General features: G+C 39.9%; 4 protein-coding genes and 1 pseudogene across 6 annotated transcripts; 4 read left to right on the top strand and 1 right to left on the bottom strand.

The window, feature by feature from the left end:
• The first annotated feature begins 18,039 nt into the window (after positions 1 to 18,039).
• On the top strand, positions 18,040 to 28,535 carry LOC127658236 (FXYD domain-containing ion transport regulator 6-like). The gene is made up of 10 exons (XM_052147426.1): positions 18,040 to 18,120; positions 18,499 to 18,555; positions 18,870 to 18,896; positions 22,320 to 22,343; positions 22,745 to 22,768; positions 23,592 to 23,666; positions 25,709 to 25,742; positions 25,896 to 25,927; positions 26,008 to 26,036; positions 26,132 to 28,535. Exons 2-9 carry the CDS (start codon positions 18,504 to 18,506, stop codon positions 26,016 to 26,018), a joined length of 279 nt encoding a protein of 92 aa, XP_052003386.1. The 5' UTR covers positions 18,040 to 18,120; positions 18,499 to 18,503; the 3' UTR covers positions 26,019 to 26,036; positions 26,132 to 28,535.
• A 12,387-nt stretch (positions 28,536 to 40,922) lies between these two features.
• On the bottom strand, positions 40,923 to 56,172 carry LOC127658342 (NF-kappa-B inhibitor delta-like). Its single transcript, XM_052147582.1, has 12 exons — positions 56,032 to 56,172; positions 47,755 to 47,891; positions 47,438 to 47,468; positions 47,121 to 47,326; positions 46,185 to 46,345; positions 45,095 to 45,200; positions 44,566 to 44,712; positions 44,433 to 44,484; positions 44,168 to 44,340; positions 42,754 to 42,870; positions 42,175 to 42,339; positions 40,923 to 40,994 (listed from the first exon to the last, which is right to left on the bottom strand). Exons 1-12 carry the CDS (start codon positions 56,045 to 56,047, stop codon positions 40,923 to 40,925), a joined length of 1,383 nt encoding a protein of 460 aa, XP_052003542.1. The 5' UTR covers positions 56,048 to 56,172.
• A 10,584-nt stretch (positions 56,173 to 66,756) lies between these two features.
• Positions 66,757 to 72,230, top strand: LOC127657984 (zinc finger protein 154-like; annotated as a pseudogene).
• A 3,400-nt stretch (positions 72,231 to 75,630) lies between these two features.
• Positions 75,631 to 83,423, top strand: LOC127658016 (uncharacterized). The gene is made up of 7 exons (XM_052147080.1): positions 75,631 to 75,795; positions 77,780 to 77,901; positions 78,629 to 78,839; positions 80,133 to 80,287; positions 81,692 to 81,836; positions 82,259 to 82,400; positions 82,722 to 83,423. Exons 1-7 carry the CDS (start codon positions 75,738 to 75,740, stop codon positions 82,807 to 82,809), a joined length of 921 nt encoding a protein of 306 aa, XP_052003040.1. The 5' UTR covers positions 75,631 to 75,737; the 3' UTR covers positions 82,810 to 83,423.
• A 15,783-nt stretch (positions 83,424 to 99,206) lies between these two features.
• On the top strand, positions 99,207 to 284,789 carry LOC127658276 (cell adhesion molecule 4-like). Of its 3 annotated transcripts, none has more exons than XM_052147477.1 (9): positions 99,207 to 99,528; positions 241,973 to 242,119; positions 248,383 to 248,670; positions 252,671 to 252,832; positions 253,306 to 253,396; positions 259,993 to 260,165; positions 270,446 to 270,523; positions 277,463 to 277,591; positions 283,120 to 284,789. In XM_052147477.1, exons 1-9 carry the CDS (start codon positions 99,456 to 99,458, stop codon positions 283,227 to 283,229), a joined length of 1,251 nt encoding a protein of 416 aa, XP_052003437.1. In that variant the 5' UTR covers positions 99,207 to 99,455; the 3' UTR covers positions 283,230 to 284,789. The 3 variants fall into 3 exon arrangements, with proteins under 3 accessions (XP_052003437.1, XP_052003436.1, XP_052003438.1); XM_052147476.1 differs by lacking the exon at positions 99,207 to 99,528 and adding an exon at positions 233,309 to 234,937; XM_052147478.1 differs by lacking the exons at positions 99,207 to 99,528; positions 270,446 to 270,523 and adding an exon at positions 233,309 to 234,937.
• Positions 284,790 to 288,358: the final 3,569 nt, after the last annotated feature.

Here is a 288,358-nt window from a genome sequence, read left to right as displayed (position 1 = left end):
TCCTAAGAAAGGTGAGAAATCAGCCCAGAACTACATGGGAGGAGCTGGTCAATGACCTGAAAAGAGCTGGGACCACCGTTTCCACGGTTACTGTTGGTAATACACTAAGACGTCATGGTTTGAAATCATGCATGGCACGGAAGGTTCCCCTGCTTAAATCAGCACATGTCAAGGCCCGTCTTAAGTTTGCCAATGACCATTTGGATGATCCAGAGGAGTCATGGGAGAAAGTCATGTGGTCAGATGAGACCAAAATAGAACTTTTTGGTCATAATTCCACTAACCGTGTTTGGAGGAAGAAGAATGATGAGTACCATCCCAAGAACACCATCCCTACTGTGAAGCATGGGGGTGGTAGCATCATGCTTTGGGGGTGTTTTTCTGCACATGGGACAGGGCTGACTGCACTGTATTAAGGAGAGGATGACCGGGGCCATGTATTGCGAGATTTTGGGGAACAACCTCCTTCCCTCAGTTAGAGCATTGAAGATGGGTCGAGGCTGGGTCTTCCAACATGACAATGACCAAGCGCACAGCCAGGATAACCAAGGAGTGGCTCTGTAAGAAGCATATCAAGGTTCTGGCGTGGCCTAGCCAGTCTCTAGACCTAAACCCAATAGAGAATCTTTGGAGGGAGCTCAAACTCCGTGTTTCTCAGCGACAGCCCAGAAACCTGACTGATCTAGAGAAGATCTGTGTGGAGGAGTGGGCCAAAATCCCTCCTGCAGTGTGTGCAAACCTGGTGAAAAACTACAGGAAACGTTTGACCTCTGTAATTGAAAACAAAGGCTACTGTACCAAATATTAACATGGATTTTCTCAGGTGTTCAAATACTTATTTGCAGCTGTATCATACAAATAAATAGTTAAAAAATCATACATTGTGATTTCTGGATGTTTTTTTTAGATTATGTCTCTCACAGTGGACATGCACCTACGATGACAATTTCAGACCCCTCCATGATTTCTAAGTGGGAGTACTTGCAAAATAGCAGGGTGTTCAAATACTTATTTTCCTCACTGTATAGTCTCTTTAATAGCACGAATGGCATAAAGCTTTATAACACTCCTAGATCACATCTGATGTTCCACAACTCAAGTTGTCTGGAGTTCTTTGTATACTGAATGTTCTTGGACAGATATTTTATCAATGTTTTGTCCATGGAATGATCCAAAAACACTTTAAACTGCAGTTCAGCCCATTGAAGAGTCTGTAAGTCTATCCCTCACAGCCTCGTTGTCATTCCAATTAAAAATCTAAGATGGCGCCAACGTGAATAATGTCTCTGGCAGTAAGAAGGTGTTTAGCAGCCGATTATAATTTTTCCTAAAAGTTCGGCCCAGCAAGCTGTTATGAACCACTGATTCAAATTCAAAAACACCTTGATTTTGGCCAGATTTTGCTCTAAATGACGTCACACCCTTTCGTTCTTAGATTTCGTAGGAAGTATATAGAAGCCTTTACATTACACTGTGCAGTGCAATTAAAGATGAAAGGCAAGAGTAAAGTTCCTCGTAGGTTAATTGTGCATCTCCCTTTGTTTGAATGTATAAGGCCACTTATTCTTGCATATCTTGAATGTAGAATTCCAATGGGTTCTGATATAATTTATTTTATATATAAATATTGGTTGCTATGGAATGTATCCATCCGTGAATGACTAGCACGTGGACTTAGGAATTTAATTTGGAATTCAGGTAGGAACAGTATATACGAGAGAAAACTGAGATGACAAGATTATTCTTAATGGCGCTGATCATAAAATAACCTGTCATAAGGTGATGTTGATATCTTTCAATGAGATAAGAACAAATTTGAACTGTAACAGTGAAACTACTTGCTTGTCTGGAGCAATGAAATTGAGAAATTCATCAGCTGTGGAGAATGGAAAAAGCAAAAAAATAAATAAATAAAAATAAATAAAAATAAATATATATATATCACTTTATATATATATATATATATAACTTGATCTACAAGCCCAGATGGGAAGTCACATAGAGACTTATCTTCCTCTCCCATAATTCCCATTTGCACTTTTCTACAAGGTGCCAATGTACGCCAGATGGCTTCTGTCACCATACCTGCCTCTCTAAGTCAGTCATCGGGATTGCTGAGTTTTATACAAGGTCAAATTAGAACTTTAAATAGCTGATAAGGATTTCTGATTTACTGAAAAATACCAAAATATTACACTGCTGATTTAAAAGGAATCCAAATATTGGGTTTTGAGGATATCAAAAATATCCATATGATTTGAGTTTCTAAACGAATGCTTCTTAACACTCATGTAATAACTGCAATCTAGTTGTTTACTATCTCTAGCTGTGTCAGAAATTAACTTTTTTATTAAGGGGTCGTATTTTCCCCCTGGAATTGATTGTCAGAGTAGGGGCATGTGTTTCCTTACAAAACATGTAAATTTATGTCAAATAAGTCGTAATAAATTCTTAATCTAAATAATCATGAATGAATGTTACATTTATGTATTGTTTTTTTAAGCACTTTACACAGTGAACAGAGGACTCTTCTCAACCACCACCAGTGTGCAGCATCTACCTGGATGATGACAGCAGCCATAGTGCACCAGTACACTCACAACATCAGCTATTGGTGGAGAGGAGAGAGCAGAGTGATACAGCCAATTAATGGTGGGGGATTATTAGGAAGCCATGATTGAGAAGGGCCAATTGGTGGAATTTAACCAGGACACCAGCGTTACACCTCTACTCTTCACGATAAGTGCCCTGGGATATTTAATAACCACAGAGAGTCAGAACCTCGGTTTAACGTCTCATCCGAAAGACAGTGTCTTTTTACAGTATAGTTTTCCCATCATTATAGGTCACTGGGGCGTTAAGACCCACATAGACCGCAGGGTGAGCACCCTCTGCTGGCTTCACTAATACCTCTTCCAGAAGCAACCTTAGATTTCCCATCCAGGTAGTCAAGCATGAGTCACACAGTGACTCTTTTAATGCCCTGCAGATAGCATAGCTGCCAACTGTACACAAACGTTAATACACGTGTTTTCTTAAATCAAAAGTTTTGGAGCAATAGTGAAATTCGCTGTATTTTGCAGCATGCATCTGCTCCTGTGACATTGCTGTGATTTATGCACACATTGTGTTTTAAAGGTCAAAACAGTAATGTAACTAGACCTCAAAATACAGTTTACCCAAATTACTTAAACGTATCCTGCTCTTTCAGACCAGAGATACATCTGTTTATTATCATCTGTATATCAATAAGCGTTCTAAAAAAATATTTAGAAGACTAATGACATTAACTCTTTTAGCCACTAGATGGGGCCATTTGGATTTTTTAGATCGTTTGATCGTAATTGCTGCACGTGCACCTGGATAAATGGTCTTCCCCTAAGTAAGTATATGTCCGTTTGAGTTGTACTCTTTCATCTGTCTGCCGCAATTTATTTTATTATTACCATAGGTTATCTTCCTGAAGCTTGGTTCAACTATGTTCTTTATGTAAATTCATGCTGTTTTGCCTGTTCTGAGTTTAGACCCCCACAAAACCTAGTCCCGACTGGAAGGCGAAGGTTAGTTGGCAAGTTAATCTTTACATTTCTTGAGTTATGTCCTCATTGTTACAAGCTTTTGTTATCTAATTCTTACCTTGTTCTGATTAAGTGCTCATTTCTCCCTCATGTGTGGGCAGTCTTTACCAGTTACCACTGCTTTGATATCTGCAAAGATTTTTTTGACATTTAGAATAGAACGATATATTCTGCAGTAATGACCGCAGTTAGAGCCACCAGTCTGCCTTAAAGGCATAGTTCACCCAAAAATGAAACTTTCTTCTGCTAAACTCAAACAAATATTTTTATTAGAGGAGCAACTCATACACGTAGCCAACAATGTTTAAATATTTAAGTTATATTTTTCAAATGTGTATTTAAAAGTAATTTGATTTAATAGAATAATTATGTAAAACATGTGTAGAAATGTAGGCTAATGAAAAAAATAAGCAAACGGTTTTAAAATGTAATGTACAAATGTTGAGTGCAACGCTAGACAGAGTAAAGAAGTGTTTATGAGTGCAGCATTTATCATTTAAACTTTAACCCATTAGGTTTCTTAATGTGAACTGGAGCGCTAACTCACTGTTTCTTGATCCACTTCTGCCATCTCCTGGTTGTGGACAGGGAACAGCAGGTAAGTTGTATTGTATTCCATTTAAATTCTGTCACAAATTTGTCATTTTACTTTATTATTAATTTACTTTAAAGTAAAATACAGGCAGCCTATTTCGGCCTGGAAAGCAGCTGTCTGATATGTTGAACGGCTTGTGCAGTTGATTCATACAAATTAAAAAATGGAGCGGATTTACTGATGGCTGGGTGACTATTTAATAATAAGTCATTTAATAATCTGTCAATTGAATTAGTGATTTTAAGGCTTCTTCTTGATATAAACACAGTCTGAAAATATCACGCCCTGGGCAGAGTCGAGTTCAAGCTTTCAAGTTGATTCTCGATTCCCAATGCTTCGGATTTGAAGAATCTATTCTGTTTGGAACTGATTTACAGCCCTACCAAAAACAAAAGAAGAATGTGAAGGTGAAAGTGGCGATTGATAGTAAATAAAGGACTTAAATATTTATCTGTTTTTAACTCAAACCAGTCATATCGCTTCTGAAGACATGGATTTATCCACTGGAGTCTTATGGATTACTTTTATGCTGCCTTTATGTGCTTTTGGAGCTTCAAAGTTCTGGCCACCATTCACTTGCATTGTGAGGACCAACAGAGCTGAAATATTCTTCTAAAAGTTTTTGTGTTCAGCAGAAAAATGCCATACACATCTGGGATGGCATGAGGGTGAGTAAATTGAGAACATTGGGTCAAGATGGTGTGCATCAACAAACTACAAAAGAGCCAGACTGAATAAATTAAAATAAAACACTTTTGTTAGTCGAAAAGAAAATGTGTTAATATCTGAATTGTAAACCACGCTATATTTCTTGTACCATCACAAACTACAAACCATTATATGCAATTTTTATGCCATTTAAATGTCATTTATAATCAAAAAGTGTTGCTTAGACAAGCCATTCTCCTGAAGAGAGTCATGTCGTATTTGTCCTTGAGAGAAATCCTCTACATCCCCATATTGTAACACGTTGTGGTTTGGTGATGGATGACAATACATGAACTTGTCTAGGTGAGCGAAAGGAAGAGTACCGAGGAGTTGTGCATGTCAAGCCATAGTAAGGGAGTTCCAATACAGTGACTGCCTTTAGCACTCATACATCCAATATGATTGTAAATGATGTCATTGTTTGTGCAGTACACCATAGCTGTATATCACATTCTTTTCAATTCATTATCTCTGATCTTTGTGTGCTGATTGTAACCACTTTAGTTTTTGTTTTCCTCTGAATCACACTGTCAGATGCTTTTGTGTAAGTGAAGTAGACTGCAGTTGTGGATGTTATTCACCCACATGTAGTTGTGGGAGCATGATTGTTGTGGGAGTAACTGACCTTGTCTGCAACAGGTGCTGATTTTCCTAAAGCAGATCCCATCACAGAGGCGGTTCAACCTCTGCTGTTTAATCCGCTCACTCACGTCTGGCTGGAGCTTCTCTCGTAGTTCCCTAAACACACACACACATGCAAAGAGACAGAGAGATACATGACTACAGAATATTGGGACTAGTTGTCACATTTTTTTACACTAGTAAATATTCCTTAAGGTATAGTTTTTTTTGTGTGTGTGCATGGGCACATACCTTACAGTCTTCGCTACAAAAATCTTTTGTACATTTCCACTGTTGTTTCTTAGGGGAAAATATATAGTTTGTTAAAATCTACCCAAATCTTATGAGAACAAGAAAGATATTTTCATTTTATTTGCAATCATGGGTGTCAGACTGTTAGTGAGTGGACTGTAGGCATGCTGTCTGAGGGTGAGATTAGCCATGTGGTAACAAAGGGTACCACCAGTCCTGGCACATTGTGGGTTGGCAGGGGGAACTGAGGAGTTCTGTGGGATTAAGGCTCTGTTAGTCTAATCTCCAGCAGTGCAGTGACACCGTCAGAGCCTGTGGAGGAACATGCTGACAGTACACTAAAGAGAGTAGGCCAGATATAGTCTGTATAGAGGACACATTTGTTATGGTAGTTTAATGGTTGCCATGTATGTTGTCATATTGCACTGACTTGTGAAATACATAAAATGCTACATTTTGCCACTGCAAAGTGTGTACTCCGGCAATCTGGAAATGTGTTTTAGTGACCCAGTTGAGTCTCAAATCTTTAAACCCAAATAGTTAATTCTGTTATGTCGATATTTGGTCTGTGAACTTGGATTTGGGTGACAGGAGGGAAGTGACGTTCTGAGGGGATTATTGCCCATTTTTATCTGGAATCAGACTGTGTTTATAAAATAATACGGTGTATAATATTGTTTGAAACCATAATTGCTTTGTTACCAAAATTAAAGTTTTCCTAGTAATGCAGTCATCCAGTCAGTATTTTCAATTTAAAAGGATAGTTCATCCAATAATGAAAATGGTCCTTTTACACACACTCATGTTTAAAAACATAAAAGGATTTTTTTCCTTTTAAATCTCCTTTTGTGTGATATGGAAGGAAAAGGTCTTATGGGTTTGGAACAACACAAAGGTGAGTAAATGACGATATGTTTTTGTAATTTATGATTATACACTTTGGCTATGCTTTAATAAAACAAAGACCAAGCAGAATAAAAGGGTCTAAACATGTTTGGAAGTTTTTATTAGAGAACAAGTGAACCAAATATACCGTATAACAGAATTTTCTATTTTATAAGCTGTTTTTCTTTTTTAATACAAGCTAATGTACAATATTTTTCAGAAATTTCTGTTGGTTTTTTGTAACGTAAAGTGATTATAACAACCATTTTTGAGTAATGAGTATTATTACAGTCAATTAATAATTGGTATTATTGTTCTCTGCTTAGGTGAGCTTTGCCTATACTCTGCAATGCTAAGAATATTACGTTTGTTTTACATAGTGAATTAATATGGTGATTACAATTACAAGATCATCATTTTATTTTCAATTATATAATTATTGTTTTGTCACCATATATTAACATTGATATCAAATGTATATTTGTAACCTGTCTCTCTCTATATATATATATATATATATATATATATATATATATATATTACACACATTTGTGGTCAAAAAAAATAACCTTGCGTTTCTGAAGTGAATAAAGTGCAAATATTTTTTAATATCTTTAATTTCCATATTTAAACTGTAGAGGAAACATACACATTCAATTCCAAATCAAAGCATTAACAAATTTGATCAAGTCTGTGTTATTCTTTTACAGGAAGCAAAGAAAAGGAATTATTAATCCATAAAAAAAAAAAAAAAAAAGAAATGGCAGTGTTGACATTTTTCTCTTCAAACTCAATATTTAGTTTCACCATAGTTTTGTACTGCTGCGCATCAGTCAACCAACTTCTGGCACCTAGAAATGGGTATTTCAGCCCAGTATGAATAAACTACATTCCACAGTTCCTTTTTGAATTTTTGGGTTTTGCTTCAGAAACTGCATTTTTAATGTTGAGGTCAGGGGATTGCGCTGGCCACTCCATTACCTCAATCCTTTTTGTCTGGAACCAAGATGTTGCTTGCTTACTCGTGTGTTTTGGGTCGTTGTCTTGTTGAAACACCCATTTCAGGGACATTTCCTCTTTGGCATAGGGCAACACAATCTCAAAGTATTTTGATGTATTCAAACTGATTAATAGGCCCAACACCGTAGCATGAACATCCCCATACCATGATTTTTGCGCCACCATGCTTCACTGTCTTCACAGTGTACTGTGGCTTAAATTCAGTACCCGGGTGTCACCATTTCTCTTTGGGCCAATCAATGAGTTCCTTGGCCAACTTTAACCGATTCTGCACATGCTGTTTTTTCAACAATGGTGCTTTACAGGGGCTTCTTGCTGATGGCTTTGATCAAACGTATTCTGTAACACCATTTACAGGTTATTTTAGATAATCTTTGATCTTTCTTGAGGTGATGATAGTCAGAATGGCAAAGATTCAGCCTATTGTTTGATTCGTTTTAACAGTAGTTGCTTGATTTCTTCTGCATGTTTTGGGTTATTTTTGCCATTTTAAAGCATTTGAGATCATTTTAGCTCACTTTGCTGCATTTCTTTATATGTTTCCCCCTCTCCAATCAACTTTTTAATCAAATTACATTGTTCCACCGAATAATGTTTATAACAGCCCATTTTTACAGAAGGAAATATATTTTATAACAATGTGTGGAACATTTGCTTCCCTTCTTCCTTAATAAAGGACAATTAATGACACCTGTTTTTTCACAGAATGAATGAAAGTTCTCTAATTAAACTCCACACTATTATTTTGAACACGCCCCTTTCAATGAATGAGTCAATTACTCGGAATAAGCAGCATGCATGTCATGACAGTTGGGTCTGTTGTTTTTCTATTACACTACTACATCTACAAGTGAATAATTTGCAATTCAGAAAGATCACTACTACTAATAACAGTGGTTCATCAGGTACATTTTATTTAACACAACTGTGTGTATGTGAGCTATATAAATATATCGTTTATTTGAAGTTCATTGCAGAAAGTGGTAATTGCAAGTAGACCAAACATCAGGGGTTTGTATTGTAAAGCTCAGATCTAATATTAACTCCATGATATAAAGATGCTATCTTTGCCCTGAAGAATTACAAATCATAAGTTGATGTTTCAAATAAAATGTAAATACTTAAAATTAAATATTACTTTAAATCAACAAATTGCATTTAACCTGCCAGCAATTCCCATTCTAATGTACATTCTCCTCACGGTCACTCAATGTTTACAATAACGTAAAATTATATGATCATTCAGGACTTCTACTGTTCTAGTATTTCTTGATTTACTTGTAGAGTCCGCTACGGTAAAGGCTTACTGAACATGCATGTGAAAGCCATGTCCTCTGTGTTAGTGCTGTGAAAAGAGGTGAAACATAAAGACAATGTTAGCTGCTTACAGTGGCAATAGGGTGAGGGCAAGTGCAGACAACAGCAGATGGTCCTACAGCAAGGGCAATTATCTCAAATTGTGTGAAATGGTCGAATGAAAGTTGTAGTATTTCCCATTGAATGAAAGGGTCAGTTCTGAATCATAAGTACACTGCTTATGTATATGTGAGTGAACGGCACTGATTGGACAGATGCCCTTGTGGTGCCAGCCAATAAATTGCTGGTTGTGGTCACATGGGTAGATTACAGTGTTGGATGGGGAAGGAGAGGACCAAAAGATGATGGCTTAAGATACTGTCTGTCTGGTTAAATTTCAGTGGAGTTGTTTCTTTTTATATTGGGACCGCAGAGTGATTTGAGAGCGTTCCTGATAAGAGCAGAGCTCTACAATGTTTGTGAAGGGGAAAAAGTGTGGTGAACTGTAAAGTCATCAGGGTTCAATAGCATCAATCTCTATTCATCAAAGCAAGAATTTTGTTGTCATGGAAACCAGTTCAGTGTGGCCTGTTGGTTTGGTGGCGGGACTCAATGTCTACCTCTGCCTTACACAAAAGGAGCCTCGCAAGCTCTTCCTCGCAGGCTCTCGTTCTCCCTTTTTTAATTTTTTTATGTAGTATGTAAGAAAGCTTGTCAAGCCCAGATCAGCTCTAAGTGCAGAGACGTTGTTATTCATTGTCTGACCTGAAGGAAATGTTTGTATGAGGACCGGCTAGCAATTGCTGCAGATGTTTTTGGGTTATGATGGCATGAGGTTAGGGATGAGCCATGGTTAGGGTTGAGCATTTTCTTTTACTTCTGACTTCCATGATGCATTAAGAGTCTACACAACATTTATACCAGTGGCATACTGTTCGTAGTGGTAAAAGATGTTTAGCATAAAGGAATAGGAATTCAATTTACTCACCCTGATGTCACTCCAAACCCATCTAAATTTTTCTTTCCATGGTTCAAGCTTGAAAAGTGAAATGTAAGTAATTGTTCACTCATCATACTATTGAAAAAATAGCCACAAAGTCAATAACATCAAACCGCATTGCTTCCCATCGTGTTTCACATCATGACACATGTTTGCAAGAACTAAAATGTTTGGTGTTATCGGCATAACCTGCAATCTTTGATTTCAATGCTTCATTAATGATTTGATTTTAAAGTGATAATTACTTTTACTTTTTTCTGTTCATCACACAAAGTGATTGAATTGATTCAGAAGCCTTTTTTAAAAATGTTTAGACTGGAATCACTTTCATTATATGGCAAGTAAACCCTTTGAAATTTGTCCTTTTTGTTTCTCATGGAAGAAGTTATACAGGTTTGAAGCAACATGTTACAGTTTTTTTTAATTATTATATCAGATAACGCACTCTGTGCTTCAATAAAGGTGTAAAATATAAAGATTTTTGCTTAAAGGAATCGTTTACCCAAAAATGAAAGTTCTGTCATCCATCCACTTGTTCAAAATCTGTATGATTTTCTTTCTTCTGTGGCAGACAAAATGATATGTTCAAGCTGCTCTCTTCCATACAATGAAAAAAATGGGAACAGGGGCTGTCAAGTGCCTAAAACAGTGGTGGGAAAATTCCGGCCTCAGGGCCGTATAACGCCTGCAAGGCCATTCAAGAAATAATTTGAAAAACAAAGTTTCCATTTAACTGTCGGAATCTTTTTTTATGATGATTAAACGTTATTTTAAATACAAAATAAATGCGAAAATCACACATTATTGAATGATAGACCTTTTTTATTTTATTTTCTTGCTGCGTGAGCATGTAACGGAATGTGTACATTAATTTCAACCCACAATCAGAAATGGCAAGCAATTCTAATAATTTTGTAAATACTCGAATGGCCTTTAATAGGACAATGTTCCCCACCCTGGCCTAAAAGGACTTAAAGCACCATAAAAGTACTCCATATGACTCGTGCACAATATTCCAGGTCTTCCAAAAATTAAGTCGTTGTTCACTGAAAATCTTGCCTTTTTGTTGATCAGTATTAATATATGGTGAGACACAACTGTAACAAATGGTCTGGTGTTCACTGCAGGGCTGAGGGCATTGAGTGCTTGGACTGAATTAAACCCAATACTTTGTTGATGTCTGCTTGCCTTGGCACATGAAATTATTTAATTGTTTTGTGGTAGGCATTTCCTTACATGTTTTTACTGATGGACCTACAGTATATGAACTGGACATGTTTGCCTGTAGGGAACTCTTCATGCAATCTTGGTCGAGTGCTTTCATGACAATTGACTTGCCATTCACTTTCATTGTATGGGAAAGAGCAGCATGAATATTCGGCTAAATTTATCCTCACACAGGAGGTCAGTCATACAGGTTTTGAATGAAATGACATTGAGTAAATCTAAAAGAAGACAACACCGTTGCTTTTGGCCAAACACACACTACTGCTTTTATGGCTCTCATTCACACTGGAACGGCACTGAAAACTGAGACTTTCGAAAATGTTCTCCATAAATGCATACTTTGGAAAACGATGGCGTTATTAAACTAAAAATGGACATTACATGCTTGATAGTTCACCCAAAAATGAAAATGATCCTTCCCCCTATTTAACATCTGGGATGGCATGAGGTTTCTTTTCTTTCTTCAGCAGAACACAAACGAAGATTTTTAGAAGAATATCTCAAACTCAATGGTTCCATACAATGCAAGTGAATGGTGATCAGAACATTTGTAGCTCCAAAAATCATATAAAGTAAACATTAAACAAAACATTAACGACTGATGGCTGAAATGCTGGCAGATGTTGAGTGAAATATATAGATTTTAAAAATGGAAATATCTAGCAAGGAAAACCTTTCCTTGCATTCTTTCGCCATTGCATAAGTAGGAAAGGCATCATCCGTAATGAGATGCTTCTTGCTATTCAAAAAACAAACTCACTAAGCACTTTACTAAAAAATCCATTCTTTTTCCACTGCATTGCAGGCCATTCTTTGCAGCATCAGTATGTTTAATGTCAACAGTCTTTGTAAAATCCTCCCCAGCTGATTTATCGTTCATTACTGTTATAATGTAACAGTACTACCCTGAACACAGGCATGAGTGATTTCTGGTAGATTCGGTTCCTCAAAAATGGCAATCAATCTGTTTCTGTTTTAGGCCACAATATTATGTTCACATGCACTTCCCCTTAGGGACAAGGATTTACCTTTCATTAAGTGAGTCAACGCACACATTACCACTGAGGTTTTGAGATCCACCACATAGTAGAGCTCCTCTGCTTTACTGTAAAAATTTGTTGTAGGATTAAAACTTTCAAAAGGCCCTACTGTTGAAAAGTTGTCGTGTCTACATGCAGTTGTGCCTTTCTGCAGATATTGATTGCTTTGTTGGTGTCACACTATGTACACTAAGTCCTATGTGAACATGAAGACAACAAGAGTACATAATCATGCATTCTCAAAACTCAAAACTTTTTAATAAAAAAAGCACACTATATAAGTAAACATGACCATATCAGTGTGTCAGTCATTATTAGTGATTTTATTATTAGTGAATTAAGAATATTCAGGGTCCAATACAAGTTAAGCTCAATTGACAGCATTTGTGGTATAATATTGATTACCACAAATATTAATTTCACGACTCTGCAACTCCACGCACAACTCTCCATGCGCCTGAACCACATTATAATAGCCAAGAGGAGGTTAACCCAACGTGACTCTACCCACCCTAGCAACTGGGCCAATTTGTTGCTTAGGAAGCCTTAGTCACTCAACACACCCTGGATTCGAACTTGCGACTCCAGGTGTCGTAGTCGGCGTCTTTACTTTCTGAGCTACCCAGTCCCCCATCATTGTTGAATGTTAAATTACTGTAATAATCATACAATTAGACAAGGAGTGGAAGTTACCAATGTCATGGTCAAAGTCCCAAACGTATCTCTGAAAAGTCCAGGGAGTCTGAAATCTAGGTACTATTAGGCCCTTTCCCAACAACAGTCCTGGTCTTTTTCCCTTAGCAGAGAACTCTTACGAGGAATGGGACAACCAAGGAAACTTTTCCCCAGTTGTATTCGCACTCACAAAGTAACCACCGTAGTGATGTCATCTAGTGACGACCATTTTTATTCAGATGTTATTTGCATGCACGTTTCAATAGCAACAACAAAATCAACACCACCCACAGAGGAAGCCAGGATCGGAGCTAAATTTTGTTAGGACTGTTTTATACAAACTTTGGCTGCATCGGAAATGTTGGAAGCTGCCTTCTCATTTAATGGGATGGTGACCAGATTTCTGAAATGGAAAAAGTGGGAGATTTCTAATTCAGTGGTAAATATGTCGTTGAAATTTTTAAATATGTCGTTGAATATCCATTAATTAAAAAAGGAGGACAATTTGGATGTTATGCATTTTGACCATGGTGAATATAGTAATGTGATGAAATATGGTATATCATACTCTGTTGAATATGTCTCAATGAAATTCCGATACAGAGGTAAAGTTGATTTGTTTTTAATTGCCTTCTGTTACGTGAGTTAATTTTTCTACACTGTATATGGTAGATGACATTGTGGCATAAAAGTGAACTAAACCAACATAAACAATGATTGGATATAGGAACTATTGCAGCTGACTCCACAGCACAGGCACACCTGCTCTTGGTCACACTCTTCTTACTCTATTCTAAAATTAATTCTCCTCTTCTCTTTTCCTTCACCTTTAACTGCCACTTTCCTAAAAGATGGTAGGCTACTAATTTGTTTGCTGGCAAACTGGCAGAGGAATTTCAAAAGAAATGAGCTCACTTGACTACCATTTCCCTCAGCTTTACAACTGAAATCATAGGAAACACTTACACTGTGGACAATATCAGGGCCTGAAATTCATTTCAGAAGGGGGATTCCCCACTTAGATGCCTCCTATTGTTTGGGAGTTTATCCACTTTGTAGTCTTGACACAAAGATATTCAATATTGTATAACAATAATAATAATAATAATAATTATTATTATTATTACTACACAATTTCACAACTGTTTGTATTAGTTATCTCGTGGTATCTCCTATGGACCTGTTTTTCTTAATTATACCTTCTATTTTGATAAACTTATGCATTATGATGCTGCTTTTCCGTCACTTGTTTCCTAAGGTGCAATGTAATCTATGCTGTAATGTGCTGACTTAAATTTATTGTTCCTTGCAGATACTTTATTATAAATTTCATTTATTTTTCCATGTTATTAATGTTGTTGTCTTTTTAAATGCATTAATTTTATTTAATACATAACAATATAACTTCTTTATAACATAGCTAGTATGTGCCTCACCTCAAAGCTGATAATGTTGATGACGATGATGATTCTTTTGAAGTGCGCTTGCTCCCTGGTCCAGTTCTTAATAGTAAAACTGGCATAAAGTAATCTGAGTGAGGAAAAAAAAAAAGAGATGCAACCAGCTTTTACAGAGATAAGAAACACTACTCAAACACACTTACTCCCACTCACACACACACACACAAACAACCACAAACTCTCACTCACACACACATACACACACACACACACACACACACACACACACACACACAGCAAAATGAAAGAAAAATCAAAAGGTTTAAAAATTAAAAAATAATAACTATAATTCACTAATGTAAATTGTTTGCCATGCATGTGTTTACATATGCAATATATTGTACATGTTTTCTCTCTGTCTTACCAAATAGGTTTATCTTTAGTAATATCAATGCATTCATTATAAGTTGTTGGAACATTCAGGGTCTTCATTCTTCCACATTTGGCTTTAAAAGCACAAACCCAGAATTTTTTTTAAATATCAAAGATGTCGACATTATTGTTCTCACTGAAACCTGGTGTCGACAGGATGTGCTTACCCATGGTCCCTCAGGCTACTATGAAATAATTGTGCCCTCAGTTAAATAAAGTACAGTTAATCGCGGTCGAGACTCAGGAGGGATTTTGATGTGGTACAAACACATCTCTACTATTACACTAGGAAAATTGCACTGTTGGTTAAAATTAAACAATGAAATTGGCATTTGTACCACTGACACATATCTCTGTGCAATCTATAATCCTCCACCAGCATCCCCTTACCATGATGAGGAATATCTGAACAACATCCATACAGAGATTAGCCATTTCCATGCCCAGGGAAACGTGCTGCTGTGTGGAGACTTTAATGCAAGAACTGGAACTGAACCGGATAATATTGACCCAAAGGGCAATAAACATGTGTTTGGCCAAAGCCCCCTGAGCCTCACGAAAAACCTCCAAGCATGGATCAATCTCGACCATACTGTAAATAAAAATGGTACAGAATTAGTGCACCTCTGCCAACTCAGGCCTGTACATACTTAATGGCAGGCTCAGAGGGGACTCATTACATTTACATTTATGCATTTGGCAGACGCTTTTATCCAAAGCGACTTACAGTGCATTTATTACAGGAACAATCCCCCCGGAACAACCTGGAGTTAAGTGCCTTGCTCAAGGGCACAATGGTGGTGGCCGTGGGGTTCATTAGGGAGGTTCACATGTTATTCAGGTCTTGGAGCTAGTGTAGTTGACTATGTCATCACTGACATAGACCCCTCCTCCAGTGCATTTACTGTCAGACAGAAAACTCCACTCTCCGATCATAACCAAACTAATATATATATATATATATATAAGACACCACACAGCAAAACAAAGAATGGAGAACTGTCAAATGTGTCAAGTCCAGCAGAGATACAGATGGACTCCAGACAGCTCAGACAAATATCCAGGCCCTGAATTCTGAAGAACTGAAAAACCTAATCAATTAATTTATTCACAAACTATTTGGAATGAACAAGGATAGTGTAAATCTGGTTACAAATGAAATCAATTTTATATATATATATATATATATATATATATATATATATATATATATATATATATATATATATATATATATATATATATATATATATAAAAGCAACCTTTTAGTTCTGTTTTTACGCAACCTCTGCTTTGGCAATACTGTATTGTTTACAGTCATGCCGAGAGAGAGAGAGAGAGAGAGAGAGAGGGAGGCTGGGGATGCCGGAGAGACACATACACACGGAGCTGTGTTCTTGGTCTGTTATTATGTTCCAGTTTGACGTCATGTTATAATTAAAGTCTTGAGTGTTGATTTAGTTCCCGCCGCCCCGTTACACGTGTAAATATAAGTGCCCTGTCTCTGCTAAATAATCTCTGGTAGACACCATACAGCGCGATTTGCTGCATCTCCGTGTTGAAGGAGCGTAAGCACATTCATTAGTCTATTAAATTATCTCACGGATTCACACTAGTCAAATGGCGCCACCATGAGTACCACTATTCAATAGCCTTGTGAGTTTGATTATGCACAGGTAGCCTCAATATAATAATGAGTGTTGGTTACCATTTTTTCTCTGCTTTCATTTTTAAACCTGTTTACTAAAGAGACAAAACAGCAGTCTGTTTATCACAAATGCAGTGGTTTTTAAAATAATGCATTAATAAAATGTATATAAAAAAATATAAATTACTGTAACGTGCACTGTAATTTTTTGTTCAAATGTGACATAAGACGTGATGCCACACACACTCGCTACAGAAAGAAAAACGAGTTTCAGACAAGCAATCGGTATATTTTGCTTAACCTCCTTGGTATTACGCAACAACATTATTTGCTGGAATTTGTGGAATTTCGGGAGAGGCTTGTAAACAAATAACAGGCAATCATTATCGTTATTTGTACCTCAGAGCACAAGATCTTCAACAGACTAAATTTTAAGATTTTCTACTTAAATTGATTTACTACCGTTTTCTAGGATTTGAAGCAACAGGACTTGTAACGAGCTTCGTGGAAAAAGTGGAGGAGGAGTCTCAGGCCGCTACACGGGCGCGCGTTCGAACATCAGAAAATGTACACAACTATGACAACGCGTCGCTTGGGGTGGACGGATTAGCTTTTTAAAACCCCACTTGTGAAAATATTAGACTTTTGCAAGTACATCACTTATTATTTAGAATTTTCACAGAATACATAGTATCGTCGAGATTTTTCTCAGCACTTCTGATTTGCCTCACTAAAAACCGGATTTTTTTCTGGCGTCGAGCAGTTACGAACTGGTAAGACCTTGTGCGGTTTACATTTTATTATTATTATTATTTTTTTTTTTGAATAACCTGCATATTCCTCAAACTATGACTTAACTATATGTAAACCAGGGAGCTAACTACATGGCTGTCTTTATAAAACTTTTCTGCAAGAGATATTTGTTATTGCAGTCGGTGCGCACACAAAGCGTGTGATTTAAATATAACGTGCATTTTATACACATGAATGCTTTTTCGCAATTTTTATTAATTGTATCAACTATTGCTGCCTTCTTTAACGCCAGAAGAATGTAGTTTTGATGATATTGGCAGCTAGGAAACGTGACCATACATATCACATTACAATTCCTTGAAAGTTTGGCATAGCTGCTGCTTGCATGTTTTTAATCATGTAGGAGAAAGCATGTGTAATGTGAAGTAGGATTTTTATGTTAATTGGGAAGAAAGCTTTCCAGTGACCACAAGTGAAATGTTTAGAAAGTGGGTTATAATGGGGGAGGGGTTTGTGTATGTGTGTCCCACATAATTTTAAAGAGCATTTGGGACTCCTCCTTGAATTGTATTATATGGAAGATTGTTCCTATGGCGCAGCTGTTAAATAAGTGTATTTTACTGTGGCTATTCTGTACACAAAAATATGTGGAATGCAGAACAAGACTGAATTGAAGTTAACCGAATTCACCAAGATTAGTTGGAGTATCCAATCACTGATCAGACCATATGGTTGTATATTTACGTTATACATTGAGAACTACATATTAGTGATTTTCCATTGCAGCATTATCAAGAGATATGCAAATTGCTGCTGGTTTATTTGAGGTGCAACTAAAACACATCCACTTATGTTTGTTACCCATTGACCAAATATCATCTGAAACACCACACCCCATAACTCCTCACAGCCATGTGCCAGGGCTCTGTATCCCACCGTTTTTAGGTGCTCCTCCAAAAATAGAGCCCTTTGCTGTTCTTAGAAACCTGTGTAAGATATGAAATTGATCTTTTTGTGCAGGTTATTTTCAGTTCATAGAAATGGCATGTGAATGCTCCATCAGAATTTTCAGTTGTTCTAATATTGCCTGAACATTGTGCAAAAGGGAGCATTTGCTGCAAGAATGTTGAGTCAATCTGCCAGGACTTGAATTCTGGAATGTTTGTGGTAGTAGTTCATAAGATTCCTTCAACATAAAATTTATTTTTTTGACGTATTAAAAACAAATTTCAAGTGTTGTAAGGCAAGTTGGATTGACAGTGTAAGGTTTATTAAGCATCCCACAAGAACTGATGTATGCATGTGAAATTCTACAGGGATTCAAGACTGCCCAAGTGTCTCTCTCACACACAGTTTTCTGTTTTTCAGACAAGATGGAACTTTCTGTCACTGCTGTGCTGTTGTCCTATTTAGCACCAGCTCTGGGTGAGTGCTGTCAACTTTTATTTATTTGCTTAATTTTTTTGTTTACACTTAGAAAATGCAAAGTGAAATCTATAGCTCTGTTAAAAAAAGCAGATATTCTTCTTTTCTTTTCTGAAATGTTTGTTTTATATTTTTTTAAACAGCTGTAGGTTTAAAGAGAGAATTTTAACACTGCTTTTCTCAGTTGAAGAATGTAGTCAAACAAACTGATACACAAAGTTTCAGCAGAAATGTTATTGTATTGGCCATTCTGCACAGACTCTCCTTTATACATGAACACTTTGGTGAATTGGCCTGTATGTGTATGTGTGCAGGATCAGCTTTTGGCAGGGAAATGCCAGGTAAGTGTGTAGAGGGCTAGAGACATGTTTCGTTGAGTGATTGATTAAAAATGAGCAGGATTTAGAGTTGTCTGTGCTTCTGTCTCACGCTGTTTATGGCAAGGCTTGTTTGTTTGTGTTTGACAATGCAGAAAATTGATTGCCTTTTTCCCTTTTCTCTGCTTCTGAAAAATTGGACAATGCAGAACAATTTGTGCTATTTTAGCTCTACATGTTTTTTAGCACACTTAAATGATTTCAGAGTGGTTCCACGGTGTCGTGTTTTTGCTTCAACCAATCACTTACGATTACACCTTTCCCTGAAGGGTTTTTGGAAAAGTTCATGAAGTAACACTACTCTAGCACCACAAGGCTTGAGACTTTTTTCTTTGTGTGCCAATACAGCTCATATTGTACCTAACCTTGGTACATGCAGTTCTGTGATTCCATTTGGAGGAAGTTTTGACAATGATACTTTGTAGATTGATTGACCTTGGACAATGTTAATAATGATAGCTTTTACAATGTTTTCTAATACAATTTGTGCACTTATTTTAAAAGATTTTCAGTACTGTGAACTTCGCTAAACCCTTTGGATTTCTTAGATTTGCTGGGAGATTTGCTGCATTCTCAGACTCTTGTGGTGTAGCCAACACAAACATTTGACCACACATTTAAGCACATTGACACACACAAACAGGCATGCATATACTCACATAAATACATACATGAACGAAAATAAATGTTTGTTTTTCCGCCACACAGGAATGTTATGAAGTATTTGAGCCAAGCTTTGTCATTTGTTTTTGAAAGGGATGAGGGAGAGCGAGAGGGCTAGAAATCATTACGGATAACCAAAGTCTTACAGTCAGACCATTCATAATGTCTAATGGGAAATTTGGAGCGATGCCTTCATTGTTGTTTACAGAGAGCAACCCCCTCGAAAAATCTGTTTTGGCTTTTCAAAAACAGGAAGGGCTATTATCATTCCATTGATCAGATTTTGTTACCTAATACGGTGACATAATTGAAAGTAACGTTTTTGTTAAAAGTCTTTGCGAAGAGGTTTTGTTCAAACATCAAAATGACAAAATATGAAAAGTTTTCTGGGGCTGCCAATTTAATGTCTTAATTTTGTGTTATCATTTACACTCACCTAAAGGATTATTAGGAACACCTGTTCAATTTCTCATTAATGCAATTATCTAATCAACCAATCACATGGCAGTTGCTTCAATGCATCTAGGGGTGTGGTCCTGGTCAAGACAATCTCCTGAACTCCAAACTGAATGTCAGAATGGGAAAGAAAGGTGATTTAAGCAACTTTGAGCGTGGCATGGTTGTTGGTGCCAGACGGGCCTGTCTGAGTATTTCACAATCTGCTCAGTTACTGGTATTTTCATGCACAACCATTTCTAGGGTTTACAAAGAATGGTGTGAAAAGGGAAGAACATCCAGTATGCAGCAGTCCTGTGGGCGAAAATGCCTTGTTGATGCTAGAGGTCAGAGGAGAATGGGCTGACTGATTCAAGCTGATAGAAGAGCAACTTTGCCTGAAATAACCACTCGTTACAACCGAGGTATGCAGCAAAGCATTTGTGAAGTCACAACACGCACAACCTTGAGGCGGATGGGCTACAACAGCAGAAGACCCCACCGGGTACCACTCATCTCCACTACAAATAGGAAAAAGAGGCTACAATTTGCAAGAGCTCACCAAAATTGGACAGTTGAAGACTGGAAAAATGTTGCCTGGTCTGATGAGTCTCGATTTCTGTTGAGACATTCAGATGGTAGAGTCAGAATTTGGCGTAAACAGAATGAGAACATGGATCCATCATGCCTTGTTACCACTGTGCAGGCTGGTGGTGGTGTAATGGTGTGGGGGATGTTTTCTAGGCACACTTTAGGCCCCTCAGTGCCAATTTGGCATCGTTTAAATGCCACAGCCTACCTGAGCATTGTTTCTGACCATGTCCATCCCTTTATGGCCACCATGTACCCATCCTCTGATGGCTACTTCCAGCAGGATAATGCACCATGTCACAAAGCTCGAATCATTTCAAATTGGTTTCTTGAACATGACAATGAGTTCACTGTACTAAAATGGCCCCCACAGTCACCAGATCTCAACCCAATAGAGCATCTTTGGGATGTGGTGGAACGGGAGCTTCGTGCCCTGGATGTGCATCCTGCAAATCTCCATCAACTGCAAGATGCTATCCTATCAATATGGGCCAACATTTCTAAAGAATGCTTTCAGCACCTTGTTGAATCAATGCCACGTAGAATTAAGGCAGTTCTGAAGGCGAAAGGGGGTCAAACACAGTATTAGTATGGTGTTCCTAATAATCCTTTAGGTGAGTGTATATATGAAAAATGTAGTGTTAAAATGTACGCAATTATGCCCCAACTTTTACCAAAAGCTTCCTGAAACACGTTCAGCACAAATCGCTCACACCTTAGACTGAAAAAAGGCTCATGGAATGGTTGGGAAAAGATTTACAAATGTGGGCGGCTACAGGGCTTGGAAGGCAGGATGAGATGGGGTCAATATCTGATGGCTATTCAAGCACCTCCATGTCTGAATTGGCAGCTCACACTCTTGTCTCGATTGGAGCGTACTCAAATAGTGTATAACACATTGCATGGCAACAACTGAAATAAAATACTTTAATTGTGGGGAAACTTAGCTGTTATTTTCTTTAAGAAAAATTACTGGTATCATTGTTTAGTTTCCTAGTTGGAGTCATTGGGTTGATATTGCTTTTCTCTTTTCCTTATTTGCATATGAGGCCTTGAGGAAACTCAGTGTACGTATGAAGTTACTGTGCTGTAATATTTGAATTGTTGTACTGATTCAGGGTTCCCATGGTCATAGAAAACCTGGAAATGTCAGAGAATCGAACATTTGTGTTTTCCAGCCCTCAAAGTCATGCAAAATGCTAAATGAAATATGGAATTCTTTTGTTGCTATGCTTGGCTCTAAAATGTTTTATCGGCCCATTGCACTCTGTTGTATTCCAAGAAGCCTGTGTGTACATGCACTTAACGTGTTTTCTTTCACGCTGCTCTTGCTGCAATAAACTAAGTACTTTGTCTGTCTTTGCACGTGTGTGTATGTACACGTACTTGTGCGTGTCTGTGTCCAAGCATATTTCCTCTTGAGATGTAATGTGCAACAATAGTGTACATTTTGCTGGAAGTGAACTGGAATCTTGACAAAGCAGTTTTATAGATAGTTGTTTTAGAAACACAGTTTATTAACAGTTGTATGATTCTAAATTGCACGCTCAAGATTTCCCATTTGAACACACTTAAACCTAGAACATAATCTAATACAGTAGCCTTAATAGTTCGGCTGATATAAACCAAATGGTCGTTTGTTGGTTGGACAACAGTTGAAGTAATTCTTGTTGTGTTCTCTCTCCCTCCCTCCCCCAGCTTCCACAATGGATGAAATTCACGGTAAGGATCTTATAGTATAGAATCACTTTTGCGTTAACAAAATGTCCAAGTGGCTTATTAACCTGTTTTAGCGAGGCTAGACCAGTCAACACAGGTTTAATCTTTAGTGTCTTGAAATTTTTTTTTTCTTTTGTTAACATTACAAGCTTTTAGTTCACAGTGGTTGTGGAAAAATGTTTATGGAGTCACCAGGCAGTAAGCTTTTATCCTCTTACAATACATTCCATAGGGTTTCACCTAGTCCGTAGGCCATTTGTATATAAGAAATGGCTTGTTTTATGCAGATATGCAGATAATATTATACCTGAGGCACTAGATTGTTCTTGTTATAATTGTCAAATTTCTCTTAATTTCTTATCTGTAGCTCTGAGTTTTTTATTCTTTTTTTTTTCTCCCACCAGAGTATGACAAGCCATTTCATTATGGTGAGTAGATGTAATATACTACTCTATGCCTAGATATTATATGTAATTGTATGTATTAATTGATTCTCTTGGTTGACCTCATAAATCTGAATGAGAAAAAATGCTAGTATGGAGATTATTGCTACTACTCAATGAGGCATTTGTATTTCTTTGTTTATTGTGAGCTTGGAGTCCTGTAATGAGTGTTACAGCTGCACTGTATTTTTCCGTTAGTATGCTGAGAAATGTATTAGCAAGGGTTTTCAAGGGGCAGAATGTGCATCACCCTTCTCAGGAAACATCTGGGAAGTCAGAGGGATTTGCGTTTCCTCTTCTGTTTTTCCAAAATAAATGGAAAACAATCACCCCAAGGCTAAGCTTCTGTAAAGTACAGACTCTGATGTATACCCCAGAATTACCCAAATTAACTTTCCATTTGTACTTGTGTAAGATCTGTCCCTTTTACTATTGAAATTCCAGATTCCTTGAAACTATCACAAGCAAACTACATTTTAAAAAATGAATTAGATTTCCTGCCTCTCAGAATGTTCTTTCAGCATTAATTGTGCTTTTTAAATATGCTCTGTAGATCTTTATAGTTTGTGTATATTATGTTGGCCATAACACTCATAAGGGCTGATTTGTGTGTCTCTCTGAATGTGTACACTATTTTCTCATAATGTAACATTGTATTTTTTAGTTTTGCCAGGACTTTTAATTGCAAATAGGAATAAAGATTCCACATAAGTTTAATTTTATTTGTGAAGTCTTATGCTGACACAATGTAAACATGATTTGTTTGTGTAGTCTTAACTAGTGCATCTTCTGTTTATCTTCCTTTCAGATTATGAATCTCTGAGGATTGGTGGTATGATCTTTGCTGTCATACTCTTCCTGATGGGGATCTTTCTCATTATCAGTGAGTGCCAAGCCATCTGTGTACTGTGCTCTGTGAATTGTTGTGGGTCATGTACGTTAATCTGTGCATTGATCCACATGTGAGTTATTTGTCCTGATGTTTGCCATGAGAAACATGGAGAAGCGTTCATTTAAGAATGGCTTATAGTGTGTGACATTAGCTGAACCTGTATCACATTGATTGTGAAAAAAGAACATTTCATCAAACAGGGCCACTCTCAGATAAAGGGTACCGCTTAAAGTACAAAGCACTGGAATGGTACCCTTGTTTTGGGGACATATTTTTACTATTAAGGAGACAATAAAAGTAAATTATTTTGTTCCCAGAGAAACAAAACCTATAAATATGCCTTAAAAGGTACACAATAGATCCTTAAGATTCAATTGTGTACAGTGCATCCGGAAAGTATTCACAGCGCTTCACTTTTCCACATTTTGTTATGTTACAGCCTTATTCCAAAATGGATTAAATTCATTATTTTCCTCAAAATTCTACAAACAATACCCCAAAATGACAACTTGAAAGAAGTTTGTTTGAAATCTTTGCAAATTTATAAATAAAAAAAAAAAAACGAAGAAAAAAACAAAAATCACATGTACATAAGTATTCACAGCCTTTGCTCAATACTTTGTTGAAGCACCTTTGGCACCAATTAGAGCCTCAAGTTTTTGTGTATGATGCTAAAAGCTTGGCACACCTATTTTTGGGCAGTTTCTCCCATTCTTCTTTGCAGGACCTCTCAAGCTCCATCAGGTTGAATGGGGAGCGTCGGTGCACAGCCATTTTCAGATCTCTCCAGAGATGTTCTATCAGGTGCAAGTCTGGGCTCTGGCTGGTCCACTCAAGGACATTCAGAGAGTTGTCCTGTAGCCACTCCTTTGTTTTCTTGGCTGTGTTCTTAGGGTCATTGTCCTGTTGGAAGATGAACCTTTGCTCCAGTCTGAGGTCCAGAGTGCTGTGGAGCATGTTTTCATCAAGGATGTCTCTGTACATCGCTGCATTTATCTTTCCCTCGATCCTGACTAGTCTCCCAGTTCCTGCTGCTGAAAAACATCCCCACAGCATGATACTGCAACCACCATGCTTCACTGTTGGGATGGTATTGGCTAGGTGATGAGCGGCACCTGGTTTCCTCCAGACATGACGCTTGCCATTGAGGCAGAAGAGTTCAATCTTTGATTCATCAGACCAGATAATTTTGTTTCTCATGGTCTGAGAGTCTTTCAGGTGCCTTTTGGCAAACTCCTGGCGGGCTGTCATGTGCCTTTTACTGAGGAGTGGCCTCCGTCTGGCCACTTTACCGTACAGGCCTGATTGGTGGAGTGCTGCAGAGATGGTTGTTATTCTGGAAGGTTCTCCTCTCTCAACAGAGTAATGCTGGAGCTCTGTCAGAGTGACCATCGGGTTCTTGGTCACCTCCCTGACTAACGGCCTTCTCCCCCGATCTAGGAAGAGTCCTGGTGGTTCCAATCTTCCATTTACAGATGATGGAGGCCACTGTGCTCATTGGGACCTTCAATGCTGCAGAAATTTTTCTTTACACTTCCCCAGATCTGTACCTCGATACAATCCTGTCTCGGAGGTCTACAGACAATTCCTTGGACTTAATGGCTTGGTTTGTGCTCAGACATGCACTGTTAACTGTGGGATCTTATATTAGACAGGTGTGTGCCTTTCTAAATCATGTCCAATCAACTGAAATTACCACAGGTGGACACCAATCAAGTTGGATGATCAGTAGAAACAGGATGTACCTGAGCTCAATTTTGAATGTCATGGCAAAGGTTGTGAATACTTATGTACATGTGATTTGTTTCGTTTTTTGACAACGTTACTCTCCCTCCACCGGCCTCCAATTATTAATGAGGATCCCCTGTTAGAGATGTAAATGACCAATAAGAGAATGATAACCTCATACACATCATTGGATAATTATATTTCAGTTATTTTTAATGCCACATCTAAATGCATGTGAATGCATTTAAATTGTAAATCGATAAACCTCCAATGTTTGTGATGTAACTTCTGGCTTGCTTCTATAGGCCGGAAATGTCGCTGCAAAGGGAACAAATCAAAGTAAGTTTTCAAATGGTTCCCATGTGTGTTGCACAACATGTTAATCCAGATCATTAATCAGATATCACAATCCATTCTCTTAATTTCTGTGCTGTTTGTGAAGCTACCAACTTTTAATTTGTTGTCTTTGTTATCTTTTCATTTGCTCCTTAGGCCAGTGGGACTTGATGCAGAGGCAGCCAGAGGTGAGTGTGCTCTGTTTAGTCACTGTTTAATTTGTGTCAACATTTAAAAGAAACAGACATTAAAAGTATTTTTATTGCAGGTGCAAAATAAACAGAAGGGGGGAAACAGGTGACATTATTTTTTTTTTAATTATGTTTTAATGTTATGTATTCGGCATGTTCATCAAATCTATATACCTGTTGCCCCTCTGTTCTCTTTGGTAGGAAGCATGGCACCCTAAGGAGAAATCAAGTGGAGTGTCAAACCTTTTGTAGACGGCTAGCCATTTGGAAGAAGAAAAGGCCACCTGAGGATTTAGTCCTTCTCTAGTTTTCCTCATAATTCTTTTAAAATTTTGTAACATCTTTGTTTCTTGGATACATGAACGTATGTGCTCTTTTTAAAAATGTAAACTTTTGATTATCTGCTAGGACTACTTTGCCGTTATGTTTAATTCAGCAGCTGATATGTTTTCTTTAGAGATTGTTTCTACTTTTTACAGTTTTTGACAGTATATGCACACTTTCATGTACTTTTCAGCTCTCAGTGAAGTTTATAAACTATACGTATGTGCAATGCTGACAGGCTGAAGGAAATTACTAGGCCTTTTATACATTTTGTAAATTCTGTCTTCAGTTTTTGTCACCTTTGCTGAATTAACAAGTCAAACTGTAGAGTATTGTTGTTTAAATAAAGTGATTTCAATGGAGTCTCTGTTAAGTGTCATGTTGAAAATGACATAACTCCTCTTGCACACATTATGTGAACATTGTGCTTGGCACCTGTCCAAGTCGGTCTCAAATTGAGCCTTCTAAATAGTTGACCCTGTTATTAGTAATAGTACACACAATTTAGTTTTGCAGCCGTGTCACTGATGGCACGTTTTTAGCAGTTGTAAACAATCCCTTGATTAACAGAGTGGTCAGTAGACTATTCAACCCTTATATATGTAAAATATAAATGTTATTAGTTAGAAGGTAATGTGCTTATATAATGTAACCTGTTACTTACAGTCAAACATATGCGTGAAGCATGAACATTACTTTGAGATTATTCATAGTCAAATATGCAGCAAAGATTTCCTGTCAGTCATACACCTTTTTAAGTTGATAGTAAACCATCCACTTTTAAAGGCTTTCTAAGAAAGATTTCCATGAACATCCAGGTCCCATTCTTTCCTCAGACAGGGCCCAGTCCTCTTTTTGGATTAGGTGGTCTTCTGCACCAGGTGTTGTGTGTTAGGTTTCGTCTGTATTGTTTAGCTTGGAATCCCCAACCCATTGAGTGATTGCGGGAGGTGTGGCGCATAAGCTTGTGCTTTACGCAGATGATATTTTATAATTAGTCTCTGACTACTAGATCTATGCCTTGCCTCCACAGAATTATTCAAGTTCTCAGGATAAAAAGTAAACTGGTCTAAATCTGAAGCTTTAGCTTTGACCGCATACTGTCCATTAATGGCCTTCCAGTGGCCCACACAGGGCATTAGGTATTTGGGAATTTTATTCCCAGCAAATTTGTCTGATTTAGTCAGTTCATTTTTATCCCTTAATAAAAAGGTTTTCGAATGATTAGGACAGGTGGGCTTCATTACATTTATCGATGATTGGGAAGATTAATGTTATTAAAATGATACCTGATACCTGTAATACCTGTTACGATCTCTCCCTGTAGATGTCCCCCTCTCTTATTTCAAGCAAATTTATAGCATATTCATTTCCTTCATTGGAAATGGTAATTGTTCCAGGTTAAATTTCAATAATTTAGGCCGATTAATAAAGGTGGGTTAGGCCTACCCAAGATTTTGTTTTATTATTATGCATTCTGTCTAGGACATTTGGCTCATAGCTCGCTTCCACCTGAGAGAGTCCCTCCCTGGTTTTGTATTGAAAAGGAAATTCTTGCATGTATTACTCCCTGCTAATCCAGAGTCTGAGGGATGGAGCTTTAAACTCTCTCAAAAGATTATGGGAGGAAGATTTACATTTGTTTTTGGAGGAGGGAGTGTGGGCTACAATTCTTAAAAACATCAAGTCTGCATCTAGAGATGCAAGGGTGCACCTTATGCAATTTAAGATTTAACAAATTTTATTGGCTTCTAAATTGTACAGGCTTGGTCTTAAGGACACACCCTCCTGCTGCCGTTCAGAAGATGGAGACACAACCCATGTTTTTTGGGGGTATCGTAAGATTCAAGAATTTTGGTTGAAGGTGCAAAGTTTTGTATGTGAGGTGTTGAACACTTAAATCTCGTTCTGCCCCAGACTCTGTAGTTTGGGAGATGGGGAAGTCATACATTTGGAGGATAAGTACATAAAAAAATTTGTTTTAACCTGTGTGATGATTGGTAGGCAGGTTATTTTAAGGGAATGGAAGTCAGATGGAGCACCCTCGTTCTCAGAGTGGTGTGCGGAGATGGGGAGGGTGGCTGCTTTCACGGAGGGGCCAAGCAGAAGGCTGGGGTTTTGGAATTTGTTTGACAGGAAATGGGGCAACTACTTAGTGTTTTGGGGGGACTCTTGTGGAGTGAGTGATTTAGTTTTAATTATACATGATTATTATATTTTCTTTTTTTCTTCTGTATATTCCTATTTGTGACCACAGGGGTGTTTGTTGGGGGTTAGGTGAGGTGATTGATTGGGTAGGGGTAATAGTGGTGGTTAAATGTGATTCAATGTATATATGTTGTATTTTTATTTGTGATATATCTATGAACCAGTAAAAAATTTTAATTGCAAAAATAAATCTCTGTCGTCTTTTGCCTTTGCACATTGGAATTAGCATTTATCAATATTCTCAACTTGCTTGAAATCAGACAAAATATGACAGGACCAAGTCATTGCCATAATCATTTGCTAGATTTAATTCTGTCATATGGAGTTGATGTTGATACTATAGAAATTCTACAGCAGAACGATGACATCTCAGATCATTATCTCATCTCTTGTATGCCGTGATCAGCTAATGTTACTCAATCTACACCATGTTATTGTTCAGGCAGAGCAATTCTTCTGACCACTAAAGATAGCTTCACTAATAATCTTCCAGATCTATCTCACACACTCAGTTATCCCCAAAGTCTAGAAGAACTTGATGAAATAACAGGAAATTAAAGAAGAAAAATCAAAGAAAAAAGCCCTGCACCATGGTACAATGATCACACTCATGCTGTCAAGAGAACAGCTCAGAAAATGGATTGTAAGTGGAAGAATACAAAATTAGAGGTATTTCGCGGTGTATGGAAGGATAGTGTACGTAGCTACAGACAGGCAATAAAAGCTACAAGGTCAGCATATTTTAGTAAACTCATAGAAAATAGCCACAACAATCCAAGGTGTTTATTCAGTACTGTGGCTCAATTGTTTAGGAATAAATCCTCGACTGAACCAGATATTCCGTCGCAGCACAATAGTAATGACTACATGAAGTTCTTTACTTATAAAATTGAAATAATCGTAAATAAAATTGGACTTATAAATTGGAAAACAGTGTCTCATAATTTTCCTCACATGCAACTTCAATCCTTTGCTGTCACGAAGAACTAACAAAACTTATTGAAACATCAAAAGCCACAACATGCATGTTAGATCCAATACCAACTAAGCTCTTAAAAGATGTATTCCCTGTAATCTCAGAACCTCTTCTTAATATTATTAACTCCTCGCTATCTTTAGGACATGTCCCAAGAAACTTTAAAATGGCAGTTATCAAACTGCTTATTGAGAAGCCACAACTTGATCTTGGAGAATTGGCTGGTTTTAGACTGATTTCAAATCTCCAGTTTATGTCAAAAATACTAGAATAGGTCGTGTCCTCCCAATTTTGTTCATTTCTACAGAGACATGGTATATATGAACAATTTCAGTCAGGATTCAAGCCACATCACAGTACAGAGATACACTTATCGGAGTTACAAATGACTTGCTCTATTATCATCTGATAATGGCTGCATTTCTCTTATAGTGCTTTTAGATCTTTCTGCTGCCTTCGACACGATAGATCACAATATTTTCTTGAATAGGCTAGAGAATTATTTTGGAATTTGTGGACTTGATTTATAATTGCCGGTTGAACTGCGAAGCGCCTCACTGATCTCTGCCTGCATCACCTTGGTCTGATGGACTACACTCTTGGGATACATAGACTATCAATAAATTGCCAACAAAAGTCTTCATGAGCCAACTAACAAAGGACAATGCATCTACATAAATGAACTTCTGCAATTAATACAGGATGAAATTCAAAGACATTAGTCATTAATCTTACAGTTCGTCCAAAATCTTTGTTTAAACACTGACCCTTAACATTTACTTAGTTTAATAATTTTAAACTTTGACTTGCACTGCACATAAATAAGTAATATTGGCATTATATTCATGCTGTTAGCCAGAGGGGAACTGACCCTACTGTGAGCCTGGTTTCTCCCAAGGTAATTTTTCTCCATTATCCAAAATCTTATGGAGTATTGTGTTCCTTGCCACAGTCGCCTTTGGCTTACTCACAAAATACAATTATTATTTCATTACTTATTTTTATACACACATCATAATCGTGTATTATCAAACTGCACAATGATGACTCTTAAGACTTTATAGATATTATGGTTTCATTTTCTGTTAATGCATTATTTTCTGTTAAGCTGCTTTGATACGATCTTTGTTGTGAAAGGCACTATACAATTAAAAATGACTTGAAAATATTTCATAAATATCTATTTGGCATGGGGGGCGTGGTCATGTGTCGGTCTGCGGGAGAGAGTGGTAAGGCTCGTCACCATCCCACAATCTATTACATGGAATGTTTGTGATGTCTGCTAAATCTCTGACCAGACTAACAAGATTGACAGGATGTCCACCAAAAAGGTGGGAACTTTTAGTGTTACGTACTGTGAGGAGGTACAATGTTTTTATTTTTTCATTGTTGCGGTTTTATTTTTATATTTTTTTATACATGGATATAATTTCTGTTCACTATTTATGACTTTACATGTGTAAAATGTGTAAAAATTGACATGCAAATGTAAATTTTCTGTTTACATGTAACACATTGCTACAAAAATTTATTTACTGTATACATACAAATGTGCATATCATTTTTCTTTGTACTACAGTATTGTACAGTTTTGACTTCTCCCAGTAAACTTTTACCTTCTGTTGAAATTGATATCTGCTGAGTGTGATACACAATAGCATTCAGCTAGACAAAACTGACATTCTTGTATAGCCCCCCAATATTTATACCATGATCAATGGAAACATAAAGATGCTTCACGTTGCATCCACACTAGTATTTAAGCCAAATCTACGCCTTTGTGTATAATGCAATAAGCAGTCAGTGTCAACAAAAATGAAATTTGTATATAACAAACCAGGGTTGACTGCCATGGTGAAAAATCATCTAAATATTCTGGCCAGTAAGGCTCAGACATATAATATAAAATAATAATAATAATAATAATTTTGGTGACACAATAACTAGGTTTAAAAGCATTAATGAAATGGTTTTGGTGAGTTATTTCATTTTGCCGACATGCAATAGAGATATGATATTTCATGAGACAGTTGTGACAGTTGCAGTTACAGTTTAGAGAATGTTATGACTGTTTCAGAAAATGAACCAAAGCGATTGGGAAAAACTGAAATATACGCTCTCGATTAGAGGTCATATTCACCACTAGAGGGTATGAGTATTCTAGTTTTGAAAGGCTGCATCGACGCAGTCTTCCAGTGTGTTCTCTTCATTTACGGTCCTGAATGCCAGCCTTAGATCAAGGAAACCCTGCATCGTTAACAAAGAAAACTGCAGTAATGGCAGCCTCTATTTATGCATTTATTTGCTATTTAAATACAAAACAGCACTGCTTACCATTATTTGACTAATCTGAATGTAATTATTTATTATAATAATTTGTAATATTGTACATGTACACAGTGTTAAACAAAAGCCTAACCCAAAAATAAACAATAACTCGATCAATATAGCCTAGATACCCTATGCTACAATAGTTTAATTGAAATGATGCAATCATTTAATAATGATGAAGAAATTCTGATAAATCAATAGGCTAATGCAATCATTGCATATGCAGTCTAATTTAAAGCTTTAATTTATTTTAATTGATGGATTTATTGTATATCTTCCTGAGTGAAAAGGCGTTGGGATTTTTTAACATGTGCATGTGATTTGATGCATGCTGTGATGCGTGCATTTTTGTATGAATTATTTGAGTGTGCTGTAAGGCATCCCTATAGATTCTTCAGAGCGAATGGGTTGCTGAAATGTGCTGACTAAGCTGTGCCAATACCTCGAAGTTCAGCAGAACACAACCGCATCAATGCGCTAGATCCAGATCTTCCTCGGCCATGGCGAACCGCTTCAAATCGCGTTTAATATGCTGATTTCTCTGTTTAATCCAATAAAACCACAAAGTTGTCCGAGGTTTTGTTTAATGACAATGTCTTCTTGTGTTGTTAATGTGATCTGGAGGTAATTTTTCAAATCATATTGGCAAAACGAGCTCGAGACTATTGGCACTTCGGAAATACAGCTATCTATTGATTAGGCTATTACTTGAAGTCCACTCTATACTTGATTGGATGAACCGCATTTAGGGCGCTTGACCAACCGGCTTTTCGCTGAGCACGCGGACCATAATCGTTTTGCAGCTAATCGATAACCCGTAATTCTGAAACTCTCAGTTGAAAAAGATGCGTTGTGCACATCAGGTATTTGCCATTTATTATGTGATTTCTTAGCTAAATTATTCCTTAGCTCTTTAACTAGCTCATTATTTAAGAGCTCATTAAACTGTTAATAATTATTTACTGATTTACTCCATGATATTTAGAAAATAAGCATCTGTCCATGGTGCTGAATCCCATCTTTTCCCTTCACACTGCACAGGGAATCATAGTGATACAACCCATTTTATGTCTGTTGCTAAATGTTTTTTTTTTTCGTTCCAAGATTGTAAAGCTATTTTAACATATTAAAATGTATTTACAGAGTCATACATGTCTTTGGACCAGAGTGACTTTAACTATGGTAAGCAGGGAAATATTGCATGGACATTTAAATGATTAACATGAGTAAATGTAAAAGTGTTATAATTAGAATTTGAAAATGAAAAGACTACTAATGATATAGACTATTTGTTTCATAGCATGTTTGATTGTAGTAACTGTGAATATTAGGCTTCTTAAGGCACCACATAGAGATCCTCCAGCACCCTTTAAACAAGCCCCAAATACCTTATTTATGTACTCAAGGATACTTCAAGGTATACTGTATATCAAGAGCTTCGAAGCATTTCCCTTATGGTGGGGTTACTGAAGGAACTATTGACAGTGCTGTTTAGAGTTCTACTAGGCACTAAGTGAAGGCTCTCATTAAGAGAACTGAAAGAGTGTCTGGAGGATCTCCAGGGGGTACTGCTGGTGTGGCAGCTGAGGAACCCCAAATAGTGTCTTGAGTCTCTTTAATATTTAAAGTGGATTTAGTACAGTGGGATTCACAGTGACTGGAGTCTATTCTATTTTTCTTTGGTCAGTGTAGAGAGTTAACGTCATCAAACCATTTATGCATTGCACATTTCCATAAAGATACAATTTTTGAACATGATGTCAATGCACTGCTTCCAAACTGGCCCCAATTAATGTTACAACCCAGTCAATTTTTTTTTTCTCTCTCTCTCTAAATGCTTTTTTGCCCTTGACAGGTAAAAAATTCAAATGCTCAACATCCAAGTAAGAGTTTTTCAGACAAATGTACAGCCTTGACTCTGCATGTGGAATGAGTCCAAATACAGGATTGGGCAAAGTCCTGAAAAAAAATAAGATGTACATCGAATCTGTGGTACCATGTCTGTTCATAGGAAAGCTCTTTCACTGTTTGAATGTAGCTTCTGGTTTCTAAATCAACTGGTTCCTGAACAGTCCAGTTTCTTCTTTCAGCCCACAAACACTGTCTATCCACTCAAACAACATCACTTATAAAATACACCACCACAAAAATACCAAAGTGCCGTGTTTGTAAACATTGCAGCTAATCTTGTTAAGTTCGAACTGTGGAACTGAAATTGGATTATAAAAAGTTTGTTGTTCTCACACCAGAATTTAATTGGTCTCAGTGCTCTTTGTGTGGGTAGGTTGTGTGTATCAATCTAAATGCTCAGTTTGTCATCTCGAGAGGAGTTGAACTGGCCGATGAACCCAAACAACTGTCATTATGACTGTCAGACCCATTTATACAATCAAAGCCATACCATTTTAGAGTTTGTCCCATACTGGCGAAAATGTAATTAATGCAAATGAGCATGCTTGCAAAATGTTTCAGAGTGCTTTGAAATGCTGTTTAGCTTGGCTTAGTGGGATAATGTTTATTTTTTTTTATTATTTTTTTTTATATGGTCCTTCCTTACAGATCCAGTCTAGGACAGAAAGACAGAGAGTGCAGCAAGCAGTAGTGTTATCCACCAAAGACAGAAAGTGCAGCAAGCAGTAGTGTTATCCCTAATTTGTGCTGTAAATAGATTATAATGCATCCATGCTAAATTAGATTTTTGCTTTTAGTTCCATCTCAGACAGTGTAAAGAAGATGTATGTGTGCGATGGGGTGACCCATTTCGGAGAGGAAATGTTCAAACACACAAAGATACTTACAAGAATGTGGAGATTAGAACCTGCTTGACCTCTTTTTGTAACCTCAGACTAAATGCTGTTCTATTGCTATATTTTTATCTGATGAGCACTTGCTCTACAATTTTTGTCCATGTCTCTTGCCTTTGTGTTCACATACTGTGCTTTATTCATGGGCATCCTAACAAGTTTTTACAGTATGATGCACCTTACCGGCACCAATTGTTTTACATTTGCATGAATAATTTGCTTCATATTTGGGGCTTAGATTTCTAAAGCAGTTCCTTGGTTGATTATTGAGGCATCTGGAGTGGATCATGATCTTATGTTCATTTAAACAGCATGAATAGCTTATTTTTTAACACTATATTCAGATACAAAGCACTTTAAAAGGTGATACTTTTAATTCTGATAAGTAAGTGTTACTAAGAAGCAAATAATTAAAGCAACTGAATGTATGTAACTGAATGTTCTCATGCAGGTACAAGAAGTAGATGTTATATCAAAGAATATGCAAGGAAGCAGCATCCATCATGGTCTGTAGAACAATAGCAGACTGTTTTTGAAGTAATATTTTTGCTTTGTTCATTAGAAGTCATACATTTCATTATACAGCAGAATTAGAAGGTTGTGTCTTAAGAAACTCACAGTGAAGAGTTGGAAATGTTAACTAGATGAAAGGCCATTTTATTCATCCAAATGTATACAGTTTGGTTTAATAAAAGACAGAGTTACAGAGGTCTACTCTTGGTCTTTACTTAGTTTGGCTAAGACAGTTGACATATAATACACATCAACCCATTAATAAAAATGTAATGATTCGCAGTAATACATGGGAAATTATGAATGTAGTGGTTATAATTACAGGTAATTATGTAACTAACTGGTTACTGATGTCCTTCTAATTAACAATTATATCAATAGCTTGTAAAACATTATATATATATTGAAGTACATTTAATGCTACCATTTATGATCACAGAATGTGGTTTTGTTTCCTTCATTAGGAGGTGTTTCCAATGTAACGGCTGTGGCAATATTTCATAAAACAATAAGCAATAATCACACAAGAATTCACTAGTAGGACATTCGCATTTGTCTTTGTGAACCATTTCTCATAAATCCAAAGACCTCACTTTGTTTTAAAAGAAAGTGACATTATAATGTGTTTTCCCTCATTTGAATTTCCTGAGGGACTTTGGGTACTTCAACATAGTGAATCATGCATGTAATAAACTCGTTGGCCATTCTTCAAACATCTCTTGATACACTTATACTCTTTTGAAATCTTGATATAAGATGGACATTTGTCATTTTAAAAATGTCCTTTTATAGTATTCTACTGAATTAAAGTATTTGAATCTTTTTGATGGTTATGACATTTTTATACTGGCAGGTCTTAAAGACAACACCAGCTAGATTGGTGAGTTGTCTTACCTCAGAACCCCCCTGACATTTCACCCCCTCTTATGACTCATCAAAATAACACATTCACATTTATGCTGAGATGACACATCTCCTGTAAGAATGTCTATTATAACAAGTGTGCTTCTGAGAAAGCACCTTACATAGACAACTACTGCCATTCATATCAAACACTGAAATAAATAACATCTCGGTTACTATCGTAACCTCCGTTCCCTGATGGAGGGAATGAGACCTTGTGTCAATGTAGTGACATTAGGGGTTGCTCTAGAGAGTCCTGAAACACCTCAATCTTTGAGAAAAGGCCAATGGGAATTGGCGAGTGGAATTTGCATGCCACTTCCCCAGACATACGGGTATAAAAGTACAGCATTGTGGCAAGAGGGACACAACAGCTTATTCCCTCCATCAGGGAACGGAGGTTATGACAGTAACCAAGACGTTCCCCTTCTGTAACTTACTCAACGTTGTGTCGATATAGTGACACTAGGGGTCCCTATAGAAAAATGCCACAACAGCTGAACCGTGTTACGTGAACTGCCGTTGCAGGTGCAAGCAAGCTGCTGCATGCACAATAGCAGGTGCGTCAGACTGCACTTTACCTCCCCCAACACCACAAAAGTCGTCATGTAGTTCCCCACATCCCTGAGGGGGTAGCAACATAACTAGCATGGAAGCAGGCCATGCCAGCCGCTGCCTTTTCTCTCTATGTTTTCTCTCCAGTAAGATTCGGCTGGGGCCATCTAATGCTATTATATGCATCAGGGAAGATGTTCTTTTCCTTTCCTATTCTTTCAGGGGGAAAAGACCCCACGGAGACCAAATCCTGCCCAAAAGGGGAGGTCAACATGTGGTAATATGACACATGGGCTCACCAGCTGCATATGGAAGAGGCGCGGTGGTAGGTCTAGCCTCAAAGGGGAGGAGCTCTACAAACACAGCGACCGGGGGCCAGCTGTTCCGTATTACCAAACTCTACCTGTTCGTACCTGAAAGAACACGGGACGAAACCGGTCTGCTAGAGAGGTGCCACTGGCCAGTGCCAAAGAGGATGCCACACTCCTTGTAGAGTGTGCTCGAACCCGCAAGGGTGCGGGCACGGCCTGGGTCTGGTAGGCCAATGCAATGGCGTCCACGATCCAGTGGGCAAGCCTCTGTTTGGAGACAGTGTTCCCTTTCCGCTGTCCACCAAAGCAGACAAAGAGCTGTTCAGAGCATCTAAAGCTCTGCGTGCGATCCATGTAGATGCGCAAAGCATGCACTGGACACAGCAATGATAAGGCTGGGTCTGCCTCCTCCCGGGGCAGCACTTGCAGACTCACCACTGTGGGAACCATGGGCACATAGCCCGGTCGGGGTCTCAGGATCACGTGAGAGAATTACGGACCGAACTCCAGGCATGTTTTGCTGACAGAGAACACTTGCAGGTCACGACCCTCTTGATGGAAGTGAGTGCAGTCAGGAGGGTGGATTTTTAATGAGACAGCCTTTAACTCGACTGACTCTAGGGGCTCGAAAGGGCTCTCAGAAGGACCACGGAAAGGTCCCATAAGGGAAAGAGGTGCAGCCTAGGAGGGTTCAGCCTCCTGGCGCCTCTCAGGAACCTGATAATTAGGTCTTGCTTACAAAGGGACCTTCAACTGCATTGTGGCGTGCTGCAATAGCATCAATGTACACCTTCAGGATGGAGGGGAAAGCCACCCCTCCAGCTTCTCCTGCAGGAATGAAAGCACTGACCCGACTGCGCATCTCTGGGGGTATTACTACGGGAAGAACTAAGCGAACACACGCCACTTCAGGTAATTCAGCTGCCTTGTAGAAGGAGCCCTGGCCTGAGTGATCGTGTTTACCACTGCGGGCGGTAGACCACATAAGTCTTCTGCGTCCCATCCAGGGACCAGTATAGTGCCTTGTCCCTGAGAAAGAAGCCCTTCCTCAGTGGAATTTGCCATGGAGGTGCTGTCGCAAGGAGTGTGAGGTCCTCCCTGGACCTTGGACTCAGGGGGAACGTGTATTTGCATAGCCCCCGGGGCCAGCTGTGTGCCAGCGCATCTGTGCCGAGGGGGGCTGTCATTGCATACCAGAGCGGGCAGTGGGAGTATTCCCAATTCCAATGCAAGTGAACAGGTCTACCTGTGATTCGAAATCAGCTGGACCACCTGGGGTGGAGTCTCCACTCTCCGCTGAGTCCACTGTGGCATTGAGGCTTCCCAGGATATGAGTGGCCAGAGGAGGAGATGGCGGGCGAGTTGCGACATGTGAAGAGAAGGTACGTCGCCATGGCGATTTATATACACTACTGTCGCTGTGTTGTCGGACCGGACCAACATGTTCTTGCCCTGGATCAATGGCAATAGCCTCCTCAGGGCGAGCAGTACAGCCAACAACTCGAGGCAGTTGATGTGCCAACACAGCCGTGGTCCTGTCCAGGAACCAGCGGCTGCGTGCCCATTGTACATGATGCCCCAGCCCGACGTGGAGGTATCTGTGGTGACCACAAGGTGTCTGGACACTTGCTGTAGGGGAACTCCCACCCGTAGAAATGCAAGGTCTGTCCAAGGGCTGAATACGTGGTAGAGATGGGTGTAAAAGCCACGCGATGTGTGCCACGGTGCCATGCCCATTTTGGGACACAAGTCTGAAGCCAGTGCTGAAGTGCAGGAGTCTCTGAAAATGTTTCAGTGGAACTGCTGTCCTCCACCTAAATCAGTTCAGGCAGTTCAGCAATGACTGCGCACGTGTGCTTGAGAGGCGTGCAATCATTGACACAGAGTCTAACTCCATGTCAAGAAAATAGATGCTTTGAACCAGGGAGAGCTTGCTCTTTTCCCAGTTGACCCAAAGCTCTAAATGGCTGAGGTGTGTGAGCACCAGGTCCCTGTGTGTGCACAGCCACTCCCGAGAGTGTGCTAGAATCAGCCAGTCATCGATGTAGTTGAGTATGCGGATGCCCACTTCCCTTAACGGGGCAAGAACTGCCTCTGCGACTTTCATGAAGATGCGAGGGGACAGGGACAGGCCAAAGGGGAGGACATTGTAATGATATGTCCGGGGATGTAGTAACAGATGCAGAACCCTTTCCTCATCTCAGCTGGAGGGACAGGCTCTATCGCACCCTTGCGAAGAAGGGTTGCGATTTCCGCACGCAGGGTGGCGGCATTCTTGCCTTGCACTGAAGTGAAGTGGATGCCGCTGATTCGGGTGCATGGCGAACAGAATCGCGTAGCCGGATGGTCCTGGCTAGCCACCACATTGGGTTTTAAAGCGTTAGCCATGCATCCAAGCTCCAGGCAAGGGGCTCAGGGAAGGACAGAGGGTTCCAGTCCAACCCGATACACGCAGCAGCCCGGAAAAGCATAGTGGTCAGCTCTGTTTGGCCTCAGACTGGGCGGGCAGACCCGAAGGTGTCAGCCCAGTCGAGTCCTCAGCGGCTGACATCGCCAGTTCAATCTCTGATGAGTTCTCAAGAACTTATGCTGCTCGTGAGCCCCGAAAGAGACGTTAAGCTGGCCATGAGGCAAGCTGGTCTCATCTCGGAACTTAATGGGGGCAAACAAGCGAGCTGGGGAACGGGAGGTCCACGGGGATTTACCCGGCGAGACCTTGCCCTTTGAACTCCCCAAATCGCCTCCAATGCCAGCCGGGCCGGCCTCGTACCCGTATGCAGAAGGCGCAGTGCGGGGGCAGCTGGAGTGGATTTCCCCCAGCAGAAGGAAAGCCACGACCGCAATGTTGCTATGGTCATATTCTCGCAATGAGAACATGAACCATCCACAAATGCTGCCTCAGTGTGATCGCTGCTCAGACACGTGAGGCAGCGCCAGTGGCTGTCAGAGGCGGAGAGATAATGACAGCATTCAGGAATCACACAAAGATGGAAAACCATCTTTATAAATACGTGTCGTTAAAAAGACGTTCACATCAATCTGTTTGCTCTTAAAGAGTAAATATTCTCTTTTATCAGAAATATACTCTCTTAATAGCGCTGTCGAAGCACCCAGGGGCGTAATCTGCACTAGGCGTGCAGAAGGAGAGAAAGCCGCTGCAATGCGCCGTATATCCAACAGCATATGCTTCTTCAATGTGAATGGAACAGCAGTAGTATTTAGCTAGCTGATACAAAACTGCTCGTCTCCGAAGAAAAAATCTGAATGAGGGTGGGCATTCCTTCTCCACTCGCCAATTCCCATTGGCCTTTTTCAAAGATTGAGGTGTTTCGGGGTTCAAAAGCGACCCGTAGTGTCACTACATTGACACAACGTCGAGTGAGTGACAGAAGGAGAACTGAATTCCCCCCCTGAGTGAACTTAACATACTGTATAAACAAGATATACACATACTCTCTTTTGTGAGAACATAAAGGATAATATGTAACATATGCCAACTAACAGCCATATAAATACATCTGAAAACAAATAAAGAATACACATTGATACAGTAGACTTTATGACCTGAGCTCAGCTGCTCACATAAACAAACCAATATGGTTTATAATTAAAGGTGGAAATTGTTCTCATGACGATTTCACTGAAATCACAAGTAATTAACAAAGTAATGAATATTTGCTTTCTTCTTGCTACTACAAGAATACACCCAATTGCTGAGTGAGCATATAAATAAACTCAAAAGCAGTTTTATGGTGCAGAATCGATGAATGATCCAGCGCAAGTTATCTGTCATACAAAAATGATGCAATATGTTAAAATCCTCATAAGAGGATACTGCAACCATCCTTCTCCAGAGATTGTCTACTTTAATTCTTGTCTAGATTTACTATTTACTGCAATTATTTGTAAAATTGCAAAATCCTTCATTATTTGGCTATTTTGAAAAATTTGTAATCAATCCATATTTTTTTCTTATCTACATCTTGATGATAAATTACAGTTTGATCCAGATGGTTAAATCTCTGTTGGAGAAGGTGGGGTACGCTGGGTCTAAAAAGTAGTCCTAGTCACTCTTGGTCCTGTAAGGATGTAAAACGCCGCCTTGAGGAGGCACTTTTCTTCTTCAAGATTAACTTGAGCTGAGATTTTTAGAAAAGAGAGAGACAGGAAAAACATCAGCTGGTCTGCATTCTTTTCTTGAAATTAAAGGAATAGCTCACCCAAATTTGAAAATTATTTAATCATTTACTCACACTCATCTCCAAACCTACATTATTTTTTTTGTCTTATGGAAAACACAAAAGGAGATGTATTAATGAATATCACAGGCTGTTTTTTTAAATACATTGTTAGTGGATAGTGCAAATCTTGAGAATATTTTTTTTTTTTGCTAAAAACAGTTGTGGCACTAGCGCTGATGAACATGAATAATAAATGACGCAAGAGTTGCATGAACTATTTTTATGATTCTTTTGGGTCCTTTATAAGCTTTAAAATGAGGCACTGTTCACTGGCATTGTATTGAAAACTTGGGCCAGGATATTCATTAAACCATCTCCTTTGTGTTCCACATAAAAAAATTCATATGGGGTTTGAAACAACATTAGGGTGAGTAAATTATGATAGAATAAAATGTTTTTGTGTGAACTGTTCCTTTAAACAAAATGTAAAGGGATAGTTCAACCAGTCCCAGATGAGTATGACTCCCTTTCTTCTGCAGAACACAAATTATGATTTTTAGAAGAATATTTCAGCTCTGTAGGTCCGTACAATGCAAGTGAATGGGTGCCAAAATACTGAAGCTCCAAAAAGCACATAGAGTCAGCAAAAAAGTAAACCAATTGACTCCAGTTGTTAAATACATATATTCAGAAGTGATATGATAGGTGTGGGTGAGAAACAGATCAACATTTAAATAATTTTTTTCTAGAAATTCTTCTCCCTGCTCAACTGTGTGTGATATGCAGAGAAGAATGTGAATGAAGAAGAAGATTGTTAAAGTAATCTCTTTCTCACCCACACCTATCACATTGCTTCAAAAGTCAAATGGATTACTTTTATGCTGACTTATGTGATTTTTTTGAGCTTCAAAATGATGGCACCTATTCACTTGCATTGTATTGACCAAAAGGGTAAGTAAATTATAAGAGATTTTCTATTTGTGTGTGAACTATGCAGACCTCATTGCAATAAGCAAATAGATTTTTCTAAAGCCACAATCAAACTGTTCAAGGGAATGGTTAGAACTGTACGTAGACTGCTCAGCCAGATGAGAGATTACTTTTTTGACTGCTTTGTGAATAAAGAAAAGCCTCTCACTCTCTCTCCTTTGTCTCCGCTCTGCAGTAGATGAGCTGGTTGGTCGTTCTCCAAATTGCGGATGCTGGGATCAGCTCCACGACTCAGCAGCAGTCTGATCAGTTCCTCCTGATGGGGGCTTCCATGCAGTCCTGCAGCCATGTGCAGTGCTGTGTGCCCATGAGCCTGAGAGGAGACAAAAATTATAAAGGTAACGGTGTATGCAGTGTTCATTTAAGGGATGGTTTATCCAAAAGTGAAACTCCCATCCTCATTTACATTTCCTTATGCTGTTCCAAACCAGCAAGACTTTCTTTCTTCAGTGGCACACAAAAGGAGATGTTAAGACAGTTTGTAAGTCTCAGTCACCATTCACTTTCATTGCATCTTTTTCATATTCCATGCAATAAAAGTAATGGTGACTAAAGCTGTCAGTCCCTATTCTGCCTAACATCTCTGTGTTCCATGGAAAAAAGAAAGCCATGCAGGTTTGGAAGAACCTGAGGGTGAGTAAATTATGACAGAATATAAATTTTTGGGTGAACAGTCCCTTTAAATCCCCTACAACTATAATATCTGTAGTTATCATGTGTTTCTCACTTTCATGTTGACGAAAGTCTGCATATTGGAGAGCTGGAGGCTCAGGAGGAATCGCACGAGATGGATATTCCCCTCCTTCACAGCTAGGTGAAGAACTGTCTTGTTGCTTTTGATTTCCTGAAAAAGACCAATTCATACTAATCATCAATGTGAAACGGAAGCAACATCAAAGCCAGTGTGGCACGAATGAGGTTTCCTCATGTGGCACTCTGAAACCGAAACCATTGTGTATGGAACAATGACAAAATCAGTTGTTTGTCTGTCTGTTAGAAAGGAACATTTGGGAAATACATATTTACTTTTCTCAATTGGATGGAAATATCTACTACAATTGTAAATGTCAATATCAGTTACTTGTTATACATGTTTGCTGTAGCTATATGAGAAACAGAGTACTATAGTGCATCATGTTGAAGGGATAGTTCACCCAAAAACTTAATTCGGTAATATTTACTCACACTCATGTTGTTCCAAACCCATATTACTTTCTGTCTTCTGTGTAACACAAAAGTAGATGTTAAGCAGAATGTTAGTCTCATTCACTTTAATTGTATGGAAAAACATGCAATTAAAGTGAATTTTGAGGCTAACATTCTGCCCAACATTTCTTTTTATGTGTTCCACAGAAGAGAGAAAGCCATATGGATATGGAACAACATGGGAGGAGTGAATGATGACTGAATTTTCATTTTTGGATGAACTATCCTTTTAAATGCACATTTAGAGTACACTGAAATACATTACTTAAAGAAATATTCCAGGTTTAAACAAGCTAAGCGCAATTGAAAGGATTTGTGGCATAATATTGATAACCACAAACAATTATTTTGACTTGCCCCTCCTTTTCATTAAAAAAGGAAAAATCTGGGTTACAGAGTGGCACTTGCAATAGAAGTGAATGGGGGCTACATTTTGAATGTTAAAATACTCACTTTGTTTTTTGACAACTTTGTTTCCATGATGATTTAATGTCAACAAACACTAAAACCCTAAAATGACTGTAAAAATTATGATTTAAACAAATTTACAGCTCAAATAATACATACGTTTTCCAGAAGAATTCATGTAAGTGCTTTTATAAAAGTATGTGCATCACGTTTTTGTGTTTAAACCCTCCAAAACTGACCACATTCACTTTCATTGTAAGTGCCTCACTGTAACCTCTATTTTTTCTTTTCTTAATGAAAAAGCGGGACAAATAAAAAATTTTTTTTTTTTTTTTTTGTGGTAATCAACATAATGCCACAAATGCTTTTGATTGAGCTTAACTTGTATTGAACCAGGAATATTCGGGTTAATAATTATTGAAATTAAAATCATAGTGAAAATATGGAACATTATCCAGCCAAGCAGAGGGACATGAAGTTATATATCAACATAAGCTTAATGGAATAAATGGAATTAAATGGAATACCTGGCTGAGAACTGAAGCTCCAGCATTTATAAGTAGCCGCAAGCACATTTGTTTATCTTCTGCTTGAGTCTGTAGACTGCCATCAGCTAGCCATGTTGAGGATGAGGAAGAGGCATTTATAGCCTTCATTGTGCCACAGTGAGAGATCACTGCACAGTGAAGAGGTGTCAGACCTAAAAGGAAGCAAAAGGTACTGTATATCTGTTTGCCGCCTCAGATCTAACTTTATTTAGACCTTAATGGAGTATTATACACAGGCTTCTACCTTCAAAATTGCCAACTTCCATGTTCACTTGGAGTCCCGTGGAGAGAATAACCTATTAATTCATATCAGTTTAGATGCATGCTTTTGTGATTTTGAACGGTTTGCATATGGGTGAATAATTTTGCTCTGTCACCTGCATGACTTGGGGGAAACCATAGGTGGCAGCCAGATGAAGTGCAGTCTGACCATTGACATCAATGGCGCTGATATCTGCACCAAGCGAGAGTAGGTCCTGAACTATCTCTGGTTGATTAGCTGTTACAGCCACCAGCAAAGCAGTCTGAGATACCAGAGAATGGCAAATTAGTGTACAGTGCATGTGTACATTAATAAAAAGCTTATTTATTTATTTAAAGATGAAACGTGTGCTTTCTGAGCCACTAGTGTCACCAAAAATAATAATTGTTTTTATTATGCCCTATCTGTATGTCCAACCAAACACTTTCTTGGTCGGACATACAGATAGGGCCTCCCAAAACGCCAGTTGTTAAGCTAGTTTGGCAAAAAGAGCAATGTTTCAATAGCTCAACACAGCCAAAATGTTTACACTTTTTGTCATTATTACCCTGCTCATAGCTGACTCTGTATAAGCTGGGAAAGGAGAAAGTATTTTGGCATGAAAACGAAAATTATACACATCTTTTCAATGTTATTATGTTCACCTTGCCCTTGTGCTCCTTGGAGTCCAACTTCCCCAGTCCACTAAGTTTCTCTGCAGCAGCAAAGGCATATTCTCTCAGACCTTTCGCAGTGCATATATGTAGAATCCTAAGAGAGAGAAAAGACAAGGTTTCAGTTCTCATTTACAGCGCAAAGATTTCCAACTCGCTCACCTCTCTGTTTTCTATTGGAGTCACCTTTTCAAAAGGATGTTCACGGTTCACAGTGGTTTCACAAGTTGAGAAACTCACAAGACATTAAAGAAGTTCTTTGGTAAAACACCTAATGATGTGGACTACTGGGCCTCATCATTTGAACTTGTATTAAGGTGAACTAAGCAATTTACATAAAGACGGTATGTATTAATGTTTTAAGATGTTGAAAAAGTTTCTTCATCAAAACAGACCTAAGGTAATGGAGGTTATTAACTGAGTAAGTCTCTGGAAGAGCTTATTTTATTACAGTAAATGAAGTACCTCTGCTAGTTAAAGGCCACTCACATGAGATGAAGAATTCAGTCATATCTGTAGCCTAATAAAAAAACAATAATTTACACATACGGTCCATGTTGAGATCACATGGCCAACCAAATACTACTTACTTTATCTAAAATCCAAAAGGGCAAAATAAAAGTAATCCATACGCCTGCAGTGGTTAAATCTATATCTTCAGAAGCAATAAGATAGGTGTGGGTGTGAAGATGATCAATATTTAAGTCCTTTTTTATTATAAAAATTAAATTGTATTATTATGGATTACTTTTATGCTGACTTTATGTGCTTTTTGGGCCTTCAGAGTTCTGGATACCATTTACTTGCATTGTAAGGACCAAGAGAGCTGAGATATTTCTCTAAAATTCTTCATATGTGTTCTGCAGATGAAAGAAATTCATACACATGTGGGGATGTATGTGGGTGAGTAAATGATGAGAGCATTTTCATTTTTGGGTGAACTATCCCTTTGAATACTCATGTCCGAACCTATGATTCCAGATCATTCTTTTAAATAATTCTTTATTACTCCGTCTGTGGTAATAAATCTCTACCCTAAACAACATTTCAGACTATGTTTGCCCATGTTCCTCTGACTTACGTGTCGCCATCATCATCCTGCCAGGTGTAATCCATGTTCTGCAGCAAGGCTCGAGTCTCCTGTAGCTTGACCATATCTATCTGGGGCCTGAACTCTTGGAGAACGTATGGGCTTGCATGATCTTCTACTATGGATACAGATGGCCAACAATAGCCCGAGCTCTGAATGGGGACATTGGGAGTCAAATTAGTCCCAGCTTCAGATACAGGACACTCTGTTATAGACTGTGAGGACAAACAGAGGGCAGTAACACTTTCATCCATGATGAACATATATGACTAATAAATTGAACATAATATGCATTATGTTTTGTTTCTCATGTGGCGTTTTTTTTCTTCTATGGCCACTTTTCACATTTCCAGGTTTGGAGAACTTACGTTAACTACAGTGGGTGAAATTCTAATGTGGTTGATGGGAGACCACAGCAAATATTTTTATTCCCATTTACTCCAACAGCAAACAAAAAAATCTACTATTATAAAAAAATTGGATTACGGCAGTCAGAAGAGAAAAAGGAGCCAAATTTACTGTCACTCCCTCAGCAGCTGTATTTTAAACCCAATTACAGCAGTGACTACATGTGGCCTTGCCTGGCCTAATGTCAGGGTAATAGAACGTTATAAATTGACACTAAATAATACCAAAAATGTATAGCATAAAACAGTTAGCAAGAATTACGCTACTAAATACAGTGGAAACGTCTCATCGCAGGATGTGAAAAAGGTGATTTTAACATGATTAAGGCCTATATATAAGACCTATATAAAGTTCTCTTATGTCCTCAAACTTGGAGAACATGCAAAAGCAACAAAGGCTGAAGTTGTGATAACATAAATCTATTCAGAATCACTCAGTTTTGGCAAGATGCAGACAGCTGTAATTAGTAGTTCAGCAACCTGAAATACTATATTGCTGTTGGACTGTGTTGTCTCTTACAAATTGCTGTGCTGTCTGGACATCATGGCAGTCCTGCATCTGCTGACTGCTGTAGGCAGTCTGGGGTAAGTTTACTGCAGCAGATGAACTGGACATGAAAGTGAATGAGCTGCAATGCTGTAGGGAAGAATGGGGCTGATGCATGCTTGACACTTCCCATTGGTCATATCCAACTGCTGCCATGTGTGGGTAGCTTGCACTGGCTCCTGCAAAGGAAAGGGTCTTTCAACTTCAGATGTAAATGTAAGTGACATCTATTCCATTTCTCGTTTTGTATGAAAATTCCTGTCTCATTTAGCTGGTTTGTTCAGACTTACCAACAGCGTGAGATTGTACAGATGTCAAAACCTGTTGAAAACATTTTAAAGGAAGATCAAAGTCTTTCTAATGAACCTACAGACATTCATATTAAAGGGATAGTTCACCAAAAAAAAAAATCAGCATCAAGTCACCATTTAATTGTATTTAATGGACAAAAGATGCATTGAAAGTGAATGGTGACTATGGTTGTCTTTCTTCTAAACCTCTCCTTTTGTGTTTCACAGAAGAAATTAAAAAGGTTTTGTAACAACATGAGAGTGAGAAAAGGATGACATATTTTTCATTTTTGCAAGACATTACTGATGTTACTCACAGGGATAGATGCAGTGCCACCAGCAGTATAAGACACTGTAGAGCAGGAGGGTGGTGCTGAGGAGGTCTCTCTCTTTCTCTTCTGCTCCAGGAGTTTCTTCACTGTGGGCAGAGGGTAACACACCTTTTCCTTTGGTGCTGTGGGCACAGGTATAAATCACTGTCTGATATCTCTCAGTGCCACACTGAACTCAAGCACTGAACAAGAAAACAAAACTACAACAATAGAATAGAAAAGAATATACTAGACTAGACTAGAATACACTAGAATAGAATAGAATAGAATAGAATAGAATAGAATAGAATATAAGCTTTAATTGCCACACAGCCAGTGGTAATTGTTTGTAGGAACAGCAATGTAACACATTAGCAAATGATCAGTAATACGTACAATACAATGTAAGAAAATAAAATACACAATACAAAATACATTGTAGTGTTGGGGAGTAAATATCTAAAAGCAGTGGAGCTACTAAGTTAGCTAGATCATAACTAGTAAATAAAACTTACATTTACTGAATCAGTTTGTTTGGACAGTTCAAGTAAATAAAGTAGTTCACGTAGATGATTCTCTGATTCACTGCACATGCCACAAAAGGAAGATATTGCCTTCTTATTTATGTAAAATGTTTAGTTAATCCAAGCTGTTTATCACTATATTTGGTGTTTTATAGCTTTATTAATTTATATGTAGTATAGCTAAATTTGTATGTTTAATATTTCTATATTAATATATTTAATGTCACCCTAAATAAGCTAAATGTATAATTATCAGGTGATATTATTTACTTCAGCCATTAGAACTGCTAAATATTAAAAAATATTTTCTTATTTAAATAGCTTCAATGTAGTTAGCTACTTTTTGTTAGTAACTTGTAGTGTAGATGTTAGCTAAAAAGTGTAGCTTGACTAGTCAAAGTACTATTCTAAGTTCCCTTATGACTCAGTACACTTGACATTGCGTTTGCTAATGCATATTGGTAGTGTCCTTCCATACGACCTAGTTGAAACCTCTGCAATAACCCCAATATTTTAATATTGGCCATAGTGTTTGAGCCCCACCCTTTTAGGCGTGAAGCTGTTCCCTATAAAAGCAGGCACACAAACACCATTCCTCAGACTTTTCTTCCTTCAAGACAGCGATTCATCTCACATCACGACTACACGATTTGCTGGTAGCTTCAGAATCCTGATTCCCCGCAGCACTTCGGCAGGAGTTGTGTATCCTTATGAGCAACTGTATATTGTTATATTGTGTGTATATTTATATATATATTATATACAAGAGTCACTTACGTGTTCGTGTCTTTTTACAGATGTCGTTCCATTAGTATTCCTTGTGCGAGAGGCACATCCCGCCATCAGATCAGCATGAGAGCTGCATTCACTGTATAGGCTGCGCCCATGCAGAGTCAGTTGTCTATGCCGATACATTTATGTGCGTGATGAGCTCCGGCCCTCCGCCGGAGCACATAGCCTCATCTCATTCAGTGGTTCTGACGCTGGGGATGATGACGATGTCATGGCACTCACTGCATCAGGTGAGTGGTCAGTGTACAGTGCTACCGCCCTTTCCCACAGTGAGCGCGGGGAGTGTGTACGCACCACTGACAAGGAGATGCTTCGCATACTTTCAAGGGCAGTAGATCTCGGTATGGCAGAAATCCTGTAGACCTGACCGGTTCTTCACTGAATTTCATAACGAACTGTCAAAATCCTGGAGCGCGCCCTATTCAGCTCGCCCATGCAGAGATTACATCCTCTCTAATGTGGATCATGGGGAAGAAAACGGTTATGCCCTACTACCCCTGAAAGAGGCGGTAGCGGCACATCTCTGCCCAGTGAGTAGAAGGGCGTGGAAATCATGCCCGTTCATCTTTCTAAGCCGTGTCTACTAACGTCCGCACTGACTGGAAGAGCATACTCAGCGGTGAGCCAAACTGATTCAGCACTCCACGTGATGACAGTGCTCCAAGTTTTCCAAGCTAAGCTTCTCAAACAAATGGATGAATAAGGCTATGATCCAGAGACATTCAAAGAGCTCTGCACCACTTTTGGATCATCACCTCTGGCAATGTGTCTCCTGTGTCTCCAGCCGGCCTTTTCGGAGGCTCAGTGAATAGAATTGCTGAGAACTACATCACGACTCAGCAACACTCACAGGCTATGAGACATTTTATGCCAAAATGGAGCAGAACTTCATCACAACCAGCTCGCTCTTTCTCGGTCCAGCACCCGGCTAAAAATCCCACACCAGCTGCCTCAGCATTGCCAAATGTTGTAACCGAGCTGCTGGTTCAATAAAGAGCTTTCCCCCTTCAAAGCCTCACATTTTGAGCAACCACTTCCCAATGGTGATTGGCACATTATATCATGTTATTAACATACCAAATTGCCCTCTGTCCTGTATGCAGATGCGTGGTGAGCTCTTACTGGCATTCCGACTGGGTGCTAAAAAACAATCTAACATGATTATACGATCCAATTTGCATGTTGGCCACCCCATTTAAATGGTGTTCTGTCTTTCACGGTTGTTACGAGCTGAAATACAGAAAGAATTCGATAGAGATTGTCATATGAATTAATAAGCCTGCTGTCCCTCTGGGCAAATGTGTGGTGAGTCCTCACAGGCGTGTCAAAGCTGGTGTTTACAATGATCAAGCACAATATGTGGTCCGATCACACGATATGCCAGTGTTGCATGCACAGACTGTGACACACACAGCTGGATTTAGAGACGTTATTTCCTCGTTCTGGAGAAGGACAGTGGGCTTCGGCACCATTTTAGTTCTAAGATGCTTGAATCGTGTACATATCCATATAATTTGGATGAGGAACAATCCTTGCATTTGTTATGCCCTGTGCGGGTGCTACACGCATATTAAGTGCACCTGCCAGTTCAAAATGTCTGATCAACTCTTTGTGTTCTATGGAGGATGCATGTCTTTCTCACTGGATCGTTAATGCGATTGCCCTGGCTTACAAGTCACAGGGTAAGGTTTGCCCAATTGGTGTTAAAGCACCCTCAACTAGAGGCATGGATGAACAGTGTGTCTTTATAAGACATATGCTTTGCAGCAGGATGATATTCTCAAAACACATTCGCAAGGTTTTACAACCTAGGCGTAACATCTCTCTTTTCACAAGTCCTCTCTGTTTAGAGCGCTTGTTATTTCGTTGCCTGCATTCAGGCCATTGTAATTTACCATAAAGTCACAAGCACTTTCATTATAAATAAACTCCCTTGCCGACTGGGTTTGTGAAAGGGTTCATTCATACTATATGACTATAGTTAATATATACATTCTGAGTGCTCCCCTCCTGGCCCAACATGAGTGTCACTCATTTGCAGCAAACTCATGTCAGTCGCAATCCCAAGGAGACTGCGGCATCTTGTTTCCTCTCTGGAAGGTTATATTGTGTAGTTCGGTGTGACGGGATTCTCTTCCACATATGCATTAGCAAACGCAATGTCAAGTGTACTGAGTCGTAAGGGAATGTCTCTGTTACGTATGTAACCTTGGTTCCCTGAGACGAATGGATTGAGACATTGCGTACGCTAGCCGCACTAAAAGACTGATCCTTGTCCCTCAGTCAGAAAATTTTGAGGAATGGTGTTTGCGCACCTACTTATATAGCGAACAGCTTTGTGCCTAAAAGGCCGTGGCTCAAATACCATAGCCAATATTAGAATAATGCCATTATTGTAGCGAGGTTTCAACTATGTCATGTGGAAGGACACTCCCCATTTGCCTTAGCAAACACAATGTCTCATTCCCATTGTCTCAGGGAACTGAGGTTACGTACGTAACTGAGACGTTATGAGTAGCTTGTAGCTTGGGAAGCTACAGTTTCAGAGTAGCTTCACTAACACTGTTACACTTTTAAACTTTGTCTGAGTGCATTATTTAAACATGAAAGTGAACATCTGACATTTCTAATAAATCTAAAGAGCCAAAAACAAATTTGTAACATTGCTTAATGCATCTAAGCAGTCATATCAGGTACAGCATCGCTGAACACACAACTCTTTACTGCATGTTTGTTGTTTTTAATGTAATACTGAGTGATTTCTCCAATAATGCGAATTCCCCTGGGTGACAGCAGGTGCTGGTATGAGATAAAAATTTATTTTCTTTGTGTTAGCCACCAAAAGAGACTGCAAAAGAAAAGAATGCAAATATCGGAGGTTTCCAGTGGGCATCAGTCCCAAACGTGAGATAAGCAAGACATTTCCACCAGGGGAGCATAATGCTCATCCTCTCACCCATGAGGAAGCTATTCCATTTGGAAAAGAGGTGGTGAGGTCATGTCTACCTGTCTTCTTTATCAGAAACCTCTGTGTCTATGGAGAGGGTTCTTACAGCACATTTTCTGTTGCTATTTCCTTTTCTCCATTACGCTCTTGGTGGCAAACCACATCTTCCTGCATTAGTGACGTACATCCTTCAAAGGGGCCCCATAGGAGTGTGTGAACAGTTGAGATGCTTAGCAGCTGATCTAGAGTCAGATTTGGTGCCTGTCATACTCTACCATATGGTTACTGTGTGGTAAAACTGAGCTGAAATCAGCTACATAAATCAGATGGCAAGTAAATTGTTGCAATACTCAATCTAGCCACTAGGAACAACAACTGAAGCTCTATTATGGGTGATAATGTTATATTACTACTTCACTCTATAGATATTTCTGTGTTCTATGTAACGTTCTGTATCCAATTACAGAAAAAGAACTGGTTTCACCAAAACTTGCTGAAGTTTGCAATTCTTATAGTATAGGGGATTCAAAAGAGGAAGGCAACTCTTGTTTAATCTGCTTGTAAATTCCACTGGGGATGACCTCAGGAGGATCATTCCTTTTCTGCTCTGTCTTTTTCTTTGTTCTCCATTTGTTCCAGTTCATTTTAATTACTCCACCTCTCAACCTGTCACTCTATCTCCAAAATAGGGTATTTTTCTGGGACCATTAGATCACAGTAAACCTACATGACAGCACTGTTATAATGGAGTTAAATGAAACACATTAATATCTGCTTAACCAAGAGTAAATATAAAATAATTTTATTTTGGCAGATAGGCTACTTAAATAAAAAAGTAAGCCACAGGAGGCCATATGTTACAGTATAACACACAGACTCGATTGGCTTATTGCTTATTGCACGAGTTTTAAAATAAGCAGTTCTGTGCATTTTTCATAATAATCTGAAGAAACAATTAGTCTGTGAAGTAATATAGTTAATTTTCCTAATTGTAGGTTGTTTGCAGTTGCTGTAGGCAACATAGGAACTTTCTACATTCATTTCAGAATATGCTTTGCCAGGTATGTCACCAAGTTTTCTCATAATTTTCTCACCTTCTTAAGTTCGTATGATTTTTCTTTTTCTGCAGAACACAAACAAATTTATTTTGAAATATGTATGCTGTGTTTTTGCCCATTCAAAGCAAGTGTATTGGTCCAAACTGTTTAAGCTTCAAAAGGGAGAGCAAGGCAGCACAAAAGTAATGCATATGAGTTAAATGATAAAAGGTTGATGAAAACATTTAAATGCAATGTTTTATTGATATATCATTATACTGGGATTGAGTACCTGGGGCCGGTTGCACCAGCTATAGGCCTATGGAAGTTACAACATAGCCTACTTGTGGCGTAAATGGGCACTAAGTCACAATTTACACACTACTAAATATTTGAACGTTGCAGCATTAAATTTAGGTAGGACGTAACCGTATGAATAAGTTAAATATTTACGGAAGCCTCCGATCAGTTAATAATGGATGGAATAATAAAGCAGACTGTTATTTTATGACATCAATGAACTCGTGTTTTGCATGACAGTCATCAATCATTTCGACATAATGATGATGTTGACATTTACACTTGTTTACATTTACAAGAGAGAGAAAATGTTTTACATGTGGCTCTTCAGCATGAAACCCATCTAGCGGTGCAGTTTTCAGGGTGCATCGCCCGGTGTCAAGTTTCAACATATACAAAATATATAAGATATTAAAATGAATAAATGTCTATTTTCCCAGCCTTTTGTATTTTTATTTATTTATCACCATCATTTAAGATACAGTTCCTATTTATTGTTATTTACACTAGGCAAATATACTATTTATGAAATCAACTTTTATTACATATCGTATTTTAATGGGATATAATTTATTACAGCTGACAGTTATGGGTTACAAGGTTTGAACATCAACCTTAACGAGATAATATTGAAATACACAGCTTTTTAATACTTCTTTGTACAAATTTGAAAGCTGCTTATTGGATCAATACAGATAAAAGTCATATTATGCGATTACACATTACTTTATGGAGAGCTAACCAACTGCTAGTTAAGTCTTGCCTTAAGAACAGGTGGAGCAACCAAATGAAGCACTGACTTAGTTACAAACTAACTAGTAGCTACTAAGCCCTTAGTGTGAACATTATGTCCTAACTTACGCACAGCTGGTGCAACCCTAACCATGTTCAGCACCAAAGTATCACTGTCTTGAAGCCTGCATTGTGCTTTAATCATCCCGGATGTCATTACTAGCGCCATCTTTGATTTTTAATTGGAATGGAGGGATAGAATTACAGTCTCTTCAATGGCATGAAAGGTATAAAGCTGTTTAAAGCTCCTAGATCACATCTGATTTTCCACAACTCATGTTGTCTGGAGTTCTTTGTATACTGAAGGTTCTTGTACAGAGATTTTATCAATATTTTGTCCGCAGAATGATCCAAAAACACTTTTAACTGCAGTACTGAATTGAAGAGACTGCACATCTATCCATCACAGCCTCGTTGTCATTCCCATCAAAGATGTGCTAGCGTGAATGAGGTCATTAAAGACATACATTTTAGTCTGTTTCTCACTCAGAGCGATCACATCACTTCAGAAGACAAAGAATAAACCACTTGAGTCATATTGATTACTTTTATGCTTTTTGAAACTTGAAAGTTTTGAACCCCATTGACTTGTATGGACAAAACTAACTAGATGCATGCAGGTTAATGATGAGAGAATTATCATTTTTTGTGTGAACTATCCATTTAAGGCAATTTTGTTTTCTGTCTCATAATGTTTTATTTATGGCCATCGTGGTGGTTGGAAATATGTAATGCTCCCTTTTGTTCTCGAAAACTCGATTGTAACGTTTCTGAAACTAAAAGTTACTTTGTTATCAATTTCTGTTTCAAATGTCATAAAAAAGCGAGTCAAACTATAATGCTTGCTTAGTGCGTAGACGTTATCTTCAAAGTCCGAAAAGCTCTTAAAAATGTCCGATAGTGGCTGGGATACCCTTATATCTCATAATTTCAATGACGGAAATCCCTGGCCAATGATCACGCGCTTATGTGTCATCGCGGGGATTCCGCAGATCTCGCACCTATCTGTCAATAGACGTTAACAGGCACAGTAAATCTCTTTATTTCTAACAATGTTAGATGTTGTTGTGGTTAATACTCCAAGGACTTTAGTATATACCACATACAATTTGTAAGTTGTAATCATTCAACCGACCTCCATGGGTAGGTTTCTTTTCGTTAGCATTTTCATGAGCTAGTCTTTTGGTAATAAAACTAACGTGTTCAATTGCTGACGAGACCCGCGCCCATCAAAAACGAGAACTGAAAGCATAACAGGGAGGAGTAGTTTATCGAGGGGTTTGTCCAAATAGCTGTAAAAATTAACTCAAAGAGTGACAGTACACTTTGTTGTTGGGGATCCTTTATTCAAATGAGTTCTGTCTATTTTCAAATGGTCATACTTCACCGAACTTACGTCAGCGTTTAGCCAACTGAAGATTTATTCATGTTTATTTATATCACACTCAAATATATATATAGCCTATATATATATTTTAGCTATTTTTTTATTTAAGATTTACGCATTTCAACGTCATATCAAAATTCCATCAAATTAAAATGTATCATTTTTAACAAAATGAAATATATTTTAAAGATTACCATTCATTTAGATTGTTATTAAATTTTAAATGCGTAAATCTTAAAATAATTTTTTGAGCGCAGAAACGAATATAAACAGCAAAATATTTTATTTAAAGCAAAGTGTCAAAGATTTAGGCTATATTCAACATGTGAGTTTTGTTGAGTGACTCACTAATATTCAAGAACGTAGCCTGTTGTCTCTTTCACTCAAACATTTAAACGTCAAAAACCAAGCATTAGCTACTTATGGTCTGATGTCCTCGAACACTTTCGGCGATAAGTGATAGGCATACTATAAATGAGCTATATTATGTAAGTTAATACTCACATTTCTGAACTTGCATGTCAGAGTCCCTTTTGCTGTCTTTAATTTTAGGCTCCCACGCCAGGCGAAATGAATGATGTCAGTCGCAAACCAGGCTCTGTTAAATGTTAACCCCTCGAGTTTCGATCGAGTTCTACCCGTTGCCGGCACTGACAGTTCTATCAACTTAATTTCGGCACCTTCCACTATGTATACAGAGAACACGCTGTTTTCAACCCGCCCACCTGTAGCTCCGCCCTCTGACTGACGAGCTGTCAAACACCAGTGACAGAATTGAATCAAAGCCATGTAACGTGGTACTGGTCTCAACAACCTTCTCATTGTTAGATTTCCTTAACTATGACTGAAATAATAATTAATTAATTTACATAATTGACATTAATATCAATTTGAATGCACTTTACACTCTTATGATATGCATATATTATATACTGTATATTTCTTTATACCGCTACCCTGTACACAGGATAAGCGGTTGACGATGGATGGATGGATGGATATTTCTTTATACTTAGGCCATATATATATACCAAAAATTATTATTATTATTAATGAATTATAAAAAAATGATAACATATTTGTTTATATAAATATAATCCACTACGAAAGTTGAAAGTGGACTTTTCAAAAGGACTTGTTTTTTTCCAATATGAAGGCTTATTTTGTGGTATATAGACTATGTTTTAGACAGCTGTTATTATGATGTTTCACCAAATCTAAAAGGATTAGGTGCAATCTGATTAGTGCTGGTAGACTAAAGCAGTAAAATTTTGATTTAGAGACTGTATGAAAACTTAAAATGACATAATACTTCTAACCAGTGTAATTAAGGGCTACAAAACATCACATTTGAAATAGAGGTATTAGGTGGGCTCATTGCCCATACCATGAGCCTTCCTCTCTTGTTAAAACATGTTATTGGTCACTTTTTTCATTTCAGACAGAGCAACATTTCTACTGCTCCACATCTTCCTCTTATTTTGGAAGCTCCAAACTTCTCTCTTTCTGTGTGTACTATACACAAAAAAATATATATATTTTTCCCCCTTTTTTTATCTTGTTCTTGTGTCTTCTGAATATGATACAATTTATAAATCAAAGCACACACGAGGGTCTAAAGACCATGTGTTCCCAGCAGAATACACACAATACATACATAGCAATAAAGAAATAGCAATACACCAGGGCTTTATGACATCACCTGTCCTATAGAGGGTCCACATAAATATAAAGAGAGAGAGAAACTTATAATGACTCCTACATTGATCTGTCCTCTTAAGTTTCCTTGTATGTATCCTTTTCAAATGCTCTCTCTTTTTTTGGCCCTGGTTTGTCAAATTTGATCTGATAATTTGCCTTAAAGAAAATAACTTCCATTTCCTCTTCTCTCCCCAACACCCACATTCACCCCTACTCTTGCCTCTTCCACCCACCCATCCTCTCACAGCTGCAAAAGAGTGTGAGAATGTTAAGCTGTAGTCTGCTGTGCACTGTACTGGTCTAATGACTGTAAGACCACTACTTAACTAATTCATTTTTAAATAGACAACATGATGGACATGATTTGTGTACATATTTGGGATCACTGTACATTTTTAACAGTTTTTTCTGTTCTAATCTTAATGTTATTAAAAAATTATCTTACACTGTAAAAAAAAAAAAAGTCCATAATTTTAAGGAAAAAGACTGTAAAAATGCTACAGTAAAAACATTTTTAATTGGTTAAGGGTAGTTACCTTGAAATATACGGTAAAAAGTTAGAATATATTTAAAAAGAAAATGCACGTACATTTACAGTAACTGTAAAAATAAAAAATGTTACATGTAAAATTACCTAAATTTATAAATTAATTAATTTATCGAGTGTTTAACAAGAAAGTACATTTACTTTTCACAGTTAGTTAAAAAATTATAGTTAAAATTACGGTAAAAAAAAAAAAAACATTCCCAGAATTCCCTGCGTGACCCATTACATTTCATTCGATTTTATGAGAACAGTTTGTCCTTATTTTTAATATCAGTTATGTACTTTGGGGTGTTCTGTGTTCTATTTGATGTAGTTTAGTTCATGTTTGTTGTATTATATTAATTTCACATGTGTTACCCTGATGGTGTTTAATGTTTGTGTGAGTGACACTGAGCACTGTCTGTTCATTTTCCTGGAAGGGTCTCTATTATTGAAATTTACCTCACCATGTGTTCTTCTGTAATTACTGCGGTGATTAACAATACATTATAAAGTGAGAAGTAGATTTTTACTGTTTCAAAAGGTTAATATATCAAGTTATCATTTAATAATATAAACTGTTATGCACCGTAAAATATGAAACGTTGTCACTGTATTTTTCTCGGTAAATCTCTGGTAACAGCTGCCGGTAATTTACCGTACATTTTACAGATTTTGTTTTTCAGTGTAAACAAAAGCACAATTCAGACTATAGATAGGCTGTCCTCTGAGACACTGTCCTCTAAGTGGCAGGTAGAATGAGCAGCTTCTGTTTTTCATTGAAAATTGCTCCATCTAGTGTTAAAGAAATATTATGTACTTATAAAAAAGTTTTCTTAGGTTGATTACAATGCAAAGTGTTCTGTGTTTGTTTTATCAGCAGTCCAATTTACACTAAATAAAACATTTAACAAGAATTTTGGATGAAAAAAGATCCAGAATCCCACAGCGTTGCTACAATGAAGACTCTTACCCACAAAAGCTGCAACCCCACTTCTTTTGGTTATTACATTAATGTTCCAGCCACATTGAGTCAGCTCAAACAAGCTTGTAAAATTAATTTATTATGTTAATGAAGTAAAATAAAGGTGCTGAACAATAAAGGAATAGTTACCCAAAAATGAAAATCCTCTCATCATTTACTCACCCTCATGCCATCTGAGATGGGTATGACTTTTTTCTTCTGCACAACACAAATGAAGATTTTTTTTAGAAGAATATCTCAGCTCTGTTGGCCCATACAATGCAAGGGAATTGCGATCAGAACTTTGAAGCTCCAAAAAGCACACAGGGGCAGCATAAAAGTAACCCATAAGATTTCAGTGGTGTAATCAATGTTTTCTGAAGCGATGTGGGTGAGAAACAGATCAATATTTAAGTACTTTTTTGCTATTACTCTTTACCCTTGACCAGCAATTTGCTAAAAAAACAGCAGGAAGAATGTGGAAGTGAAAGTGGAAATTTATAGTAAATAATGACTTAAATATGATCTGTTTCTCAACCACACCTATTATTTCACTTCAGAAGAAATGGATTTGACCATTGGAGTTGTATTGATTACTTTTAAGCTGCCTTTATGTGCTTTTTGGTACTTCAAAGTTCTGGCCACCAATCATTTGCATTGTGTGGACCTGCAGACCTGAAAGATTCTTCTTAAAATTTGTATTTGTGTTCTGCAGAATAAATAAAGTCATAGATATCTGTGATGGCATGTAAATAAAGTAAATTATGAGAGAATTTTCATTTTTGGGTGAACTATTCCTTTATTACTCAAAATGTCAAAATGAGAATGGAAAATTATGAAGTTTTACAAATATATGATATTTTTTATTTTTTTTTGGTGAAGAAAAAAAGAACTTTACTAATATTATAAGTGAACTTCAAGGAACATAAAAAAGGCACGTCATGGCCTTTTAAAGATTTTCACACATCTACATCTGTCTAGAGACAGGAACTGATGGTGAAATTGTTCTGCTGTATCTTGCATGATATTACTGGGTTACAAGTCAATAATTATTTATAAAATAGACCTTAAATATTATCTGTAAATCGCAACATGTTTGGGTTGGTTCAAGTTATGACTGTGAAGAATCCTCTAACACACTGACTGTAGCTAAAATTCGGGACTGTGCGCATCCTCCTGTGCAGTTACCTGGTCTAGGATAAACAGCTGGATGCAGATTTATACTGTAAACACTTCAAGTTTTTTTATTAATATTAGTCTGATTATTTTCACTGTTGTCAGCTTTCAATTAATAATTACAATAAGTCATACCGTTGCTCCCGAGAGTATTTCAGTTATGTTCTGTGTGGAACATGTTATGCGTGAACTCAATACATTTTTACAGTGCTTGTTCAACCCACATAAACATCTGATTCCAGTTTATGGTCTTGACTTTATCTCCACTTCACTATCTTCAATTTCTGTTGTTGTCTTCATTCTTCTTTCTATAGATTTACACCCAGATTTGCTGAAATCCCTTAAAATCATATTTCAAGACTCATATGAATATAAATGACAGTAAAGAGTCACAGAGCCACCAGAAATGACATTGACAGACTTCACTTTTTTCATTTAACATGCATTGTAATAAAAATGTGTCAGGTAGAACATATTAACTGGTTTTATTCGTCAAATTTGTTTTTAAATTTGACTAAATCAAACTGACAAATTAGGTTAAACCAATTAAAGTATTTTTTTTGTGTTAGATCAAATTATAATAAAGGTTACAATTGCAGGTTACCACTTTTTTCAGTGTGGGAGTTTAAAGGGAAATTCCGCATTTATTTTATTATTTTCAAACACTAACCATAAAGAAAATGCAGATAAACACGAGCAATATCTTGCTGTTTTTCCATTTACATACTGCTGACAGTTGTTAGTATATATACTGTGTATGTATATATATATATATATATATATATATATATATATATATATATATATATATATATATATATATAGAGCCTCGAGTCTGCTGTTGAAATAAGTTAGTGGACACTCGTTGACAATGTACAAAATACAAAAAAACATCACTTATCTATGATATACACTACATTAATCTATTTCCAAAAATTAAAAGGGAGACACGATAACAGAAATAAAAAGATTAAAAAGTTATTTTTAATACACTGATCACCATTTTAAATCGTAATGTATGAAACAATTACATTAAAATAAATGTATGTGTAGGGTTTAAATTTCCCTTAATGCCGACAGAGTGTTATTGTTGTACATAAAACATGTTCAAAACAATGCAAGGAATGCAAAAAAATGCTAAATAAAAGGATCACTTGACAAGTCATGTCCTGCACAATAATGGAGGTAGAGCAGGCATGGGAAAAGTTGTTTGGTACAGGCAGTGTTTAAATTGGCTTCGGTTGGGAGGGGGAGCCCTGATTTATGGTGAATGGTCATCATTCTAAATCCCGCCGTAAAATGACTTAATGTGTTTTTACACCAAAGGGGCTCTTTTTCCAGTATTAATGTGTAAGTTAGGGTTGAGTAGTTATTCAAACAAAGACAAATACTTTACAATTCTCTTATTTTATTATTATTTTTTATCTTGAATGTTAACAGGCAGGCAATGGATTTCACCCTCGGAAAATGTATGAAATGAACATGTTTGAAAATATTGCAAGCCAGAGACGAATATGTAAATGTATTTTTTATTTGTGCAATTTAGAAACGTTGAAGTCCCTTCAGCACCTGAATGTTAATGTAACTCATGCAGTAATTATTTATCATATTCATGCAGCCTGTGTTATTCTGTTGAGTGTTGAAAAACCATCGAGGAGAAACGCATCATGACAAGTTTTAGAAAGAAAATAAAGAGTAAACTCGTCCACTTTGCGACAAACATTAGTCGTTCTATAAATTTTTTTATTATTATTCAAACTGAATAATAAATGAACAGGGAAGTAGAGTTGGCAAAATAAATGTATAATCTCTGCCTTTATTGAGTTTTTAATGCCTGACAGAAAAGTATCTATCTTTGTAGAGCAATATAATACTTTAGGCAATTGCAGAATAGTCCCATTAGTCACAGGTACACTTCAGAAAATTGAGTAGCTACACAACTATTTCTGGGCTTAAAAGTTACAAAAACCAAATAAATGCAGAACATTGTATCTCAAAAGCAATACAATGTGGAACCCCATGCACTACTTAAAACCCGATGTGGCCCCTTAACCAAAATAGTAAAAAATATGAACTATTACACAATATTAAAATATTACACACCATCACCTTTACAAATTTGTTTCAGGATTTTACAAGAGTAAATGTAACTGTTATATTTTGACAAAATGTTTCAGTTTCATATGAAATAATCTAAAGATAGAATGTAGACATCAACAGTGGCAGTTTAAATTTCAAGACGTGTTTAAGCCAGAGGGGTTATCAGGATATCATGTTTGGGGGGGCATTTGGCTTGTTTGGGGGCAACATAAACAATTGAAAAAATCGGTGCAAAATTAAGCTATACTACACACAATCTGTTTTAGTGCATATCTTTTTCTAAGCCAGGAACCCAGAGATAGGCACAGGGCCCCTATTAGACTATAGGGCTTAAACTGGATTTTTGTTGTGTCAGACCTCACTCATCTGCTAGCGATGGAAAAATATGCACAGAACAATCCACTTTTAAATTGTAATTTATCATCAGATGCAGAGGCGTTTCCAGCATTGAAGGACATCCGGGGCTTAGCCCAGACAATTGCTACATATGTCAAATTGTGGACCAATACCATTGAAGAAAATGTATTGGGAAGAGCAGATCAGTGGGATTGCCCTAAGATCTATCATGTACATTAACATAAAGTCATCACAAAAGAGTTATATTATAGTGAGTAAAGTGAGGTAAAATAATATTGAATATAAATAATTTATATTTTTTGACATAAATAGTCAAAATGATGTTTAAGATCCTAAGTTAAAGCAATACATGAATAACTTCAGTCTAAGTTCATTGACACACTATGGCATCGAACTGTATATAATTCTCATCATCTCTATGAGAATAATTAATCTGTCAAAATCCTTTCATTAGGATCATTGGGATAAACAATGTTTCACGTTTAACTTTCTCTAAAGTAAAGTGACTGATTAATTGTTACCAGTTTCCATGCCTGATTCTGGCACAGCTGCTGCTGCTGGCTCCTCAGTCTGTAGCTCATCTTTGCTACACTCTACAAAACCATTTAATCAAATCAAAGTGTATATTTCCTACAAACTAATATCACAAAACAAGTCACACATACATTTTATGTTAATGCTTATTGGTTATCCTTAGAGAAAACAACATCTGATAAACAAGAAAAGTACGCTCCGAACGGGGCTCGAACCGCGTGAGAGGCGACTACGTTAACTCGGAGCTACCAAGCTGCGTCAATCTAAACAAGGAGGTTAGAGGCTACAACTCTTGAGGTTTAGCCTACTGTGGGTGAAAGCCAGCTAGATGATGATCTTAAGACTTTAAGGACAAAAACAAATGTGAATTCTTACCCACTGACTTCTTTCGGAAAAATCCCCAAAGACTCATTTGCTTAATTTTTGCTGTCTTTCCTACTAATTGCCGTTAACTCGCCACTAAGTAACGTTAGTTGATGTCAACGACTGTGCAAGCTCCTGCTCTACCTGCTGCATATTCAACAGAGAGGAAGAAACGGAGTCGCCCATAGGCTACCGACAGCAAAGGAACTTATTCTATAGGCTAGATTATGCCTATGTCTATTTTTACAGGCTGTATGCAGTATGTGCAAAGCCAAAACACAATGAAATAAGGCAACTTATGATTTCGGGGGTTTACATAGGCTTTTGTCCGGTTTCATATTTGTCAGTCAACTATTCAAAATACATTCGGGGCTACACTCAAAACATTCAGGGCTGAAGCTCTCAAATTCTCAGGGGAGGCAGAGCTTATCCTAGGGAGGCACTGCCTCCCCAGCCTCCCCTAGACACGCCCCTGGTTTACGCTAGTATGTATTTTTCATAAATACATTAATTTATTATTATTACTATTATTTAAGACTAACACTGACCTAACCATGGTAATGAGGAGCCTTTCCTTCTGTGTATAAAAATGTAATATTAGGTAACAAATGTCATAATAATGGGCCCATATAAGTACAGTTTCTGTAGATTTTGACATCAACAACAAAAATAATGTCAATTGATGCATGTTCATGTACTGAAAAACCATGAACAAAACTATGCAACATAAAAGGAAATGCAACTCAGGACACATTAGATACAGGTTATGTTTAATCTATGGCAGGTCGACACTTGATGTCCAATATAAAATCTGTCCTGAAGTAAAAACCAGTTGAGAAACACTGAGATAAAGTTACAGACAGGAGCAGGATATATTCGATCGCTCTAGCCGTTAGCGGGTTTCCATGGTAACGTCGCTGTTATGCTTAGAATTGTGACAGTTTTCCCTTGATGGCTGTGGGCGGGGTGCTGAATCAGCGATTAATGCATTTATGACGTCTGATAATTCCATGTAACCTGGGTGTCTCTGTGTATATTATTCAGTCTCATACGCCATGTATTTGTCAGGAGTCAGGAGATTAAAAATAATTCAAGTGGAATAACAATATTTGGTGCTGAAGGAGACGGAGCTGAGCTCCGGCAGAGTGTGTTGTGGACCCGAGGAGGCGGAGCTGCGCTCCGGCCCAATTTAACCTCTGGGTACAGGGGCTACATCATGCTTAAAAGGAACAATTCACCCAAAAATAACAATTCTCTCATCATTTACTCACCCTCATGCCATCCTCGATATGTATGACTTTCTTTCTTCTGCAGAACACAAATTAAGATTTTCAGAAGAATATTTCAGCTCTTTTGGTCCATACAGTGTAAGTGAATCAGTGCTCAAATATGTGAAGCTCCACAAATCACATAAATCAGCATAAAAGTAATCTAATCCATGTGACTCCAGTGGTTTAATCCATGTCTTCAGAAATAATATGATAGATGTGGTGAGAAACAGATCAGCATTAAATTCCTTTTTTACTATTAATTCTCCTCCCTGCTCAGTCAATTTCCACTTTCACTTTCTTCTTGTGTTTTTGGTGATTCACATTCTTAATGCATATCGCCACCTACAGAGAGAAGAATTTCTAAAAAAAAAATGCCTTAAATGTTGATCTGTTTCTAACCCACACCTTTCATATCAATTCTGTATTGTATTTCTGATGGGTTAAACTTGGCACTTTATTATTGTTTTTTTAGATTATAAAAACATGTTCAGCACAAAATATTTCAATTACTATAAACTTCAGCTTCTCTAACTTTAACAAATAACATCATATATTAATTTTTCTTTCAAAAGATATTCCAAAGGTGTCCATACTCCAAAGGGTCCAGTAAATACAACCATTTAGGTTCAGGTATGTCATTTTCATGGTTTGTGCTCAAAATGGGGGTGCGTATCAACAGGTTAAAATGTACTCAAGTAAAAGTAAAAGTAAAAAAGTAGTTAATTACAGTAATGTGTGTATTTGTAATTCATTAATTTACCCCCCTGGCATTTTGTAGGCTTTTTAATGACAACATTAGCGGAGAGGAGACAGGGGAGAAGAGTGGGAATGGGATCGGGACAGGACCCCACCAGCTAGGACTGGAACTCAGGTCACCCGCTATGCATCAGCACCACATGTCATCACATGTCTAGTCTAAAGCTCTGACACTGCTGACAGTTGTAAAGCTCATAATCTTCTTTTGTGGCTGTCTCGATGGAGTGCAGTCAGACCCCAGACTCAATCTCTCATGTGATATGCTTTATTTTCTCTCCATTAAACAGTTCAAGTGTCTCTGAAGTTCTACCTGTATTACAGATCCATAGAGTTGAGGTGCAGCCTAAAAGAGAGTTCTTACAAAGCAGAATGACATTTTCACCATTACCGTAGAACACATGAGTCACTTTCATTCCAGTAATACCTGATACACCGAATAATTAAATGTTCATTTTATACTGTATATTAATATAAAAATGTACCTTTTAAAAATAAATACATTCTTAGTATTAAAAATAGATAGAGATAGTTTCTCTACACTTCAGAGGAAACATCCTGTACAGTTCAAATCACTTCATAACAATAACACTTGCTTGCTTGAAATAATTTGGCAAGATTTTGAGTGTGAACACTATGTCAAATATTTGTGATGTCAGGAATATCACAGCAGTATTACCTTGAAAATCCTTAAGCACAACTGTATGACCCTCTTAGTTTGCAGTGAAATATTAGTTAAATAATCGGTACTTTTGTATTACATTTACAAATATGGTAGATGATGTTCTACATTAAAGTTATAGCCTACATTTTATTAGTATGTGTTCCCTGGGGTTTAAATCCATGACCATGGCATTGCATGTGTAATGCTCTACCAGTTATAGGAACACACATTTTCTGGTCATTTCTTTGGTGTTGTATAGACATTCACAAAGACTACTGCGACATTATTTCAAAGTCTTCATCTTTGTGTGTGCCAGACAATAATTGTGGTATCACTGATTTCAGATGAACCTGTCCCTAACCCAAAGTGAATCTGAGTTTATGCCATAAAAAGGAAAAGAGCATGAAAGCAATAGTATGAATGGCTGTTAAAATTTCTCAGTATCATTCATGTTTATTTTTTTATTTATGTATTTATTAGTACCTAATACCTACTTATTTTGAGCTCAGTCAAAACACAGGCAATGCATTTTGAATTAAGTGTCATGGGTCAGCATACACAGACCCGTGCCTTTGTGTGGAATCAAATAAAGATTGGAAAGAGCGCATCATAAAGTTTAAAATATGACACATTTGAGCTTGAGCTTCTTACACTCTTTGATACCATGTTAATGTATTATGGTTTTATATTTGTAACAAAAACTGTAGTATTTTGTTTGAAAATATGTTTGCCATGGTACATTTTGTTAGGTACAGAGTAGGAAAGGAAGAGAAATAGTCACATGATTCATATCCCGGAAATACTGTCGCCCAATGGATAAAATGGCGATATGAGGACCTACAGTGTAACAGAAACTGCGGCAGTACAGTAAAGAGAACTGCGTTTCCCTGCAGACGACAATGCTTAACCCGCCATTGGCGGTTCACCTCGGGACTTAAAATGACAACACAACATTACTCATTAATGTGTAGTATTACAGTTGCACGCAAGAGAATGTAAAGGCACGCCACAAATGGACAAAGACAGACTCGCAGTGAGTACATGTAAAAATAATCATGACTAAGGAGCCTTAACGGGACGTGTAAGAGGCCGTTCCGACCGCACGCGTTCATTGCGCTAAAAAAGAAGTGTCTCGAGACGCGCTTTGTTTCTTTCTTTCTTTCTTACAGACAGACCCGTTCATCTAACGTCAGAGTGAACCTATTCCTAACGTTCTTGGAACGTTCTCTTTTGGATATATATATATATATGTATAGGCGGCCAAAAGTTTGGAATAATGTACAGATTTTGCTCTTTCAGAAGGAAATTGGTACTTTAATTCACCAAAGTGGCATTTAACTGATTAAAAAGTAGTCAGGACATTACTGATGTAAAAACAGCACCATCACTATTTGAAAAAAGTCCTTTTTGATCAAATCTAGACAGGCCCCATTTATCATTATCATTGTGTAATCATGCTAAATTGCTAATTTGGTACTAGAAAATCACTTGCCATTGTATCAAACACAGTTGAAATCTATTTGGTTCCTTAAATAAAGCTTAACATTGTCTTTGTGTTTGTTTTTGAGTTGCCACCATATGCAATAGACTGGCATGTCTTGAGGTCAATATTAGATAAAAATAGCAATAAATAAACAGCTTTTTCTAGAAACAATCATTATTTTGAGGAATGAAGGCTATACAATGCTTGAAATGGCCAAAAAATAAATATAAAAATGAAGATTTCATACAAAAGTTTACAACACAGTCTTGCAAGACAAAGGACAACTGGCTCTAACAAGGACAGAAATAGATGTGGAAGGTCAGATGTACAAATAAACAAGAGGATAGTACATCAGAGTCTCTAGTTTAATAAATATACACCTCAGATGTCCTCAGCTGACAGCTTCATTGAATTGTACCCGCTCAACACCAGTTTCATGTACAACAGTAAAGAGAAGACTCAGGGTGAATGCCTTATGGGAAGCATTGCAAAGAAAAAGCCACTTTTGAAACAGAAAAACGAAAAGAAAAGTTTAGAGTTGGCAAAGAAACACAAGCATTGGACAACAGATCATTAGAAATTGGATAATTTTTTCAAATTATAATAGTAATGTTTCACGTTATTAATGTCATGACTATAGATTGTGATCAGTTGAATGGCACTTTGTTGAATAAAAGTACCAATTTCTTTCCATAAGAGAAAAATCTGTACATTATTCCAAACTTTTGGCTGCCAGTGTGTGTATGCATATATATATATATATAATTCTCCATAATCTAACGTACCCAGAACATTGCAGCCAGTGAGGTGTTTTGGGACAGCCAAAAATAAATTTATATTGAACATTCTCGAATGGTATTTTTAGGTCTTTCTTTGATAAAAACAAAACATTGGAATATTTATTTTTAGCATTTCACAACATGGCAAAATACTAATTGGAAAGAAACGCTGACACCAGTCATTTTTTTTTGGCTTATGTGTATTTAATTTCACAGCGCTACCAATGGACAAGGTTTTGTTATTTAGTAAGATGTATCGCTTGATGTTTTGAGCGTAGAAACGCTTATTGCATCCTGTTATGCGTTCCCAAAGGTGTCTGTTTCATATGATGCACTTTATTTTAAGGCCCCCACCCCATATCCCAGTGTCTTTTTTATTATTATTTTAAACAGGCCGGAGCATGCTCTTGGCTGGAGATGCATACTTTCATTGGTGACCTTATGGCAGCTAGTGCATCAGTTTCTGGTCATCCATTGAGAGAGCAGCGTACTGAAGAAACACTGAGCTCTATCTGGCACACGGCTAGGCCTGAGACCCTAAAACCCAAAGCCTCTCATCCTCCCCATTCAAACCCATCCAGACAGAGCCAGGAGAAAATTACTTTAGATCTTGGTCTACATTCTGAGGAAAGGGAAAGAGAGTCAAAGGACCATGGAAGCCATGGTGAGTAAAAATGACACTAGGCACAACAGAGTTTTTAAAATACATTTTCCCTCATACTTGGACATAAATGATAGACACTTAAGACCAAAATACAAATTCTGTCATCTTTTACTCACCCTCATATCATTCCAAACCTGTATGCCATTCATCCTTCCATGGCAAGACATCGAGAAAATGTTTGCCTCAGTCACCATTCACTTTCATTGCATCTTTTATCCTAACTGTAAAAGTGAATGGTGACTGAGGCTGTCAGTCCCTAAAATTCTGCCTGACATAAATTTTGTGTTCCACGGAAGAAAGTCATATGGGTTTAGAACAACGTGAATTTGAGTAAAGTGTGATTGAATTTTACATTTTTGGTGAAGTACCCTTTAAAATGAAGTTTAGTTAAAGGTGCACTCAGTATTTTTTTTAAGTGTTACTCCGGAAGAAAGAATTTTTTTTTAAAATTTTGAAACATTTGTATAAAATCATGAGAACTTGAGATGAAGACTCAAGCCGTTTCAGTAACCTTATAAAAGCTGTTGGGTCCCCTCATTGGGGTGGCCATGTTAGGATCACATGACCAGCCGAATACTACTTAAATTAATCTCAGTAACAGTCCTGCTATTGGACACTTTCACTCATGGTTGAATTTAATCATGACTGACTGTGAATAGTGAATTTACACAATGGCATTGGTAACTGAAAACTTGAACATTTGAATGATGCTGCATCCACGCTACTAGGAGTCAGTGTAAGACGACATGAACATAAAAGTCACTGAGTCCACCTTTAAGTTTATTTATTTTGCAATCACCAGTTCATTGATTTATGTTGACTTAGTGTATTTTGCTCTCCCTCCTTTTAGTTCAGCATCGTACCTGCACATGTTCTGGCTGCCCGCTTTCCTCGTCTCCCTCTCCTTCCTCACTCCAGACCCTGAAACCCAGAGGCAGCCCTGTCTCACGAATCCAACCACCCTCACCTCCCCTGTCCACCCCACCACAGCATGTCAAAGAGCCCAGCTCTGCCCCTGTCGGCCGGGGCTTGTGTCTGTGTTTGGGTCTCTCTTTGGAGGAGGAGAGCAGTGAGCCTACAAGCACATCTAACCCTGTTCACCCCCAGCAGGAGGACAAAGGCACCAGTACCCACAGCCCAATCCCGCACACAAACCCAGACTCCCCACCTGTTCAAGGCTTTCCTTGTCTATGCTGTCACCGCAGGCTTCAAACCTGCAAGCAACTTCTGTGCCACCAAAAGGACCCGGAGTCACACGTCGCCCAATCCCACCACCATTACTATCACCACCACCATCACTGCCCTCTCACCTCGTGCATGCCATGTGCCCAGTTGCACCATGCCACCACGAACCAGAAACTCCCCTCCTTCCCATGCCTGTCCTGTCAGCGCTCCTTTCCCACCTGCACCCAGCTCTTGCACCATCAGCAAGGCCACGCACAGCAGGAGGGCCTGCAGCAGCTCTCGTGCATGCACTGCAATGCCTCTTTCCCCCGGCCTTCACAACTACTGCAGCATCAGCGTACCCAGCATGCATCCATGGCGGGCGGCTTTCTTTGTGCTGAGTGTGGCCGTGCATTCAACTCTCACAGTAATTTGCGCATCCACCTCAACGTGCACACTGGTGCACGGCCATATAGCTGCAAAGAGTGTGGCAAGAGCTTCAGTCAATCAGGGGCACTTAAGATTCATCGCCGAATACACACCGGAGAGAGGCCGTTTACCTGTTCTTATTGCGGGAGAGGTTTCCCTCACCTAGCGGGGGTGAGAGCCCATCAGCGCACACACACAGGGGAGAAACCTTACAGCTGCACCCAGTGTGGGAAGTGCTTTACTCAATCTGGGGCCCTAAAGATCCACACTCGCATCCACACTGGTGAGAGGCCTTTTGTCTGCAGCCTCTGTGGGAAGAGCTTCTCCAACCGATCCGGCATCCGCTTTCATCACCGCACTGTTCATGGGATTGTGACTGAGCCCAACTCTGTGGGAAGGCCAAGTCTGGCTGCAAATGCATCATCCTCTGGTTCAAACTTTCAGAGAGTACAAAGCTCTGATAATTGCAGCAGTCTCAACCAGATCTATTTCCGGCAAATGGAAGAGAGGAATCCGTCCAGCAAAGCGACAGTTAAGTGGCAATGGGGACAAAAGAGCCCTTCCATATGCCTGCGAAGACTGCGGTCAGCACTTTCAAGATGCTCCGTCTAGAAACAGACACCAGACATTGCAACACTACTCTACAGAAGAGAGAGAGAGTGAAGACAGGGATACAGATAAAACCAAGGAGTAGACAGAAGACAGTAAGCAGAATTGGCAGATATAGACTAAAACATTGCTGGCTAAGTTACTTTCAAAAGAGAAGGAAGAGAAAAAAAGGCAACTTGATTGTTTGAGCTTGTTTGACAACATGGAACATTCATACTGACTATTTATGTTTAGATCATTTAAGTTTCTTTTGCCCGTGAATTGTGCCTAAAAAAACAGTGTGTTGTGAAATTGCACCTTGAACTTTAAATCCATAACCTAAATCAGTATAAAGGTGTTTGTTTGTATTAATTAATAATTGCAAAGCTTTTGTGCTGTTTTGTGCTTTTTTTATTTAGAATATGGCAAAGTATTCCAAGATTTAGTCGTTTTAATGAGTGTTCTCTTTTTGTATTGTTAAAATTATTTTGTGTATTATATGCAGGAATTTTGTATCCATTTTGCGAGAGTTGCAAATTCCTTTAAAATCTTTGTGTTCATACAACCTTCTAGAACATATTTGATGATGAACAGGATTATTATAAAAAGGTTCTCATTGGATCGTTTATTATGTTTAATATACTAAGTTACAGTATTTTTGGAAAGATGGAGGAGGTAAAAGTGCCTTTCTTGATAGGAATCTTGCAAAGTAAATGCAAACTAGGACAAAACGTACGATTTTGGCTTCAAAAATCAAAGATCAAAATTTGGTCATCAAACCATTTAATGGTTACATTATTGCACATTTGTGATATATGAAATATTTTATCACACCAATACTTAATTAGTTGTAGAATTAATTGAATGAAAGTTTGCTTCATATAAAATCACTTATGATTCTTATAGATATTACAGTTTAATTTTCTGTTAATGCATGATTTTCTGTAAAGCTGCTTTGAAACAATGTGTGTTGTGAAAAGAACTAGACAAATAAAAATGACTTGGTTAGGCAAAATGGAGTGTAGTGGCTGCTGTTTTATTTTTTTGTTAGTTTTTTTTAAATCTGTATGATAACTCCAAATTAAAAGTGGAAAATATTGTCCGCTATTAATGTGTGTATATTGTGTATCACCATTATTACACTGTTGGTACATGAATGAACCTTATAGACTAATAAACCTGTACTGTGGATATAAATGGCCAATTGTAAAGGAAATTAGTGTAACCACACAACCCAGAGCATCAGACTCTTCTTTTTGCACTGTCAGTTCAGCTCATCTTTAAGTTAATTGTGTACAGTACATTTATCAACAAAAGCAAACTTGTGTGATATTACAGTGAAGTAACAAATTTGAACAACTTTTAATTGTGTTGTTTTCACCAATTACCAACCTTACCAATTTCACCATTTTGTGTTACAGTAATTATCAGTGTGACCACATTCTTTCTCTGTCCATTAAAAAAAAGCAGAGGACTGTGCATTCAGATGTCCTTTACTAATAATGTTTTGAATATGCAGTTATAAAATATTAATAAAAATAAAACCTGGTAAAACTAAGCTGGTGTGAGTGGTGGTGGCGTAGTGGGCTAAAGCACATAACTGTTAATGGTTGCTGGTTCGATCCCCACGGCCACCACCATTGTGTCCTTGAGTAAGGCACTTAACTCCAGGTTGCTCCGGAGGAATTGTACCTGTAATATGTGCACTGTAAGTTGCTTTGGATAAAGGCATCTGCCAAAATGCATAAATGTAAAACTCTGGCGTCTTAAATGCTTGCGTTGCTGATTAATTGCGACCCACAGAGTTGAATATGAAAAGCACTTTGTTTCACCTTACACAGGCATTTGTGCACCCTTATTGAATACTCATAACAGAATAAAGAAATACAAAAACATTTGAATTATAATAGCCTTGAGCCATCTTTACACTGCAAAGTAGGAACAGAAGCTGCATCTGAAGTCGCATTCGGGTGTATTATTTACACAGACTGTTTAATGCTGCTCAGAGGTGGCATAAATGCATTTACATATCAATTAAATTGCATAAATAATGGTACGAGTTTAATGTTTTAAATATAAAATTATAAATATAGAAATATGAGATTAATTATTAGTTTTGATATGAAACTAAGTTATTAAAAATATGATCTACTATGACAACAACAAAGTTTATGGCTGCTCTGCATTTCAGTTACACAGAACCAAAGCAGCATCAGATCTTTCTTTGATACTAAGGGCTGAGGTGGGTCAGAGCAGAAAAAAATGAACCTGGCTTTTACGCGGCATTGCATCTGTACAATTTTCAGCAGGCACAAAGCAGCCATTAATTGTCTATATGTGTAAAGACGCCTAAAGACATGTCATTCACCAGATTCTAAAAATCCAATTTTCAGATGGAATATTTGCAACATATATGAAGACTTAAAAAAACAAATAAGCAAAATGTCATTCACATGTAAATTGGATTATTGTTACTTATAATCCAGACACTTATTTTCCCTCAAAAGTGCAAGAGTTTGCAATGTGGCCCTACAGTCATTTAAAGATTTACTGACCTTTCAACTCCATTTATGATACCTTTCAGAACAACTTGGTGAACCAGGCCTTCGTGATACCATGGGGGTTTTCTCTCCCTCTCTCAATATGAGATGAGAAGAACACATTGCTACTTTTGGTGATGGGAATAGAAGTTTTACCTGCTAGCTATGGCTTACCTGCTAGCTATGGCTTTCTCAAAAAAAAAGAAGAAAAAAAGCATATTACAGGTCAATTTTATTACATTGCTATTATAGTGCACTTTCTCGAAAAGACACCAATGCTGAGTCACCTGCATAGAGGCTGTCTGAAACTACTACTGTACAACTATTACTGTAAGGTCAATGAACTCTAGACTGGGGAATTTCCATTAACATGCAACATGTACAGTATGTGCAATTACTATAGGACTACTGCCCTACTCAATGTAATAAGCCTACAATTAACATCAGTGCATTAAAACTTACATATTTTCTTTCTTTCCTCCATTTCACTGTCATTATTGACCTGCTGTTTAAAGGGTTACAGAAGTTTAAAATATGCACCGCCAGGATTGGGAGGGTTACTTTTGAAATGTATTCCACTACAGATTACAGAATACATGCTGTAAAATGTAATTTGTAATTTTACAGGAAAACAATACAAAAATTATTTTCAAGAAATTAGTTTTGCCCTAATATCAAAAGTCTTACTAGAACAAAAGAAATTATGATCCAACGTGAATTTTCTTGATAAAAAAATATGACCGTGCCAGGTAACGTGCATGTAAAATGGCAAGAAATAACATTAATTTCTATTAACTTACTTAAAACTTACTTCTCTGTCTGCTTGTATGAATGTAACACATCATAAGAAAGTGTTTCACCTCAGCTCAAACGCTCTTTGGTTCACATAATTTATATGTATAAATGTTTCCATCTGAAAGGACTAAATATTAAATGAAACAAATGACAATAAAATGTAATCTCTTGAGTAATAAAAATACTTTTTGAATGTAACTGTAGTGGAATACAGTTACTTATATTTTGTATTTTAAATACATAATCCAGTTACATGTATTTATTTACTCCCCAACCCTGTGCACAGCTGAGATCCATTTAACCTTGAGTAACAAACATCAACAAAAAACATTATATAAATTATATTCTCTTGCAATACAACCTACTCTATATTTTTTATACACTTTATATACTTTTTTTTATTGTACGTGTATTCCATATTGTGTGTATTGTTTACTGTATATTGTATACTATTATTGTGTTGTGTAACTCTGTTGTTTATTGTAATTGGTATATGTCATGTCACTGTCTGTTGCTCGGAACTGCACACAAGACTTTCACCCACTGTTGCACTTATGCATATGATCGTGTGATTTGATCATGTGAAGTGATTTGATTTGATCATGTTCGCAGGGTGCACAATAGGCTTCCGTCCAGTCAACAGCGTTTCTTTAAAAATGCATCTGCAGCAATGAGCAGCCTTTGTTGTTTTAGCTTATAGCCTATATAAATTATTAAATGATTATAAATTATATATATATATATATATATATATATATATATATATATATATATATATATATATATATATATTCTAACAGTGCTTTAATTCCTTTACGAAGTATTTTAGGTTGTAATGAATTTCATGATACTGAATGTGAATTTAATGAAATTTCACTAGAAACACGGACATAGGCTCTGAAATAATTACTAACAGGGTTGATATAACCTTCCTTTAAAATAAGGAAATGTGTTTGTTTGATTTGAAACCAAGGGGAATTTCAAAGATGCGTCGTCTCGTCAGAGAAACAAGCCACACGTGACCTTTTGAAATTCAGCTACCTCTGAGCGTAGATTATGCTGGATACAAGTGACGCTAAAGATTTGCAAGAGGCGTTTGCCAGTAGTTCTGATACAATGGCGAGATAGTTTTGACTGTAATATTTTTTTATTTGCTTGAACAAACCGATAGCTTGCCATAATTAACATATTAGTACAGTGTTTATTGTTCATGTCATTTTTGTAACAAAAAAATAGAACATACCCTTAGTGATTGAAGCGCCGCCTTCTTCCGCGCTCATAAATTGTGTTTACAATCTTTCGTTTTGGCAGAAGTTATTTTTCAAGCACAGAAGTCAATAGAGTCACGCACTCTTCAAAATGAGAGCCTTCATTTTCCTCGCAGTGCTGGCGCTTACCTATCTACAAAGCTCCACTGGTAAATATCCTACTATTTAGCTTCGTTAATATATTCATGCAAACCATTATTTTAATGCCTTTCACGGTTTAATTTTGTTCTTATAAACAGGAACTTTCAGTATATTCACAAAAAAGAAAAAAGAAAATATGTATTCAGATTTACACAATTTTACAACTTTAGAAAATGTTTATATTACATTTTCAATAAGTGAGTATTGTTGATTTATTATGTTACTTATTTGACTTCTTATTCATTTGCTGCTTGTTGTTGTTTAAGCACCTTAGCAAAAAGAAAAATTAATATGTCTGAACGACTGTTCTGGTTTCCTTAGGAATAATCCAATTGCTTTTTATTTTTTTTTTTTTCAAGAAGAGAAACTGAAAGTGTTCCTAGTGGCCTAACACTACAGGGTCATATAAAAAATCATGAGTTGAATTATAAAATGTGCTGCTGCTGTAGCAGGAGGCACAGCTCCTGTTCCTCTATTCAGGGTGTTGCTTCAGTGCAACTCCACTAATTGTCATCACCCGTGTCCCTGCTAATTTGCTTGACTGCAATAAATTGAAGGCAATATAAGCACATCACAAGTAGTTGCCAGTGTGGATTGCTGGTGTGTGCACCCCTTGGTTTCTCATGACATGGTTAAAATTTGTGACCGTTGCCTGTGTCTTGCAGCTGGAATTATGTCCAACGCTTCACAGTGCCTGTTGCACTCACTTTTGCGGTGCTGGTACTGTGTATAGGGTGGAATATGTTCCCTGCTCCTCTGCAGTAATTTATGGGTGACAGTGAACCTGGGTGGTGCTGCTGTTTTGTCTTTGTTTGTTTTGGTTTTGTTTCTCGTTTGCTTTTCTTTCAAGTCATCTGGGAGTAACCGACTGTTTTGTTATTGATGCTTAAAAATTACTGCCACTTTGTATGTTCATTGTCTACTTTATATATTTAGCATTTTTAGAAAGTGCTGTGGGTCTACCCCGGGGAGGCTGGTTACCGAGTATGGTGGTCCCCCTCACCATTTGCTGTGTGCAATTGACGATTATATTTAAAGTTTTTTTTTTTTCCAGTGTAGTTACTATGGTGGTCTTGACAAGTGGTGTTTTTGTGCTTCCCCCAGTGTGGGTTGCCTTCCTGTTGGCCAGCCCATGCCTTCCAAGGATCTTAATAGATTATTGTCCTAAGGTGTATATTTTTGGTATGTAGATTGTGTGAAATGTGTTGGAATTTTAATTACCCGTTGATGTTACTCCTGTTTTAACTAACGCTGACCTTGAATAAAATGCACTTTACTGTGGAAGACCCAGTCTCTTTATCTTCAATGGGTATGACTAACCTGTGAGTCCTTATAACTTCAAAGCTTAATTTAAGTTGGAATCTATTGAAGTCCTTGGGTGGAAGTCCCAAGGTGACGCCGTTGGCTATATCTATTCGATTTTTCACTCCACTCCGTCACACTACTGTATACGTTGTTGGAATCCTTGTATTCCTTTTGGAATCAAAGTTGCATTTGCAAGTGAATCAACCCAAAAACATATTGGATTGCACAAGGACTTTCAAGCTATCTCAAGTATATCAGCGGAGACATGGAATTAGTCACAATACCTACTTGTACACATCTCAAAGCAACCAGTTAGACAACATTTGAAGGGAACTGTTTTAGATGTTTGAATGTGGCATGCGAATTCAGGCTCTGCACTTGTCTCTGTTCAAATGCTCATTCAACACTATGTAAAAATTTGCTTAATGTGCTTCATTTGACACTAATATGTGTTACAGTAACGTTGCATGTAAAAAAATATATACCACTTGTATTTATACATCTTTTGCCTCACATTTCTAAGATTGTTTTGCATTCGATTGCGTGTGCTGCCTGTGCAAAACAAAGTAAAACCAGGAAATTAAGAAAGAACCTATCAGATCTAACAAATTTATAAAAAAAACGAGAAACCGTAAAAGCAGAAAGCTATTGTAATGCTATATTGTTTTTGATTGATATGTTCCTCAGGTTCTTTGGTCATAAAAGGTCCATCTGAGCTGATTCGGGAAGGACAGGATGTGACGCTAGAGTGTGTGGACTCAGAATCAGAGTGGAATATGAGCTCAGTGCATTTTGAGAGGTTCTCTAAGGTAATGTCGCTTGCACAATAGCAAAGAAATGTCTCTTAACATAATGTGCTTTTGATGTTCACTTGTGTGCAACGTCAAGAAAACAGCAGACTGAAACTGAAAGACACCTGGTTTCTCTTGGGAATTTAGGAGTGTCTATGTTGGTTGAGCCGTCTGTGCATGCCCTCTAGATGCTAAAGAGAAGCTTAGAGATCTAAAGTTACAAGCATTTTTGGTCAGGGCAGCTTACCTTCATGTATTACAATTGTTCCCCCACAATTTCTCATTTTGTAGAAAAACTGCTGTTGACAATGGAAGGACAACCATAAATAAAGAACAATGTTATCATCTGAATTTATTTGTCTGGACATCAAGACTGAAACCATTATTGGAATTGCAGGTGGCAAGTGTGTTTTAGCAAGCTTCTGTCTTTTCGTCACCTTTTTCAAGCATCTAGACACATTTGTGCATTAAAAAGGGGTTCCATATGACCATTTACAAAGACATACGTTTTGCAAACTCTCATTATCCTGTTAGCGAGACCTAAGTGCCATGGCCCCGTATATTTATTTCCTCCAAGTGTAACACATGTAATCAAATTTAGCAAGTGATCCCTGTTTCGGATAATGACAGTCCCAGGTCAGCTTTTCTTCAGGGGAACCTTTTTTTAAGGTAGAACAATCAAACTATGAGTTAAATGGATAATTCACCCCAAAATGAGATTTTCTTTCTTTTCTGCTTTTTACAGTACATGAAGAAGTGGTTCCGACTCGAGTCAGATCAGGCAAATTTCTACCGCCACTGTTACCTGTATGACGTGGACGTGAGAAGAGAGGAGGGCAGACTGCTGCTTTTCATCTCCAGCATCCAGTCCATGTCTGCTGGTCCATACCGCTGTATCTCTGAGAATGCTTCTGAACCAGACAACTCCTCTCAGCCCCTCACCATCCCCATTCACTGTGAGTCACACCACTGCCAAGTACTCCCTTCAGAAGCTTGAAAAAATGTATTATTTCAAACATAAATTGATGTTTAGATTATTAATGCTTTAATCATTCCATCATTGTGTATAGTCTAGTTAGATATGGCTTTTTGTTAGAAGGAAGTTTTCTATTTTGGAGTTAATGATTAGAATTTAAACTTCGTACCTCTCAAGATTGGAGAATCAATAATGATATTGATTGGTGGCTTTGCTTTGCCCAGGGATGAGTTGACAGTGCTGACTTATTGGAAAACTGAGTGGAAAAAAAATAGATGGATTAATACAGCATTCATTAAGCACAACACATGAGACAAGATGATCCATGCCACTCTGTATTATTGCTGTGGACTATACTTAACCCTTTCATACGCACCATCACACATATGCAACAGTTAATAACTGGGCCCTGCAGAGTAGCATCACACATATGTGTCCTGCAACAGCCAGTAATGTTACAAGCTGCCAGATTCAAATTGGCTTTCATGCCAACACAGCGTCATGGTCAAGTGTCATTATATTAGCTGAACCAGTTACTCATACAGTCTTTTTAAGCGCATATGTTTATTTTATGTAACAAACTGCCAAAATGTCACCATAGTACCACGATAACAGTTCTCAGCTTGTGTATGCATAGCCATCATATCTAAATATGATCGTCCCATGCACGCAGCCACGTCTGCTTGGGTACAGATGTGGTTTTCATTCACACAAACAGAAACTCAAAAAATCTTTTCAGGTATATACATTTTATTTTCTGCCATAGTATCACAAAATCACCACAATAACAGTTTAAAACTTGTATACTCGCAGTGAAAACGTACTGATCATGTGTGATTTATCCGAGCACTTTGGTAAACCTGACTGCTGATATATTTTTTTTACAGCTATAAAAACAGTACAGCTGACTGAACCCATTTGTTTGTGTTTACTATATTATATACAGTTTATGACAAGAAATCAAACATTTAAATTAAAAAAATTTAAACTACTCGTCTGCACTCTGCCCTATTCTACCGGCTATGCAGTGTCACGTGCAAAAATAACTCCCTGCAGGGGGCACTGCAGAGGAATTTAGACCCTACTCATGAAAGGTTAAGTCACTTTAATCATTAATGATGATCACTCACTGTACTATATGATGCTTAAATTGAGCAGTGATAAACTTGCTTAGAATTTGTTTGTGCCAATTCCTTGTTTAAATGCTATGCAAATGTATCCAAGAAATGCAAATCTATTTTCATTACGCTCTCTCTTTCTTTCTCTTACTCAGATATGCGAGAGGTGTCCGTGCACAGGGCTGGTTTAGGCTACTTAACGCGTTATTTTAACTCGGTGCAGGACTTGAGAGTAAGATTAGGGGATGACGTGGAGCTGGAATGTTCCACCTCCGCTTCCGAGACACCTGAATACTTCTGGGCCAAAGAGGTGACCAATTCAATATCTTATGTTCTTGGTTTCCTTTACCTTTTTTTTTTTTTTTGAGTGGAGATATTTTTGTGTCATTGCAGTTTGGTAAACAACACTGGAACCAAACAGGATGTGCTGTCTACTACATAATTGCAGTAATGTGATTGTAATAGTCTGTTTTCATAAGCTGGTTTCTCAAACATCTAAAAGGCTGGGAATTACAGCTTGTTTAAGTTCATCTAAAATGAAAACAAGCATATTCACTCAGGCCTGGACAAAAGGAAATTTGACTCATGCCATTTAGATAGAAAAGGGAAACGGTTTGTGAGTTTGAGTATTGATTAACTTGTGTCTGGTTTATGTGAGAAAATCCCAGATTTGTGAGGCATTCATTCAGGGTAGAAAACAGTGCTAAGCTAGTTACTGTCTACACATAGATTGTCACTGTTTATTGAAAAAAAGAAAAATTCTGTATAGACCTAGGATTTTTAATTTAATCTGTTTGTATTCATACAGTACAATATACATGTCATACAAAGCATTTCATGTGCCTCTTTGCTTGCAAAAGTGTAGCTGTTGATCTTAAATATTATACATGGATTCACTAGAGCAAGGTGCGTTCATGCGTGCGTGCGCGCTGATAGGTGGCCATAGAGTTTCAATAAATTGAGTGTGTTGGAACTGTACATTCAGAATGGCTCAGTCCTGTTATTCAGGACAGTCTGTCCACTATCACATCTCACAAAGGTGCAGTGTCATTTAACCCCTGTAGCTTCAGTGGTGTTTGGAATACAGGCATAAACAGGCTTCCCTTAAATGGTTGAGCTAACTAAATTTTTATTTCACTCTGTCTGCACAAACAGAGGAAACAGGAAAAGGTCTGGAGCCAATGGATTAGTTTAAACAAAAGTGCTTTGGCCAGAACTTGGCTTAACTGGGAATCATCTTAATTTACTTTCATTTAAATTGAGATGGACTTTGTTGGCAGGCTGCAGAAACCCATCCAGTGCCAAATTCCTTTATATGGTTATGATGTGCTCTCACCAGTTTTTGCACAGGCATTTGTTTCTCTGCATTTTATAGTGTGGTTTTATATTTACTTAATTACTCACACTGTCTCTCTCTACTCACTTTTTCTCAAGTTCAAACATTATTATTCTCTGTAGGTAACATTATGTAGGGTAAATTACATGATTATTCCCCTTATACTCATTCATTACTTTTAGTGGTTTTTGGTTTCATATGTTTATATTCTTTTCTTTTCTATAGAAAAAGTTGGTAGAATTTCAACCATTGTAAGTTCCCTTCCTAAGATAAGGCAGATATTTAAATAGTTCTATTGTACGACAGATATTTCCTGTAGTTCCTGCTTTACTTTTCACTTCCCTTTAACTTTCTCATCTATGTGTGTTTTCTATCAAGGGAGAAGACTGGCTTTTGGCCTCTAATAAGCTGAAGTTGGAGCAGGTGCGGGCTATAGATGGAGGGAGATACACCTGTACAGCTCAGTCCCCCACTATGCAATCCCTCATGAAGAAACGCACAATCAGCGTCACTGTTCTGCCAGGTCAGAGCTACCAGAAGGGGGCCACATTGTGCTGCTTTTAATGTTCAGCTCAAGCTGAACTTGATTTTGTTCATATCTGTTCTTGATTTGAACATATCGTAATAATAGATTCCATTCAATATCCAATAGTACAACATTCACAATTTAATATCCAAAAGTTGTCCACTTATCTGTTTGAGTCTGCTCTTACTGTAAAGACTGTGTGAGATGATAATTCTGACATTTTTAATACCTATTTAAAAATTGACCTCGTTGCCTTGTGATCCAAATATTAAGACAATTAGCTTACAGGTATAAGGCTGACCTATTAATACTAAAGTGTTGATCAAGTGGCTGCTTTTGTAACTAAACTTTTGGGCAGAGTTAGATGCCATTTAAAAGGCAACTAGTAGTGATTGTTTCTGTCTGTTTGTGTCTCACAGAAGATGCAGCATGGTATGAGTCAACCACTGGTCGCATTGCTCTCATGGCATCTGCTGCTGGATTGGTCATTCTTATGATTATACTATCCATGACCACCTACCTCTGCCGCCGAGCCAAACAGAGGAAGAGCAAGGGACCCATGTAAGTACTCCAGGGTGCCCTAGAATAACTGGGAGTCGAGGCTTGTTGTGATCCCATTTTCTGCAAGTGCATGCAGTTATTTGTGACTTTCTGACCTCTAGCCCTCCATTTCAAGAGGGTTCTACTGTGTGGATCAGGAGACATTAATGTCTCCCCCCACTTCTCCTCACTCCCACAGCATTGTACAGACTGGCTAGTCTATGTGCATATTACTGCATGCCTTTCTAAACATGTCTCTCCCTTAGGCCCACATCTTGTTTCATTCTGCCCGATAAAGCACTCACTCTAGTCTTGATTCTTTATATTTTCCTCTCCTTTCAGAGATGACCGCTCCCAGAAGAAGCCCATCTACAGAAACAGCGTGGAGTCCCTGCCCTCCACTGCCACTGACAAGCAGCCACTGGTGTAAAGAGAATGATGGAGGACTGGAGAGAAGAGAGAATGGAAGATGAGAGAAAATATTAGGGAATATAGAGATTATACAACTGGATGAGAGTTTGTTTTCACAGATTTTGCCTTTCCATATATATATATCTTTATAATTAGAAGACGGTCTATGTAGTGAAAAGTATACAAATATGGCACAGATGACGTTTTACCACAGTGAGTTCTTTCTAGTGTGTTTTCCATAAGAGTTCTTTAACCAAAGGTGTGTAATTTTCTCTGATTCAACAACCCAGCAAAATTGAGAAATGCTGAAAATATGTTTTTGTGACGTGACTGAGTGATAAATTTTTTTTTCACCAGCTTTGAGTTGAAAACCAGGCATGTTTCTTTACTTGCAAACCTATGAATGTTTCTTTTTAGGAAAACCACTGTCAGCAAAGTATCAGATCATTTATTCAAATTTTGGAGGGGTTTCCCTTTACATAAATGTATAATGTCAGTTTTCACTTGAAACGAGCATTGATCTGCTCCAAACTAATACTGAATCAATTACTCTTAAGCACTTTGAAACTCTTGCACTTTTTGCACTTCCCTTGCCTTTGAATTTAAACCTATTAAACTGATTTTACAACATAATCACCCTCCAATGTTGTTTCTGATCTAATTAAGATGACAGCTCCCTTTCATCTCAATGTAAATGGTATCACTGAAGTTTCTTAAATCCCTTAAAGCTCTTTCTATTACTGAGTGATAAAAGTAAGTCCTCTGAGACCGTATAGACTCTAAAGACATTCTGATGCACAACACATGTACCTGGTGAGCTGTTTTGGTGAACACAACAAGATATTGTAGCCAATGGCACATGACATGAAATAATACTAACTTGTTTTATTCTTTTTTTTATATATATATATTGTATTTATTGTAAATTTTCAGATTTTCAAACAAATAGACAATACAGTCACAGGACAGAACCAAACACAAACACACAGAGGAGGAAAAAAAAAAAAAAAAAAACCTTCAGTTGGATTCCAATGTGCAGGAAACCACATCACCAAGCACAGGCAAGGAAGATCAAAACAGATGCTTGCCTAGTGAGACATTATAAACCAGGTGAGATTGTACCACTCGTCCACATGAGATATACATAGGTATCTTTACAGTAAAAACAGAGGTCAACGGAAATAACAGTAAAATCCTAATAAGTGTAAGTGTACATTTTTTTTTATAGAAAAACATATTAAATAGCTTCATCATTGTTGATTTTTAACAAGTGATTGAAAAGGCTTCAAATATCTCTATATTACCAGAAATGCTATATCTGAGTATTTCCACATGTAGAGTAGAGGAAAGTTCTGACAACCAAAACTTGAATGGTGGCTTCGTGTTTTTCTTCCACATGCAGAGTATAGATTTTTTGGCAATCATCAAACCATACTGTATAGGCAGTCGGGTAGCCTTATTAAGGTGCAGCAAAGAGGCCGACCAGCCAAGAATGGCAGTCGCAGGATCCAAGAGAAGCTCACAAGCATAAGCTTCAGAAAGAAACTGAAAAACTTCTGACCAGAATTCACCCAGTTTTGGGCATGCCCAGAAAAGATGACCAAGAGAGCCCTCCGCAGACTCACACTTATTGCAGAGAGGGGAGATAGTAGGATAGAAAGAATTAAGTTTAACCCTTGAGTAATGTAATCTGTGCAGCACCTTATACTGAATAAGTTTACATTTACGCATTTGGCAGACGCTTTTATCCAAAGCGACTTACAGTGCAGTTATTACAGGGACAATCCCCTCGGAGCAACCTGGAGTTAAGTGCCTTGCTCAAGGGCCCAACAGTGGCATCTTGGTGGTGCTGGGGCTTGAACCCCCGTCCTTCTGGTCAGTAACCCTGAGCCCCAACCACTGAGCCACCACTGCCCCCAGAATAAGTTGGTGCCTGGCATTAATAGAACAGGTGTATATATTTTTAAGACATTTTTCCCAATCCTCCTCAGAGAGCTGAACATCTAATTCCTCTTCCCAAACGTTTTTCAGATGAATAGTGGAAAAATCTAACTGACTTGTGAAAAAGTCAACAAATTTTGTAACTAACTTTGGAGTATTGGGAACGCAAGTAAGCAATTTATGTAATTTACTATCGGCTAATAATATTTCTAAATTTGGCACAGCGGAACAGACATAGTTTCTAATTTGGAGGTATCTAAAGAAATGTGCAGCAGGAAGGTCATATTTCTCTGTTAGTTGAGTGAATGAGGCAAAATTATTGTCAATATATAAATCTCTCAAGGTAAGGATTCCTTTTCTAGCCCAACCTGCGAACACTGGGTCTAATAGTGAAGGTTTAAAGGCATGGTTACGACAGACCGGGGCAAGAAAAGAGGTATCTGGCAATTTAAATGCCTTACCAATCTGAAGCCAAATCCTAAGAGAACTATTAATCATAAAATGGGATCCTACTGTGGCTTTAAAAGTCGCTTGGACAGCAAAAAGTAATGAGGAAAGTGACGAATTTGAGGCACCTTGCTCAATCATAAGCCATGAAGGGATATCAATTGAGGGATTGTCGGGGTGCGGGTCCTGCCAGTAAGTTAAGGCTCTACAATTGGCGGCCCAGTAGTAATGTTGAAAGTTTGGCAAACCCAAACCCCCTAGCGACCTAGGCTTACACACGTGTATTTTAGATATTCTGTGTGCTTTGAAGCCCCAGACAAAAGGCAGCACAATAGAATCTAAGGTTTTGAAGAACTTTTGGGGGAAATAAATCGGCAAGTTCTGGAAAAGATACAAGAATCTGGGTAACGTCACCATCTTAATAGCATTCACACACCCCACCATTGATAGTGGTAAGGTCCTCCAGCATTTTATATTGTCCTTTAGGTTTTCAAGCATTGTTAAGTAATTAAGCTTATATATATCTTTTGGGTTTCTAGGTATATTAACTCCAAGATATTTTAAACTGTTTATGGCTATTTTAAAAGGTAGACTGTGCATACAAATTGGATCTATGTTGTTGGTCACAGCCAAGAATTCACTTTTTTGCCAATTCACTGAATAACCGGAGAGTTTACCAAATGTTTCCAACAGATTTAGTAAGGGTGGAATAGACTGTTCAGGGTTGCTTAAATACAGAATAATGTCATCTGCGTAGAGGGAGATATGATGGTTAATTTGGCCTAAATTCAAGGGCGAAATTAAAGGGTTATTTTTAATTGCAAGAGCGAGAGGTTCGATTGCTATTGCAAAAAGCAAAGGCGAGAGAGGGCAGCCCTGTCGAGTGCCTCTATGTAATTGAAATTGCGATGACATGTTAAAATTAGTGAGAACAGAAGCCGAAGGATGGAGGTATAACAACTTCACCCAAGAGGCAAATGCATCACCCATATCAAATTCTCTAAATCACAGCTAAAATATAGTCCCACTCCATTTGGTCAAACGCCTTTTCTGCATCTAAGGCGAGAATTGCAACGCTAGCTTTGGAATCAAATCTGGTGTATAAGATATTCATTAAACGCCTGACGTTGAAAAAAGAAAAACGGCCAGGAATAAAACCCGATTGGCCGGGGTGGATAATTTCCCCGATGCAGTTATTTAATCTATTAGCCAGAATTTTAGTAAAAATTTTAAGGTCAGAGTTCAAAAGAGATATTGGTCGATAAGATGCTGGGTCACTTTCTTTTTTACCTTTTTTAAGAATTAAGGAAATATTTGCGTCATACAAGGACTGGGGAAGTTTATGTATGTCAAAAGAGTGATTAAGCATCCTCAGCAGCAGAGGAGAGAGCACCTGCGCAAATCTTTTGTAAAATACGATCCCGAAACCATCTGGGCCAGGCGCCTTGCCACTGGGGGAATATTTAATCGCAGCTAGTATCTCCTCTACCGTTATGTCCGCATTCAAAGCTGCCTGCTCAATGCCACCCAACTTTGGAAGATGTAATGAATGAAGGAAATCAGCCAATGCTGAGGGGTTAGAACAACCCCCAGATTTGTATAATTTTTCGTAAAATTCTTTAAATGTATCATTGATTTCACTGGGAATTGTTAGAACGACACCATTTTTGTTCTTGATTTTATGAATTGCTCTAGAGGCTTGTAGCCCCCTCAGCTGACAAGAAAGCAATTTGTCTGGTTTGTCCCCAAGTTCAAACTGTTTTTGCTTCACTTTTAGCAACATATTATTAACTTGGTTTGAAAGAATCGAGTTATATTCCAATTTAAGTGCTGTAATTTCGTTAAGCACTTCTGAGTCTGCTGAATCTCTGTAAGTGTCCTCCAGTCGAGTAAGACGGTTATCAATTTCTGAAAGGCGCTTTACCCTTTGCTTTTTTTAGGCTGGACACGTAGGAAATAATATGTCCTCTCAAGACAGCCTTTAAGCTTTCCCATAGTGTCGAGTCAGAAACCTCGCCCGTGTCATTAAATTTAAGAAACTCCGTTAGCAACTCTGTTAATTGTTCACAAACTTTTACATCCGAGAGCAGAGTAGGATTAAAACGCCAGTGATAGCTGGGCTTAATTTCTACGAGATCTAAAGAGATTGTCACTGTTGAGTGATCGGAGATGATGCTATTATGATGCTTCATTGATTTTACACAGGGAATGATTTTAGAGTCTACTAAAAAGAAATCTATCCTGGAGTATGATTTATGAACTTGCGAAAAAAAAGTGTACTGCGTGTCCTTTGGGTGTTTTAGTCTCCAGATATCAACAAGGTCAAAAGAAGTAATCAGATTGTTAAGAACAGAGGTAGAGTTGGCCAAGGGTATTCCAGTGCGAGAAGGAAATCCATCTAGAGTAGGATCCAACACCAAGTTAAAATCACAGCCTATTATCAGGTGTGTGTTCAGCGTGTTTGGTAAAAGATTAAAGACTTTGCAAAAAAAAGCAGGGTCATCAAAATTAGGGCCGTACACATTAAGCAGAGTGACATGAATTGAGGAAAGTAGGCCAGATACAATTAAGTAGCGGCCGTTAGGGTTGCTGATAGTGGATATATGCTTAAAAGGAGCTGACTTTCGAAACAAAATAGCTACTCCTCTCGCCCTAGATGGGAAGGTAGATTGAAATACCTGGGAGATCCAATTGCATCTCAGTCGCCTTTGCTCAGAGTGCCTAATATGTGTCTCTTGTAAAAATATTATCTCAGCAGGGATGGACTTCAAATAAGAAAAAACTTTAGCTCTCTTAACCTGGTTATTTAATCCCCGGACATTCCAACTAGCAAGAGTGACATTGCCACCTTTAGGTGAAGACCCCCTACTACACGTCATGAAGTATAATATCTATTGTAATGACTGCTGCAAAATGAATTTGAAGGAATAATAACCACTGAATAACCAATGAAGGAGATGTACAAACACTAAACTCAAGACAACAATCAACAAAAAAAAAACAGAACCACCCACCCTCCCCCTTCCAACAGCTTCCCCAACTGAAGCCGGGAAAAAAAACTCATATGAACAGTGGAGCTGCAGGGCAGCATAAGGAGTAAGAGGAAAACCTGCCTACCGAAATAACCTAAAAAAGAAAAACCAGGGGACTCCCACGCAGCCTCCACATAACTAAGTTATCAACAACAGAATTGCTCTATAAACCTGAACTAGTGTGTAACACACAACCCTTGTAGCACAGAGATATAACTTTTTTTTTTAAACATGGTTTAAATTATATAAATGATATGAGAGAGAGTATGAACATGTTCGTGCAGATAAGGCACTAATAACGTGTACAATCAGACCAAATAACATGATCGCAAGCAGTCTGTACAATGTTTCTCTCTCTCTCTCTCTCTCTCTCTTTTTTTTGCTTGAAAACACTCACAATCTCGTACTAAAGGCCGCCGGTAAACAGCAGAAATTATGATTTAAGTCATTCAGCCATGGAAACAATATTGAAAAACAATCTCGCGCAGCAGATCAAGTAGGGTCTTCAACAGTGATGGTGTCAACGAATAATTCAGCATCCGAAACCGAGCCAAAGATTTTCTTGTTAGTGCCCTGGGTGACAAGAAGACGTGTGGGGAACAGCATTCCGAATCGAAAACCGGCCTCCTTCAATTTCCTTTTCACTCCGTCAAACGCCCTTCGCTGTGAGAGGACCTCAGCCGTGAAATCTGGAAAGACGGAGATGTGAACGGCGTCATATTTTAGAGGTGAGTGTTGTCGCGCAAGCCGGAGGATCATCTCCTTGACCGGGTAATGATGTATCCTCGCGATCAGAATTCGGGGACGCCCTCCTTTTGACGGCAAAGGCCCTGTGCGATGTGCACGGTCAACTTTAATCCCCACAGGAAAGTTCTCGGCCCCCAGGAGGTTCGGAATAAGTTTTTCCACAAACTCAGTGGGGCGACCAGACTCGTTCTCGGGTAGGCCGACAATCTTAATATTTTGTCGTCGGGAACGGCCCTCGAGATCATCCAGTTTAGCACGTAGGACCTTATTAGCTGATAGTATTTCCTGACAGGAGGCCTCCAGGTCAGAAATGTGGCTTTCGTGTTCAGCTTTAACGTTCTCAAGATCCGCTATACGCGAGGTGGTTTCAGACAGCGCTGTCTGCAAGTGAGATAGAGTTGTTTCCAGCTAATTAAATATTTCGTTCATACCATTATTCATGGTTTGAATGGCAGGATAGCAGTAGAGTCCGTGGCCATGTCGCGATCGCGATCCGTCTCATGCTCAATAGGATTCTCGGCCAGTTTTTCGACTGCGCTGGATGGTGAATCTCCTTTCTTTGGCTTAGCCTTCTTCATCTTACTGTTGGATATTGTTGAGCAAACTTTTGCGATGAAAATAGTCAAATAGTACTAGTTTATGGAGGCTTGTTGAGGGAGCTCCCTAAATTTATGTCCACTCCATGTGGTGCTCTCTAGCGCCCCCTTGTTTTATTCTTTTAGTCCTTTATTCAACTTATAACATTAGGATGGTAGCCAAGTATATATTTTTGCCCAATCCATAAGCAGGATTGAATAAAGGAGGTATCAACTGATCACAAGGTTTGAAGTCAGAACCAGAAATGTGTCAGAAAACTATCAACAACTCTGAATACAAAAGAAAAGGGAAACAAAATCCACATCCAAAAATGCTTTCCTGAGGTATTCGGTCAGCAAATTGCATATCTTATTTTTGCATGCTGCTACAGGCCCATAACTTGGTTTGGTAGTTCTTATAACTTATTCACAAACAACATGAACTGAAAGTGCCTGTACGATCCCCAGTTAACCCATAACATTTCTTAATTTTACCCTCCAATGCTTTAATGCTATACTGGAATGTATCAGATCATTTATGTAGCTACTCGTTTCATTACTTTTGTTTTCCACACTTGGGTTTCATTTTATGTGGGTTTTATTACCAGTGTGTGGCTGACCAGAGGACACCATTTATAACTGAGTTTTGTGTGGTTTAACAATGACAGTTCATTAATGAATTTTCATGCCATGGAATACAACAAGAACAATATCATTGAAAAGATTATTTGAGATCTCTCTTTTTCATTATTAATATGGTCCTAAAAACCAGAGGATGTGTTGGCCTGGTCAGCTTTTTTCCATAAGCAAAACTAGAAAAGGCAATGAACCTTATAGTCTTATTTTTTTATTAAGCTTTCCACAAGTGTCTCGTCAAGTTAACAAGCCTGCTGAAGAGCTCCAAAAGAGTCTCACATTTCACAGATCTTTGCATCATCTTGATATTTCACTTGATGGAAAATGGTGACCTGAATAAAAATTTAAGGCATCACCTGTAAATGTCTACTGTTCTTATGCAAATCAATTCAATAAGAAAATATATTTTTGTAATTTAGCTGTAACACAAATAATATATCTAATATTTCACAGAAATGGTTCCAAATGTCAAGAATTGTTCATTTGCTGGATAAATATTTTGGTTAAAAATGCCACAAGCTACAGTCTGTAATCAGAAACATAGAAGTGTGAAAATCAAATTTTACATCGCAAGGTTCTCAAAGGTATCAAGTGGTTGTCAGCAGCAGTCGTGGCTGCAATCATTTAAATTGTTTGCACTTCTGTTGTTAATGTTGTCATCTGCAATTTATTTATGCTCTGACCAAACATTTGCAACAAGTTTGCTGGGAAAATATGAACCACTTCCATACAATCCTGTTCTATGGCAAGTGTGCACCTATAAATATGGAGAGAATGAGAGTGAACTTATTCTTTTGGTCATAACCTTTTGCATATATATCATGAGGTATACATTCTGGGATGTTTCTTGTTTGTCTGAGAGCATAGTCCAGTAGAAAGTCTTTCTTACTGATGACAATAATTTGACAAATTGGTAGGGTACAATGGGGCTAAAGGCTAAAATTTTCGAGAAACATTAAGATAATTCTTATTAAAAAGAACCACTTCAGTAAATGGTTAATTCATTTCCTGCTAATTTCAATCACATTTGGCATTTCATAAAATTTCAAGCATTCGATAGATATATCTCCATTGTGATTGGATCAGTGAATGTGAGCATACTTTGCACATTCTTCATATCAAATCTATTTCCCCCACTTAAGAAAAACAATGTGTTTTAAGGGGGCATTTAGCTCCTGTAACATGGGAGCTTTTTACCCCAAATTCCTTTCACCTATTGTACAGTTGTTAAAATACTTTTCATTTTGTGTTATCATTACCCACATTCATCAGATGATGTCACTAAATACACACCATGCGACCTAACATCTCCCAACAAATAGGCCTACTGCATTCTTTTCGGTTATAAATTACTCCAGCGAACTGAGCCTGAGGGAAGCATAAGGTCGTGCACGGGCCGGTTTCATGCCAGCTTGTACACTAATTATCATGTTGCTTCTGTTTGTTGTGTGTCAAATAGTAGAATGAATCACATTCTAGTTTCTTATGAACTGGTTCAGTCAATGAAACTGTCACGAAGCTCATAAAAACTGAATTAAAAAAATTAAAAGCTAGTTCCAGTAAATTCCAATAATTTGTATGTTCGAGATAATTAAATGTAGATCAAATTTTATTGATGGTATTGTAATTCACATGATAATAAGCTAACTCATTCCAATTGAAAAACACTTTTTGTGTTTCAGATGTTGTTATAGTTATAGACCTTATTCAGAGAGCAACATCAAATGTAATTTTTGACAGTAATGAAAAGGAGGCTGGATAGACATACAGTCTCTTCAATGGGTTGTAGACCCATGTTGATTGTCCATCTTTAAAAACAGATGTCCAAGTAGACAAGTAGACAGTAACACCAGTAGGACTAAACATTTATTAAGCTTTTTGAAACTAGTCTATCCCTCACAGCCTCATTTTCATTCCTGTCAAAAATGAAATATAATATATAATAATTATACTTATATAATAGTAAATATAAATATATAATAATCTAGGGCAATTCTGAGCATAAAGGGGCCCTAAGCAAATTGCTACTTGGAGGACCCCACGCATGTCTCCCCATTAACTAATTGTTGCAATTTAATGCAAGACAACGTATAAACACCATATAGCCAGGTAGCTGGCTTACATTAATTTCTTACTAATGGTTGGACTGCATTTCTTATCCTCTTCCTTTTTCTTTTTTCTGCTCCCGACTTGTAGGTTCTCTTCATGATGACTAAAAATTATTTGAGCATGCGTGTGTGCCTGTCACATCTAGCTACAACCCTCTCATTGTAGTTACAGTTTCCCTTCCCTCTCGTGCCACAAGGGGGCACCTTATAACCGTCTCAATAACAGCTGCCTGAGTCTTATTTCCAGCTTATAGTATATATATAAGGTATTTATACAACATATATATATATATATATATATATATATTAAAAAAAGACATACCTTGCTTTGTGGGGCCCCTGGTGGCCCTAAGCAGCTGCCAATAGTGCTTATAGATAGAAACGGTACTGTTGGCACTACTCTGAATAAGGTCTATATAGGGAACAATGGGGCTAAAGTCAAATCTTCAGAAAAAAATAGCTTTTTTCTGGTCACAAATTTTATAACGATCAAAAAATATTGATATCTATTTATTGAATATTGATGGAGCAACATAATTTGTGTGAAAAGAAATAATGACAGAAGGTTGTTTTGATTAAAATTAAGTTAAATAATATATATTTATAAAAAATAATGGTGAGAGGGCCTTTTTAACCCCAGACTAAGGGTAAAAGCCCCCCACACTTGGGGTAAAAGTCCCTCAGGGGGTTTATGGTAATATCATGTATATATAAGGACAATAGTTATAGGCAAAACTGATCAACTAATGCAAATACATATTTGACAGCAAGATGCTTTTTTGAGTAACAAATGATAATAAAAAAATACTTATTCAAAATAACCATTTCAGACAAGAATGCACGATATCCACATTTGGGATTTCATAACATATTCAATAAACAACTGAATCTCCATTGCGATTGGATCAGTCAATGTGAACCCACTTTTAACATTTTCATAACGAACCTATTGGCCACACTACAGAAAAAAACGTTGTTTTTAATGTTTTTAAGGGGGGGGGGGGGGCCTTTTGCATCTGCTACAGCAGGGCTTTTTACACCAAAAACTATCCTTTTACTTATTAGACATCCATCCATCCATCCATCGTCAACCGCTTATCCTGTGTACAGGGTCGCGGGGGGCTGGAGCCTATCCCAGCTAACATTGGGCGAAAGGCAGGGGATACCCTGGACAGGTCGCCAGTCCATCGCAGGGCACTTATTAGACAGTTATTGAAAAACATTTGATTGAATCGCATTAAACAAAACTGAAACGGACAAATATGTAGGCTATGTTGACTCTAAATAAATGTGATAATTTCAGGAATTTCATTAGCTACATAAATTTGCAACATTTAAAAAGTTTTTCATATTAGATCAAATTAATTTAAAAATCAATATTCAGACGTTACACGCAATGATCTCATGGATTGCGAGTATTTTGCAGATAAAAACAGGTGTTTAGGAAAGTGATGTGGTAGTTTTTGTTGCTATATGATTTGGGAGAAAATCAAATAAAATTTGCGCCTTTTACCCGGGGGCCTTTAGCCCTATTGCAACCTTACTTTTTTCATAATAGCAAATGGTTATTTGTCTCAGAATATTGGTCATACCCCGCCACTGATTGGGTGTGCGTCAGTCATAGTCAAATCCGATTGGTTGTGTCTGAGCCCAAGAAAAACGTCTCGGGTTATGACTATAACCCTTGTTCCCTGAGAAGGAGCGAGACACTGCGTCGTTGAAAGCGACTCTTTGAGAACAGCTCCTTAGCGTGCGCCTCTGAATTATGAATGAAACTATTCCAATCTTGATTGGTGTTGCGTCATGACGTAACATGTGACGGCATAACCGGATGCATAAAAGTGGCGCCGGTACACATACACATTAGCCTAGCGATGAAGCAAGCCGCTCTCAGGCCTTGAGGGCGTGGCAGGGCGGCGCAGTGTCTCGTTCCCTTCTCAGGGAACAAGGGTTATAGTCATAACCGAGGCGTTCCCTTCGGGGAACTTCGCACTGCGTCGTTAAGCGACTCTTTGAGGAACGAATGCCCACTAGGCCACGCGCCGAAAAAAGGCCTGCCCTAGGGTGAAACTGAACTCAGGCACTCAGCTAGGGCGAGAGCACGCGTCGCCAGGCGTACTAGGGAGGTGCAGACTGTAAAACCTGATGAAAGTGTGCGGGGTAGCCCAACCGGCTGCCTCACAGATCTCCTGGAGGGGTACTCCCGATAAGAGAGCCCTAGAGGGCGCCATGCCTCTAGTTGAATGAGCCCTCACGGCCAAAGGTGAAGGCAAATTGCGCACCTTGTAGGCCGAGATAATAGCCTGAACAATCCAATTACTAATGGTTTGTTTCGAGGCAGGAGCCCCTTCTTAGGTGACCCAAAACACACTAACAGTTGGTCCGACCTCCTTCAAGAAGAGGACCTCTCGAGGTTAAACACTCAAATATCTGACAGGGCAGAGCAAATGGAGCCTCTCTTCTTCTGCCGACACATGAGGTGGAGGATAAAAAGCCTGCAGGACCGTGGGCCGTGCCGTGTTAGGCGGCACCTTAGGCACATAGCCAGGTCTCGGGTGTAAAATGGCTTTAACTCCGCCAGGGGCAAACTCCAAGCAAGCTGGCGTCACTGCCAGGGCTTGAAGATCACCCACCCTCTTTAGAGAGGTAATAGCTAAGAGAAAAGCCATCTTGAGCGTCAGGTCCTTGGGCGAAGCCGACTGAAGGGGTTCGAAGGGGCCAGGGATAACCCTTCGAGAACCACCGCCAGGTCCCAGGCAGGAACCCTGGACCTGGTTGTCGAGTCTCATCCTCCATGTACCATGGAGAAAGCGAATGACCAGCTGGTGCCTCCCCAGAGGCCCATCACTCAGTGGTGCATGGAGCGCCGAAATGGTAGCCACGTACACCTTAAGTGTGGAAGGGGAGAGACCACAGAGAAGCGATCTTGAAGAAACTCCAGAACTGAAGCCACCGGGCAGTTAACTGGATCTAATTCATGTTCTCTACACCAAGTGGAGAACACATTCCACTGAGGCCATATAATCTCCTAGTAGGCCGGAGCCCTAGAGCCAAGTATGGTTTCAACCACCCCAGCTGATAGACCAGCATTTAGGTACTGAACCCCTCAGGGGCCAGACCCACAGTTTCCACAGCTCTGGGCGAGGGTGGAAGACTGTGCCCCCGCCTGAGACAACAGATCCCTCCTCAGAGGAATCTGCCATGGCGGAGCTATCAGGAGTGAAATTATGTCTGAGGAACCATACTCGGGCCGGCCACATGGGGGCAACCAGAAGTAGACTGATGCCCTCTTGGCGGACCCTTTCCAGGACTCCGGGAGCAGAGCGATCGGGGAAATCGTGTACAGGCTGAAGCCTCGGCCAAGCCTGTACCATGGCGTCCAACCCCAGTGGGGCTGGATGTGAGAGGGAGAACCAAAGTGGACAGTGGGGCGTCTCTCGAGGCGCGAATAGATCCACTTCTGATGGTCCAAATTTGTCCCATATCAACTTCACCACCTCTGGATGAAGTCTCCATTCCCGGGCCTCAGCCCCTGCCTCGACAGGATGTCTGCTCCCTGATTCTGAACCCCGGAATATACATGCTCTGATAGACAGTATTTTCCCTTGGGACCAAAGAATTATCTGATCGCCAGTCTGCACAGAGGCGCGATCTGAGTCCTCCTTGTCGGTTCAGATAAGCTACCACTGATGTATTGTCGAGCGTGCTAGGACATGGTAACCTTTGATGTCTGGAAGGAAGCTCCTCAGAGCCCTGAACACAGCCAACATCTCTAGACAGTTTATGTGCCAAGAATGATGATGGTCCTGCCACAGACCCCTGGCAAAGCGGCCGTCCATGACCGCGCCCCAGCCAGTGAGGGGCGTCTGTCGAAGCGGTTTTCGGCGACATGGCGCTCCCAACACTAGCCCTAGGGACAGGAACCAAGGTTTCTTCCACATTAGCAGAGAGCGAAGGCATCTGCGGCGTTACTCTGATTATACTGAAATGGATTCCCTTGGGGAAAACACCTTGGCTTTCAGCCACCACTGGAGGGGCCTCATGTGCAGAAGGCCCAAAGGTATCAAGTTGGATGCCGCTGCCATGAGGCCCAGCAGTCTTTGAAACTGCTTTACAGTGATGGCCTGGCCTAGTTTTAACCGGACACCATCGCCAGAGCGGACTCGATACGTGCAGGAGACATGCGTGCCTGCATCGTAACCGAGTCCCACACAACACCAGAAGCGTTGTGCACTGGGATGGTTGTAACACACTCTTTTGTGTTGAGTCTCAATGCCAAACTTGAATATGGCCAAGGGCGACATCTCGATGCCGAACCGCCATTTCTCGAGACTGGGCCAGAATGAGCCAGTCATCGATAAAATTCAGTATCGCGGATGCCCTGAAGTCTCAGAGGAGCAGGAGCTGCATCCATACATTTGGTGAATGTGCGGGGAGAGAGTGCTAGGCGAGCGGAAGAACCCGATATTGGTAAGCTTAGCCCCAGCGAACCTCAGGAACCTCCTGTGACATGGAAGGATGGGTACATGAAAATAGAGCGTCTTTTAGATCTATCGTGACAAACCAGTCCTCGGATCTGATCTGACTCACGATGACAGGAATGGTAAGCATTTTGAACCTGAACCTCCTCAAAGGCGGTTCAAAACTCTGAGATCTAAAATCGGCCTCAACCCCCATCCTTCCTCTACAAAAATCTACTCACGGGAACCAGCCTCTCGAGGCTGGTCTCGAGTGTTTTCGAGCACTGTTCTCGACTTCCTGAAGCGAGATACCGGCAGGATTTAGTCGATACAGTCCTTGTGACCACAATTGATGTGTGTTTTTTATTTTTTGGCCTGAACGGCGCGGTGTGCGTTAAGCTGGAAATTGATGTGGCCCGAGCGTCAGAGGCGGCGGGAACCGACACCGATTTCCTGAGAACTCCAGCTGCGAGAGCAACCTCGGTTGCTCTGCAGCGGAGAGACAGCCCTCCGAGGTTCTACCACCTCGGTAGGACCTCTTTCGAAGCTTCCACTAAGGGAACCAGCCTCTCGAGGCTGGTCTCGGGTGTTTTTCAAGCACTGTTCTCGACTTCCTGAAGCGAAAGACCGGCAGGATTTAGTCGATCACGGTTTCTGTGACCACCATTGATGCTTGTTTTTTTTTTTGTTTTTTTTTTACACGAATGGCGCGGTGTGCGTTAAGCTGGAAATTGATGTGGCCCGAGCGTCAGAGGCGGCGGGAACCGACACCGATTTCCTGAGGACTCCGCTCGAGAGCAACCTCGGTTGCTCTGCAGCGAGGACAACCCTCGAGGTTCTACCACCTCGGTAGGACCTCTTTCGAAGCTTCCACTAAGGGAACCAGCCTCTCGAGGCTGGTCTTGGGTGTTTTTCAAGCACTGTTCTCGACTTCCTGAAGCGAAAGACCGGCAGGATTTAGTCGATCACGGTTTCTGTGACCACCATTGATGCTTGTTTTTATTTTTTGACCCGAGCGGCGCGGTGTGCGTTAAGCTGGAAATGATGTGGCCCGAGCGTCAGAGGCGGCGGGAACCGACACCGATTTCCTGAGGACTCCGCTCGCGAGCAACCTCGGTTGCTCTGCAGCGAGGGGACAACCCTCCGAGGTTCTACCACCTCGGTAGGACCTCTTTCCTGAAGCTTCAACTAAGGGAACCAGCCTCTCGAGGCTGGTCTCGAGTGTTTTTCGAGCAGTGTTCCCGACTTCCTGAAGCGGGAAACCGGCAGGATTTAGTCGATCACGGTTCTTGTGACCACAATTGATGCTTGTTGTTTTTATTTTATTTTTATATATTTTTTATTTTTTGACACGAGCGTTAAGCTGTGCGTTCAGCTGGAAATTGATGTGGCCGAGCGTCAGAGGCGGCGGAAACCAACACCGATTGTGTGCGGCCATGTAAGCCCTACTTATTAAAGCAGATGTATCTCTGCAGGGCTTACTAGGCAGCGCCGGGGTTTAGCCCATATACCGTGCCCCAAAACATCGTCTGTAATCAAACACTGGGGCTGGAGATACGGGACGAATCGCGGTTTACCCCGATCTCGTTTTAGATATCTTTGTGGAGATCGGAGAAAAGCGGCAAACCCGGCGCTGAGTTTGTGATCTGTGCCGCAGGAAGCGCACGTCTAATTTTCAACTTGCGTTCCCTGCTCATTTTGTGGCCAGCTGATATTCAGTCTGGCCACGGCACGCGTCACAACCTCAATCAGCTCCTCATAAGCTTGGCCAAAAACTGGCGTGCTTGGCTCACGGTCGTCCACATCGATGCTGAGCATATCCACTTCCTCGGAAGCAGTGAGCTCAAGCAAGGGGACCTGATCATGGGCAGAAGAAGCCGCGACGCGGGCTTCTGCACCACTCACAGTAGGCTCGGGATCCTCAAACGAAGAATGAGAACGTGCCGCAGCAGTCTCATTCTCATCTGCAAAATCCGCTGCGAACCCCGCGATTTCAATCGCCGCGCTGCCTCAACAGACGCGGGACCAAAACCGTGGGGAACGCGAGCCTGACCGTGCTCATCGAAGCACGCCAACCAGGAGCGCAGCACTCTCATGGGTAGTGCTTCACAACTTTCACAGGCAGATCCCTCGAGAGCTGCCTGTGCGTGCTATGCTCCCAAACAGTTCACACATAAAGCGTGCGTGTCCCTACCCGTAATGAAACGAGGGCAGGGGTGCACGCACTTCTTGAACTGTTCGGTGGCCATAATATTTTTAAATCAGACAAACAACACCAAATAAGACAAACAATTTCAACATAGAGCGCTTGCTGAAGAGCGAAAGCTGATGTGTATGTGTACCGGCGTCACTTTTATGCATCCGGTTATGCCGTCACATGTTACGTCATGACGCAACACCAATCAAGATTGGAATAGTTTCATTCATAATTCAGAGGCGCACGCTAAGGAGCGTTCCCCAAAGAGTCGTTTTCAACGACGCAGTGCGAGTTCCCTCGGAAGGGAACCGGCACTTCTACATTTCCACCTTTCATTCAGAGCAGTGAGTGTATCAGATTGAGTGTGCATGTGTGAGTACCAGAATGTAATACACTACGCTTCCAGCTAACACTGGAGTTGAGAAAATACATAATTTGTAGATGAAAGCCTGCACATTCATGTTATTCTAATTCCTATCAAAGGGAAGTGGAATTTACACAGAGAACGGAATAACACCTATAATGGCATTTTCTGCTTTTTGGAAGTATTGCGCTCCCATATCTCTCCTACTGCTCCTGTCTTATTCGCACACAGGTAAGACCAATATTTATTTAGCGCAATGCAAGAGAAACTATAAACACCTTGCGATGAGCATGTGGACAGATGCATGACAACGAAGAGAACTAGCTATGCCAAAAGGTGCTTTAAACCGCGGGGTGTTTACCATCGCAAGAGATGCCAGCGATGTATATAGTCTATAGCCTATACATAGTAGGGCATACACACATAGAGCCAACATGCTCTAATACCTGATTTAATAGTGCCAGATAACACATGAACATCTTTAAGTGTAGCGAAATCCGTGTTACATGTTCTAGAAATGAGTTTGGATCATAAAGTGTTCGAACGAAAGTGAAAGTTGTTGCTGTTCCTGTTTTTAAACCTACTTCATTGTACGCTATAGTGCTTATATGCAGTTTATTATAGTCAATAGTTTGCGTCACCCACCTGCACCTCTGTATGCTCCAGTAATAAAGAGAACGCGCTTCGTAATTGTAAGGCGCACAGCTGCATGTAAAGATATGTAGGCTATACTTGGTTTTCTCGGTAATTCATGTGGCTAGATGCAAAGAAACATGAATTGCTATGTCGTTTACGCGCGCGCATTATTGTAGCTTACATATGTGTTGTGCATTTCTTTGTGTAGGCTACATATTTGAACGCTCCGTCTTTTGACGATGTCCTCCGTGGAGGTTTTTGTGCGACGCACAGATATCTCGAGGTGTACGAACGGCCATTGCGACAGTCAACAGGGAAACGCAGTTACCTCATTCCATAGTGCTCGGGCGTCCCACTTTGAGATGAGGAGAGCTCCTCTACTTAGGGCTTTTTACAGCTGTCCCAAACCAGTCTCAGTCACACTACTAGGCTGTCTAGTGTAAATCCCAACACGGGCCGCGTATTTCATGCTTGCCAGCGAATGACAAATGCATCTGCTGTTGTTTTGGGATTTGGATTACAAGAGCATCTTCAAGATAACTAGCCGGCCGTTTAATTCTTCTTTTCAAGCTGTGCCATCTGTCTGTAAAATGAGGCCCAAATTAATAATTATTAAGCAGCAAGAGCGAAACAAAAAGCCTGGTTTGAGAGGGAAAACTAAACCGACAGTACCTTAATTCACTTCGAGTTCCTGTTTATTTGAATTTTATGGAATCTGACAATATTAGCATATTTATCTATTTGAAATTCTAAAAGCATTCATCCATTGAAATTCAATAGCCATTTGTGGCCTGAGCTACTTCCAGGTTTGAATGTGTGGCTGTTTGTCTGACAAGGTCCCAGAAGTGAGAATATTTTAAACATCTGCACCTGTAAAATGTTGAACATTTACTTTTCAATGTTGCTGTAAATTGCTAAGACATATATTAAGGAGAAATGCATGGTCATTTTGTTGTTTTATGTATGTGTATGTACACATTGCTCAGATGGCATGACTGGCAGCTCATTTGGGTTTTGGAGGTCAAGAGGGAGCTTTGGAGATAACTGTAATTAATCTCTACAGTGACAAGAAGTGAGAAAGGAGGAGAGAAGGGGGGTTGGGAAGGTAATGGAGGAAGGAAGTGGAGAGGAGGAAGAGAACTGATTATCACATCCCTACATCATGTAAATTAATAGAGACTTTTGATACCAGAGTCACATTTTCAGAAAGAAACATAAAAACTAATTTGCCAGAGAGAAAGGAGGAGATGGAGGAAAGAGAACAGGGAGGAAAAAGAGGGGCAGCAGTTGAGATGAAATGATGCTGAATCTGTATAACAACTGAAGCAGACAGAAAAAGGATATATGGGAGAGTAATAGAGAATATAAAAGATATTCATTTAAAAGCCTATATGTAACACATGGGGAGAAAGTGGATGAGATCCAGAGAAAAATAGATAGAGTGGCAGGGATAAGGAGAAGAAGAAGAGATAATAGTACCATATGAGAAACCAACGGATCACTAACAGAGAGAGGGGGATTTTGGATGTGCGTCAGGTTTTCCCTACATTGTGGGATCCAGGCAATGGCTCAGTGAACATGCTAAATAATGCCATAATGAAAATACATAAAGGTTTCTGTGAGGGTTAGGTTTAGGGGATAGAAATATCATTAGGTCAGTATAGAAACAATAGTCAGTGTAAAATACCCTTGGTAGAAAAAACAACAAACCCATGTGTGTGTGTGTGTGTGTTTAAAATCCCCCCACCCCCCACTACAACAAATAGTCCTGGGCACAGTGACTGTGTGTGTCCCCTGGGTACGAGCCTGCAGACTCCATCTGAGCCCCTCTTCCTCTTTTCGTCGCTTTCTCATTGTTTTTCATTCTCTCCGCTCTCTCTGCATTCAATTAACACACACACACACACACACACACACACACACACACACACACACACACACACACACACACACACACACACACATGTTGTGTTTCCATGTTTTATGGGGACTTTCCATAGACATAATGGTTTTTATACTGTACAAACTTTATATTCTATCCCCTAAACCTAACCCTACCCCTAAACCTAACCCTCACAGAAAACATTCTGCATTTTTACATTTTCAAAAAACATAATTTAGTATGATTTATAAGCTGTTTTCCTCATGGGGACCGACAAAATGTCCCCACAAGGTCAAAAATTTCGGGTTTTACTAGCCTTATGGGGACATTTGGTCCCCACAAAGTGATAAATACACACTCACACACACACACTCATACACACACACACACACACACACACACACACACACACACACACACATGGTCAGTCGTATTCAGCATTCTGCGCCTGTCCTCTCTTTTTATATCATTGTGGGAACTCTCCATAGACTTCCATGCATTTTATACAGATCTAATTATAATTTCTATCGCTATACCCTACCCCTAAACCTACTGTAACCCTCACAGAAACCTTTTTGCATTTTTTAAATTTTCATAAAAACATTGTTTAGTATGTTTAATTATCCATTTCCCTCATGGGGACTACTGGCTGGGCACCACAAGGTAAGAGGGACATTTGGTCCCCACAATGTAGTATAAACACACACACACACACACACACACGTACCTGGACAGTAGTGGTATGCAGCTTTCTGCGCCCTTCCTCTCTCATCACTATAGCTCTCATTAGCCCTGCACAGTTAATCATCTCTATTTGTTTATTCGATAGCAAGCAATATGAGAGTCGTTCATTTGAATCTGTTTTCATCATTCGCTGGGACTCTGTCAATGTTGCTTCTGCTTGAGGGCCAAATTGCCTCCTAATTGGAGAAAAAGTACAAAAATGGCAGTGCAATTTAAGGAAATTTGTATGGATCTTTCTGTTTCATTCAAATAAAAAGCAATTATACAGTATTATAGTTATAGCATTTGTTAAAAAGCTTGGCTAAGACGCAGAAATTGTTTAACTATACAGGCAATATACAGTATGTAGAAAGTCTTTTGTTTTAAATGTTTGATCATATTTCTTTGTAAAAGACGAAAGTGACTAGTCCAGGGTTTACAACTGTAGAATATTCTGGTGCCAAAACAGAAAAACCCTCCCCTGCATTTGGAGGTGCTTGTCTGCTAGCTTTTGCATCATCAAGGTGGGAGCTAGGATTAGCTTTCTTTCTAGTGCACGTAGTACGGAAATTGGTATTTTCACTTGACACTTTGTTTTCCAATGCCATACGGAAGCCTTAAGCCAAGGTTTATCCATTGATTCCAGCCCATGGTTGTGTAATTCCCTCAGTAAAATAAAAATGTTGACATTTAATTAAAGCAATAGCACCTCCTCCACTGTGTTGAGAACAGACCTGTAGTAAAGCATTCAGGTACTTGCTTCCTATTTTTACTTTAATTTCACAGTGAACACTAAATCCAGGCTCATACATTTAGAATCAAACGGCACACAGAGGGAAAGCTGGTGGCAGACTGTTACAGAGCTCCCTGGCTTTCTCTTATCACGCTGATAGATTACATGTTTTAAAGCATTGTATAAACACATGTACCTTCAGAGACATAGAAGGTAATGTTACATTACAAAAGATAGAAGAGAGAGTTCTGCTTCAATCTTGAAATTGCCTCTCCTACTTGGAGAGTCATAGGTGTCCTGAAACTCAGAACACCTTTAATTGTTCTGACTTTTGAGATGAGATAAAAACAGGGAGGAATATATATTCCAAACCGTTTCAGTGGAGGGATGGATTCATCATTGTGTTTTACGGCGCCATTATGCAGGCTGGGTTTGTCGCAGATGGCGTCTCGGTAACCGTATTTCACCTTAATTATCTCCAATCTGATTCAACTGATCAGACACTCCTTTAATTTTCTCATTTGCTCTCATTGTCAGCCTGCGGTCACCTACATTAAATGCAATTATTCTTGTCCTTTATAAGCATTTCATTTCAGAGCTTAAGTGCTTTAGTGAGAGATGACTTTTGCAAGACTGTGCGGTTTTAAATGAAAGAAATGATGAATCAGATGCTAGTGGTCATGTCGAGCAAACATTATTAAGGACGGCCGGCAGCGCTGCACACTGCTGTATTAAACCGAAACTATTCCATCTCTCCCAAAATGATTTCTTGACCATTATTCTAATGACACAGACTCATAAAGGTGCACCCATTAAACAACCTTATTTTCAGGGTAATATCAGCTTGCTTTGATTGGATCTTGGCTCAATCATTGTAGGAATTTTAGTGCTTGCACCCTGATAAGAATGTTAATTATTTATATGTGCCTGTTCGTACTGGGCCTGATTCTGTCTGTGTCACTTGTGAGATGGAGAAACATTGCCAGACACAAGCTGTCAATAATTCATCCTCAGATTTTTGGGTCTGAACTGCCGTTTGATTCAGATCAAATTTTTCTTACTCTTTTCCTGTGATATGTAAGAATAGCAGATCTGCTGTTTGGTGTCTGGTGTCTTTCTCAGCATGGGAAAATAAGGCTTCAGAATAGCAATGCATAATTTCTAAGTGTCTTTATCAAACAGCTTGAGCGCTAGAAATTATGTTTGTCTGAATGTTTTTTCCTGTAATGAATAATAGGATAAATGGTTGTTTAATAGTGTTTCGGTAATATCCTTAAATCATGAGAAAGATTGAGAGACTAATGAGAATAAGAGTTGGCAATGTAGGGAGAGAAAACATCTAAATTACGAATGTAACCTTGGTTCCCTGAAAGGGAACAAGAAGTTGCGTAATGATGCAATTGGACTACGTCAGTGGTCTCATATGGTCTGAAGCCTGTATACAATCACGGCAATTTATTGGCTGATGGCACTTAAGTGACACCCATACGGAGCAACGTCACAGGCTCTATATAGGCGAGCGCTTGAAGCCATGGAGCAGGATGATGATGTCACCGCTGCATCGGAGAGCAGCGCAGCGTCTGACGCGGAGGACTCAGCTGGGCTGCCACCATCGGGCTTCCCTGCCCAGTCTGAGGCTGACGCTCAGATGTCCGATATGCTTGCCCAGGCCGCCGTGAGCATGGGGCTGGACTGGAACACTCCGTCTTCCCCTCAAACCTCACGGCTAGACCTTTGGTTCCTCGGGTATTCCTTACACATCTTTTTATTTGCCGCACCCCCTTTGGGCTGCGGTACCCACTTTTTCAATAAAAGAGCGATTTTCTCATCCCCTGGCCTACATAGCCGGTGCCTGCAAGCGGCATTCTCATGCCGCCCCGGCAACAGAAACTTACAGGCGAAGTGGCACCCTGGATGTAAAAATTTCACCCCCACGTCCGTGTCTGTACAGCATTCACAACCCCGGTCGGCTGGTTCTGACGAGTCTAGAGGATGCCTTACCAGAACCTCCTCCTCAGTCACTAACCTGCCCCCTACCGGGTACACGAAGCAAGGTAAGTGCTTTGAGTCTCTTCTCAGCACACAAGCCTCAGGTCTCAACTTTGCCTCCCAACGCAACACTACCGCTCCCCACCACTGCGAAGCCCCACCGAGCCCCACCGAGTCTCGATTTTGCCCCAACACCGACCCTTTCTACAATTTGAGTTCGAGGGCCGAACGTACCAGTATAAAGTCCTACCCTTCGGCCTGTCCCTGTCCCCTTGTGTCTTCACGAAGGTCGCAGAGGCCGCCCTTGCCCCGCTAAGGGAAGTGGGCATCCGCATACTGAACTACCTCGACGACTGGCTGATCCTAGCTCACTATCGAGAGACACTATGTGCCCACAGAGACCAGGTGCTCAGGCACCACAGCCATCTAGGGCTTCAGGTCAACTTGGAAAAGAGCAAGCTCTCCCCGGTTCAGAGCATCTCTTTTCTCGGCATGGAGTTAGACTCACAAACGAGCGCATGCATTCGGTGCTGAATTGCCTCTCTTCATTAAAAATAGGCACTGTGTTCCCCCTAAAACAGTTCCAGAGTATCCTGGGGCATATGGCATCCTCAGCTGTGGTCGCGCTGCTAGGGTTTATGCATATGAGACTACTCCAGCACTGGCTTCAGACTCGAGTCACAAGGTGGGCATGGTGCCGCGGCACATATTGTGTGATTTTCACCCACCTCTGCTGTCAGTTACTCAACCCCTGGACAGACCTCTGTTTTCTGCAGACAGGAGTCCCCCTGCAGCAGGTGTCCAGGTGCATCGCGGTCACCACAGATGCCTCCAAACAGGGTTGGGGTGCTGTGTGCAACGGCTGCATTGGCACATCAACTGCCTAGAATTGCTGGCTGTATTTCTTACCATGCAGAGGTTTCTCCTGCTGATTCGAGGCAAGCACGTCTTGATCCTTTCAGACATCCCCGTGACTGTAGTGTACATAAATCACCAAGGCGGCGTGCTCCCTCATCATATGTCTCTCTGGCATCCGAGCCCAGACCTCTGGAACCTCCATGTCTGGCCCCTGGATGGGTTGCGGAAGATCTGAGTTGTCTACCACCAGCTGTCGTAGACACCATCAACCAAACCAGAGCTCCCTCCACCAGGCAGCTTTACGCCCTAAAGTGGCACCTGTTCACAAATTGGTCTTCTTCCCAATCTGAAATCCCACAGAGGTGCGCTGTTGGGTCAGTGCGGCTGTCTTCTTCCACCTTGAAGGTATATGTTGCCTCTATAGCGGCCCACCATGACGCGGTGGACGGTAAGTCCCTAGGAAAGCACAACCTGATCATCAGATTTCAAAGGGGTGCCCAGAGGCTGAACCCTCCCAGGCCATGCCAGTTCCCCTAATGGGATCTCTCCATGGTCCGTACAGACCTTCAGAGAACCCCCTTCGAGCCTCTAGAATCAGTTGAGCTAAGTGCCCTCTCCCAGAAGACGGCCCACCTGATTGGATCGCTTCCATCTAGAGGGTTGGAGACCTGGACACGTTCTCTGTCAGCGACACTTGCCTGGATTTCGGCCCGGCAGATACTCATGTCATCCTAAGACCATGACTGGGCTATGTGCCCAAGGTTCCTATGACTCCCTTCAGAGACCATGTAGCGTACCTGCAAGCGCTGCCCCGGGAGGAGGCAGACCCAGCCTTATCTTTGCTGTGTCTGGTACTTGCTTTGTGTACATATTTGGACCGCACAGAGAGCTAAAGACTCTCTGAGCAGCTCTTTGTTTGCTTTGGCTGACAGTGGAAAGGGAATGCTGTCTCCAATCAGAGGCTTGCCCACTGTGTAGTCGACACCATCACATTGGCCTATCAGACCAAGGCCATGCCTGCCCCCTTGCAGGTTCGAGCACACTCAGCATGTGGACCAACACATCACAAGTAACCAACACGGGCTTAGACAAATTTGTGCACTGAAGTAAGAAATTCTAGAAAGATGGCGCTAAACTCTCACCTATAAAGAAGACGTGACGTGGCTCCCTATGGGCATCGCTTAAGCACCATCAGCCAATAAATTTCCGTGGTTGTCTACAGGCTTCAGACCATGTGAGACCAATGACGTAGTCCCAATTGTGTCATAATGCAATGTTGATTTTCTTTGAAAGGGAGTCAAAGACTTAGCTCTGGGAGATGAAAAGAGAGGCAGAGAAAGACAGATTATTAAGTCTTGAATTAAGTGGATGTTGTGGTTTCATTACCACAGAGATGAACATTCCTCCATATAGGGGACAGTATTGCCATGACTTTGCAAACTCTTTGCCCTGTGCATGTTTAACAACCCCCTAACCTCTGTCTTTTCTCTCGCTGACTCTCTGACTCTCCTTAAATTCCATTGCCTCATCCTTCCACCTGTCTCCAAGACTCCCATCGTGTCTCTGTTGCATGCCCACATGCGGTAAAGGTCCCCTGCTTTTTGCAGTAATTACATGAGTTTGAGTGGCACTAAAGCCCTCACTAGGTTTGATTGGATGAAGGGCCCATTAGATCTAAAATGGGCCTCTGCTCCAGTTGGAGAGTGTTTATGAAAGGCTTTGAGGCTTCTTGAGTGGGAGACAAATGCCGCCTGCACCGATTACATTATGTGGAGAGGGTGGAGGTGATAATGAGGCTCTGGACGAGCAGAAAGGACTAGAGGGAGTCGGCCTTACACTGGACAGGTGTGTGTGGCTTGAATCAGCCTAATTCTAGATCATATCTTCATGCAGGAACGGAAAGATTTAGATTGGAAAGTTTTTTTTTCCTCACTTAATATTTAATGTTTTTTTTTTTAGAATAGTTAAAGCTGAAGGACTGAGTAGGGTCATTACAAAATTGACCATGATTACCATTTGTCAAAATGTCTTAATGTTTTATTTTACTTTTGGATGTTATGGCACATTTAATGATAAGGACAGTTAGATGGTCGGAAATCATGGGTAGAAGAGATAGGGAAAGGATCGGGAAACACTGAGAGCTGGATTTGATCTTATGTTGCCTGTATTAATTGCTCAATGTGTCAGAGCATGTGTCTGACACATGTCTAAAAAGTGGGTAAAGTATATGCAGCTGTTACCTTAAGGAGCTGTATAGCTGTACTTCTACCTAATCTGACCTTAAAAAGTACTTTAATTGCAATAACCTAATGTAATCAGGTTGAATCAATCATGTAAAATAATGTTTTATTTGAAGAATTAGTGAATATAGGATCACATTGAAACAGGGCAAGACTCTTTCAGAATATTTTGTGTTCCTTTTTTGATGACAGAAGTGACTAATATCAAGTTATTGTTTAATTTTTTTTTATCAATAATTATTTTGTATTTTGGCCGAAACTGTGGTTTCCATGGTACATTTATGTAGGGGTAAAGAGAGGCAAGGAGGAAGAACAGCGTGAAGGTCCCAGCACATACACGACACAGTTCAATGGGCTGTGAAAGAGAGGAAAATGTGTTAAAGAGGCACAGGCGGAGGTACTGGACCTGACTGAGCAGAATGGAGAGCAAGAAGACAAACAACCGAATATTTGTGGAAATTCAGTTAAGAAAGAAGGAGATAAGGAGAGTAGGCCAGTGCCAGAAAGTAACTTTTTGTATTAAGGGACAATATTTGCCCACTGGAATTTTCCAGATTTTTTTTTTAACCTTTTTAAAGGCATATTTATTTCTAACAATATAAATATTTTGTCCATTTATCTCAAATACATAAATTATATAAATTAACTAAAATTAACTAAAACTTTATCTAAACAATTATGGCTGTGAAATATATAAGACATCAATTAAAAGAGTAGCTGTAAATAATGCACAAGGTATCATAACACAATAAACGCTTTGCTACAATACGTTTTAAACAATTGGCCAGTTCCTACATGTTTTTTTAACCATAATTTTAATATTTGTGCATTGTTGTCACTTGGGTTACATTGTTGCCCCAAGACCTGGTTAATTTCTGATCCTGGGGCTTATTAAAAGATAAAACAAATGGTGCAAAGTTAAGGAAAGAGAGAGTAAAAGGAAGACAAACTATGTGGAAGCCAGAAGATGTGTAGGGTACTGCAGCAAACAGCAAAAACAACAGATGATCAATGAGGACATTTTACTCAAGCCGCCCACCCGTCTGGAGCTGAGTGGCAGGTCAGGGGTGGCACACACACACACACACATGCACGCACACACAATTCCTTCCCAGTCTTCTACTCTCACTGAAATGCCTACTAAGTCACTGTGCAGTGTTAATTTATCATTTATTATCATTAATTTATCATTTATCAGTACACTTAAGCAGTGTACTGATAAATGAGAAATGTTCATATATTAGGAAAGGACCTGACTGAAGACATCAGATAACAAGCAACTTGGAAGGAACCACACATAAACAAAGGTAATTACTTTCTCATACACTCTCATAAAGTGATCCGAACCACTGTCGTGGGTCAAGGGTCACACTGACAGAAGTGAAAACAGTCAGGTAATAGAGCTCTCTCAGAGGAAACAGTTAACCCACCACTCTGAAAATGATAGATTAACTGATGCGAGTGGCAGGTTTGATAAGCAATTCAAACCTAGATTAGAGCCAAACACTAAAGCACCAAGAGGTTTGCATACCCTACCGAAAAGACAAGCTGGGAACTGCATCAAGTCCCATAGATTAGTGGATGATGTGAAGGGTGATGGTTGACCAAAGAAGGCTTGCTTGATTAAACTAGTCACAAAACCTTTGTTGGGACACCAGCACACCAGAAATGCTGGTCTTTTCTGCAGGGTAGCAATTGGTATCATCCACAGCAACCCCTTCCCAACCTAAAAACAATTAAATTGGGTTTAGGAATGAGCCTTTGATCTTGGCTAAATAGAAATTGGTAAATAAACCTCGCTGTAATGAATTCACACCACAAAATAACAAACGTCAAAAAGTTACTGTTCAATCCGCATTTAGAATCTCAAACCAAGACTCGAGAACAGGGGCAATGCTTTTGATTACGCACTTGTGATGTTGTGTAGACTTCTTATTGTTTGGCAATAAACACAGCGTAGCCCGTGAGGTCATCCTTGTGTTTCAGCAATGCAGAGAGTTTGTCCTTCCAAGGCTGGCAAGCGGAATTGGCCCCAGGCTCTGATAGGAGGAGATTACTTCCTCTAACAATGGATTACGTTTCCGAGATTGTCTCGCTTCGAGTGGCGGCACAAGGCACTGAGACGTCCCGGACCGCCGACCTTGACTATGCGTGATTGCGGGAACTCAACTCCAGGGAGCTCTTAGTGAGAATTGGAAAATAAATATACATAATAAGAGTGGGAGGTTTTTTTAGTGTGAGTGAATGCAGCCGTGACTGTGGCTGTTCCGGAGATTTGGAATTCGCAATTCTTGTGCCCCTGAGACCAAACATGGAGCACTCAGCAATCTTTGCAATTCATCTGAAAATGAAAATTTTTTATCTCTCACACGCGGGTGGGATGACTCACGTCCCCTCCGCCTCACTGTTAAATCGCATTGCTGTGCAAGCTGTTATATTAACAGTAATTTTTGATGCAAACACAAATTTGTGAGACTCACTTTTGAGGGGAATATCAGCCTCAGCTTTCAGCACCTCAGGGAGGAGAGAAATCAGTCTGAATATACCGCTTTAATTATCCATGAATCTCCTTCACCTTATCTGTGTGTTCAGCTAATGAAGCTCTGTGGAATGCAACTCCCAGCTACAGAAATTTTGGTAATTAAAAAAAAAAGTTGCTTATATGCTGGAAGATGGATGGGAGCAGAACACAGAGCAATTTATTTGTCTTCAAGAATATTAAGAATGTTAGAATAAAAAAAATAAATAAAACAAATCGTGATTAAAGTCCTGGTTGAAGGATTGTTGTGTGGCTTTTAGTCCATGTCTGTTAGCTCACTGATTTTTGAGATAAGGGACAAAACATTTTTAAAACGTTTTTATTTCTTAATGGTTTCTGCTAACGTATCATGCAAGGAAACAGGTTTTTATAAAAAAAAAAGCTTTTTTTTATTTGATATTTATTCACTTCATAACTTACATCTTAATGTCATTTTCATCAACTCAGTCAGACACACTTAAAATCATGCTATTTTAATTTGATCCATCCAACAAGAGTGTAAAGTCTTTAATAATCTAAAAATGGTATTAAGTAAAGGATTTCTGAGAAACACTGTTGATTTTCAAACTCTGCCAAAACAAATACACCCCTCCCTTCAGTGCTCCATTGGAAGCTCCGCCCCCAAATTCAGTAAATTGCTGCTGCCAAGATAACTTGCAGAGAAGATGAGACTGTTTTACACACACCAGCTCCAGACACTCACAACTCTCCTGCTACTAAATCTAACATCACAACTACAGCATATTTGGGTTCTGTAAAACATATAAAAATGTATGTTACCCACCTATCGAGCAGAAAAAGAGCAACTTCAAGCCTTTTACCTCTCGGAGGTCTCTCCACTGCTGAAAAGCCTCACCGATGTTGACATGGCTCCTTGCCCTCGACTTTTCATAATCCTTCTTTTTTAGTTTATATTCATCTGACCTTTTTCTCTTGTTCTGTTTCACAGCCATTTGTCCTCCTTGGAGAAAATTTCAGCCATATTTGTCGTTGCTCTTCTATTGAATTTCCCTCTTGCTCTGCCCTCACTCCTCATCCTGTGCACGTGCAAGAACCACCCCCTGTTGCTGATTGGCTGAGTAGTGTTGTGTGGTTCGGTCTGATCCACTTTGTTTTTGTCCAATTTACAGAGCCAGGGCTGTGTACAAATACTAGATTTTTTTCAGCCCACCCACAGAATGGACAGCTAGCAGACTGTGAGGAGAATTTGACAAAACGTGTATTGGATTAGAATTACTGAGTGCAGCTTTAAGTGATAAAATATATTTTTGTTTTGTTTTCACACTATTTTTAAAATTCTGATGGAGTTGACACAATTAAATATTTTTCCAACTTAACCATGTATTTTACACTGGAGCTATTTAGATTTTTCCTTAGTTGTAGTTACCTCTATAATCTAAACTAAAATGCCAAAATTTTAAGTTTAACATTATGACCTCGTGATGAGGACATGGTACGTTACATGTGCTTCCAAGTATAGAGCATGCATTAAAAAAAATTATAATCAAAGTATTTAAGAATATATGTAATAAATACCCTGAGTATATACATTCACTTTAGATTTAACTTTTGTAGTATTTTTATTATTATGAATTTCTTGATTTCTTCTTGACTTCTTTATTAATGTTTTGTCTCTTGTCTCAAGAATCAGTGAGCTTTGAAACTATATAGGCTAGTGTACTCTAGAACTTTTAGCTGATATAAGCATTTAAAATGTAGTCTTTACCTTCTCTGAAAATTAACCAAAAATACTGATGACTCATCCTGCACTACCACTGTTGGGGAAGCAAGCTACTCGTAATTTTAAAGTAGTTAAACTAGTCAAGCTACCCTTTTGAGAAAGTGGCTAGCTACATTGAAGCTACATAATGAGGCAAAATATATATACTGTAGGTATATATATATATTTTACTATTAAACCAATAATAATAATAATGCTAACCAAATTTACACTAGTAACGTTTGTTAATTAAAAAATAAACTCAGGCTGCAGATCTGACTCCTGTGTGGAAGTTTTTAGATTAAGCTTTTTAACACTATTCATTCCACTTTTTTAACACAATTCATTCTCTCTTGCCTTCTGCCCTCTTCTGCTTTATCCACAATAGACACACACACACACAACATCTACACATACATATTCATGCCAGTAGTCAGTCATTTCTCCCTTGTGGGAAGTTATGATCTGGTGCCTGTAAGGGTAGGTTTTTATAGTAGTGGCCATAGGCAATGCTTTGTAGCGGCAGCAGTGTGTGTGTGTGTGTGTGTCTGTCAGGTGCTCTGTAGTAGGGCACACGGTCCAGGTGTCCAGATTTGACGCCTGTGGTTTGTGCTCATTTACATAAAGAAAATCTGTTGTGCTTCAATCCCTACCATCCCTTTTAATCCATCTGCTTCCTGTTTTCTTTCTTTCTCTAATATTCTCTCTCTTTGGCTCTTTTCTTAAACTTAAAATTCTTTAACCACACTCTTGGCATGTTGAAGAATGCAGTTTGTTTAAATGCCACACTGCATTTTTCTTAAAGCAGATCTTTCTCACATTTCTGTTTCAGCTCATTGTCATTTCCTGTCCTTTCCCCTCATTGCTTTTTCTCTCCTTTTTATACAAGCCTGATTCTCATACTCATTCTCATTAATCCCTCTACCACACACTTAAAGGGAAAATACACCCAAAATATAATATGCTGTCATCATTTACTTACCCTTATGTCACTCTAAACCTGCACTGTATGACTTTCTTTCTTCTGCGGGACACATAAGAAAATATTTTGAAGAGTATTTCAACAGATTTGTCCATTCAATGAAATTCAATGGGGTCCAAAATAGGATTGGACCCCATTGACTTTTATTGTATTGAAAAATAAACAGACATTTTTCAAAATATCTTTTTTGTTTTCCAAATAAGAAAGACAGTCATACATTACAGGTTTAGAGTGACATAAGTGTAAGTAAATGATGACAGCATTTTCAACTTTGGGTGAACTATCCCTTTAATGGAGATATATAATTACTTTGTACAGAAAAGATTGTTTTTCTGCTCAAAAAATTAAAAATGGTGTTTATTTGAGTTGCACGCAAGTCATATAATCAACACTTTACACTTCTCCCTTACCATGACTTGTTAGTAATTCTTAGCCACAGAAACACAAACAGATAATTCATGTTTTAAAAATTATTTATGTAAAAAAATGCTATTTTAGAAAAATAACCCAAGAAATGTACTTAAAAGTAATTAGCCTGATTAAAAGTATGTAACTGTAATCTGATTGCACAAATTTAAAATGTAATAGTTTACACTACTCTTTAACTAAAAGTAATTAGATTATTGTAACTAATTACTTGGTACTCAGATTAAACCCAGCACTGAATAATACGTAATCTTTATTAAGTAATCCAGGGGGAGGGGATTTAAAACTTGTGACGAGTCTCGTGCTAAAACCCCTCCATCACTGAAGCAATTTGAATATGTTTACGTTTATCTCACTCAAGGATTATATGAAAAGGTAAACTCATGAACCTCACATTCAGGAAAGGTTTCTCCTTCCTATTTATCCCTCTTTCTCCATTTGAAGTCCAAAACCACACAGTTTTGATTAAATCTGCCAGGAGCTGTTCAGTGCGGCAGTGGAACATTTCAAACTATTTATTCACATCAATTTTTAATTTTCTCATCTCTGCATTATTGTCATGGGGAAACCCCCCCTTTCTCTTATCCCACAATTTCTTTCTTTTCCCACAAGTCTAGTTTATCTCTTTATCCATTATATATTGCTGTCTATTTCTCTAAGCAATATAGCATAAAGGTTTATGTGCATATCATGGCACTGACTGGGCCTGCATGGGCTCTGTATGTGTGTGTAATATGTTCTTGGGTACACTTGTGGTCATTTGCTCAGTAGTGTGCATCTCTACTCATACACACATGCCTTACTGTGCCTCTGTTGCAATGCAGAGTGCATTACATGCCCTGGTCATTCACATGTGGAAACAAGTACACACACACACACACACACACACACACACACACACACATTAACACACCCTTACTCAAAGAATTGCCTTTGTGCTGGACACTGTAGAGTTGTTGGTGCGGCCTTTGGTGTGGCTGTGGCTCAGGTGGTAGAGTGGGTCGGCTGCTAATCGCAGGGTTGGTGGTTCGATTCCCGGCCCACACGACTCCACATACTGAAGTGTCCTTGGTCAAGACACTGAACCCCAAGCTGCTCCCAATGGCAGGCTAGTGCTGCCATTGATGTATGTGTGTGAATGGATGATTGGGACACAGTGTATAGCGCTTTGGTATCCTCCAAGGTTAAAAAAAGTGCTATATAAGTGTAGACCATTTATGAATATATTAAGAAAATTTGCATCAGCAACTCTTGCAAAGGAATGTTGACAAGTCAAACTGCAGTATGTCAAGAATTCACCTTAGATACTTTATGCAAATTTATTGTGCTCTATCCAGGGTATCCGCGAGGGTCTTGAAAAGTATTAAAAGGTGATAAATCAATTTTGGGAAAATTAAGACCCTTAACAAGTATTAAAAAGTCTTATCACGGCTTTATAATGTCTTAAATTTTGAAAGTATTTTTTCTGAATTAGCTGTCCAACAGTTTGAGTCCCAAAAACATCGTAAAAGTGTGTGAATTTAGTCATTTTTATTAAAAAAACGAACAGGTACATAAAAACTAGGCTATTGTGGGTGTGTTCGTAAATTGCCTCTGAGAGCACCAGAGCAGGCAGGCGGGCGGAAGTTCAAAAGCACAATGTACGCTCTGGCGTTCCCAGTGCGTATTACAACGCACCGAAATGTTTTAAGAGAAGGTTGGTGAACTCATGAACAGAATGGGGAAGTGCAAATTTGCAGCGTCCTGGATGGAAATGCCGAACTTCAAAGAGTGGCTGCAGCCAGTCGAGGGGAATGTCAGGGAGGCATATTGTACATTATGCAAGAAAAAAAATAAGTATTGTGTCAATGGGCATTAACTCGTTAAAGTCCCACATGTGTTGTGCTAGCCACAAAGCCGCTGCTAGCCGCTGAGAGCGGCAGCTCTCCATCGCTAGCTTCTGTGGTAATCGCGTTGCACCACCACAACCTAGTGCCAACGTCGTTACACCACCGGCAGTCGCACCTGAAGCTACAGCTACGACCCGGGCTGTCTCTGCTTCCTCATCTTCTGCAGCCGACATCAGATTGGCTCTGGGCGGCACAGCAACACTGCGTGCTGAGGTGTTGTGGTGTCTCCACACAGCGGAGAAACACCATTCACTGAACTCAAACGGCAGAGGGGTAATCTGGGACATTAATGGCACAACTGATCACGAAGTCCAACATCCTCAGAAGACGTAGTAAAGAAAAATGGAACGAATTGGTCCAAACTGAGAAGCTGCTGGGAACAAAATCAGAAGAACTGAGGCACATGTCAGCATGATTGTTGTTGAGGGTGGAGCAAAGTTTTGTTTTGTTTTTTAATAAACTTTCCTTTGATTTACTATCCCAGCCTATTTGATTTTTTTTTTGTATCAGAGTGGTCTATAGTCTTTATCACAAACTAAAACTGTTAAGTTAAAAGTATCACTGATGTAAATGGTTACAGCTTGAAGTGGCGGTGAGGTATTAAAAAATATTGAGAAGTTCTTGAAAAAGTCTTGAAAAGGTATTAAAATTAACTTCAAGATTCCTGCATATACCCTGTCTATCTAACACAGTAAAGAACAAATGTATTAGTTTATTTTACATATACCTGTATGTACATATGTGACAGCTAATTTTATGAGAGAATAAACAGAACAATATAAACAACAGTCCTCCATTAAAACAGCTAAAATATCCCAAAATGAACTAGCCTCTCATCCTCTCGTGAAATATCCCAACTGTAGCAGTACTTTCTTCCAACTATACAGCTTTGGTGGTGAACAATGTCACACATATGCATTTAAGCACACACATAAATGCTCTTACACACTCAAAGCAGGCTTAGGCTAGCTGGCGCATGCTCAGATTTCAGGACAGGAGTGGACTAAGTGGCCTTGAAAATTCTGTCATTATTATTCACCCTTATTTCACGGTGGGACAAAGAAAATTATATGTAAAATAATTTCCACCCATACATATTTCACATAAAATGATAGTTCATAGTGAACTCCAAAAGTAACACAAAAACTGCCACCAAAAAACAAACAAAACAAAAAAACTAAAACATGAAAGTAGAAACATTTGTTAGGATAAATAACCCCTTATCCATATTTTTTATCTACCTCTTCCTATTTTGATATGGTGCATGAGTTCCCTGAAGGGTGAGTGTTCCAGCTGGGTTGAGGAAACAATCCTTTCTACGGTTCACTCTTTTGTTGTAATGTCATAAGTAGTTCACCCACAAATGAAAATTCTGTCATCATATACTCACCTTCATGTCATTTCAAACCCATATGACTTGACAGAACAATAAAATGAAATATTTTAAAGAATGTTCCATTAGTTGATTTCAAGAAAATGACAGATAGTATCTCACTTTTAAAGATTAAAAGAGCACCAAAAACTGTCAGAAAAGTAGTCCATGTGACTTGTGCATCATGCTCCAAGTCTTCTGAGGGCATACAATCGCTTTGTATGATGAACAGAATGAAATTTAAGTCATTGTTCAGTAGCAAATAAATTGTAAATAGTGCAATAACATGAAATCAGATTGGTTCTCATGCAACACAGGAACCAATTAAGCTTTATAGTATTGACATGTGGCCTAGTAAAATTTGTGCTCTGTTTGGAATGATTTTATTTAATTTAAGAGTGAATAGTAGTTGCTTAAATTTTGGTCTGTTCTTCATATTAAGGTGAAAGAATCACTGCATTCTTCCAGATCAGGGTGCGAAGAGCCATAGGCATTACCTGTCTCAAAGAAGAAATTATCGGCATTCCCTTTAGTCAACATTTTATTTCTCACAGACAGTCCACTTTTCTGTGAGAAATGTTAACAAATAATGAGAAAAGTGGAGTGCAAATAATCTTCAGATGACATGCTCTTATGACATTTTTGGGTGCTTTTTTTAGTTCATCAATCACTATTGTATGAAAATCATTTTATGTTTTGCAGAAGAGAGAAAGTTAAATGGGTTTGGAATGACATGAGAAAGAATAAAAAATGACAGAATGTTCGATTTTGGCATGATTTTTTTTTTTTTTTACACAGGCTCACTAAAACACAAAGGGATATTGTGAATGCTGGCCATGGACTGGACTCTCTCATGTTTTGAAGAGAAGTGAAGTTTCATGAAGTCAGCCAAATAAGCTCATTCTCACTCACACGTACAACGCACACACACACACACACACACACACACACTCAAACTATTATTCCCTATGGTGGTGTGTTATGCACAAAAATCCAAGAGGCTTAAAGTTTAAGTACATCACACACTCCTACGGCCCACATGCTGTAAGCATTTATGCACACACACACACACACACACACACACACACACACACACACACACACACACACACACACACACACACACACACACACATACACAAACGCACGCACACATTGCCAAGTTGTCATACTGTGGGCTATAGTGAGTCTTGGCTCCGCTGGGGAGTTTTAACAGCAGAGGGCCACTAGTCCTTTGCATTCACTCCTACTTATTTTTCATCCCACTATTTATAATTCATAATCCCAACCCCTCACTCCCACCATCAACCTCTGCTCTCCCTCTTCTCAAGTTGCCACATGCATCCCTTCCTCTCTTTCTTACTCTCTCTCTCTCTCTCTCTCTCTCTCTCTCTCTGTCTCAGGGCTAAATCACATTCTTTTGTACTTCATCACCCCCTTCTTTCAGATGAGAGAATTGGCAGAGGTAGCAAAAACAGGAGCAAAACAGAAAAAGAGAAGATGTCTATATGCGTGTGAATGTGTGTCCAAAGACAAAGCCTTGAAAGCAGGCAGACACACACGTCTTCTGGCTTTGAATTAATCCCATTGATTATACTGTTGAAATCTGTGTTGTGACACGGTTGTTATTGCTTTGTGATATTAATAAAAGAGTGAGATGAAGAAAGGAGACTGAGGGGAGGGGGAATGTAGAAAAGATAGAGGAAAGGAATCAATGCAGAAGCTCATGAGGTAATTAAAAGCAGCAATAGACAGGCCTTGAAAGGCATTATTAGTAGCTCTCTGTAAAATGACTACGATTACACAAACAGCTCTACCAACACAGGCCTTTGTGTTTAGGAAGTAATTGCCTCTGCAATGGATTCAGATTCTCAACAATGTTGTGTTTTGTGATAGATAAGGAAAGGGCAACGAGGAGAGGAGGGGAGAGGAGCGAGACTGAATAGAAAAGCCAACTCGCCTTAATACTCTGCCGTCAATATCAAAATTAATTGCTCTGAACAAATGTAGTTTCATATTCTCAATTATTCTTTGTGGTTTAGTGTGCTGTATTCAAGGAGATATTTAAAGGGACAGTTCATTCAAAACTGAAAATTTGGTCATCATTTACTCAATCTAAAGGTGGTTGCACACTGGATGAGAAGTGTCACTCCACGACCCGGCTAGTACATGGCACAGGTATCTAACAAAGGGCACGTCTATGCGGTTCAGGTGGCAGAGAGTAAACACAAAAGTTACCAAGGTTTTTCCCTACTTCAGAAATGAACAATGCTAGTGTGGCAGTGGGGGCGTGGTCAAGCGCCCGTCCGGGAGAGAAAAGCGGTAAGGGCGCTCACACCTGAGCTAAATGATGACTAACACCTGTCTCTAATTTCAGTAACATGAGGAGAGCGGCATAAAAAGGGCAGGAGTGACAGAGCACGAGAGGGAGAACCCGACCCAGAAAGCAAACCCTAGCATACTGTCAAACAAAAGAGAGAGAAAAATAAACTTACCCCTTAAGTTGACGTTTGTGTCTGTCCCGTCCTTGAACAGTGTTACAGTGGTGCAGAAACCCGGGACTATTTTTTTTTTTGTGATGGAACCAAGTCGCCCCGTAGAGTCCTCCCAGCTGGCGGAAATCCTCCAGTCCCTCGCTAATCTCCATCAGGGCCACCAACAAACCCTGCTTGAGCTCCGGCAGGATCAAGATCGGCGGTTCTTTGAGGTCATGCGGGCTCAGGCAGAGGACCGACTCGCTATCCGGAGCCTCCTCAGCCAGGAGGCTGCGTCAGCATCAGCTGGTAAACCCACCGGCCACCCCAAAAGCGCCTTTGCGCCCCCTTCCATTGATTGAGGTTCCCTTCGAGAGAATTGGAATGGACCTCGTCGGGCCATTAGAACGGACGTCACGCGGACATCGCTTTGTGTTAGTCCTGGTGGATTACACAACGCGGTATCCGGAAGCAGTGCCTCTGAGCAACATCTCAGCACGCAGTGTTGCAGGGGCACTCTTCAAGATAATCTCCCGGTGGGGGTTCGAAAGAAATCCTCACCGATCAAGGCACTACATTTATGTCACGAACACTTCGCGAACTTTACGAATTGTTGGGCATTAAGTCGATTCGCACTAGCGTGTACCATCCTCAGACGGATGGGCTGGTGGAACGATTTAATAAAACATTAAAAAATATGATTCAGTAAATTGCGTGCACGAAGACGCTAGGAATTGGGATAAGTGGCTGGACCCCTGTTATTTGCAGTACGAGAGGTTCCGCAAGCCTCCACGGGATTTTCCCCATTTGAGCTGCTATACGGACGACGCCCACGCGGGGTCCTCGACGTCATCCGTGAAACTTGGGAGGAGGGACCTTCCAATGCCAAAAATGAAATTCAATACGTTCTTGATCTTAGAGCAAAACTCCATACACTGGGGCAATTAACACAGGAGAATTTGCTCCAGGCTCAAGAACGCCAACGCCGGCTGTATGACAGGGGTGCTCAGCTACGGGAATTTGCACCGGGAGATAAAGTGCTTGTATTACTCCCAACATCGAGCTCAAAATTACTCGCCAAGTGGCAAGGACCCTTTGAGGTCACACGACGAGTAGGGGACCTCGATTATGAAGTTAAGCGTACCGATAGAGGGGCGCGCGTCAAATATATCACCTCAACCTCCTAAAATTGTGGAGGGAAGAGGCGGCCTCTGTGACGTTGGCAACGGTAGTTCCGGAGAGGGCGGAGCTCGGACCGGAGGTAAACAAAGCCTGCGATCCTAACACCCGGTTCCGTGTGGAGACCACCTCTCACCACGCCAACTCGCAGAGGTTTCCGAACTGCAAAAGGAGTTTGCGGACGTGTTCTCTCCTCTACCGGGCCGTACAGACATCATACAACACCACATCGAGACCGAGCCGGGCGTAGTGGTACGTTGCCGCCCTTATCGCTTGCCCGAACATAAAAAAAATAGTTCGGGAAGAATTGGACGCGATGCTGGACATGGGAGTAATAGAAGAATCTCACAGCGATTGGTCCAGTCCGGTCGTCCTTGTTCCCAAGAGCGACGGGTCTGTCCGTTTCTGTGTGGATTATAGAAAAGTCAATGCGGTGTCTAAATTTGACGCGTACCCAATGCCCCGTGTTGATGAACTGCTCGATCGGTTAGGTTCTGCTCGGTTTTATTCGACCTTGGATCTAACGAAGGGTTATTGGCAGATCCCCTTGACACCAATATCCCGTGAAAAAACGGCCTTCACTACGCCGTTCGGATTACACCAATTCGTGACGCTTCCTTTCGGTTTGTTCGGGGCACCAGCCACGTTTCAGCGCCTCATGGATAGGATCCTCAGACCGCATACTGCTTACGCCGCTGCTTATCTAGATGATATCATCATTTATAGCAATGATTGGCAGCGGCACATGCAACATCTGAGGGCCGTCCTGAGATCGCTGCGGCAGGCGAGGCTCACGGCAAACCCAAAAAGTGCTGCGGTTGGGCGTGTGGAGGTACGGTATCTGGGGTTCCACTTGGGTCATGGCCAGGTGCGACCCCAAATTGACAAGACCAGCGGCGATTGCGACTTGCCCTAGACCCAAGACCAAAAAGGGGGTGAGGCAGTTCCTGGGGCTGGCTGGCTATTACAGAAGATTTGTGCCTAATTATTCGGATGTCACCAGCCCGCTGACTGACCTTACTAAAAGGGGGCTCCAGATCCGGTCCAATGGTCGGAGCAGTGCCAACAGGTGTTTATACAGATTAAAGCTGCACTTTGTGGGGGCCGCTTTTGCATGCACCTGACTTCTCTCTCCCTTTTGTTTTACAGACGGACGCTTCAGACAGAGGGCTGGGGGCCGTACTCTCGCAGGTGGTGGAGGGAGAGGAGCCCGGTGCTGTACATTAGCCGGAAACTCTCCTTGAGGGAGACTAAGTACAGCACCGTAGAGAAGGAGTGTCTGGCCATCAAGTGGGCGGTCCTCACCCTCCGATACTACCTGCTGGGGCGGGCCTTCACCCTCTGCTCGGATCACGCCCCACTCCAGTGGCTCCACCGCATGAAGGATACTAACGCCCGGATCACCCGTTGGTATCTGGCTCTCCAGCCCTTTAAATTTAAGGTGGTCCACAGGCCGGGGGTGCAGATGGCTGCCGCTGACTTCCTCTCCAGAAATGGGGGGGGAGTGGTAGGCAGGCCGGATGACGCCCCGGCCTGAGTCGGGCGGTGGGGTTATGTGGCAGCGGGCGTGGTCAAGCGCCCGTCCGGGAGAGAAAAGCAGTAAGGGCGCTCACACCTGAGCTAAATGATGACTAACACCTGTCTCTAATTTCAGTAACATGAGGAGAGCGGCATAAAAAGGGCAGGAGTGACAGAGCACGAGAGGGAGAACCCGACCCAGAAAGCAAACCCTAGCATACTGTCAAACAAAAGAGAGAGAAAAATAAACTTACCCCTTAAGTTGACGTTTGTGTCTGTCCCGTCCTTGAACAGTGTTACAGCTAGTGTAAATAATCTATGTCCTTTGATAATGATTTGGGCCTAATTTAAAGGAAAATATGCGAGGTGCGCTCCGGGGTGCGGCAGAAATTTGTGCAGCCTGTGGAGTCGTAGCTGGGTGCTGCCAACAGACGGCAATTGGCAGTTTGCGTACCTTCATTGAAAACAGTTGTTTTGAATTTTAGAACGCACCATGTTGTCCACCAGATGGGTCCAGTGTGTGACCCCCTTTTACATTGTTCTGAACCAATATTACTTTTTTTTCTTCTGTGGAACACATAAGCACATGTAGCCTCACTAGTCACTATTCAATTTCATTGCATCTTTTTTCCATACAGTGAAAGTGAATGGTGACTGAGGTTAACATTCTGCCTAACATCTCCTTTTGTGTTCCACAGAAGAAAGAAAGTAATATAAGTTTGGAACAACATGAGGGTGAGTAAAAAATGTAATAATTGTCATTTTTGGGTTAACTATTCCTTTCAGATAATCCACTTATTGGAGCCATGGGCTGTGGTAAGCTCTGGTGCTTATGTTAGTAACTGTGTTTTGAGTCTGACTTGTGTAATTTCCTTTTCCTGTTCCCCTATCTTCTTTGTGCTGTCATTATATTTCTTATCCTGTCTTGACTTTTACTGTCAATTAGAAAGTTGGAAAAGAGGCCATAAAAATAGATTATCTCAGTTGCTGTTGTGCATCGCTACAATACAATGTGAACTACCCTTGAGAAAAGCTTTTATCTATGAGCGGATAAAAATATCAAGGCCACAATCCCCACTGTTTGTTTTCCACATCTGCACAACTTTGAATCTGAGAAATACACTGTGTGCGAGGCAGTTTCATGTGATATTTCTCTTGGAGCTAATGGAGATGTTGTCAGAGTCATCTCATAGTGGTAACACATGTACATGACTTGGCCCATCTTATGAGTTTTTGCCATTTCTGTGACGGAAATCTACAGGATTCCAAGGAATGGATTTAAATATGGTAAAATATGTAAAATGGCAGTGAGGTTACTTTACTATCATAGGTAGCTATAAGCATAATGAAATTAGCCAAAACAATTCATTACAGGTGCTGCAAGCGATTTTGTTGTATTAAATGACATGCATAAAATGTTACATGGCAGATATCATTGAAATATTTGCCATGAAATATCAAAAACCTCTATGTGACAGCCCGAGTATTTATAAACAGCTGATGAAATTTTGGACATGGGCCTCGGTAAAATTCTTTCTTAAGCCAATCACAAGACTTTCAAGTGCTTTCTGTACAGCATTCTGTGCAGTCACAGGACAGATATGGGAAGCAGGAAGCTGTCAGTTTCTTGCGTGAGAACCGGGATATTAGATCTCCTTGATGAGAATGTTATTTTACAGATTTTGTATTTGATAACATCTAGGTTACGTATGTAACCTCTGTTCCCTGATGGAGGGAACGAGACATTGTTTGAAGAAGCGACACTAGGGATCTCCCTTGAGTGCCGAATATGCCTCTGATCTATGAAAAAATGAGAATTAGGCAGACAGTATTTGCATACCCCGCCCCCGGACATACGGGAATGAAAGTGGAGAAATATGTCGAGTTCATTCAAGAGTTTTCTGAGGAGCCGGAAATGGTCCGGCCACCACAGTGGCTCGGCTCAGCGACGTGGCCGGGAGGACACAACGTCTCATTCCCACCATCAGGCAACGGAGGTTACATACGTAACCTAGACCTAACCTAATCACGTTTGCCGCAAAGGGAGGCGGAGGCCTGGCAAACTGAATTGCGTAACCGAGTCGAATGGTCCGGGCCAGCCAGTGTGACGGGTTGGGAAGTGAACACACACTCCCCTTGTGACATGTGAAGAACTTTGTAAATGATGCTCATGACATATACAGTACAAGCAAAGTGCATTGTTTTCAGTCTGCAGTGCATGGTTCTGAATCTCATATGGACTTCAGCAGTACCGCTGTTCCCTGCATATTACACCATCTTACCCTAGGGAGCACCAGAATCTCCGGCTGCCCTTTCTCACATGCTATACGATATTCAAGGACCTGATATCAGCCAAGCCCTGGACTTCAGACTGGCCTATCCAATAAAAGCATTAAAAACCTGAAAATAAAGGAAGGAAAAGGAAAAAGGAAAACATGATGACATAGGCAATGAAGATATCTTAATAAGACCAAATAAGACCATAAGGCCAACATACATTAGGCTACCACACTCACTGTACTATATAAGAGTGAGTCATCAGCCCTTCCTGTTCTCATCTGAGTTACACACACATCCTAAATCAAATACTCAAATACTAACTCAGTCACACTTGTACATATGCACTTAAAATAGGAGAAGCAAAGCACACACCCGCTGCTTTCTCTGCCATCCTTGTTAAGTAAAACACAGAGAGGCTAATGCATTTAGATTTGGCACTGTGCAAATTCATCGCAGCTCCTCAGACATGACCCACTTTATCTGAAGTGGAGCCACATCCGTTATGCTGAGAATCTATCACCATTAGAGCAAATCTCTCCAGCCCCACTGCCTCATGGTGTTGAGGAGACCCACATATACACAAATGCACAGATTGTGAGCCAGTCCAGGGGCCAACAATCATGTTCTCCCCACAGGGGTTAGAGAGGGACACAAATGTGAGAGAGAGGGACACAGATGTGTGCCCCTTTAGAAAAGTGTGTGTGTGTGTGTGTGTACAGGTTTTGCTATATTTGTTATCAGGGCTATTAATAATTTTACAGAACCTCTGGTTAGCGAAGTACCAAATGTATCGGCTTGTTATTGGCATCGGCCAATAAAAGCAATTATCTGTCATCGGACGATTGTTTAAAATAAGCCGATGATCAGGGCTTATTATTTCCTGTCAATCAAAAGGGGATGGAGAAAACAAGTCGGACATTTAACCTGCAAATCATGATGTTTGAAAAATACAATTTGCAGAATACTTTTAATTGGATTACAATGATAGCAGAGTTGCAATTCATAGGCTTTGCACTGCTAGAATCTCATGAAATGGAATTACCATTAAAACTTTAACATAATCTTTAATTAATCACCTTAAAACTCGACACAGCAAGGACAATGCAGAGTTTGTTAAAGCTAAAGCGGAGGCTGCTTCAGCTAAAAAGGGACAAGCTTCATCTTTCACTTAAGAACATTTAAAAAGATTAAGATATAACTGAGACTTGTTACTCTGAACATGGAAGGCTTGTAGAGACGTAGAGAATAAAGTTATTATTTAAATATTTTTCGAAGTTGTTTAATTCATTATCAGTGATTTGTAACAAGGAAGCATGAAAAAAGTAGAACCACCAAACTATTGGTATTGGTAGCAGTGTCAGCAAACTGCTCGTTTGGGCCAAACTTTGGAAGATGTTCTATCAAATATAGTGAATCATGTCAAGAACTGATTTGTGAGGACCTTCAATGTGGCAAATGCACAATCAGGTTTTGCTTTAAATCTGCTGCCATCAACCGGTTTCTGTGAGGGTAAGGTTTATGGGTGGGGTAATCGTTAGAGTGTAGTAAATACTAAATATCATCATCTTGGTAAAAACCATTGAGTCTATGTGATTTCCTCAGTAATAGAGTGAAATCCTTGTGTGTTTGTTCTGCATGTTCTGCAAGCCAGTGATTATTAAGAAACTGAGTTTTCTTTGATCAGTGGAGCATGTGCTGAAATACTGTGTGCAAAATTAGTTTGTTTAAATGAAGAGCGTCTGTATGAGTAGAAGAAATAGTTTATCCTGATCTGTGTGCATGTATGTTTTGGATTATGAGATTGTAAGAAGCTGGAATATACTGTATATGTGAAGACAGGATAAACAGATTTTGGAGATGGAAAAACATGAGGGTGTGAAAGAGAGATAGAGCAAATGGCACACAAAGGGAAAGGAGATTAATGAGATGTAATCCAGGTGGCAATATCAGCAGTACAGGTAATTCGGGAAGTAAGGGAGATTATAATGTGTATGAAGATAATGATTCTTTATAATAAAAGCTGAATCATCACGCAGAACCTGCGCCTGCAGAATTCCACCGAAAGTTCTTCAGTTCAGAGTCCAAGAGAATTAAAATACACATCATTCCCAAATTCCACACTTCTCACTGTCCTTTTTATAGTTTGTTTATTTATTTCCTTTACCTTAGTATTATTGCGTTTGTATCAAAGCTGTCACTAAAGGTACAAGAGACAAAATCGTCATAGAAACACCATAAAGTTGCGTAATTGCTTTAGCAATTTTAGAAATGTAATTTTAATGACACAATCGGTTAGGTTTAAGGTTTAGGGGATAGGGAGGTAGGTTTTGTTGCTTTAAAGCATCATATAAGATCTGCCTTCAAAACCTGTTTGGGAGAACTTTAACATTTAATTAATTTAGCCTCATTCAGTGGACATATCACATCGGAGCTGTAGCAATATGAGCAAGGACCCAAGTAAAATCATTTTTCAAAAATGTCACCACATTCATGTAATTTTCAGGAGATCAGGCTGAAAAACAGAGAGGTAATCTCAGTTTTGTCTACCACATTCCACTAATTTCCCCCAACAATCAGTCAAAAATATGTGAAAACATTCCTTGTGGCCTAGCTTCAACAAAACAGTACTCTCCTCATCTACTGTATTAATGACTCTACAGTGGGTTTAATGATTTTATATTGAGGAGGAAGAATGAAGAGATAGAGGGGAAAGAGAAGGTGGGAGGTGAATGGATAGAGAGGGGAACAGCAGGTGTTACAGAGCACTCAGACGAGAGATCTGATTATTATGATCATGTAGATGATGCTGCTGATGAGCGAGAAGATACAGACAGGAAGAGAGAAAAAAGACTGATTAGAATTTGAAAGGCAAGTTGATGGCCACTTCTTTTTCACAACCTTGCCTTCTCTCTCTCTATTTCTTGTGGTCTCTCTCTCACATACACACACGCACGCACACACACACAAACACACACATACATTGTTTTTCTATCATGGTGTGGACTTTCCATTGAGTTTTATTGTTTTTATAGTGAACTAATTTTCTAAGCCCTAAACCTAATCCTCACATAATCCTTTCTGCATTTTATATCTTCATTAACATGATTTAGTATGTTTATGAAAGGGATAGTTCACCCCAGAATAAAAAATGTGTCATCATTTACTCTACCTGCATGGCTTTCTTTCTTCCATGAACACAAAAGGAGGTGCCATGAAGATTGTTCCGGTCTACACTGGAAAAAGTTAACCGAATCTTTGGGTGAACTATACCTTTGAGATGGTTTTACACTTTTAGGTGATTTCAGGTTTTAGTGTCCTTGTGGGGACATTTGGTCCACACAATGTAGGCAAAACCTGACCCACACATACTCACAAACACACAGGTGTTTACTAACTCTAAACCTGTGTGCCGAGCACCAAATGCAAGCCACTCTGTGACCTTTCGTTGTGTCTTGGACTGTGAAATGCTTACATTCTAGCACAAGAAACCCTCTGGGAATGCTAATGGAGACAGCACACACACAAACGTACATGCATTCACACATTCACACTCACCAGACAGGGATATGTTTATTCAGCATCTGAATGCTCATACATAATAATATGGAGATGCTCTAGAGATATATGTCATTATAAAACAGTAGTAGCATGTTGGTGTGTGTGTGAGTGTAGCTTGTTTGTTGTCTGATTCAGAGTTTGGATCTGATGAGGTGCTGCTGGTATGCAGAGAATACACAGTGGCAATTTGGGAATTTTAAGAAGCTCGAATCTAAAATTACTTAGGTAACTATTTTTGGAGGGATGTGTCAAATTATGATCTCGCTGGTGGGAAAGGCAGTATGTGAGCAGTGTGTCAATTAGTGTTTGATCATGTAGCAACACTTGTTTTTTTTGTATGAATGTGTGTGCTGCATAAAGTGAAGATGACTTTAGAAACTTGTTTTTCTCTTTTACTGATACCTTTGAGATCTAACTTACAATTGTTATGTTTTAGTCTGGATAAATACAAACAAACACTCTCACTCATGTATGAGCACAGGGCGACCCAGCCAGGTGGTAGGGTTCTCGGGACACAGGTGGAGCGCAACGCACTGTCCACCTGGGAAAACAAGAAAAACCTGGGGAAACAATCAGGGAATGAGGAATACCTGGGGAAAAAATCAGGGAGAACCAATCATGAAATAAAACAACAAAAGGACTACAAAACAAACAGGAAACACGAAAGCGGGAACTAAACAAGAATTTCAACTTAAAAGCATAAAAACAGGAATACGTGATAAAAAGTATAGCCAAAAGACATAAACAATATGTGTGTTAACTTGATTTTAGTGTAATACATTTTATATATATATATATATATATATATATATATATATATATATATATATATATATATATATATTTAATTTATTTTTGGAAAAAGAATGGAAAAATGCTAAAAAAAACTAAAATAAATGGAATATGGTTACCTGGTATATATGGTGAAAAAATATATAAGACAAAATGTAATTTTACAGTAAAATATTGCAAAGAATTATAATTTTTGGAGTTAATAGTATGATTTACCTCACACAACATATCTTGGATGTCCCCAAAGGGAGGTTTAGTCAGATGTTACTGTTTTCTGGGGACAGTTTTGTCCCTAAAACTAAGGTTAAGTAAACCCACATACTTTAACTATTATGATTAAATGTCAAATCACTAATTGCACTTCTAGTTCACTCTACTAATGCACATTTGATTAACAATATAAACATTTAGGCCTATTTTAAGAAAATATTGGCTAGGAAAAATAGCATGTCATATCAGTCCCTCAAATGCCACTTTCACTTTCTCCTTAAAAATACTTTTCTGTGCCCTCTTTTGATTCTATTCATGCTTTTTCTTTCTTTCTCTCCTTCTTTCCCTCTTTAGCTCTAATGGCATCATTCCAGTCTCTCTCCTCCTTCAAATATATTTTCATTCTATTCATCTCTTTAAAGCCTTGGCTGGAGAAATTGCCGTGACTTGAGAGATATGGTTATGAAAGAGTGTGACAGCTCATAGCGGTACAAGTGTTTCCTGTGTAGGCAACGGAAAGTCCTGTGAAATTGGAAAAAATTAAAGTTGGATGTATTTGGGCCAGTGATGATTGGCCTGTTTTGAAAAGAGACCACTTTCACTTTTAGGGTGACTCAAAGAAAGTCCCCATGATACTCCTTGATTCATTGACTAAAGAGAAGAAAAGAAAATAGAAGAATAGAAAGAAGAAGAGAAGAGAAAAGAAGAGAAAGAGAAAATCTTTGGCGAAGAAATGCTAAAAAAACATTCTCATCTACTTTCATCCCTCCTTCTGTTGTCAATGGCTCTTTCATGACGCAAGTGCGTGAAATGTTTGGCTGGGTTGTGTGTTATATTAGAGGCTGGTACCATAAGGAAGCTGCCTCACAAGTTCAGACATGTTCATCTGTTTGTCCTGACACGCCAGCAGATAGGGTCGCTGGAATCAACCACAGCAGCATTCGGCCTCACAGAGAGAGGGAAGAACTGTCTTTTCAGACCAGTCAGGGGTCTTTGTTTCTTGAGTAAAAACACCTCAAGCCTCACAGGCAACTGAGTGAAAATCAGAGTGCTGTTACAGTCTTCACAGTCAGAATTCTTTGTTAGTATTGATGGGGCTAATTAACCAAAGTCATTTCACTCTCAGTACCATTCTTAAAGCAACCACTTAAACAGATTCCCCTGCTTTTTGGAGCAGTCTGGTCTACTCTGTGTGCTAATTTAAATTTTTAAATCCTCACAGTTCAGCAGAGTAGACTTTAAAAGCTGTTAATTAAATGGACCCATTTTTCTCATCTTTGGAATATATGGGTATCTATCTATCTATCTATCTATCTATCTATCTATCTATCTATCTATCTATCTATCTATCTATCTATCTATCTATCTATCTGTCTGTCTGTCTGTCTGTCTGTCTGTCTGTCTGTCTGTCTGTCTGTCTGTCTGTCTGTCTGTCTACACACACACACACACACATATAGAAAATGTAAAATATATGTAGTGCCCCCAAATATACATATATACACTGTATATATATAGACATCTAAGTTCCTCATGGTATTTTAACACTGAACACAAAAAAGTACAGAAGTAACTGGAAGTAACATGCTTTCCTGCACATAAGCATCGAACGGAAGAGGATTTAGTCTGGGAAGGATTTACCAGTTCTGATGTTTCCCCAAGCAGAATCTTCAGACAACGAAGAGAGTAGACTTAAACTCTGATAATGCCTTGAATTTAATGAGGTGTCTGCACCTGATGCTCTCAAATGTCTCTGAGGCTAATCATGGATTCTCACATAGATAACAGTAACTGGTTTTGACTCTGTCTCACCTTTTCCTCAGCTAATCGCTTAACAACATCACAGAACGCACACATACATGAGTAGTGGTGGATCAAGGCTATGTAAAATTGGATTGCTTTTTCTCTAAAGCACTGCCAGTGAAGTGTGTTTAGATGGCCTCCGGCTGAAGAAGCGCTGGCTACAGTAACACAGCTTCTCTCTTACAGTAAACAGAGAACCATCCATCTTGTTCCAGAATTTAAATGAAACTGCTGGTTGAGATCAAATGTTTTCCTTCATAGAGATACAATGTCATCATCACATTAGTATTAGCAATCAAACTAAAGTCTCTTTCATCTAACATTTATCTTCCTATCAAATGTGAGGGGGCCATTCCTCTTATGCAGTACCTGTTGTTGAATTTTGTAAATTGTAAAATATGAATATACATGTGTTGTTTAAGGAATAATTTTTATAAAAGGAAATACCAGACTTAAAGACTTGTGCTTGCTCTGGTTAAGCTCAGAAGCTCAGCTGGTGAAGGAAGTATCAATGTGTAGTCAATGTGTCAATGTTCAGCTCCAGGTTGTTTTGACTGCACCAGACAGCCAGCCTTTCAACCTCCTTTCTACATGCAGACTCATCGTCATCTCGGATGAGGCCGATGACAGTGGTGTCGTCTGCAAACTTCACGAGCTTGACAGAGGGATCCTTGGTGGTGCAGTCATTGGTGTAGAGGGAGAAGAGTTGTGGGGAGAGCACACATCCCTGGGGGGCACCAGTGCTGATAGGTGGTGGAAGTGAATTTTCCCTGCCTTACAATCTGCTGTCTGTCCATCAGAAAGATAGACATGAGAACAGGGAGTTGGTTTAACTTAGTCCAGAGAATAGCTGGGATGATTGTGTTGATCATCCAGTGATGTTCTTCAGGTGGGCCAACACCAGTCTCTCAAATGACTTCATGACCACAGATGTGAGGGTCTGACAGGTCTGAATCATTAAGTCCTGTGATTTTTGGTTTCTTAGGGATAGGTTTCTAATTGAGCGTTTGAAGCAGCATAGGACTTCACACTGCTCCAGTGATCTATTGAAGATCTGTGTGAAGATGGGGGCCAGTTGGTTAGCACAGGAACAAAGGCACGCTGGTGAGACGCCATCTGGGCCTGTAGCCTTCCTTGACCTTTGCTCCCGAAAGACATGGCACACATCGTCTTCACAGATCTTGAGTGCAGGTTGTGTAGCAGGAGGGGGGAGGAGGGGGGTTGCAGGAGGTGTTAATGTTTGTGTGAAGTGAAGGTCCGAGTGCGTGTAGGGTGTGAAATTGGGCCATTCGAATCTGCAGTAGAACACATTCAGGTCGTCAGCCAGTCGTTGGTCCACCACAGGGTTGGGGGTAGGAGTCCTGTAATTAATACGTTGTTTCAGGCCTCTCCACACTGATGCAGGGTCGTTAGCTGAAAACTTGTTTTTCAGATTCTCAGAGTAGCTTCTTTTAGCCACTCTGATTTCCTTATCTCCACCCCTGTAAGCATCCTCTTTGGCATGACGAAGCTGTCTGAGTTTTCCTGTGAACCATGATTTATCATTGTTGAATGATAAAAATGTCCTAGTAGGGATGCACATGCCCTCACAGAAACTGATGTATGATGTAACTGTATCTGTGAGCTCATCCATGTTTGTAGCTGCAGCTTCAAAAACACTCCAATCAGTGCAGTCAAAGCAGGCTTGTAGTTCCAGCTCTGCTTTATTAGTCCATCTCTTTACAGTCCTTACAACTGGCTTTTTTTTATTTTAATTTCTGCCTGTAGGTTGGAAGATGATGAACCAGACAGTGATCAGAGAGTCCCAAAGCTGCACATGGGACAGAGCGATATGCATCCTTTATTGTTGTGTAGCAGTGATCCAGTCTATTCCTGTCTCTGGTGGGGCATGTAATGTGCTGTCTGTATTTGGGCAGTTCATGTGTGAGATTTGCTTTGTTAAAGTCCCCAAGAATAATAAAAACTGAGTATTGTTGTTCTGTGTCTGTGATTTGATCAGCCAGCTGTTGCAGCGCTATGTTCCCAAACGCGTTTGGTGGAATGTAAACACACACCAGAATAAACTATGAAAACTTCCGTGGCGAGTAGAATGGTTTACAGTTAATAAAGAGCGCTTCCAGATTTGGACAGCACATCCTCTTTAACGTTGTTACATCTGTACACCAACTTTTGCTGATGTAAAAGCATGTTCCACACCCTCTTGTTTTCCCCGATTTGCTCTGAACAGCTGGAAGCCCGACAGATGTAATGCGCTGTCCGGAATATCTTCACTCGGAATGTCTTCACTCAGCCAGGTTTCTGTGAAGCACAGTGTAGCGAAGTTTGAGAAGTCCTTATTAGTACGTGTGAGGAGATGCAGTTCATCCGTTTTGTTGGGAAGAGAGTGGATATTCGCTAGATGAATGCTCGGCAGTGCTGTTCGAATGCTGCGCTGACAGAGTTTAACCTGCGCGCCGACTCGTATCCCTTGCCTGCGTCTCGTAGCGCGTTTAAACAACACAGTTGCACCTCCGACTAAAATGTCCAGCAAAACGTCTGAATATTCAAAAAACGGGAAAAGATCTGGTACGTGCTGCCGAATGTTCAGCAGTTCGTCCCTGGTAAAACTGACTGAAAAAAGATTACTAAACACAGGACAAACTCTGGGTTCAATACAAGTTAAGCTATTTCTACAGCTTTTTTTTTTAGCATAATGCTTATTATCACAAAAATGGACGTGAATGGGGCCAATTTCTGTTTAAAGGCAGAAGTATGAAGCTTCAAATTTCATAAAACATACATTAAAACTTATAAAACTTTCTTAAAACTTAAATAGATCTTTCTGTTAAAACTTGTGTATTATTTGATCTATAATGTTATTTGAATTGTTGTTATGGTAGTTTTAGGGTTAATGCTGTTACATCATCATGGCAAGAAAGTTGTAAGGTTTGATACAACTTTACACAGAAAAGGTTAGGAAGCAATTTTATCACACTAAAATCATGTTAACAGGCATAGAGTTTATGTCTTGTTACTATACTATTGTAATATTTTAACGGATTGGCCCTATTCACTTTCATTGTAAGGACCTCATTATTACACAGATTTTGGCTTTTTTTTTTTAAAGACAAGGAGGGACTAGTCAAAATTACATTTTTGTTTGGAAAGTTTGGAAATAAACATTTCCAAACTTTATGCAACAAATGCTGTGGATGCTTGTATAGAACCCTGAACATTTACCCAATGTAGTACAACACTTAAGTGGGCTTAAAAATATACTGCATTACAGTAATGAACCAAGTGTTCTTTTTTGTTTTTCTTTTTTTTTTTAGCTCTGCTGCCTTGTTTGTGTCCTGCTTTTAAAAAAAAAATAAAAAAGATTATGACCTTTTACAAATTTTTTACCACTTTTATTGATACCAGAGTAGAGAGGACATGAAATGATGAAGCAAATTATGGTGAGCATGATCAGGAAATGGCATGAGCTCAATTTAAACTCACGTTCCCACATGAGTACCAAGGCTCTACGTGACAGAATACACGTGAAACATGCTACATCTCTGAGCCCTGTTCTTTTATTTTCTTTAACCTCAGTTCCTTCCTCCCCTGTTACCTTCCTCACATGCTATCTCTCTCTCTCTCTCTCTCTCTCTCTCTCTCTCTCTCTCTCTCTCTCTCTCTCTCTCTCTCTCTCTCTTTCTATTTCTCAGTATCAGGTCATTATTGTGTACTTTACTGCACTGTGTTGATAAGCAGATCAATCTACTAGTTCTGTCTCACAACACAACCTCTTTTTCACACTCAACGACTGACCAACTCTCTTAATATGACACATGTTCCTCTCACTCTCCTCAATTGCCTTCTCCCTCTCTCTGATTCCATTTTTCACCTTGGTTGTTCATCCGTCACACAATCTCTCTTTTCTGGCTGTGCTGTAGCTGTGACTTGTGTTGCTGCCGTGTGGTTGTGGGGAGATAAATCCTGATGGCCAGCAGTGCAGATCACCAGGGCTGATAGTTCAGCTGGATTGGCCCATTAATTGGTGCTCTGAGTCGGATCTCCATTGGGAAGAGCTGGAGCCGCGTCTTTCACTCTTTCTCTTTGTCCATGCTGTGAGGTATAAAGTCAGGGTGGTCTGTGCCAGGAGGAAGCTAATATTGTCACTGCCTTCATAAGAGGCAACCAACCCATTTCAGGGATTTAAAGGGAAGTTTCTTTACTTTTAAACAATATCACATGAGCAAGAGTGCCAGTGTACTGAATATGAGTACTGCTGTGATTCATCTGTATTAAGTACAACAGCATGATTGTTTTAAGGATTACCCTGGTGACCAGAAGGGGTCACTATGTTTGTTTATGGTTCACTTCTTGATTATGGGTTTTGTAGTTCTTTTCCTTGTCTTTCTTCATTAGTTCTTGTGTTCCCAGGTGTTCCTTGTTTGCTCATTTGTCTCTGTATATATAATCCCTGTATGTTCATTGTAAATTCTCAACCTTTCTTGTATATAACGGTTTGGTTTGTGGTCTTGTTTTGAGTTCTGTATGTTTTTCTCTCTTGAGTTTTTATTAAAAGCCTGCAATTAGATCCTCCTTCTCATGCCTTGTTCCTGCATACATTATAATTGTGAGTGTGAGAGGCCTACTGCTTTTTTATAAGTTATAAACTTTAAAAGTTAGTTTTGTGTTCTAAATGGCCAGCTATTTTGTCTATTTTCCTCCCCTAACAGAAATAGATCCAATCTAAGGCAAAGCTAAAACTTAGCAAACAGACAAGCGGAGTGATGCAAATATCTGACTGTTGCAACATGTTTGTAAAATAATATTGCAGTTCTGAGGATAAATGTCCACTCAGTGGTGCTAAAAGCAAGTTCAATTTGATCCCAAACAGATGAGGTTCGTTAAGGTTAAATACAACAAGGACCTCCCTAACCTAAACCTAATTACAAGTGTCTTAAGAAAGTGTGACATGAAAAACAAAATTTCTGAAGCAACCACTTCATTTTGTGGTGCTTCTATAACACTTTTCGCTCACATGTCAACTTGCAGTCCCTTATTTAGGACTTGTACCTCAGTCGTTTGCACTTGCAATTGTAACATTCTATTAGTTGAACTTCTGCACAGTTTGATTGCACTTCAGCAAGCTTGTAAATGTAGTTGAATATGTAATTTTAACATCTGAATATGCAAATGTTAAAATGTATCATAAATCATGCACTATAGTCAAAGTTTTTCGATGCCATAATATAGCATTGTGTGAGGAACAGGGTGAAAGTAAGTGTTTATGAAATGATAATCTGCCGTTTTACTCATGATTTGTGTAAGGGAATAAAAGTCACTGTTGTAGCTCCTCTATTTTTCATTTCATCATAAAAGTGACTCAATATATATAATGAGCCATGTAAAAATAATTGTGCAAATATGTAGGTATAGTTATACTGGATTCTATGAGACAAGTTTATTTCATATCAACACTTTTGAAACGCTTCTTGTCCAGATAGATTAGAGGACCGGATTGAACTTTTGTAAATATATGTCTTGCCATTATTTTTCTGTTATATTTCCATTGTTTTTCTATATTAGAGGGACAGTGGGAGAGAGAAAGACAAGGAGATTTGTGTTTCAGTGTACAAATTGTCTTACAGTAGAGAAACAAGCATCTTGCTCTGTAGGAGCTTTTGCTTTCTCAGAGTGCTGTGATTGTCTCAGCAGGTAAAAAGAGGCCAATGAGGCGGAAATGAACTATTCAGCTTCCCATTTGAACATACTCTTTCTCTCACACACTCACACAGACACAAAGTACTATTAAAAAACACATCTGTAACCAGCCTGTAACTGTTCAACCCATTGAAATATGAGGTGGTGGTGCTTACCGGTTAAAGATTTGGGCTGGGATGCAAAATGTTGTTGGTTTAAAACCCTTCGAGACTGTGTATATTGCATGTAAAAAGTTGACTGTGGCTGATACACAACATCTGTTGATAAAGTTAGGGTATACAGGTGTACATGCGCTTCCAAAGAAGAAACTGTTGCTGGATTTCCTAGAGTTTGCAAGGTTCATGCCATAAGGATTTTAATTTGATGCAAGCAAACAAGATATCCTTGAGTTGGCATTCCTTCCTATGGAAGCGTTAAAAAACCTCTCGTCTCTAGTGAACTTTCTGCGCTGTATTCTTTAATATTTTTCTCTAGCATTGAAACACGTGTCCTTTCTCTAGCATCCTCTTTTCCTCACATATGGGTAAACATGAGGTGCATGTTTCCAGTGCGCCTTTAGACCATAACGTTTTTTTCTTTCTAAATTTAGTTTTATTAAGCAGCATGTTCCAAGCCTTTAATAATAAACAAATAGATTTCTGTTCTAATTTGGTGAAATTATTTAGATTTCATCATCTCTGACAAGGATGAAAGACAAAACTATTACTAGTTTGTAGCCTAGTCTTTCTCACTTTAATGAAAATAGAAAAATGGTCCATTCAGACTTTTACATTTTCAAAAGTTTCTCTTTGGAGAGACTCCTGAACCCCATACAGTATCATTCCTCAGTCACAAGGGCTTCTATGCCCCCATACTTGGATATCTGTATGTAAAGAATTATGAAAATAATTTAAATGTAAAATATATATAAATATATATATATACAGTGGGTACGGAAAGTATTCAGACCCCCTTACATTTTTCACTCGTTGTTATATTGCAGCCATTTGCTAAAATCATTTAAGTTCATTTTTTTTCCTCATTATTGTACACACAGCACCCCATATTGACAGAAAAACACAGAATTGTTGACATTTTTGCACATTTATTAAAAAAGAAAAACTGAAATATCACATGGTCCTAAGTATTCAGACCCTTTGCTGTGACACTCAGATATTTAACTCAGGTGCTGTCCATTTCTTCTGATCATCCTTGAGATGGTTCTACACCTTCAATTGAGTCCAGCTGTGTTTGATTATACTGATTGGACTTGATTAGGAAAGCCACACACCTGTCTATAAGACCTTACAGCTCACAGTGCATGTCAGAGCAAATGAGAATCATGAGGTCAAAGGAACTGCCTGAAGAGCTCAGAGACAGAATTGTGGCAAGGCACAGATCTGGCCAAGGTTACAAAAAATGTCTGCTGCCCTTAAGGTTCATAAGAGCACAGTGGCCTCCATAATCCTTAAATGGAAGACGTTTGGGACGACCAGAACCCTTCCTAGAGCTGGCCGTCCGGCCAAACTGAGCTATCGGGGAGAAGAGCCTTGGTGAGAGAGGTAAAGAAGAACCCAAAGATCACTGTGGCTGAGCTCCAGAGATGCAGTCGGGAGATGGGAGAAAGTTGTAGTAAGTCAACCATCACTGCAGCCATCCACCAGTCGGGGCTTTATGGCAGAGTGGCCCGACGGAAGCCTCTCCTCAGTGCAAGACACATGAAAGCCTGCATGGAGTTTGCTAAAAAACACCTGAAGGACTCCAAGATGGTGATAAATAAGATTCTCTGGTCTGATGAGACCAAGATAGAACTTTTTGGCCTTAATTCTAAGCGGTATGTGTGGAGAAAACCAGGCACTGCTCATCACCTGTCCAATACAGTCTCAACAGTGAAGCATGGTGGTGGCAGCATCATGCTGTGGAGGTGTTTTTCAGCTGCAGGGACAGGACGACTGGTTGCAATTGAGGGAAAGATGAATGCGGCCAAGTACAGGGATATCCTGGATGAAAACCTTCTCCAGAGTGCTCTGGACCTCAGACTGGGCCGAATGTTCAAACATATTTCACATTGCATGATTTGGAATCACAGACAAGTCCAGATGTTTAACATTCTAGATATCTCGCTGACATCGGCGATGCGTCAGCGCTTCTCTCAGAACGTGTCTTTGATAATTAATACATTGCGTTCCTCGCTCAAGGGAGCGAGCTCTGATTTGCCTATGATTTTGGGCTTTTGTCAGCGATCACCACAAAACTGTCGACGAGTGAAAATCGGGCCTAAAATCACATAGTGTAAACATGGCATAAGTTTATATCTTTATACAACAACATGGAACACCTGCGCTAAAACAAACAAGGATTGTATTTAAAATCTACAAATATTATACCCACAAATTGACATTAAAAACTGACTGTATAGACTTTTTTCTTATTAATCAGGCAATCAAACTTTTGTCTTTTGCTGCATTAATGATTCATGCATAGTCCTGGGGGTCTTTACTAAGAGCCAGTTTAGTGTGCCCTCACTAAAGTTGAACCTACTGTAGTTCATTCAAGCTTCCAACGGCAGATAGTATGATTTCCCTAGAAGCAGAATCTTTAAACTCAGTCACCTTCAATCAATTGAAGCCTGTATTGGACATCTTCTCCCTGGGGTGCATTTAGACAGGAGAGGAGGAATGGAGGAGAGATAGGAGAAAGCAGAGCTGGTAAGCAAGTCATCCACTATTAATTATTTTCTAACCCCAGGTGGTGCTGGTAATCAAGAACCGGTTCTTATTCAGAATCACTTAAAAGAAAATGTTTTTTATGATGTTTTTTTCAGTGGACAATTGGGGTGTAGGCCCCAAATGTTTTCACTAAAGCGTGAATGTTTTTATCATCTTGAAGAGATGTCAAAAGTACCAGTACCACGATTGTGGCTGTGTACTGTCAAAATGCAGTCTTGGTGAGATTTTGTAAAGTACATTGAGTTGGTCCCTCCAGAAGCAGTAAGTACCAAATATGCAAGGGATACTGTACAGTCAGACAGTTGTTATCGCAGCATAAACCCAGACAGGGTGATCAGGAGCTGTTGTATCACCCTGAAGGAGTTACAATCGGCTGACTATACATTATCCTGCATATTACATGGCTATTAACCAAATAAATAAATAAATGGACATGATTTCAGTTGTAATGATTTTATTAGCTAACTTGTAGAAATCGCACAGTGATCCAAGAAGCAGGAAAGATCACTTGCAATACTCGGATCAGCGGACTGATTAATGCATGTGTGTCTGTTACTTTGAGATATTAAACCAGAAGATGGCACCATTGACCAATAAGAATAGAGTATTCCATAGCGCTGTGTAATAATTAGATATATTCACAGCTTTCCTGACTAACCACTGGGTAGGCCATGATGATTCTGATTGTCGCTGAACTCTTTTCTGGTTCCGGTATCCATAAGAAACTACCAGTATGAGCATTCCAGTCTGAGTGGTATTTGGCGTAACGATTAGTTTAGGCTCAGCTTATGGAATTATTGTCTGTCAACAACTCGAAGTAGTTTATGATATTAGCTTAACTAACCCATGTGCACCCTTTGTTACTGGTGCATTCTTAAGGCCTTTGGGGTCTATTTTGGCCTGTAATTTTGTACCGTAATTAATAGAATTTTTTTTAAACAAATGTAATAACACTAACTTCACTAGTGTTTGTTTGTCAAATAATAATAATTATTTGACAAATAATAATAATAAAAAAATGCACATTTTATCCTCTCACCCATTAATTTCCTATGTGGGGTCACATTTGACACCGAACATCAAGAGTGTGTTTTTTTTTTTCACACCTCCACACAAACTCAATTCAGCCCAGTTTTATTGTGTGTGTGTGTGTGTGTGTGTGTATGTGTGTGTATGGATAGCAAATGTAGTAAAAGTCACCAAATCTCATGCCACAGAGATGCTTTTTAAGGAAGCAAAGTTCAAAAGGGGTCATTTTTTACCCCAAAGCTAACTTTGGTTCATAGCTTTACATCATCCACCTACCCCTTAAACTTTGACGAGTGAGGCACTGTCAAAAATGATCATTGCGACTCAGTATCAACACTATGGAGACACCTGCTTTTTTTGTGCTAAACATCACTTTATCCACTAAAAACATACACCCATGCAAGTGAAAAGACTGCAGACTGGAAAACGAAAACAGGCATCTGTTATGAATCGTGGAATAACCCTGAAAACAAATATAATATAGATCATTTCAAGAACTGTTCATCAAATTTGATGTAGCTTCACAGAGACTTCACAGATATAAAAAAAAAAAAATACAAATAAATGAATGAATAATTGTTTAAAATGTATTTCTGATTTATTATTACAGTTCTTTTCAAATCTGAAATCCCATAATTGGACAACAGGCTTCTGAGGGTAGTGAAAACAATAAGACTTGTTTTCCAAAGAGTGTGCATTCTTTCCTTCCTCAAAATTACAAAAAAATAGTTAACAGAACCATTTAGGAGCCAGAATTGTTAACTTGAAGAGTAATCAAAACCATTATGATTGAATTCCTCATGATATTCATTCCTAACCTCAGCTGTGGTAAAATGCTAATATAATGCTCTTAATATCAGATTTAAACAGGAGTTGATTGATCTCAGTTTTAGTGGTCATTCAGTGCAGTAAAGAAAAGCTCCTATGAAACAACTTATTGTCAAAGATACAGTCTGTAGCAGATAATTAATCAGATCCTCTAAAACTCAGAATAAAGTTGCCGACAATGCATCCAGAAGGTGTGAGATGGATAATTGACAGAAATATGTGCAATAGATTTGAAACTGTAACACTGCGACTCTATTAATCTGTAAGCATTTGTGCAGTGTTTAACGGGCCACATCCTCTTCTCTTCTTGCATGCTGTGTTCTATCGACGTCTTCCTACTGAGCGGCACAGAGAGATGATGTAATGCCCATCTGCCGATAAATATCACCTTATTTAATTGATTTTAGATGCCATTCTAATGGAACGATACATTTTGGGTTTGTGTGCAGCCATAGGGTATAGAAGCATGCATGTTGCTCATGGCTTACTGTATATTAGCCCATGACAGGTAATCACTACACACAGACCATTCCATTTGAGCAGATGATCACTTTATTTAAATCTTCTGCATGATTTGTGGTGTCTCTTAACGCTTATGGGTGAGGAGATTCTAATGGAGTTTGTGTTTTGAGTTTTGTGGAGCAGGCATACATACTTCACACATAAAAAATATCTTTGTGTCATTACAAGTGGCATCTGCAAACAAATGATGCAAGATATAACTTCACTTTTCTTAGCATTATTGACAATTACTTTAAACCAACTGGTTTCAAGTTAAGTTTAGTCAGAGCCTATTTAGCAGAGACGAGTCACTTTTAAATGAATGGGAGAAAATGGAATGCCCAACTGTCAACGGATGTGGAAAGGAAGTCCCGTCCTAAACATAAAAGAGCCTGTCATCTTTTAGATACAGACCTGTCCTGTTAATCAACTTGAGAATGTGCATGTGCATTAGCTACAAGCCAGGACAATTGTGTTTTTTAGTATGATTCGAGGTAAAGAACCACAATTGATGATACTAATGTTGTCAGATTTTACTGCAGATTTTAAATATGTTCTTTGATCGCAATCTTGATCTTGTTATGAAATATTTAGTTTGTGCTATCTTTAAAATAAATGACTTGCTTTGATATTTTGTTATCTATTACTCATTCCTCCTTTTCTTAAAACAAAAAGTAAAAATCGAGGTTACAGTGAGGAACTTAAAGTGGATTGGGGTCAACTGTTTGGAGGGTTTAAAGGCAGAAATGTATAATATTTTAAAAGCACTTACATGAATTCTTCTGTTAAAACGTGTGAATTGTTTAAACTGTAAAATTCTTGGTTTTATTATGGTCATCTTAGGGTTTAAGGGTTTACAGCATTATGTTGTCGTGGCAACCTAGATGTAAAATTGGATATAACTTTACACAGAAAAGGTAAGTAAGCAAGTTCATCAGACTACAATCATGTTAGTAGCCATTTTGTTTACGTTGTGGCTGTACATTTGAAACTGAGTATTTGAACATTTATGGATTGGCCCCATTCACTGTCATTGTAAGTGCCTCTATGTAACCCAGATTTTTGGGACATTCAAAATTAATTTGTGTAGTAATCATCATACCACAAATGCTGTCAATTGAGCTTAACTTGTATTGAACCTGGAATATTCCTTTATGTGTGGCCTAAGTGCCCAAATACTTTTTAGGGTAAAATATCCAAATACGGAAACTGAATGGTCGAGAATGTTCTTTCACATAAAGAGTGACGGCAGCAACCACCAATCAATAACAGCCCTCAGCATGGCCTTGACAGACATATGGCAAATTGAAGAACAGCCTGACTGCACAACAAAGAATGGCTGTTAGGGACAAACACGTATACACACTTTCACAGAAGATGAGCCCAAGACAAATAATGTAATTCATTCTGTGGCAGAGAGATGGAAAGCAATACAGAAGTAATGACAGGGAAAGTGAGGGAGAAAGTCATTATGGGGGAGATGGGGGAAGTACACTCAATATTAAAGCTATGGTTTTACTTGTGCTTGGATCACACTTTCTCCCCTATTCATCTCCCCAGTGTTCTCTAATGCAATGTTACATAAATTTTTCAAAGTCAATCTGCCTCTTGGACCTGGAGCTTTTGCCCTTACTCCCTGTACTATTCTCTGTCAATTTTCTGTTTTCTTTGTCTTAAGTCGTTCTGTTCTTCTGCTGGCTACAGTAGCATTGTTTATTGTGCATTGTGGGTTCAATATGGTGTATGTTTGTGAGTGTGTGAACTCTCAATATTTGTCCATTCTGCTTGTTTTTTGAAAAAATTAAGAATTGGACAAATTTGTAATCGGGTTTTTCTCTATCAGTGTTAAGGAATGTACTTTGAAACTGTAGCTTCAGCTACAAACTACTCATAATTTACAAACAAGCTATCCTTAACCCTTCCAAGCTTTCACTATCCTTCAGTTACTGCTTCGTTTAACATTTAGGGAGGCAAAACGTTTTGAAATATAGACAAAGCATATCAGATAACGTTCAGTATTTATTTTACAATCAGAGTAGTTTTTGTCTGGTAATTTACAACATAACTAATAAAACAAGAAAAAAAAAACATAATTTATATAAGTGAATTAAAAATAGTGATGAACATATTTTGAAACATCTACAAAATATTTTGCTACCAAAAAGAAAGATATAAAGAACCAAATAATTCATTTATGAACTTTCCAACTTTTTCCACGAGAGTGGTTTCGATGATTTTGATCTTTTTTGCTTGACTGTAAAGCTGTGTGTGTGGTACATTGTGACATCAAAAACAGTGATTTTGCTTTTTTCCATGCTCATCAATAGATTAGAAAAAGAAGCTTGTTACACATTACTGTTACTCCGTAACATCTTCCTTCACTCCAAAATATATTTTCACTGTCTCCTGTTTTACTCAATCCTCCCATGTTCATGTTACTAAATAATAATAATGATGATAATGCAACTAAAGAAACTTAAAAAAATGTGTCTTGTCACCTTTTCTTATTTCATGTGCACTGGGACACCATTAACATTTTTTATTTCTAACTGAAACTGGGACTTGACAGGGAGAGTAAATGCTAAAATTAAGTGTTATTTTATGTCTTTGTGCAAGATGAATATGTAGAGGGAGGCTTGTTAGTGTTTACTGTTTTGTTATGTTGAGATCTAGAAGAATTTTGTAGGTTGAGGACCAATACATTTTGAGTTTTCTACATATTGCTTTATCCATTAAGCAATTGCTGTGCTAACCATAGCATAGTGCACTTAGTAGTTCTCCCCACCAGCATGCGTTTAGCATATTAACATTTCCTGTAACTAGCTAGCATATCTAAAATTTGGAGATATTTTGACATGTTTAATTTTGTTGTGTTTACTTGATTCAGTTAGGTTCCCTCTACTATAAGTATTTAAGCTGAAATGACATGGTAATTTTATGAAAACTAATTTCAAACATGTGGAACCACTGTCCATGATTGAATCAAGTTCAGCCAAAGAGTTATATTTTTAGTGTTCCCTCTCTCTCGATGCCTCTTCTGGTCTTTTCCATACATCTTTTTCTCTCTCATTCATCCTTTGCTTTCACTCTCCTCACTTATTTTTCTACCATGTTTCCCTAGACATTTGCTAACATTTCAAAGTTGCTGTTTGAATAATCATGTTTGTACTGCTTAACGGAAGGCCCGCTCTCTTATTCTGTGATTCAGCCAACAAAGCTTATCTTTTATAAACATTCAGCTGATCTCCCCATCTACCCCACCCCAATATACAAACACACACACACACACACATTGGTGCGGCTATCCTTATGAGGACTCTCTGTAGACATAATGATTTTTATACTGTACAATCTATAGATTATTTAGCATAACCCTAACCCTACCCCTAAACCTAACCCTCATGAAAAACATTTTTGAATTATGGGGACACTAGAAATGTATTTGACACATTTATAGCATAAAACCCTTGTAATTACGAGCTTGTAACAAACAGATGTCCTTGTAAACCACCCAAACCTGCCCAAACACACACACACACACACACACACACACACACACACAGAGAGAGAGAGAGAGAGAGAGATACACAATTCTTTTTATGATTTACGTCACCATATTTGATTTATGTTGACCCCTCAAGCTAATGAAAAATACAGAAAAACAACCAGTGCACAGCATTAAATCAGCACAGACTTCAGCTGTCATTGTGAAACCACCGCATTTGTTTGACATCTTGCATCTCAGATAGTTGATGTTAATGACAGATTTCAAGTGTTTTGCCTCTCCTCTGCCATTATATTCTTCATTGTCCGTCATCTGTGTGGAAATTGCCTTGGGTCCTGAAATATATGTTACTCACAGACCTAAGAGATTTTGATGTGGCATGAAATACAAGCCTCCAGAAAACAATTCAGGCTGTACCAGTTGGCATAGAGTGAGCTTTCAGAGCTGTCATTAGAGGGTCAATCCAGTGAGGCTGAAAAATAGCTATGACAAATGAACGGTTAGGGGACATAGCGCACTTAACTTCACATACCGACATCACAGAAGCACAAGGAGCACCGTATTCCCCTTTGCAGTTGAACGAGACACGCTTTAAATTAAAGGAAAGGAAAGAGGGAGGGGCGTGATCTGAAATGCTCAAAATGAGATCACAACGCTACCTTTGAGCAGAAAAAATTTAATGAAAAGAGGCAGATTTCGTCGTTACATAATCTTGAAAAGCTATGCGATTATAATGGCTACTTCCATCAGGCCCATCTCCCACTCGTTTGCAATCTTTTAACACACAAACTAATTAAAACCTGAGGCAAAAGTCAAGTCTGGTTATTTTCCTTAATCAGACTACCAGTTTACAACCTGTTGAGTATCATGTGTACGTATATTTACATTGAGCCAACTCGGTCACAAGTGAAATGAGGACCAGCTGTACTTGTCAGATAGTTTGTAGCAGATCTACAGTATTTGCTTCGCAGGGTGTAGGTGTGTGTTTATGCCTTAAATGTTTGCCCCAAGGGAATTTATATGCTTATATCCTGCATTCCACTTTTTTGATAAAGTGGAGTTTGTGCATTTGTTTTCTTTGATATAGTAAGTTGTCCACAGGCATATTTGTGTCCAATTATAAATAGAAGAATGTCTGTATGGTATGGTGTGTGTGTACTGTCCACAGGCACAATGTGTGTCATTGAGTGACTACTTGCCAGACAAACTAGGCTAATTGTCATATGTGTGAATTTGTGTCAGTGTTTGGAGGTTAACCTGTCTGGAGGAAGGCTATGATACCATTTGAGTATCATTGTTTATTTGTGTCCTTATGTAATCCAGAACTGCCATTTAACAAAGTAAATTTTGTTGGTGTCACACCTTTATCTCCATACATTCAGGCCACGGTTGTTTGTTTTATCTATTATGTGGCATAAGAACATGTATTTATAAGCATGTCTGTGTGTGTGTGAATACTGTATGTTTGTATGCGTGTGCACCTGTGGTTTTTCAAAGATATTGAAATACTCATATTGAATTATGTGGTGAATAAATCATTTTCTGTTTCTATAGATAAAAACACCATAATTACTGAATTCACCACTTAGAGCGAAAGATCTTCACTCACTTTTAGAGCGTTGCTTGGTGGAGCTGTAAAGCTGAGGGCAAAATCATCAGCCGCTCCTGTCTTTCCTCTCAGCAGGGGCAGGCTGGTCTTAGCAATAGTTGCAAAGCACTGCTGGAGGACGTTCAAATGCATTAGCCGCGTGCACCAGCTCTTCTCTTAATATTTAATGTAAGTGTGCATTCTGATAGCCTGCCTTAATTACCGTTCTGCCTCGCGCTATAACTCAGTCATCACTCTGAATGCCAGTGTTATTTTTAGATTTTATTAATGATAATTTCCTCCAACATAAGTAGTGCCCTTTCTGCACCTCATTTCCTCTACTCCTCCTTCTCACTTTATAACTCTTTTCTTTAATGCTGAAGTGTGGAATTTTCTTCAAAGTTAAAAATACTTTCACCTATCGCATTTTATTGTGCACATTCAAAAACAAAGTATACCAATGGTATGTTTGCTTTTTGATGAGTGTGAACACGGTGGCTCTGTGGTGCATTCATAACATTGCTTTTTGTTCTGTGTGTTTCTGATTGGAGGAGCTTTTGGTAAACCTGTGTGAAAACATTCATTATTTTTGTTATTTTGTTTGATGACACTTGTGGTTAAGATATTTCAAATTTCAGCTTTTAAAAAGGAGTGGTGATGCTGCACTTTCTGCTCTTTTATGTGGCTTTTTCTCATGTTTTCTCAAGTTTTCTTTAGAGTACAAGATCTTTGAATGTAAACAAGAGTGTGGGAAAATGAACCTCTTGCTCGCACACCAACTAAAGCCTCCTTTCCTTTAACTCTCTCATTCTCTCTCTATGAGAGAGAAAGAGTGTCAGACCACCAGACCGATCCGTCCCCCGGTGGAGGGCTGGGAGGAGAATCTTTTGTTCCCTTTTGTTTTGTGTTCACCTCACCCCGGACGGGTTGCGGTACCTACATTGTCAAAAAAAGAGCAGTTTCCTCTCTCCTTGGGTCACACAGCCAGTGCCCACGGCCGCAGTTAACACAGTGACCGGACACCAAGTACTCGCAGCCAGGGCCCCGTGAACATTGTCCCCCACCTTCGCGTGTTTGGCTGCACCACATAAACCACACACCCGGCCAGCCGGTTGTGATGAGTCTCGAGGACAGCCCAAAAGACCCTCCTCACCACATAAACCCTCCTCCCTTCTCGCAAGGCCCTCCCCCCATTATATCTGATGCGATTGTCCCCTTAGTGCCCCTCGCCCAGAGCTTGGACGCGTGGCTAGCGCTTTCCAAGCGCTGGTTGGTTGGCCTGGACCATCTGACTCGGCTATACGATTCAGTTCGCCAGTCATCCACCCCGGAATCACGGCATCCATTTCACGTCGGTAAAGGCCGAGAACACCGCCGTTCTGCGCGCAAACATCATGGTCCTTCTACAGAAGTGCACGATAGAGCCTGTCCCTTTAGCCGAGATGAAGAAAGAGTTCTACAGCCCTTACTTCATCATGCCAAACAAGCGAGCACGCTCAGTCGGTGCTGAACTGCCTGCTCGCCCTGCGGAGGCTATTGTCCTGGATATAGGGCAAGTATGTGTTGGTCCGGATGGACAACACGGCGATGGTAGCGTATATAAATCGCCAAGGTGGCTTGTTGCATTATGGAGTCAGCTGCGGCTAAAGTCGATGCGGGCCACTTACATCCTGGGCAGCCTCAATGCCACAGCGGATGCACTATCGTGGCCAGTGACTCTCAGGGGAGAGTGGAGACTCCACCCCCAGGTGGTCCAGCTAATTTGGAGTCCATTCCGCAAAGCACAGGCAGACCTGTTTGCTTCCCAGGAATCCTTCCACTGCCCAATCTGGTACTCCCTGACGAGAGCTTCTCTTGGCCTTCGTAGAGCCCCGTTCAAGCCCCTCGAGTCAGTCGAGTTGAAGGATGTCTCATTGAAGACTGCCTTCCTGACCGTGCTCATTTCCATCAAGATTGTCGGGGACCTGCAGGCGTTCTCTGTCAGCAATACTTGCCTGGAGTTCGGTCCGGAAGACTCTCTCGTAATCCTGAGACCCCGACCGGGCTATGTGCCCAAGGTTCCCACAACCCCCTTCAAGGATCAGGTGATGAGCCTGCAAGCACTGCCTCGGGAGGAGGCAGACCCAGCCTTGTCATTGCTGTGTCCAGTGTGTGCTTTGCGCATCTACTTGGACTGCATGCAGAGCCTTAGGCGCTCTGAGCAGATCTTTGTCTGCTTTGGTGGACAGCAGAAAGGGAACGCTGTCTCCAAACAGAGGCTTGCTCACTGGCTCGTGAATGCCATCACTTTGGCATACCAGGCCCAGGCCGTGCCCGCCCCTTTGGGAATTCGAGGACATTCTACAAGGAGTGTGGCATCCTCATGGGCACTGGCCAATGGCACCTCTCTAGCAGACATCTGCAGGTCAGCAGGCTGGCAACACCCAATACCTTCGGTTTTACAATCTCCAGGATTGTGCCGGTTTCGTCACTTTTTTTTGTCAGGTATGAACAGGTAAGTTTTGGAATACAGGCAGCTGGCCAGGTGTATTGCTTGCATATAGTGCCTTACCCCTCCATGATGCGAAGACGTGCACTCCTTCCCCCAATGCGAGTTCACAAACCCGTGAATCCTGGATGTCCTTCCTCCCTAGCCCTCTGGCTTGCGAATTCAGCGTAGGAATTCATAGTCGGACCCAGTACGTGTGTGAGCTTGCCCTGTACTGGGGTAGGTGCTCCACAGGTGCCGGTTACCCTGGTTACCCCCTGTAATGTATCTCCCTCGGTACGGTCTCCCTATCGATAGACCCGTGTCTCCCTTGGACAGAGCCCTCTCTGCCCCATTAGCTGTGTTGTAGAGCTCCTCCCCTTCCAGGCAGAACCTACCGCTGCGCCTCTTCCATGTGCCACTATGATCCCAAGTGATGTATTTGCCACATGTTAATCTCCCCTTCGGTCAGGATGTGGTGTCTGTGGTGTCTTTTCACCCTGAAAGAATAGGAAAGGAAAAGAACACCTTCCCCAATGCATATAATGAGCATTAAAAGGCCCCAGCCAAAAAAGTACTCTGTGGAGAGAAATTATAGAGAGAAAAGGCTGCTGCTGGTGTGGCCTGCTCCCATAAAAGCACTGCTCGTCCCCCCCCCCCCAGGGATGTGGGGAACTCTACAAAATGTTTTGGGGCATTGGGGGAGGCTACATTTGTTTACTTCAGTAACCACCACCTATCATTATTTTTTTCTCAATTCTATCCTTCCACTCAACTTTTCTGTACTTTTGTCTACTCTTTTCTTGTCTTCATTATTCACATTCCCTTCTTTTCTTCTCTACCCATGTGATGGAGAGCTCAGGTGGCGTTGGGAACAACATTTGAATAATAATTGACCGTGAGAGCGTGAGTGAAAGGAAGAAGAGAAAGGAGATAAAGTTCAAATAAAGGTGTGTACTTGGAAGCGAGTGAGGAGTCCCTTTCATTTCTTCCCCTCTTTCTTCTTATCTTTCTCTTGTTCCATCTATCTGGAGACGAGGCTTTAGAACTGTGTGAAAATCAATCTCTTCACTCTTTCAGTCTGCTCTCCTTTCTCTTCTTTCATCTCTCCCTTTTTCTCTTCTCTCTTGTTTTGTGTATGGATTTTTTCAATGCATCACTTCAACATCTAGAGTAGGCTCTTTTCAAAGCAGTGTATTTATAAAGCAAGCAGTATTATGGTATGAGACATGGGAAAATTTTATATTTAAACCCCTGCCTGGCCTGTTTAAGTCTGTTTAAACAACATATTGGTTATTCTCAAGAAAATGTCCTGGTCATATTTAACCCCAAATCAGTAAAACATTTGGGAATTATATTTTGCACAAAAAAAATGTATGCTTATAATTTGGACTGAATTGTGACATTATAGGCTTTATTTTGTATATACAAAATTATAATGTATTATTTGTTGCTTTTGATTTTGGTGTGAAATAAGACAAGGACATTTTCACACTGGTTTTGTGAGAATCACCCATATGGCCACCATTATAATTTAGACCATTCTGGATAGGCTTAACCAGTATATGATCAAAAGTTGAGCCTTCGAGTAGTTGATTTAACCCATCAATGTATGTGTAATCCTTTGTTTGATTTTACAGTTTAATTGAACCCTGGGCTTTGTTTTTCATGAGCTCCCTGCATGTATTGCCCGAAGGCAGAGTAGTCACCATCAGAGACACTAAGTGGATAAAATTAGATACTAAACATCCAACATGCTTGAACAGTTATGGGTGTCATGATATAATGATGCAATTTCTATGTACAATGGATATTCTGCTCATGTTTTCTATTCTGAAAGGCCTTTTGTGGTCGATTCATTGTGTAATATGTGTGTCATAGTATCCAAATGGTGAGGAATGCATTATGTGTTTTGCTTTGATCTTTATCGTGTTGCATGTCTTGCATTTCTGTTTTGAGCATCGCATTCTTAATATTTCTGTTTATCCTAATGTTCTCTCTCTCTCTCGCTCTCTCTCTTGAAATATTTGTTTCTTGTAACTCAGCAGTACTCAAGGAACGGCATACCTTTCGCAAAGTCTCAGTTTTTTTTTCTAACTTCCTCTTCACCACCTCTGTATACCTCTCTCTCTTTGACACCCTTCATCTCATTGCTACTGTTTTCTCAATGTATGATGTTCTTTTCCATGATGTTTTTTTCGACGCTTTCTATCAACCCTCTCCCACTGTGACTCTTCGGTTGTTTTTTCAATTTTTCCTATCATCTCTTTCTGCTTTCCTCTCTTTCTTGTCTTCCTTTTCATCTATGAACTTTCTCATCCTTCTTTCATTATTCTCCTCTTGCATTATCCTTCTGCATTCTGTTTCTCTCTCTACTTCTCTGTTATCCTGCATTTTTCTTTCTCTTTCGCCCCCTCGATATATATCATAATACAGTATGTCCCAGTTCTGATGGGAGCCTTTGAGGTCCAGTCCCTTAATGAATGTGAGTGCCACATGAATATTTCATGCATCTTGTTCCTGTTTACTTAATGACATTGCTAATTCAAAGGCCTATTGATTAAAATTTCATTTTATTTTGTCAGATGTTTTCTCCATTTTTTTTTTTATATGTTCAAGCTGGGGTTTGTTTGTCTCCTTAAGTAGAAGCGGTGGGAATCAGCAGGGACCTACATTTTTTAAATCTGGGCCAAGATAAGATAATATTGCGTATTTGCAATTCTTTACAATAGTGAATTGTGATTGAAAATGGCGATATATTGCAATCTTTAAGTGTTTACATATCATTCTTCATTAAACTTTGTTGCTTTTCGCAATGAGTGTTGAATTTCCTACTTAATTGTAGAGCCTAGAAGTAGCAAAGAGCATATAGGTACATCAGTGTCATAAAATACAAATTGAATGAAGGAATATGTGAGCATATCTTGGTTCCAGAAGGTTGGAAATTAAACAAATTTATAGATATTTTTAGATGTTCCCTGTCTCAGAGACTCCTCTGAATGGTGTTTTATCTCTTTTTTCCCCTCAAAAAATATGAGAAATATAACACAATATATAATATAAAGTATTGGTAATTATGAACAAATAACATTACTTACTGCATTAGGTATCATGAATTAACAATGAAAAATTATTTATACTGCATTTATTAATCTTATACTTAACAATAGGATTGGTCTATAAATGATAACAAACATTGCAGCACGTGCACAATAGGTGGTTGCAGAACGTTGGCACTCTGTTGTGTTAGATTTGACAGATTAGACAGCTAGCACTAGCTAGATAAATTAGAGTAAAATTAGCCTTCAGGATAAAAGCTGACTAGGTTTTGGCACACTATTACTAGTAATACTGCTAGTTATAATCATAGATTAACCAAAAGTACGACAAAAAGCCCTCATAAACAGAAATATTCATAGCTACTATTATTTGAATTATATGAGTTAATAACTTACCTGTAATATAACGTGCGCTGCAAAGCCGTGAGCTGAAAATGATCTCCTCAGTCCAGTGAGCTCTGTTGATGGCTTGAAGCCACAGCAGTCAACAAGAGGCTGATGGAATCTAATAAAAGTGAAGCCCTCGTTTTTTGCCATTGCAATTTTGACAGTCAGTAGTGCAGCACAACAGTTAATTTAGCCTGACAATTCAAAGGTAACTGCTAAATTTCTGAGGACTGTTCGTGCCACTGATTTTGCCTCCACTTCTGTGTATGATGGAGACGATGACGTTGCCAATGTAATGGTCTATTCGTTTTAATGTTATCAAAATGTTATCAAAATGCTATTATTAATTGTTTGTTAATGTTAGTTCATATTGCATTAACTAATTGTAACGTAGTTCAAGGGAAAGGAGGAGGCGAGAACCGGCTTGACGATATAAATAAAATTGTAATGAATAACTTAAAAGACACAAACACACATGACAGACATGTCCGTAAACAATCTCTCTCTCGTCGCACCACCGTCTGCCATCTGCCTTTATCCCTCTCCGAGGCTTAATTAGCCTGATAAGGGACAGGGTGTGTATGATCACGACCCGGCCCCGCCCTCCGCTCTGCCACATTCCTCCCTCGGTCTCTCAGGCTGCAGAGCCCCCGGCCTGACGTACAAACCCCACCCCTTTCCCTGGGGGAGGGCGTGCTTCAAGCCTGGTCTGCCGGCAGGTCATCCCCATATACCTGGATGAGGGAGGAGACAAGGGGAGGGAAACAGAAATAATTAAAATGGGGGGTACTTCCTGTAACAGCGTAGTACCCCCCCAGTAAAACTGTACAATTTAAACGAGAGGGAAAAGGCCAACGCAGAGCGGCAGTGAGAGAGATGAAAAAAAAACCTACTCGCCAGTTCTCCGATACACCGTCGCATGGTCCTCGATCACTACTCCACCCTCTCAGGGGGATGACAGCCACTTCTCCCCAGGCAGACCGGAGTCAGACTCATGACCCCCGGCAGAAAGAACGCCCCTCCGCGTTCTCGGCGACTCGTGGGGACACTCCTCCGCCCCTGGCGGTCTTCCATCGACCCCTCCGCGTTTCTGGGGGATGGTAGGGCTCTCCTCCGCCCCTGGCAGCGACCCGGCCCCACCCTCCACCCTGCCGCACTAATGTTAATGTATGCAAAGATTAATGCAATTGTTTTTAGTTTATGTAGAATTTCACTAACGGTTTACTATTGCGTTAACTAATGTTAACAATTACAACCTTGTTAAAATATCACATTACTTTATCACAATGTTTATGTGAGAATGAGTGACATATATTGAGAGTGTGGAAGACATACTGTATTAAGTAGTATGTTGCTCTTCAGTGTGTGTGTATGTTTGTGTGTTAGTTTAGTCATAGTTCATCATACAGTATTTCGGCTTGTCCTCATTTTTCTATTGTTTTGTTCTTTGTCTTTTCTTTTTCAATACCCCTCTCTCCAGAGACACAAATACACAGCTGAAGCATTTCCTTTATCAGAGAAACAGACAGAAAGAGAGAGAGAGAGATCAAAACACCTTAGCAGGATTGTTCTCCTTGTTCTCTCTGACACACTCTTCATTTTTCTTTACGGTCTTTCATTCTGTTGCTTGTTTCTCCATTTTTTATTTATTTTTTGCTAACTGTAAATTTTTGATTAGCTTTCTTTCTTGTGGTCAGTAGCGAGATGTTTTAACCCTGTCTGTCTAGCCTCTTCAGTGATGTTTTGAAGTAACGATATATGTGCTGTGGATCCAGCTCATGTGTGCTCTTTAAAGACAACAGCCGAATCTGATGAGCAGCCCTCTGTGTGTTTGATTCCAAGTCTCGTCCACTGATCTCTGAATCTGTTTTTCCTCTGTGATTCTATCCTCTGTGTATCATTTACTACATCCATTTCTCTTGCCTTTACATCTTCTACCTGCAGTCAGTCCTTAAAAAAAATCTCTCTTTTCTCACTCCCTCCCAGATCCATGTCCCTTGATAGTCTCAACATGTAAAAATTAAAGCGAGAGAGTGAAGGAAAAGAAAGACAACTCTCCACCCTTTATTTTTCACAGTTCTTGCATTCTGCATAGCCAGGAGGGCAATTTCATCAAATTTTTTTATAAAATGTGGAATAAGGAATTAAGGGAGTGAGAGAGAGATAGAGAGTTCACACAGTAGCAGAAATATCTGTCCTGATTTATAGTTCAGTGTTAAATACCAATATGTTTTAGCCTGGGTATCAACAACCACCTCACAATACATTACCACCATTCCACATTACGCATAAATCATTTGCATATTCAACTAAATTTAGCACTATGCAACTAAATATTGGCGAGTAAATATTTTGATTTTACCCGCCAGAGATTTGTGTAGTTGCGAAGAAGAATTTAAGCACCGCAATCCTTTTACTGAATACGAAGCTGGCGATTAAGAAGCTGGATTCAGCATCGTCTTTTACTGTGGGTTGTATTTAATGAGTGCGCACTATGAAGGAAATTTACTTTAATTGGCTGCAATGGGTCTGGATATGTTGTGATCTAGCTGTCACCATCACTTTAGGTTAGTCATAAAATGCAGTTGACAATGCATTTAACAACATCAACTTTGGATAAACTGGTTCCTCTGACTGTTTTCACAACATTCTAAGTTTTAAAGCATGGAGCAGTCACGCACCTGTTGGACGTCTGTTAAAAGGTAAACGTGTTGCAAAACTCGAGAGCTTGTAGATTTGAATTTGAGAATGTGCGCAATATGTTTCTAATCATGCATTGTAAAAATGAGGGTAAAACCACCATGCAACTTCTCTCTCATTAATGTGCGCTGGACTCATTCAACTGTAAACGTTTGTTTAAGAGCTGTTGGATCTCTTAAAGAAACAGTACCATTTAGTGCTTGTCATTTATATATCAATGTAAACTCAATTTAAATCGTACAAGCGCATATAAACAAATATGTTACAAAAAGTAATAATGTAGTAACTGTAATAAATATGTAAATACATAAATATTTAAAAGGCACAGTCATAATTTGTGAAATATTTATATTTTAACACTGTAAATATGAAAGAATCTAACTAAAAGTATGGTGCGTCATCTATGCAAGGGCTTCATAAAATGTTCATTTTTTTTGCATAGTAGTTTTGATATAGTAGCACTTAAATTGTTATTTTTATAATACAATTATTAATTATATATATATATATATATATATATATATATATAGTTTAGTTTAATTATGCTTACATGATGTATGATTTTTGGCGATTTTAGTGACAACCACATTACACAGCCAAATTAATTGCTGAAAAATTCAGGTGACAACCAAATTTGTATTAATTCCATGTAATGTGTAAAGAACCTTAGATGACCTGTTTAGATTACCTGTTTCTTCTTTATTGAACTGTTGAACATCTAAACATCTAAAGTATCAATACGATATATCATCGATTATCACAGCACTAGTTATGTTCACATAGATTGTTTGAAAACGTGAGTGACAACTGCATTCTATTACTGAACTGACCTTACATTTTCAGGACTCACTACTGCATTTTGAGAATGAGTTTGATCGCGAGAAAAGAACAAGAGCTTGACTTTGTTTGTATATTCACACAGACAGAATTTAAGCTGCTGGTATGAGCTGTTGTATGAATAGCACAATTTGAATTTCACACCTGTTAGCGAATACAGTTGTCAATCTCAAACACTCAGCGTGTTTACATGCATGGCCTTACACCAATTATGCTTAAGCCGAAAATGTGCTAGTTCATGTAAATGTCTTTTTTCACGGTTTTCCTTTATCGGTGAAAAGCCATAAATGGTGTAGCAATGACCTAAATGCACACATATACTTTTGCCTATTACCCTGATTTCGTGTTGCATGTAAACACCTTTACTGCCATTCGTACTTATTTATTGCATGCCAGTTTATGTTTTGATGTCAAAAGCAGGAAATAACCAGATGATTTTAAATCTCATGTAAATGTGGTTTTCTTGCTTTGTTGGATTTTTTGGAATAAGCTGACTTTTGGTAGTTATTAGTGTATTGGTGTTCATGTAAACACACTCACAGTCTGTGTGCACATAGCCACTGATTTGAAGACGTGTCAGGTAGGGTTGTGCCGATGGACGATATCATCGTCCATCGTGATGGCTGACCAACATCACGATGTAGAGCCACCATCGTGATGCCACGCCCCCTTTTGCGAGTCTTGCTAGTGTGACTCACTAATCCTAGTCTCTTCTATAGTTAACCTAAAAACTTTGCAGGGATTGCTCTGTAAATTAAATTGAGAATATAGCTAAAGCATATATGCTATTTTAAATACTGTATTATATGCCAGAGACGTGAAGTGTTAGTCTGTGAAAATACCGTGTCAGGCAGGCTACACAAATATTGGTCTTGACATTGTTAGCTTCTTGTCTTTTTTTTACATGTCTTACACTGTACATTTAGATTAAAATATTTTATGTTGTAGGCTACAAGAAAATAGCCTTTATTAATTAATTATTAGTAGTTGTAGTGTCTCAGAAAATCTTGCTCATTGTCACATAGCTCTTGTATACACTGAAGCGGCAGTTTAAGATAAACCCAGACCAGCGAACGTCAAATAACTTTTGTCTGGTTAATACTTTTAAAGAAAAATTTCCTTGGCCATAAATCCATAATGTCAAATCAAATGAAAGAAACAAGGCGAATATGAATAACACACATTTATTAAAACATAGAAGAACAACAAATAAAGAACAAGAAAACGGGAACAACAGACCGAAACTCGGCATTAACATTTCACTTATAATTAGCAGCACAATTAACTTCAGCACAGGCTACAAAATATATTATGTTATTGAAATATTGTAAAGTGGTCATATGAACTACACAAATGAACGTTTAAAAAATAATATGCAAAATCGAATAGCTCCGCAACGGATGGCGAAAAATGCGTAAAGAAGTCTAATATCTTTCACCATAGACCATGTTTAAATTTCGATGTTTCTGGCCAGAAATACCAACATATTCACTTTATCTGGTTTTAATAAGCTGTGCTGAAGACCCGCTCTGATGGAGTATATGCACAGATATTTCCGTGCTAATCTTGCCATGAACGGAAACCTTTTGTCGCTTTACCTTATGTAAAGAGATATATTAAAATAAAAAGTGCACAACTCTTCTTAAGTGAAAGCTAAAAAAAAATGCTTCACGTGTCGTGCAACCTACTGATAAAGCGCCGACGAGTCATTAGTTGGGTTAGTAAAATAACGAAATTATAATTTGTCATATAATTTTTGAAATTTATATGAAATTATATAACCCCGATATCATCGTCCATCGCGATGTTTTACTGTCAACATCGTCAACTGCCAATTTAGGGGACATCGCCCAACCCTAGTGTCAGGCAGTACTTTGTTGTGGAGAGGAGGGACAGAGCGAAATGAGAAGAGAGGGTGTCAAAATCCCTCCACTCAAAAGCAATTGATGGTCGTTTACCTTCTAACAATACCAATGAAGCACTTTCTCTCTATCTTCCCTTTTTCTGTTATCATCTCTGACCACTCGTTCAGTCCAAACTGCTCACTCCAAGATTTAAAGTGTTCTTACCAATATTTTATCATCTCTTTTTCTTTATGTGGTTTGCTTTATCTCTCTGTCAGAACTTCTGCTGATTTTTCTTGCCTTTGTTGAATCGGCTCGAATCGAATCAAAATTGGATTTTTTTCTTTTCGCCTATCTTGTCTCCACCTGGAAACCGTTGATGTGTTTATATGCTGTCGCTGCTTTTGCTTAAAACATTCCCTGAATTAAAGTGGCATACAAGAGTGTGCTTGTGTGTGTGAGTGTCAAGCACTTGGCACACCCATTTAAGTGAAGCTGTTGTGGAGTTCAGAGAACTTTGGAGCTCTCGACTATAACTCCAGAGCTCAAAGCAATACTCGCAGTAATTTATGTCACTTTTCCACTGCACGTTACGATTCAACTCTGCTGGCTTTACTTTTTTGAGCTTGCTTTTCCACTGCAGTTTAGTGCCACCTCAACGTGGGTGGGATTATAAGCTGATCATCATAGTTGCACCGCCTCTACTGCCGTGACATCATCTTAAACGTGACACAAATGTAGTAGGAGAGCTGGTAATATTGGGGTATACGAGTCCATGCTGTGTTAGTGTCACACTGGTGAGCAGGGTGTTGCCAAGCAACTCTGCTGTGTACTGTCTTGAGTATATATTTAACTGGTGTGTATATGCCTACATGGTCAGCCCACTGACCATTCACGCACTGCCTGATGCATATTGCACACAAAACTGTCTGATTACTGTATCCCGTTTTACAAAGCTCTGGGAGACAGGGTGAACAAGTTTTATATATTATTTATATTTTTATATTTCTCTATATAGATCTCAAGCTGCCACAATGAGCACTATCAAGAAAAATTGCTCTTTGTTGCTGCATGAGAAACAGATTGAGTTCTCATGCTGCAATGTTGCATGACGTTTCTGCATCTGTCCATGCTGTTTTTCAATGTAAACAAGCTCTAGATGGACCTCTTTAACTGTTGTGCCTCATCTTGCAGCATCAAGAGGTAATGTGAGCTAATATATAAGAAAATATGCTGGTTTAAATTTATTTATAGACAAAATGCTTGTCATTTTCAAAAGTTTTTTAATAACTGTCCAATAGGTGAAAGTATAGTATTCGGGGTAAAAAGCTCCCCTGTTGCATGGGCTAAAGCCCCACCCCAAAGTGGACTCACATTAATTGATCCAATCACAATGGAGATGTTATGAAATGACAAATGTGATTTGAATTAACTGGAAATGCTGCACTTTTCCGTAGTGGTTTTTATGAATAAACATTACTTTAATTTGTTACTCAAAAAAGCATCTTGCTTTGTCAAAAGTATATTATACACTATATCACTATTATCCCCAGGGGGCTTTTTACACCAAGTGTGGGGTACAAACACACGGCGTTGGTCGTTTTGACTTCGATCCCTTTGATCCTCACAGTCACCTCACACAAACACAGAAAAACAAGCATGATGTTTCAATATAAAGATTTTTCACAGACAGAGAAAATTAGACAGAGAGAGAGAGAGAGAGAGAGAGAGAGAGAGAGAGAGAGAGAGAGAGAGAGACAAAGCGAATGAGAGACTAAAGATGTAATTGGGCTTGTTACTGGTGTGCTTGTGATTCAGGATCATAGAAAGCTGAAATCCAGGTCCATTAGAGCTCAGTCTAAGCTTCTTAATCCATCCTGTTCCAGCTCTGCTCATCTATTAGCACTGCAAGCTTTATAATTACAGCTGCTTGCTGGGCCTGGAAATGTGGACTTGTGCCTTGCTGTTACCAGCCCACTCTCTTCATCACACACACACACACACACACACACACAAATACACACACACACACACACACACACACACACACACACACACACACACACACACACACACACAAAATATGTTGATGGCTATCCTTATGAGGACTCTCCATAGACATAATCATTTTTGTCCTCATAAACCACAAAGATAGCATAAAACCCTTATAAAATTTTAATTTAAAAAAAAGCCCTCGTAAACCACCCAAACCCATCCACAAACACACACACACTCACCATACACATATTCTGCAGTTCACCACCCCTAAGAACCGCAGATTCTTAGAGATGTACATTGAAAGGAATGGGAGAGGTATTAGTGAAGCCAGAGGGGGTGCTAACCCTGCGGTCTGGGTGGGTCTTAACACCCCAGTATAGTGACAGGGACACTTTACTATAAAAAGACACCGTCTTTCGGATGAGATGGTAAACCGAGGTCCTGACTCTCTGTGGTCATTAAATATCCAAGGGCATTTCTCGTGAAGAGTAGGGGTGTAACGCTGGTGTCCTGGACAAATTCCCCCCATTGGCCCTTCTCAATCATGGCCTCCTAATAATCCCCCTCCATTAATTGGCTTTATCACTCTGCTCTCTCCTCTCCACCAATAGCTGGTGTCGTGAGTGAACTGGTGCACTACGGCTGCTGTTGCATCATCCAGGTGGATGCTGCACACTGTTCCCTATGAGAGTCCACTGAGACTCCCTTTTACTGAGAGTAAAGCGCTTTGAGTGTAGAAAAGAACTATATAAATGTAATGTTCATTCTAACACAAAAAAGTACTATTAAAACACCATAAAAGTAGTCCATATGAATATTTAACCCTCTGGGGTCGAAAAAAAATCCTGCTGGATTTTTACGTCATTACAGCGGAAACAACATAAAATACTCCATCATTTTGGGGCATACAGATAAGTGTAAGACATCATTAGAGACTATAAAGGGTCTGATTTTATTTCTGTGCCCTCACAATAACAACAAAACCTTGTGCTTTTGTAAAATAAAGAAAATAAAAAGGGTGAGCTTTCAGCTGTCTCAGTGTGTGTGAGCATATTTCAGAAACACGTCACAAAAATTAACTGAAACTCTGCGAATACTTATTACACAAACATGAAACATATGTCTAAAAAAGCTTAAAATGTCTACTTTTAAATAAAACTATTCAAATTTAAAAAAAAATATTCACCTGCAATGTAATCTGTATGAAACAATATACAGTTTCTCCTGGCTCAGCTAATTATCCCTAATGTGATCACACCCATGGGCAAAGGGCGCTATTCATACGGTAATGTCCTGAGATGATCAATGCAAATGGTAAACACCCCCGACTGTGCCTTAAAAACATCTTGTTCATTCACTTTTCTGCGCATTTGAAAGATTGCACGATAGACAAATGAGGAAACTCCTGGATAGTGATGAAGCGTTAACGTTATCCTCAGAAGAAGAGCGGGACTCCGATGAACATTTGTATTTTGAAGAGTGACTTGATCCGGCAATCCCATACAATTTCGGATGAGTAAGTAATTTAGTTTTAATTAGTTGACATGCTATTTTATATAAACACATACATATTTTACTAGTGGGACTGTTTCTAGACTTTCCAGCCAGGATTCAGAGTATTGAAATTTTAAATATGACTCTTAATAAGCAAATTTTAATTACATTGAAATGCTGTTTCAGCTAAAGCAGGTATTTAAATTGTATGCTGTATGATATAAATATTATATGTAATATGATATGATATCAAAATAATATGAATGTTTAGATTATATTTTAACTAGTGTTTATGCTTCCTCATTATCATCAACAAAGCTTGTGCTTGCAAATGTGTGTTCAGGTGTAAATTAGTAAAATGCACTTTAAATATATTAGAAAATCAGCATATTATAATGATTTCTGAATGATCATGTGACACTGAAGACTGCAGTAATGATGCTGAAAATTCAGCTTTGATCACAAATTACAAAATATTAAAATAGAAAACTGTTCTTTTAAATTGTAAAAAGAGTTCACAATATCACTATTTGTACTGTATTTTGGATCAAATAAATGCAGTCTTGGTGAGCAGAAGAGACTTCTTTTAAACTGTAGTGTAGGTCTAAAATTAAGTAAAGTCTTTATGTAAAGAAAATGTATAGTCAGATTACTTCTTTTAACTTGATTTTGATCATTAAGTCTCCTCACATTCATTCTTTTTCTGTCACATACTTAATTGATAGGCCCAGGAGAGGGATCTTTTGTCTCCTCAGGTGTGAATTACAATCCATATTCATGATAGTTCACGCCTTCTCGCATATGACCTTTCAACACTAAAAGTGTCTTACAGAAGTTAAATTACTATATTGTTTTGTATGAATGAGTGATCAGGATGGGTTTCACATAATTTTGTAGCAAAAACTCTAGGCTACAAGATCCAGTTCCCAAAAGGCTTGTGGACAAATGTTTAATATGTGTTATATGGCCTTATTTCAATTACTTTAAAAAAACACGCAGAAACGTTATTTTCTCAAAAATACAAACATGTACACACATGTTGCTCACATATTATTGTAGCCCAGTTTGACTTTAGCCATTAATATGTTTTTAAGCAACTGAAAAAGGCGCAAATGTCAAGGCATGTCAAAACTCCTCCAGAGCCCAAAACACCATAAGACCCCAGAGGGTTAAATTCTCCAAAGCCAAATGATTGCATTAAGTGATGAACAGACCAAAATTAAGGATTATTTACTGAAAATAAAATTATTCATGCAAATCATTATGCAGCTCTCAAATCAAATATGGTATAGGTTTGACGTCAGGGGTGCTGGAACCTCTTTTATCCCAAACCTCAACTGAACTTCTGGCATAAGCTTCAAGAGTAGCACAGCAAGGGAGTTGACTGAATAGATATGACTTGCAACAATGAATCATTATTTTCCTGCCGTTGAAAGACAATAATTATCACACTAATGACTTGCAAAGGCATTAAATAGATGAAACATCAGCTGTAACAAACAGGATCACAAAAAATACAATAAAAACAATAAACTCATAAAATGACATAATTAACATTAAACAGAACTTGAAGCATAACTATAACCCCCAATAACTTTTAAATGTTAATTAATAACACCCCCAAACAGTTCCCAAAACCTGCACAGACCTAGCTCAATAATTATGCAAAGACAGCTGCCAATAGCAAGTCCCCAAGCATAAACAACAACAGACGTTACAGTATATTCCTGGTAAAGACTATAATTCAATGTAGTTTCAGCATCTGACATTCATTTAAATAGGTAAACGTGCTATTTTGCCTTTGCACTAAGAAAGGTGAAAAAACTAATTCAGATGTCTGATCTGTCCATCTAACCACTGATCTGCAAAAGCCCCAGACCATGAATGAAAAAAAAAAAAAGCCAGAAATTAATGAAAGTGGATGAGAGCATGCTGGCTAGCTGTCACTGCCATTTTATGTTTTTTGCAGATGTGTGTCCATGTGTCTGTGTGTCCATTGGCACAACGGCTTGGGTTGGATTGCGAGGGGCCTCCAAGCTGGATTTTGCTTAGGGCCCCCAAATGCTCAGAAAAGCCCTGGTAGACAGTATCATTGATAATTTGTTCTATTACTTTTAACCCTATGGTGTAGACAAGATGTACCTATGGTGTAAGGAGATGTTCTGTTATACACTAGTTCAGATATGTTTATGTAAGTAGATATAACTTACGTGATATGACTTATGTCATACTTATAGTCATAGTATGACATAAACTGTTTGCACAATGTTAACAAGCTTATCAAGTAATATAATGGTGTTTTACATTCTATGTGGGTTTTGTGTTATTCTTCTTTCAAGAGAGAAATTTGTCTTAATTCATGGCAAGACAAGACTGATATCGAAGATCAGTCATAAAGTCATATATTGCTTTATTTCCTTTTATTTGGGATGAGGAAATAACTTAAACCCTTACCTCTTCAAGTCACACAATGTCGAATGCAATATAGTATGCTGTTTTAAAATCGGTTTAAAACAGGGCATATTATGCTTGTGTAACGTTGTTGAATGCAATTGACACAAACAATAAAAGACTATCAAACAATTTAATAGACACAAAAAAGAGGGACCAATACAAAGAACATGCAGTTGAACCAGTACAGTGTTCCTGTTGTAACTGAAACCGAAGACAGTGGCTTCAACAAAGGTATGTACTCTGTGAATATAATGACAAGTGTAATGACACATTTCAGTCTTTCTCTGTGCCGGTGGGGCAGAAGCAAATTTGAATTTATTTAGTTTGATTATTTCAACATTCTAACTGTGTAAGGAGACAGTTTTGACTCAAATTTATGTAGATACATCAGAATACACCCAGCTGAAAGTTTTTTCTATTCATCCTGTAAAAACCCTTTTTTTCATTCCAAGCGCTCTAATGTTTCTTTGTCCATTGGACAGAATATAGTTGTTTACCATTTAAAAATCAAAAGAACCAGTTTATAAAGGATTTAAACTTGATAGTTTATATCAAACTTTAAATACTAAAGTAAACATTACGTGGTATTTGGTAATACTTTTTCTCCCACTGCACCAGCAGATTAACTGTTTTCATCTGCCCCTCCAGACAATATGGCAACGGCGCTTGCCATGATGTCTTCGGAATACTATTCATAGCTTCAGAATGGCTTCAAGACTTACATAACTCACAACATGAGGGTGAGTGAATAATGACAATTATATCTCTAGGTAGCATAAAAAAACATTGATCAGTGATCACTCAGAATTATGTGATCTCCCATAGTCATGCACAAAATGTTAATGGTTTTAGATAAGGTAAGATAATATAAGGTACTTTATATATTAAAGTACTTATAAAAAGTTTCAGGATAACCTTGCTAAAACTCTAATGAAAGTCCCTGAAGCAATATCTTGCAGTCCTATAAATGCAAAGTCGGCGGTCTATATTCTTTTGTATTTTTTAAAACGTTGCAACTGTTGTTAAAGTTATTGCTTAGCAACACAAGAATGCTTTGAGCTCCGTGGAGCAAAAAAAATCAATGTGCCCTACTGGCAACAGAAAAGCATTATAATATTTTCTTGATGTAAAAGGTAAAAACTTTCATCTCTTTGATGCAGACCAAAGTAATAGTACTACAAGTTTAACATTAGAAACACATTATCTAACAGAGCCAAGGCCATTTGGGTATTTAGAATGATGAGTCTCTCATACCTGCAGTAACTCATTTCTTTTTGGCACGGTGCAAATTACAAAAGCAGATTTGGCCCCTGCGGCTAAAAGCACTAAATATCAATACTCTCTCTCTCTGGAACCTCATTGCAGTCTGTTAAATAGGAGAGAAGACATTTGATTCCATGTGCTGATTTGTCCTCTACCCACTCAGTGGAGCTGTATAGGCTGCTTCTGGTTAGCCTGAATTCTCCAGCTGGTTTTAACATGTATTTAGATAGATAAATTGATGCCTGTGATGCCGCAATACACAGGAGCTCCAGTCTCCTTGGCACTAAGGCCCACCCAACTTTTCTACAGACGGGATAACTGGTTTGGATGGCAGCGGTTGCCGGGGACGTCCCTTTTTTATCCGCTTGTCCTGGTTTTTGATTTCTGGCCAGGCGCATCTGAACTACCTGGCACCAGCATCTACGCTGAGATCTCTTGGATCTTTTGTTCCACTGTTGTTATCAGGTGTTTTTTCATAACCACCTGTGTTATGGTAAGCAGAATGGTTGTAACGTTGATTGACTATGCTAAAGTGGCATTTAAAATAAGCCTTATTGAAGCAAAAAATTTTTATTTTACCACAAGTGAGGGGTGTTCACAGGTGCGACACAAAGCAGAGTTATTGTGGTTTAAGATACAAAACACAATATGGTACAATAAACATTCCAACTTAGTATTACTAACAATTGGAATTTCTAATTCTTCCATCAATTTGCAAAATTGCATACGGTCATAGTATGTACACTATTGTATTTGATGGAGGATGCACTTTTCGGCTGGTAAAATATCCGCTCTTTAGGTATGCAAGTCTTGCAGGTGAGTAGTATGAATAGATTCACACATCCATCATCTGGGAACATTGGCAATTGGGCATTGTCCCATGACCCGAATATATAATGTAATAACAATAACCATGAAAATAATTGACTCTTTTTGTTAATCAATCACCATTTATCACCAATTGAAAAGAGCTGCCTAACTTTGAACCTGTCTGTTTTATAATATACTGTATATTTATTATAACTAAACCTCTGCATCTTGATATCTTCATATCAACTCACTTTGAATTTGATATTTAATATAATTTTGAATTTCAGTCCATCCCCTCAATATTCCATGACAATCTGAGGGAAAAATGTGCACAAGCAATGTGGAAATATGTGGAGTTTAACTTCAAACAAACTTCAGACAATGGATACTATCAGCAGATGTTCTGGTAAAGAAAGTTGAAGGCTCACAGAGCATGAACTAATTTTATGCCAGTGAGTCATTTAATTGAGCTGGTTTTGAAACAGCATTGAGTCTACACTGGACCAGACCCTTTTAACTTAGACCTATTAAAAAGTGAATGTAGATGTATTACCTCATAAAATGACAACAATGGATTAAAGTTAAAGGGTTAGTTCACCCAAAAATGAAAATTATCCCATAATTTACACACCCTCAAGCCATCCTAGTTGTATATGACTTTCTTCTTTCAGCCAAACACAATTGGAGTTATATTAAAAATATCCTGTCTCTTCCAATTTATATAATGGGAGTGTATGGTACCTTAGATTTTTGAAGCCTAAAAAAGCACATCCATCCATCAAAAAAGTAATCCATACGGCTCCAGGGGGTTAATAAAGGCCTTCTTAAGCGAAGCGATGCGTTTTTGTTGGAAAAATATCCATATTTATAACTTTTTAAACTAAATGACATAGGTGTAGCATAAGCTCTGTTGAGAAGTGACGAACCAGAAACGCATGTTTTTTACAGCAAAGGAAAATGGCAAAAAGAAGTGAGTTGTTTTAGCTATATTGTAGATCTGTATTAGTCTTAAAATGGTGCGTTGGTGTGTCTATCCAGTCATTCCAATCGTCCATTCATGGCAGTAAACACTCTCAGCCTCTTTTGGCATTACCTCACATTTCTTGCGTGAGCACCATCACATCTCCCGTACTCTCAGTCTACCAGATTATTTTGTTTGTTCCACTGCTGCAGACTACTCCATCTCCCGGAGTTCGTGGTCGGTTTACTCCAGTTCAAATAAATAGGGTTGGGCAAAAAACTCAATCTCATCTTCTCTTATATCGAAATCCTTTGACATTTTTCTTTAAAAATCCTCGTTGATGTCTTCTAATTCGTGATCGGTGTTTTGTTTTGCTCTACCCTCTGCGCTTCTACGCCATGTGCCGGAACTCGACTCTCTTGTGAACCGGAATTACCGGAAGCCAGTGATTATAGTTTATAAAGTTATAACTATAGATATTTTTCTAACAAAAATGCATCGCTTCGCTTCAGAAGGCCTTTATTAACCCCCGGGAGCCTTATGAATAACTTTTTTGATGGATGGATGTGCTTTTTTGGGCTAAAAACTAAACAAGCAAATTAATCTAATATACTTGTTTGAATGAAAACAATTGTGTAACCTTAATAGTTAAAAAGGGACTATTTTGGAGCTAGACTGCGTAGCTGTAGAGATTTTTTTTCTTTATTACACATGTTGCTTCTGGAAGTGCATGTACCCTGAAATCAACCCCATGCAGCTGAATTACTGACAAGCGCCACCGCCCATCATACATTTTTGCATCAATTCAAATGTGAACACACTACAGTGCTCTTGAGCACTACTGATAACCCGTTGTGCGAGCAACCTCCGAGACAACCAGGTAGTAATTGCGTTCTGTAAACAATGGTGAAAAAATCTCACATTCATTTTTAGTCCTCTGACAGTTTAGGGTTAGGGCATATGGTTAATAAAAGGTGTGCATTAGTCGATTCAGTATTATGCAAAGCTTATTGCTTTAATTCAACCTCACTACTGAACAAAAACTTTTAGCATTGGTTATACTAATGTTTCCCAACCTTTTTTTCTGCCACGGCATACTTTTCTTGATTATAAAATTCCACTGCACACCCCTATAACCATTGTCGATAGTTTTCCTTTTTAAAAACTTGCCCATGTTTTCTGTCTTAGTAGCGTGAACTTGTAATGTTGATATGAGTGTTGTATATATCCCTAATGCCGATTTAAGAAGGTTCGGAGTGGAAAACCATGGACAGTGTTTGTTTGTGTTTGCGCTTTTACGCATGGTGTGCAGTTATAGCGTGATACTACCGTACTGTCGACAAAGAAATTGGCTTTTGGACCCGCATTCTGATCCACCCTCCTCAGCTTGAGTCCCCATCAGTGAGGGTACGGAAAACACACGCTCCCGGACATGTAATTCAAGCCGAGATGAGCCACCCTCCCCGGCATCACTCAACGTGAGTTAGACCATGGAGCACACGTGCTTCCAATGCATTGACTTTTGAATAAATTTTTTCCCACTGCTTTTCGTTCAATTTGCATTGGGAGCAGGTGTGCAGGCTTCAATGGTTTTGGAGTTACTAAAAGCATTTTTTTTGGAAGTACACTGTGGCATGGGGGCCGTGGTCATGTGTCAGTCTGCGGGAGAGATAGAGCAGTAAGCCTCTTCACCTGGTTCACAATTATCCCTAACACCTGTCTCTCGTTATAGTGGAGGGAGACCAAAAAGGGACGCCAGAGCATCAATGAGGGGAGAGAGTGACCTGAAGGCTCAACAAGCATGCTTCGAGAGAGTTTTTTCATTTGGAGTGCTGTGATTTATTTAAAGACATTTTCTTTGGTTGTCGACGGTTACCATTGAGTGTGTTAAAAAAAAAGAGAGTAAAAAGACAGATCTTGAACCTGCTCCATTGTCTCCTGACTCCTCCATTGCCCACAAACTAAGGTCTCATTACATACACTTACAAAAATCATTATGGAACAAAGAATTTTGGTCATATCGACTTCAAAATTGTGTCAGACCTTAATCAGACATGTGGCTTTGTATCAGATGTGTCTCATTTTTATGAGAATAAAAAATAAAAATAAATAAAAAAAACATTAGTTATGGGCTATTTAGATTGGGGGGGGGGGGGGGTTGAAACAATATATTTAAGAGTGATGCAATAGGTGCAATTTTAACCGGCCCCGTTCGCCCTGCTCCGAACTCGAACCGGCATCTCCGGCATGGCAGGCGGGTGCTCTAACAAGGAGACTAAAGGCTATCTACCAGCTGGCTCTCGTTAGACTCACCCCCCTAAACCTCACTCCCTTCCGGGTCAAACCCTGCTCGCCCCGCTCCGAACGGTACCCAGGTGCACTAACAAGGAGGCTAAAGGCTACAGCCCCTAGCGTCAGTCGCTAGTGCATCTCTTGATGTCAGGAGAGTGAGGTTTACACACTGCACAGCTATCTACCAGCTGGCTCCTGTTACACAATCATGTATATGCTGTAGTCTATTCAAATACCTGCCGAATGCAGCCTCAGATCTTCAGTGCAACTGTACCTTCAAAAAATACATTCAATGAAAAAAGTGGGAGGCCTTATATGCCACCCACCATTTTTTAAGGTGGAATGGTTATTTTGGCGAATAAGGAGCTGGATTCACCCTCGAAGAAAAAAAAAATATATTTTATTTTGAGGAATTTGATCATTTTCCATGGCTCACCTGACAGTCTTTCATGGCATACTAGTGTGCCGTGGGACAGTGGTTGGGAAACGTCTAGGTTATGTATGTAACCTCTGTTCCCCGATGGAGGGAACGAGACGTTGTGTCAGAGAAGCGACACTAGGGGTCTCTCTTGAGCGCCGATATTCACCTCTGAACTATGAAAAAAGGCCAATGAGAGTTAGCAACCAGTATTTGCATGTCCTGCCCCCGGACATACGGGTATTTAAGCGGCGCAAATACGGGAGTTCATTCAGGATTTTTCTGAGGGGCCGGAAATGGTATTCTTACGTGCAGGACGACCAACTGTATCAGGCCGCACGTACCCTTCCCCAATGCCCCATTTAAGCCATCAGGATTCCTTATCGTTACCCTGGAGGGGGGAACAAGGTGCTGGCCACCAACCTGGGAACGGGCCAAGCCTGGCCGGGCCACTTTTCTCTCTATGTTTCTCGCAATAGAGCAACTTAGGCCGGGCCCTTACACGCATTGAGGGAAGGGGGTCTTAGCCCTTATTCAGGGCGGAGAAGACCCTGCGGAGGCCACGCCTACCCGAGAGGGGAGGCAAGTTTAAGTGGCAAAACCATCAGAGGCCTGACTTAGGGCCTATGTGGAAAAGTCGGTGCGGTGGTGGATCCAGCCTATACAGGGGGGAACATACAGCACGGCAACGCCAGAGGGGAAAGAACCGTGGCGTTACACACAGGGGGAGTCCGAAGGAGGCCTTACCTGTGGAGCACCTATACCAGTGCAGGGTAGCTTGCGGTACCCGCAGTGGCTTGGGTCGGTGAGTTCCTCTGCTGAACTGCGACCCACGAGGGCTAGGGAGGAATCAACCAGTGTCCCAAACCTGAGATCTCCTGGGAATGAAGGCGCACTGTTTCCCCTGGTTAGGGGGAAGGGCGCTAGATGCAAGCGATTCACCTGGTCAGATCGTGGGCGTGCCACCGAGTTCTACGGGCTCAGTACCTGTGAGAACACGGGACGATACTGACTCAACTCGGAGATTGTAGAATCTCGCGAAAGTGTTAGGTGTTGCCCAGCCCACTGCTCTACAAATGTCTGCTAGGGCAGTGCCTCTAGCCAGTGCCCATGAGGACGCAACACTCCTGGTGGAGTGGGCTCGGACCCGCAAAGGGGGGGCACGGCCTGGGTGTGATAAGCCAGGGAAATGGCGTCGACAACCCAGTGGGAGAGTCTCTGCTTGGAGACAGCATACCCTTTCTGCTGTCCCCCAAAGCAGACGAAGAGCTTCTCAGAGCATCTAGTGCTCTGTGTGCGGTCCAGGTAGATACGTAAGGCACGTACTGGACACAGCAGTGAAAGGGCTGGATCTGCCTCCTCCTGGGGCAGCGCTTGCAGGTTCACTACCTGATCCCTGAAGAGTGTGTTAGGAACCATGGGCACATAGCCCGGTCGCGGTCTTAGGATCACGAAAGTGTCTGCTGGACTGAACTCCAGGCAAGCGTCGCTAACAGAGAACGCATGCAGGTCCCCGACCCTCTTGATGGAAGCGAGCGCGATCAAAAGGGCGGTCTTGAGAGAGAGGGCCCTGAGTCCAACTGAGTCAAGCGGCTCGAAGGGGGGTCTCTGGAGTCCCGTAAGGACGACCGAGAGATCCCAGGAGGGGAACAGGTTAGACCGGGAGGGAGCTATCCTCCGGGCACCTTTTAGGAACCTGACAATTAAGTCGTGCTTACCAAGAGACTTTCCATCTACCGTGTTGTGGTGGGCCGCGATAGGGGGACAGCCTCCTCTCCAGCCTCTCCTGAAGAAACACGAGCACTGACCTAACTGTGCACTTCTGCGGGTCTTCGGCTCGGGAAGAACACCAGTCCGCGAACAGACGCCACTTTAGGGCGTAAAGATGCCTGGTAGAGGGGGCTCTGGCTTGATTGATTACATCTATGACGGCAGATGGTAGACCGGCTAGATCTTCCGCATCCCGTCCAGGGGCCAGACGTGGAGGTTCCAGAGGTCTGGGTGCGGGTGCCAGAGCGTGCCCCGTTCCTGAGAATGAAGGTCCTTCCTCAGGGGAATTCGCCAGGAAGGGGCTGTCGTGAGGAGTGTGAGGTCCGAAAACCAAGTCCGGGTAGGCCAGTAGGGGGCTACCAGAATGACTTGCTCCTCGTCCTCCCTGACCTTGCATAGCACCTGTGCAAGAAGGCTCTCTGGGGGAAATGCGTACTTAAGCAGCCCCGTGGGCCAGCTGTGTGCCAGCGCATCTGCCCCGAGGGGAGCCTCTGTCTGGGCATACCAGAGCGGGCAGTGGGAGGTTTCTTGGGAGGCAAACAGATCTACCTGGGCCTTGCCGAACCGGTCCCAAATCAGCTGGACTGACTGGGGGTGGAGTCTCCACTCTCCACCGGGCAAGCTTTGTCTTGACAGCACATCCGCCATCACATTGAGGTTGCCGGGGATGTGAGTGGCGCGCAGTAACTCCAGTCGCTGCTGACTCCATAGGAGGAGACGACGGGCGAGCTGTGACATGTGGAGGGAGCGTACTCCGCCTTGGCGGTTTATGTAGGCTACGACCGTGGTGCTGTCTGTCCTGACTAAGACGTGTTTGTGCCGAATTAATGGAAGAATCTTCTGCAGGGCCAGAAAAACAGCCAGCAGCTCTAGGCAGTTGATGTGCCAGCGCAGCGGGCCTCGGTTCCACCGGCCTGCGGCTGCGCACCCGTTGCACACGCACCCCAACCCAATTTGGAGGCGTCGGTCGTGACCAGAACGTGTCGGGACACCTGCTGCAAGGGTACTCCAGCCCTTAGAAAGCAAAGGTCTGTCCAGGGTTTGAAGGTCTGGTGGCAGGCAGAGGTAACTTTTACGTTGTGCGTGCCGCGGCGCCATGCTCGTCTCGGGACTCGAGTCCGGAGCCAGTGCTGAAGTGGTCTCATATGCATCAACCCCAGTGGCGCGGCCGCCGCGGAGGATGCCATATGCCCCAGGAGCTGTTGGAAACGTTTTAGCGGGACCACGGCGCCTGGCTTGAAGGAAGCGAGGCATTTCAGCACTGACTGAGCACGCTCGTTGGAGAGACGTGCTGTCATTGAGACTGAGTCTAACTCCAGACCGAGAAAAGAGATGCTCTGGACCGGGGAGAGCTTGCTCTTTTCCCAGTTGACCTGAGCACCTGGTCTCTGTGTGCGCATAGTAACTCTCGAGAGTGAGCCAGTATGAGCCAGTCGTCGAGGTAATTGAGTATGCGTATGCCGGCTACTCGGAGCGGGGCAAGAGCTGCCTCTGCGACTTTCGTGAAGATGCGAGGGGACAGAGACAGGCCGAAGGGGAGGACTTTGTACTGATACGCCTGGCCGTCGAACGCGAACCATAGAAAGGGTCGATGTCGAGGGCAAATTGAGACGTGGAAGTACGCATCCATCAGGTCTACCGCTGCGAACCAATCTAGATGCCGGACGCCAGATAGAATTTGTTTCTGGGTGAGCATTTTGAACGGGAGTTTGGGCAAGGTCCGATTGAAAACTCGCAGGTCCAAGATCGGTCGTAAGCTGCCGCCTTTCTTGGGTACAACAAAGTAAGGGCTGTAAAAATGTACGCCCACGAAGGGGGGTGGAGACCTGGCAAACTGAATTGCGTAACCGAGTCGAATGGTCCGGTGCAGCCAGCGTGACGGGTTGGGCAGTGAAAGCCACGCCTCTAAACTCCGTGCTAGGGGCACAAAAGGGACGGGTTTTTTGGACGTACCCGGCGGGGCTTCGCAGCGGTGCGGAACAGGTAACGTGGCGTCGGGAGGCAACGTGGCGTCCCGAGGCTCTGGTGCTGAGAATAAACTCAAAGCACTTACCTTGCTCCGCGCACCCAGCAGGGGGCGGGTTCGTGACTGAGGAGGAGGTCTGATGCTGGCATCGTCTGAACCGGACGGCCGGGGAACAGTCGTGGGGCTGAAGGCGGGGACACCGCGTCCATGGAGCCGGGATTGTTGAGGCCTGAAAGCAGAGTGCCGTGAGAACGGCATTTGCAGGCCATATGACCCAGAGACAAAGGAAATAGCTCTTTTATTGAGAATTTGGGTACCGCAGCCCCCGTTAAGGGGTGCGGCAAATGAAAAAACAAAGGATTCTCCTCCCGGCCCTCCACTGGGGGATGGAGCAGTCTTACCACCTCCGGAGCTAACTTCTTGGACTCTAGGTGCGTTGTCTCAGGAGCGCCTGGGAGCCTTCCGGGTCCTTGAGGGGGTCCGTGAGACAGGGGGCGTGCGCTTCCCGTGGTTTGCTCGACGCTGGGGCTGAGAGCTGGGCCCGGGTTGAGACGAAGCAGGAGCTTGTCTTCTGGCCGCGGGAGGACTACCTCGGCGAGCAGACGGGGCATGGGCCGTGGCGGCAGGCTTGCGGCGATGCATGATGTGAGAGATGGCCTCCGTCTGCTTCTTTACCGTGGAGAACTGCTGGGCAAAGTCCTCGACGGTGTCGCCGAAGAGGCCGAACTGGGAGACAGGGGCGTTGAGGAAGTGAGTCTTGTCGGCTTCACGCATCTCGACCATGTTCAGCCACAGTTGACGTTCCTGGACCACTAGCATGGCCATCGCCTGCCCGAGCGCTTGCGCTGTGACCGTCGTTGCTCTCAGGGCGAGGTCAGTCGCTGAGTGCAGTTCCTGCAGCGTGTCGGGATCAGGGCCACCCCCGTGCATGTTGCGAAGTGCCTTGGCTTGGTGGACCTGCAGGAGAGCCATGGCATGCAGGGCGGAAGCGGCGCATCCGGTGGCGCTGTAGGCCTTCGCTGTCAGTGAGGAGGTTGCTCTACAGGTCCGGGAAGGGAGTACGGGGCGACCTCGCCAGGTGGTAGGGGTACCGGGGCATAGATGGATCGCAACCGCCCTATCCACCTGGGGAATCGCCGCTTACCCGTGGCGCGCTCCGCCGTCGAGGGTGGCGAGGGCGGACGAGCCTGTGGCGGTGTGACGAGTGGAGAGGGGTGCTCTCCACGAAGACGTCAGCTCGTCATGCACTTCCGGGAAAAACGGAACTGGGGGGCGAGGCTGTGAGCGGCGCGCAGATCCCAGGAACCAGTCATCCAGCCGTGATGGATGTGGGGAGGATGGAGGGTTCCAATCCAAGCCCACGCTGTTGGCTGCCTGGGAAAGCATGTCGGACATCTGTGCGTCAGCCTCAGCCTGGGCGTGCAAGCCCGAAGGCGGCAGCCCAGGGGAGTCCTCTGCATCAGATGCCGCGCCCTCCGATGCCGCGGCGAGCTCATCGGCTTCCATTGCAAGAGGGTCGGCTGACTGGCTGTGAGGCGAGTCGCCGGCACCTCGAGCATGGACGGGAATCAACGAGCGTGCTGGGGTGCGGGTGGTCCGAGGGGGTGTACCCGGCGGAGCTGCACCCGCTGCCATCCCCAAATCGCCTCCATCACCAGCCGCATCGTCCTCAATCCCGTGGGAAGAAGGAGCAACATGGGGGGCGGCTGGAGTGGCTTGCTCATGGTTGTAAGCAAGCCGCGACCGCAACGTTGCCATGGTCATGTTCTCACAGTGAGAACATGAACCATCCACAAACGCAGCCTCGGTGTGATCGCTACCCAGACACACGAGACAACGCCTGTGGCCGTCTGAAGCGGAGAGCACTCTACCGCATCCAGGAACAACACAGGGGCGGAAGGGCATCTTTATAAAGACATGTCCTTAAAAGGACGTTCAACGCCGCTGTGTTTTGCTCTTTTAGTGAAATTTACTCTTTTAATAAAAGTCACTCTTTTGTGAAAAAAAAAAAAACTTGTGAGAGCTTTTTAATTCTGCACTGTCGATGCGCCCAGGGGCAGGAATGCACAGCCGTGCAAACAGGAGAAAGCCGCTGTTGTGCGCCATGGAATCCAACAGTTATGCAGCAGAGGGATGACAGGAACTCGGTGTGTAGTATGCAGCAGTTGCAGACACGACCATCGGCTCCGAAGAAATTTTCTGAATGAACTCCCGTATTTGCGCCGCTTAAATACCCGTATGTCCGGGGGCGGGACATGCAAATACTGGTTGCCAACTCTCATTGGCCTTTTTTCATAGTTCAGAGGTGAATATCGGCGCTCAAGAGAGACCCCTAGTGTCGCTTCTCTGACACAACGTGGAGAGAGCGACAGAAGGGGAACACTGGGTTATACAATACTCCAAATAGAAGTCATGTCAGTGATGGATACAGATGTTAGTTTAAATCTTTTCTGGCTATGAAGGGTATGAGTATTTGCTGATGCATCTAGTTCTATTTCACAGATGGCGAATCACATGCCTAGATTCTTACCTCACCCATGCTTAGACCCCACCCCTGCTCCCTCCTTACAGCATACTGAACAGTACATAGACAGACAAAGGGCTTTTCTCCATATATATATATATATATATATATATATATATATATATATATATATATAAATCTCTCTATCAATCTCTCTGTCACTGTCTGGCCTTTTCAACTGTCTATATCACTTTTGATAAAAATCTTTCATTAATCAGTGCTGGCACTGGTGCAGACCTTCTAGGTCTATCTCTCTTTCTCTAATCTTGTGCTTTAGTTTTTCATTTTTTTTTTTATTATTAATGGCATAGTTCACCCTAAATGAAAATTTCCTTTAAGACGTCAACCCTTTCATTTATTGTAGTGGCCTGTAGCAAACAGTGTTTCTTCTGTCTGGCCATTTGTAATCTTTGTATGCGAGGACTGTCCACTACAGACAGTGACAACAGTGGTGACCTCACATACAAGTCCACAGCATCTCATCCTTTTCCTCACGGAGTTGTTCCCTCGCTCTCTGGTTTGATTCTGTCCAACTCTAACTTTCTCCATCTTTTCACATCATCCTTCATCTTTGTGAAGTGTATCTATGTTTGCTGACCACAGCTCAGTCGTTGTGGCAGTGTGAGGACTGTGTGTGTTTGTGTGTGCGTGTGTGTGTGTGTGTGTGTGTGTGTGTGTGTGAAAGATTTAAAGATTAATGTGCTTCTGTTCTGTGGTCAGTGTCACCATCCCAACAGTAAGAGCTAAAGGCAGTCAAGCACATTCTAAATGAAACAAGCTTGTTGTTACCCTCTGGAGAGAGCAAGAGGAATAGTGAGGCGACAGTGTGTGTGTGTGTGTGTGTGGGGGGCTTGTGGAGTAAAATGGTAGAGAGCAAAAGTGAGTGAGTGAGTCAGTAAGTTTAAAGGTCTGAGTGTTTGTTTGTTGGACTATGACTGTGGACTTTTCTGTTCTCCAAGTGTTACCCTGAATGTAACAGTGAAGAGAGTGAATTTTTAGGATGTTAACAAAGTCTTAGCAGAAGTGAAAATGGCTGATTTGAAATTTGTCTTAAATGTGAGACAGGAATTGACATTTTTGCCAATATTTATGTCTTTTGGATTTTTGTGAATGTTTTAATCATCAGCAATTGTGGCTTGTGTGGGTGTGCATGTCTGCAGAGGGCTGATAGTTTTAAGGGATTTGTTTGCTTTTATTTTCCTTCCTCTGAAAGCAGGACATGTCTGGTCATGTAATCAGATGTCATTACGATGACAGACACTGATTTAAATCAGAATTGTCATGATCTAGGACAGTGCCAGTCATACAAAGAAAGTAAATGGTGACCATGACTGTCCCTGGTCCCCATTTACTTAGCTTGGACATTCTGCTGAAATACCCTGAAATATACTGAAATACAATACAGAAAGTCATGCAGGTTTGGAAAACATGAGGAAAATTATTACAGGCTTGTCATTTTTAGATGCACTATCACTTAATTATGGCTCTAACAGACTCTCCGGAGAGAGAGAGAGAGAGAGAGAGAGAGAGAGAGAGAGAGAGAGAGAGAGAGAGAGAGAGAGAGAGAGAGAGAGAGAGAGAGAGAGATGGCTATGAAAGAGCATGACATCATGCATGTACATGCTCATGAAGAATGAGAAAATCATTAGAGCACTGAAAGAGCAATAAAAAGAGCAAATGACTTTATGTCAGCTTTTTATGTTGGAGGAAAGAGAGGGAGATGCAGCCATATAAATGGGGGCGAGGGATAGATAAATGAAGGAATTGAAAAGAGCATGAGAGAAATGTTTAGAAAAGAGGGATGAAATGGCAGAGACAGGGAAAGAGAGAGAGAAGAGTAAAAGTCAAACTGCACATTTAATCTCCTCCACTCTTCTGGCACTCTGTAAATCAACCACAAAACACAGTTACTAGAGCTTGACCAGCCACAAGTACACACACTTTCACTGACGCACATACTCACTCATGCCTGAGAGCTACTGCACCAAGACACACACACACACACACACACACACCCACGCGCACACACCCACGCGCACACACACACACACACACACACACACACACAGCTTTCTAACGCACAAGAGGCAGGAGGCACAAAAAGTACCAAGTTCTTAAGATGTTTTTTTGGACATGGTACCATGGTAATAGCCCCCCCTTTTACTACAGTAATACCATATTTTTGAACATGTACCATAGGAATACTATGTTTTTGAACATGGTAATGTCATGTTTTTGGACATGTACCATAATAATTTTTTTGCATTTTGTTAATACTATATTTTTGTTCATATAAACCATTTCAAGCAGGTAAACAATAACAAGGAATTTGAACACAAGTTTTCCTGCAGTACATCCGGTATCATTAACGGATCCTTTAAATAGGGCTCTAAGTTAACCTATTTTCCTCAAATAATGTCAAACATTTGTTTACCTGAAGTAACTTATCAAGACTTGTTGTTAATACTGAGCATCTGGGCGAATTAGGCGATAAATATAATAGTTTAGATCAAGAGTGTAGCCAGGAAATTATTTTTGGGTGGACCTCAATAAAAATGGATGGGCCAAATTTTTGCTTAACCACAGAGAAGTGCCACATTCAAAAGTTTTTTCACACTTTCAGAAACTGAATGTATGCATTTATTCAAGTTATGCAGTTATGTTATAAATATATATTTGAAGTCAAAGAATAATCTGTAAAATTGTGAGTGGGCCTGGATCTATTGGTTTAGATGCTCACAATTATTTCCTCAGTGAAGAGCTTGGGAATGATCGCTCCTGTTATATACAGTAACAAAGTCTTTTTATGCAAGTCAGGTCACTCGGCAGACATCTTTGGAATGCTCTCAGGCAGATATTTTCTATATAAACAAGTGCAGCTCCTATCTACTTGAATGGGAAAAGACCAAAATCCCTAAATGATTGGTCAAGATTACTATCATATAACATATTTCAAATCAACAATAAAATCTGACAATGCTGGGATCATAAATTGTGCATCTTTACTTCAGATTATGCTAAAAAACGATCTTTCACTGCGTGTATAGCTAATGTGCATGCACGTTCTCAAGTTGATTGACAGATGATGTCTAAAAGGGCAGTGGTGGCTCAGTGGTTGAGGCTCAGGGTTACTGACCAGAAGGTCAGGGGTTCAAGCCCCAGCACCACCAAGATGCCACTGTTGGGCCCTTGAGCAAGGCACTTAACTCCAGGTTGCTCCGGGGGGATTGTCCCTGTAATAAGTGCACTGTAAGTCGCTTTGGATAAAAGCGTCTGCCAAATGCATAAATGTAAAAGGTGATTGGCTCGTTTACCTATAAGTCAGGACTTGCTTTCTACATCTGTTGACCGTTGGGCGCTTCAATTTCTCCCATTCATTTTAATAGAAGTGAACCGTGTCTTCTAAATAGTCTCTGTTTATAATCAATGAAGCCGTTCAATGAAGCTGTCTGCATGACCTGCGAACAAGGTAAGAATTTTAATGATTAAAATACTTTTCTTGTCTCTTTCTTCTGGATAAAAAACACCTGCTAATGATTAAATGCCAAAGTGAATGACTTGCAGAGCCTAGTATTCGTGCTAAAGTCACTGTGACTGAAGTGCCTCGCCCTGTTGTTTTGAATGAGGGTGTATTCTATTCTTTAGTAATCATCCCTATGCACTTAGAAGATTTTACCATTTACTGTGAGAGGTTTGAAAGGATAAAAGGTGTGGGGCTCAAAAATAAGGGTTATTCGGAACTCACTTTTTAAGTAATTTTTATTGGAAGTTCTGTTTTAAGTGATCATGAATTAATGAATATCATGATAGTTCTCCCTTCAAAGTGCCCTTCGGAAGGTGATTTATCCCATGTGGAATGCACAACTAGCAGGAAAAGTAACTTCCTTAAATGGTCTTGAAATTGTCTATACCTTGGTAATACCATGTTTTTTGGCCATGTATTATGGTAATGCCACATTTTAGGACATGTAACATGGTAATACAATGGTTTTCTTTAATGTAGGCTACCTTAGAGTACTATATACTGTAATTAGCAATGTATATGATTGTGGTAATTAGGGCTGCAAAATTAATAATAAATAAAATAAAGATTATAATTACAGCTGCCACTTAGCTAATTATGATAAGCATCTTTGGGTCTGGTAAGAGTGAAGGAAGAGTCTGTGCAAGGGGGACAGTATCCTAGGTCCAAAGGCCTGGCACCAGGTAGTCATTGATTAAGTAGTTGTCTGGCTGTGTTGTATACTTCCTGACTTCAAAGACACCTCATGCATGCACAATGAAACCAGTTCAGTATAGGTGAGGCAGGCTGGATTTATGTCCCTGGTGACAGGATTGTTATTCCCCCTCCCATTGTGAGCATGGGCCTGGACTATCGCTGAAACTGGGGCCACAATTATTGTCCTTGCAGTGAAATGACAAGCAGCTCAAATGCAATATAAGCAGACACCTCTACTCCATCACACTCATGCAATAAACGCATTAAATTAAAATGGAAATAGCACTTGCAATTACACGGTTTGCTAATGAAGATCTGATAAAGTAATAAACCATGCTTTTTAACATTGGCTTTCACACTAAGGTATGCATTACACTGCACACATATGCAGTGCAACAGCGTAACGACAACAGGCTTGTGTTGTGCTTTCACATTGACAGCGTTTCTTCTGCGCAAAATTAAGTGAATTCTGTTTTACCATTTTTATTACATTTCATTTAATAACGGTAATTCATAATTAAACTGTTAGCGGGAGTTGTCCTCTGAGAATTATTACAATCAAATTTACCTGAGGAGGGGACTCACATTCACAGTACATCTAAAAGGTAATTCATATACACTGAATGGAACCCAAACCCCATGCAGCATTGTGCTGCTTACCGTGTTAATATGGATAAAAAAAAAAAAAACAGCGTCTTTTATGTACAGTGTGAAATGGGTAGATGCGTACACACAGACGCTGGGCGTGCTCCCTTGGCTGACCGCTCCTCTGCAGCAGTGCTCTTTCCTGAGGCAAAAAGAAAGAGACGTCTATCTGAAAGAGTGAGATTGAAGTTGTGAGTGTGGGTGGAAGGGTAGTGGTAATTAAATGGACAGTTTATGTGAATGTGTGTGTGTTCGTGTGTGTAATTTTTGCTGTGCGTTGTTGATGGGGATGAGTTGGCTTTTAAATGGGTTGGAAATGAGGCAATTTACTCCACAGAGAATGCTTTCATCTGTTTGAGCTAAAACACATGTGCTTGATAACTCACAACCTCCTGTTCAGACACACACACACGCACACACACATTCTGCAATGCTGTACAATTACTGTGTCCTTGTTTTGTCCCCTTTAAATGTCACCATGTGTGCACTTGAACAAAGGCTAGCCAAAAGGGAGAAGCGTTTTATGTTAGTGGGTTTGCGTACAACTGATTTTGTATTTTTTTTGCTTTGCTTAATACTTGTTGAGCCTGTGTGTGTGTGTGTGTGTGTGTGTGTGTGTGTGTGTGTGTAAGGCTTGCACTTCTTACTCCATTTTCACTGAGCCCTTTAAAAAGTGAAGGCCATAGTCTTTCGAGAGTGTGGTGTGCATGTATTGATGGGAGAGAGAGAGAGAAAAGCAAGAGCAAGTGTGGGGTTGGGGTGGTTGGTGGGACGGGGTGGGTCACAATAATTTATTCATTGAGACCATGGCTGTCAAGGCACCCCCCCCCAAAAAAAGGATCATGAACTTATAATGATTTCTTACAGCATTATTAATCTTTATGTTATTTAAACTAAATACTGTTGTTCATTTTTTTTTCCATGTTAGTTTATATTGCATTAATTATGTTAACTTATTCAACTTTTACTGCAAAAAATGTATATGTACTGTAAATGGAGAAATTAAATGAACAGTTCAACCATAAATGAGAATTCTCTCATCATTTACTCACCCTCATGACATTGCAGATGTTTATGACTATCTTCTGCTGACACAAACAAATATGTTTTGATGGAAAAATGATGTGAATATATTTATACAATACAAGTCAATTGGGACCAACACTTCCAAGCTTCAAAAAGGACATATAGCCAGGATAAAGGTAATCTATACGAGTGATTAAATCCATGTCTTCTGAAGTGGTACAATTGTTTTTTTGGTAAGAACAGACCATAATGTAACACCTTTTTTACTATAAATCTTGACATCTAAAGTCTGTGCAAGATCATGATTTGAAGCTCGATTACAATTCCTCACACTTGACGTATGCGCAAAGGACTTTACGCATGCTCTGCCCATGTACATGTGCTGCACACGCACTTGTCAGAATAATGAAATATACCAATTTATAGTAGAAAAGGAGGTTAATTTTGGTCTGTTCTCACTGGAAACCGATCGCTTCAGTGGTATGGATTACCTTTAATGCTGCCTTTATGTTCTTTTTTGAGCTTGGAAGTGTTGGACCCCATTGACATACATAGTTTGTAGGGTTTGAAATTAATACCCGCCAAACTGCCAAATTTGGGTAAAAATCGGCAGTGGCAGTTAACTCTGTCACACTTTCTATGCAATTTGACATGTGACTTTTTCAGGGTTTATCCCATTATTATAAATGTACTTTTTGTAATTTACTCCAGAAGCTGTTTCTCTGATTTTCTATCATTACCTCTACAAGGCACGGATCCCTCTAGATTGAACGAGCCTAACGAGATATATGTGCATGCAAAAAATGCACTTCCCACTACATTCATCACCCTCATCAAAAATCATCTTCCATCACCCTGCTTACAAGTACTGTAAATCTGTGGGGGGTGATCAATGTTCTCCAGAGATAAGATCACCAGAGCTCTGGGACAGAGCAGAGCGAAACTTGAGGCTCACTTGATATCGTGGCAGCTGGTGGAGACTTTGATTTAGAACTTTGCTTCAGAAAACATTCATTGATCGACTGGAGTCACTTTTATGCTACCTAAATGTGACTTTTGGACTGTTAAAGTGCTGGTGCCCGTTTACTTGCATTATAAGGACCTGACAGAGTTCTATCTTCTTCTAAAAACATTTAGTTGCGTTCTGCTGAAGAAAAAGACGTACACATCTCATACACATCTGTTATGGCATCAGGGTAAGTGACTAATGAGAACATTTTTATTTTTGACTGAACTATCCCTTTAACACTTAAGTCTCTCTCTATAAATATTAAATGTTAAAAGATTGTTTATTGTTAGTTCATGTAAACTAACTAATGTTAAGGAATATAGGTTACCCTTAAGTGTTACCAAAAACACAATGAGACATGACTGTTAAGCAATACAAAGTAATTTAAGTCATTATTAAATTATAATCTTGCCCTCCCTCAAAGCTTATGTCTAGCCTTACACTACACACAAGAACCAGTGTCGTATTGGTGTAAGGAATCTAATTTTGTGTTCCGCTTTTGGGTGAACTATCCCTTTAAGGTGAGCCCTGTTTAGTGTATTGATTTTGAGTGTGTTGTGTGGTCTAAGAAAAAGCAGGAACACAAAGCAGGCTACTTGTGTGTGTGTAGCCGGTGACAGTATTACTTAAGCTTGATTAGAGCAAAGAGAAGAGAGGGTGAGGGGAGCGAGACAGAGAGAGGGAAAAACGTTTGAGAGGGCGGAAGATGGAAGGGGAGGGAAGGTGCGAGGCCAGGGACAGAAATGTATGACAGTGAAGTGAGGATAGAGTAACAAATGAAACAGCACTGAGTCCTCATTAATGAAGACAAATCGAGGTCCAAATCCAATGGTGATTGTGATTGATCGCTGTGGCAACGGGGCAGAGAATGCATACAGTAAAGTTCAAACATCTCCCATAAGAGCAGCAATAATAGCCCCCTGATTCTGAGGTAGTCAGACCATGACATCACCACCTCACCTTGCATTGCATCGCTACGACATCAACTCTCTTCCAGCTGTTGCCAGGCACCGGTCACCATGGAAATAATATAGGCTGGGGTTAAGAAATAGGGTAACAGAAGGGTGGGGGTTGGGCCTCTTGACTGTTGAGGGTTGTGTGTGTGTTGCTAAGGTGTTGGCATTTCAAGGTCAGGTTGCGGCAATGGTAACCCTAATATGCATTTGGGAATATTAACAGAAGACAATAATAGGATTGGGCATGACATATTACTAGTAGTATTACTACAACCCTCACCTGACTGATTTAAAGACTGAAAGGATGGTAGACAGATTAGTGAAATAAAAGAAAGAGAGATAAAGATAATGACCAAGATAGACAGTAAATGTGAATGGAAAGAAACAGAGCGAGAAAGACAAAGAGAGTTGTGACCCTCTCTGACACTAATGGCTAGTCCACAATAGAGTGGCGTGTACCTTTTTCTGTCCAGCTCTCTAATGATGTTCCAACAGTTATACTGTATGACAAGGATGACACATGTAATCTGTTGAACCAGAGCTGCAATTGTCTTCTTCATCCGTTTCTCTTTTCTCAAGCTCTCCCACTCCCTTTATGTCGTGTTAATGGAATATTCCAGGTGCAATACAAATTAAGCTCAATCAACAGCATTTGTGGAATAATGTTGATCACCACAAAAATGTATTTCGACTCGTCCCTCCTTTTGTTTTGTTTTTCACAAAAATAGCAAAAAATCTAGGATAGAGTGAGGCTCTTGCAGTGGAAGTGAATGTGGCCAAGGCAGAATTTGTTGAAATTCGAATTTTTACACTTATTTTATTGTTTGTTGACATTATATCATCACGGCAATGAAGTTGTAAAATTGGCTATAACTGTACACAGAAAAGGTTGATTTTATCACACTAAACGTTTACACACATATTGTTTATGTCTTGTGGCTATACTTTTGAAACTGAATATTTTTACATTTAAAAATTGGCCCCATTCAATTCCATTGTAAGTGCCTCACTGATGTTTTTTTTGTTTTGTTTTGTTTTAAAGAAAAGGAGAGACAACTCAACATTTTTTTTTTGTGGTGATCAATATTATGCCACAAATTCTGTCGATTGAGCTTATCCTGTATTCAACTCGGAATACTCCTAAAAGTGTTAGAATTTAGTTGAAAATGGTTGAAATAACTCAGTTACCAAGGTTTTTGTGAAAAGCTATCAGCTGAAAACAATTCATTAGACTGTTTCTTGGGTTTGTTGCCACTTCCATTTAGCGAATATTTTACTGATTGAGTTGTTGATTGTCACCATTATTGTGGTTTTGTGCTTAGTGTAATGATTTATGCTTGCCTGATTCAAAAGTCTCTCATAATTTACTCACCCTCATGCCATCCCAGAGGTGTTTGACTTTCTTACTAGCAATGAAGAAAAGTGGAAATAACTTGCAATAATTTAGGTAAACTAATGATGTTAGTTGTTCAAAAGTTCAAAAGATGTTCAAAGTCAAAATAAATACAAATCAAGTATAAGTAAAAGGAACTTATAAGCTCAAGTTTTTGTATACTTAGTTTACACAACTTTAATTTCAAGTTAACACAAATTCAACTTTTAAGTCATCACGGACACTTAAACCTAGTTTGTTCACTCTCTACCCATCTCCGTCTACCTGGCCATGCTACTAATAAAGCACTGTGTATTTCTCTCTGCTAAACTCCGACAGCATATCTGAGTTAGCCTAACATTAAGTAACGCTACAAAACTTTGCTAGTGCAGCTAAGCAGCCTTTCTTCGTTCCACATCCCAGCTTAGCGATTTCGTATCGCTTCCCCTTCTGTGCCTCTGACACAGGATTTATAACATATGTACCTCCATGCTGTTTTATTGAAGTCCATCAAAGGAGAATGGTGCTGAATCTGCTGTGGTCATTTACAGTAGCTCCCTGCACTTTGTTAGCCAAGCCATTATTAAGAAAAACTCCAAGCTGAGTTTAGACCAGCTCATGTCATTAATATCTCTCTAGCTCTAGTGTGGAGTCTATGGACGCAAAGTCATGAATGTCAAAATGGCTGCCAGTAAAGCAGCATGTCTCTAGGTTATAGCTGATGTTCTGATTGATTCCAAAGCTTAGTGATTATAAGAGAAAAATCCCATCACAGCTCAGTGGCGTGTTGCAGTAGATATGTAATAACTTCCATGGCATTAGCATTTGCACCATGAATTGTGTATACTTGTCAATGTTGTTTGGCCTCTTCTATTCATCAAGGGTGCTAATGGCTCCCAAAGCTTGTTTCCTCATAATTACCTTCCTCAGCCTATATTATATTAACATCTAAATTACACTGAATACAGTCCTGTTAGCCTTATGTTAGCTAGTAGTGCTAGCTCTTATTAAAATTGGTTTGTTTAAGGTAGTTTTAGTGTGTGCGGTTATAAGTCCCTGCTCTGTCTCAGTCTAGCATTTATTAAAAGCTTTTTCTCACAGTGCACATTTGTTTTACTGCATATGCTTTTATTCAAGTGTCTAAGTGGGATGTTTGTTCCCTTGGGAAGAGAGAGGCGGTGCACACAGGTCACGCCGAACAGGTGTGCTGATTTCTATAGATTCTTTTGAGTCACTATAGACTACTACTGTGTTTCAGCATTAACTTTACACTGGCTCAGTGTGTGCATGCTTATGTTTATGTGAAGGGAGCTGTCTTAATGTCCCTCTGTCCATGTATGTGAGCACTGCACCCAGGATTAGCATTTGTTTAGCTCCCTGTCCTTGTTTCCCCTCGGGGTCCAAGCACTGAAGATGCAGGAATCCTATAGTATTTGTTCCAATTTTCTTATTATTTTAGGGGTCCCAGCACCGAAGGTGCAGGAACCCTATTGTTTTTTTTTCCGATTTTCTTATTATTTTTCCTATTATTATTTATTTTTTTCTGCCATAAAGTGTCTGGGCATCAGACACCGTAACTCGTTGAGATTCCAAACTTGGCAGGATGGTTCCAAATCCCTCCCACTACTCAGGCATACAGACACACATCCTTCAGACACTAGGTGGTGCTATTGCGAACAAAACAAACAAAAATCACATTTTAGGCAAAAAATCTTGAACCGTAAGGGCTAGAAACAAAATAATTTTTACCTCTGATTCCTTGCATCATGCCAAAGAGTTTTATCCCAGACAGAATTTTGCTCTGCCCCTTCGTTTTCCTGCTATTTTGGATTGTTTGAAAAAAATTTATAACAAATTCGTCCTAGGCTGTTTGCCCGATCGGAGCCAAACCTGTGCAGAATGATTTAGCAGTCCCAATATGATAAGTTATTAAAGGAATTGTGAAATTCTGATTTATCGTCAAACGATATGCCAAAACATTCCAAGTGGGTGTAGGGATTGAGGTATTATAACCAAATTTGGTAAAAGTATGTATGGGCTGATGTTGAGGTCACACAAAAAATATTGCACACCTTTGCCTTTTGGTGGTGCTATAATAATTAAAAAGCTCTAACTATGCAACCGTTGGTTCGATTGACTTGAAATTTTATACACTGTCTTTGTCCAAGGTGCCATCAAGGTCTATGAGCCAGTTGTATATCTTTAAAAACATGGCCACCATCTAACAATCAGCTTTCAGCAGCTTTTATATAGGGTTAGGCCAATCGGAACTAAACTTGTGCCTATTTGTCTCTTGACAAGAGGACAAGAGGTATGTGCGAAATTTGACAAAAATTAGCCACCTGGAGTCACTATTGCATTTTACATGCAAGTTAATTGTTGTATATACCACTGTGTTTAAAAAAGAAACACTTTATTCAGACCATGCTGTAAACCTCCTCATACTAATAACTTTGCCTTAAGCACCATTGGTTTGAAACAAAACGCTCATTAAATATTTGAGATTATTTTAAAAGATTACTTTTTTGAACTAGTTGTAGGCCATTCACCGATTGGAACCAAACCAATGAGTCCCAAAATGAAAATGTATCAAAGGAATTGTAAAATTGTAATTTATCATCAAACGGTGTGCCAAAACATTAATAATGGGTGTGGCCACTTTTACTAAAATAGTTATAACTCTTGAACAGATTGAGATATTGTCACCAAATTTGGTAAACTTCAGTATGAGGAAATTCTGAGGGCAAATATTGCACACCTCTGCCTCTTGGTGGCGCTGTAATGGTTAAAACAAATTGGCTCTAACTATAGAACCGTTAGTCTGATCAACTTGAACTTTTGCATGTAGATTATTTGTCCAAGGTTTATGAGGACAGTCTCATATTTTGTAAAACATGACCAATAAGCTTTCACCAGCTTTTATATAGCCAATTTGTACAATTTGGCATCCACTGGATCATTTCTGTCAATTCTGATTACTTTGGTTATTTCTTCACATGTGCTTGAACCCAGATGATTGCCGCTTGTAACTATATTTTATTTATGTATTAATTAGTAATTATGTATTATTTATGTTTTATTTATTTGTTAATTAGTTTTTATCCAAGGGAAAACTGTAATTGTGTCCTGCGGGATGAAGGGATGGCAGAGGGGTGATATGATAGGCATCCAGTAGACTGTGTGTGTGAGAGAGAGATATTGGGAGAAGTAGACAGTTACAAAAAACTCTTTGGATCCTGCTAAATGCATCCTAAACTAGTTAGCTAGTTTTAGCTGGTTGAAGCTGTTCTAGCTGGATGGCTAGCTGGTCTCCCAGCTGACCAGCATACAAGTGTCCAAAATTACTCTAAAACCAGCAAGCAGACCAGACTGAGACCAGAAAAGAGCCAGTTTAGACTGTTTATTTTTTCAGTAGTGGAGAGAGATTTAAATATGCTGTAATGATGTGAAACAGACAGTGACTTGTATAGAGGGGCAAGATGAGATGCTTTTACCTGAAGGTTTTGAGGATAGTGTGTTTCAGGTAATTTGGTTTTGTCAGAGTGCTTCAGAGTGCTGCTTGTGTTAAGATTGAAATGTTTGTCAGGAGGGTCGTCACCTTCACTGTGAGTTTAGCTAACAGTGGGTTTTCAAAGACAGCGTTCTTACATCACTTACTTTCACATTCAGTTTGTGTATCCACACTGAGAATGAGAGCGAAAGAGAGAGAGAGAGAGAGAGAGAGAGAGAGAGAGAGAGAGAGAAAGATGGTAGTGGAGAGATTGAGTGGTTTGGCAGTCACAGTTAGGGGAGGATTACAGTGAAATGAAACTGAATAGCAAAAGAAGGCTGATGAAAATGATTCCTCCTCTGGGGAGTTTTTACCTCCGGTATCAATCTCAAAATTTCCCTCCTCTCTCACATCCCACACTCACTCTTGTTTTATCCATCACTCAAAATATCTCCTTCTGTCCACAATTTTCCAACCTCAATATCCATCCAATCCCAGCAAACCAAGCATTTCTTAGTTTCAGATGCTCTTAATAAAACAGATGTCTCTAAAATCTAATTGGATGAGCCATTCTCTAAGTTACTGTAAAATAGCACTATGTAGCACTAAATAGCAATAATGCACACCTGTGGCCACACATCAATTGCACTCTCTCCACAGTTTTCCTGAGCAATCACAGGCCCTTGATGTTTCTGATCGCCTGTTTTCTGTTTCTGGTCTTAGTAAATAGCAATGTCAAAACTACCAAAATGAGTGATCCAGATGGAGAACAACAACCACTTAAGTGTTATTTGGCTGGCAGTATGATTTAGTTTATGTATGAATTGGACTACGTAATAACATGCAGACTGTCCATTCAGAGGCATTTTTCAAGAATTGGGATGAGCAGAATGAATTTCTTAGAGCAGAAGTGAACAGCTGAAGTGCCTGGCCTTGATCATGTTCAGTTTCCAGAAAGAGAGAGCTGTGTTTTTTTGAAGTGCAATGAACATACATTCTCTAGTTTTTTCTACTAATTCAGAGGTTCTATGCAGAGTGAGTACAGTATTGATTTCTTCTGTACACATGTTCCACTTTGGATCTTGCTTAGGTTATATTGTGCCTACAAGAACATGCTCCTCAGCAAGGTTTCATATTCATCTATTTATCACACTGTCTACTTAAAAATCTCTTCTTTCTTTTTATGTAATATCCACTTACGATAAGCATCCTCTGTCTCTCGCACACTTATACACCAGGTGCGTTTACTTTGAGGAGAAAAGGAATGTGGTGCCTCCTCAATACATTTCTATGAGAAAGTAATCAATGGTATATATACTCAGTAAATACAGAAATTTTTCTAAAGAACAATGATTGCTGAGACCCTGCCAATCTGACAAGGCCCACCTATCAAGTTCGCAACAAGCCCACAATCAGCCTGAATGGGTCAAACTGGTAGAAAAGAATTGATTAATTACAACGCAAGCACCTTACACACTCATAAATACACTTTTAGTAAAGTATATTTCAAAATGAAACTGAAAATACTTGAAATTATTATTTGTGAGTCACCCGGATTTAGCTACCACTCAGCTCTGTTAAATTAAAGGTGCACCTCAGTGCCTGTTACCATCATGACAACTGCAATGTTTACAAATGGTTTGTTGACTAATGGTTTAAAAAGGTGACCATTAATAATATGTTTTTTACTGTACTGTAGTGAATTACACACACGGTAACTCTTTTCTCTTTCTGCCCATCTCCACATCTCTCCTCATGTCTGCTCCCTCAGTGCAGACATTTGTCTGTTTTCATAAAGCTCTCTCTGTCTCTCTCCAGATACCCAGTGCCTCTCTCCCTTATTCCAGTCCTTCGTTCTCTTCTTTGCTCTTTGTTTCTCTCTTTTGCTTTAAAATGTCAAACAGGAGTCATGGAAGAGTGAATGTGGTCATTCAAACAATGTCTCACACACACACGCACGCACACACACGTGCGCGCACACACACACACACACACACACACACACACACACACACACACACACACACACACATATGTTGGTCTACCTATCATTATGAGGACTTTCCATAGACATAATGACTTTTATACTGTACAAACTATAGATTCTATCCCCTAAACCTAACACAACCCCTAAACCTAACCCTCACAGAAAACCTTCTGCATTTTTACATTTTCAATAAAACATTGTTTAGTATGATTTTTAAGCGATTTGAATTATGGGGACACTAGAAATGTCCTCATAAATCACATTTATAGCATAATACCCTTGTAATTACTAATTTGTAACTTACAAAATTGTCCTCGTAAATCACAAAACACACACACACACACACACACACACACACACACACACACACACACACACACACACACACACACACAAACACATAAGTCTATCCTTATGAGGACTCTCCATAGACAATTATTTTTATACTGCATCTTCTATACTGAATCTTTTATACTATAGATTCTATAACCTAACTTTCATAAAAAACTTTCTGCATTTTTACAGTTTTAATAAAACATCTTTTTTGTATGTTTTTTTAAACGATTTGAATTATGGGAACACTAGAAATGTCCTCATAAACTACATTTATTGCATAATACCCTTGTAATTACCAGTTTGTAGCCTAAAAATGTCCTAATTAAACCACCCAAACCTGCCCACATGCACACACTGAATCACGTACATACTGTACAAGCACCTATTGAAATGAAACATACATATTCTCTCATTCAAGTACACACACACCTTTGTTCTTCTGTTATGTTGTGGACCATCCTTTGACTTCTATTGTTTTAATTCCCCTATCCATAAACATAACTCTTACTGAAACATTAAAGCATGTATAGGTTTTCATTGAGCATTATATAGTGTTTTTTTTACCTTTTTCCTTTTGGGTACAAAAGGTTTTACTATAATTGTGCACTGTAAAACGTGGTAACATGCAAGCTTAAAGATTAATTTCTATGCTACTAGCGTCACCTAACAGAATTGCAAAAATAATCACTGCTTTCGGACAGATTCCAAAAAACATCCCCTTTCTTCTACTGGCCATACAAACAGATCCCGCCCTAAACTCACACCATTAGTCAAGCCAATGATGCTGTGTGAGGATGGATGGATGGACTGCTTAAACAAACAGAGGAATGTTTTAATAGTGCCACATAGCCAAAGTGAAACAAGTTTAGATGAAATCAACCTTCAAATGGCTTACTTTTATTTGTTTCTGAATTTTAAACGGATAGTTCACCCCAAAATGAAATTCTCTCATAATTTACTCACCCTCATGTAGGGCTGGGTGATATATCGAATATTAACGATATAATTGATACATTTTTGCTAACGAATATCATCAATATTGCGATGATTTTAATGGCCTTTCATTGGGCCATTAAGCTTCATAAAGAGAACATCAGTAGACTAATTTCACAATCCTTCGGGGCTGCACAATTAAACAAAATAACATCAAAATGGCAAGTTGGTCATATGTGATTATTAATCCACAAAAGACTGTGATTTAAAAACAGATAAACATGGTCGCTGTGTGCACGCGCTTGGCGGCACTTTCAGATCAGTTCACGGGTATTGTTAAATCGAAGTAATGCAGGTTCAAGGATTCACGCAATTCTAAACATTAGGAACCTATACAAGTTATTATACAAATCTACAAATGGAAACCTTGGAATCAGTTTTAAAAATCAAATTACCACAGCTGCAAAGGGGTTTCGATGGCAGCTGCTGAGAGAGACAGTAAATTTGGCATCTTTTCCCATCTGACTGTCTTAATCCACCGCTCTCAGTTTATTTCCTCTTCTGGAAAGTCATTCAAATGTAATAGTGTATTTTTTTATTTTGTTCTTGGGGCAAATGGGCAAGTGAAAATAATATTTGCTGTGATCTACCATTCACTCCCATTCAACGCTTTCGAAGTTTACCCTGCAATTGTTTACTTCCGCGTTCCAAAACCCAGAGTGTGAAAAAGGTCTATTGCCTTTTCTGTGTCAAAATAAAAGCTCCTTGTAAAGTTGTAGTAAATACTGCAGCACTTTCGGTGTCAAAATAAAAGCCCCTAGGTGAAGATGAAGTAAAGGACAGAAATATATTACTTTTGTATAATGCAAATCTAATAATCAGAATAATTATGATAATTCAGCATTATATTATAATAATCAACCTGATGTGTTCCACAGTAATGATTTAGTATTATGCAATGTGCAACTTGGGTTTAAAAAAAAAGTCAGTGAAGTTGCTTTGTGCAATAAAAACATCTGAGGGTAAATAATGCTTTTTTATTAAGCTACTATGTATCATTGTGTAAGAAATATAAATATGAAGTGCATATCAATGAAAACGATGTAATTTCTTTCTCCCTTGTGTTTTTTTTTATGAAAAACAATTTATTGTATTTGTATTTATTGTCTTTATGTCAAAGAATATTTAATCTACTTTGCTACAATGGCTGTTTGGAGGAAATGATGCTTCCTCTGATAAAAAAAAAAAAAAAAAAACACTTTTGAGCCATTTTAGAGCAAATGTATAATTATAATATCGTCAATAGTCTGAAAAATACAGAGATATAATTTTAAAAGACATATCACCCAGCCCTGCACTCATGCCTGACTTACTTTCTTCTGCAGAACTCGAAAAAAGCATTTTTAAAAATATGTCAGCTGTGTAGGTTCATACAGTGCATGTGAATATTGAAAATTTATGCACTGAACACATTGAACATAAACTCCTTTCCTCTCTGAGATAAAGATGACACAATTCTTAATGTCCTTCAGCCATTCAGTATTTGAGGCTGACCCACTTGTACTCCTACGGTGATCTCTGAAGGGATCTGTGACTTAACAGCATAGTTGCATCCTGTTTGTAAACACTTTGAAAGAGCAAACACATTAGTTACCCCTCTCACGCTTCTTCCCACATTTATCGCAAGGGGGCTTAACCGAAATCCTTGTCTTAAAGGAACAGACGGCATTTCATTAGTCACCTAAATGCACATCAAATATTTCGAAATGACAAATTCAAAATGTGTAACTAATTTCACAGCTGCTTGAGGGTGTCTCTTGAGTGATATGCAAGCGTGTGTGCTTGTGTTTGTGTGTCTCTGTGGAGCTGGAATACAAATGATGGGAAGTATTGGCTGTATCTCCTGCAAGGGAAGTAAGTTGGGCAAGGGTAGTGTTTGGTTGACTATAACGAACCAACAAATATATTATTTATTAAATTACACACTTTAAAATTTGATTTAGTTGATTTTTACACTGCACAGATAATGTATAGAATATTCAAAATAAGATAAAGTCAGTGTAAACTAAGGAAAATGTATGACAAATATAAAAAATGGGGTAAACCTATGGAATAATTGTGACGAGGAATTAAAAATGTGTAGTACACTTTGTAAATTCAAGAAAATGTTTAAAAATAGGGTGATAAATAACTATATAACTCAATATAAAATTATTTAAGTAATATTTAAACTGTTGTATTAATGTCTGAAATGTGTACCATAGTAGTTATGTATGCACATTTTGAGAAATGTCTTATGTAACTGTTTTGTTTATCTTGTATGAATCAAGTTCACTGAGAAAAGTGATGCTCATTAGATAAATATGTAAAAAGGGTGTTTTTACAGTGCAGTACCATTTTTTGTATTATTAAATGATATGATTATGATTATGACTCCGAAGGGGAGGTAACATGTGGCAATACATCATGTGGGCTCACTAGCTGCACATGGAAGAGGAGCAGTGTTAGATCCTGCCTCGAAGTAGAGGAGTTCTACAAACACAGCGACTGGGGGCAGAGAGAGCTCTGCCCAAGGGAGATGCGGGTCTGCCGACAGGGAGACCGTACCGCGGAAAATACATCACAGGGGGTTACCGGAGTAACCGGCACCTGTGGAGCACCTATCCCAGTACAGGGCATATTACCACATGTACTGGGTCAAGCTGCGAATTCCTCCGCCGAATTCACATGGGTTCACATGTTCATGAACTCGCATGGGAGAAGAAGCGCATGTCTTCGCCTCACGGAGGGGAAAGGCGTTATACTCAAGGCAGCTGTCCTGTATTCCCAAACTTACTTGTTCTTACCTGACAAACCACGGGATGAAACCGGCTCAACATGGAGATTGTAAAATCTCGCAAAGGTATTGGGTGTTGCCCAGCCCTCTGCTCTGCAGATGTCTGCTAGAGAGGTGCCATTGGCCTGTGCCCACATGGATGCCACACTCCTTGCAGAGTGTGCTCATATCCCCAAAGGGGCGGGCACGGCCTGGGCCTGGTATGCCAAAGCAGTGGCATCCACAATCCACCAGAAAAGCCTCTGTTTGGAGACAGCGTTTCCTTTCCGCTGTCTGCCGAAGCAGATATTGCGCTGCTCAGAGCGTCTAAAGCTCTGCGTGCAATCCAAGTAGATGCACAAAGCACCAGACACAGCAACGACAGGGCTGAGTCTGCCTCCTCCGGGGCAGCACTTGTAGGCTCACCACCTGATCTCTGAAGGGGGTCATGAGAACCTTGGGCACATAGCCCGGTCAGTTTCTCAGGATCAAGTGAGAGTCTACCGGCCTGAACTCCAGGCGAGTATCACTGACAGAGAATGCCTGCAGGTCCCCAGCCCTCTTGATGGAGGTGAGCGCAATCAGGAGGGCTGTCTTTAAGGAGAGGACTTTCAGCACGACTGTCTCTAGCAGCTCAAACGGGGCTCTCTGAAGGCCTAGGAGGACCACGGAGAGATCCCATGAGGGTAAGAGGTGTGGCCTAGGAGGATTCAGCCTCCTGGCACCACTGAGGAACTTGATGATCAGGTTTTGCTTCCCTAGGGACTTACCCTACACTGTGTCATGGTGTGCCGCTATGGTGGCCACATACAACTTGAAGGTGGAGGGGGACAGCCGTCCCTCCAGACTCTCCTGCATGAAGGAAACTACTGACCCGACTGCGCAATTCTGGGGCCTTCGCCTCTGGAAGAACACCAACTCGCAAACAAAAGGCATTTCAGGGCATGAAGCCATGGCGATTTATATAGCTACTGTCGCTGTGTTGTCGGTGTGGACCAACACATGCTTGCCCCAGATCAATGGAAATAGCCTCCGAAGGTGAGCAATACAGTTAGCAACTCGAGGTAGTTGACGTGCCAACACAGCCGCGGTCCTGTCCAGGAGCCAGCAGCTGCATGCCTGTTGCACACTGCACCCCAGCCTAACTTGGAGGCATCGTGACCATGACGCACCGGGATACTTGCTGTAGGGGGACCCATGCCCGCAGAAACACAAGGTCTGTGCAATGGCAGAACAAGTGGCGGCAGACTGGTGTGATAGCCACGCGATGTGTCTATCTCGGGACTCAAGTCCAAAGCCAGTGCTGAAGTGGTCTCATATGCAACAACACGAGCAGCGTGACCGCCGCCGAGGATGCCATATGCCCCAGGAGCCTCTGAAAGTGTTTCAGTGGAACTGATGTAATAATTTTAAACCATGACTTGCACTATACATAAGTAATATTGACATTATATTCATGATGTTAGCCAGAGGGGAACTGGCCCCCACAGTGAGTCTGGTTTCTCCCAAGGTTATTTTTCTCCCATAACCAACATCTTATGGAGTTTTGTGTTCCTTGCCACGGTCGCCTTCGGCTTGCTCACTGGGGTTATTAATACAATTATTATTTAATTACTTAATTTTATGCACGATTAACAATCGTATTTTATCTAATTACACAATGACGACTCATCAACATTATATCTTCTGTTAATGCCTGATCTTCTGTAAAGCTGCTTTGAAATTATTTGTGTTGTGAAAGGCGCTATACAAATAAGATTTACTTGACGTGTGTGTGTGTGTGTGTGTGTGTGTGTGTGTGTGTGTGTGTGTGTGTGTGTGTGTGTGTGTGTGTGTGTGTGTTACTTTGCGAGGAAAAAACTGAATTTATGTGAGAATTTGTAAAAAACAAAAACAGAATATATTTGTATTAAATATTAAGTAAAAGCAAGTTGAAAACCTCAACAAAAGACTTGAGAGCAAATAAATGATTTAATCAACTTTTAATTTATTTTTAATGAGCTAAATGCTTTCATAAGTCTGCCTGAAAGAGAAAATGACTTAAGAGGGGAGTACATAAATGGGTAGAAACAGTGAAAGAAGGAGTGTATGACAGGAATAAAAATAAAAATTGTGTCCTGCTGGGTGAGAGAAAAGAAAAGCTGGGGGTCAGGGTAAAGCGCTATGCCAGGGGTTACATGAACCCCTTTATAGTAAAAGTCAAATGCAGCCGGTTGCTGTGACAATATGCAAATGAGATGCAAATGAGTGGAACATTTGGAAGGAGGGTTGGTTGTCAGGGTGACGTTGTCATGGCGACCCCCAGTGATGCACAACGGAAGAACACAAACAGGCGGGAGGGGAGTATAGGGGACAGACGGAGTGATATTAAAAGAAAAAGACTGTTTGGAGATGAAGAGATTATGGTGCAAAGCACTTGACAGGGAGCATATTGGATGGGATATATGATTTAGGGATTGGAGGGGGGTACAGCACAGAGAAAATGAACTGGGAGTTATATTAGAATGAGTGGACAGATGATGAAAGAACAATTGGGAAAATAAAGATGAAGACATAGAGTGGGTTTTCTCATCTATTCCTTCACTCCATCTTTCCAGCCATCCAATGGAGTTGCTTTTGCACTCATCACACTCAACTGCTTTCAGACTGTCTTATTGTGGACATCACAATTTACAAAGGCAGAGGGAAATACAAGTGGGTAGATAGAGAGAGAAGAGGAGTTTACTTTGCTGAAGAGAGAAATAGAGTTGGGAATCGAATGTGATCACACCAGACAAGAAAAATAGATGATAATGACATCTAGATTTTTGAATTTTATCAAGAAAATTTGAGTTTTGCTTGCCAATGCACAAGTTGCAATTATGAGTTAATGTTGTAGATGGTTTCCAGAACAAGGTTACTCTGGGTGTTTGCTTGGGTGTTGTTTGGTGCTTGCTTGCAGGAGGCCAAAAGCTCTAACTTCCAAGTCTCTACAAAACAAAGTGTCTCACAAATAAACCTATAGTACATGAGAGGAATGTGTGTGTGTGTGTGTGTGTGTGTGTGTGTGTGTGTGTGTGTGTGTGTGTGTGTGTGTGTGTTTGTGTGTGTGTGTGTGCTTGGGCATGTTTATGAGGACATTTTTTAGGTTACAAAAAGGTAAAGTGTATATGCTATAAATGTGGGTTATGAGTACATTTCTAGTGTCCCCATATTTGAAATAGCTTAAAAAATCATATTAAACAATGTTTTATTGAAAATGTAAAAATGCAGAAAGTTTTTTGTGAGGGTTAGGTTTAGGGGTTGTGTTAGGTTTAGGGGATTAGAATCTATAGTTTGTACAGTATAAAAATCATTATGTCTATGGAAAGTCCTCATAATGAGAGGTAGACCAAGATGTGAGTGTATGTGTGTGTGCGTGTGTGTGTGTGTGTGTGTGTGTGTGTGTGTGTGTGTGTTTGTTTGTGTGTGTGTGTAAGGGGGGAAGGAGGGCACAAAATTGCGGACATGGCTCTCATGGAGAGTACGTCACTCAAATGTGGGCGGAGAGACTGGTTAATGGCATCTGCCCATTTAACGTGTAATGGTCATTAACTTAGGGACAAAGCTGGGCTTTATCGGCAAGTTATCTACTCACCAAATATGTGTGCGGGTATGTTTGTGAGGGGTTGTGTGTGTGTGCGGATTGTACGAGAGAGAGAACAGGGTAACGGCACTGAAGCTGGTTTTAGCGATCATGGTTGAGAAGGCAACAGTTAGTTTATCACTCAGAGACGTGGTGAGTGGCTCGTAATTCGTCCGCCACGGTCGTTGTTTCTTTAATGGATAAACTCAGTGTGCCGGTCTCACCCGCGATGGCGGAAATACATAACAGTCCAACATGGTTGGACGACAACACAGCAATCTCATTTGTGGTAACAGTAAGTACTATTAATACCTTGAGTATTATTAGCAGCAATTATAATAACTGTACTAGCAATAGTACACAAGAAAAGCACACTATAATAATCTATCTCTGCCCAAACGTAAACCTCTTACTTCAGTCGGATGAGGATGTGGGTAGAATGTGTGTTTGTCCGTTGTTTGACTCCGACTCGGTTCCCAGAATCTTGGGTAATGACAGGAGGCTGTTTCCTCGCTCTGTCGGCAGACGGTACGGCAGCTGATTCTCGGCGAGTCAGCCGAGAGTCAGCTTTTTCTCAACAGCAAAGTCGACTCAGTTGAAGAAGGAAGAGAAATATTCTTTCTTCAATTATGCAGGCAAAAGGGTGAAGACGTGGATTTCTCTGTGGTCTCCTTTGGATCCGTTAGCATGCTCGGTGGAACACGGAGAAATCTCAACTCGTGCTGCGAGATGGAGATTGCATGGCCAAAGTTTCAGGTATGTACTTTACTTCCTTGGGCAATGAGGCTACACCTGGGAGCAGCAGGGCTGCATCTAGAGGCACATACTGTCGCTGTAAGCAACGTCCAGAAAGATCTCAGAGGTTTTTATAATCTCGATGACATAATTTTGATGGACGCTTTCTGTCGTGCGTTTCATCCACTAGGAATTCAGAGTGCGATCCTTCAGAATTTCACACATAGGTGTAAAGTGAGCAAGGCTTCATGGGATATGTGGTTTGTTTTGGAATCCCTTTGTTTGATTTTGGCACTGTTTGTGTTATCAGGCTTCTTGTGTCATACAGGCCGCAGTCAGGCTTTATGACTGTGTAGGCCTGCCTTTGTCTATTTTCTGAGTACCTGAGGCCCAACATAGTATTAATCTAAATTAATTGCAATTACAATATCACAGGAAACAATCGACAATTATGATTTTTGTCATAATCTTGCAGCATGATAGCTTCATTCACCATTCACTTTCATTGTATGGAAAAAAAGATGCAATGGAAGTGAATAGTGACCGAGTCAGTCAGCTCTCCTTCTGTGCTTCACAGAAGACAGAAAGGTATACAGATTTGGAACAATATGAGGGTGAGTAAATGATGAAAGAAATTTCATTTTTGAGTAAGCTATTCCTTTAGATCCTTTACCCATTTTATCATTCGACAGTCTGATTGCTTAGAAAAGTATTAGCACTCCTCTCCTCAACAAACCACATGATTTGATTCAGAGGTAGAACAGGCTGTTTTAAGCAGCTATGTGATGCAGGCACACATGAAGCATTCATACAGAGAGGCATTATGGGGAAAGTCGAGTGGAGTTCTGTGTTTTACAAATTGCCAATAAAAATAAAGCAAGCAAAGGTGAGCAAGATACATTGAGAGAGAGAGACAAACCAAGGGAGAGATATAGAGAGTACAGATTGCTCACAGCAAGACATGTTCTCTTTGCTCTCCAGATCGCAGTGCGGGTGTGTAGCAGCCGCTCCGACGGGCAACTGCTGAACAGCCCATCCCTGACGCCACACGTGGGCAACAGCATTTGTCCAGCATTTCAGAAAATTTGAAACTCGTCTTATTACCAGCTGTAAACAGGGTCTAAATTTACTGCAGCCAGAGCTAGGGAATGCTATAGAACAACTTCCGGCGGACGTCCCACCCACATTCGTTTCCCCTTCATTTTGAGTGACAAAGCTAGATAATTTGAATACTTACAGATTGTATATGTTTGAAACAAATACAGAGGGTGTGTCTCAATCTAGTCCCTAGCTCGCTATGTAGTGAATCAGTATATCGTGAACATGAATTTCGGCACTGGCAAGGGTGTTCATCCACTGAACATTGGCACACTTATGACTCAGTCACCTGCGGCAGGTTAAGGCGCGGACACATACATTCTGATAGCAAATTTACGTGGCCGATGATGGCATGGGTGGATGTTGAGTGTGCGTGAAACCAGCTAAAATGTATTTTTTAATGCTGCACTTTATACTCACTGAAACTTAAGTTAAAAAGAGTGCAGTTATAAACTCAACACTAAAATTATATCCTTGTCCATTGTGAATTTTCAGTGTAGCTTTTTGGGATGCACTGCCCACACAGATGTCACCGCCAAACCAAGCAACTTCCTATTGGTCAACTTAGCGATTTCGCCCGTTAAATTTTAGCAAACTTGAACTCGAGGCAAATCAGCGTGAGGAAATTCTTCACCACAGGAAGTCCATCACACGAAATTCACGATCGCATGGATTCTCATTTAGATGACTGTATTTCGCCTGCGGAATTTAGCCGTGCCTTTAATCAACTAGCTACATTAGAATGCTCATGCTAGTCGACAACCATTTCCAGCTATATTTTGCTGATTTAGTCTTTTCAGATGGGAACCCAGATTCAGAGAGAAAAAAATTATCAGAGAGAAGTGAAAAATTACAGTAAGGAACTCCTGCTGGATGGCTTAGTGCAGAAGATTGGTTGAAGCCCCACTGTGGCAGCTGACAGGTCACCCTGGTCACACATAACCCAGCATTAACCACCACAGTTTAACCACCAGGTTTAACACAGACAAACCAATGCTGGCTTACTTAAACAAATCCACGTGTTTCCTAGCCAACCAGCCCCTGACAACATGAAAGTATGCAGCCAATATATCCTGTACTGTGTGTGCTGTTGTTTTATCGCTCTCTCTCGCTGTCACCATCATCTCCCACATGCTTTTGTCCCCTGTGTCTGTTTCCTCTTGTTGGCTCCCATCCATTTGCCATTGCTTTGTAGTTTCCTACCAGAACAGTTCTGGAGAGCTGACCAGGGGGCTTGGCGGACCGGCAGAGAGAAACTGCTGGCTCTCTAAACACTCTTCACAATCTGTGAGATTAGAAGGCTAATCAGGCAACCCTTTTTCAGGCACCTGCAAGACCCTTCTAGTAGATTGGGTTGTTGTTGTTAGTTAGAGACATTAGGAGAGTTAACTGCAATTACATTCTTCTGCCTGCAGGGGTCAGCAAGGTTACTCCTCATTAACTTCAACTTCTCCTGTTGTAGTTCCCCCCTAACCTCCCTCCCCCGCCCACCATCCAGCCTTTTTCTCACTCATTTTCCTTTCTAGGTCACATCACAGACAACAATTAGGGAGAAAGAATAGGAGAAGGAGACAGTGAGAATGGGAGGAGAGGAGAAATCTCTTTTGTTAGAAATATTTCAGAGGAATACAATGGCATCTGTGCCCAGGACTGGAGAAGGACAGAACTGAGTGATTTTCACGGCATGCCAGCCACCCAAATGCAGGGCAATGAGCGCATTCATTGGCGCCCAACCTGGGCGAAGAATTGAATGGCTGGAAAGAGTGTGGGTGTGTAGTTATGAAGAAGAGATATGTCAAACATTTCAAGCTTTATTTTGCTATGTTTCTGTGTCCGCTTGTCAATGTATGTGGGAGTATGTGTGATGTATATTTGTTGTATGTGTGAATGCCTAGCAGGATAGAAAAAACTTATAAATAATTTATATGCCTCAACCTTTTTTGATGCACAGACTTTACCAACCAACTCTTTGGCGGTCCGAAGTTGTAGTACTTGGAACCATCATACCTGCCGGAGATAGGAGGCAGGGGCGAGGAGCCTACCCCGTGCAGGACGGGACTCAACTGGTGGTGGTGGGGTGGTGGAGGTTGCCGCTTTAGCACACTGAAACAGCAATGTGATAGATTGTGAGCAGACTTATAAAGCGATGGCTTACATGTGATTGGCTGGTAATTACCCAACTAATGGTGTGATGATGTACAGCTGCTAGTCTTCACACTAGAACTACGCTGCGCTTACATTGATCACAAAGAGATGAGAAACATCACCAAGAAATGAGACAGAAACTTGATTATTTGTCTCCTTTATTTCTGGATGGTGACTAAATAATAACTCATCTGTGACTCATAATGTTGACATGTAATATGCTTCCTTCTTTCTTTCAGTCAAGATCCTCTCTTCTTTTTTTTGTGCTGGTTATCACCAGTTTAAGCCACTGTTTTGGCCACTCTCACGTCTGCCAGGCTTTTAATTATCTTAAACAGCAGGCCTTACTTTGTCAAACTGTGACCGATTCAGATAGACCAGCTCCAAACAAATTCATGCTGGCCTTTTCTGTAAGATAAACCTGTTACTGTAAAGGAGTAGTTCACCAATAGTTTAGCACTATAAACATCTGTGCCACTGTGAACACGCTTATCTCATAGCACTCATGAACTTGCAATGGAAATCAAAATTTGAACCAAACAATTACTTACATTTTGGTTGGTTCTAACTAAATGACTTCAGAAAAATTGGAATATGATGCAGGAGTTGCATGGACTGCTGTTTTGATACTTTTGCGTCCATTTTTAATGGCACTATCCACTGCCATTATATTGAAAGGATGGCCCACTATTTCCCTTTGTGTGTGGCATGAGAAATTTAGCGCACATCCACATTAATCCTAATCTTTTGAAAACGTATGGATTTACTCTAATCCACACTGCAAGGGCATTTTCCTTCACCAAAAGAAGAGACTTTCAAAAACACTTTCTATAAATTCATACTTGAAAACGATGATGTTAGGAAAATGAAAATGGATGTTTTAAACTGAAACGGGTTAGTGTGGAAGTCATACAGGTTTGAAATGACATGAGACTGAATAAATAATGACAGAATTTTTATTTTTGGGTGAATTATTCCTTTAAGATTACTTATCCAATTTAACCAGCTTTTGCTAGTAACAAACCAGCACCCATCTAGAACCAATTTAGGCCATCATAGAGTATAAGATGGTGCAAACTGGTCTAAGCTGTTTAATTTCCTTCTCTCTCTCTCTCTCAACATTCTATCCCCTAACCCTACCCCTAAACCTAACCCTCACAATAAACTTTCTGCATTTTTTAATTTTCAATAAAACATAGTTTATGTTTTTTAATTGATTTGAATAATGGGGTCACTAGAAATGTCATCATAAACCACATTCATAGCATAATACCCTTGTAAATACCAGTTTGTAACCTAAAAAAAAGTCCTCGTAAACCACTTAAACCGGCCCACACACACACACGCCTCTCTCTCTCTGGTGCAGTACCATTACTGTAGATCTACAGGTATATGAGTTTTCATTGAGAATCATTTGCTGGTTTCATCAATAACAGTGTTCTTGTGTAACGGTTCTACTCCTGAGGGGCAAAGATTAAACTGAGCCCTACACGTCTGAGGCTGTGTAATAACCCTAATATTCTGTTGAAAATGACTAAGTACGTTTGGGCTCTCAGGGACCCCAGTGATGTACTTGTGTGTGTTTAAATGATAATGGTAAACCCAGTATAGGCAGCAACGGCATAGCTAGACCCTGGCTGATAGGGCTGAAGCCCCGGATCGTTTGTTATTAGTTCCAAATGTTTTTTTGCGATGACAGAAAAAAAATAAATGTAAGGCTTAATGTTAATTACACCAGTGTACAATAGCAACAAGACAGGCTTCAATTCTGGCATCAAATATACATTTATTCAGATTAGTGAGCCCCACCTGCATTAATTGATAGTTTGCACTTTGACTTTTATCTGCTGTTCGTGCTCAAGTTCATCAGACGAATCATTACAAACGCCTTGTGTGGGAGCTTTCTATTTTCTCTCACGGGGGAGCAGCTTTTCTGTATCAGAGGCACTGAGGTTTTATTATGCAAGCCTTATTTCTAAATATATCATCTATAAGCTGCATTTCTAATTTTCATCTGTTTTTAACAATCCACACACCAAGCAGATTTTAATGCGTGTGCCAGTAATCTTGTTTGGTCATTCGGGTTTAGTCGGGAGTCAATACACGGGAATAAAAATGTTTATTACAATGGAATGTCATCAAATGCAACTCAAAATAGCAGCACAGTGAGCTATAAGTGTAAACAGGGGCGTGTTTATGATTTCTGAGGCCCCAAGCAACCGATCGGCCCGGGGCCCCAATTTCGAATAATAAATTACATAAAATTGATTTTAAATAATAATTTTAAATTCATCATATCAGCCATTGTATCCAAGTACATTCAAAATGTTTAATAAAATAAAACTGTAGTTAAAGATAATTAATGCATGATTTCCAGTTTTTCCACAATACAGTAATAAAAAAGCAATACATATATTTTTTACAAAAGGTTTTATTATTTTTTATTTTAATGACCAGGGTGTGCAAAGCCTACTATTGCACCCAGTAACATGCTGACATATAATATTACAACCCAACATGTATTCATGGTTGTCCAGTTAGTAATTATAATACAGTATTATTTTTATAACTTTGAGGATTTGTTGTATACAATAGTAATATATTTATTGTCTTGTTTACTTAACTTTTACCTGGAGCTTATATTCTGAAGCTGCAGTGTATTGTTCACCATGTTGCAAAAGGCTGTATTTTATGTAAGCATCTTAGGCAACTTTCAAAACTGTAACAATAAACGTAGAAGGCACGGCGGCCCCTCAGCACACTAGCGCAGAAGGGAAAAAAACATTTATGTTTATCAAGTGCTGAAAATCAGCTGTTGCACAACAAACTGACAACAGTCACCTCTTTGCAATCTGAACTGATTCAGAGCGTTAAATCTTTGCGACACCTGCGCTAAAAACGTCTCGGGTTATGACTATAACCCTTGTTCCCTGAGAAGGGAACGAGACACTGCGTCGTTGAAAACGACACTTTGGGGAACGCTCCTTAGCGTGCGCCTCTGAAGTATGAATGAAACTATTCCAATCTTGATTGGTGTTGCGTCATGACGTAACATGTGACGGCATAACCGGATGCATAAAAGTGACGCCGGCACACACACACATTAGCCTAGCGATGAAGCAAGCCGCTCTCAGGCCTTGAGGGGCGTGGCAGGACGACGCAGTGTCTCGTTCCCTTCTCAGGGAACAAGGGTTATAGTCATAACCCGAGACGTTCCCTTCCGAGGGAACTCGCACTGCGTCGTTGAAAACGACTCTTTGGGGAACGAATGCCCACTAGGCCACGCACCGAAAAAAGGCCTGTCCTAGGGTGAAACTGAACTCAGGCACTCAGCTAGGACGAGAGCACACGTGCGCCAGGCGTACTAGGGAGGTGCAGACTATAAAACCTGATGAAAGTGTGCGGGGTAGCCCAACCGGCTGCCTCACAGATCTCCTGGAGGGGTACTCCCGATAAGAGAGCCCTAGAGGACGCCATGCCTCTAGTTGAATGAGCCCTTACGGCCAAAGGTGAAGGCAAATTGCGCACCTTGTAGGCCGAGATAATAGCCTGAACAATCCAATTACTAATGGTTTGTTTCGAGGCAGGGAGCCCCTTCTTAGGTGACCCAAAACACACTAACAGTTGGTCCGACCTCCTCCAAGAAGAGGACCTCTCGAGGTAAACGCTCAAAGCTCTGACAGGGCAGAGCAAATGGAGCCTCTCTTCTTCTGCCGACACATGAGGTGGAGGATGAAATGCCTGCAGGACCGTAGACCGTGCCGTGTTAGACGGCACCTTAGGCACATAGCCAGGTCTCGGGTGCAAAATGGCTTTAACTTCACCAGGGGCAAACTCCAAGCAAGCTGGCGTCACTGCCAGGGCTTGAAGATCACCCACCCTCTTTAGAGAGGTAATAGCTAAGAGAAAAGCCATCTTGAACGTCAGGTCCTTGGGCGAAGCCGACTGAAGGGGTTCGAAGGGGGCCAGGGATAACCCTTCAAGAACCACCGCCAGGTCCCAGGCAGGAACCCTGGACCCGGTTGCCGGTCTCATCCTCCATGTACCACGGAGAAAACGAATGACCAGCTGGTGTCTCCCCAGAGGCCCATCACTCAGTGGTGCATGGAACGCCGAAATGGCAGCCACGTACACCTTAAGTGTGGAAGGGGAGAGACCCGCAGAGAAACGATCTTGAAGAAACTCCAGAACTGAAGCCACCGGGCAGTTAACTGGATCTAATTCATGTTCTCTACACCAAGTGGAGAACACATTCCACTTGAGGCCATATAATCTCCTAGTAGACAGAGCCCTAGAGCTCAGTATGGTTTCAACCACCCCCGCTGATAGACCAGCATTTAGGTACTGAACCCCCTCGGGGGCCAGACCCACAGTTTCCACAGCTCTGGACGAGGGTGGAAGACTGTGCCCCATGCCTGAGACAACAGATCCCTCCTCAGAGGAATCTGCCATGGCGGAGCTATCAGGAGTGAAACTATGTCTGAGAATCATACTCGGGCCGGCCACATCGGGGCAACCAGAAGAAGACTGATGCCCTCTTGGCGGACCCTTTCCAGGACTCCCGGGAGCAGAGCGATCGGGGGAAATGCGTACAGGCGAAGCCTCGGCCAAGCCTGTACCATGGCGTCCAACCCCAGTGGGGCTGGATGTGAGAGGGAGAACCAAAGTGGACAGTGGGACGTCTCTCGAGACGCGAATAGATCCACTTCCGATGGTCCAAATTTGTCCCACATCAACTTCACCACCTCTGGATGAAGTCTCCATTCCCCGGGCCTCAGCCCCTGCCTCGACAGGATGTCTGCTCCCTGATTCTGAACCCCTGGAATATATATTGCTCTGATAGACAATATTTTCCCTTGGGACCAAAAAATTATCTGATGCGCCAGTCTGCACAGAGGGCGCGATCTGAGTCCTCCTTGCCGGTTCAGATAAGCTACCACTGATGTATTGTCCGAGCGTACTAGGACATGGTAACCTTTGATGTCTGGAAGGAAGTTCCTCAGAGCCCTGAACACAGCCAACATCTCTAGACAGCTTATGTGCCAAGAATTATGATGGTCCTGCCACAGACCCCTGGCAAAGCGGCCGTCCATGACCGCGCCCCAGCCAGTGAGGGAGGCGTCTGTCGAAACGGTTTTCCGGCGACATGACGCTCCCAACACTGGCCCTTGGGACAGGAACCAAGGTTTCTTCCATATTAGCAGAGAACGAAGGCACCTGCGCGTTACTCTGATTATACGTAATGGATTCCCCTTGAGGGAAAACCCCTTGGCTTTCAAGGAGGGGCCTCATGTGTAGAAGGCCCAAAGGTAAAATGTTGGATGCCGCTGCCATGAGGCCCAGCAGTCTTTGAAATTGCTTTACAGTGATGGCCTGGCCTAGCTTTAACCCGGACCCCATCGCCATAAGGGACTCGATACATGCGGGAGACATGCGTGCCTGCATCGTAACCGAGTTCCACACAACGCCCAGAAACGTTGTGCACTGGGATGGTTGTAACACACTCTTTTTTGTGTTGAGTCTCAACCCCAAACTTCGAATGTGGCCAAGAACGACATCTCGATGCCGAACCGCCATTTCTCGAGACTGGGCCAGAATGAGCCAGTCGTCGATATAATTCAGTATACGGATGCCCTGAAGTCTCAGTGGAGCAAGAGCTGCATCCATACATTTGGTGAATGTGCGGGGAGATAGTGCTAGGCTGAACGGAAGAACCCGATATTGGTAAGCTTCGCCCCCGAAAGCGAACCTCAGGAACCTGCTGTGACATGGAAGGATGGATACATGAAAATAGGCGTCTTTTAGATCTATTGTGACAAACCAGTCCTCGGATCTGATCTGACTCACGTTGACAGGAATAGTAAGCATTTTGAACCTGAACCTCCTCAGAGACCGGTTCAAAACTCTGAGATCTAAAATCGGCCTCAACCCCCCATCCTTTTTTGGAACTATAAAGTACCGGCTGTAAAAACCGGACTCCCTGTCTGAATGAGGAACACGTTCTATGGCCTCCTTCAGCAGCAGAGATTGCACTTCTTGTTCCATCACCTGAGCCTGCTCCAGAACCACTGTAGTCTGCACCACCCCAGAGAATTTGGGGGGGCGGTGCCCGAACTGCAGTCTGTACCCTGATTTTATTATATGCAGGACCCATGCAGATATGTTGGGAAGATGATTCCATGCCTCTACAAAATCTACTAAGGGAACCAGCCTCTCGAGGCTGGTCTCGGGTGTTCTTTGAGCACTGTTCTCGACCTCCTGAAGCGGGATACCGGCAGGATTTGGTCGATACAGTTCTTGTGACCCCAATTGATGTGTGTTTTTTATTTTTTGACGGGAACGGCACGCTGGAAATTGGTGTGGCCCGAAGCGTCAGAGACGGCGGGAAACCGACACCGATTTCCTGAGGGCTCCGCTGCGAGAACAACCTCGGTTGCTCTGCAGCGTGGGGGGGGCAGCCCTCCGAGGTTCTACCACCCCGGTTAGGACCTCTTCCCCGAAGCCCTCCTAGCCTTAAGGACATCCCTCAGGTCGGCCCCCTGGCTGGAGGGCTTCCGCTGGGAGCGTTTCCTCTGTTGCCAAGCTCCTGGAGGAGGGGCTCTAGAGGAAACGCTCTCCTTTTGCTCTGCGCGGTGCGAGGAGCTGACTGAAGGCTGGGGCTGATCTGTTTGCCCCACCCTACTTGATTTAGACTTGGATTTACGGGGGAGAAACTGCTTGAACGCCGCAGATTGTTTCCTCGCCTCCTGAAACCTGTCGACGACCGATGTAATGGCGTCGCCGAACAGGCCAGAGGGCGAGAGCGGGGCATCAAGCAAAAAAGCTCTGTCTTTTTCTTTTATTCCCGACAAATTTAGCCACAGATGCCTCGCCGCCAATAGCGCGGGCCGTCTCTTTAGTGGCCCGGAGAGACAGATCTGCGGCTCTGCGCAACTCCGCGATATCTTCGGGAGTTGGCCCCTCCCCCTCGTCTAAATCTTTCAGGAGATCGGCCTGGTACGCCTGCAAAATCGCCATTGAGTGCAGGCATGAACCAGCCCGACCTGCCGCCATGTAAGCCCTGCTTATTAATGCAGATGTATCTCTGCAGGGCTTACTAGGCAGCGCCGGGGTTTTAAGGGAAGATGCCGACTCAGGAGAGAGGTAACCGGCTAAAGCCTCCTCCACACCAGGCATCTTCCCATAGCCCATATCCCGTGCCCCTAAAACATAGCTGTAATCGACCACACTGGGGGTGGAGACACGGGACGAATGTGGTTTATCCCACGATCTCGAGATCTCTTTGTGGAGATCGGGGAAAAACGGCAAACCCCGGCGTGTGCTGCAAGAAACGCTCGTCTAATTTGCTTCCGACGTGCGTTCCCTGCTCATTTTGTGGCCAGCTAATGTTAAGTCTGGCCACAGCACGTGTCACAACCTGAACCAGCTCCTCATAAGCCTGGCCGAGACCCGGCGTGCTTGGCTCACGGTCGTCCGCATCAATGCTGAGCATTTCCACTTCCTCGGAAGCAGAGAGCTCAAGCATTGGGACCTGATCGTGGGCAGAAGAAGCCGCGATGCGGGCTTCTGCACCACTCACAGTAGGCTCGGGATCCTCAAACGAAGAATGAGAAAGTGCCGGAGCAGTCTCATTCTCATCTGCAAGATCCCGCTGCGAACCCCACGATCTCAATCGCCGCGCTGCCTCAACAGACGCGGGACCAGAACCGTGGGGAACGCGAGCCTGACCGTGCTCATCAAAGCACGCCAACCGGGAGCGCAGCACTCTCAGGGGTAGTGCTTCACAGCTTTCACAGGCAGATCCCTCGAGAGCTGCCTGTGCGTGCTGCGCTCCCAAACAGTTCACACACAAATCGTGCGTGTCCCTACCCGTAATAAAACGAGGGCAGGGGTACACGCACTTCTTGAACTGTTTGGTGGCCATAATTCTTTTAAATAGGACAAACAACACCAAATAAGACAAACAATATACATAGAGCGCTTGCTGAAGAGCGAAAGCTAATGTGTGTGTGTGCTGGCGTCACTTTTATGCATCCGGTTATGCCGTCACATGTTACGTCATGACGCAACACCAATCAAGATTGGAATAGTTTCATTCATACTTCAGAGGCGCACGCTAAGGAGCGTTCCCCAAAGTGTTGTTTTCAACGACGCAGTGCGAGTTCCCTCGGAAGGGAACTCAAGATGCAGCACAACAAATGAAACAGAATGCAGGTGTCTCGACATGCGTTTTTGAGACCTGAAACACTTATTTACTTTACACAGTGTCTAAAATGTGCCAGTCCTGCATGAGACACTGAAGAAACAGCGAGACATGGTGCAGCAGGTATATATCGTCCAGTGCGTGTTTACAAAGGAAAACAATGGAAAAACAGAGCAGACGTATGAAGAAACACGTTCGGTGTGAACGGCCCTTAACTCATCCGTTTGTGTGTATGAGTGAGAGCGCCTGCGCAAAACAAGTTCGGAAGGAATGTATGTTTTTTCCTAAATTAGAAACCCGAATTCAAAGTCCTACTTGAGAAACTCACTTAAAAACCCGGTGAACCTTCAACATTAACCGCTCTGAGTGCGCTGACAACAGCGTGTTTGCACGACCCAGAACAACATGTCACTTTTCAAGCCTGTTTTGCTGAACTTTCCTACTGGGGCTGATAGGATGAATTTACTGATGTGCGGGGCCTTACGCAATTGCGTGGTGGTTAGAACCACTACTGAGTCTAAATAGCACAATAAATAGGTCTTAAAATGATAAAATCTCACATTGACGTCAAACAAAATGACTGCCTTTAAATGCGCTCTGCCCGTACTGGTTCACATTTCTATGTCATGCAGGAGGAGTTATATTGCTGGGTTTAAATAGCCTCTTATGGGTGCCTTGTTTTGAAACGTTTCAAATCAAATGACATTGAACTTGTTTATTTATTGTACTTATGTCTGCACACCAGAGCAAAAGGGGAAACACACTGTTGCCATTTATCAAGGGTTGAACCTTTGCTTTGTTAAAAACAACCAGGAATCATGTTTAATAGTAGTCATAAAACCCAATACAGGTGTTTCAAGATGCATTTATAAAAATGTAAGTTATTTTTAACTTTGCTCTGTGATCCCACAGTAGTTATTATTGCCACATTAAATAAGAATAAAAACAATAATATAGATTTCGATAATAAGTTGTAATATTTAGCAAAAAAAGTAAAAAATTACTAGAATAAAGTTGTAACATTATGAGAATAAAGTCTTGGCATTGTGAGAATAAAGTTGAAATATTAGAGAACTACATCTAAATATTAGGCTAAACAGAGCATCATTATCACAACAATACAATGGACGCCAAGTGAGCAGCTTCATTAATGCAAGAGATGGATGTAGAGGACGTAGCTAATTTAGGATAACATTTTGTAATAAAGAAATCATTGGCCTTTTGGCGCATTAGCACAGAGTTATTAGTATCCAGACACTGCAGCAGTTATGTAGGAAATTGTATTTATTCAGAAGAAACAAAACAGACAGATTTGAGCAGTCCCACTCATAGTATTGGGTTTTCCTTTCTAAACCATACTGTAACTGAGGGGATGTACCACATACAATATCTTGATATGGACTAATTTATAACTGAATTATTTTTTGCTTCACTTGAGTGCAAGCCTATAACTCGTGCCTCCCTTGACAGGCGCCCATATGTTGAAAACTCCTGTTCTCATGCACACCTCATTCAGGAACAGAGGGCTCGCAAAAACTTCCCACAAATTCAGCTCGGTTGCATAGCCAAGTTATCTCCCTGGTTAGTGAGATAGCTGTTGTCCACTACATCACTTTGAAGTTACTTTCCTTTTGATTTATTCTCAAAATATTACATCTTTAACCTCATAATGCTTCGACTTTCTTCTCATTATTTTTACTTTATTCTCAAAATATTATGATAAATAACAATTGCAAATTTAAATTGTTGAATTACTTAATTTATTTATTTTTGCCAAAAAGTACAATGAGATGACAAGTTGTAATTCTCACATTTGATCCTATGCAATTTAAATTTAAATGTGTTTGATCCATTTCTGTGCACCTGATGTGTGCTTATATAAAGTTCTGAACTGCTGTAAATGTAATTGTAATTATTATTTAACAGGTAGGGTAATTATTATTTGAAGTCATGGAAGGAAGGATTCTTATTATTTTTATATTATAACATAGCCTTTGAGCTAAGCCCCGGATGACAACCAGTAGGCAATGCCCCTGGTAGGCAGATATTAGCAAAAGCTTTAACCCTTTGTACCCCTACCACAAAGTAAGCATGTGCTTTTCAGAAATGTGTCTGGTATCCATTCTAGTAGTGTTGCTACTCAATTTGACCCAAGCACTATTGAAAAAATACATCTGGAGTGTATTCCTACAGTTTGTACACCAGTCATAGAATCATAGCATGAGAGAATTTATAGCTTTTTATACATTTTTTATATATGGGACCTCTGAAACCCCAAACCATTTTCATGGAGGTTGTTTGATGAGTGTACGTTGAAATGTTTAAAACCACTATACGTAAGATTAACAAAAGTATAAAATATTTACCCAGTTTTTCAAGATTTAAAAATGGCCTTGGTTTCTCTCTGACCCCAAAAAGAACATGAGGGTTAAGCTGTATTGATCTGCACACAGACGAGTGAGCATATTGCTCATCCTGCTTAAATTGTCTGTCGTGCTCTCTATCATATGAGGCTCATAAAGGTGCTGACGTGAGCCTGGAGTGTAATTTAAATTTTGTGCACCTCTGTGCTCTGCTGTTCAGGAAATATATAAATATATCTTGTTCAGGTCGCAAGATAAAATATTTGTGTGGGCGAGCATGTGCCTGTGTTTTTTTACCTTGTCACCCTTACCAGCTGCTATTTTTCAATTTTTCTCTCGCTGTCCTCTGCCTGAACTCTGACGCTCTACATCGCCACTGCTTTGACACCTCAGCCATACTAATGACAGGGAGTTTATAGCAAGAGTGATAGAGAGGGGAGCGAAGGGCTGATAGAATAGAACTGAAAGAGAGAAAGGAGACATTAGTGGGAGATGATGTTAATGTTAGTAAAGGATATAAACTAGAACTGTACTAGGGATGTTAAAAGTAGGCTACTAACCAATACTAAAAGTAGCTACCAAGTTGATGTAACAATACCAGTCTTTCCAAAGTATTGCAGTATCGATTACCGATTCGGAACCTGCACACTTTGACAGATGTCTGCTTTAAAGCCCAAAACATGCTTGTCATAAGTATGTAAAAGTGGATGCTTGTTGCTACGCAAGCTTGATTTCATGCCTTATTGAATTCTGAAATGTGTCAGACCACAATTCATAACTTAATGCAGGTAGGCATTGCATTCTCAGTGTTGCTGCAATAGAATTTGCACTTTATTGGACATTAGTATGAACTGTCCACTTCTACAGTGAGCTTTCGCTTTCAAGTCAACTACTGTAATGGCGGATCAACAGTTAGAAGAGAATATTGCTGGGCAAGTAAGTTAAAGCCAATTATACCATGGGTCTGTTGAATGCTTGATTCTGATTGGACGTTCTAAACTGTGCTATTATTTTTCAAGTAAACGCACAGCTATGAAGTAGTTCCAGGTCTTGACTGCATAACGGTTCCGTATCACTTCACCAAATTAACTGAAATAACGGACATCAAACATAAAAAAAATGACTTGATTTTCCAGAAACAACTTTTAATATTTATAGAAAGCATGAGAAATTTAACAACTGGGCAGCAGCTGAATTGGACAGTCCAGATGAAAAACGTTACAAATGAAAGAAAACATCAAAGTTAGCCGGCAACAGCAAACAACATAAAACAGTCAGCGATTAATAGCTAGACAGGCTTGAGTGCGAAAAACATGAAGAAATCACCAAAAAGACAACAGCTAAAAACCCAGCTGTGAGCTGCCACAGTCAGAAGTGCAGCGAGCACAGAATATTCAGTGTCAAGTTTTCTCTCCGTAAGAGCTGGACAGAACCGTTATATTTCTAAATATAACATCATTAGGCAAACGAAATTCAAATCATCCAACAATGTATTTAGGGCCATCCTCAAAAAATTTCACAAGGCTGGGAAAGACATCAGCTCTGCTCCAACCTCCACTGCTGAAATAGAGTGCATTCGTAAATCTCCATATCTGTCACCAGACACTGCAACCGGGCTGGTTTGCAAAGTCTGGTTTGTCATTCAGCTGAACCTGGCGAAGGAAATCTAGAGTTATGAAAAGATTAATTCGTCATTAAAAAAGACAAAGATGGTGTTGAATATGTTTGACTGTTTTATAATGCAGAAACAAAACAAAAAAACACAAATAGCCCACTGATCACAACAAAGACTGCTACCGAGGATTCATGTTTTTCGATTCAGGTGACCCCCTTTTCCCAGTTAAAAGTTTCAAAAATTATATCAGAAAATGCCCACCCGTTGCCACATCCTTCTACCTTCATCCACTGAGAGTCCCACAGGAGGAGCTTGACAGGAGAGAGTACTGGTACTCCCACGAACCGATGGGTATTAACTATCTTGGAAAAATGTTTCTGCGCATCGGCGAGGTAGTTTGGTTATCAAAAAGATACACCAACAATTCCTAGTTCAAATTTTGTCAGAGGCAGGGCTAGAGAGCAGGAAGTCTATCACTGGTCACAAGTGCCAAACAAGCCTGAGAAGCTACTGGGCACCTTTGACAAAAGACAGAAAGCAATGGAGCATGATCTTGTCAGGAAACAAAACTCCAAATGCCACAGAAAATCAAACCAACGATCCCCAGGAAAAACAAACTCCGCCAACAAGCTGCCCCCTGCACTTGATCTGCCATTTTCCACGTCAAACTTTACATTGATGGAAACATGCATTTCAATAAATAAAGCATTGCCAAATCAAATAAAGAAATATATAAATTAAATAGAATGAACAGGATAATTAAATAGAAATGAGAATGAATAAATAAACCCTAAAAGCCTACTTGTTCACAGTCTTTTACGTTTCATGCCGATAAAATACAAATAGAACAAATCAATAAATAAATATTGTCTGGCCTACTTGTTCACAGGCTTTTTTGTTATTTATAACTGCAGATAATAGAAAAATATAACAAATAAATAAATATTGATGCTTGTTCGCAAGTTTTTCGTTATTTATAACTGTAGAAAAAAATACAATGAATAAATACGGATACTTGTGAGCATTTTTGGGTGAACTATCCCTTTAAATTCATGCAATTATGACAACACTAGAACAGTATATCTTTAGCAACTGTATATTCTCGAGGTCTCTTTCTCTTGCTTTTTCTTTCTCTCTTCTGTCTGTAAATGTCAAGAAAAAGAGGGAGAGAAAAAAATTAGAAGAAATGGGTTTTATGCCCCTTGTTTTTTCTGATCACAGTGGACTGGCTCAGGGGAACGTCTCACCTGATTGACCGAGAGTGCTTGTGTGTGGCCGGAGAAATATGCTGATAGGCAGTTGCTTGGTGACAATGTGCTTTATACTGAATGTCCTTACAGGCATGATTGATGCAGCCAGTGGCTAGCTGTGCATGAAACAGAATGGGGGAAAGAGGGAGAGAAATCGACAGACAAAAGAAGGGATAGAAGGAGAGAGGAGCTGTTTGCCTGGCTCATGCTAGAGGTGTAATGATGGAAATTACAGGACAATCAGCAAAATTGGATGCATTACATGAAGGCATTGAAGCCACACCCTCAGATATGCAAGGTTCAGCAATGAGGATAGCCCAAATGGCCTGTGGCTATTGTAAGAGAGTTTTGCGCCAGCTGACAGAACTGTCATTTGCTGTATTGTTTCAGTGTCACAATGTCATTATATCCTACAGAACGTTTGTTGTGTATTCACCGATCAGCCACATTATTAAAACCGCCTGCCTAATATTGTGTTGGTCCCCCTTGTGCCGCCAAAACAGTGCCAACCCACATGCTATTCTTCTCACCACAATTGTGCAGAATGGTTATCTGAGCTACTTTGTCAGTTTGAACCAGTCTGGTCAGTCTCTGTTGACCTCTCTGATCAACAAGGCATTTCCATCCACAGAACTACCGTTCACTGTATGTTTGGCGCTGTTTTGGCGGCATGAGGGGGACCTACACAATATTAGGCAGGTGGTTTTAATGCCTTGCAAAATCCTGCTGATTTAAATATGACACTACTGTAATGTTTTCCTCTGTTTGCTAGCCAGCCAGCATGCTTAGTTTGATAAAAAATTGCAAAATTGATGTGCGAGATTTTTGGAAGCATCAGTTAGAATGGATTGACAAATATAAACAAATCACCATATGCAATTGTTTTCCAGCAAAAGTGTGTTTAAGAATGTATTGCTGTCTATGGATGTACAATATAGCTGTTTATTTCCCGCAATTAATGTTGAATAAAAAATATATATATATATGCACATATAGAATATGTCCTATATATGTCCTATAATTGATGTGGCTGGCAGTGAAATTGTTGTCAAGGCAACATAAAATCTGAACTGAGCCAAAAAATTGTTTTTAATAAAATCCTTATGGTTAAACCCTACTTTTGTTTATATGAGTATGTGCATCTTAGAATAAAAACATAATCATAAAAATAAGAGAAAGTTTGTGTGTGCTTGTCTGCATATGTTTGCGTATAATAATAACCTTGTACTAGAAATATACAGAAACAATTTTTCAGAGTCAGAGAGAGAAAAACAAATTACAATTTTTCAATTGAATTTGTGTGTGTGTGTGTGTGTGTGTGTGTGTGTGTGTGTGTGTGTGTGTGTGTCTGTGTGTGTGTGGTAATATTTAGAGTGTTTGGAGCTCTATCTGTAGAGGTGAACTAATGAGCCTTTTGATTAATACACGCAAACGTAGATTCACAGAAATCTCTTTGGTGCAAAGAGACGCATGCAGCCGAGACGGACGGATAGCAGTGAATAAGGAGAACTAGACCGGTGTGTTGTGTGTCTGTGTGTGTAGATTGGAGATAATAATGCTTTTGAACATTCAAGATGTTTAGTTTTCTTGGCTGCTGACTATCTGATAGCAACAGATTGAGTTTGACATGAAGTGCCATAGTAAAATTTTAGTGCATTATTTATCAAAGAGCACCTGCAAGCTGAGGTCACCTTGTCCACAAACTGCCCAGTTCCTCTTTAAGATGATGGGAAGAGGGAATAAAATAGGAGGAGTACATTTATTCAACTGGAGGAGAGTAAGAGCGGAGGATAAACATGAGCTGCGGCAGACGTGAATGGTTGCAGATTTTAGTTGAAAATGCTGTAAGCGATGTTGGCCTTTCTGGAAATTGTGCCAGACTTGGGGGTCATTCACACTGAACCCGTTTTTGTTCCCCCCATGTAAACATGAGCTAGATTAGATGGACATCTTTGACCGCTGTGCCACATTGTGCTGTTTTTTTTTTTTTAGTGTCTTGTGCTGGAGCACTACATTCTTAAGACACCGTGAAGGGTTATAATAATCTGAGACAGACATGTTTCGAGGCACCTACATTCTGTTCCATTTGTTGTGCTAACTTTTTTTAAACTAAAAAAGGAGGGCCCCTTAGCCACTGAAGTAGACACTCCCCTATTTTTAAAATCCCGCCCTCTAAAGAAGCCATTTTATTTTTGAGCCCGGTGTAATCAGAGATGGCGCAGGAGAAGAACATTGCATAATCTCAGTGTTGTAGAAGTTGTCAAACGGTAGAAATTGGTACCAAAATAACTTTCTCGCATCATAACTTAACATTTGAAAACTTGACAACTGACTGAAAAGATGCTGAATATGGCGTTTGAAATTAACAGCTGCAATCCGCCAAATGCAGGTAAAAATTGGCAGTGGCGGTTAACTCCATCACTTTTACTAGCCACTTTGTTGGATGATGTTTTTGGGTTTTTCCTACATTTAAATTTCTATGAAATTCGTGCAACTTGGAGCCGTGCTGCCGAAGCAAATTTAATGGCATTTATGCCTCTCAAAACCCTGAAGAAACTAAATTGATTGCAAGCAACAATTAAAATTGCAAATGTTGTTAGATAGATTTTTTTGCAGGTATTATAGACCTCTTTGGTAGATTCCTATGAAAAATTCTGATTTTTGAATGTCTGTTCAGGAGACGTTCATTTTACAAAACAGTCATGCTGCAGTTAAAATTAGGCTTGCTTGAGCATTAAGTGTCGTTTTAAGTTCTGGGTTTCTTGCGTGGACGTGTTTTTAAAATGTCAAATATTGTTACTAGTTAGCTGTGACATAATGTCTGATGCCTAAAGGCATAGGGTGTCTTATTCATTGTGAAACTGTGTTTTCTTAATGGCATGAATCACACTGAAGGTGTAGACTTTAAATGCACTGGCCACCGCTACCAAAAGGTGACTTCAATCATTAGGCCTGTAATTCTCATTCAAATAAAATGTCCTAACAAATTATGTAGTTACAGTATCCAGTTACCTTTATCAGTTTTTGTTAGGCGGGGGATTTTGGCTAGTGAAAATGATGATTTGGCTAGTGACCTTGGAAAATACTAGCTGCAGTAGCCGGTGAGCCAAAAAGTTAATTTAAACACTGATGTTTGACTTGAATGATCCCATTCAAATACTAAGTTCTCAGCTTCCTGCTTTCCTTTCAGTATATGGGATGCCATGTGATCGTGCAAAATTATTGACAGTTAGACAGTGACTTCTGATTGATGGCCTGAGTTCACTTTTAATTTGTTATTTACAAAGACTAGGATTGTCACAGAGACAGTGGTAATATTTCATGTTACCTAACTACGTAATATCTGTCAGGTAATACAAAGTTCAAAATAATGAAAAAATAATAAGAGCATATTTTGTTTTCCACATTGAAGGGGTGTTTCTAGCCTTTCATCATTCACCCATCAATTCACATAGTGCTTCCTTATTATTTAGGAGGGCTTGCTTTCCTGTGAGAATTTAATTTTATTTGTATTTTTTATGATGAAGTTCTGGTTACTTTTGGAGTACAAAAGTCAGTACGCTCCCTCCACATGTCACAGCTCGCCCGTCGTCTCCTCCTTTGGAGCCAGCAGCGACTCAAGTCACTGCATGCCACTCACATCCCCAGCAACCTCAATGTGATAGCGGATGCACTATCAGGACAAAGCTTGCCTGGCGGAGAGTGGAGGCTACACCCCCAGTCGGTCCAGCTAATTTGGGACAGGTTCGGCAAGGCCCAGGTAGACCTGTTTGCCTCCCAAGAAACCTCCCACTGCCCGCTCTGGTATGCCCTCACAGAGGCTCCCCTCGGGACAGATGCTCTGGCGCACAGCTGGCCCGCGGGGCTGCGCAAGTACGCTTTTCCCCCAGTGAGCCTTCTTGCACAGGTGCTATGCAAGGTCAGGGAGGACGAGAAGCAAGTCACTCTGGTGGCCCCCTACTGGCCCACCCGGACGTGGTTCTCGGATCTCAAGCTCCTCACGACAGCCCTTCCCTGGCGAATTCCCCTGAGGAAGGATCTTCTTATTTTTAAGTGGACCCCTAGTGTCGCTTCTCTGACACAACGTGGAGAGAACGACAGAAGGGGAACATCTAGGTTACGTATGTAACCTCCGTTCCCTGATGGAGGGAACGAGACGTTGTGTCTCCCCTGCCACGTCGCTGATCCGGAACATTTCCGGCTCCTCAGAAAAATCCTGAACGAACTCCCGTATTTGCGCCGCTTAACTACCCGTATGTCCGGGGGCGGGACATGCAAATACTGGTTGCCAACTCTCATTGGCCTTTTTTCATAGTTCAGAGGTGAATATCGGCGCTCAAGAGAGACCCCTAGTGTCGCTTCTCTGACACAACATCTCGTTCCCTCTATCAGGGAACGGAGGTTACATACGTAACCTAGACGTTACAAGTACAACATATCCGAATGTGCATCTTTGACTACATATTCTCACAGTAACAATTCTTGGTTCATACATGACGAAATTGTTGTGCAATTGTAGTAAGCTCCCTATGCACCTTTCCAACAAAAGTGAATAACTGGGTCCATAAACAGTAGTCCATATGACTCATGTGCTATGTTCCATGTTTTCTAAAGTCACACAATAGAGTTATGCGAGGAACTGAACAAATTGTAAATGGGTCATTCTTAAAATTTTTTGACTTTCCAATTTACAACTTACAATATATAAATTTTCCGTTCAGTCCCATTTTTGCCTATAAATGCTGAGGGTAAGCATTTTGTAACATGTTGACATTATTTTTATTCATAAAGGACATTATATGTTGTTATTTCTTTTTTTAATTTAATTTTGTTTCACGAGCGAAGCAAGTTAACACTAATGAGGGTTAAATTGGTTACAACACCATATTTTGAGGGTTCAACGGGGTACAACACCAAATATTTTTGTTTGAAAATATTAGTTAAAATGTGAATTAATAACTTTTTAACATGCTGAGAAAAATCCCTAAAGGCATATTTAAGCAGCCTCTGAACTTAAACCTTAAAAATAAATTTTCACTACTTTTTGTATTGACTTTTTTTTTCAAAACTCCTTTTAACATTTTTGCATTGATAACACCAATGACATGAAGTCGAGGGACAAACATTCTTTTTAAATTATTTCAATTATTAATAATAATTTTGTTTTGCTTTTTTGCACACTTGTTCGGCCTTGCACTAATGATTTTATTAAAAATAAGTACAAAATAAATACACAAATAACTTTAAATGACATAGAAGTGGTGTACCAGCTGAAGGGGACAAGGATTTTTTCAGGCAATGGACAATTTCAAATATATTTTCAAAAAAAAAAAGAGTCAAGCCATTTCATATCATTAAACGTTAGGTTATAGAATGATACCTTTTTCTCTTTTTTTTTCAATATTTGAACGCTTTTTCATGACTAAAAAAGTCAAGGGACATGTTTGTCAACAGATTTGATATTGACCTAAATGTTTTTGACCTATTTTTGTGAGACACAATGCTGTCATTACACAAGGGGGCGCTAGACGGCTCACAAACCTGAATCCTCCATTGATCTGCATTCAAATCTCAGAACATTTTACATTTTGTGATGGAGGGAACGAGACGTTGTGTCTCCCCTGCCACGTCGCTGAGCCGGCTCCTCAGAAAATCCTGAATGAACTCCCGTATTTGCGCCGCTTAAATACCCGTATGTCCGGGGGCGGGACATGCAAATACTGGTGGCCAACTCTCATTGGCCTTTTTTCATGTTCAGAGATGAATATCGGCACTCAAGAGAGACCCCTAGTGTCGCTTCTCTGACACAACGTGGAGAGAGCGACAGAAGGGGAAGTGGTGTTTCATAAAAATAAATTTACTGAATAAATATAATATTTTTATTTAAAATAAAGAATTTGTTTTAATGACATCTCAAGCATAGTCCTAGAAAACAAATAAAATGAGCTTAAAAGTCCTTGAATTTAACTTTGAAACATCTGTACGAACCCTAACCACAAAAATAGGGAGCCAATATGGTCTTATATGCTTATTGCTTTGCATTGTACATTGATATTAGGAAATAAACTGGCCTTGTTTTGTAAACTGGCACTTTTATATTAATTTAACAATGAATTTGGTGATTTGGAAACAGTTCTCTAAGTCCAGTGAAGACGAATGAGAAACACTGAGTGAAATATCGCAATATATTGTAGTTTTGAATCACAATACACCAAAAATATAGAATCACGATAATAACGATGTTATATCGATACTATATCGGATTGTGGCCCAAACCCAAAGATAGCACCAAAAACTCCATAGCATGCTCCTTCACTGACTTCTCCCCCTGCCGAAGCTTAAAAAGATATCCGACCTGTGTGGCTCTAAGTTGTGGAGGGGAAAATCAGCTGCCATACCAATGAGCAGCACCTGGGGAAACATGAGGTAGAGAGGAAAACACAAGCACATGGAACAACCTGAGAGATGGGTGTCAGAAACTGTCACAATCCCACCATAACAAGAATAAAACATCACCAAAATGGCAGGATCATGACAGATATAAGAGAATTCACATATGATTCAGTTATTAAATATAAATGTAAATTAGGTCAAATCAGAGAGTTTTTAAAGGGGATGAAAGGATAAAGCAATATCATTTACATTTTAAGAGAACTTATATGATAATTTTTTTATTTTTAGTTTTTAGGCATTTGATGCAAATTAACTACACATCCTCTCTGCTGGATCAGGATTTCTTCCTTAAGCTCCTTCTGTACTTTAGCGCCAGCTGTTGCGCTGGTTTGGGGCATTTCGTCATTGGGCGCAGACATTTTTACACACTCACCTTAAAAAAGCTTTGCTTTGCTGCCGTGCAATTCGGCGTGAATGTCCACTCCAGGTGAGAATGGATCATTAGGAATTTATTATTTCAATTAAAACTGTTAATTGCGGTGAGAAATCGTGGTGAATATTCGTGTTTGGTGCGAAAAGGCCTGTACTGTGACAATTCATGTGAAACAAACTTGAATCATGCAGTGCAAATGCGCCTTTCAGTTGAGAAACATATTAAGCATGTATAAAGTGTAGAATGGTAGATGAATATAATTTCATCCACTCAACACCTGGACAACTGGTGTGATGCTGGAGCCTGGTTTTCACATTCCAAACAGAAAATATTGGGGGCTATAACTAATTCATTTGGGGCCTTTTTTTTGCCCTAGCGATGCCTCTGGTGCCTTTAAAGAAGACAACTGTAATTTACATAAACATGTTCTGTCTCTTTTTCTCTCACACAAACATACAAATAAACACACAAAAACTTGTCTATTTTTGTAACCAAATACGTCTCACCTGAATGCACACTGAGAAACTGATTATAACTCTCAAGTTTGTGCTTTTTAAAACAATAAATCAGGCGTAACAATTTTCATAAACATCTCACACGCACTCACACATGGTCTGAACCACAATAATTGAACTGACATACCTGCAGTGTATTAATACAAATGTAAGAGTGAATGAGAGAAGAGTGGAGAAAGAAAGAGAGGAGAGTCAGGGCAGGCTTGAAATGGGAGCAGCAGAGCAAATCAAAGCAAAATTAAATGGATTTGCATATTTCAATGAACACCGCAGGTAGGCCTTCTAATTATTTCATCTTCCCTCAGCTCTCATTTACTCAATTGTTACTCTTAGTTGACAGGCAGCCTGTTAAACTAGATGGTGATGTGTACTTGAGCTCCAAAATCTCTGTTCTGCCTTTTCCAAACTGTTTTATCATAATTAACTCTCAATTAAAGGAATAGTTCACAAAATATTTTTAATTCTGTCATCATTTACTCAAAACCCATATGACATTTTTTCTTAAGTGTAACATAAATGGAGATAAATTTAAGAATGTTCTGGTGATTTTTATCCCCATGCAATTGTAAAGAATGGGGACCTTTTTAGCTTGAAAAAGGATGCAAAAGCACCATAAAAGCATCACCTTGCATCATAATTGCATGGAAATTGATGACCAGTACAATATTTTTCTTTTTGTGTTCCAAAAAAAGAAAGTCATACCAGTTTGGAAGAAACATTTTGGCGAATTAATGATAGAATTTTCATTTTGGGATATATTAAAGTATTTCTTTAATGCCACTTAAATATTTTTTTATTTTTTATTTTTATTTTAACGTCACTTACTGTTGTTCTTCCTGTCCTGCTCATAGTCACACTACAGCATGCTCCATACTCTTAATTCACCTCTCTGGTTCATTTTGTTCAGAGTCATATTTTGGTCCTCTGCTACCCACCTTTGCAGATCTGCTAATTCATCATTAGAAACACTACTTTTTGGTTTATTTAAACCCTCCCTAGAGCCCCCAATAATTACATTTAATTCAGGTCTCTGGTGTGACTGCTCACTCTGTTTGCAAATCAATGAGGTAACAGTTATGTAACCCAGTATTTGACAAAGAAACAGCTTTACTGTTTATATGTATATAACTCATAAGTAGATAGCAGGTAGCTTTTTTTAAGGAATTGTAGCATATACATGGTTTAATTCACAATATATATCTGTTACGTTCCCGTGTTGTCTGCCCCATGTTTTCTGTTTCACATGTCACTTATCCCGTTCCATGTCACATTTTCCTTGTTGTCCGCTCTGTGTTTCACTTGTCTTTGTCTAAAGAACTACAATTCCCACAATTCCCGGCCTCCCTCACTGCCTGCACTCATCATTGTTCTCACCTGTGTCTCGTTTAGTCTTCATTGTGTCTGTGTATTTAAAAGGAACCCCAATTATTAAGACACAAAGCCCTAAATATGCTACAACTGTTCTCTCCTACAAAAATATATAGTTAAAAATACATAAAATATTTTCGTTATTTAAGAAAATCCTCAAAGTGTTTACAGAATTTGAACTACGAAGGCAGCCATTATTTTTGCGCGCGCAATGCATTCTGGGTCGATGACGCATATTGGTTGTGTCGGTTGTGTTCAGAACAGAGAGAGGTGAGCTAATGGCGCTAAGTTTAACTGTAGCTACATCCGAAAAGTGAATATAATGCCACATTGTGCAGCGTTTGGTTGTAATTTCCAGTCCAAAGGCAACAGGGGGAGTGATGTAAGCCTCCACTCCTTTCCAAAGGAGAAGAAAATTAGAAAAGAGTGGGAAGTTGCTTGCGGACGAGTACAACTCCCTAAAGACCCACGGCTATGTTCCCGTCACTTCAGCCCTGATGCGTTTGAGGCATTTAGTCGGCTAAAAGAGCTCACAGGTGCAGCTAGTTACAAGTGAATACTAAAACCAAATGTCGTGCCTTCAATTTTCCCCCACAAGAAGCATAGCAAGCATCCGCGCAAAGCGAGTGAAAGCCGCGCTAACAAACGACAAAGGCAAGCGACTCTGGACACTCTACTGCTAGGATGTAAACAACCCGCTCCTGCAGTCGCGGAAGACGAATCATCGGACACTACGCAGATCATGGAGGTAACCGACAATCCACCAGATGCTGTTAATGAATCCACTGTAACGTTAGGCCTACAGTGTTCTCCTAGTATGGTTGATGCAGCAATGCAGACGGATGTTAACCAGAAATATACACTAACAATTGGAGAGGGAAAAAATAGTGCAAATCAGAATTATCTGAGATTTAAGATTTTAAATATGTAGTTCAAGGCAATTCAATTATTAATGAATAACTGCAGTTCATTATTAATAACAATTTTTTAATTGTAAGATTAAAAATGTAGAGGTAGATGAGCAGAACAGTGTTGACTTGGTTCGGGGGGCGGGGGTATTTCTGTGCGTAGTGACTGCTTGGTGAAAATAAAGCAAACGATGGCGGTAGATGACTTATTAAATTATTTATACCGATAGTACGATCGTCTGCTCTATACTTAGCCTACCCAGGACAGCTGCTGACAAAAAGTGGAGCTCTTTACAGCAAACACTCTCGTTCTCGCTTGGCATGGGCAAGCAGTAGCCGCACAGACACCATCTGTTTTGCCCTACTCTCGCTTCCTCAACTCTCTGATAATCTTGAGTGGGCCTATCGTCTTCCGCGTTATTCTCCTGATTTAAGCCTACGGTGCGCTCTGGTTCAAACTGAAAAGGCTGAACGGCAGACGTGTTCAACTCGCTACCTGTCAAAACGTAGCTAGCTAGCCGGTACGTTGGAAAACGAATAACCGAAGCTGCTAGAGCGGCTAGGCTACAACCAGGCAACAACCTATACACGTCACTACCCAGAATGCATTGAGACGTAAATAAATATGGCGGCCTACGAGTGAACGGATTTTCGGCTTTTTTTAATAAAAACAAAAACATTTGGAGTTTTTTTGTATCACCTTTTTATAGCTGACGCCCAATTTAATCTTATAAGGCCAACATGCTGCACTAATCGGGGTACCCTTTAAACCCTGTTGTTTTCCTTTTCCTTTGTCGTTTGTTGTATGGTTACATGTCGTTCCTATGCCCCTGTTTCCTGCTCTTCGTTTATGTTCTTCAGCTGTGTGTTCCTTTTTTTGTGTTAGTGTTAGTTTTTTCCCAATGTGGACTTTTCTTTGTGTTTAATTGTTTTTCTTATATATAATAAAGCCGCTTTTGGATCCTAACCACCCGTCTGCCTTCTCCTGCTTCCCACATCCTACATTACAATAACAGTAAATGTATCATATTGTGAGGTTTTCCCTGGCGACGGCTAGAGAAGGCCATGCATGTTTATTGTCCATCCCTTGTCTTGTGTTTTATTATGGGGGTGAAATGTTTCTCATGATTTTAAAAATATTTTGATCTGAAGGCATATGCTTAAATGTTTGAAATGAGTTTTGTAGACAAAAATATAATTGTGCACACCATATTCATTTAATTAATTAAACTAAAAACTAAAACTGTGTATGGTTTTCCCTTTTGACCATAAGAGGGTCACCATGTATATTTATTGTCCATTCCTCGTGTTTTATTATGGGTTTTGTTATTGGTCTCAGTGGTTATTAGTTCCAGGTGTTCCTCATTTTATAATTTGCCCCCTGTATAATTTATTCCTTGGTTGCCTAGTGTTATTTGTCTTTTGTTATCCTTTCAGGCTGTAGTGTTTGTGTTTCGGTTTGTTTTGTTTCTTGTTTCCGGTGTTTTGGATTTTGTTATTTAAACTGTTGCATTTAGATCCTGTTCTCTTTATACATTATTCTGCACTTCATTACACGTATCAAGTACATTTTCTGAGGAATACTACAGAAAACCTCAGTAATTTGAAACTGAACATTTTAGAAAATTTGTCAATTGAAGCCAAAAGAAAAAAAAAGTCCTAACTTTTCCTTAAAATATTAGCAACAAACTCTAGATGGGTCTCAACGATGTGGTGCCAGGTTGCATTCCACAGAGAGATTGATGCTGCGAATGATGGTATGTGCTGTTTGTCACAACTATAAAAAGGACAAATAGCTAGTTTAATTTAAATTCAATTAAATTCAACGTTCATTTTGAACGCTGGTTGTTACACAGTTACTACGTTTTTTTGCTCACCATAAATTTATTTTTTCATTTTCAAGGTCTGTTCTCATATGTCAACACAATGTGATACTACCAGCCTCACATATGAGGTCCTGTCTTTCAATATCTTTGAAATGTAGAGATATTCTTTGCATATGAATTGCATACCCCTGACTGTAAGGATATATTATGTCAATCTGTATTCAGTGTCTCTTGACAGTGATGACATATTCTGCCATTTCATTGTCTTATTTTGAGGCCCAATGACATTATGACTTGTATCATGGTTTGGTTGTGTTCCCTCAGAGTTCCAGGGCCATTTTGTTTTCTAATTTAATTTGCCTTGATTTGTTTTGGATCATAGATGGTCTGTTACTGTCCTAATGTGCTTTAGCTCTTATGTTTGGGTTTCAGAGCCAGAGAGAAGAACACATCATTTCACAGTATTTTGATTCACAGCCTGTATCTTTATTCTGGGTCAAGTAATTCAATTAAATTCAATTTGAATTCTTTTATATATATATATATATATATATATATATATATTGTCAGGTATTCAGCTTTATTTTGCTCAGCACTGTTTGACTAAGTGTGTAATATACTGTACAACTGGGTTCAAACATCTGTATATGGGATTCAAAATCAAATTTAAACCTGGAAATAAATAGAACATTTTAGGATTTCAAAAGAAACAAAAAAAAAAAAAAAAAAGAAATGTGACAAAATTAATGAGGTAAGATTTTCACTAATCAAATAAGCAAATTTGTGACAATGACCATGTTAACAGATTTCCTTGCTTCCATCAAAGCACAGAAGATGCTTTTTGTAACCTTTATAAATAATTCTGGAATAACATGAACCACTTGACTTGACTCATCAAGTTTTGCACAAACTTGTTGGGATCCATGCCAGCTCCAGTGCATGCTGTCATAAAAGCAAAAACTGGGCATACCAAAAACTAAAAAAATATTTCTGTTCATATAGCACAGAAAATAATGGGACATACTGTTAAATTGGAAAAATGCTAAATAGAAGCTTTTTCGCAAGACATTTAGAGTCCATATATTATTAAAATACTGTACAAAGGGATTTTGAAGATGACTGTCACTTAACATATGACCCTATTATTGAACATTTTAAATTCATAGTAGGCATTCACAATGGCAATAAGCTCCCTTTCAATAATTTTTCTTCCAAATTGAATTGGGATTTGAATTTAATTATGTGCATTAAATAATGAACTCCTTTTTAATCACTTTAATACTGTCAACAGTTTGGATAGGTCCAGAAGCACAACTCTTGATTTATTGTGATTACAGTAACTTCCCATGATTTCTCATCACACCGTGTCTAACCTCATCATTCCTCTATCTCTTTCTATCATGATCACATGCTCTGTCTCTAATCATTCTCTCCCAGACACCTCCGTCATCTCTGTCCACTTTGCGTAAATGTCAAATTAACCAGCTTCCTCTTCATCTGTCAGTCCAAACACCCCTCCCTCAACCTGCTCTCTCACTTGCCCTCTATCCTTTTTTCTCAGCATGCTGGCTTGTTTTTATAAAATGTTGTTATGTGAGATAGGTGTTAATTGGTTGCTGAAGTCATTAATATTCTCCTTGTGACTTTGCTCGTCAAGAGCAAAAATCACACACTCATCAGTTTTCCTGATGAGTGATTTTTCTCTAGAGAGAGAGCGAGAGAATGAGAGACTGATGGAGAGGGTGGAAGAAAGAGCAAGGTTCAAAGCCCTGCTGTAAGGTCACTGGCAGAATTGTTTTTTTTTTTTTGAAAGAAAGCATCAGGAAAAGACAGCCAAAAAGGGTGAGATAGAAAGAGCAAGAAAGAGAGAGCAACACAGTGTTGATAAAGAGCCACTAAAGGCCACTGCTCAGAAAGGCACAGAAAAGGAAGATTATGTTATCAAATGGAAAGAAATAGTTCCTTTGTTGGCTGATATGAGCTTGCAGAATGAGGACAAGGGGAGAGGGATGAAAAAAGAATACGTTTATGAGCACGTTCCCTCTCTACTGTTCCTTTTGATAAACAACATACAGCTTCAGACAAACACAGCAGGAAAAAAATCATACAGGAACAATGTCAGGCACACATCCTGTTGACCAACTAGAGTTATTCAGTTTAAAGTCCTCATATTCTTAACATAAAGTAATACCTTTGAGCCATGGGCTTCCTCTAGTTCTAATTCCTTCTAGAATTAATGGCTTTTTTAGAATTGTGTTTTATGAGTATAATAAGGTCTGTAGGAATAGATCACTAAAATGATGTCATTATTTTCTCACTGTCATGTCATTCCAAACCCATATGACTTTCTTGGCTAATGACTTAAATTTCGGTCTGTCACTAAAAGCTATCATATGATTTCTGAAGACTTGGAATACAGCTCAAGGGTGTAATGGACTACTTTAAATGGACATCTCACCCAAAATGAAATTTCTCTCATCATTTACTTATGCCATCCCTGATTTGTGTGACTATCTTTCTTCTGCAGAACACAAATTAAGAATTTTTTTGAAGAATATTTCAGCTCTGTAGGTCCATACAATGCAAGTGAATGGTGACCAGAACTTTGAATCTTCAAAAATCACAAAGTCAGCATAAAAATAATTTATAAGACTCTACTGGGTAAATACATAATGGCGCTAATAGCCAAAAACAAAAGAAAAGGAATGTGGAAGTTAAAGTGGAAATTTATACAAAAAAAGGACTGTAATGTTGTTCTAGTTCTCACTCATACCTACCATATTGCTTCAGAAGACATGGATTTAATCACTGGAGTCATATGAATTACTTTTACGCTGACGACTGACAGATTTAAAGTTCTGGTCACCATTCACTTGCATTGTGAGGACCAACAGAGAATTTGTGTTCTGCAGAAGAAAGAAAGACATACTCATCCGGGATGGCATGAGGGTGAGTAAATTCTGAGAGAATCACTGTGAAGCATGACAAAACCAGTCCTAATTCACTTTCGTCATATTAAAAAAAGAGTGGCCATGATATTCGTCCAATAAATACATTTTGTTCTCTATGGAAGTCAGAGCTCTTATTGGGTATGGAACGAAGAGGGTGAGTAAATGATGACAGAGTTTTCATTTTTGGGTGAAGTATTCCTTGAGTATTACTTGAAGAGACTTTCATAAATTATACACATTAATATGTCATGCATGAGTTTTGAAACCATTTTCTGTTTTAAAAATGTAAGTTGCTACATAAGGTGGTTGTCTGTATGTTTTTTGCAAATTGGGCTTTTAAAGAACTGAACTGTTTTAAAAAATCTATTCTGAAACATAACATGAAACAATCTTCCAATAATGTTTACCACAGACCTTATTTCTCTCATAAAATGCAAAAATACGCTATTCTGAAAACCCATTCGAAGGGAACCCAAATTAGCCTTACGGCCCGGTCTTCAAATTGAATTCATGAATGAACAGTTCTATTTAAGTGTGTTCATTTGTATCTGTGTGGGCAGTCACAGCATTTTTGTCCTTATAAGGCTTGCTTGTGAGCACTTTCAGTGCTGTAAACAGGCTTTGTGTGTGGGTTCATATCGAAATGAAGTGCTTTAATGGTGTCCCAGAAACTTAGACTTCAGCAGAACTTCGATTTTTGTTTTGCGCTTGTAGAGTGTTTTCGATGTGAGAGTTGTCTGTGCGTGAATGTGTGCACACCGCCAGGTCTGTGCATGTGTTTGTTTAAAGGGTGATAATTGTTCTCATAGGTTTGGAGTTTGTGTGTGGTTTAAATGAGAAGAGCTCACAGGAAGCTGTCTGACTGAGTAATGGCTGCCGACTTGGCGTAAAAGTTTGGCACTAACAATCAACAAGACTCAGAAGGAAAGAGAGAGAGAGAGAAAGTGCCAAGACAGTCTCCTGACACATACAAGTGCACACTCACACACTCAGGGCCATACACACTAGTCTTTCTCTATTTACTCTACGCCCTTCTTCTCTTCCAAGAGACATAAATTCACCACTCCCCCACCCACACGCATTATTACATAGCCTGAAGGACAAAGCGCAAATTGAATATGTGATAAGCAGAACATTGGATCAGTGCATCAAAAAATATCCTCCACTTTCTTCTGCTGATGCACCGGAATTCCAGCATTCACGGATGCCTACCTGCCCACCTCCGGCCTTGGGCCTTAAAGGACCAAAGTGTTGATGCTGGGTTAAGCTATAAGATCAGAAATGCAGATGGGATCAAAATCAGAGCAGGTCAGAGTGTGTGTTGCATTTTACGAGTTAACTCGTAACGCTCTTAATCAAAAGGGGTCGGATAGCTTGCCTAAATGGTTGTAGTCAGGTGTAAGCAAAGACTCACAAGACGTAACTGATATTCCACCGTGGTGATTTATTGTCAGCGTCGTCGTCGGTCCCACGCGCACATGGGCAGTTTGCAAAACACACACCTAACAACAACTGCGTTACTGAATAGAAATAAAAGCAGAATAAGAACAACAGAAATATAAAACGGGCTTGCATGCATACATGCGATGTTCACAACTCGCGCTTCTCGTATCGACTGCCCACTCTGAGTGAGGGAGTAACAGAGTACGTTCCATCTTAAAGGCACAGTACCTAATTCTACTTGTTACATCGTGCCCCTTAAGTACCTTGGCAACTCTTGTTCCAATGTGTCTTGTAATCTGTGCTTCAAATAAAGTGACAATTGTCTCAGACAGATAGACGTGCATGGCAATGTATGGTTGAGTTTGCGGAAAGAAGAGGGCAAACCAAAAATATTTTTTGTTTTACTCCAATAGCAGAGCAATGTTGTGATGCCAAATGAGAGTTGTATTTTTTGTTGTAAATAATGTAAAACAGTCAACAGGGTGTATATATATTTTTTCCTCTAACCCAAACCCCGCCCCTAAACCTAACCATCAGTGAATTGATGCAAAAATGTTTGATGGTAAATTGCACTCTGAGTAATTTGGCTCAAAGGGCTTGATTTGGGGTACATGCACTTTCAAAAGCAATATTCCAATTTCCGGTGTGATCATGTTGTGCAGATGTGGTGCGATGCTGATGTCTTCGACACCCAATATACAATGGAAGTGAGTGGTGCAGCATGGTGTGACAAAAGTAGATTGCTACCATTATCAGTATTGATCAATGATATTCACACAGCAAGTGCGCAACATTGCTACACTTCCAGGGTAGGCAGCTTTGTTGATCATAATGGGATTATAATGAGTTTTCTTTTGTTTTTGTATTGTGTCGCTCGCTTCCAACGTAGAGACAGTATGAGACATCTGTGCCCAGGACCTGTCAATGGCATATTCCACCCTTGGTCTAGAAAACACTCTAGAAAATATGCGCACACATATAGTCTTGCTTTCCTCAACCATTGTCCCTTACATAAACACTTTACACTGTTCATACATGAATACACACAAACACATACTGGAGACTGTTCATACATGAATACATATGCACACATAGGGGAGTATAGTACAGAATGTACAGAATTCATTTATAATGGCCCCTTGTGACCTCATGAACACTATCTGTGTGGCAGAGAGATAAAGGCTGATCAGAAAGAGCCTACCCAGAGAGCTTTGACAAAACACACATACACACACACACACACACACACACACGCACACACACGCACACACACTGTTGGAGTGAATGTGAAAGACTGAAGCTCTCTGACTAACTGTTTTGGTTTCTGAATGAGTTCTATTGTAGACTTCTTACCCTCCCTTGCCCTTTGCAAAAAAAATAACTTACATGTGGAGTATGCATCTGCACACACACACACACACAATCACACATATAAGGGTGCTCCTCCGAAATTGGCGGAGCAGTATTAGGAGGGGTTATATAAACAGCAAGCGGATTAATCGATCAGTAGCAAGAGTTTAAGACTACAAAAGAGCATTGTGTTGAAAAAAGGAAGAAAAGAAACATTAAAGCACAATTACAGAGAAAAGGACAACCACAACACTTTGTGACCATACACAGATGAACAGATCGAAAGAGAGACAGAAACAGGAAAGGAAAGGAGAGATGGACTAACTTTGACCCGACCTTGCTGGAACTAGAAACTTTGTGTGACTGTGATTTGGGTAGAATCGATTTGGAATCAGGTGGCCACTGTAGTGACCTGAGGCAAAGATCTGGGGTTGTGCTCCCATACACATTCCCTTATGTTCTGTAACAGTGGATATTTGAACTGTCAATCAGTGTGAGTGCTTGTGTGACTGTGGATCCTGGCTGTGTTCAGTATCAGGGTTTGCTTAGAAGACTAGCATGATCTGCTGTTCTGAGCTTTAGGAGACCTGCACAGAGGCTCAGGCTCATAGCTCTCTGATCTTTAGGGATCAGGCTTGACTTTGCTGAGCTGTTTATGCACGTTTTGCTAAGGTTTCTCAGTATAGTATGTGCTGTGTGTGATTGATTTAATGTTACATTAGGTGTTTTATTACTATGTAGTAACATAATAATATGAATGTAATAAACATATTTAAGGTTTATTACTATGTATTAACACATTAATAAGCAGATCATAAACAAAGTTTAGCACCTGCAAATACATATGTTCTTGTGTTCAGCTCTTTATGTGCCTTTCTAAAGTTTATTGAATGTTTTTAGATTTTTCACTGTTTAAAAGCAGTTTAATTCATTTAAAATCTGGTGAAAACAATTGGCAGACAAGATTGCACATTGATTTATGGTTGTTTAGGTGAGCCAAACTATGTTTGCAGTATCACATCGTTGTGCTGGCACCAAGGTGTGCATAATGACAAAGTGAATCTCAGCAGGCTCCGATTCATCGCTGTACAGAAAAACAAACTGGGCTCATAATAAAAGACAAGCGACAGCAAGATGTAAAACAACAATTTCCAAAAAGCTTATATAACCAAAACATTTTCTGGTATTTATTCTGTGATGTGGTCTCAGAGAGTGTTCTTAGCTGGCAACAGTTTGGAATATGATAACAACAGCTTTCTGAATATGAAGTGTAATATTATCTAAAGTAAATACGTCTGTAAAAATTGAGCTCAGTCTTTGAGTGCTAATAAGTGGTTTGCCTGTATTAATCATAGATTTGAATGTGGAAATTGCCATGCAACGTGAATGTTTTCTTACTCTTTATACATGGAGATTTGATCATTTTAATTAGCTGAGTTCAGTTGGTTATTGCATGTGATATTAGTTGCTTGAATTCTCAAACGCTGTTGCTTAAGTGATGTAGTTAACCCTGCGATTAAAGAGCACTGGTGTTTAGTGTAGTAGTGTAGTAATTTTGTTGTTCAGCTGTCGGGTGTGTGAGTGTGTGTGTGTGTGTGTGTGTATGTGTTGAATTGTGCAGTCAACAGCCACAGAGGCCTCATTGATCAGCTACTGAGCCTCAATACACAATGAGACCAGGCCAGCGATCTCTCCTGCTCTCCTCCACTCCTTCCCTCCTGCTGCGCTCCCTCGTTTTGCTCTCCCTCTGCCGTGAGTCGTCACATTTCCACCATTTATTTAGTCTTTTCCTCTATTTCTCCATTACTCCTTCTCTGTGTGAAAATCTCTCAGTAATTTCTGGACACACCTTGAAATTAATATTCCTCTCTATGTATTACCCTATGAAAAACTTTCATGTCTACTTTCATTTCTCTTCATCTTTCTCATCTCTCTTTCCACTATGCTCGCAGTCTCTCCCTCTCTCTTTATTTTTGACAGTGCCTCAGTCACTTCGCTCTGTCCTTCTCTCACTGCTCGCTCTCCCTCAGAGGAAGATAATTTATGGGAAAGAATGAGTGAGCGTGAAGAGAGAGCGAGAGAGGAGGAAAAGAGGATACAGTCAGAAAAGAATGGAGGTCGAGCCAGCTGGCAGATTCATGATTGAGGGATCAGAGAAGGCATTTGTAAGGGATGTGCAAAACTACATATTTTCACAGTTGACCGGTCTGTGGGTTGCATGGAAGACTAGTCAAACTAATTGGTTTTGAGGAAGCCCTGGATAACTAATTAGGCTGTTGAGGTTCTCCTCACCCCAAACAAAAGCATTTCTGAAGGGGCCTTAAAATAATATGTAGTCAAAAACAGTGGGACAAAGTGCAGAGGAATGGAAAAGAATGCAGGTGTTTCGAGAAACATATCCATAAAAAGTGGATATATTTTTAACTTTACATGCTGTCCTAAAAATGCAACTCAAAAAAGAGTGCAAGTTGCAACTCAACGGGCAAAGACATCTATTTGCATGTGTATGCTTATTTACATGAGCAGTTTCGAGGTGAGATGTCCACTGTGTGTTACTAAAAAGTTAAACGTTTTCCCAATCATTTGATTTTCCCAAACAGATAAGGTTTTTAAGGTTTATGCTTTATCGCGTTTAAAAGCAACAAAACATACCTCCCTGCCCTAAACCTTAAACTTAAACCAAACTGATAGTGTCATAAATGCAATTGTGAAATGAGTGTGGACTGAACACAAAAAATGGACAGATCTAGAGAAGCAAAAAAACGTTGAAGAGGAATGGACTAAAACTTTAGAGCAGATGGTAGAAAGTGAGTAAGTAGAGCGGTAAACCGAGAGCCTGGAGTTGAGATGGAATTATTAATGCAATTATTGATATGAGCAGAACTCTGGAGAGAAATGACACAGCTGTACAACAATGAGGGAGTAATTGAGTGAGCAAGAGTGGGAAAAAATGTGAGCACTCACTCTGTAGTGACACGCAAGGGATAGGAAATAGAAGAAGTTGATAAGACAGTCACTTTATGAAGGATAACCTCAAACTCACTGAGGGAAGTTTTTCCATTACAGCGAAGTAGTATTCAAGAGAAATCTCAAAGCACTCGATGGAAACTTTGATTGAGAATTATGTGGTGTAATTGGTGTATTACCCAAAGTATTTGCACTTAGAACTCAGCAAGGACATTGTTGTTGTTCCTTCACTTAGGGACTCACTTTCTTGGGATGAAATGACAGATTTGCTCTCCTCTTTTCTTTGGATTTCTCTGGCTGTTTGACTCTCCCTTTTAATAATCAGCATATTTAGGCTCTGTGGCCTCGTCAGCAGGAGCTAAATTGAACATTTATAATATCTCAGCAGCAAAAGATCATTCTCTGCGTGGGTGAGTGAGAGAGAAAGAGTGAGACAGAGGGAAGGACAGATAAAGAATGGGTCTTTAGCCTAGGCAGCATTGCTGTTATGTCATTCTCGCCAATAAAGCATTTATTTATTTTTTGCGGTTGAATTTTAGATGCTGGTGGGGATGGGAGCCAGGTTGGCTGGCTGAGTGTGTGTGGAGAGGAATTCTGTCTGGGATTCTGTGCTGGCCGTAGGCTAACTCTCTCAGGCTAGCCTGGTGTAATTGCCCTGTAAATTTCCCGTAAGCCCCCTTTGTTATGCTTAGCTGCAAATGTTGCAACTCAGAAACAGCATGTCAGAAATGCATTGGGGTCTCAAATGGAAAAACCACAGAACATACACACCCACACTTATAGAAACCGCAGAAACCAGGGACAGAATAACCTGGTTGAAAGAGGCAATCTAGAGAAATGAAGGGATGGAGAGAGAGTGTCAGCGAGAGATGAAATGGAGTGAGGAGAAGGATATGTGATTGAAATATTGTGATAGGACAGGGGAGCATAAAACATGAAGGTCAAAAGAAAGAGAGAGTGCAGCAGTTATGGCAAGGAGAAGAGATAAGGAAGGACAGGAGGGAGAAACCACAGATGATGAGCAGTGTTGTGGTGGTGTAGTGGTCTAATGCACATAACTGGTAAACTGGTAATCAGAAGGTTGGTGGTTTGATCCCTACAGCCACCACCATTGTGTCCTTGAGCAAGGCACTCAACTCCAGGTTGCTCCGGGTGGATTGTCCTTGTAATAAATGCACTGTAAGTTGCTTTGGATAAAAGCGTCTGCCAAATGCATAAATGTAAATGAGCAGATGAGGAGATGGAACTGGGAATGAAAGAATAAACATAAATCCTGCCATGATGTACTTACTCTCATGTTGCTTCTAACCTGTATTACATTGTTTCTTCCATGAAACACACAAAAGGAGATGTTTGACTGAACGTTAGGGAATTACAACCTCAGTCACCATTCACTTCCATTGTGTGGGAAGAAGCAGCATCAACATTCTTCCAAATTTCTTCTTCTGTATTTCACAGAAGAAAGTCATACTGGTTTGAAATGACATAAGGGAGAGTAAATGGCCCTGTAATTGGTTATGTTGGGTTAGAATAACTGAATGCAACCTGAAAATATCCTTTAGTAATTGTTTTAATAACAAATAAATTACTAATAAGATCATTTTTGTCTCTTCCTGAAAGTCACTGCATTATTCACATACTGGAAGGTAAGAAGAAAGAATGGAATAATGAACATCAAAGTGACAAAGTCCATATTGTCCTGTCTTTGCATTTGAGTCTTGTTCATGTCCGGACAAAGCTGGATGATTATACTGCAAAGCTGAGCTGCAGAACAAATCACATTTTCTGAAAGAGAGAGATGGAAATAAACAGGGCCCTCGCTGGGGAGATAGCACAGAGGGAGGGAGGGAGAGAGAGGAGAGATATAGTGATGATGAGGAATTCATGGCAAAGAGATAAAGAGGAGGAAAGTTAAGAAAAGTAAACTAGAGGAGACTGAGAGGAACATTTTAGGAGAGGATACATGCCTTGAAGGGAGAGGAGAAAACCAGTGAAAGCAGAGGATGACAGCTGTTACAGAGGAAGAAAGAGCTTAGTGTGAGTGTTAGGGAGACAAGGAGGAGAAAAAGAGGGGGAAAGGAAGAAAAAAGAGAGGGATTGATGTAAAAGATGAGGTGAGGCAGCATGTGAAGGTGTGAATAAGGGAAGGAATGAGATTAGTCAGGAAAAGCAGGCAGTAGGAGGGGGAATTGTGAGTTTTAGAGAGGAGCAGACAGCGAAGTGAAGAAAAGAAGCTGGGAGCTAAAAGGAAGACCAGGAATAAGACAGCGACAGATCGGGATAATACTGTAAGGAAGAGAAGGGATTTGCAAAGGATTGTTATTTATGGCTTGACTGTTTTTTTGTTTTTGTTTGTTTTGTTTTTTCTGGATATGACTGCCAGAGAGTGAGATTCAATGGGAGATAGTTTTAATTTTGAACCATGAAAGAGGAAGGAGGCGCATGTTTGTAAAAGACAGGAGCAGTTTGTCTGCTTTTCCACCAGCTCACTGATTACCTGAAAACACCAGTAAACACACACAGTACACAATAGGTTTGGGTGACATAAATTGGGCAGCTTCAGCTTTTGGTGAGGCATGGCAAGAAAAACAAAATGAGAGAGAGAGAGAGAGAGAGAGAGTGATGTGACTCGAATTATGAAGAGGAAAAGACTGATGTGAAATTGGATTACAGGAGAGAATCAACAAGTCTCAATGTCTTGATAACATGACTATTGTTAAACTTTGACAAGAATCTCTGGGGATGTCTTAATCTTCTGCGTGGATATCTGCTAATTCATTTGAGGGTTCGAAATGTGAATATATGACTGTGAATATATAGTCAGTGTGTGTGTGTGTGTGTGTGTGTGTGTGTGTGTGTGTGTGTGTGTGTGTGTGTGATAGGTGCTCGCTAACAGCACTTGCCCCTACAGTCTGTTAAGGCTAAATGGGGGATCTTTGTCTTTGTCTTTGTGTGTGTGTGTGTGTGTGTGTGCCTTGTGGATTATACACTATAATTCAGATTGTTAATCTTGAGAAGGGTAGTTGCTCATTGCCCAGCCTGGTATATGGCTTTCTGCCAACTCCCTAAATTCAGCTCACCTACATAGCATAACTCACTGCAGCTTCCATAGGACTATTACTCTGCCATGATGCTGCCTTGTTTATTTATTCACCCATATGATTTATTTATTTATAGCCATTTTCTTCTGTGTAAAGGCCCAATAAATTAAAACTCTTTTGTTCTATTCCTTAAAGAACATTTAAAAATAAAAATAAATTTCTTATGTTTTGAAAGGTTGCCCTCATCTGGACAAAATATGAACTGCACATCTCTGGACCAGCCCCCAATTTCCTCTATTTATTCGCTTTTCAAAGTGTCAATATGACAGTCTGTTATAGATTGCTTCTAAGCATGTCTACTGTTTTATTATAGCTTTATTCTAGGAGGCTCAAGATTAATCCATATCAGGAGGTGCTGTTTCTTGTGTTTGCCTGACCATTGCTACTCATAAACTTCTGTGTTCACAATGCAGATATGACCATAAACAACTCCCACGCAAGTAGTAGTTATTAAGCTTGTGTGGCGAGTTCAGCCAACCCTTCAGTATTTTCTTCACAGCTGTGAATCCGTACAAACGCCACAGCTGTCTCTATATCTCACTCTCTCCATCTATATTACTCTCTTTTTCTATTTCTTCCCCCATCGGCGAGTTGGCAGGTTTCTCAAATTCTGTATTGGCGTCATGGCACGCTCCCCTCCCTTTGTGCCATTTGTTTTCCTGTTCGCGTGAATCGTGTCCCTTCATGTTGGTCATTTACATGAAGAGGAGACAGCTGGCGTGCAACAGAGTCCATTTAACGGAAGCTCAATTAGCCGTGTTTTGTTTGACTTCTCAATCAGACGCATTTATCTACTTTTGTCGGAAATTTGGCCAGACTTGTTTGAGTTCGTTTAGGTTTGAATCAGGTTTTTAATTGCCATCCATGCATTCACAGGGCATCTCTTGAAGTATAGTGCTGTTGGAACAATTAGGAGCTATTAAAACAATGGTGGCCAAGTCCACAGACACCCGAGTGCTGAGTAATAACAGTCATTAGAATAATAATTGGGATAGCTATGGCGGTGCCGATGTCGTGATATGAATCACAATATTGATGTGAAATAATGGCCACAATTACAATAGCAATTGTGCAAAATTCTGGGACATCCTCAATCACTGTCTCCCATTTTCCTCCTTTTTCTCTTCTCTTTATTTCGGCTCCATACCTCACCTGTCAATGTTTTATTAACCCGCTCTCCCTCTGTGCTGAATTTAAGACAAGAGTACATTAAGATAGATAGAACCTGACAGAATTAAATTTAAATGATTCGGTCTTGCACCTTTATAGACTGTTCTTTATTTCCCTCCTGAACATAATGTCTTTTGTGTCTTTTCTCTCTTTAAACACGTACGGCACAAACTCCTCATGTAACAGTCCTAAGATTTGATAGAGACTCTAGATTTTCCTTCAGCCCCCCAGAACTTCTGATGCCACCGTCCTGACTGGCAAAATCTGGTGTAGGACCCCATAGATAACTTTTATTTTCTGCTCAGAGGCGCTGCTGTCTCTTGCGGAAGAGATACAGCCAATGTGAACGTCCAACGTGACTGTGAACCCGGCGTTAGACTGCAAATGTGAGTGACAATCATCTCGTACATCATCTTTACATCAGTTTGTTTCTCAACAAGAATCTTGGTCCTGCAGGACCCAATTACTTCACATTTTGAATGTTTCCCTTATCTAACACACCTTATTCTACTGATTAGCTCATTAGTAGAAACTCTAATACCTGAAATGGGTGTGTCAGGTAAGAGAATCAACCAGAATGTGCAGTGCTGGGGTCCTCGAGGACCAGGATTTAGAAACACTGCCTTACAGCATGTCTGTAGCATGTCAGATGCAATGCCAAACAGTCACTCGAACATGTCAGACATCTTGTACTACCTCAGTGAATGCAGAGATGGAGAAAAGACAGGTTTCAGCAAATCAACCAATGTAACAATTTTACCCTAGTGATCTGTCACAGTGATGTCAGATTGAGTCACTGTTCTGTTGAAAAACTTAGTGCCTTGGTGTCAGGCTTGTAAATCATTACTGTCCACCAGAAACAGGCTCTCAACACAAACTAATGATGTACTGTGAGTCTCTGCAACATGCTCAGGCCTGTGATGCGGTGATGACCTCATCTTCAGCCTTCTCTGTACTACCCAAATAAAAATCAACAGACCATGTTGGCTGCAGAGTGTCTCCCAGAACACTGTTGCATTCAACAGGCCATTAAGATGTGTTTTGTTTAAATTTAGCATGCCAAGTGCCATTAGTGATTTTCTGTGTTCCCTACGTATGACTGATCTCATTGAGTTCACTCTCAAAAAAGAGCTGTCATCACCGGTGCTCTTATGAGCTGAGTGTCAGCCTGAGCAGATGGAAAAGAAAAGAGTGTCTGCCCATAGAAATGGATAAGATAATGATGTTATTGGTTGTACCTGCACTTAATTAGGACCCTTTTCTTGCCTTTTCTCTCTCCGTCACTGCTTCTGTCTATCTATCTATCAGCCTCATTATTTTTTTTTCGCTCTGTCCTCTTCTGCATAGTTCACACTTCTAAGAACAAAAGGTAGAGTAGTTATGTGAGCTAGGTGTTAATTGGTCACTGAGGCATTGCTGTCTTCACATTCGCTCCATCTTTTCTCCTTCTGTCCATCAAAACTATGTCTGTCAATGATTGATTTCATTAAATGAGAGTTCTCTATTAACTGTCTACTCCTCGCACTCTCTCTCTCTCTGTGTCTCTTAGCACGTGGGCAGGCGGTACAGGCTGAGAATGTGACAGTGCTGGAGGGGGGGACAGCACAGATCTCCTGTCGTCTCCAGAACTATGATGGTTCTATTGTGGTCATCCAGAACCCACGCAGACAAACACTATTTTTCAATGGAACGCGAGGTGAGCTCATGTGCTATAGTTTTTACAACTCCAACAGTGAATCAGCTTAAGACATGTATTCTATTCCCATAAAGATGACATCACCCCAAGTTTTCTAATTATGTTGTTTTATTATGTAATTGTTATAATTATGTTATTTTATTATGCCTACTGCCATGACTGCTGTTTATCTTAAATATGGATTATGCTAGGGATATTTAGGGCTAATTAGTGAAATATTTTACTGGAACAAATTAGATTAATGTAATAGAACACAATGAATTCCTTTAATTCGCTTCACTGATCTGTCCATTTAACTGCTATTTTTATTACAAAACAGGCTATAAAAAGTGTCTGAATTCTTTCAAACAAATTTCAATTATCAAATATTATTGTGTCATAAGGCTTAGCAAATTGTTAGTTTATCTCATATTTATCCCAGATCACATACACAAATGTTTTGAACTTTGATTGATATCAGTGTTTCCCACAGGATTTTGTGAGACTGTGTTGGGTGGACCTCGCACCCTCTAAGGGGGTCATGCTCCCCTATGAGAAAATTGTGTACATTTGAAAGTTAAATGCATCAATCTGGTGGCCTTTGAGAGCCAAATTAAGAGGCTAGATCTATGAAGAAATTTGTAATATTATAAACAATTTTGTGCTCTGTATTCATTTAATCATAAACACATTGGTTGTATATATATGAATGGTGATGGCATGGAAAAAAGTCACACCCACAAAGCATAAAAGACAGTTCACAAATGGTCAAAACACAAAATCAACTAGAGCATACATTTAAGCCAGAGCTTGACATTAAGCATTGTCATGTGGTTGTCCTCCGGACAAGTAAATTGGTCATTCACTTTCCGAGTAAAAACTAACTTGCCTGTTTTCATTGTTGATGGGTTTTCGAGCAGGGGGATCACCAAACTGGATCGTGCATCCCTAAAGCCCAGGTCCTCCCGGGCAGGCAAGGGCCCTGGTAGTCAAAGGCCCCTGGGCACTGGCCCCATTGGCCTGGTCGGTAATCCATCCCTGCTTACAAATCAGACATTTTAATACAAATCCACTTTTTCCTCCTCTGTTTATGTTCAATTTAGACATAGCTCATTGTGTTTACATGAAAACCTCACCAAGACTGGCATTTTTTGCAGAATTTTGAAATGCATACGCATGCGCATGTTCAGCACACACACATACCCTGCCTGTCAATAAAACAGGGCACAGCTATGACTAGATTGCTAGCGAATTATAAAATGATGTGCTCTTGATTAGTTTCAACTGCAGAAGAAGAATATGAACTTTCTAATAAGTGACAGGCCTAAGCTATCACAAATATAACTGGTTATTTTTTCGTTATTGACGTTTTAATCAGTCTGCTTGTCCGATCAGGCAAGTAAAATTCTCTTTCACTAGCCCCTTCAAAATCCACTTGTCCTCTTGTGTTAATATCGAGCCCTGAGAGCTATCAACGAAATGAAGCAAAAGTGGTTACCTGTGTAGAACTTGCTCCTCAGATGCTGAATATAGTTACATTGTCAGAGCCGCTGGTAATAAAGTTAGATAATTGGTTCCAGTGTGTGTGTGTGTGTGAGAGAGAGAGACGCTTTGCCAAAGACACAACTTTAGAGAACTTTTATGTTATTAAGAGAAGTGTAAAGATATTTTCGGTTCATTATGAGTCTAGGTAATTAATGGGAAACACTGGATATATTTTCTTATGCAGTGAGAATATATTTTTAAATTCTAATTCTAATTTAAATCTGGAACTAAACACAGTGTTTTAGGATTTTGAGAGATTTAAGAACAAAGAAACATCGCTAATTAGGTCACTAGTCAAAAAAATTGGACATTGACTATGTTTGTACAAAAGGTCAGATTTCCGCTGCAGCACACTAAATGCTCTTTGGAACATTCTCAAATCATGCTGGGATAAAATGGATCATCTGGTTTTGCACAAACCTATGGAGCCTATGCCAGCTCCAGAGCATTATGTCATTAAAGCTATAGGTGGACCCACCAAATACAAAGACATTCATGTTAATTGTATGAATATTTTAGTTCAACTTTTCTCTCAAATTGTAATGCTGATTATATAATTTATAATGAAAAAATAAATAGAATTGTTTTTTTAAAAAGAAGACTCATTTATGTACACTAGTGGTCTCAGACTTTTGGATTCCATTTGGAATTTAAATGTTAACTGCTGTTCTGTTAAAATTTATATTATGTTTGTTATTGACTTGTTCAAGACATTTCTTTTAAAGTGTTATCAATATTTTTACACTTCAGCTGCTGCGTTTATAGGAATTACCAATTTATTTAGCACTCTTCTTTGACACTCAGTCATTCAGATGCATTCCTTATCCATTATATGTTCTCTCGATGTGTTAGTAAGTGGTAAATATGTTAAACATGGCCTTGGAGTCCGAGCTAACAGCAGAGCAGTCTCCTTTAATGCTGGTTAGCTTTTATCATCTTCGGCATATATTCCTGCTGGCGCCATCAATCTTTCTGCAATCCTTTTAACTGATTACATCTTTTTTCAATTTATTTTTAAAGATCCTTTTATGTAATTTTAAAAACTTTGTTTTTTTTCTGTCCCAGCTGTCTCTATTGCTCAAATTTGAAATCCCTTTAAGTGATGGCTCTCTGTCACCCTCATTTTACATGATATGTTCTGTGTTCTCATTCTTTTTTTCTTGTAACCGTTGACTCAGAAAATAACTCAGAGAGCATATGTAATTTGGTGACAAACTACCAACTAAAAAGGCTATGGCGTACTTTATATGAAATCAAAGAATGAATGGGTGACATAATTTTGAGTTTGTTTCGGTGGTTTGTAACAGCTCGCCAGTGCAAAATTTCAGGAGAACTTCATACTGGTTGATAAACACCTTACTGTCATTGGTTCAAGTCATTGGTACTTGGCTCCAGCTACTTTGAGGCCAACATCTAATTTCCGTTCAGTCAGTTAAGATCAGTCAACATTAACACACCAGCATGTAGGGTTATTAATGAGCTGGTGCAAACTTACCAATATCTGTCCGATCATTCGCGCAGAGACCAAGACAATGTCATGCTATATTTTGCATGTTTAATTAGTCTACAAAAGGAATCAAATCTACTCTGAAATAAGTAGCCTATTAAAAGAGCCTAATAACATATGCTGCTTCACCCACGTGCTGTCTGCAGCCAAAAGCCCTTCACACATCTTCCCAAAATAAGAAATGCCTATTATCATTCTTTAATCTGTATTCTACCCATTACCACTCTTTTATACACCCATTTTTGCAGTAGTACCATTCTGAAATTGTTCATAAATTTAATCACAGAGGAACCGGTGCATAATATGGCCATGTTTAGTGTTAGCCCATTAGTGCCATTGATGAAGAATGTAATCTAGACAAATTACACATTAACTATTGCATATACTGTACAGTATATTACTTTAAATAATTATATTTAGTAAAAACAGCTTCTTTTACTGATCTAATCTGAATTATTCTCATAGAATGAAGCATGAAGTCATTGATAACATATTTTAAGTCACATTTGTTAATGTTTTAAGTGTAGTTTTGCACATCCTATTATTTGAATACTGGCGTGGCCGGTGCCTTAATGTTCGCAAACAGCATGTTGTTGCTCAGCTGTTTCAACTATCTTTTTGTCTCTGAAAGAAAAATGGAGAAGCACTTCACTATGAATGCTGGGGCCTTAAAGCTGAAATAGTATCCATGATCTTATTCAAGTGACCATAATTGGCCATTTTGTTGGTGCTAAACCACCCCTCTTCTGAGGCATTCACAGCACTATATCCACTCACACTTTTTTGCTAACAATCTTCTGGCTTTTTATATCTGTGGATTCTACACTGTGCCCATGACAGCTCCTGTTTGCCCTTACCGCTTGAGTACTCTGGCCTCAGTACATGGAGAAACACAAAATGAAATCTGCTTGCTAACTAATGAATCCTGATAACAGTCTTTTAGTGGGTGGCAGGGCGTAAATATCCCCAGCAGTCATGAATACAATGGCCTATCAGCATTCGCTCCTTTCATAAGATTCATTCAGATTGGCTAGATCTGCAGGGTATGTAAAGGTGACACCAGTCTGGACAATGCGTTGACATTTCTCTGCCATTTAGCACAAGTGAAAGCATTTACCACCTACTGGGAATCTTTTTTCCTGTCATGTAGAGCAGGGATAGAGTGAGTAGATACACATGTCACAAAAATGTGCTCACCTATAGATCAAGCCACCCACCCGCTCGCTCACTCACTCAGTCACTCACTCACTTGTTCAATCTATCGCACTATCTCTCACTCTTTGAATCATTACTAACTCATTATGTTGACCTGAAAAGGTGTACTGTTCTACACTGGGCTAATTAGGTTTTTCCAAAATGATCGGACTTGTGGTTTTCCCATTGGAGGTGATCAAAAATTTCCCAAATCCCATAGGCTTACATTAACAGAATGTTCAAACAAGCCCACTTTCCAACTTTTTCTTTCTTTCTTTCTGCCTGTCTGTCACTTTTTTATCTATCTATCTCTCTCTTTTCTATCTATTTGTCTTTCTGTCCAGCCGTCTAAATTTGTTTTGAAAAATGTACAGTCTCGCCCAATCATTCAACGTATCTCTCTCACTCAGTCATTCACTCAGTCACTCAGTTTATCACTCGTATAATCTATTCACTCTCTCATTAAATGTATCACTCTTGAACTTGCTAACTCATTCTATTGCTACCTCATTTATCCATGAACTTTTTCACCTGCTCATACATTCATTCATTCAATCCTTGATTTATAATTCGCTCACTCACTGACTCGCTCCATTGCTGACTCACTCATTCATTCATTTGCTTACATTTTCATCAAACAAAAGACTCAGATAAGTGTGCCCAAAGCTCAGGTGTTGAAAAATACAGAGTGTGCTGAAGGCAGGGGGTCATATCTCCTGAGCAGAGTCAGACACAGACAAAAAGTCAAAGAGCTTTAAAAGGAAGTTGGGAGAAAATTAGTATTTAGCAGCAGTCAATTCAAAATGAGTCTGTGAGATTTTATCCCAAAAAGCACTGTCTAGCCTCCGTAACTGGCATCATTATATGTTATTATTATAATTTTCTGGTGATTGATTTTTCTTTCACCTTGGTTTCAAAGCACAAAAAATGTTCCCCACTAGTCCTCATTTCCTCTGTTTTCTGCTTCCCATCAGTGTATACGTATTGTTCTGTGTCAGCTGTTATGTGAGAAATGGTAGTTAAACCCCTCATCTTTCTTTTGCACTCCTTTTCATCTTGTCCTTTTTATGGTACTCTTTTTTCTTTCTTTCTTTTTACCTTTATTGTGTAATTCTCCATCAGAGTTGATGTTCAATTTAAACTCTGTCTTGCAAAGCTACAAACTACTAATGATTCAAAGTAGTTAAGCTACAGTCATGCAACACTGCAAGCCACAAGCCCAGGGCATTTAAATTGACATGTAGCACTTATTGTGTGTGTGTGTGGGTGGGGGTGGGGGGGCACATTAAAGCATCTCAAAAGGCAATACTACATTTATGTTTTATTATCAAATTATTTATAAGACTGATAAGACAGAGCAACACTTATTTTGCATACACAATCAGGATCTTAATGACAAACTAATAAAACTTGCACAAAAACATCCTAATTTGCATAATTGAATAAAACAGTGATAAACCACAATATTTAACCAAACAAACTTATAGAAAAGAGAGCAGAATCAGAAGCAATTAATCCATGGAAGAACACAATGCACATACTTCTACCATACCAAATCCTGTGCCGGAGTAGTACAACACTAAGGCAGAAGTATAGTGAAGATTGTTTTAAGAGGTTCTTTTTCAAGATTTCAGTGGAATCTGCATGGATCTTCATTCACTCAAACTGGATGATTTCAAACCAATTTGTAACAATGAATTAGACTTAAGAGGAAGGACATTCTAAAAGAGACCACTTAAAATGATGTGTGTGAAATACAATGTGACATAAAAACAGTGATGCAGTGTTTTATCATGCCATAGTGCTATAGACAAAGACGTATTACTGCTACGCTCATGCTTCTGAAGTTATTAGCATCTGGACTTGTAGTTATACCCCCAACACTGTTTTCTATTGCATATCTCGGCTTCATTCCTGCCGACACACAACCATTTTCTTCCTTTCAATTTGCAGCTCCTCATCTATCTTTTCCTGATATATTATATCCTTCATACATTTCCTTACTTACACCCTATTCTATTTTCTCTCTCTCTCACAGCACTGAAAGATGACCGTTTTCAAATGGTTCTTTTTACGCCGCGGCTGGTGCGGATTACGCTGACTAACGTTAGTGTGTCTGATGAGGGTGGCTACTTCTGCCAGCTCTACACTGATGACACACACCACCAGGTGGCCACCCTGTCGGTGGTGGTGCCCCCGGAGGTGCCCATTGTGGAGGTGAAGAAAGAGGCAGTGGAGGGTGGAGAAGTGGAACTCACATGTGTGTCCCCACGGAGCAAGCCACCAGCAACACTACGTTGGGTTCGAGACCGTCGAGAGATTCCTGGTGAGTGCATATTCCAGAGTCAGAAATGAACCAAGGCTTAGGCCAAAAATGCCACCGAAAGTGAAAAAAAAGCCCTGTTATGAAGTACTGTTTTTTATTTGTAACATCTTAATAATTTAGTCTAGTCTAGTAAAACACATTATCAAGTTATTTTATGCATATTAAATATCAAGAGTTTTAGATTGAGAATTTATGTTAATTATTTGATTAAACTTAAAAATTAGACCTAAAAGGATGAACCATAAATTGTTTTATATGGTTAGAAACAAATGCCCTCATTTAGGTGAAACCCCACCTGGAAATCCAATCCAGGGCAAATATAGCCCCTTAATGAAAAGATTCATTTCTAACACTTGTGCAGTCATGCATGTATGTATTTTAATGTGACAGAAGATTCTCTTATCCAGTACAAACACATTCATATACCAGACATGTTCTTAGCATACAGTACATATACTGTTTACTCTCTTAAACACACACAAAAGAGTAAAATCTGATAAAAGCATGTGCATATTTGCTTTGTCTCTCTCTGTCAGAATTTCTGTGTACATGGTAAATGTCATATATTTTTGCTAATCCCTCTGTCAGACAGAAAGATACTCTGCCCCACTCCCCTATGTGTTTGCTCATTGGCACATTTTCCCCTCTATTGCTTTATGTTACTTTATCGAATTTCAAATGCATCTGTCCATCTGGTTCACCTCGCATGTGTGCAGAATAGCCCCCTTTTGTTGTCACACCCACACACACAACTGTGCCAGAGTGTGGATCCAGGTGTTGCCCCAATCTGTGCATGCCTCTTTTTCTGTTAACTCTCCTCTTTTCCCTCTATCTCTCCCTTTTCTATCAGTATTAAAATCAGCGAAAAATCAGAATAAACCTGATGGAAATGCAAATTATCGCAAAAATTTCACAAGTTGGACATAATATTTTTCCATTTAGCGCATAAACTCTATGTCAATACTTCAGAAGTCGGGGAAAACTGGTTTGGAAACCAGTTGTCATTAAAATTGAGAAAATTGTCATTAACGCAAAAATATAGTGTCACATGACCCATGCCCCAATTGTTAGCCTGTGTTAATCATGACGACAAGGTATATATACATCCTTGAAAGCTAATTTATTGTATGTGATTATGGATTGATTTTAACGGCATGTAGATCTGATGCTGCAAACATGACACTTCCAGGAGTGCCAACACCAGTATCTTGTATCATGGAGAACAAATGTATAGCCACTCTTTGCGATTAATTTAATCATGGTAGACATCCGTTTATTTATAATAGATGGCAGTCACAGAATTAGCCCACAACACAAAAAAACATATAATTTCTATGCACAAAGATGTTTTAAATTAAAAAATAAATACACAAAACTAAGAAAAAAGAAAAAGGTTTCAGTATAGAACACTAACATATAGCCCAATTCTATAAAATTATTGTTTAACATACTTTTGAAAAAATACCGGCAAAATTCCCTGTATTAAATTAAATTACCAAACAAAAAAAGCATTAAATTAAGAAAAGAAATTACCAAATGAAAAAAGCATTAAATTAAAACAATTTAATTACCAAATAATTTTATTTTTATTTTTAGACCTTAAATTAGCCTTACTCTGTTCTGTAGACAAAAAAAGTCTGCTGAATGACATTCTCAGAATGTTCTGCACTTTTTTCAAGACTATAAACTATCAGAAATATTTGTCCAATAAGTTCACTTTCAGAAAACAAGCTTCTGAACATCTTAAAACTTTGAAATATTTTGCTGAGCTTCTTCAGAAAATGTAAATTGCATTATGACACTAAAATTAATTTTAGATGACAATCAAGTTCAGTTGGTCATTAAAAGTTGCTGCAGAAATATGCAGGACATAATGCAGCTGTGATAGCGATGCTTTAGATTAGATTATTGGTCAAAATAACCTATTGAATACATTGTGTAACAATTTATCTTTTTTTTTTTTTGGTTCCTGGTTGTTATTTCATAGTTGCTTATGCCTCAAAAGTATTGAAAATGGCTATTATTCCCCACAAACTTTTTTGACAGGACAGTGATATTTTGAAATTGACCTGTTTTACAGAACATTACAGATAGATTCAGTGCTGAGTAAACTTGGAGTAACTTCTAGAACTTTCTAGAACTTTCCAGTAATATAAATAGTAGTAATACAGGGGCCTTAAGCCCACCAGTTCAGTTTATATCAAGACAAACACTGGGCTCCTCATTTCACCTGCGAGCAATGCAGAAAAACTCTGGAAGGTAAGATGGACAAGTGTTGCTCTGAATGTTATGTTATAAAATGTGTTAATTTTTAAAATTGTAAAAGTTGTAAAAAAAATTTTTAATTGTGTATATATGTTAGTGCTGTCAATCGATTAAAAATTAAAATTGAATTAATTACATGGTGTCCCGATTAATTAATCGCAAATAATCACATTTAATCGCATATACAAATATTTGATGACAAAGCCCCTCATATAACAATAATTCAATATATAATCTTCTATTTAGATTATCTTTAAATATTTACTAATTAAATATATAAAAAAATATTCAGATGCATTACATTCTTGTGGAAGAAGAGTTAATCATTGATAAGAATACAAAAAGCAGCTTTAGAATACAATGTATTGTTTACTACCATATTATTGAACATTAGCATGCAGTTCACAGCAATCCATTTAGCAGGTGAATTTGTCAGTCAGTTCGAGATTTATCATGAGGGCTTGTTTAATGTACACCTGCGTTAGACAGATGCTTGTGTAGCGTCTCGGGTGAGTTGCTTCATAAACATAAAATGTTTAGGTCACTGTGTCAAGTTAAATATAGTTTAATACTTAGAACACATCTTGAGATCTCTTAGTTCGGATTTGTGCTCCATCAAGTGTTTTAAACGCAAGAACATAACGCATGTTTGTGTTGTGCTGTCTGCTGAAGGGTTGTTTTGTTCACTGTATAAACTACGTGTTGCCCATACAGCTGAAGATTCACATACTGTCATCTGGAGTAAACAGGTGGTACTACAAGCTTGCATTTCTCAGGATCTTCCTTATTAAGGCATTGAGATTAATTGCGTTAATTTTTTGCATTAAATCGACTGCCCTTATATATATATATACACACACACACACACTCACACACACACACACACACACACACACACACACACACACACACACACACGTAGACATAAGATGTCTAGTAAAAAAAACTTTACTTATAAATGGTCATGAACTGGAACCTCATAAGTGACTGATTTGATGCACTTAACACGGCTGCAACTCAATGCGGGAGATCAACTCACAATTGATTTCAATAGAGTCTGATATTAGCATGTTGCTAAGCTAGCTGCGTAGTACTCTAAATAAGCATAAAAATTGCATAACTTACATTTGAAAAATTTACACATTTTTTTTCAACTGTTTTTATAGACATCAGTATTGAATGATATATAAGACAACTCAATGTGTTTTGGAACAGAGCAAATACAGTAAGTGTATGTGTGTCTACCCACAAAAGATTCATTAATACAGGGTTTTGCTGGAATTTAGAGCCAGCATCTTTTTCCACTTCAGTGAAAATAATTTAAATGTCTACTTGATGAAGGTTATTACCATATATCCCTCATAAAACTGTTAGTTTGGCCTGCTGCACTGTCCGCCTACATCTTTAATCACCCCTTTTCTTCTTAACACCCCGATTCTCAATTTTATGCCCTTAATCCTCCATATGTCATTTATTTTTTCATTCATCAAATTAGAACTTAATAATCGCACAAGAATAATGGAACTTGTTCATGCAGGTGGAAAAGATTTGTGCAAGGTGCATTACTCACACATCAAATTCATACTGTTTGAAATAATCAGTGCAATCTATTTTTAAAAGTATGCAAATAATGTCTTGTTGAAATGTAAAACATATTGTTAAAATTTGTGAAAACTGACTTCTCTAAACCCTCTCCTTCCTTACCTCTTTTTTTGGTTAATTATTTTTTTTTCAGGTGTGATCTCTCAGCAGGAAAATGGGAAGACTGTGAGTGTGTCCAACACTATCCGTATCCCCGTGGAGAGGAAAGATAATGGAGCGGCGATGAGCTGTGAGGCATCTCACCCAGTGCTCGTGGGGCAGAAACGAGTTCGTCACTACAGCCTGGATGTTCACTGTGAGCCAACAATGCCGTTTCCATGAACACTGCCATATAAGACTGATTAACGGTTGTTATTAGCTTACTGAAGCCCCATCTGTTTGAACATGTTCACTTAGCAAGTCTCTAATGAGGTTTGTTTGTGTTACATTCTGCCTGGTATAATAAAGGACGAGATGGCAAAAGTATATCACATTGCACATCACAGCTTTAACTATACTTGAAATATGATAATATAGATATAGATGTCAGGAAAAAAAATTCACTAATATAAAATTTATACAAGGCCTCATCTCATAAAATAGGCCAGCCAGAGCACTCAAAGTACAGATATTTAAGAGTCAAACAGCTCTTACTCTATAAAAAAATGACAATTGAATCTGAGTAAGCTTTAGGGTGTTTATTGCTGTTGTAACCAACAGTAAATTTGTATCCTGACACCTGTTGTGTGTGCTTTCCTCTTTTCTCTATCTATCTCTTTATCTCTGTAGTTGCTCCTACGGTGAAAATTATTCCCCCTCAGGGCATCCTCCGAGAAGGAGACTCCCTCAGTCTCACTTGCTCTGTTACCGGCAACCCACTGTGAGTGTACGCGAGTGGATGTGTTATTTGTTTGCATGTACTGTATGTGTTAGGTTGTGCGTGGGAGAATTTGATGGATGTGAAACCTTGTGCGAAGTTCTGTTTCTACATATGCTTTAAAGACAAATAATCTGAACTGGTCCCATTAGAGCAGCATTTATCATCTAACAATCCAAAGCACTTACAGAGAATGTATGTGTGTGTATATATATATATATATATATATATATATATATATATATATATATATATATATATATACACACAGTGCATTTCCGGAAAGTATTCACAGCGCTTCACTTTTTCAAAAAATTTTATGTTACAGCCTTATTCCAAAATTGATTAAATTCATTATTTTCCTCAAAATTCTACAAACAATACCTCATAATGACAATGTGAAAGAATTTTTTTGGAAATCTTTGTAAATGTATTAAAAAAATAATATATATTTTTTTTTAAATCACATGTACATAAGTATTCACAGCCTTTGCTCAATACTTTGTTGAAGCACCTTTGGCACCAATTACAGCCTCAAGTCTTTTTGTGTATGATGCTACAAGCTTGGCACACCTATTTTTGGGCAGTTTCTCCCATTCTTCTTTGCAGGACCTCTCAAGCTCCATCAGGTTGGATGGGGAGCGTCGGTGCACAGCCATTTTCAGATCTCTCCAGAGATGTTCAATCGGGTTCAAGTCTGGGCTCTGGCTGGGCCACTCAAGGACATTCACAGAGTTGTCCAGTAGCCACTCCTTTGTTATCTCTGCTGTGTGCTTAGGGTCATTGTCCTGTTGGAAGATGAACCTTCACCCCAGGTCCAGAGTGCTCTGGAGCAGGTTTTCATCAAGGATGTCTCTGTACATTGCTGCATTCATCTTTCCCTTGATCCTGACTAGTCTCCCAGTTCCTGCCACTGAAAAACAAAGAGTTAAATCTTTTTGAGATTTTTGTTTCTCAATTGTCTGAGAGTCTTTCAGGTGCCTTTTGGCAAACTCCAGGTGGGCTGTCATGTGCCTTTTACTGAGGAGTGGCTTCCGTCTGGCCACTCTGCCATACAGGCCTGATTGGTGGAGTGCTGCAGAGATGGTTGTTCTTCTGGAAGTTTCTCCTATCTCCACAGAGAAAAGCTGGAGCTCTGTCAGAGTGACCATCTGGTTCTTGGTCACCTCCTTGTCTAAGGCCCTTCTCCCCTGATCACTCAGTTTGGCCAGGCAGCCAGCGCTAGGAAGAGTGCTGGTGGTTCCAAACTTCTTCCATTTACAGATGATGGAAAACATTGTGCTCATTGGGACATTCAATGCCCCAGATCTGTGCCTCGATACAATCCTGTCTTGGAGGTCTACAGACATTTCCTTTGACTTCATGGCTTGGTTTGTGCTCTGACATGCACTGTTAACTGTGGGACCTTGTATAGACAGGTGTGTGCCTTTCCAAATCATGTCCAATCAACTGAAATTACCACAGGTGGACTCCAATGAAGTTGTAGAAACATCTCAAGGATGATCAGTGGAAACAGGATGCACCTGAGCTCAATTTTGAGTATCATGGCAAAGGCTGTGAATACTTATGTACATGTGATTTGTTCGTTTTTTATTTTTGAATAAATTTGCAAATATTTCAAACAAACTTCTTTCACGTTGTCATTATGAGGTATTGTTTGTAGAATTTTAGGAAAATAATGAATTTAATCCATTTTGGAATAAGGCCATAACAAAATGTGGAAAAAGTGAAGCGCTGTGAATACATTCCGGATGCACTGTATAGTATATATATACTATCCTGCATCTGTACATGAGCGAGAACAGCCGTGACTGTCCTCTACTCCTCCCATAACTCCTTCTCTCTTTCTTTCTCTCTCTCTCTCTCTCTCTCTCTCTCTCATTATCTCCCTTTCTCCCTGAGAGACTGTGAGCATAAAGCCATTAAACCTCTCCAGTGTCTCATAAGGGACCGCAACATAAATTAAAGATGGACAAGTGGAGAGATAGAGAGGATGGTTGAACTGCCACTGTCACTTATTGTATGGTGAAATGGAGGAATGACAGAGAGAGAAGGAGAGAGAAATGGGCTCAGAGGGGTATAGAGGGAAAGAGAAACTGAAGACTATGATTTAAGTGATAGGGAGAAAATAAAAAAGAGAAAGTGCGAAAGACAAATGCTTAATTGCAGGGACACGATTGAAGATTACGGGATGCACTGATGAGAAATGAGAATAGCCTGCCCACCCACAGAGAGCGAGCAGTCTCGGGATGGGTGGAGATAAATGATGTAGTATTAAAGGGATGATAGATGGATTCAGATGCTGCTACATGGTAGCTGAGCTCATGGTACACTGTCCCGTGCAGCTTGGTTATAAAGCCATTATGATCCTGTTCGTTCCGACATTAATCACCAATCAAACACTGTCTGCTTTTGTTGGAGGGGTGTATTTATTATCCCTCAGTGCCTTGGCAGGCTCATCCTCAGTGTTTGTGGTCATACTGTATGTGTGTGTTTGTGAAAGCGTGTGTGGTTTGGGATCCTGCGAAGGCTTGTAATTAAAAGTGTCATGAGGGATTGCAGCGGGTGATGATGCAGGGATTGTATTCCAGCCAGGGTGGATGAGGGATGAGGTGTTTCGCAGGCGGTGGGCTCAGAACAGAAGCCTCAGGCTTTTGCCCTACAGTTTCCTTGTATCTCCTGCTGCTGTTTGTTTGTGTTTGTGTGGTAACATCCTCCTTTCATGCTCTTTTTTATTATCTGCTTAGACTGTACTAGTTCTCTCTTCTCTTCTCTTCTCTTCTCTTCTCTTCTCTTCTCTTCTTTTTTAAACCTTAATCTTATTGCTGTTTACTAATATAAAATTTGTTTTGAGCATATTCTTGCTGTTTTTCATTGGAGCTAACAAGGAAACAAAGATGATTTTTTGAGGTTTACTTATGCTGCAATGAACCAGAGGAGCCTGATATCTGCTCATTGAGTTTGCTTACTATAAGCTAATTGGAGATTTTGATGCTTGGGCTTTAAATTATGTTTTATGCAGAGTGAATAAGTTTTTTTTTTTTTTTACTTAATAGGAAAACGCTGTATTTCTTGTGAGCTGGATATGAATTGTTTATGTAATCATGTATTAAAAATTGGTATATTTGTGCATATGTGTATGTGAATATTTGTTTTGCATTTTAAAAATTCTGATTTTGTATCATTCCAGTTATATATGTATTTTTTTTTTCATTGATCTGTAGAACTTTACAATAATGTTCTATTTTTTAACATTGTTTAATGCATTAGGTATTGTGATCTAACAATGAACAATGACCTCTTTGAGCATTAATTCATTTTTGTTAATTTTGATTTATCAAAATACTATTGCTAATTTTTGTTATGTTAGTTCATAATGCTTTATCTGCATTAACTTAGTAACATATTCAACTTTTACTGTAATACATTTATTAGTAAACTGTATATAGGCATTGACATTAACCAAGATTAATTAATGCTGTTAATTCAGCAACTGATAAAGGTTCAAGGTACTTTAGTTCAAGGAAATAAAAAAAAAAAAATGTATTTTCTTTCTTTTCTTTTCTTTTTTTGCAGAAAATAAACAGAAAATGGGAATTAAATCCCTTTCAATTTTTCTGGAGTGAAAACATTATTTTAAATCGCTGGTTACTGGTTAAAAAAGGCTGATTAATGCCGCTATGTATAGCATAGGCTCTGCATAGTGGCCAACGCATTGGTTTGCATTTATAGTTCTACATCGTCCGTCCCAGAGCCAGCACCTGAAGCCTCGTCCGTCCCAGAGCCAGCACTTGAAGCCTCAGAGGCTGTTCCCCTGCCGCTGCCAGCATTCCCCAATCCAGTTCCCTGAGGATGTCCGGTTCCCCGAGGCTGTCCACGTGACCACCGATCCTGTCTAGTGCCCAGCAGCCCTCAATCAGTCTGTTACTCATTACAGTGGTCAGCACCTGTCAGACACAAGCTACCAGCCTGTTCAGTGTCCAGCGGCAACCTACTTCCTGTATGATCCCTGTCCAGCGGCCATTATCCAGTCTGCTGTCCCCTGTCTAGCGACTGCCGTCCAGTCTGCTGATCAATGTTCAGCGGCTCCACACTCTGAGTCTTGCATGCTCTGCCTCCTGCTGCTCCACCACTTGCTGATCCATCACATGTGACTCTGACCCCTGAGTCTACGCCTCCCTGGCTGCCAGCCCTCGCTCCCTTCCTGGAGCCACTTCCCTGGCTGCCGACTCCACCCTGGTCCCCTGGTCCCCTGGTCTACGCCTGTCTCCGGGCCCTCCACCGGTGTTTTGTTTTATGTATTATGGGACGTCAGGAGCCACTTCTTAGATGGGGGCTCTGTAACTCTTGGGTCATTTGCCCTAGCGGTCACTAGAGGTCGCTAGGAGAACTAAGACTTTTAGTTTGAAGTTCTGTTTTTTCCTTCTTCTGTCACTATTCCTGATTCCTTCCCTGATTGTCATCCCAATGTTGTCTTGTTACCCTTGTTAGTTTTTGTGAGGGTATATATTGCCTTTTTGTTCTCTGTCTTTGTCAGTTGTCAACCTTCCATGGATGTAATGGTTTGTTTTATTCTATAAAGTACTGACAATATTTCTCCCAAATAAAAATATTGTCATTTAGAGCATTTATTTGCAGAAAATGACAACTGGTCAAAATAAAAAAACAAAAGATACAGTGTTTTCAGACCTTGAATAATGCAAAGAAAACAAGTTCATCATAATTTTTAAACAACACAATACTAATGTTTTAACTTGTGAAGAGTTCAAAAATCAATATTTGGTGGAATAACCCTAATTTTCAATTACAGCTTTCATGCAACTTCTACCAGTCTTTCATGTTGTTGGGTAACTTCATGCCAAGAATTCAAACAATTGAAGCAAAAATTGAAGCAGCTCAGCTTTGTTTGATGGCTTGTGGCCATCCATCTTCCTCTTCACATTCCAGAGGTTTTCAATGGGGCTCAGGTCTGGCGATTGGGCTGGCCAGGACAGGGTCTTCATCTGGTGGTCCTCCATCCACACCTTGACTGACCTGGCTGTGTGGCATGGAGCATTGTCTTGCTGGAATAACCAATCCACAGAGTTGTGGAACATTTTCAGAGCAGAAGGAAGCAAACTTTCTTACAGGATATTCTTGTATGTGGCTTGATTTATGCATCCTTCACAAAGACAAATCTGCCAGATTACAGCCTTGCTGATGCATCCCCAGATCATCACCAATCTTGATGTTTATGGCTTACAGCTCATGGAAATCAAAAATCCAGTATCTCAAAATATTAGAATAAAGAATTAATAATACAGAAATGTCAACCTTCTGAAAAGTATGTTAATTTATGCACTCAATACTTGTTTGGGGCTCCTTTTGCACGAATTACTGCAAATAATTATTGCTCAGGGGTCCAAAGCCATCTTTTCAGGTGAAATTATTTTTTGCATTTAATATGGAAATCAAGATCCCAGAGTCTGGATGAAGAGTGGAGAGGCACAGAATCCAAGTTGGTTGAAGTCCAGCGTGAAGTTTCCACAGTCAGTGATGATTTGGGGTGCCATGTCATCTGCTGGTGTTGGTCCACTGTGTTTTCTCAAGTTAGAGTCAATGCAGCTGTCTACCTGGAGATTTTGGAGCACTTCATGCTTCCATCTGCGGACAAGCTTTATGGAGATGCTGATTTCCTTTTCCAACAGGCCTTGGCACCTTCCCACTGTGCCAAAACTACTAGTAACTGGTTTGCTGACCATGGTATTACTGTGCTTGATTGGCCATCCAACTCTCTTGACCTGAACCGCCTAGAGAATCTATGGGGTTTTGTCAAGTGGAAAATGAGTGAAACCAGACCCAACAATACAGATGAGCTGAAGGCCGCCATTAGACCAAGTATTGAGTGCATAAATTAACATACTTTTTCAGAAGGTTGAAATTTCTGTATTATAAATTCTTTTTTCTAATATTTTAAGATACTGGATTTTTTATTTCCATGAGCTGTAAGCCATAATCTTCAAGATTACAACAAAAGAAGGCCCAAATGTTTCACTTTATCTGTAATGAATCTATAATATTTTAAAGTTCCACTTTTTGAATAAAAAATACTTTTCCACGATATAAATTGTTTTTGAGATGCACCTGTATTTGGCATTAAGCATACATTTATTGAAAAGACATTACTTTATATAGGCTACTGTATACTATTCTTGTTATAATTTCTATCCTGAAAATGCCCTCACATGGGAAAAAATCTTAAATGGGGGGCCTTATTTTGAGCTTGTTTTCCAGACCAGTTTGCTTGTTTTTCTTGTGAGATCTGGCAACACTGCACCTGTTATATCACCCACCTTGGCACAGAGTAATAATTTTTAAAAGAACATTATTAACCATGTTTTTATTTAGTTATAACCGGTTACATTTGGAAAGGATTCTTTTTCTTTTAATTGTCTCTTTTTATGTTCCCTGTGCAGTATTTTCTTTTCTTCCGAGTTCCTCATTATTTTGAGAAAGTGTTTTTTTAAGCCTTTCTTGCTATGCCTTGTTCTTTCTTTGATTGTTTTATGATGCAAATAAAACAACAACTTTTGCTGTTTTTATTTCACTTTTTTTTTCAGACCACGTGACATCCAGTGGTCACGAGTGAACGATACTCTTCCTGAGAGGGCGGAGAAAACGGCCAACATTCTTCATATGTCTCGCCTCAGCCAATCACACAACGGCACCTACCTCTGTCAGGCGCATAATAATTACGGACGTGCAGCAGACCATTACACACTGCTGGTGTATGGTAAGAAAAATTACATGACATCAACCCTTCCCCCATCTGAACAATTACAATCCACATCAAAATGTTTTTTCCGCTCCTTTCATTACATGTGTCAAAAACATACAAAATCTCAACATGGTTTAGAATGACAAAGCATTTCGGCATGTTTATGCATAAACACCAATACTTCCTTTGGCATGTGAGTACAGCGTGGGTTCTCCACAGCTACAGACGTTGCTTACTGTTACTCTGGTTCTGAGTGGGTTATTTTGCACTCCTCACGTCTGCCCACATGTGCTCCTGGTGGCTACATGAGGACACTGCCTCTTTCAGCTCTCTCTCTCCATAGACCTGCAGGAGGTGTGATGTACTGTATTTTGAAAGACTGTAAGAAATGAGATCCCCAGAGGTCCCCCTCCCTTATTTTTCCTTTTTCTCTTCTTTTCTTTGGATGATAATGACAGCCATCAAATGCACATGTTAACGAGTGAGCTGAGAGAGCGCAGGTGGGAAGGAATGTCATCTTTCATCCAATTTCTATCCCTCGCTCCCTCTCTGTCGCTCTCTTCCACACTTTCTTTTCAGCGGTTCTGTGTAGGTGAGCCTCTTAGCTTTGAAACTCCTCTGCACTTCGCAGAATGCCCATGATTCCCTTTCTCTGTCTATTTATTCTATTATTCCAATGCATTCTTTCTTTCTATCTTTCTTTCTTCCATTCACTCATTCTGTCTTTCCTACATAGAACATGGATTTCCATTTTATGCATCTTTGTGTGTATATTTGTGAGTAAATGGACAGGATAAGGTGTTAACTCTCAGTATCAGCTTATTTAAGCTTTGCCTGTTGGAAATCCTATCCTCAGTGAAAGTGTGACTAAAAAGATAGAAATTGCTGACTAAAGGCTGATAGAAAAGGATGGATATTGAGTCAAGGATGATGATTCAGCAGTCATGGTGATAGCTCAGTGGAGCCGTTGCTGGTGTTAGAGATGGAATGAATGGGGAAAATAATTTTATGCTCTGTGTTACGTTGTTTTTAATCTCGATTCATCAGGATTACTAAAAATACTTACATATACAGTATAGAGACACAATACAAGGATTACCATAAATACTCATGGACATGATTAAATTTATGCATGTAATTACATTTTTTTTTTTTAGATTCAGTCAATTCTGAGTTACAACCCCATTACCGGAAAAAGTTGGAACAGTATGAAAAATGCTAATTAAAACAAAAATTGGTGATTTGTAAATTATAATCACCCTTTGCTATTGTTATGAGGAGGAGGGTATGCCCGGGCCATGAGGGTGCACGCCGGTGCCAAGGAGAGAGAGATAAATGGGAGACAGAGATGCCAGTGAGGGACAGAGAGAGAGAGAGAGAGAGAGAGAGAGAGAAATGCGGCCACTCTGTGTGTGTGTGTGTGTTTATGTTTTCAGTTTGATATTCTGTTTGATTCAAGTTTTTATTGTTTGTTACTCCAGTTCCCACATCTTCCTTTCCCGAACTGTTACAGCTATATTGAAAGCTCTACAGCTATACATTATATGATGTTTTACCCTGTGAAAATGTAGTCATTTCAAATCAGATGATTGCAACACACTCCAAAAAAGTTGGGACAGTCGAGTGACACTCTCTACTCTCTACTTACACAGCCATGCACTTGTAAACCTGGCAGTATGTGTTTCTTTTTTTCAAAAACACAGTTCCACTGTTCTACATTCCATCTAAGATGAGACTGAGCCCAGAGAATTCGGTAGCACTTCTAGACAGTGTTGATGTATGGCTTCTGCTTTACATTGTAAAGTCTTAACTTGCATCTGTGGATGCAGTGGCGAGTGGTGTTGACTAACAAAGGTTTACTAAAGTTATACTAAGCACATTTTCATGATATCCATTACAAATGAATAACATTTTTTTAAGACAGTGACGTCTGAGAGATCAGAGATCATGCGCATTCATAAGTGGTTTTCATCTTGCCCTTTATGCACTGAGATTTGACCAGATTCCTTGAATCTTTTAACTATATTGTACACTGTAGAGTGTGAAATGCCCCAAATCCTTCCAGTTTGTCTTTGGGAAACATTGGTCTCAAAGCGCTGGATTATTTGCTGAAGAATCTTTTAGCAAATTGACAAATATTGGAGAATGCTTGCTCTTGAAGGACTTGGCTGTTTTTGGAGGCTCCTTATAAATTATAAAGTACTAGAACACAATTGCCTCGGCTATTTAACATCTCCTGTTTATTTATTTTTTTGTTTATTTATCTCCTTGTTATTTCAACTCACCAAATTGTTATTAGTCTTAATCATCTGATTTGTAATTACAGTATGTTTTCAAAAAACATTGTGCCAATCGTGATAAGACTTTTAGTGTTATGAAACTACCATCTTTGGTATTTACTTTAGTCACTGTAACTATGGTTACAGACATTATTCCCGGCTGTCGCAAGAATGGAAAAAGGGCTTGACTTCAGATATTCATTCTTACAACGCTCCTGGACTCTCTGAGTAATGCAGAGAGATACTCTGTCACAGAGATAGGGAAAATGAGGAAGAGAAAAGGACAGAGGAGAATTCAGAATTTACTCTGACAGATAGGTTGTGTTTGTGCCTCTTTATCTGTCTTTGTCTGGGTATTTTTACATTTGCATTAATATTTGCTATAGATGCTTCCTCATAAAAACCACCTATAAAGAAGTATTTTAATGTGTAGTCACATTTGATTAAGTGTATTTTTCTATACAAATGTGTGTGCTCATAACATCCACATATGCAACCTGTTCAGTTGTCACAATGATTTGTTATGTCAAACAGTTAAGTTGACAGTACTCTTTAGACGTTGTTATGTAAAACAGCAGTAGTACTCAGCTATGATGGACCTTACTGCTGATAAAAGCCATTACAATCTAAATGCCTCGGAGAGCTGCTGAGATTGAAATGAATGGAGAGAAAAGGAGAGATGCAGAATGAGTTGGAGGGACAAACAACGATGCGCAGTAATGAGCTATGGCTGTAATTGGGAGAAACAACACAGCGCTTAATTAATTAAATGAAACTCGGGCAAAAGAGAAAGAACGATAGCGTGAGCAAGAGGAGAAATAACTGAGTCGTGATAGAAATATTAAGCATGTTGAATGGAGGAGCGGCATAGAGTTGACAACAGGGACTTGGCCTTTGAGCAGAGAGGGGGAGAGGTGAGAGATTGAGAGATTTACAGACTCCATAAATGCTGAATTAGTGCACAACCTGAAGATCTGGCTCCTGCCTTTCACCGTCTTCAGTTGTATAATATGGACAAATAGAGAAAATCAATATTTCAGTATTGTGACATTTTACCTAATGAAACTGAAATTCTTACAACAAGGATTCAAATTTGTATTTACATTGTTCACATTAAGGAATAATTCATACATTCTCTCATCTTGTACTCACACTCATGCAATTCCAGATGTGTATGACTTTTTAGAAGAATATTTCAGCTATGTAGGTCCATAAAATAAAGTGAATGGGTACCAAATTTTTGAAGCTCCAAAAATCTCTTATAGCCATAAAAGTAATCCAAATATCTCCAGGGGATAAATTAATGTGTTCTGAAGTGAAACACTTGGTGTGTAAGAAATAGATCAATGTTTAAAACGTTTTTTTTTACCAAAAAATTACCAAAATAGAATGCTAGTTCCCTGATGCCCAGGTCCCTCAACAACCTTTCAGTGGATGTTGCCACAAAGCCAGACACCCTACCTCCACTGGGCAGATCTTTGCTCTCCAGCCCTGCTGTTCTGCCTTTGCTGTCAGCTCGGTGTATCACAGCTTCTTGCTCAAAGTCTTCTTACACGGCATCCTCCCAAGGGACTCTGAGCTCCACGAAGATGACTGTGTGCAAAGAGTTGGACCACACCGTCAGATCTGGCCTCAAGTTATTAATGGCTATTTCTGATGGGACCATAACCCATAGGCCAACATCTGCTAGCATTTTCCAGTCCCGGGCTGCCTCAAGCTGTCCAACGCTGGTCCTTGGTGGGATCTTCCACACTTTTTGTTCCCCTTCCTGGACAAATGCTTCTGGCTTATCTGGATCAGCTCTCATTTTCGGCAAGGCATTGATGTCTGTTCTCTTGATTTCCAGAGTCGCTGCCAAGCACTTGAGGACTTGGTTGTGTCTCCAGATGTACATCCTTGGAAGAGGCTCACTTTGCAACCAGAAAGGATGTGCTTTAATGTTGCTGGTGATGAACACAGGGGGCATAATGGATCTTCACCCCATCATCAGTTGAGATTTTTTGGGGTAGGATGTCGTAGGTTGCATGAATGAGGAAACTTATCTTGCTTGTCTCCATCCAACAAGTCCTTCCAACTGATCTTCCGTTTTTCCACACGCTCCCATTTAATCTACTGGCCCTTTTTGGCTTGCGACATGGCCTTTGCACACCTTATTGACTCCTCCTGTCGGTGAACTTTAGCCGCGACAAAATTCCTCCACTCTAGTGAGGATGCCTTGTTCCAGCAAGGTTGTCTTTCAGCAAGTCCCAAGCCTCCTCTTCCCTGTTGGACTTGGCCCACAATGTAGCCATGGTGGAGAGCAGATATTGCCTGCTGTGCTGTGTTCTTGGCAGTCCACTTCCTTCCTGTTGTTAGGGTGGGGTCAGCAGCTCTGATCAAAATATCTCTAGACTCTGACAGGCTCACCTCTTGCCTCACTTTGGTGCATTTGAATTCCTCTGTGAGGCCGGAGAGAGGCAGCTCGAGTATCCCCTGACCATACAGGCATATGCTACTCAGGCATCGAGGGCGGCCTAACCCTTTCCTCATGTAAGAGCTGATCATCCTTTCCATCTTCTCAACTCTTGTGAGGGGGATGTTATAATGGTCAGTGGTCACATAAAGTGGGGTAGTAGCCCAAACTGCAAGCATCAGATTTTTAGCTTGCCAGGCAGTATAGATTGGTCAATGTTCTTCAGACCTTTGATGGTTTCTTGCCACGGTTCATGTGCTTAATCAGTGTCCTTTAGCTTAGAGTTGTACCATCTTCCAAGACTTTTGACTGGCTTCTCAGACACAGAAAGAATTAGTTCCTGATCGATAAAAAACCTTTGCTCTGTGAGTTTGCATTTGATAATAGAGATACTTCTGCCCAGAGGAAGCTGTAAGGCACAACTCCGACTCCACTTTGGAGGGCTAACATCCATCTGGTGCTCTTGTTGTTCAATTGGTGGAATATCCAATGTAATCGCTGTCTCATCATACCTCTTTTCGTCAGCATACGTTCTTTTCAGATGTTCCTCCAGCTCCTGCTTTGATATCTTCAGGTTTCCTCTCTTTTCTTTGGTGAAGAGTGATTTAAAAAATGTAAAGGGGTCCTTTAGGAAACATGATCTTGCTCACTCTCTCTCTTCTTTTCTGCTTTATGCAGGTTTTCTGCTTGTTTCAGAGCTGTCAAATTGTTTTTGATGTGTCCCTTGAGTATGTTGATGTCCTCCTCCTCGCAGTCCGAGGACTTCCTCCATTGCTTCTTGAGCTGGCCACTCTTGTTGATCAGGCATTACATTTCCTGTAAACATCTAGACTTCCTTTTCAACACTGCTGCCTTCTCCTTTTAGTTCCTAATTCCATATCATTCTGCTCCATAGCTATAGATGATGTTGCCAATCTTGTCAAGTTTCTTTTGACTGTGCCACTCATCCCTTCTAGGACAATGGTCAGGTTAGCATTTATAGTCTCTCATTCTTTTTTTCTGAGGCTCCAGGACAATTCACTTGAAGCTTGATTCCACTGATCTTCCTCTCCCTTGAAAATTTCCTTGGCTGGATGGGCTCAATACATTCTTCCGCAACAGTTAATGTGCTCGAGTCTTCTTCCTCAGAGGGGCTGATGTCCTGTAAACTTTGATTAGACTCCAGTCGCTGAAATTCACTCGACTGATTGATTTACTTCTCATGAAGTAGTTGTCAATGCGAGGTCCCCGTTTTCCCTCTCTCAAGCACCTTTCCTTCCCTTGATGTATTTTCAGCCCCTTTACAGACATTACTTTACTCCAGCCACAGGAACAGATCTTATGCATTTTCTCTGATGTTGTTGCCGTGCTGGGTTCTTTTGGGTGCTTATGTTCCTTGTGGTCTTTTCTGTTTCTGGGTCTATATCCATGTTATCAATCTATGAGTCTGAGATTCATGAGATTAACAGACTGTGGGAAAAGACTGTTCTTGTACCTGACAGTTCTGGGTCTCAGTGCTCAGTATCTCCAGCCAGAAGGCAGCAGTTCAAAAAGGTAGTGGGCTGGGTGAGTGGGGTCCAGAGCCCTTTTACTCTCTCTGGAATTGTACAGTTCTTGAAGGGAAGGTAGGGAATAACCAATAATTCACTCAGCAGTCTGAACTGCCCTTTGTAGTCTTCTGATGTCCGATTTCATAGCTGAACCAAACCAGACAGTTATTGAAGTGCAGAGGACAGACTCAATGACTGCTGAGTAGATCAATAGAACCCGTGGCAGGTTGAACTTCCTCAACAGGTGAAGGAAGTACAACCTCTGCTGGTCCTTTTTCACAATGGATTCAATGTGAGTCTCCCAATTCAGGTCCTGTGAGTTGGTAGTGCCCAGAAATCTGAATGACTCCACTGCTGCCACAGTGCTGTTCAGAATGGTGAGCAGGGTCAATGTTGGGGTGTTCCTCCTAAAGTCCACTATCATCTCCAATGTTTTGAGTGTGTTCAGCTCCAGGCTGTTTTGACTATACCAGACAGCCAGTTGCTCAACCTCCCTTCTGTATGCAGACTCATCATCGTCCTGGATGAGGCAGATGACAGTAGTGTTGTCTGCAAACTTCAGGAGGTTGACAGAGGGATCCTTGGTGGTGCAATCATTTGTGTACTGGGAGAAGAGTAGTGGGGAAGAGCACACATTCCTGGGGGGCACCAGAAGGTCCAATTATATCCTTCAGGTGGGCCAACACCAGTGTCTCAAATGACTTCATGACCACAGACGTTAGAGCGATGGGTCTGTGTCCTGTGATTTTGGGTTTCTTGGGAAAGGGATGATGATGGAGCATTTGAAGCAGTACACACTGCTCCCGTGATCTGTTGAAGATCTGTGTGAAGATGGGGGCCAGCGTGTCAGCACAGGATTTTAGACAAGTGGGTGAAACACTGCTCTGGGCCCTGTGCTTTCCTTGTCTTTTGTTTCTGAAAGACCTGGCACACATCCTCTTCACAGATCGTAAGTGCAGGTTTAGTAGCAGGATGGGGAGGAGGGTGGTTGCAGGAGGTGTTGATGTTTGTGTGAAGTCAAGGTCAGAGCGGGTGTGGGGTGAGAGGCTGGCCTTTTCAAATCTACAGTAAAACTCATTCAGGTCATCAGCCATTTGTTGTTTCCCTACAGTGTTGTGGAATGGTGTCTTGTAGTTAGTAATATCTGTCAGGCCTCTCCACACTGATACAGAGTTGTTAGCTGAAAACTTGTTTTTCAGATTTTCAGAGTAGTTTGTTTCTGGCCTGATTGTGCAAGATTTTATCCTCACTTCTGTAAGCATCCTCTTTGGTCTGATGAAGCTGCCTGAGTTTTGCCGTTAACCATGGTTTCTCATTGTTGAATGTTATATAAGTCCTAGTAGGAATGCACATATCCTCACAGAAAGTGATATATAATGTTACAGTATCTGTGAGCTCATCAACACTCCAATCAATGCATTCAAAGCAGGCTTGTAGTTCCAGCTCTGCTTCATTGGTCCATCTTTTTACCATCTTTACTACAGGTTTAGCTGATTTAAGTTTTTGCCTGTACGTCAGAAGAAGATGAAGCAAACAGTGATCAGAGAGTTCCAAATCTGCTCTAGAGACAGAGAGATATGCATCCTTTAATATTGTGTAGCAGTGATCCAGTATATTTCGGTCTCTGGTGGGGCATGTAATGTGCTGTCTGTATTTTGGCAGTTCACGGATGATCAGCTGATCAGCCAGCTGTTGCAGCACTTCGCTCACACACGCTTGAGGAATATAAACTCTTACCTGAATAAACGAGGAAAAATCCCACAGTGAGTAGAAAGGTTTACTGTTGATAAAGAGGGCTTCCAAATTACTTCACATGAGAGGCTGAGAGTGCTTGAACCTCTTTAATTTTTTTAAAATAAAAAGTTGTAAATATTGTCTATTTCTCACACACACCTATCATTTAGCTTCAGAAGACATTTAATAATCCACTGGAGTCATATGGATTACTTTGATGATGGCTATATGTGTTTTTTGGAGCTTAAAAAATTTGGCACATATTCACTTGCATTTTATGGACCTGTAGAGCTGAAATATTATTCCAAAAATCTTAATTTGCATTCTACAGAAGATAGAAAGTAATACAAATCTGGGATGGCATGAAGGTGAGTAAATGATGAGAGAATTTTAATTTTTTAATTCCTTTAATATTTCTGGGAAAAAGGAAAAGAGAGCACCATTCAGAGCAAGTCTGTGAGAGAGTGAAACGTGCTGTAGCATTAGGTCAACAAACACACAATTATTTATATTAGACTAAACTCGGGGATTAAAACATAAATGCGTAAAAACAATGCAGGTGAAATTAAGAAACTAGCAAGTAAAAGATTGCAATTTTACACATTTTTGATTAACTATACACTAAACATAAAGAATTGCAGTAGTATTGTATCGTTATATTGATTCAACATAGGATCGATAGGTCCCTGCTAATTTCAACCCCCAAAGCCGGTTGCACATCAGACGAGATTGTACAGTGAATAAAGGTGGCAGTTAAGTGTTCAGTTAAGACACTGTCAGCCTGAAGTCAACTAGTGGCTTATCACAAGAGTTATAAAATGGCATCTGTAGAAAATACAGCAGGTGTGAAGCCCTGCGGCACTGCGCTCAATATGTGAAGTGGCTCAAATGAAAGATACTACGATAAAGATAACACAAATCCTACAGAAACCTGCAATATATACAAATTCGCCTTCAAATATAGTGCTATGCAGAATCATTTAAAAAGGAATCATGATTTTCAATATGATCAGCACTTTGTGTGTTGGAATGATGTCACAACTTTTTGAATTGGACTTGACTTTTGGGCTTAAAATCAGTAGTCGTGCAACCCCTAGTGGCAGTACAAATCAGTGACTCTAATAACTGTACAAAGAAAAGTTACATATAAAAGGTTTTTGCACTTCAAAAACGAACAAAGTGATGTTGATGAGTTTGCAGTTTGGTGTATGAAAAAAACAGTGCAACTGTGCAAACTGAATAATTAAAAGGCTACGTTTATTATGCCATTTCTTTATATGTTGCCTAGGATGTGTTCAAGCTTTCTAAATTTTGTTTATGAAAAATTGCATATACACAATGTATCTTCTAGCATAATCTAAATAATGGATGTCCCTTGATGACTGAGCAGCCCCAGAAGTTGGATCTGGATGCCGCTGACAGATTCTGAATGGTTTTGAATTTTAGGATGCTCTGTGTTGTCCCCTGCACCATGTGATGCCTCCCTCAGTATTTTCACCCCCGAAAAAAGCTATAACTTGCCGAAAGACCATCTTTGGCCATCATAAGTTATCATGCATGCCTATGCTGTTTTGTGGAGATTAGTGCTTCTATGTTGATGGTCTAGCTATTGGAACAACATTGCTGTAGCCAAATATGGTGAAGCTGGTTGACAAGCATGATCTTTTAATTAGAGCTGGTTTACTAATAAAGTGTTTCTAGTTAAGATATTTAAGAAACTGGAAGGGCATAATAGCATACCAGCATCCAAACAACAACATATGTTTGTGCCTACCTCTTTTCAGATGGTTATTGCATTGTTTCATTCTGGATTGTATTTAGGGAAAAAAAAATGGTGTTAGACTGATTTGTAGTTGGAGGAGACTGCGAGAGGAATGAAAGATGGGGTGAGAAAGAGCGATTAGGCTAGTACTTATATTAGAGGTGTGGAGGATGGTGAGCAGAGCAGAAAGATTGATGATCTTTGAGATGGAGGGATTGAAGATTACAGTGTAAGAAAGAGAGAGGAAGAGAGAGAGCTGAGCTGAGCAGAGGGTGCACGGTAACTGCAGTATTTTTTAGCTGTGAGGGATTGGAGGGCATAACATGAAGCTGATGCACCCTGCTGGCTGGAGATGTAACCCACAAAGATAGCACTAACCCCTGCAAAAGGAACAAGATTGTTTGTTTTCTTCTCACATACTCACGCAAACTTGCTTACTCTACAGACTGACATGCCTCATTTTGCATTTCCCCTGCATGTGCTTGTATTTAGTTGCAGTAGTTTGTAAATAAACTTGTTCCACTGCCGTTCCCTTCTAGTGTCTCTCCCTCCCACCTCCCATCCTGCCATCACTTACCACATCCTTCCACCCACCAGTAATGCAGATGAATACAAAGGTAACACTCATCCATCTTTTCACTTTACCTTAGTTCTCCTCACCTCTCCTCCACTACACTTCCTGCCTCACCTCACTCATTTATTCATACTTCATCTAGAATATTTCACTTACTAATTTATTTATACTTGTAATTCCACTTATATTACCAGTCAAAATTCTAGACACAGCTAACTCATTTTTTATTACTTTTTTATAAAAAAAATTGTTTTACTTTCTTTTTCACATTTAAGAATACCGAAATATAGTCGCCAAAACTATGAACTAGTACAAATGGACGTTTGGATATTATAATGGCTGCTTTTCCATACTATCTGATCCAAAAAGTAATAATTAAAAATATAATTCTGTAAAGAAATTCATAAACATAGTTGTCTACAAATTTCAAGCATTTTAGCATAAGCCTTTATATCAAAATATTCTTAATATAAGTGTGAAAAGCATAAGTGTATCTAAACTTTGACAGGTATTGTATATAGTTAATGTTTCATGCTTCAAAAATAGTTGTAATTTAGTTTTACATGACCATTTCCACCCCCTCTGTTTATTTTAGAATTAAACACACTGTTTTGGTTAATGTACCTTAGAAACCTATTTATGTAAATTACCTCTGTGATGATTGGCTAACGTCTTCTCATGTGAAATGAGTTACAATTTTATTCATTCTTAGTAAACATGTGTATTCCTCCCGGACTTCGCTCCTCTAAAGGCTTAACTTCAAATCAACCTCATTCCATATGTTTTCTTCTGCTAGAAAATACTAGCTTCTCATTTTCATATTCATGTTTTGCTGTTTTATTGTTCCTTAACATGCATGTGCACACACTCCTATTGTCTTCTAAGTGCCCTTGTCATCTGAAGCACTAGTGCTGCTCTCTAGAGTAGCTACTCAGCTGCTGTGCCTTGTTTTTTGCTACCATTTGAGGATCTCTGAACAGATGAAGAGACACATGCTGAAACGGAGCAAAAAATAGAGTGGTCCCACAAAGAATTACATCTTCAGCAGTATCACTTGTCATCCGTAATGACCCAACCCTATGCTGACCCGACATGGGGTCGGGTCAGCAGAGAGCCCTTGAACCTCCCACACCTACAGAGCTACTGACAGGTTTCACTGAACTCCAAGACATTTGCATATCAGCAGAGCAATAAGTCACGCAACACTGCACAACCCTCACAAAGATTAGCACGCACACACCTTCTGTCTGAATGACCTGCAGAAGAAGATTATATCATATCTATTTCTATCATTTTCATTGCACACACTTCACAGTGCCAAGTCGTTGAATTGATCACATTTTGCTGTCTTTTCTTTTAAAGCTTTCTTTCTAGTGGGGCCGAAACAGGGTTTATATATATATATATATATATATATATATATATATATATATATATATATATATATATATATATATATATATGCATGTGAAGTTTATACTAGCTACATTAGCTCACTCTTTTTCCTAACTGTGATGGAACTAAACAAACTATAAATATGTTGGACTGAAATAAGCCAGAGATTGAAGCCACACCGCCATCTCTAAAAACTGTTAATTGGGAGATTATGGTTTTGCAGTAAACTACAGTATTACTGGGAAATGAGTACTGAACAGGATGAAGGCTTTGCTTCGGTGCCGTTTTACCGAAGTCGGGTATGTCTAAAGAAGCACATCTTACATGATGGCTCATATGCGGTGACATCATTCTCATGTTCCCTTTACAAAAAGCTTCTCTATGATGCTGCGCTTTGCTAAGCGCTTTTGGGAACAATCCTGCATTGTGACCAGCTGTGAATATGTGTGTAACACGTCCATGAATATTGACCAGAATTTATAGCCTTGACTTGTGAGATCATTAGATGCACCTGTGGCCAGGCTATAAATAGACGCGTCACCAGCGTGTCGTCAGATCCGTTTTCTTCAAAGCATACTGTGCTGTGTGTCTCACTAGCCTGTCAGAAACTTTCTTTCCTCTGCTAGGATTTAGAATTTGTTAGGCAATGCGCAGTGAACCTTTTCTCCTTTCCCTCTTTCTATATATATATATATATATAAAATAGAAAAGACAAAGGTAGAAAAATGTCGGAGAAGCGAAGCAAATGATGCGAGATTCCCTGTCAACGTTCTATGACTGTCAGGGCACCAATTTTGTTTTGTTTATTTGGGGGAAGAGCATGCTGCACGTTGGGGCAGGGCGAGTGTGCGCATTGCAACCTACTTTCGGGCGAAATGCTTCGCGCTCGCCTCGCTTACTTCCGGAGTCAGCGCACACTCTTTCATCGTGGGGCTCTCGCATATATCTGGCTGAGGAGCAAGAGACGGGTCCGTCCCTATCGCTCGCTCTCTCCCCAGATCCAGCTGATCCTTGTCGTAAGCTGAAGCGCGCCTCGGCGCCTCTTCGTTTCACTAGGGGAGGCGCTGAACCTCTGTACATTTCATGCATAATAATAAATCTGCTGAGAAATGACTCGAGGTGGTTACTCCGGCTATGGCCAGACTACAGCTAGACTGGCCACGCGAACAAGAGACACCCCCCGCCGCTTCAAACTATAAGACAGATTTCTATCTGGTGGCCAAAAAATATATATATAATAAGAAAACATGTAAAAAAAGTGAACGCTATATTAGTCCCTTCCTTTCTTTGATGACCTCCATGACGAGCTTTCTCACTCATGGAGGAACCCATATACTTCCCGTGTTTACGTACCCTCGACGTCTTTATACTCGACTATCATGGGTGCTGAGACACGGGGGTATTCAATGATGCTGCCGGTCGAAGAGACGTTTGTGGGCTATTTCTCACCGGGTTCGGCATCATCACTCAAGAAACCCGCTCTCCCCACTAAGCCATGCAGGACTACCTCCATGCTAGTGGGGAGGACTTATCAAGCGGCAGGTCAGGCTGGTGCTTCACTGCACACCGTGGCCGTGTTACCGGCGTACCAGGCTGACCTAATGAAAGACCTGAGTGCGGGTGCAACGCTCAACGAAGAAGCCTTTTCTGAACTTCATCGGGCCACAGATTTATCTGAAAGGTTTATTTGGGGATAAACACAGATTTATCATAGAAAGGTTAAGCCATAAATGCCTCTCCGTGCTGACTAAAGCGGACATAGACCGACCAATGACACGGGCTGTCTGCTTGGTCGCACTGAGAGGCATTTATGGCTTAACCTTTCGGGCATCAAGAATAAGGACAGAGTTTTCCCACTCGATGCCCCGGTTTCACCTTCCGGTCTCTTCGGAGACGCCATGAATACGGTTATCTCCAGATTCCAGGAGGCGAAAAGCCACGAGGAAGCCTTCGGGCAGTTTTTTCCTCGCCACACTCAGGGGGGGCGGGGCTGTCGGCCACCCAGTCCCGCACCGACTCTGCTAGGCAGAGCGTGGCGAGTCGTGCTCCCCCTCGTAAAGACTGGGGACAGGCTCATCACCCTCAGCAACCTCTGAAGCAGGACCTCTTCACTCCCGCCGCCTTTGGTGTTTCAGGTGACAGAGGCTTCCAACAAAGAGTGGGGTGTACCATTGCTCCCTGCCTTTATCCAGGATGCGGAACACTCGACGTCCCATCAACAGGATGTGTCGAAATTGATACCCATCTCAGAGAACCTGGCAGCGTGGAAACTTCTGCCAGGCATTTCTATGTGGGTTCTGAACACCGTAGAAAGAGGCTACAAGAATTCAATTCCCTAGCCGCCCTCCGCGTTTCAATGGCATGGTTCCCACTACCGTGAAACCGGAGCAGACACGTCTACTGTGGGAAGAGCTGCAAAATCTCTTGGTCAAAGGGGCCATGAACGTGTTCCCATTCCAGAGAAAGAGTCAGGCTATTACAGCAGATACTTCCTGGTCCCCAAGAAGGGGGGGGGTTCAAGATGCTAACTGTCAAGATGGTCGTGTCTCAGATCCAACATTACGATTGGCTGATCACGATCGATCTCATGGACGCATATTTCCATATTGGAATTCTGCCACAGCACAGGAAGTTCCTGAGGTTCACTTTCGGGGACAAAGCCTTCCAGTATCGGGTTCTTCCATTCGGCCTAGCCCAATCACCCCGCACATTCACGAAATGCATGGATGCAGCACTGGCTCCTTCGTGACTCCGGGGCATCCGCATTCTGAATTAAATAGACAACTGGCTGATCTTAGCGCAGCTCCAAGAACTGGCAGTTCAGCACAGGGATAATGTCTTAGCTCATCTGGTTTCTCCGGGTCTGAGACTCAACGTCAAAGAGTTGACGGAATTCGATCACGATGCAGGCACAGTTGTCTCCCGCTTGTATCACGTCCATTCAGAACACCCTGAGCAAACTCAGGCTAGGTCAAGGTTGCACTGTTCACCAGTATCAACAAATACTAGGTCTCATGGCGTCTGCGTCCACGGTGATCCCTTTGGGCCTGCTCCATATGAGACCATTTCAGCTGTGGCTAAAAGCCAGGGGATTTCATCCAAGGGCCAGTCCCCTAGTGCTAATAAGGTTTACGCGCCACGTGCTTCGTTCCCTTGCTATGTGGTTCAGACCCCAGTTTCTTACCTTGGGTCCCACTCTAGGTGCGTCTTGTCGTCACAGGCTGCTAACAACAGACGCCTTCCTGACTGGCTGTGTAGCGGTCTTAAGTGGTCATCCAGCTCAAGGGGATCGGAGGGTCGTCAGCTCGGTTGTCACAATAACTGTCTCGAGTTGATGCCAGTATTTCTGGTGCTGAAATACTTCTTCCAGAGGCTACCATGTCTTGGTGCGGGTGGGCAATACAGCGGTAGTCTCTTACATAAACCATCAAGGACCATAAACCTGGCCTATGAGGCGCGTGGTCAAGCTTCGCCAGTAGGTGTCAGGGCTCACTCCACCTGACGCCACATTACCTGCTCCGCCCCGCTGCTCCACCCCGCCGGGTACGTCAAAAATAACCGTCCCCTTAGTGCCCCTAGCTCGGAGTTTGGATGCAGTGCAGAAATCGCGACTCTCTTACTCAAAGACGCAATAGAGCCTGTCCCTCCAACCGAGATGAAGAAGGGTTTCTATGGCCCTTACTCCATCGTACCCAAGAAAGGCGGCGACTTACGGCCGATCTTGGACTTGCGAGTTTTCAACCGGGCCTTGCACAAACTCCCGTTCAAAATGCTCACGCAAAAACACATTTTAACTTGCGTCCGACATCTAGATTGGTTCACAGCGGTAGACCTGAAGGATGCGTTCTTCCACGTCTCAATATTGCCTCGACATCAACCCTTCTTACGGTTCGCGTTTGGCGGCCAGGCGAATCAGTACAAAGTCCTCCCCTTCGGCATATCTCTGTCCCCTCGCGTCTTTACGAAGGCTCTTGCTCTGCTTCGGGAAGCCGGCATTCGCTACTCAACTACCTCGACGACTGGCTCATCCTGGCCCACTCCCGAGAGTTACAATGCGCCCACAGGGACCATGTGCTCAGGCACCTCAGCCGTTTAGGGCTTCAGGTCAACTGGGAAAATAGCAAGCTCGCCCCAGTTCAGAGCATCTCTTTTCTTGGTATGGAGTTAGACTCAGTCTCAATGTCAGCGCGCCTCACCAACAAGCACGCGCAGTCAGTGCTGAAATGCCTCGCTGCCTTCAGGGCGGGCACAGTGGTCCCTTTAAAACTTTTCCAAAAGCTCCTGGGACATATGGCATCCTCCGTGGCGGTCGCGCCACTGGGGTTGATGCATATGAGACTGCTTCAGCACTGGCTCCAGACTCGAGTCCCGAGACGAGCATCTATATATATATATATATATATATATATATATATATATATATATATATATATATATATATATATATTTGTATGTGTGTGTAAATGACCATATATAAGTCTTCTGTGTTCTTACTATCAGGCAACACTGTAGCTATAGGGAGTTTAGTAAGTTTATAGTTAGATGCTTGGGTTTGCCTTTTTAGTGCAAGGCACATTTTGGCAACCTGTTTGAAATATCAGTTGCTAAAACTGAGCACCACGGGTCTGCAAGGTTTTCTCTCTTTTCTCTTTCTCTCTTTGGCTTGCATTTTTGCTTTCTCCAATTGCCAGCAAGAGTTGAAAGTTTTCTCGAAGAGAAGGAAAGAGAGAGAATACGAGAGGAAGACAACTGCAAGAGAAGTACACTGGCGTGGAGACAGAGGCTGCAGTCTCTGTCTATGTCCCTTCTTCAGTGCCGGGTGGCTGGTTTCCTGAAAAGTGTGCTTGAGACAAGGAGCACTGTTAATTTTTAATCTTTTATAAAACAGACTGCTAATGAAATCTTAGTCGACATCCTGTTCAAAGGCGCCATGCCGTGCCTCTCTCCAGACCTTCCACTGTTTCTCAAGCATTTCTCTAAGATGTGCACATTTTATCTTCGTATTCAGACACTCGTAGAAACTTTTCATGTCAGTGATGTTGTCTGTTTCCCTGCAAGTAAGCATACTTTCCTTCTCTGTCTTTATTTATTTTTTTATTCTGGGCCTTATTGAAATTGAGAATTTATTTAAATGAATTGAATAAATGTAATACTTAAATTTTTAAATTAAAAAAGTATTTTACATAAAAGGACAACACCCTTTTATATATATATATATATATATATATATATATATATATATATATATATATATATATATATATATATATATATAAAATATGCCCTCAAAAATGCCTCTAAAATTAATTCCAGAGGAAAAATATTTTTTATTGTATATATTTCTGAAAGTAGCAAACACACACACACACACACACACCGATTTTTCCCATCCATCTTTCCTCTGCATATGGACTTTCCCTGTCATTTTACACCATTAAACATGGAAAAATGTGAGAAATTCAAACAAATCCGCAGCATTATTTAATCAGATTTCTTCCTATCTCTGTGTTTGTTTCCATTTCCTTGGTGTTTGGTTTTTTGTTTAAATACTAAAGCTAAAGCCCTTCTCTTTGTGTGTGTGTCTCAGATCCCGGGGCAGTTGTGGAGACCCACAGTGCAGTTCCATATGCAGTTATAGGGGGCATCCTGGCTCTGCTGGTCTTCACTGTCATCTGTGTGCTCATCATCACCATCTGGTGCTCCGTCCGACAGAAAGGTGACCTCCTCTGTCCACACATATTTAACCGGCCGTGACACACTGACATGCTACACCTCACCTTTAGAGAGGGAGGTAGAAATAAATCTAAATAGAAGAGAGCAGTGTTGGCTGGTGCTTCTCAAGAGTGGAGAAGACAAGATGTGATTGATCAATTTGAAGGGAAAAAAAAACAGTTTTCTTAGATCTGGTGTTTGCAGTGATGCTCCTAAGAGCAGCTTCTCAAATTACTACTAAACATTAAAAATATTCAGCGTAAATAACTGTCCAAGCGCAGAACTATATTTTTACAGTAAATGGAAATAAACGAGAGACAAGTTTATGGATGCTAAATGAAATGTTTTATGATAGACTTGCATCTTCCAGCACTCTGTGCACTGCTTTGTTTTAAAACTGCAAACATTGTCAGTCACATATCACTGTTTCAATTATTAGCTGTTGTAAATTCTCCCCCATTTAAGAGCTTGTCCTCACATTATATAGAGAAGCCAGGCTTCCAGGTGAAACAAAAATACATTCATTGAAAGTGCTCATGATGCTCTCATAGTCTCCTAGTGAAGCACGGCATCCAGATAGGACTCAAAGTGATGCATTTACAGTACATTGTCTTGTCCTAAGCACAGAGTAATGTAAATTAAATTAGGCATAAATTAGGAAAAAAAAACAATGTATTACAAAAATAAAATACCAGTGTAAAATGCATTCAATACCATAGGAAACACACAGTATAGGAGTTAATTAGGACCCACATATGTATTCTAAGTGTAGTGATGCAAATTCTCTTATAATTTAAACAATATTCAACTATATGTTAAAAAAGTCACTTCACGTGATAGAACACACCTATATTGAGGACAGGGTTGGGTGTAACAGAATACATGTAACGGGAATACGTATTTAAAATACAAAAATAAATAACAATTTAATTGAACAATTGAAATCATTGGTATTTAGAATACAGTTACATTCAAAATGTATTTTGATTACTGAGGAGATTACTTTGCATTTTATTGTCATTTGTTTAATTTAATATTTAGTCCTTTCAGATAGAAAACTTTAATACATATAAATGATGCGATCTAAAGTGCACTTGAACAGCAGTGAAACACTTTCTTATGATGTGTTACATTCATACGAGCAGACAGAGAATTAAGTTTAAAGTAAGTTTGAAGTAAGTTTGGAGCAGAAGAAATAGAAATGAAATAAAAAACTTTATGCTAAACTAAAATGCTATTTCTAGCCATTTTACATGCACATAGCTCAAAAAAAAAAATTCTAGTAAGACCTTTGAAATTAGGGCAAAAATCGTATTCTTGATAATATATATTTTATTGTTTTCTTGTAATAATATCTAAAAATCCTTAAAACAAAATCAGTTTGATTTATCTTGTTTTAGAAACAACACTGCATAAGATATTTAGGTTTTTCAGAGAATGTATTTTTATCATGTGTTTTGTTTTTCTGTACTTGCAGAGTTTTTATAGTCAAAACAAGTGAAAAATCTACCAGTGCTGAAGAATTAATCCAAAGTATTTAGAATACATTACTGACCTTGAATAATCTTACGAAATACGTTACAAATTACATTTTACAGCATTTATTCTGTAATCTGTAGTGGAATACATTTCAAAAGTAACCCTCATAACCCTGATTGAGGAATACCTGGTGTGGCAGATCAAAATTAGATGTGAGGTCATTTTTGACATTCTAGGGTTAAACTTATAATGGATGGTGTAGTTGTTTGATACATCTTGTGTTCCTGAAGGGAAGACTCAGGAACAGAGTGTCAGCATAAATATGTCTGGATGAAAGGAGAGGAGATGAGAGAGAACAAAAATAGCTTTAGAATAATAGACCTGTAATATAGAAATCTGGCCCTGGGAAATGTGGGAAACATTGGCATGGCCCTTTTTTTTTGTCGACCGTATCGTGGCACATCTATAAAGAAAACTTAATTACCTTGTCACTGGAGTCTTTTGAGAACATCTGGCCATCTCAGTGTTTCACCATTTCCAATAAAGTTCACAGCACTTACAAATTGGGGGCGGAGGCTAAGGGGGCCAAGGAACCAGAGCCCACCTGCCAATCAAAGTCAAAAGCTGTTATTTCACCCATCAATGTTGAGACACAGAACATTAGGGCTGATCCTGTCTAACCTTGGGCTAGCTGGAAAGGCAGAATGGAAATTATTAATCAGAGGTTCATATAGGGGACACGTAAGTGGAACATTAAAGCTCTTTAATTCTCCTACTTCTCCTTTCGCGCGAAATTAGATGCATTGTCCTGGTCCTGTGCGGTCTGTGACACCACTGTTTTTTAATGACCCCATCAGCGTCTGCTTTACATTGGTATTGTAGAAAAATAAAACTGTGCATAAATAAGATTGATTTTTTAATTAAGCAGTGTTGTGCCAGTGCCACAGAGATACTTCTGCCAGAGATATTTGAGTTATTTGTCTCGATGCCACAGAAGAAAAACCAGTGGCTCATATAATGAAGAGAATAAAAAGGTTATATTGCTGACTTTGCTGTAGAACATAAAGGACGACTGTATCTCAGATTGATCTTATGATTAATTAAAAGTTGATGTGCATAAGTTTCCCAAAGTACAGTAGATTACTTTTGCTGGCCCTGCAAAAAAAGCCCTAACTCTTTGTCTTCTGGGCAGAAACATGATATCAAACAGGTAAATTAGTTTCAGATGTAAGAGAGGCAGATACATACATTGTACTACACAACTTCATCAATTCCCAAGGGCAATTAATTTTTGGCATACAGATTAAATTAATTATTTTCCTCAAAATTCTACAAACAATACCCCATAATGACAACGTGAAAGAAGTTTGTTTGAAATCTTTTACAAATAAAAAACAGAAAAAAAAATCACATGGACATAAGTATTCACAGCCTATGCCATGACACTCAAAATTGAGCTCAGGTGCATCCTGTTTCCACTGATCATCCTTGAGATGTTTCTACAACTTGATTGGAGTCCACCTGTGGTAATTTCAGTTGATTGGACATGATTTGGTAAGGCACACACCTGTCTATATAAGGTCCCACAGTTAACAGTGCATGTCAGAGCACAAACCAAGCCATGAAGTCCAAGGAATTGTCTGTAGACCTCCGAGACAGGATTGTATCGAGGTACAGATCTGGGGAAGGGTACAGAAACATTTCTGCAACATTGAAGGTCCCAATGAGCACAGTGGCCTCCATCATCTGTAAATGAAGAAGTTTGGAACCACCAGGACTCTTCCTAGATCTGGCCGCCCAACCAAACTGAGTGATCGGGGATGAAGAGCCTTAGTCAGGGAGGTGACCAAGAACCCGATGGTCACTCTGACAGAGCTCCAGCATTTCTCTGTGGAGAGAGGAGAACCTTCCAGAAGAACAACCATCTCTGCAGCACTCCACCAATCAGGCCTGTATGGTAGAGTGGCCAGACGGAAGCCACTACTTAGTAAAAGGCACATGACAGCCCACCTGGAGTTTGTCAAAAGGCAACTGAAGGACTCTCAGACCATTAGAAACAAATTTCTCTGGTCTGATGAAACAAACATTGAACTCTTTGGCCTGAATGGCAAGCGTCATGTCTGGAGAAAACCAGGCACCACTCATCACCTGGCCAATACCATCCCTACAGTGAAGCATGGTGGTGGCAGCATCATGCTGTGGGGATGTTTTTCAGCAGAAGGAACTGGGAGACTAGTCAGGATCAAGGGAAAGATGAATGCAGCAATGTACTCCAGTGCGCTCTGGACCTCAGACTGGGGCGAAGGTTCATCTTCAAACAGGACAATGACCCTAAGCACACAGCCAATATAACAAAGGAGTGGCTACGAGACAACTCTGTGAATATTCTTGCGTGACCTAGCCAGAGCCCAGACTTGAACCCGATTGAACATCTCTGAAGAGATCTGAAAATGTCTGTGCACCGACACTCCCCATCCAACCTGATGGAGCTTGAGAGGTCCTGCAAAGAAGAATTGGAGAAACTGCCTAAAAATAGGTGTGCCAAGCTTGTAGCATCATACACAAAAAGACTTAAGGCTGTAATTGGTGCCAAAGTTGCTTCAACAAAGTATTGAGCAATGGCTGTGAATACTTATGTACATGTGATTTTTTTAAATTTTTTTTATTTATTTTATTTATTTATTTATTTATTTATTTTTTTTTTTTAATACATTTGCAAAGATTTCAAACAAACTTCTTTCACGTTGTCATTATGGGGTATTGTTTGTAGAATTGAGGAAAATAAAGAATTGGATTCATTTTAGAATAAGGCTGTAACATAACAAAATGTGGAAAAGCGCTGTGAATACTTTCCGGATGCACTGTAGATATATCTACAAATTTGAAAAAACATTAACAAATATAAATAATCATAACACAAATTATAAGTGAATAATAGGTTATGTAGTTAGGTAATTTAAAGGAATATTTCAACATTATGTACAGCGAGTAAAGATGCTGACTACAACCCCTGGAGTTGCGAGTTTGAATCCAGGGTGTGCGGAGTGACTCCAGTCAGGTCTCCTAAGCAACCAAATTGCTAGGGAGGGTAGAGTCACATGGAGTAACCTCCTCGTGGTGGCTATAATGTGGTTTTCACTCTCGGTGGGGCATGTGGTGAGTTGTGTGTGGATGCCACAGAGAATAGTGTGAAGCCTCCACAAGAACTATGTCTCCGCAGTAAAGCGCACAACAAGCCACGTGATAAGATGCACTAATTGAAGGTCTCAAACGCAGAGGCAACTGAGATTTGTCCTCTGCCACCTGGATTGAGGTGAGTTACTATGTCACCACGAGGACCTAGAGCGCATTGGGAATTAGGCATTCGAAATTTGGGAGAAAGAAAAAAAAAGGAATATTTCACCCAAAAAATAAATCTATCATCAATTTACTCACCCTCAACCAAACTCGTATTACTTTCTTTCTTATGCTGAACACAAACATTTGAATGAGTATTCCGTTCTGTCTTTTCAATTAAATGGCAGAAGCTTTTTAAAGATGAAGTGTGTGATTTTTGTCCAGTTGTACCACTGAACGGTATTGAAATATAAAAATTGTTTTCAAACAATATCCTGTCAGCTGTTGATTGCACAAACAGATAGTACTGCCCCCAACTCACAACTTTGGTTGAGTCAATGTTGTTTTGTCAGGCTGGACAGGGCACTCAAAAAAACAGAGACACATTTTTAAGAGAAAATTAACCTGCAAATGGCTACTTGTAGCTCCCTCTACATATTAAGATGGAAGTATTTTAACACCAATATATTTAAGCTTTAAAGTGAGACCTTATCATCTGCTATTGTAATTAACATACAGGAATATTAATTAAGTTTTTCCTTGTGTGTTCTGCATAAAATAACCATAATATGGATTTGGAATGACAAGAGGGTGTTTAAATTGACAGGTAGTTGTATGTAAAAGTGACATTAAAGGTTTTTGTTTGATTTCTTCATGGACTGATTATTGATCTATTTGACAGAAATTTTATTTTTCTCTATTTTTTACTCTCTCAAGGTTCATATTTGACTCATGAGGCCAGTGGGTTGGATGAACACGGTGAAGTGCAGGAGGCATTCCTAAACGGTAATGATGCCAGCCAGGGCAAGAAAGAGTACTTACTGTAGTGCCGCCCTAGTGGAGCACTTCAGAAACACTGGACCGCAACAAAATGCACACCACAACCACACACACTGCTCCCAAACAGACCTACACACCACCACAATGACAACGAGAGGGAAGCATCACAATCGTGCCATATGAAGTTGGAGTGGGAAGGAGAGGACGGAGAACACAGTTGGGTGGAGAGAGACAGCAAGAGAAAGAGAGAAGGCAGAGGATTATTATTATTATTATTATTATTATTGAAAGAGATGTGAGGAACCACAAACACCAACTCTTGTCTCACACTCACACTTTCTGTTTTCAGTTGTGTGAGATAGTGCCAGTTAGCTGTAATTGTAGGGCCAGGAGAGAAAACTGGCCATTCAATATGGGCCAATCCATAACTGGATACAACGACATCACTGCAGGAAGCCACAAGTGCTTATGAGCTATTGAATGTCCCAACATGAGCAAATTGAAATACCCAGCATTGCCAAATCATCTAGGCTTCAGAGAAGAATATAAATCCACCAATCACATCACTAAGAGCTTAGTGCCGCCCTCATAAATTATTCATACCGTGCTATTGCTGTGTTTCACCCAGCGACTGAATTATCTGCTCATGTTGGCCAAAATCTTGTGCACAATTGTCTACTTTCAACTTAGTGGTCCTGCTGAAGGAAGGTTCTTCTCTTTTGATCCTCTCTCAGTGATTCTCAGTTTCCTCCTCTCCAATTGTCCTTCCTCTCCCTCTATCGCTCCACTACTGTTTGTTAATAATTAAGGGATTAGACTTGTTCTCATTTATGAATGAATTGGAGCGGATGGCTTGCTCTGAAACTGTAAAACTGGGGGGTTAATTATTGAGAAGCATCATTGGAAAAGAAGAACTGCAAATAGCTTGACTTGGGCGAGAAAAAAAACAAGAAGGGTGTTGGCAAAGAACATGTAAGAAATTTAGATTTTATGACTGCTATGACACAAAAACACTTACACATCGAAACATATCTCTGAAGTCATTATTTGTATGGAAAAGTCTACATAGTAAGCTAAATTACTCTTAAGAAATTGATAAAAAAAATATTTACTTTTGCACGCATTACAAAGCGATGCTATCATACTAACAGAAAATTAGCTTAGAGGTGCGAAAATGAACAAACTACTGTTACATTATCTTTAAAAAAATTTGAAAACTAAAAAAAATTAATCTTAAAGAGATATCTGAGGTCTTAAATGTTTTTTATTAATTATCATTTGGACTATTTTGATCGTTGTTATTGTTATTGTTATTGTTATTATTATTATTACTGTTATTATAATTGTAAATGCTATAAATTGTATACTTCCCATGCTTTAGTTTTACCTGTAGAAAAAGCTGTGTACCCACTTTTCTCTCTGCTCTTTCATTCACTTCAGTCTTTCTTGATCTTTCTATCCTCTTTGTGTCCTTCTCCTTATTTGTCCATCTCCTATTTGTCTTACACTTCCTGTTTATTTTATAGTCTTTGCGTCGCTGTTGATATAGCAAACTGTACATCTTTATAGGGGAAAGATACCAAGCACGACAAAATAAAAAAATACTTAAAGAATCTCATGTGAATGTTTTTGGAACATGACTGACCTAGAGAAGCCTCCTGCAATACTCTCATTAAAGAGCAGCAGAAGACTAAATGATAGAGTTTTACTGGTTACAATAAAATTGAGGAGGAAAAAGGGAGGATATTTTAATTAGCTGAAACAGCCAGAGACAAAGAGAAATAACAAAGATGGAAATTTGTTTGACTGAGATGATGAATCTTGAGAACAATGGAGAAGGGAGAAAGAGAAAGTGAGAGTAGGTACATTAAAATATGACTCCTCCATTATTCCAGAGAAATCAATATACGTTTGTGTCAGAAGTCACTTGCTAAGCGCTCAAAGGGGTGGGTTTAGATTTAAAAGCCGAGAGGAAGATGACTGATCGATGTGATTGTCCTCTGTTGATGGAGAGGCACTGCAGAAGGCTGTCATAAACAGTAACTGTCACATGGCAATCAAAGCACACACTACGTTACCTGCTGTTCTGCTCACTTTGAAAGCTTTCTTACATAAAGGAGGACATATCCTAGCTAGTTTCTTTTTAAAGGAATTGTTTACACAAACTGAAAATAATTTAATGCCGTTTCAAACCTTATGACTTTTTCTTTTGCAGAACACAAACAATTTTTATTTAATGAATATCACTGGCCCTCTTGTAAAATCAATGGGAGTAGAGACTCACTTTAAAGCTTAAAATGGACCCAAACATTTTATAAACGTAGTCAATGTCACTCATGCTAGAACTTGCATTGTTTAGGGCTAAAACAATGCAACATGATTGAGCTTCTCACATAGTGCTCGAACCCTCAATAGATGTCAAGAGTTTTACTGAAAAATGACTTTGAGAAAACATTTTTTAGCGGTTTCTCATCTCATCACTTACTTCAAAAGATTTGGAATATGATGCACAAATTGCATGGTCTACTTTTATTATACTTTTGGGTCCTTTTTTAAGCTGTGAATCTAGTGATCTAGTGATTCACTATCCATTGCCATTGTATTTAGAAGGTGGCCAAAGATAATAATTAAACATCTCCATTTGTGTTCTGTTTAGGAAAGTCATATAGGTATGGAAAGACATGAGGCTGAGTAAATTATGACCAAATTTAAATTTTTGGGTGAGCTATTCCTTTTTTAGTGTGAGTATAAATGATTCATAAGACATAATCAAACAGATGACACACAGAAGAGATGAGTTGCTAATTTTGGAACTCCTGAGAAGTGACTTGTGCATCATTGAGCAGGCAAACTCCAAATGCAGAGCTGAAATGAAAAATGACAGCCCTAGTTGTGCCAAGTTATCATCAATCTCTTCTAATTTGGATTATTGAACCAGGCCAAATTCGCTGACATACGTTATTGACAGATACATGGGGAATGAAGTATTTGTTTGTGAAATACATCATCAAACTTTCCTTCAGGTTTACCCAAGGACAATGAACATTGCTCTCTCTGCATGACGGATTCAAAGCTTCCATGCTCCTGGTAATGACCTCATTCAAGGAGATGAAAAATTGTCATATTGGCAGGAAGCTCAAGTGTAGAGAGAAACTGAGTGAGCCCTCAATCAGGAAACTTTTTACTTGTTTTTCCTTTTGACAGTCCTTCACTCAATAATTCCCCCATTGGAGGTTAGTGCACACTCCAGAGAGAAAGACAGTTATCAAGAAAGAAATTAAGAAGGAATACCAGACAAATCAGTCTTAAAGGGATACTTCATCCAAAAATAACAATTCTGTCATAATTTACTTTCTTTTTTGGCATGGGACACAGAGTCATCATTTTGCTTAACATCTCCGTTTGTGTTTCACAGAAGAAAGAATGTCATACTGGTCTGGAAGGCCATGAGAGTGAGTAAATGATGGCAGGATTTTACACTTGGGTGAACTAATGCTTTAAAATCTGCGATTTGAACTGTTGAAAAGATAAACCGGATGAAAGTAACATTAGAAGATTTCATGCTTAAAACTTGGATTGATAATCGGTGGTTTGGGAGAGACAGACGACAAGCGAGAGAATGAAAGAGAGAGGTCACACCAGCACAAGTATTTAGATACAATAAGAGTCATTTCTTACACTGGCATAGGCACAAATGAGCTAAAAGAATAATCCAATTAGTGTGAAACAGGGCATTTATTCAAACTGCGCATAGGAAGTATTTGTTTAATCAAAAAAGCTATGGAATATTGAGTGATTAATTATCTCAATGCATTCATACAGTCTCTCCCAGTTGATATGCTTTTATAGTTGTTTTAATTAAATGTTAAGATAAAATCAAAAGCTATTGATTGGTTTGAACATTGATAGGGCATGATTTAATGTGCTACATATATAATTATGAATAAGTATACAAATTTATTGATGTGCTCCATCTAATAGTCCTCTGAGATTATTGGAAAAATGACCTCTATTACCCCATTTCTGTAATACTCATGTTGACCATTAATCCTGGGAAATAATAGGCATTAGACATGGTACTAATGGAATGCATGTGGACCCTTTGCACAGACTGTGATGATGTTTTTTGTTTGTTTGGGGGGGAGGGGGGTTTTCAAATTTTTTAAGCACATTTTTATCACTACGTTTGTGTTATATTACCTTGGCATTAAAAAAAAAACATTTGTCAACTCTGCTGCAAAGAATTTCAAATATAGTTGCTCATGGATTAACTGTAAATTTGTCATCTTTCTCTCCTCTTACTGCCATAAATCTATTTTTCCTCTTTTAGAATGTTGTGGAGACATAATAGTGGATTTTGTCTTTTGCTGTTTATAGGGAAGCAAAAATAATTGTTGTCATGGCTTCCTGGGTACCAAGGCTGGACTGGGAAGAGAAATCGGCCCAGGATTTTAAATAGCAACTGGTTGATTCTGAACGTGGCGGTTCATTTTAGCTTATCGCAGCCTATTCGGCCCAGCTTGGTTCACCCGATGGCCAGTCCGCCCCTGATCTGCCCCAAAGTGTATCAGCCCAGAGGGAAAATGCCTGGTATGCCAGATTACCAGTCCAGCCCTGCTGTGTACCCATATTAAAGTTTACCCTGCTATGGTTAATTCCTGAAAATGTTAAAAGGGTCCACTATGCAGCTTTTATGGAGTGACAAGAATTTACAACATGTTTAATATTGTTTAAACAAGAGGTTGCCAATATTTTATATATATATATATATATAAAACAATGAACTGGCCAAAGGCAGTGATCATGGATATGTGAGCAGCACCAAGCACAAAACCTGCCTACAAGTCACTAAGCCTGCATATTTAAAAGAAACACAGACTGTGTCCTGAATTGTACCATTGCATGCTTAGCGAAATGTAATACTCTGGTATTTTATAGTCCGTGTCTTTTAGGTGTTTCAAATATGCTACAAAAATCAAAATAGGTGAAATTTTGTTTACTGCCTTGCACTTGAATGAATTGCTCCCTATATAAAGCAGTCTTCTTAAACATAAATACTGATCAATAAGGTACTCTAATAAATAAATAATAATAATTATTATAAAAATAAGAACTATATAAATCATCTAACTTAATGAAATTATTACATGTGCTTTAATGCCTTCTGAAATACCTG

The sequence above is a fragment of the Xyrauchen texanus genome, chromosome 17, assembly GCF_025860055.1.
Source record: "Xyrauchen texanus isolate HMW12.3.18 chromosome 17, RBS_HiC_50CHRs, whole genome shotgun sequence".
Classification (NCBI taxonomy): Eukaryota; Metazoa; Chordata; class Actinopteri; order Cypriniformes; family Catostomidae; genus Xyrauchen; species Xyrauchen texanus.
This window is presented reverse-complemented; position numbering and strand designations above follow the sequence as displayed.

What these genes read in the sequence shown, in the direction of transcription:
- LOC127658276 (XM_052147476.1), top strand. Translation starts at nt 234,856, where the DNA reads ATGAGACCAGGCCAGCGATCTCTCCTGCTCTCCTCCACTCCTTCCCTC. An exon ending in TTACACACTGCTGGTGTATG is followed by an intron (nt 260,166 to 270,445) that starts GTAAGAAAAATT and finishes GTTCCCTTCTAG; the next exon opens with TGTCTCTCCCTCCCACCTCC. An exon ending in TAATGCAGATGAATACAAAG is followed by an intron (nt 270,524 to 277,462) that starts GTAACACTCATC and finishes TGTGTGTCTCAG; the next exon opens with ATCCCGGGGCAGTTGTGGAG.
- LOC127658342 (XM_052147582.1), bottom strand. An exon ending in TGTACAATCTCACGCTGTTG is followed by an intron (nt 47,327 to 47,437) that starts GTAAGTCTGAAC and finishes TTTCCTTTGCAG; the next exon opens with GAGCCAGTGCAAGCTACCCA. An exon ending in GTTTCCCCCAAGTCATGCAG is followed by an intron (nt 44,485 to 44,565) that starts GTGACAGAGCAA and finishes ATGAATTAATAG; the next exon opens with GTTATTCTCTCCACGGGACT.
- LOC127658016 (XM_052147080.1), top strand. Translation starts at nt 75,738, where the DNA reads ATGAGAGCCTTCATTTTCCTCGCAGTGCTGGCGCTTACCTATCTACAA. An exon ending in CTATCTACAAAGCTCCACTG is followed by an intron (nt 75,796 to 77,779) that starts GTAAATATCCTA and finishes TATGTTCCTCAG; the next exon opens with GTTCTTTGGTCATAAAAGGT. An exon ending in CCTCACCATCCCCATTCACT is followed by an intron (nt 78,840 to 80,132) that starts GTGAGTCACACC and finishes TCTCTTACTCAG; the next exon opens with ATATGCGAGAGGTGTCCGTG.
- LOC127658236 (XM_052147426.1), top strand. Translation starts at nt 18,504, where the DNA reads ATGGAACTTTCTGTCACTGCTGTGCTGTTGTCCTATTTAGCACCAGCT. An exon ending in TTTTGGCAGGGAAATGCCAG is followed by an intron (nt 18,897 to 22,319) that starts GTAAGTGTGTAG and finishes TCCCTCCCCCAG; the next exon opens with CTTCCACAATGGATGAAATT. An exon ending in TGCAAAGGGAACAAATCAAA is followed by an intron (nt 25,743 to 25,895) that starts GTAAGTTTTCAA and finishes TTTGCTCCTTAG; the next exon opens with GCCAGTGGGACTTGATGCAG.